At 38.3% G+C, this 227,110-nt stretch overlaps 1 protein-coding gene and 1 long non-coding RNA gene across 30 annotated transcripts; both read left to right on the top strand.

Annotated features, from left to right (window-relative positions):
* The first annotated feature begins 38,409 nt into the window (after positions 1-38,409).
* On the top strand, positions 38,410-40,894 carry LOC141363714 (uncharacterized). The gene is made up of 3 exons (XR_012369281.1): positions 38,410-38,803; positions 39,750-39,882; positions 40,025-40,894. It is a non-coding gene; the product is annotated as an uncharacterized lncRNA (long non-coding RNA).
* A 2,304-nt stretch (positions 40,895-43,198) lies between these two features.
* On the top strand, positions 43,199-223,442 carry celf2 (cugbp, Elav-like family member 2). 29 transcript variants are annotated; one of them, XM_055189930.2, is made up of 14 exons: positions 43,199-43,386; positions 93,675-93,710; positions 164,807-165,003; positions 178,838-178,920; positions 185,553-185,601; positions 189,565-189,699; positions 193,759-193,838; positions 197,728-197,952; positions 201,082-201,145; positions 204,299-204,433; positions 207,156-207,290; positions 213,025-213,222; positions 213,671-213,814; positions 216,268-223,442. In XM_055189930.2, the coding sequence occupies exons 1-14, from the start codon at positions 43,334-43,336 to the stop codon at positions 216,393-216,395; spliced, it is 1,662 nt and encodes a 553-aa protein (XP_055045905.1). In that variant the 5' UTR covers positions 43,199-43,333; the 3' UTR covers positions 216,396-223,442. The 29 variants fall into 29 exon arrangements, with proteins under 29 accessions (XP_055045905.1, XP_055045901.1, XP_055045899.1 ...); XM_055189924.2 differs by lacking the exons at positions 43,199-43,386; positions 93,675-93,710 and adding an exon at positions 111,249-111,468 and having other exon boundaries at positions 216,268-216,433; positions 217,975-223,442; XM_055189926.2 differs by lacking the exons at positions 43,199-43,386; positions 93,675-93,710 and adding an exon at positions 111,248-111,468 and having other exon boundaries at positions 207,159-207,290.
* The last annotated feature ends 3,668 nt before the right edge of the window (positions 223,443-227,110 follow it).

A 227,110-nucleotide genomic window follows, 5' to 3' on the forward strand; every position in this document is an offset into this window, starting at 1 on the left:
CAGCTAGGTTTGGCCCAGACCCTCACACACATCTCTGTCTGTAAGTTTTTCTTTCATTTCCAAGGTTCTGCCCAACTGACTCGTGCGCTCTGGCAGGGCATCCCCATGCTGTCATACGTTGGCTCGGTCTGTTGCCCTACATGACTTGGCTCAGGAGGAAACAGGCAGCGTGTTGAGGGGGGAACAGGGCGGATGTTACTGTGATCGGACCCCTGTGGTAATAAAACCCTCCTTGCTGTTCAGAATACTCTTGAACGTGCAGCTCAGCACACAAATGGGATTGAAGTTAGTTTATCTTGTAATGCTGCTGCTAAAATTGAATATATTGTAAAAGCTGAAGTGTGTAATTTTCTGCGCCAGCAGTAGCGCCAAAAGAAATTGCAAAAAGAACTAGATTTTATAAAGAAAGACTATGCTAGTTGATTGACTTTAGGCCTAGTCCACAAGGACACAAATATTTTTATAACCGTAGTAAGAGAGGCGCTGTTTTATTAAAAAAAAGTTTGAAAGCGGTAACGCGACTATTCAAATGCAAATACGTATATTGAACAGCTATCCCTTGTGGTAAAATGGCGCTTGTTTAACGTCATTCCAGTTAACAACTAACTTGTTGTTATGATGACATATGTCGGGTGATGTATCAACATGGTGGATGTAGTACGTCCGAATTCATTCATACTATACAGTATGCAATTTTGAACGCAGCGAGTCTTTTTAAGGAAGTCGTGTCCCTGTACCTGCATGTTTGTCATTCTTTAAAGGATGATGATGATTGGTTACATACCATACCATTACATACATTACATGTCCATCCTTTATTACATGAACACATATTTAGATAATTTTTTAATTGTCTTAGCTCTTCCTGGTCTACCATGTGCATCCATCCTTTGCAAAAGTAATCGACATAGATAAAAAAGGCCTTCTTAAGGTAATCGATGCAATGATGTATGAGAAATATCCATATTTATGACCTTACAAACGAAAATAACTAGCTTCCGGTAATTCCTCTGCATTCAGGAGAGAGTACCAGCGTAGTGTACGCATTTTTCTTGACATATGACATCACTACAAAAAGTATATTCACTACGCTGATACTCTCTCCTGAATGCAGAAGAGTCTAAGATGATGGGTTACCTGAATCTAGTTATTTTCGTTTGAACATATTTAAATATAGATATTTCTTCTACAAAATTGCATCGAATACCCTCAGAAGGCTTATATTTATTCACACTCTGGAGCGGTGTGGATTACTTTTGTGAAGGATGGATGCACATTCTTTGGAGTTGAAGGAGCTGAACCCTATATTTATCCATTATAAAGATTGGAAGAGCTAGGACATTTTCAAAAATATCTGAATAAGTGTTCGTATGAAAAAGGATGGACTTGCAGTATATAACGCAGTCATTTTTGACCAAACTATCGCTTTAATTCCGGCGATTTAAATAGAAATTCATATCCCAATACATGTCATCAATGCAAAATTATACTCTAATATATAATTGAATTCCCTATATATATATATATATATATATATATATATATATATATATATATATATATATATACAGTTGAAAGAAAAAGTATGTGAACCCTTTGGGCTTACTTGGATTTCTTCATAAATTGGTCATAAAATGTGTTCTGATCTTCATCTAAGTCACAACAATAGAGAAACACAGTCTGCTTAAACTAATACCGCACAAGCATTATACGTTTTCATGTTTTTTTTGAACACAACATGTAAACATTCATAGTGCAGGGTGGAAAAAGTATGTGAACCTTTGGCAGCAATAACCTCAACCAAACGTTTCCTATAGTTGCAGATCAGACCTGCACAACGGTCAGGAAAAATTTTGGACCATTCCTCTTTACAAAAGTGTTTCAGTTCAGCAATATTCTTGGGATGTCTGGTGTGAATTGTCTCTTGAGGTCATGCCACAGCATCTCAATCGGGTTGAGGTCAGGACTCTGACTGGGCCACTCCAGAAGGCGTATTTTCTTCTGTTAAAGCCACTCTTGTTGATTTACTTCTATGCTTTGGGCCGTTGTCCTGTTGCATCGTCCATCCTCTGTTGAGCTTCAGTTTGCGGACAGATGGTCTTAAGTTTTCCTGCAAAATGTCTTGATAAACTTTGGAATTCCTTTTTCCATCGATGACAGTAATCCGTCCAGGGCCTGAGGCAGCAAAGCAGCCCCAAACCATGATGGCCCCTCCACCATATTTTACAGTTGGGATGAGGTTTTGATGTTGGTGTGCTGTGCCTTTTGTTCTCCACACATAGCGTTGTGTGTTCTTTTCAAACAACTCAATTTTGGTTTCATCTGTCCACAGAATGTTTTGCCAGTAGTGCTGTGGAACATCCAGGTGCTCTTTTGCAAACTTAAAACGTGCTGCAATGGTTTTTTTGGACAGCAGTGGCTTCCTCCGTGGTGTCCTCCCATGAAGTCCATTCTTGTTTAATGTTTTCCTTATTGTAGATTTGTCAACAAAAATGTTAGCATGTGCCAGAGATTTCTGTAAGTCTTACACTGACACTCTAGGATTCTTCTTCACCTCATTGAGCATTCTGTGCTGTGCTCTTGCAGTCATCTTTACACGACGACTACGCCTAGGGAGTGTAGTAACAGTGCTGAACTTTCTCCATTTGTAGACAATCTGTCTTACCGTGAATACATGGAAATCAAGGCTTTTAGATATACTTTTGTAGCTCTTTCCAGCTTTATGTAAGTCAACAATTCTTGATTGTAGGTCTTCTGAGAGCTCTTTTGTGAGAGGCATGGTTCACATCAGACAATGCTTCTTCAGAACAGCAAACTCAAAACTGGTGTGTGTTTTTTATTGGACAGGGCAGCTTTAATCAACACATCCAGGTTGGCTGACTCCTGGCTCCAATTAGCTCTTGGAGTAGTCCTTAGCCTAGGGTTTCACACACTTTTCCACACTGCACTATGAATGTTTACATGTTGTGTTCAATAAAAACATGAAAACGTATAATGTTTGTGCGGTATTAGTTTAAGCACACTGTGTTTCTCTATTGTTGTGACTTAGATGAAGATCAGAACACATTTTATGACCAATTTATGAAGAAATCCAAGTAAGCCCAAAGGGTTCACACATATATATATATAGTTGAGGAATCACACGTAGAGGTCTAATTTCGAATTGCTCTCACGGTACTTTGACATCATCTGTCTGTCGGTTCTTGCAGCGCCGCATGAAGTCGAACACGCGTAAAATTGCTGACCTCCGAGCACTCGTCTCTGCTCCTCGACATAATGGAACAGCAGTATTTGCATATACAAACACACGAAATGAGTTTGCACGAACACAAATGCGATCCCGGAAGCGCCCAGAGCAGCAGTCACATGTAAACATAGGTCGCACCTTTGACGCAGGCGCGAGCTCCGGCGCACACTCTGCGACGCTGCCTGCTCAAACATCAGCTTGTCTCAGTTTACATGCAACCGTGCAACCGAAGATTTTCAAGATCTCCACTCTGTCCGGAGTTTTTAAAAACAATCGGTTTCAGAGGTGATGTCGCCGTTTGCGTGTAAACGAGGGGCACAAACGAAGGTAAATCTCTGTTTTTAAAAATAACCATTTACGTGTAGACAGGGCCTTCATTTCTGAAAAATTTACAATACGGAGTTATCTCGTTTTGCAACGAATCTCTTCATATATGTTTCACCTGCTGCTGGTAGAGCGCTAATTTAGTAAACACATCTTTGGGTCATATTTGGGGAAATATGGGTACGGGTTGGAGGATAACTTTTTATTTTAGGATAATCATTTTGTATGATTCAGATTCTACGCATTTATGCAAATTTGCCACATTTAATAAAAATATGTACGTTTTCTTGTGAGATCAGCTTGGTCAAAACGCATTGGGCCAGGTTTGAGATCAACGACGTGTCATTGGTTCTGACGTGTGCCATTATACAAGCATGATGTGTTACATTTAAAATTCCATAACCCCAATTAACATTGTGACCTCTGGTGTATGAGGATATTTAGTAAATAATTTCTGATTTGGAATATAAAACATAAGACTGGTTGATACTTTCAAAGTGCTTCCCCGTTTCACTATACACTCTTCACGATGTCTTTAAAGAACCTTTTCTCTCTAAATGGTTCTTTAAAGCACCAGTCGAAGAACCTTTCTATTTTACAAAGTGTTCTTTAAGGTGTGGAAAAAAAAGGTTCTTCAAATTTAAATAAATTATAAAAGAAATGGTTCTTTGTGGAACCAAAAACCAAAAAAGGTTCTTCTATGGCATCACTGTGAAGACTTTTATTTTTAATAGTGTACTTTTGTTCTATGGAAAACAGCAGTATGAACATTCTGTTAAATTTCTCATTTGTGTTCTTCACATAAAAGATATAACATAGGTTTGGAACACAGATTCGTTCCTTGAATTCCAAGACCTCTGAAGACCTGAGAAATATTTTCATGTTAAAGGCGGAGTCCACGATGTTTAAAAAACGCTTTGGAAAAGGAGACGGGCCGACTACCAAAACACACTTATAGCCAATCAGCAGTAAGGAGCGTGTCTACTAACCGACATCCTTGCCGGGTTGCGCATGTGTGGGGCGGGTCTATCAACCGAAGATCCAGATTCTATTGGGGTAGGGGCGTGCTTGTTTAGGTGATTTCAAATATCAACATCGGGTTTCAAACATCATGGACTCCGCCTTTAAAGGATAATCTGCATAAGTGGCGGCTCATGACTGATCATCCAAGGGGCACAAATTCAAAATAGTGTCATATGTGTTGCTTGCGTTTTCAAAATATGTGTTTGTTGCGTCATGTAAACCATGTGCATCAAGTGTCTTGACAAAATAAGTGCCTGCTCCACACGTGCCAAAACCGTTTATGATAAAACGCTCATAAGACACTCACTTAACAGTAAACTCTGATTACGCATGAGATTATGCGAGTATCTGGCAAACGCGAGCGTCTCTTTTATCATAAACCCTTTAGACGCGTCTGCAGCAGGTACTTATTTTGACAAAACACGTGATGCACATAGGTTCACTCAACGCGCACAACACATTTTAAAATAAGGAACCACACCCACGACGGGCTACATACACATTGTGACGAACTTCGCATCGAGCGCCCTCGAAAAAAAATGTCACCGGCCGCCACTGATCTGCATATTTATTTTTGCATTATTTCAATATTATAGTATACCTCCTGTAAGCAAGACATTATATATGCTGACACATGAGCTAACATATGAATGGCTAGGTGACGACAGAGAAAAACACCTATGAGGGAGGGCAGGAGATGAAAATAAGAACAGGATGCAAAAATAAAGAAGGGTCTCACCCTCTCTGGCTCTCCATCATTCTTGCTTGTCCCCTCAGAAGAATTCTCATCATTATCCCTGTATCTAAAAATATCGCTGTCTTCCTAGCTCTTTTTCAGCTTTCTGGGTCACCCTCTTCTCGCCCGCTCTGCTCCTGTCAGCATCTCACCAGCTGAGCCTCATAAACACATCCTACAGCAACACACACACATTAGTGCCTCATCGGCATCGAAGGTTGAAGGCTTACACCTTAGCATGTGAGGTTCATACAGAAGTGTGTGTGTGCGTGCGTGCGTGCGAGTGAGAGAGCATTATAGTGACTGCTGTCATTTGATCAGCAGGATATTCTCATAGGAGGGTATGTGAACTTTATTTGTAGGAGACAAAGTATTAGGTTCATCCATCCTCAAATATCAGATTACTATATCAGAAAAGGTTACCTATTGCCTCTCTCAAAGCGAACAACAGCCGACTGCTTTACTTAAAGGTTATTCACATCGGAAAAATTTAATGTGATCTGTTCTTCGGCAGAAAAGTACTTTTTTAATTGGTGCTATTGCAGTTTTATTGCAGCCGGTGCTCTTTTAAGGTGATATCTGTGTTAAAGTTTCTACTGTACAAGCCTTACAGACTGAGAGGAATTTTGTTGCTTAGAAATGAGTTTTTTGATACTCTTGAGATCTCAGTAATGTTTTATCTCATTGTCAACTCTGTACGAGACATTTCTCAGAAAACGTCATTAAAATAAATAAAATGGAGATAATTGTTTACAGTAATAGTACATAGTTGTTACAGTCCCAGTCTGTCTGCTTGCCTGTTTCTCCATGTTTCCCCATTAATCATCCATTTGGACTTTATTTCCCATAATCCTCTTCACTCCCTCACCTAAACTGTGTTTGCTATTATCCACACCCTCACTGACTATTGTCATCACCCTCATCACTCAATTGTTAAAATACCCTGCTGTTCCCTTAGTCTTGGTCCGTTCTTGTTTAAGTTGCATTTGTATATGTTACATTGTTGTTGTTGTATATTCCAGTCGTTTATCATTAATGTGTATTGTCATACCTCATCTCCTTTGTCCTACACCACATACAGTAACAATACTTATGTAAAAAACATAATAATTCGAAGCATAATTGGTTGTTATTTTATGAAAAATTGGATGAGTAATGTTTGAGTTCATATTGAGCTTAGCGATACATTCAAAGAAAACTGATATCAGGACAATTTGTACATATTTTACATGTTGACCAATTTGACTAAGTGTACGATTACAATAAAAAAACAACATTGAAAACCACCCCTAAACCCAACGTCACAGAGGCAAAGGCAAATTGTACAAAAATGTACCAATTTGGTCATACTAATTATTTTTGTGACAAAACACGTATATAACCAGTAAAATTTAAGTTATCAATATCATGCCATGTATGAATATATCTGTTTTGTTCATTTATATTTTAGTTTTGCTAAATAAGCCTGTTTTCTCTCACAAACATATCGTTTAGCTTCAGAAGACATTTATTCACCCTTTGGAGTCATTTTGTTTATTTTAATAATGGATTAATCAATGGCATTTTGAGGCTCTACAGTATAAACTGAGAAAATAATATGATGCCATTTTAAAATATTTTTGTTTGCTCGTTTAAAAACAATATCGGGAATTGCGTGAGGGTGAGTAAATTATTGAAAAATTTTAATTTTCCAGTTAACTATTCCTTTAATTTTGTAATGCTTTTGAAGCACTGCTTAACTTGTTTGAGCATCTCGATCAGCCCAAAACAGCAACATTGACTTGACAAATAGTGTAGGTCTATCTAAAACCATCAATTGTCTTGCAGTTTGGTGATGCTAGTTGTAGACTTCCCTTTTACTATAGACCGTTTCAGCAGTAACAACATAAACAAGCGGCTGTCGCGGTCTGCACGTAACTTCCGGTAAACTCCACTAAGAATAAATAACAACAAAGGTTTTTAAACGTAGTTTATTTATATAACTAGCAAAAAACAACACATAGATTACCTAGGAAACCAAAACATTTGTTATTTTCGATGAAGCATTTGTTCAAGAGATCAGTTTAGCAACTAGTCAAACCATTAAAAAAACGAAACCGGAAGTAAGGTTCAGATCCAGACGTGTATCACGTGCGTCCGATGAAACCGTCTATACTCTTCATATTTTAAATGTCCCTCTGTCAGCTAGGGGGCATTAAACATTGATTATTGTTTTGTGATAAAGGTTTAACACACACAACTTTGAGATTTGAAATATGACCACAGAAAAATGGGCACAGAAAGGTAAACTTTTAAACCAAAATGAAACTATATAATATTTCAAAACATTTAGTTGCCTGTAAAAGCCTGTGAGCTGTTCAGAAAATGTATTGAGACATAAATATTCAGGCAATATCTTATGATAAAATGCATGAAAAAATCCATCCAATTTATAAAAAAAATAAGAATGTTTGGTTTGATTAAAGAAAATATTCAAATATTTTTCACACAAGTTTGGAATTGAACACTTTTATTATTTAATTATTTTCAGAAAATATCTGCATAGCATGTTTATAAGGCATCTGTATTGTGGATTATAATCACATCCACACAAATTTGGCTATAAAGAACTTGTTATATTTCGACATAATTAATCCTATAGAGTCTTATAAGAAATGCCCTACATTGCATCACACATTTAAGTATATGGTATTTATATCACTTTCATGTGGTTTGCATTAAGGTAATTTAATTTGCCTTCTGACATGATTCAAATTGGTTAAATCAGTTCACAGGGTAATGGAGACCACCACAGAAAGATTCATGTAGGGGTCCAGACATGAAGTGTCCCCCTAAACTGAGCGGTTTAAAAATATACAAAATTTGACTTAATCATAGATTAAAGACTGCTAACAGGTTTTTTTATGGGGTTATGGACTGGGGTAAGTTAGGGGAATAGAAAATACGTTCTTGACAGTGTAAAATGCATTTCGTCTATGGAATTGCCTGACTGTGTGTGTGTGTGTGTGTGTGTGTGTGTGCGTGCGTGCGTGTGTGTTAAGCTGAGAAGTCTGTGATTCACAACCCTCACTTTGTTTGGAGGGTGATGATGGGATGAAAGTCAGAGCTTTTTCATGTCAATTAGCAGAGAAACGCTTTTTAAAGCTGATTTCTACATGCAAACCAACACTTAATTTAAACCACACATAATATAAACTTTTTAAATCATATTTATTGCTAATACATCTAAATTTAGCAACATAAAAAATGATATCATTAATTACAAAATTATAGAAAACATTTAGGGGCAGTTTCCCGGACAGGGCTCAGATTAATTCAGGACTAGGCCTTGGTTATATTTGGACATTTTAATATGTTAAATATGTTTTTACAAACAAACCTTACAAAAAACAATTGTGTGTATCTTGAAAAAAACACTGATGGCACTGATATATGTTAAGATATGTAAGTACAAAGTGTTTTTAAATTAAAATAACATTTTAATGGCTTTCACAAATGAACTGGTATGATTCGGCGGTTTGATGGTCTTGCGAATTTAAATTAAGTGCATGAACATTATACATTTGGCATTTTGACTTTTGTTAACGCATTTGACAAGTGTCTTAACTTAACATTTTGTAATTTCTGTCGCGCCTTCTTAGTGTTGTTAAAGTAGTGGTAGTTCGGTAGCAGCGGACAGCGGCTGGAAGATCGCATAAGGGATCGAGTAGGAATCACACCCTAACGATGATATTTTTTGACAGTCAAGGTGTGAAATGTTGTCTTTCCTAGCCATTTACTGTATCTGTACGAATCATAGACAGTAAAAGCAACGTGATCTCACAAAGTTCCGTGGGATAGTCACAGAATTTTTTGCTCATTTTTCCGTAGCATTCTCACGGATCTCCGCATTTTTCCGTGGCCCTGCTACGGACTGTCTTTTCCGTGGCATTCTCACGGATTGGTTACTCAACTGCTTTTTCCTATTTTCAAACCATTTCCGCGTCGGTTTAGGGTTAGATTTAGTGTTTGCGTTAGTATGTCACTTTAACTATTGGTTTATACTATTTTTTCTGATTTATTCTTTTCTATTTTCTAAACTTTAAACAATTGTCGCCTGGCGTTGGGGTTAGAGTTGGGTTTGGGTAGGGACGTCATTTCATGTAAATCTAACCCTAAACCGAAGCTAAAATGGTAAGAAAATAGGACAAAACAGTTGAGTAACCAATCCTAGAGAATGCCACGGAAAAAGACAGTCCATAGCAGGGCCACGGAAAAATGCGGAGATCCGTGAGAATGCCACGGAAAAATGAGCACAAAATTCCGTGACTATGCCACGGAAATTCGTGAGATCAGGTTGGTAAAAGATAAGAAATCCATTAATCGTAGCAAGCTAGCTAATTTTTGTCAGTAGCCTACTGGTACTTGGTAGGTACTCAAGATGGCGGAAAAAGAGCAGATGACGTAAAAGGTCACATGACTGATATTCATGAATAGATATAGTATGAGTCTGGTTATCATAATGTGCTGATGTTACCATAATAGATTGAAAATGTGATACTTCTTTATACAGTTCAAAGAAAGCATGTCAATAAGTCCCAAAAACTCTCTTGTGTGTGGGACTAATTCCTTACACCATGAATTAATATTTTGCTGGTACTCCCGAAAAGTCTCCAATACCAAAAATAAATCCAAATACACTAGAGCTAGCAACAACGAGGTGTTTTTAAAAAAAGCAGGACGTAAGAGAGAGAGAGAGAGAGAGCGCAGCTGAGCATGTGTGATTCCTGTCGTCCCCCATGATATGTCCACTGAAGAAATCAATAACTTCATCATAACACAGTTTAACGGTTACTGTGTCGAAATGATACAAAGCGGTAAAGCATTCCAGTGCTGTTCTTGTTCTATCAGCACTTTTGAAACACCTCTAATCCGAGGGCCAAAATCACTGTTTTATTATTAAAAATATAGCATTGTAAGTATTTACAGATTTTGTCAAAGCATAAGCAAAAGTTCTGACAAACGTACATAAGATGCTCAAAATAGATGCTTAAAATATGATGCTTTTCACACAATGCACGCCATCACAGGTTTCTTGGTACTTGCATTAGCTGAGAAGCGAACTCATTGCTGGCATAACAATGTATCTTCACTATTCAAATGCAGAAGGCTGCTTTTCACCAGATGATGATGTGCCGATTTTGCCCAGTACAATTTTGCCGAGATTGATTTGGGGTTTGCGTCGTGTTGTCTCTCTCCATCGTGATGTTTTGAGCTCTGTTTTGGTTAGCCGGTTATTTCTCCTGAGATTCGATGCGAGGTTTCCTCCAGCTAAGTTTTAGATCAAAGTTTCATGAAGGAGGGGGCGACCGGTCGAGTGTGTGTGTGTGTGTGTGTGTGTGTGTGTGTGTGTGTGTGTGTGTGTGTGTGTGTGTGTGTGTGTGTGTGTGTGCACTGCACCAAGATCAGTGGTTATTGGAGTCATTAGAATGTGAAGATATGTATCACAGTGCCTTCCACCAACACCAGCTCCACAGGTAAACATATCCTTAATAGGATTCCTGTGAGACGTGTGTGTGTGTGTGTACGTGGGTGAGGTAAAAATAAGAAAGATGGGGTTAGGGTGAAGTTTACCGTAACCTCAATCTAACTCCTAATCCTTCCTAAAGGGAACATGACGGAACATGATTCCAATTCCAAAGCCAAACTCTAAACAAAACCACACAGAGCACTGACCTCAGTCTCTCTCACTCACTCTGTCTTCCTCTCGTATAGCCATGTTAAGTTGTTATAGCCGAATTGAGTGCTCTGTGGCCTCCGGGGACCATTTATAGGAACATAAACTTAAAATTCTCATGTTTTATCTGTCCTGAGTTTAGACAAGTGTTAGGTTTAAGACATGCCAGGCTAAAAGTGTTTAATGTAAGACTACGTTTTGAACCAGGTTGGATGCAATAAAGCAAGAACAACTATGCTGTGTCTTTCATGTTGGTTAAAGCTGCAGGATAAACCATTCAAGTCTGTGTGATGACAGCAGCAATACACAGTAATGTGTAGTGAATAGTTACATTTATATGAATAAATGAGGTTAACTAACATTTTGGTCATCATGTTAACATCCCTAAAAGCGTGTCTGGCATGGTACAACTGTTATTATACGTGTAAATTCTACAAATGCAAAAAAAGGGTAATTTTCATTCATAAGGTTGGGGTGGGAGGCTTTTAAGGTTTAAGATCTTTGCACATTGTAGCCATAATTTTCGTATGCATTTTTTTTATATATTTGTTATCCTACAAATTCGTCACACACACAAACCTTGCACACCGTATGAACAACCGATATGTATTATTTCATCCTGATAGATCCTGCCGACTTCCATCTAGCCAACAACACCAAAATGATAGATCCAACTACATCCAAAATTGTTAAATACCACAGGTCCAACTTTAGATCTAGCTCATTAGAACTCTCTCATGTCAGGGAAAAATGACTCAGTCCATCAATGCCGGGTCTAAGGGGGGCTAAGGGGAGCATTGCCCCCCCCAGGTTTTCACTCTGCTCATCCAAAAAATGTCCAGGCAACAATATAAACAGAGCGCATCTTTACACAAATAGCATTCACCAATGTCTAGTTATCTTTAACAGTATTTAACTGTACGACGGTAACATATTTTAAAATATATATATCAGGGAAAAAATGTATTCACAATTACATAAACATAATAACACAACACATATTAATATGAACTATTATATTTATTGTAAAACATCTTAAAAATAGCCCCTAATCCTTTTTTTTAGACACACCTCATTATTTTTTCAAATACAACAGCCAATGCCAAGTCTCCAAAAGCTTCCAGTATGTTTGTTTTAGACGTAGTTCTGTTTATTTCAATCAGAATATGCAGTTTGGTTGTAGCATGATATAGGGGAGACCGGGGTTGGTTATCACAATTTTTACTCATGCATGAATTGCTCATCTTCAAAAAATCTTTCAGCAGTAATTCCTACATGAAATGAAACTTTGGAGTCTTGGCTTTAAATGTGTATACGTTTTACTTTTCGAATGTATTGTAACAGGAAGTAATTAACCATCAAAGACACTCTGACACAATGTGACAACCAACCCCATCACGGGGTTGGTTGTCACGGGGTTGGGGTTGGTTGTCCCTATAGAGGTTCAATAGGATTTCAGTGATAAATTGGGATCTGAAAAGAGAATGTTTTGTTTTTTAAGATAGAAACTGCAAATAAGTTTTAATATGAATCCACCCCTATGATAGTTGTTATTAATGCTCCTTATATTTAAACAATGGGATTAAAGTGGGTGATCAGTTACTTGAATAGGCTTTATGCCCAGCTGCACTATGAACTTCAGCCAGGTTCTTGTTTCCTGTCTGGCATTATTGGACAAACTGATTAATCCAGGTGTGTCTGAGTATTGTTGTTGGGATTACTGAGGTCGGGCACACCTGGATTGATCAGTTTGTCCGGTGGTGGCAGGCGGGGGGCGGGAAGCTGGCTGAGGTTCAGGAAGTAGTGCAGCTGGACATAAAGCCTATTGTCTACTGTGTTGAGAAATAAAATGAAATAATTTTTAGTGTTAAAACCTCTTTATTTAATGCTTTATTTTATTTTAACAGCAAACAAAAACAAACAAACAATCAGACAAACAGTCTTAAAAGGTCTACATGTCCAATATTCTTATGTGACAACCAACCCCACAAGCTATGTGACAACCATCCCCAACTGACTTCTTGACAAACATGATAAGCTTGCTGCCACACGGCTTTAACTTGATCGCTAAAAGATGATTCAAAATAAAGCTACTACTTTTGGCTTTTCAATGAGTGTTTTGTTTTTGAATGACTAATATCCTACAAGATCTCAACACAAAAACAACACCAACATGAAAATTTACTCTGACCCATAAAAATAAAAAATTGTCTCCTAACATCAATGTTTTGTGTCTGCTCAGCAAAATTTCAAGTGCAAATGAGTAAGCTATTAAAGGCTAACAAATAGATATCAAAATTGTACCACAGTGCCATGTAGTGTGTCTGGAATAAGCAGTGTGACAACCAACCCATGAGACAACCAGCCCCGGTCTCCCCTATAGTAGATATAAATGATTTAAGATGGTTATACAGTAAATATACAGTTTTGTAACATGCATTGTATGCCGTTTTTAAATCAAAATTTGGCGGTTTTGTCATCATCGTCAACTCATTCAGTTCGCGTTTGAGAAAAACTTCACACACAAAAATTTTACGTTTTTTTTATTTCAGGAGGAGCGTTCACTCCGCATGGTCATCGTAAGGTAAAACATGGTGTTGTATAATATAAAGTTGTATTATAATATATCATTTTCTGTGTATTTCTCTGTGTATTTTAGACTTATCGCAGAACACACTTACAGTATTTAATGGCTTGTGCTTTTGTATGGTGCTGTTTCACTCTGCAAACATGGTAACCTTTTGATGAATTTGTCATGCATGTCAATTTGTCAAATTGCTTTCATGATGTTTCCATCAATAGATTATTTAAAGCGTTGTGCTTTGTTGTGATATTTGAGCATGGTTGCTGCAGCAGCATGCATGGTAGGGTCAGGATTGGGAATGAATGAAAATATAGCCTATATGGGACTGTCACATTGAGGTTGTAAGATTGATGTCACTGAAGTCTGCAATACCTTGGCTTTAGGTAAATCGACGCCACAAATTAAACGTTGTTACCGCATTATCATATCTATACAATATTGACATAAAAAACTTTAATCATATGGTCAGGGGCAGCTATTACTCTGCAAAATATCTTCAGAAAAAGTCTCATATTGCCTTTTATTCCCTCTGCGTTTGCAGACATCGATAAGACACAGAATATGAATTATGTATTTTTGTTTTAGGGAGACAAATAAAGTAAAACCTTCAGTTCTTTTTTGTATATATTTTACATTAAGTGTTATGCCTGCCCCACCCAAAATTCCGGACTGCCCCCCAGTCCGGTTTGGCATTCGCTTGTACAGTGGCTCTGATGTCAAAACACCTCTCTAAATGCTTGATACAGAAGCGGAAAACAGAAAATTGAACCTGTTCCTAATTTTTTATGATGGACGAAAGTTTTGGGGGCAGTGTTTAAGCTTGATTGACACAACATGAGACCATATTTATTTTTTAATGTGTGAAAATTTCGTATTTTGGACCCACTGTGCATAGATAGTCTAAAGTAAAGCTAACACTTTAGATGTTGTGTAGTCTGTAGTAAGGTAACATTTAACAATCATGCTATAAACTATCATGCTTATTGCTTCTTCATGTAAGCTAATGCAATACGTGTGTAGCGAACGTTTGTGTGTGTGTGGGTGTGTGTGTGTGTGTGTGTGTGTGTGTGTGTGTGTGTGTGTGTGTGTGTGTGTGTGTGTGTGTGTGTGTGTGTGTGTGTGTGTGTGAGAGAGAGAGAGAGAGAGAGAGAGAGAGAGAGAGAGAGTGGGTTGGTGGGTGCAAGTATGTATGTGGGAGTGAGTCAACCTAACTCACATGCCCAGGGCTGTTAATACTACTGTGTTTAAAGCTGAACTTTAAACTCTTGCTATGCTAGACTTCTGCAATGCACAGTCACACACATACACACACTGATTTTCCTTTCTGTTTTCTTATTTATATGTAGGCAGTTCAAAAAAAGTATACACGGACTAAACGTAGCTAACGTTTTTTATAGGGGAAAGACAAACACCTTCAAAATTGCCAATAAAATTTTACAACAATAATGTGTAAAACATTTTTTTGTCCTGTAAAAGCATAGTTTTTTCATTATAGTCAAGTTTACTAGTTTGCCTGCATATTCAGTCTTTATAAATAATGGTAAACAAACTTGGCTTGCTGTCCTCGAAGAAAGCTTGAACTGAGGCTCGACCCTCAATCCCCCCACTAGTAGAACTGTACAGAGAGGGGAAAAGAACCACGAAGGAGGAGACTTTTAACTTAACTCTTTCCCCGCCATTGATGAGTTAACTCGTCAATTATGAGAAAACGCTTCTCTGCCAATGACGAGTATTTCCGGCTTTCTGCAATACCGCTATTACCCACCAGATGTTCTTTCACAACTTATAAAACCCGGATATATCACCCTATAGCAAACAGCTGTATGTCCGTGTAAGTTTTGAGGATCGTTTTGAATCTGATCTCTATCAAAATTCCTTCACAAAAATTGAATTATCTCAGCTTTTTACTCAAAATTTTGTGTTTTAGAAGAAACCTACCCATATTTGAGAGGTAATAAAAGAAAACAAATGAAGGTACGATGAAACAGCTTTTTTATTTGTCTTTTATTTGATATATTGTATGTTTATATATTTAAGAAGAACAATTTCTGGAAGGCATTAAACTTTTGTGAAAATAATAAAAAATGCTGGCACTGGCTGGAAAGAGTTCAAGTTTAAAGTCAAGGTGAACCATAAATTGGGATCAACTTTATTTGTTATGTATTTACTGAATGAGAAAAATAGAGGGCATGCAGTAGTTTGTTTTTTACTCTCTGAGTTGATTGGCTCTAGATTGAATGGGGACTTTAAACAACCCATTAGGTCAAAAAAAAACAATCCCAGCTGTTGGGTTATATTAACCCTGAAAATGTTTATATTTGACTCAAAACTTTGCTGCCCTAAAATTTTTTGTTGAATCAACTCGGATTCACAAGTCATCTCAACTTACTATTATTTATGTTGACTAGAGATGAGTTGTTATAACTACAGGTGAGTTGTTATAACTCACAAAACCCAGTTGACTTTTCTCAACTACATTTTACAAGTTGTGACAACTCATCTCTGTAGACATGACTTGTAAATCTGGGTTTAAGGCAGCAAAGTATTTTTTACAGTGTGAGTTAAAACAACCCAGCATAGGTTACGGTATATTACAACGCAACTGGGTGGGTTTGTCTCTTTTTGACCCAACGCTGGGTGCACTCACTCAAGAGTGCAATCAAACCAATTGATTCCAAAAATTAATACATATTATTATTAATAATTGTTTATTATTAGCATGTGCACTCTAAAAATGGATGGATTATTTCTCTTTTATATATATTTTACATATTTTACATTGAGTGTTATGTCTGCCCATCCAAAATTTCTGACTTCCCCTCCCAGTCCGGTTTGGCATTTGCTTGCACGGTGGCTCTGATGTCAAAACACCTCTCTAAATGCTTGATACAGAAGCAGAAAACAGAAAATTGAACCTGATCCTAATTTTTTATGGTGGACGAAAGTTTTGGGGGCAGTGTGTTTATGTGTGGTTATAAGTGTGGTTATTTTTTTACCCATAATCGGTAAACATTGGACAGAACACATGCTGGGTTAAAAATGACCAAATGTTGGGTTGTTGTTATTTAACCATGGGGTATAATAACCCAGCTGTTGGGTTAACACAACCCAGCAATGGGTCAATTTTAACCATTATGGGTCAAAAATAACCCAGCCATTTATAGAGCGTGGATAAGCTAGCAACAGAACAATGTAATAAAGCATAAAGTTTGCATTGCACACAGAAATAGGTTCATTTTAATTAACGTAAAATCCACACCTTGCAAACCTTGTTGCAAGATATTATGAGATTGCCTTATCCACGAACAAAGCTGCTGACTTTATTTTTAATCATTTCTCCATCTCTGCTGTCTTATGAAGAGTGGTATAAAGTGAAAGAGTGTAATCCGTCAAGAAGGGAACCGTGCTCAGTTTTTACAAACTGCTCTCACCATAAAGTACTACATTTATAGAGGCTCTTAAATCAAATCATAGTGACCTAAAATGCATTGCTAAAAAACTGCAAAACATGCTCACCAGGCACTAAGCAGTTACACACATATTTAAGTGCTTTTTCTTTGTGTGTGTGTGTGTGTGTGTGTGTGTGTGTGTGTGTGTGTGTGTGTGTGTGTGTGTGTGTGTGTGTGTGTGTGTGTGTGTGTGTGAGAGAGAGAGAGAGAGAGAGAGAGAGAGAGAGAGAGAGAGAGAGAGAGAGAGAGTCAAATACAGGAACTCTTCCAAATCCTCACAAGCTTAGAAATTATGATGGGAAGGATTCCACAATGTAATGAGAAACAGATGACCACTTAAATCTGTGTGTGTGTGTGTGTGTGTGTGTGTGTGTGTGTGTGTGTGTGTGTGTGTGTGTGTGTGTGTGTGTGTGTGTGTGTGTGTGTGTGTGTGTGTGCCTACTTCTCACTCATTATTATTATGACCATTCTATTCAACCTAAAAAGTGTACCAGAGTGTACTTTCGTATATCCTGACCTGCGTTTCCCTGTTTTATTTTATTTTTTGTCCTCCAATCCCCTCAAAGATTTCTCTCCTGTGTCTCTTTTGGCCTCTGAATGAACCTACATAAGTGTTTAGTAACATCAACCATCTGTTTCTCACTCTCATCATAGTCACTTTTGATTTACACACTTTTAAAACATACTGTATTCAAATACATGAGCACTATCTATGCTAAATGGATTTCATGTTAAAGCAACAATAAAGACTTATTGCTCTTGGCTCCCCCTACGGGTTAAAAGCGTAATTGTTCATTACCACTGTCGTAAATACTGCAGCATAGCTGGCTCTGATTGGATTGTAGGTCTGCCGTAAAGCAAGTTTTTGTAGTTTTCACTCGAACTACAGGACCGCTACCCGACGGTTGGAAACTTCTTTAGTGCGGTTTTGGCTGATAGAGGGCTGCAAAGCTAATGTGAAAGTGCCGTTCACCCTGTTTTGAGTGGATGAACGACTGAAACTTTTTGGAAACGTTATTTTAAGGTAAAAAAAAACTCTTTGGTGTTGCTTTAAATGGCAATTCATTACGCAACTATACATTGGCTTCTCAGTGTGGACATTTGAAAACCAAGAGCCAGTTCTTGTTCATTTTTAGAAAATTCTGGAACAACATGACACTCACAGTGTTTTTCTGGATTTTCTCATTATAACCCATCAAAGTACTGCGCCACACATTTAAAAAAGTAATGTTTTAGCTGAGATATACTGTGAAAAAGTGTTGGCCCCCCTCCAGATTTCTTATGTTTTTGCATGTTTCTCACACTTTAATGTTTTAGATCATCAAACAAATTTAAAAGTTAGTCAAAGATAACACAAGTAAACACAACATGCAGTTTTTAAATGAAGATTTTTATTATTAAGGGAAAACAAAATCCAAAACTACATGCCATTGTGTGCAAAAACTGTTTGCCTTCTTAACCTAATAACTAGTTGGGCCACCCTTAACAGCTGCAATCAAGCTTTTGCGATAACTTGCAATGAGTCTGTTACAGCACTATGGAGGAATTTTGGCCCACTTATCTTTGCAGAATTGTTGTAATTCAGCCACATTGGAGGGTTTTTGAGTATGAACCACCTTTTTAAGGTCATGCCACAGCATCTTAATAGGATTGAGGTCTGAACTTTGACAAGGCCACTCCAAAGTCTTCATTTAGTTTTTCTTCAGCCATTCAGAAGTGGACTTGCTGGTGTGTTTTGGATCATTGTCTTGCTGCAAATCCAAGTTCGCTTCAGCTTAAGGTCATGGACAGATGGGCGGACATTGTCCTTAAGGATTTTTGATAGACAGCAGAATTCATGTTTCAATTTATCACAGCAAATCTTCGAGGTCCTGAAGCAGCAAAAGAGCCCCAGACCACCACACTACCACCACCATATTTTACTGTTGGTATGAGGTTTTTTTTCTGAAATGCTGTTACTGTTACGCCAGACGTAATGGGACACACATCTTCCAAACAGTTCAACTTTCATCTCATCAGTCCACGGAGTATTTTCTTGGGATCATCAAGATGTTTTTTGGCAAAACTGAGACAAGCCCTTATGTTCGTTTTGCTTAACAGTAGTTTTTGTCTAAAAAGTAAATCACTTAAATAGGACCTGCCTGACCAAGTGAAGTAAACCAAAGAGTTACTAAAACTAAAGAGTTTTTGCTCTTTGCTCCCCCTACAGGTTGGAAGCGGAATTGTCCATTACCACTGTCGTAAAAAATTTAGCCTACTGCAGCAAAGCTGGCTCTTATTGGATTGTAGGTCTGACGTAAACCAAGTTTTTGTAGTTTTCACTCCAACTACAGGACCGCGACCTGACGTTTGGAAACTTCTTTAGTGCGGTTTTGGCCGATAGAGGGCTGCAAAGCGAATGTGAAAGTGCCGTTCACCCATTTTCGAGTGAATGAACGACTGAAACGTTTTTGGAAACGTTATTTTAAGGTAAAAAAAAACTCTTTGGTGTTGCTTTAAAGTTATGTTTTAACAAGGGGGGCAAGTATTTTTTCAAATAGGGCCATCCATGTAGTTTTAGATTTTGTATTCCTTTAATAAAAAAAAACTTAATTTAAAAACTGCATGTTCTGTTCACTTGTGTTATCTTTGACAAATTTTTAAATTTGTTTGATGATTTGAAACATTAAAGAGTAACTAAACCCTTAACCAACTTTTTTTAGATTAAGATCTGTAAGAATGATGCTTTATTAGTGCTGTTCATTGATTTTAGTACGTTTTTTGACATTTGGATATAAAGTGTTTCAATACTACAATATATGGTGTAAAAAAGAGTGCTGCCCTCTTCAGGTTGAACGGTGGCTACTGCAGTTGAATTTTCCTATTGGATGTTGGGTCCAAAAAATAACTTGTGACAGGTTCAAGCTCACCACGCCCTTGTCACGATCTCACCACATGCTTGGTACGAGCTTAGTTCGTCCCCTCTATCTCCGTTGGGATCTGCCCACTTTTCTTGCATTTTTCAAATATTGCCAGTGGGTGGAGTCAGGCTCTGACCAGGGGTTTAGTTACGCTTTACATTGTGACAAATATTCAAAAACATAAGAAATCTGGAGAAGGGCCAACACTTTTTCACACCACTGTAAGCTTGTTTGTTATAAATGTATGTAAAAAAATTAGGCAACACTTATTTATATTACATTGTAATCATATTGTAGGCTGAATGCTGGTAAAAATAAATTTAGTTCACAAAATGACTTTGAGTCAATTCTTTGTAAAAGCAATCTTTATTTTTATATACTGCAAAAAAAAACTCAGTACAAAAAATATAGTTTCAACATGTTTACAGCTAGATACAGTATCTTAAAAATTAAGTTTTTCCAGAACGCATGCATTTGAAGTTAACTCTATCGCCCTCTTGAGTACTGGGGTTTATAAGTCCAACAGTATTGCAAGGTCATGTGTAAATAATGTGCAATGGCCTGACACCGCTAACGATTAAGGCCTTATATTTCCATCCGATTTTCTATCTCTATCTCTCTCTTTTCTTTCTCTGAGGGGATTACAGATATGGCATTACTATATAGACACTATTGAGCGGAAAGCTAGTAACATGACCTGAGAAAAACACATTACTGATCAACTTTAAAAATCACACCAACACACACATCAATTTCTGTTTTCCATTAGAGCTAAAACATCTCATATCTCCCACAGAAGAAGATAGAGGTGTATCTCCAAACCTTAACCTCTTACTGCCACAAATACCTGTATCTTTTTGCGTGCGTGCGTGTGTGTGTGCGCGCGATCATTTTGACAGATATCAGATTGTTATTATTGCTTGTGATGCCCTAGCAGTGATATGGGAAAGGATATTTGCTGCTTGCGGTGTGTTGGTGAATCGTATTGTTTGTGTGTGGGTAAGTGTTTGTATCCCAAATGCCTTGGGTGTAGAGATCAGTTCAAGTGTTTCCTGAATGGGGCTTTTACATGACTTCTTGACTGCTGTAAACGCGACAAACAGAGTGACAAATGTGATGACCCCTTGCCAGCTTTTTAAATAGGATGAATCTCATGAAAACGGTCGAAAATGTCTTGAGTCGGTCACACAATTCACTTTAGTATGGCAGCCAAATTAGTGTGTGTACCAAATAATAGTGTCATAAGCCATAAAGTGTCCAATATTGGCACAGTCCTTTGTCTAATCTCTGGACTAATCTTAATCTAATTTAGTAGTAAAGCACAGAGAAATGTAATGAATGTATATAGATGCTACTGCCTCCAGTCAATAACAAGTGATTTGTGGTATTAAGATAGATTTTATGATGTGGTTTCATGCCTTATACTACATCATGTATGTTTTTAGTGTGTACAGTAGTACGTGTGTTGGAGCATGCAGTATAGTACAGAACTAGTTCTAACCTCAAAAGTATTTTAAAACTCTAGTTGTATAAGATTACACACTTCCATAATCCATTTTATAAAGAAGAAAAACACGAGTTCAGGAGGCTGAAACGACATGATATGAAACTTCCCCGCTGAGGGTGAGATGAGCTAAGACTGACAAATTGTTTCTCTCCAAAAACAGGAAGTGAGAAAAAATTTCACTTCCTGCTTTGACAGTTGGGTGCACAAGCTAAAGCCCACAGAGACAACGAGGTTGCTGTATCAAAGTCCTATTTTTACATCTGCTTTACACAGATCTGTTTTTCGCTGCCTGGATCTTCTTTTATTCAGTTATGAGTGATAGAAAACAATATCTTGTCATTGATTTATTATTGTGTAATATTTTATGGGGGTTGTTGCACCATCTCTCTTTGTCCTTGGTTTTTCATCACAATCTTTACTTCTCTTTTGTTTTATTTTCCTTTGTCAATTCATGGACAAAGTTTAAACAAATTAAGATATTCAGTACTTACAAAACACATTTCAGTGTTCTTGTAGCATTGTGTTAACATCACATAGGTTCGATACTAGTGAACACACATACACTATTGATAAAATGTATAACTTAAATGCTCTGTAAGTTACTGTGGACACAATCATCTGCCAAATGCAATATAAAGTATAATTGGTTTACAGATTGATTTTTTGTGTTGCTTTGGAACACAACAGCTGATATTAAAATTTAAAAAAATGATCTGAGACAGCAGTATAGTCAAACATTTTAGTTCGCTGTCAATCTGTGGCTTTCAGACACCGCAGTGCAGATATGATCTGAGTGAGCTGTTTTTTATTTCATCATTATTAATTCTTTTAGTTTATAAATAGTTCTTCGGGGTTAGGGCAAAGTTTTTGAAAAGGATATGCAAGTAATTTCCTGTAAAAAAATCTATACAGTGTGGTCATACAAATGTGAACATGAGCTGAGATATGTGTGGTATAATTAATGTATGTTTACTAATAATAGTAATGGTAAATATTTAATTATAATATTTGATTTAATGATAGACTTAATATATTTTTTATATTATTTTTGGTGATTTGTGTTTGTTTTTTATACAGATTGTGATGTGTATTGTGATGGGTTATTACCAATGTATAATCTGTGATCTGAGATTGAACCATTGCTCTATTAATATAAATAATGATATGAAGGGCTCGGATGCAAAAGACGCTAAACCCCACCTCCGTCAAAATGAGATAATGATGATAATGCTCTTGGCACGAATTATACGTTCATCAGTACTTTCACTTCAAATCTGCTTTTTCCAAGCATCAGGCCATTTAGAAATACCGGTTTATTTCTTTGAATTTGTTAACCGCCACACTGAGTGTGTTTACATGTACAGAATAAGCGGATAACTATCAAAAATCTGTTTATTGTAAAAAACTGTTTTCATGCAATTACATGCAAATCAATAAACCGGCTATACAGAAAACTGAGTTTACATGGGAGTTGGAGATTTCTCGGGTTTCTCGCAGGCAATGAGTAAGTTACATGCACAGTCTTACGCCGATTATGCTTAATAAACTAATAACACGTGGGGTCATGTAAACGCGTAAAACGTTTTTCTTTAATCGGGGAAATCCCATAAATGGCGTAAGCAACAACTGATCAGCACAGGTAGTTTTTTTGATAGTTATCCGATTTTTTTGTGCATGTAAACGTACTCAGTGACGTCACCGCCTATAGTACATAATAGTCATTTAAAAAGCCTGCGGCATATCTGTTTCTGCCAAACCTGTAAATATAACATCAGCTTTAATTTTTGCAGTTTCTCTGCCAACTGCTTTAGTAGAGCGGATACTTTTTTGCATTACTTTGCGCTTACTTCCATGTGTGATGTTTATCTTTTACATGCGGAGACATGGGCAAATGAACAAAACTGCGAGAAAGCCGGTTAAGGTGTTAACATGCCACGCGAAATCGGGTTAATGAGCAAAAAACTACCTGTGCCCATCAGTTTTTGCTTAGGGCGTTTATGGGCTTTCCCCAATATAAAATAAAAGAGTTTTAGGCATTTAAATGACCCCACATGTTATCAGTTTATTAAGCATAATCGGCATAATACGGTGCATGTAAACACACTCTTTGATTTTTCAGCAAAGTCCTCTAAATGTACAGAAGACGAATGTGAATTGACAGTGGATCACATTTAAACTTGGGTCCCTTGTGAGTACTTGGACCTGAATACAACCCGAGTGTGGCAGTCACATGCATCACAGCGCCCACTAATGTGTGCTTCAGTTTCTTCATTTATAATTCTTGAAATCTGACTTTCATCATTTGCAATGTTTCTAGTTGCAGCTTTAGTGATTTTGTAACTGTTTGCAACATGTATTGTCCAAAGAAGTGGATTTTTTTCCAAAAACAGTTGCATGCACTTAGAGGGTTTTGCAATGAAATTAGTTAAAGGTCACGTTCTCCCTGATCCCATTTTTCAAACTTTAGTTAGTGTGTAATGTCGCTAGAGCATAAATTTGCAAAACGATAAATCTCAACGTTCACTGTCAGGCGATATATTTTCTTCAACAGAATTCGCCTTTCAAAGCCTACAGCAAACGGCTGGTTTGAACTACAGCCCTCTACTTCCCGGTTGAATGACGTCAATAAAAGAGTTTTTGACTAAACTCCGCCCACAGGAATATGTCAGTCGTCAGCTAAGCGCAAACGGCTCTGCTAAACTAAGCTGCTGTCAAATCACAACACACTAAACAAACTACACAATCAGAACTCGGTACGTATTTCTGAAGGAGGGACTTCATAGAACAAGGAAGACATCAGTCCGTTTTTAAGACGGTGAAAACAGTGCTATACAGTAAATTGGGTGAAAAAATACTGTGTTTTTACACGTGAAACATGAACACATGTTATATTGCGCACTGTAAACACAATCAAAGCTTCAAAAACACAGAAAGACGGGGGCCTTTAAAAATCTGTGAAATTATGCAAGTGACATTTGTGAAAAAAAGGCATTTCAATTACTAACTAACAACAGTTACATTGCCATTAAAGTGAAATTACTGAACCTAAACATAAGAGCCTGATCAAAAGCTAAAAACATGTCAGGGGGTCTTGCATCTGATCTCTTCGTGTCTTTGTATATCACCCTGAAGATAGTCAGTTTGTTATTGTTTGTGTGTTTGGTTTAAACTAGCATGAAGTGACTTATATGTACGCCATTAAATTGTGATAATGGCAATGAAAATACAATCCTTTTTTATTCTCTTTGCTTTATCTCGCAACCGCCAGCTCAGTTATTGATTATTTTCTCCATATGTTCCATAACCTCTAATTTCCCAACAATTGACTCAATACAACAAGAACATCAGAGGTCTAATTCAGGTTATGAGCGATCGATAACTCGTGATTATCACAGAAGAGGACTATGGAAGAACTAATGGAAGGATGATTTAGGGTGTGGAATTATTGGTTAAATGTTTGTATTCTTATTATGAGGTCTATTTGACCTCTCAGCCTTTAATACCTTTAATTAACTTCCTAAAAACTGAGGCCTTGTCAAACAAAATGCACTGGGAATGTTTTCAAATGTGTCTTTACACATACTTATGTGTATATTTGTTCTTTATTTAAAACGAGACATAATACAATATACGTAAGGTGTAAATACAGATCACACAATCCCGGCGTTTGAAGTAATTTAGCTGGAGACGCAGAGATATTGATTAAACTCTGCTCCTCAAAGCTTGACTTAACCAGCTCTGTATTACAGCACCACAGTCGAGTTACATCTGTGCATGTTTGCTGTGTTTGTGGAGTAAATCTAATTTGTTAAGCACTGTAAAAATCATTTTTAGACATACTGGGATTTTAGGTTGGATCTGTTTGGTTCATTTCAGGATATGTAATTACAGTATTCTAATATGTATGAACACTTCAGCTTAAAATTTGGTGAGTTGCCTACTGAACTTTACTGTACAGTTTACTGCAGTAAATGATATAGTATAGCCTTTTTTCATGTGGGTTCATCTAGAAGGGTGATGGACATTTTTCTAATGTTTTTAAATTAGCATAAGCATTAATCAATGTAAAGCAGAAAATATGCCTACCTTTACATTGTGATTGCTTTTCTTTCCCTGCTTTTCTCTTTTTCTCTTCAGCTTCTAAAAGGTATCGTGCTCTATCTTACACCCGGCGCAATGCGCGACGCAAGTGTCTTTCGCTAATTTCCACCCTGCGCAATTATAATTTTCACGTTTAGCACCACGTTGTTTAAATAGCAAATGCATTTGCGCCCCCCTTTTGCGCCCATGGGCGTTCTGGTCTGAAAACGAGGTGTGTTCAGGCCCATTGTTGGCGCGTTGCTATATTGAGGCAACTAAAATAGACTACGCCATTGACCAACAAAAACCTGGCGCAATATGTTTTTTGTTATTTAAAGAGCGCAATAGTAATATGCGCCTATAAACGGGACGACAGCACGGGTTTGCTTATCACATAGTACATGAATGGGCAGCAGCACAAAAACGCTTTTAAATATGAAAGATTAAAGGATTGAATGTAAAAGATTATTATTAAGACTCTTGGACATAAATGAGGATCGATTATGAGATGTTAGAAGACGTAAAGAGCTGCTTCACCTGTAGCCTGGAAAGTAAATAAATGCTTTGCTTTAAACAAATGCATGTGTTTTTAAATGTTTTTTTAATGCTACCTCACGGATTTAATGTATATGATGACTCTGTACCTGTGGATATGGTGAGATGAGAAACATTTTTAAGTAATGCTTAAAAAACACTGTCCAAGCGCTGAAATGTGCGGAGAGCCATTGGTAAATTCTCCTGTTTGTTACAAATAAAGTATTTTTAGAGTACAAACCTTATCTTACATACTTTTCTGCTTTTTTTACTTCCATTACTAAAAGAAAACAGGTTTTAAAGGTTTTAATAAAAAAATAACAATTTCAATACAGATGAAAAACAACACAATTATTTAACATTAATCTTAAACTGTGGATCTTCTTCCTCCGCTTAGTTTTTCAGTTTACAAAGGCCGTCATCTAAATAGGCATTAGACATAGCGCCAGCGCAACAGGCTTTAAAAGGGGATGAGAGCTGAGACTCTCATTGGTTTATTGCACATTACGCCCAAAATACTCCCATTACTCGTTAAAAAAATAGGACCAACCCTTTTCGACCATGCGCTCGGTGCACAAACCATTTTTCCCGTCGTTAAATTAGCAAAAGTGGATACGGACACCCCCATTTAGACGTTGGGCTGTGCGCTTTAGACAATGCGCTTAGATCGTTAAAATAGGGCCCATCGTTTTAATGCAATAGTTTGCCAAACCAACGCAACCTTACTTAAATAAGTCTTGTTTTTATCTTTATTGAAAGATGTCACGTAAACATTGCGTTGTTATACGATACTACGTTACCCATAATCCAAAACTTTCATTTCCAAGCAGGCGCAATGAGACACACCTTCGCAAGCGCCATCGCGTCATTAACATTATGCAAATTAGCCCACTCTGTTGTTATTTTGTAATGTTTTATGTCTTTACTTATACTAATGTTTTGTATTTATTATCATTTTACCGTGGATTGTTGTGTGAGGAATTTATCATGTTGTTCAATCCCTGTGGTTTTTTCACCTACTGTTTTTGTGATCCCTATTTTAATCAATAAGGTCCCTGCGCATGCAGCGTGTAATCCTTGCTGATCGCGTCTATGAGATTCGTGCAATGACAAAATAATTTTTATGCATGGAGGGCCCTCTACTTGTCGCGGGGTCTCAGGCAGTCGCCGGTATTGCCTGTTGGACGGGCCGGCCTTTCATATTTTGACCATTTTTTTGTAACAGTGCATCTTTACAAGCAGCTTTCACACATATCCCGGGCAATCATGTGAAGACAAATATAATGTCATGGTGTGCCATCTAATGTACATGTTTAACACCAATAGTTTTCTGTGACCACTGTGGAAGTGTTTTTTCATACATTTTGGTACAAAATGACAGAAAATCTAGCCTCAGGTCTCATATACAGAATGCAATCACAGAATACATTGCAAAAAACTTATTGACACATTTCAAAGGAAGTGACAGAGTAAAGAGAAATGTTGATGTTCTTGTATTTCCGAGAGCAGCGTAAAAAATTAAAACTTCAGCCCTGTTAGATGTGTTTTCAACAGTTCATTCAACAGTAATTTTAATGTTTATTAATCATCACAGTGTTAGATTTGCAGCATGCTAATATTAACTTCAAACTCAGTTGCACTTCATAATAAGGAAATGCTAATGTAACATAATAAGAAAAACTAAGTGGTGAATACCCAACAAGCAGTCATTTCATCATCTAGGTTAAATATAGACCCGATGTAGTCCGGCTATGAGTAACCCACATCTAACCAAAATATCTTCAATTTGGTTACATGTCGTTTATGTCACAATAACTTGCGAGATGTATGATATTCCTTTGTGTGAGCAAAATTGGTTTTATTTATTTATTTATGGACGTTTATTCAATTTTCAATGACAGCCCAGATTTTTACTTAGCTTAGACAATCTGGAATGTGTTTGGATGCCTATTAGACGTTTTTTTAAACACATAATTGCTTGGTGGGTAGTAGGTGAATTGTTTTCTGATAAGCGTCTAGTTTTTCTTCAAAAACAGTACACAAAAAAAACTGTTTTCAATGCAAACCAACGTGCAACATTTTTAAAAACGTACACATCTGGGCTCAACGAAAACCCTTGCTGGTATAATCACAACATTGGGCCATGTGCTGGCATTCATCTGTGCTCATCTTATACATCTGATCATGCAGACATGATGACTTGAGGGCAGCAATAGACAACTGTCATTGATAGCAACACACGGGTGCTAAAGTAAGACAAAAACATCCAAAGCGCAATATATCCTCCACAGCCACTTTTTCAACTCGACGCGCAATCTTTCAGGCAGTTTATTTCCACTGTCTTTGTTTGTCTCTCTTTTGTTTTGTGCTTTACAGACCTGTTAGCTTAGCGTGATGAATGTAGCCAATAACAGCATGCACGACTCCTCTGACATTCTAATGTTACATTTACATATGCTTACCCGCAAGGCCAAAACACTTCTTTCTTTCTCTCTCTCTGTTTGCTATTTTCGTTTATTTTATCTATCTGTATAAATCTCACCTACCATATAGTTACATATTGTTTTTAGTTTAATTAAAACAAACTTGCATAACAGACACTGTTCTGTAGATTTGGGTAGATCTAAAAGATCTAGGTGTGTTTATAATGACTTTTTCTTTAAGTGTGCTTGCAATGCAGAGTGCAGGACTTCATCCACTTAGAATGGTTTGGATCATGATAAAAAATGCAATGTATTGCATTTTGATAAAACATTACAAAGGTTAACATTGTTTTCCAGAATATATGATAAAAACATGAATAACCTAAGTTTATTACAATATGACTAGTAAGGTATATTAAAGGCACAATATGTAAGACGTTAGCTTTAAAATATAAAAAAAATCACTAAAACACTGTTATAAATTTTGTTTTATGCTTTCAACAATTTTTTATTTGCTATTTTAACAATGGCATATGCCCGGGTTGTTTCGATGGCTGATTTAATATTTGTGTCCCAATTCAAAGGCTGTGACCTCTGAAGGCTGCATTCTAATGCTGCGTTCACACCAGCCCCGGTAGAGGCGTCAAGCACAAGTGATTTCAATGTTAAGTCAATGTGAAAACGCGTTGACATGCGTTTGGAGGTCTCGCAGCGCGAATGAGGCATTAAGCGTTAAAGCATTAAGCTCATTTGCGTGTCTAGTTTGCGCGAATTGAGCGTTGCCGCGGCAAACGCGCCAGTTGAAAAATGTGAACTTTGTCAGAAAAACGCATTGCGTTAACCAATCAGGAGTTTGCTCTAGTAGTGACGTGATTACAGGAAGAGAGCGGAGTCGCAGAAGCCCAACCCATGACGCGAATTTCCGCGTGAATGTCTCGATGACTAGAATTTCACATGCGGCTTTCACGCACGAATGAAGCAAGTAAACTCAAAATGTTCAAGCGGCAAACTAGATGCTGTAGGTGCAGATTTGACGCCTCAAACGCGGCTGGTATGAACCCATGGTAAGACTGATTGCATCACAGCAGCGCAACTGAAGGCTAGTAAGGCTATCCCAATTCAAAGGATGCTTAAAATGCAGCCACAGAATATAGGGGTGTAACAATACATCGATATGGATCGATACATTGATTTTATTTCTAACGATCCAATGCATCGATGCCACACGTAAAAAATCGATTTTAAGGTACCTTTTATTTTGACACTCTTCCTCATTCCTTGACGTACCGTCCATCTACGCATTTCCGCCAAAGCGTGCATTTTTTGTTTATTTTCATCTGACTGTTAGATCTGATGAGTTCTAACAGATCCAATGCTTAACTTTAACAGCTTTATTTTTTATATTAATTTATTTTTCAATTTAATTAACATTTTTCTTAAACTACCTCGGTGATTGCACATTTTATAATTTTTTCTTTATTTAAAAAAATTATTTTGTTAGCTTGTTGTTGTAAATGTTTCAATTGGGACAGAGATTAATAAAATGTTTACATTATTATTTTGGTTGCATTTGTAAGTGAAAGTACGGAGCCCCTAAGGGTACATGGAGCAAATATTAAATAAAGTTTAGTTTCGTGTGTGCACGTGAAACTATTGCGTGCTCAAGTGAAACTATTGCGTGCTCACGTGAAACTTTTGCGTGCGCATGGAAACTTTCGAATGCGCACGTGAAACTACCGTGTTAAGTTTTGCGTGCTCAAATGAAAGTTTCACGTGAGCGCATGAAACTAAACTTTAGATTTGTTTTACTCCAATGTCACCTTAGGGGTTCGGTATAAATGTAACTGCTTAACTAGGCACTTAATATTAAAATATCGATAAATGAATCGAATTGTAATTTTAATAGCACCGAAAATGCCTTTGATGTATTGGCATAAATCTTATTGCTGGGGGAGAAAATCGATTTTGTATCGAATCGTAATGAACTGTCCGATTTACACCCCTATCAGAATGCATCCTTCTTTCTCTGGGTTGCGATGGATAGAACGAATGGATCCCTTACATCCTAGACTTACATCCTGAGATTCATTGCGTGTCCGTAACAGCTGTATATAACGACTGAATACCTTAAAATAAACATTTAAAACCTTTGTTAAATAAAAGTGTGCACAAAAATGCTCTTTTTTTTCACAGTTTTAGTATTATAAAATATATAATATTATAATTAATAATATTATAAATAATAATATTATTAGTATTTGTTTTTTGTCATATTATTCTGTGTACATTGCATTTTATTTATTTTTTTATATTTCTAAGGTTGGTTTATTTGTATTGGTGGTTAGTCTAATCTACATCAACGTGTCGTATTTCCTAAAATGTTTTTTTCTAGTTTCATATTTTATTTAATAATTCAGAAACGTTTTTGCTGTGTCCCGCTGACAGCTGCGGGGGTCGCACACAGCAGGTGACGCAGCTACGCAGCCCTCTTTTATGGACTTCGGAGGCTGCGACCTTCAAAGAACGAGTCCTCGCCCTCAAAAGACAGGACCTTCGAAGGATCAAGCCTTCGAATTGGTACATGGCTAATGGTGTCATACCCGGGTTATCCTTGGTTCACACTTTTACTGCCATAAAAATCAGAAAAAGTGTGTGACTTCCCGTGTCACTGCACAGAACAATCTGCGCATAACATTAAAGTATTGATTGTTCTGCGCAGTGCTGTATGCGGAAGTCATACTTAACAGTCGTACTGTTGTTGCTTCTGTCAAGCCACACAATGGGCTTACGTTATAATGTAACGGTTATAAAACTATATTTTATGTCATCCATGAACATGATTTGTGAATCCAGTATGATCATTTCCTATTAAAGGTGAATGTGATTACTACAACTCCCATTGTTCCACACTCTTACGTTATTGACCTAGTTGCGTAATATTGTGCTAATTATGGTAAATTATCACTTTTTATGTCATTCAAACTGTTCAACATTGACAAACCTCCATTTTTGTTTAATCCACAAAGTGACTTTAGTCCTCACCTGGAATAAAACAACATTCACATCAATGGAAAACGAATTGCAAAAGTGTTAATGACCACACATTTCATAATCACATTTAAAACTGCTCTGATCTGTTATTCCTGTCATCTCTCTGGACGGGCAGCTTTATGAAGCCTTTAACTATGAAACGGAGGCTGCACTTTATTTCCGCCTGGTTAGGCAAAATAGATCCTCATCAAATGGTTCTTTTTAAGACAATGTGCATGTGGGTGTATGGCTTTGGGCTTATTTGACAGCATCAAATGGATTTCAGAAGAAAGGAAATATCGTCGTTTATGAAATAATCCCCTCATAGTTATTTCATCCCTGTGCTGGTGCATGCGTGCCGTTGTTTTGGGCTTTTTCTCATTTTCCTAAATCCTTCTTTCCTTTTTATTTTGCCTGAATGGATACTGACATTGGGAAAGAGGGGAGAGGGTGGAATAGACTGATGCTACACATACTTTATTTAGATTAGACGTGTAGATTATATTATAACAGAGGTCTCGCATCTGCATTAGTGTTGCTTACTGTGGTGGAAGAAAAAGCATCTGTCTTTCTACGAGGCTTTATTACTAGTTTAATTAGCTAGACTGTCTTATTCAATCAGCTTCATGAATTAGACTAGCACCAAACCTGTTTGGACAAGCATGCAAGTTGGTGTTGGTCTCAGCTACTATTTTTGGTCAAGGGCTCTATTTTCAAAGAACAAGTACAGATGAAAGGCAAGTAAAATGCATGCTTTCTATTTCCAGGACCCATTTCTATGCATTTTAAAAGGCGCCTAAGAGGTGTCTTTGCCTGTGTGAATGTGTGTAAATATGGTCACTAACAAGATTACAGTCCATGAGAGACTAGATGATGGGTGGAAATGGAACATGATGCACATTTAAGAATAAACACTCTGGCACCCACACTGCTTTCCATAAACCTGGATGGGGGTTTGTTAGGCAAACCTCTCTGCTCACTACTTAGCATTATTGGTTGATGTGGTAGTAATACACTTTAGCCAAGTGGCAGCTAAATTGGTGGTCGTCTAGCTTTGGGGCACGTTTATGGAGATGTTGTAGTAGTAACTGTGAGACCAGGCCATAGTAGGAAAACGAGCCTTGTAAGTCACTAACAATTGGACAACAGCAGATGTTGTGTAATTGTGCAGTAGCGCTGGTGTTAAGCGTGTAATCTTATAAATTAGCCATTTTGATGTCGACATTAAAGCAAAATTGACCCTTTGAACTTCTAACTGATACAGTTCTTGGTCTTATTGTGTGCAACTCATTAGCACATGACATTTCAATATGATATCATACTGTATCTGTAACGGTTTCTCCCTTCATTTGTTATCAAGTTTGATTGTCTGCACCTGTTAATTGTAATCATCATTTTCATTAGTGTCTTCACCTGTGTTCATTCATTGTATACCCCTGCTTTAGTTCTGTCCTTGTCGGTTCTTGTCTATGTGATCGCCAATGTTACCTGTGTACCACCGTCTTTGTTATCCTGTGTATCCTGTGTTTCACCTGCACCAGCTACCTGTATTATTAAAGTTTCCAGTTTTTTGTATCCCCGTCTTCAGCGTCTTCTTTACGTTAGTGAAAACATGACAGTATCATTACATTTTCCCCTTTTCCACAGATGTACTGTAATTTAGGTGGCCATTGGACCCCTATAGCACTGCCTTTAAAGGTCTGGATCCAGTCTTGCTTCTAATTCAGTAAGTTCTTGCTAGATAAAATCGCATCATGCCTTATACATTTTTTTTTTATAAATTTCATGTTTCACTGTAAAACCACTTTACAGTTTAATGTCAATTTTAAAGGTACACTAATGTGGCGTACACACCAGAAGTAAATGTAACTATTTGCGCAAGTAGATTACATACAAAGCAATCTACATTACATTATAGCAAGTTAAAATTTTCACTTTGTGGGTTTGTGCAAAAATGTGCCGTTTTGGGTGTGTCCTTTAACATGCAAATGAGCTGATATCTGTACTAAATGGCAGTGCCGTGGTTGGATAGCAAGTGTTGTTTTTGGCAGCCCTTTTAGTTTTAGTCTTAGGGCCAATCCCATTTCTCTGTCTTACCCCTTCCCCTTCCCCTACCACTTCGTCTTACCCCTAGCCCTTGTCCCTCAAAACCAAGTGTTAAGCGCTAGGGGTGAAAACATACCCCTATGAAATGAGACACCGCTTAATATTTACGGTTACGTCATCAGTGAATCAGCTGCCGAGTTTCTTCTGGCGTCCCTGTGTGATACAGGACGGTATACGTAAAGCACATACCGATGTCTCCAAAGCAAGTAGTGTTATGCACTGATATCAAACGAAATTCGCTGCTAACGTTAATGGAATTTAGTTAAAACTGTAGACAAGCATGCAGTCCATTCATGGCTAGTTAGAGAAATACGGGAATGTTGTGCAAATCAGCAAATACGGGAATGTTGTGCAAATCAGCAACGTAACGTTAGCGTAGCAAACTAGCGAAATTTTAAAACATTTAAATTAAGAACATAATTCAAATATATATGAACAGGACTGTGTAGAGCACAAAACAAGACGTTAGTAATTTTTAAATTAATTATTAAGCCGAAAATACTTACATTTATGGGACTCTCTGGACGCTCTGGCCGCCATTTTTGCCGGTTGCGCAGTGTATTCTGGGTACCCCTTGGTTTCAAGTAAGCTCGCGGAAATTCTTGGTTTTAAGGGGTATCTACCACTTTCCCTTAGCCCTACCCCTTGATCAAAACGAGAATTGGGATAGCCCTTACTCTCACGTGAACGTGCAAAACTAAGGGGTAGGGGTAAGGGGAAGGGGTAAGACAGAGAAATGGGATTGGCCCGTCTTTTGGACGAAAATGCTTTTTAGTTTTAGTCACATTTTAATCACTTATAAACTTGATAGTTTTAGTCAAGTTTTAGTCGACGAAAACACAAAAAGGTTTTAGTCAAGTTTTAGTCGATGAAAACGCAAAAAGGTTTTAGTCAAGTTTAAGTAAATTTTAGTTTTAGTTTTTAACTAATTCATTTAGGTTAAAAAGTATTGGAAAAGGGCTTAGGTTTGACAAGTAGATACGTGTAAAACCTTTAGCTTACCATGAAATGTGGCACAAGCTGATTGTCGCGTAAAATTGAATGTATATGATATGTTAAAGGAATAGTCTACTCATTTTCAATATTAAAATATGTTATTACCTTAACTAAGAATTGTTGATACATCCCTCTATCATCTGTGTGCATGTACGTAAGCGCTGGAGCGCGCTGCGACGCTTCGATAGCATTTAGCTTAGCCCCATTCATTCAATGGTACCATTTAGAGATAAAGTTAGAAGTGACCAAACACATCAACGTTTTTCCTATTTAAGACGAGTAGTTATACGAGCAAGTTTGGTGGTACAAAATAAAATGTAGCGCTTTTCTAAGCGGATTTAAAAGAGGAACTATATTTTATAGCGTAATAGCACTTTTGGGACTACTTCGACTCGGCGCAGTAACACCCTCCCTCTCCCATTATGAGAGTGAGAAGGGGAGCAGACTTTTCAGGCGAGTCGAAGTACTCCCAAAAGTGCTATTACGCCATAAAATATAGTTCCTCTTTTAAATTTGCTTAGAAAAGCGCTACGTTTTATTTTGTACCACCAAACTTGCTCGTATAACTACTCGTCTTAAATAGGAAAAACGTTGATGTGTTTGGTCACTTCTAACTTTATCTCTAAATGGTATCATTGAATGAATGGGGCTAAGCTAAATGCTATCGAAGCGTCGCAGCGCGCTCCAGCGCTTACGTGCACGCACACAGATGATAGAGGGATGTATCAACAATTCTTAGTTAAGGTAATAACATTTTAATATTGAAAATGAGTAGACTATTCCTTTAACAGCGTGACTTGTTTACCTTTAAAAAAATATCAGTGTGATGAGCCTTCAGGTGCCGCTTGAGGTTGGTGGTATTCTTACCACCTAGTTTGTGGCCACATTTACCGTCGTCTCCCAATATGCATTCCGTTTTTCTTTCTGATGAATTATACTGAAAGTATGTACATAAACTCGTTGTTTCCTTTTATTGGCGTCACCACCACGGTCCTTCAAACTCGTCACAGCCGCAGGTGTGTTGTTGTTGTGTAAAATCTGGTGCGCGTGCGCGGCATGGTGGTAGCCGGGTGGTGGGCGCACCCAAAACAAGGATAGGAAGTGGCACCATTGCTGATACTTTTTAGCTAAAAACAGACAGATTTCACGCAAAATATAGGCAGAAATGACATGCATTGTGAACGTCAGACTTATAATCATTTTCGTTCCGTCTCGTCTCGTCAACTAAAACTCGAAAGCGTCTCGTCATGTTTTAGTCACCTTAGAGCCATTTTAAGCTAGTCATCGTCGCGTTATCTTCATTAAAAGGTGCGTCAACGAAATCATTTCGTTATCGTCATCGTTGACGAAAACAACACTGTTGGATAGTGCAGATTAAGAGGCGGATTATCCTCTTTTGACATTACCAGGGGAGCCAATTTTCAATTACCTATTTGTTCAAATGCTTGCAGAGAATAGTTTACCATCTTATTCACATTTTCTAGGTTGATAAAAGCACTGGGGACCCAATTATAGCACTTAAACATGAAAAGCACTAGCCTACTGCAACGCATTTCGTTCAGAACACATGAACCAGCTGAAACGGACAAGGAGATCAGTAACGGCTACCGTAGTTGCAACACGCATTTAGAAAAGCGAGGCGCCAGAGAGCACTATTTGTTTGAATGCAAAATACAATTTCACCACTAGATGGGAGAAAATCCTACTTGCTGTCCCTTTAAGGGTGTGGCCACTTGAGTGATGGGTGAACTGCCACTGCTGTCACTACAGGTGGGCGTGGTTTCAGCAACTAGGCACCTCAGCTCTACCCACCCTGTTGACATTATCGGTTCTCCGCGAGTGATGCATGGTGATGCGCTGCCAAGATGGCAATGGCAGGCTCCGCTTACTACTGGATTAAAAAGTGTTTTTCATAAAACTACCGGTAACAATACGGAGACTACATCTATTTTTTTTTTTACAGTCTATGAAAGCATGGCCACAAGAGGGGCGAACTGCACTTTCAGATTTGATTAAAGTTTATTATACATTAATTAAATAATAATAATAATAATGACCTACACCAAAAAATTCTCAATGAACACTATACCATTAAAAAATAAGAATTGTCAGTTTTGATTTCATGGGACCCTAAAATATAACACGCCTCTAAGCACATTTTGTGTTATCCTCTTAAACCCTGAGGACCCAGTCCCGGGGACAACATTTCGTATTTTGACTCAAATAAAATATTCTTTTAATCTTTAATGGTCCATCATGGACCCCAGTAACACATATGAGATACTGTTTGAAAGCTTAGACTCTCTACTTTCTCCAGATATGCATCACTTTGAGAAATCTTTTACTGTAAGAAAGTTATTTACACTTAATTTACTCTATCACCCCCCCCCCATAATTTTGTATATGATTTAATATTCACATATTTCATATTTTTCAAGTATGGCAAACATGGGCAAGTCTTATATCAAATGAAAGCTCTCATTCTCAGGAATAAGGCTACAGCGTTATTTTTGTTCTATTATTAACACATATCCAACAATAGTTGAATGAATAATGATGTAAAAAATCGTCTTTTGTAAACATATGGGATAATTGAGTGTGGACTGCCTCAGATAGCACAGATAGCCACAAATGATACACCATCTTTTCTCTTAGGTCCTACTCTAAAAAATGAGTCCATTCACAGCATTTTCTTAGGTTTTGTGCATGAATAATCCCTTGCTATTTATTATATGTGCTAAACAAAAAATTAATATTTATATGAAAAATGTATTTTCGGACACTTCAGTAAAATGAAAATAACTTTTGAATGCGACATGCTAAAGAGATCATTCTTTTTTTGGGTGTTCACTGTCTGCTGCTGGTAACAACCAGAACTGTTTGCAGTCTGCTAGAGCACCTAGATCCAGAGTTATACACTATCAAAGACAGTATTTACAACATAAAAAAAGAAAATTTGGTGTTTCATCATATGAAAAACAACATAAATAACACTATTTGTCACAAACTGCAGCTTTTTATGTAACTTCAAAGGGTTTTTTTTAAAATGATATAAAGAAATTGCATTTATTCCACTGTATGTGGTTATGGGAGCACTTCAAATGTTTTTAGGCAGAAATTGTATACAAAAAGGGTATTATTCCTCCCTTCGGTTGGAGTAAAATAACTTTTGGATAGATTATGATAGAGAAAAAAATCTTTTTTCCTCTGTGAGCTGGCAATTGCTGGAATCAAACAAAACTGTCTGCAGGGAGCTGAGGCACTCAGGGCCAGAGTTATACACTTTTAAATAAAAACTTTAGAAAAAAAACATCAAAAAGCGCCTATTTATTTTTGTGTTTATTAGAGGACTGACATCACATACAACCATGTTTAGCACTTTCAACAGTGTTTTATGTAATTTTAAAGGGTTTCCTGTAAAATGATACCAAACATTTGTATGTAAACCTCTGCATGTGGGTATGGGAAGCTTTTGAAATTGGGTAAGCCAAATCCAGGCGAAAATCCCCAAAATAGCTTCAGGGTGGAAGAAGATACGGTCACACTAGATTTTAAATTCGATTGACTTCAATACTTATGTTTCAGACTGGAAAAATTTGCATTCCAAAGTTTATGTTTCGTGACCTCTGACCTGCAAATTTGTGTCACATAACGTGACAAATATATGATTGTTGACCTTGTCAGATGAAAAGTAACAGCACTGTTAGACATTTCTGTAATTTTTACAGTTATTTACTGTATATCACCCAGTATAATACTGTCAACTATTTATACAGTACATAACTGTAATTCGCGTTGCATTTTGGGAATTTTCTGTGACATCATACATCATATACAGTAATTTACTGTATTTTTGAAAATTGCTGTATGCTACTGTATATTTTCTAACAGTCTTTTGGCGGCATTTTCCTTATTCACACAAATCCTTATTTTATTTTTCTCAAAATCATCATTTTTGACAATTGTATACACACAGGCGTTGACTTATTTTAGCTAAGGAACCATGTAGCAGCACAGGTGTTCAGAGGACTGATTTCAGGTGTGCACATAAACTGAAGAGTTTTCAAACAAGACTTTCCCTGGGACAGCACAGCGGCGCTTTTCAGTTGAAGATACACGAGAGGAGAGAATGAAAAAAGACCAGCAAGGTAAAATAATCTATATAAGTTATTTATTATCAGACCCGCGGTTGTTGTTTACCCGAACGGGACATTTTAAAACCGTTAACCGGACGCGTTGCTTAACGTATAACGGTAATATTAGTTTACCAAAGTCAGTATAAACCTAATTAATAAATCATCCTATGTGTATGCAAGCCTACGAGCACGCGCGGTGCGTTAAATTACACGCTAGTGTTTTCCTTTTATAAAACTATTATCAAGAAATGCTTAACGTAGCCTAATGTATACGTCAATGATATGAAAAGATCAGATTTAGTATATAACGTTACCTAGAGAATAATTTATTAATAAAAAGCATATTTAACAAAGTACCCTAAATTACATGAAGCTGGGAGGAAAACTCTTAATGTGTAAGTTACGTTGTGTTTATATTCTCATCCGCTTGGCTTTACCTGTTACATAAATTATGCGTTATTAATAAGGTGTATAACTAAATTTTATCTTTCAAATTCGTTAAACTACGTTAAGCATTTTAGAAAGTCCCATGTGAACATAATAAGAGTTTGTTTAACAGTTTTACAAACGACTTCAATGTATGAGCGTATGTTGTTTGTGTGTTGTGGCCAATCGAAAAACATTATATTTTAAATGTGAATATGTTTAAACATAAAGGCTGAAACCTAATTTGCATAAAATCAAGTTTTAAAATGTGTTTTTGTTTTGTATTAAATTGCTTTTGAGGCCAATGTAGCTGTACAGTAAATATTCAGCCTCGATCAGAAAACCATGTCCCAGTGTCCTAACACACAGACCTGTGGCGATGGTGCAGTGATTCGAGTACAGTACATCTACTCTGGTTATCATTTCAAAACAGTATTTACTGAAAAATATGAGTGTTTAGCATCATGTATTAAATGTGTTAAATATGTCCTTTTTTCCCTGCATTAATTCTGCTGTCTAATTTCTTTGGGAGGATAAATTAAGGAGGATGTAACAAAATACACTGCAAGAACTGGAATGAGAGACAAGTGAGGATGAAGAGGACAACAGAATATCCATCCTTTCTTCACCACCTCACAGAGTTTGAGTGAAACAACTTGTATTAGGTCAGACACTTCTCAATAAGATACAGTATGTGCTGCATATATGGGTTAGTTAGGTCTCCCTTCTTAACTAACAGCTGTAACAAACAGTACTGTAAAAAACTGTGGTTCAAAATAATTATGACCATCTTTCTTTTGCTTACAGGACTCACAGGATTATTTTATAACAAGACTGATTATCTTATACCAGAAGTTTGGTATTTTTTGAAGCTACTGTATTATTTCTTATGACAATTGATGTGCATTCAGAACTGTAAGTTGGTAAGTACATTTACTGTATTTACTGTAAGTAAAGGCTAAAGAGTATATCTCCTCTAGTTCTAAGTTCTAACAACGTTCCCAAAGGTCCCAATAATGTTAAGCCAACATAAAAGTGTCCAGTTTTTAAATTGTTTAGGAATGTTTCTTGATTGTCCGAATGTTAGAGGAATGTTACATTTTATTTTCAGACAATGTCATGGTTAAATGTACTCACAATGTTTAAAACACATGTTTAGTATATTTTATGAGTGTGTTTTACAACAGTTTGTAAATAATAGAATGTAATGTTTTTTTATCATTACAAGCAAAAACGTTCATAACGTTATTGGGATCTTTGGGAACTTTCAAGGAACGTTCTTAGAACCTTTCTCTGTGTTTGAGCATTGTGTTAGCATCATAAAACGCCATGGGTTCAAACAAGGGTATGCACATGCTGATAAAAAATGTATACTTTGCATTGCACTGTATGTTATTTGCCTTTTCTGTAAATGTGAAGATAAATGTAAAGACAGACAGTCATTGTTTCATTTTAAACCAGTTCTATTTTAAGAGAACTTAACTAGACTAAATAGAAGGGTCACAAAAATTTTAATTTTGCTATTATGATGCTGATTTTGTGGTGTTATGGGTTTTCTGGTTACAGTGGTAGTGGATCATGATCACCTCTCTAGCTTCAAAAGTAGGATGCAAAATGTATAACACCAAATCATTATAGCATAACTCCATGTAACTTGACATAATTTAAAGTCATCTAAAGGCATACATGATTGCTTGTAAGTACTATGCCATAGACTCCAAATACTGCATCTAAACATTATTCATTATGTGTATTTTTTGTTGGTATATCCTGGTTGTTGCAGGCCTGACTGTAAACTTGACTGTGAGCATCCTATCCATCAGGTATAGCTGTTTACTTGCATTACTTATTTAGAGAAATGACGGGTCAAAATTTATTATATGGATTATATTTTCATCACCCCTTTTTGTATGTCTTTGGGACACTTGAAATATATAGCACGTATAATGTGGAGCCATTTTATAATGCGGTCACAGACTACTCCCATTGTAACTAGAAAACCAAAGAAAATCATTGTTTAAATTATAAAATTATAATTTTTGGATTAACTAAACCTGTAATCAGTGTTATACGTATGTATGTTTATAATTTGTGTTATTTTAAATGTATTACTGCAAATGATTTGAAATGTGTATGTTTTAAATGTAATTTCACACAACTTCTTAAAGTATTTGTATTGTTTTAAATAAAGGTTTCAATATTTAAAATTGTCTCTTTGAATTAAATGTTAGCAGTATCTGTAGGTTAAAATGTAAAAAATTTATTTTATCTAAAAATTTAAATATAATAATTTAAATATAATAAAAATGAATGTATAAAAAAAGAATAGCAGTATAGTATACAGTAGTATACTTTAAACCTGGGTTTTTTACGGTAGCACACTGTATTACATATTTACAGTAGCATTTAAATACTGTAAAATGGAAATACAGTTTAGAACTGTAAATCTTATTTACAGTAGCCTACTGGCAACAGTGTTGCCAGTAGGTTACTGTAAAAATCCTTGAAAATGTCTAACAGTGAGTATCGCACATTACTACAACACTTTAGCATGTGATATATCCGGTTGCTGCACATACCCATTTTAAATGTCCTGCTTTGGGTAGGTCAATATATCTAAATAAAAAAAATTGTTTAATTATGACCACTTACAAACCCATCACAGCATAAAGGAATCCAGTATGACCTAATAGCTTTGACCAAAAGAAATACACAGGAAATGGGAGATTTGTGTACGAATGCTGGGGTCTCACACATATGCATTCATTAAAAAAATATTAGGTTTCACAAAGAAATTGACATTGGGCGTGCATGTCTTACTATAGCTCAAATGGTGGAGCATTGCATTGGCAGAGCATAAGTCATGGGTTTGATTCCTAGTGAACACATATACTAATAAAACTGTACACGTCGCTTTAAAATAAAACTTCCAGCTGAATAAATGTAAGCCTGTGAGCCTTAGCTCTTTACAGTTAGAAAACCGACAAGGTATCGACCCTAAAACAGGATGTGGTGATGTCTCAAACAGGAAGTTTTGTTAGATACGGCAGTAGTGTCACATGAATTCTGTGTCTATCTTTAACACACAGACGTTTTATTTTTTTCTCAGTTTATGATTCATTTCATGTTAACATTTTCAAGGGAAGACATTCAAAAGCTTCAAAAATGCCAATGTGAAGTTATCTATTCTTTGTCATGATTATAGTGTGCTATATAATAGTGCTTACTCCGTTTAAAGACACTATTTGTGTCTAAAAGTACTTGATCACAACGCTTCAATGGCCGGAGCTGAACTTCTAAAGCAATCAATAGAATCAAGGACATCATGAACAATTATCCGTATAACAAGTACAGACGGAAATATGTAGCAAAAAATGCAGAATTTGGAATGAGAAACATCATTATGCTTTAGGTTATTTAGCCAAGTTGGATACAGTACAGTATTGCAATATGAATGTCTTACATGTCTCAGTATATCGTATTTGGTAACAATACCCGTAATACATATCATTATTTTAAGGAGCAGCGTGTGGTTCATTTTTTGCTAAATGTCTCTGGTGGAAAAAAAAACATTCTAGGATAACCAAAGAGATGCAAATAAAAGCTCAAACATTAAACAGAAAAACCAACGTTTTGCAGCTATGCAAACTAAACCCAATACAGAGATGGGGACTGAATATAATTTAATTATGTAATAATTAATCATTTTAATGTCTTGCTAGTTAATAAATGCAGGTCTGTGTCCCACCCCATGCACCCAATATTAAATGGTTCTTTGTAAAACGATGTGGTGTTGGCTTTTATACAGAACCTTTAACCTCTGACCTTACACACAGCTATGATGTATTCATTCAGGAGAATCTAATATAAGATTTCTGCATGGAAAAGGTTACACGTTATAAGACACACGGGACCGTACAGAGATGAGGCAGTGAGAGAGAGAAAGAGAGAGAGAGAGGCAGAGCTGAAGTGGTTGTGAGGGGCGGAGGAAAAAGCGACTGTTTTCAGCGCTATCACACTCAGAGCAGCGCAGAGAGACAGTCGGAGTATCAACGCTCGCTCACTCACTCACTCCTATCCACCGCTTTCTGTCCGAACAAAGCCCGAGCTTCAACCATGGTCTCTATAATCTCAGACCTGGACCCTCTCAAGAGCTGGAACGTGTTAAGGTAAGAACCGAGCCGAACATGCATGCGGAGAGCGCCGAGTGTCTCCATCTATCCGCGCAGAGGACGCGCTTTTGTTGCGCTCCTGTCGCATGTTGTGAGACGTAACTGCGTGCGCTATTTTGGGCTGAAAAGTGTGTGCGGGACTTTTTTTCTTGAGTTCTCACATACACTGTCATGTGTCTGACGCATGGAGTGTCTTATTAACCCTTTGAGAGATCCACACCCTCCCCCGAATATGTCGGGAACTGTTGGCACAGAAGTGAGCGGGTCCGGCATGAGGAGGATTATCGGACCGGGCGCGTCTCGTCTCATCTGTGATGCGGGACGATGGTGCTGATGCTGAAAAGATGCAGCGCGCATCATCGTCAGTTTTAGATGGAAAGAACGAAGGAGTTGATTTTTACGCTTTATATCAATCGACTTTAATTGATTTCTGATATGGCACACAGAGTTGCACATCCCCAGCTATTGCGCATGGGAAATTTGCGTCTTTGAAGTTGACACATTTAAGGGTTTTCTCCTAAGCACCTTTATTTTTCAAAAATATGTTAAAGGTGTATTAGAGGCATCAATTAACCCTTACCCCAAAATAATCTTTTATTGGTGCTTCATAAGGTGCTTTCAAAATGCCAGGGAGCCCACTGGGTCTAAAGCAAAGACAACGCCATTGTGCAAAGTCTGTTCTCTGTAAGTTTTTGAGGAAGTATAAAAGGGCAACTGAAACCACCGAAAGCCAGTCATGATGTATCATCATTCCGCTTTAGTTCTCGGAAACACACATGACCCCAAAATAAGATAAGCATTTAATCTAAGTAATTTATTTGTATTCAAAATAACAAACCAAATTTATTATATGTACCCATATTAAAGCCTAAAAGAGTTATTTTGATGTATCAGATGCTATATTTTAAGGTCACTTTATATGCCCGTGAACATATTTGTAATGCATTTAAGAAGGCTTTTAAATGAGGGTACGAAGTGCACTATAAATACTCCGGATCCACGAATATAGTTCAGGATTCTGGGTTGTCGTAAATTGGGGCACCACTGTATTCCACACAGAATAATGAAAATAGATCAAGGGTATAAAGATGACATGCTGCGCTCTTTTGGAATAAGTGTTATTTTTGGTCAAATATTTATTCCGGGTCGCAGCTCAGGATGCACCAAAATGTACATACACACACCAAAAGACAAAATGTGCAACACAATCTCTTAAAAAAAAAATTGTGCAAAAGCCCAGATTGATACACATACTAGAGCGCACACACATGTGCGGTGATTTTTATAAGCCCCGTCGTCCTGGTCCTGTCACAGGCTACTGCTGCATTTAAGTAGACGTTTCCCGATCAATACGCCACTATTAGTCGGTATGTTCTGGGGTTTTTCTTCGACTGACAATCACGATCACGTTTTTTACCCCAGAGCTGACCGGGGCACAATCTTATGTTCAGGGAAAGAGAGAGATGGCTGAGGGGGGAGGACGTTTGATGGATCACTATTTGTCTTTCTCTTCTTTATTAGTGTAGAGGCTCTAGATTAGCCAGAGGAGCAGGTGCCAGACCATCTCAATAAAGACCAGCTTAGGATCAGCTCTGTCATTCCTTTTCTTTTTTCTTTTTCCTTTAACCTTTCCTTCCTTCCTTCCTTCCTTCCTTCCTTCCTTCCTTCCTTCCTTCCTTCCTTCCTTCCTTCAGTAAAGACCAGTTTAGGATTAGCTCTGTTGCCTGTCATTCTTTTCTTTTTCCTTTTTCCTTTAACCTTTCCTTCTTTCCTTCCTTCCTTCCTTCCTTCCTTCCTTCCTTCCTTCCTTCCTTCCTTCCTTCCTTCCTTCCTTCCTTCCTTCCTTCCTTCCTTCCTTCCTTTCTTCCTTCAATAAAGACCAGTTTAGAATAAGCTCTGCTGCCCTGTCATTCTTTTTCCTTTAACATTTCCTTCCTGTCCTTATTTTTTCAAGCTTCCGGCCAGCTTAGAATCAGCAGCGTTATTCCTTTTCTTCTCCTTTGCCCTTTATTTTACCTGTATATTTTCAATTCCATTTCCCTCTAATTTCCACTTTTTCCTTCCTCCATTCTCTCCGTTTTTCTTTCTCACGTAGCTTTAGGGCTCTCGCTGGCATTCTTTACAGCCTAATGAAGCCACCCGACGACCCAGAACACTTGTCTAATGAGGACACACTTGTGTGTGTGTGTTTGCTCAGCATCCGATTAACTTTATCATTATCTCGCCTTTGGTTCAAACTCTTTTTTTTCCTGTCGTCCTTTATTTGAGTAGAGACTGGAGAAAACACAGAGAGAGAAGACAGATAAAATTGGATCCAGAAATAAACAGCGTCTTTGCTATCTATTAAGTTGATCTTTCTGGACGCAAATCTGATGTGCGGCGCAAACAAACACTCCAGCATCTACATTACCTTTTCTTTTTTCTTCTTTATCCGTACGTTTCCAGTAAATTACCACCTTGAAATTTCTGACTGTTAGCAATAATTCCTGCGTAGTTCATTTTATATTTGAAAATGACGCATCTTAATGATATTGCAGTTTTGTTATGATCCAGTTTCGATTCCTATACGTAGCATTTCTTGTTTAAGGGCTAAGCTGTCCGTGGGATCCCAGTTTTCTTGGTGCATTTTGAGCAACGGTGTTGTTTAAAGTGTGACATGTAAATATGTTATAGTTTCTTTACTTGAAATGCATTTTCTGTTGCACAGTTAACACATGATTTTGTTGTAGATCTGTTGTTTAATCTGTCTCTACATCTTGAGGTCTATACTGCATACACTCATTGTGATCACCTCCCCAACTTCTCATCCTTCTGTAACTTGTGCGAGTGTCTTAAATAAGCAGTCAAGAGATGCAGCAACTTCTTTCAATGCAATGAACAAGAACAAAAATACTCATGTCCACCCACACGAGCGCACACAATGAGTCATGAGCATATGCATAATGCTATAACACACACACACATACAGGAACACAAAAGTCTCTCTGTCACGCTGACATGCACACACTGCGCTCGGCGCGCTTCGGAAGGCAGGTTGAGTCGGTAATGAGAGGCAGCATGCTTATTAATACCACTTGATTACATTGAAAATTACTTTAAATAACAATGACAAGTTGTTGCCTTTATTGAATTAGCGGCGAGGCAGGCGGGGGAGATGATTTGATTAGTGCCATATTTAAACACCAGATTCAGTGTTCTCGGAGGTAAGCTCGACCGTAAACCCATCTTTACGTTGGTCCGTCGACCGAAATCGAAAACAAGTTGCTTTCAGGCTACAGAGAGACATAGAGTGGCACTGGAGAGGCAATGGAGTGGCAAGCGTCGGTCCTTAGCAGCGGGTGACCTCTGACCTTTGCAGTGTTGGTTTTAATGAACGCTGTTAGCGGCTACGGCTCTGAGTGTGTGTTTAAGCCTCTGCCCAGAACGCAGCCGTAATTATCTGGCTGAGTGGCTTTTCTGTGTGTGTGTGTACTGTATGTGTGTATGTGTGCGTGTGTATATGTATGTGTATGTGGGTGGGTGGCTCATGCCGTTAGCCTCTCCCTGATCCCCGGCATTAGCGGCTGTCAGGCTGCTGCACACAGACGGGCAACGCAGATGAACGGCATTCAGTCCTGATCTCTGCACCTGTACCAGCCTCACGTGCACGAGCGCGGTTGTGTATTGAGTGCAGAGCGACAACGAAAAGGACGAAAACATTAACTGTGTAATTACAGCTAGATATTTAAAACGCATGAGTGTAGAACGGCTATGTAATGTCTGTTTGTCTGTCTGTGTATGTGTTTGCCTGTTTTAATGTCTGTTTGTTAGCATGTCTGTATGTCTAAGTGCGTGCGTGTGTGTGTGTGTGTGCGTGTGTGTGTGTCTATCTGTTTGTCTATGCATCTGTCTATCTGTCTGTCTACTTGTATGTCTGCCGGTCTGTCTATGTGTCTGTCTATTTATTTATCTGTCAATCGGCCTGTCTGTCTATCTGTGTGGATCTGTCTGACTGTCTGTCTATGTCTGTCTGTCCGTGTCTGTCTATTAATTCATCTGTTTGTTGGTCTGTCTGCCTGCCTGCCTGTCTGCCTGCCTGCCTGTCAGTCTGTCTGCCTGTCTGTCTGTCTGTCTGTCTGTCTGTCTATCTATCTATCTATCATCTATCTATCTTATTATCTATCGATGTGCGTATCTGGTCGTCTGCCTGTATACCTGTTTGTCTGTCTGCCTGTCTATCTGTGTTTCTGTCTGTCTGTCTGTCTTTCTGTCTGTCTATCTATCTATCTATCTATCTATCTATCTATCTTATTATCTATCGATGTGCGTATGTGGTCGTCTGCCTGTATACCTGTTTGTCTGTCTGCCTGTCTATCTGTGTCTGTCTGTCTGTCTGTCTGTCTGTCTGTCTGTCTGTCTATCTATCTATCTATTTATCTATCTATCTATCTATCTATGTGTGTATGTGGTTGTCTGACTGTATACCTGTCTGTCTGTCTGCCTTCCCTATCTATTTGTCTATCTATCTATATATCTATCTGCCTGCCTGCCTTTATGTCTATACTTTGTGTGTATTGGGTCGTCTGTCTGTCTGTCTGTCTGTCTGTCTGTCTGTCTGTCTGTCTGTCTGTCTGTTTATTCATATGTCTGTCTGTTGGCCTGTTTATCTATGTGTGTATCTTGTCGTTTGCCTGTATACTTGTTTGTCTGTCTGTCTGTCTGTCTATCTGTGTTTGTGTGTGTCTGCGTATGTGTCTGTTTATTCATATGTCTGTCTGTTGGCCTATCTATTTATGTGTGTGTCTGTCAATCTTTCTGTCTGACTTAATGTCTTTCTGCCTAATCATGCTTAATACTTTTCTTTTTATCTCTCTGTCTCTCGGTCTGTGTTTCTGTGTGTCCATCTATTCGTCTGTTTATCTGTCTATCTATCTGTCTATGTATGTATATGTCTGTCTATCCAGCTGTCTGTGTGTATATCTGTATGTCTATATCATTTCAAGATCTTTACTGATATTAATACACATTTAATAAAAAGGTATGCATTCCTGTGATTGCACATTTGTTGTTTTCGGTTTGTTGGACATACACTTTCGTTCTGTAAAGCTCAGGGTAATGAGGAAGAGACGCGACAGTGCCGAGCTGGAAGTGAAGACAGCATTTGACATGTTGTGTGTGTGTTCGATTCACTGGTCTCCACTAGAGCTCTGTATTATTGGCTGGAGTCAGCTGTGGCGATGCACTGCCCTCCGTCGTCTAGTCAGTGTACCCATTATACTGTGTGTACGTGTGCGAGACCAATATTGTTGCACAGTCTGACATTTCCAAAGCCTACACGAGTTACCCAGATGGGCCTGCACCCCTTGAAGACAAACCCCCACCTCTCAAACACACACACGCGCACAATCTCTACCTAGAGAACGTAATTACAATTATCAGCTCACCCATCACAATTACAGCAGAAGGAGAGATAGGCAGGAAAATGAATGCAGACAGAACAATAGACACTAGAAGAAATTAGACAGTGAAAGATAGAGGTGGAAAAAGAGAGAGAGCATCTTAACGCTTTGTTTATAGACCACTGTCGTACATCGTGTTCCCCAAAATAACACCATCCAAAAAAGCCATTCCACACATTCAGTCTTGTCCATAAAAGATGTGAGATTTCTCTATTAATATCTCAATTGTTTTTCCTAGACAGCAATGATATTAAATTTGAGACCGGATTTTTCTTCGTCCTCAGATAAGCACATTATCTGGGCATTGAACGTCCACATTCAATGTATAGCTCTATACTGTATGTAAAATATATTTTTAAACAAATGAGAACATTAAGACATTTACGTTCTTACAATTCTCAGTTGCAAATGCTTGCATGAAAGATATGATTTTTTTGGCTGGTTGAGGCAATTGGGAAATGGTCATAGGATTTTAATGAGAATGTATGTGTGTGTGCTGCATTGTTTGAGCTGTAGGAGAGCACAGAGCTCAGGACAGAGGCTCTTTTCAGGCCGCCCTGAATGACCGTGATTAAAACTGAGTGTCTGACTGTCTGAGAGACAGACAGAGCCTATTGTAATCTCTCTCCCTCTCTCTCTCCCGTTCTCCCTCTCTCATTTGTGCATGTAGGCAGTTTTCTATGATAAGGTTGAAATCCAGAGAGGCATATCAGTGCTGGTTTCCACCTACGCCGGTTCTGAGAGGAGAATGTGCAGCAGCTATGTTTGAGAAGAGCACTTCAGGAACCATTCATAGAGCTTTTACACGCACACACAAACACACACACACACACAGATATCTAACCCTGTAACTAACACACGGATGTTTCACTTTGCTGTCAAAAGTAGCACCCGCTCTTTCTGCACAAATGTAGAAACCCGCTCACTTTTACCAGCTGTCTAAATGAGGACATACCATGAGGTCATTTTTATAAAGGTAATTTTGTGTGCCGTACGCTTACCTGAACTCAATGCCTAGAAAACCAGGACGTTTTTGTAGAGCCAACTTTTGGAGACAATTTTTTCTCAAATTAAAATAAACCCATACACACACAGACACACCCATTTACTTATGAGTGTAAATAGGACAGACCGTAGACTTGCGTTCTATGTAGCATCTATTTAGCATGCATTCTATGTAGCAACTATGTAGCATGCATTCTATGTAGCAACTATGTAGCATGCGTTCTATGTAGCATCTATGTAGCATGCATTCTATGTAGCATCTATGTAGCATGCATTTTATGTAGCATATATATTTAGCATGCATTCTAAGGTCCCAGCAAGAGTCCAAGACCCACGCAATAAGTCCAGGTGCTTACAAGCTCTCTCCCGCAAAGTAAAGCCCACAAACTCTCTCATGCGAGGAAAAGCACGCAATGCGCATGTTAATGTGAAACTATAATAATAATAATAATAACGATCGCCAACTATCATCATGAGGCCTGCTATTGCGATATATCTGACGATCGTCGATACACGATACTATCGTCTATCGGCACAACCCTACTCTGTAGCATCTTTGTAGCATGCGTTCTATGTGGCATCTATGTAGCATTCGGTATATGTAGCATCTACAGCATCTGAATGTTACATTATGAATAAAATCTGGTACTCGTGGTTTGTAAAATAACACTGTTTACAAAATTATCTGTTCAAAGTAGAGTAGTATTATTGTTGACTACCTGAATTTTGTAGTCTCATGCATATTAACAGAGAAACACTCCTCATGTTCACACACACACACTTTATATAAAGAGTCGAGTGTCTTTCCAGATGCCGCACTTTGGGAGATGCCACACTCGCAGGGGAAAATTTTCATTCTCTTACTCGCTTTCCCTCTCCCTTGGCCACATGCTGATATCATTTGTTATGATTTTACGGCATAGTTTAAAAGGTTTTGTGGGAAGAAAGCGGCCTCTCTTTATCCCTTTCACCGTTGCACGCACAAACACACACAGGGCAAGGCCAGTAAAGTGATGAATCAATTTGGAATTAAAAGACAGGACAAATATGGTAAAGACCTCTTACTACTTTTACTGTTCTTGTGGAGAACACTCCCACTGCTCCTGATGGTCCCACCTCTGTAAAGGGTGGGGGGTTATGAGGGTTACCAGTGAAATATTAAAGCTTATTTTTACACTACAAAGGTGGTACAAAACGCCACCAGAAGGGCAAGATATTTCACACAAAGGTGGGAGAAATGTATTTCCATTGCAATCCCAATCTTAGGGTCCCTCACGGTGTATAAATGAGCCAATCATTTGCCGGTCTACAATAATTTAGTCCCCCTAGAAACGCTTCTAATGTATATTAAATATCTCACATCCTCAAATAGTAGTTGTTCCCTGCATTTTGGTCATCTCGAATAGCTGAGATAATAAGAAGCTAAACATGGTGAGATTTCTTCTCTTTCGTCCATCATTGTTTTGCTTCGCTGAGTGTTTGCAAGCTCCTCTATCCCTTCACCCCAGTGAGTGCTCACACAGGAAGTTCCCGACTCCAGCTGTGTTGCGTGTGTGCTTAATCTCAGTCGTAGCTGTCTGTGTCTACTGTGTCTTATGTTTTTACTCCGCTGTGGAGAGAAAGGCAGGTCTTACGCTTGAGATCACACACACACACATCCCGGACTGTCAGTCCCCGGGGATTCAGTCCGGCATGTGGCACATAGCAAGATACATGAGCGCATAACTTTCTTTAAGGGGTTTATTTGCATAGGTTTACCACATATGAGAGTAGACCGCGTGCATCAGCAGTAAATTTTCACATGTCTTTCTGGTTGGAAGTGAGAGCTCAGTGAAAGTCGGAAGTGTGTGCGAAAGGGAAAGGTGCTGTCCAGCTGTGCGGAGCTCAGGTTGTTGGACGGTTAAGTGAGGCTTTCGCTCTGATTAAAGTCAGGTGACTGAGCACAAGCAATGTGTGTGTGGTATTTTGTTAAACTTTCCCTTTTTCTGCTTTCACAGGAAGACAAGAATGTCTGTTTCCTGTCGTCTCTGTGCGCTAATGAGCACGCTGTGAACGCATGCACACACGCACTGCTGGAATCTAGGCAACACCCTTGCAACACTTTTACTCTTTTTAATTTCTGTCTCCCCTCTCTCTGGTCTTTGATATTATAATCCCTGTGTGCGTTTCCATGGTTACGCTGGCTTAGCATCATACTGATGCATACTGTTTTAGCCACGCTCATCAAGAAAACTTTAACTAAACATTTGTTTTTGTTTATATTTTTACTGATCTCCAGCTATTAAAGGTGCAATGTGTAACTTTTAGAAGGAATTCTTGACAAAAAGGCAATATATTATACATAACTATATTATTAGTGGTGTATAAAGACCTTACATAATGAACTGTATTGTTGTTATTACCTCAGAATGAGTCATTTTTATCTACATACACTGCGGGTCTCCTTACATGGAAATTGCTTTCATGTTTCTACAGTAGTCCTAAATGGACAAACTGCTCTACAGAGTGCTTTCTTCCATACGATGACTAAAGGGGGTCGCACACCGGACAAGAAGCGCCACGTCGCATTGCGACATGAATATAAAAACAGAACACATTATTTTCTATGAATGTACGCACACTGGCGGTGGCTGTCGGCGGCTGTCCGCTTTGACTCTGGACACTGCTCAAATTTCTATCGCGCCAATCCAGTTTAACATTAAATAACATCATATTTGTCCCAAATTGTTAGCGATTAACATTGGCTGCTAACGTATATTTTGCATTTTGAAGTAGACGCTATCTGACTAAGCTCACGCTATTTAACGTGCACTTCCGATGTAAGATACCTCCGAATTGTCCTAGACGCGACAGGGCGCTGCGCTTCTCGTTCGGTGTGCGACCCCCTTGAGATGACAACATGTTTGTCCGGTGGCAGCTGCTGTAGCTTCTTATTGCGTTTTGAAATTGAGGTTGGCGGCAATTTGCAATCTCATCACTAGATGCCCCTAAAAAAGGTACTGTGCCTTTAAATCACAGTCGTAGTTTAAACTCTCAACCTCAGATGTATGACCATGAAAAATCTGATGCACATTGTACAGTGGCAGCTGCTGTAGCTTCTTATTGCGTTTCGAAATTGAGGTTGGCTGCAATTCGCAATCTCACCACTAGATGCCCCTAAAAAACGTACTGTACCTTTAAATTACAGTCTTAGTTTTAAGCTCTCAACCTCTAATGTATGACCATGAAAAATCTGATGCACATTGTACATATAAAATGGCAAGTTGCTTCCTCAAATGCTTTCTCCAAAAGCATTCTCGAATCTAATTGGCTGACTTTATGCAATTTCTTAGAAACAGGGTGCCCTATATGTTTACATTTACAGTACACATTTGACAGATGCTTTTATGCAAAGGGGCTTTAATCTATACATTTTTAAACAGTATGTGTATGGGATTGAACCCATAACCTAACGCAATGCTCTACCATGTGAACTACAAGAGCCCTGTTTACAAATTCCCAGTCTGCTTCAATGAGCACTTGGATAAAAGATGTTTGCTGCATCTAATCTCTGAAAGATTTTCAAGAATTTCGTCTTTGAAGTATGGATATATTTAATTATGCAATATTAGTGAAGACACCGTGTTCCTAAGGGGCGTAAACATTAGAAACATCCCTGCATACAGAAACAGATAGACCAACAGAGAGTTCTTTAGGCATGTTGTTAAAAGTTTACCAATTTTAACATTTAGAAATGCGGCACTTATGGCGCATGACTCACAATGCCTCTGCCAAAGACTCCCATAGTGGCAAACAGTAAAAATCATGTTCGATTTTCTCCAATCAGCGGTTTATAAGACATCACCGCCCCAGCCAAAGAAACAAAAATGCACCACATACTCACAATGCAAAGCTAACATTCTGCCAGCAGTCTTGCCAAAACTCCACTGATTCAATCATCTCTATAGTTGCCATTGGCTCCCTCTCAGTACCTCCGGTTAAGTGTGAACACCCGTACGTTTGCCCACCCCCGTGCCCCTATCACGGCATATTTACGCACAGCAAGCGCTCATCTTTCCCGTTAATGCCTTCCCAAACATCCCCATAAAAATTACGATCAGAAACACATTACTGGCAGCGCGCCCCGTGCCTGCGTTTATTAGCCTATCAGGCTGGGTTTATATCTGATCACGCCTTCGCTCTAATGAGATCTCTTTATAGCCAATCAGTAGCACATCTCTTATGTGGCAATAGCCTGATCAAATTTATGGTCAATAATCCGCCTTTTAACGATGATGAGATGTGGGGTGTGGGAGAAATCGCTTTTACTCCTTTGCCATCCGTTCTTGGATGAGCAGAAATCCGCGCGTGTGTGGTGGCCAGGTGCCCGGCTGAAAGACTCGTCCTGGCCGACTGTGTTTCTGGCCCTTTTCGAAGGCTGTATGCTGACCTGCGTGCCCAGAGCAAGGGCTCTTATCTAAGGCAGAGCGAGTGAGACAGCCCCAGGAGTCTGGACATTACCAGGCCTTCTCAGATCCTAATTACGGTGGGAAGGTGTGGAATGAGAGTGGAGGGCCGACGAGGCGGCCAAACTCAGACCCCTCGAGTCCCATTACAATTACTGCTGAGAGACACACATTCAACCGAATGGACATTTTGTGCACACACACATACACACGGACGTACACAAACCTGTCGCCCTGGCGCGCTCACATACACCCAATCTAGGCACGTTTCTACACTCTCATTCTCTCTAGTAATTGGAATAGTGTTGATGCCTGCTCCCCGCAGCCTGAACGGGACACACTTCCACAGCCACGCACATACATCTCTCTGCTTCTGTAAGATATGAAATATTATAGGTGTTGATTGGATTATGGCACAGTCCTAGGCACTTCACTGGCGACTATCCTGCGCTCTTATGCCTGACAAAATTTTCTAAATTACTACAGTAAGTGTAAACAAATCCTACAGTATGTAAATACATTGATTTTACAAAGTTGCTTTCCTAAATTGTCAAGAGTGCATCTAATACCAAGTGCTTTCTCTGCATTGCTGCACAGGGGCGCTATTCCACGAATCAGCCAAAAATATAATCTGTGGTTTTCTTTTAGGATGTAGAGCAACAGTCTGCAGAGAATCCTAGATATGGCTAGGAACTACACTCTCATTCTGGCGTAATAATCAAGGACTTTGCTGCCGTAACATGGCTGCAGGATGCGCAGTGTTATTACGTAGTGCCTGAAAATAGTCCCCTGCTATTGAAAGTTACCAAGGGGACTATTTTCGGCTGCTACCTAATATCATTGCGCTTCCTGCAGCCATGTTACGGCAGCAAAGTCCTTGATTATTAAGCCAGAATGAGAGTATAGTTCCTAGCCATATCGGCCTAGATAATCGCAACTTTTATTTTTCCGTCGGTCTTAGTACGTGATGTAACTACCGAAGAGTCAAGTTTTAAATAGGAAAAATATCAAAACTCTTACTTTTGAGCGCGATGCTAATGGTCTAATCAGATTCAATGGATTATGCTAAGCTATGCTAAAAGTCGTACCGCCAGACCAGTTGAATGGATTCCGAAACTGTAAAAATCAAATGTTTAACTCTAGGGGAGCTGGAAAAATGAGCGTATTTTAAAAAAATGGAGTGTCCCTTTAAGAAATGTAAATATTTCCCACTTGCAATGCTTTTGGTCCGCTTAGCCAACAACTAGATGTCCCCAACACACACGCGCACACGCACACACACATCCCTGTTCCAAACAAAAGAGGAGGGAAAAACAGATGGAAAGCTAACCTTGGATGACATCACAGGATTTCCAATGCAACATGTCCAAACCTGTACAACCACATTGACCTACACACAAATGCACACATACGTGGATAGGCCAGATGACAATTCTCTCTCTTCCTGTGCTCTGGTAATGACCTGATCTCCAGGGTGACACGTTCACCTAAAAGAAGGGCGAGCGGGTATGAGAGAAAGTGGGGGAGAGGGAGGATGAAAGAATTGGAGATAAAGAGAGAGCGAGGCTCTTTAATGAAGCATGGGTTTATGTAATCATTCTCATGGATGACCCGTGTCGTGCTGCTATCAGGGACAAAAACTGTAGAGCTCTCCACAGTGTGCTAGTGTGTTTCATGGCCACAATCATGCTTTTCTATGGTATATTTATTTGACATTAACACATACTTGTGTGCGCGCATGTGCAATTATAATAGCATAGTCATGGTAATCCATAGAAGCTTCAAAAGAGATTGCAATAATGTCTCAGTAATGTATTAAAGTGAGAGATCAAATGCCAAAGATCTTAATACAAACTTGTGCATTTATCTTCAAAGATTTTCCAAGACTTAAGCCGTTTCTCAATATGCGTTCTTGTCTGTACTTGCGTTCTTGTGGACTTGTGAAACATCATCAGGCGCGGCCCAAGTACTGTTCCATTTCAATGTTCACATCAAGCCCAAGTTGTCATCCAATCGGCGGATGTGTTCTTGTTGCGCCCCTTTTATCGTGGATGCATCAGAGGAGACTTGTGTGGACTTATGACAGCGAAGTTTCCCAGAATGCATTTCGCGTCAAGAGTTCGTTCTTCCGAGTCTGAACTTGCAAGTTCGAACTACGAAGGACACAAGTCCGAGTTTGGCGTACTTGGTATTGAGAAACGGCTTTATTGTTGGTTCCTTAAATGGCCTCTCATTTTAAGTCGCTTTAGATCAAATCATCTGCTAAATGAATAAATAAATGTGTTAGGGCCATTTTAATCTTCAGTTTATTTTATTTAAATTTACCCCCCCCCCCCACTTGCTGGCACTTTTATTTTGCATTATGACACCTCCAGGAACTCCATATATGGAGACAGGAAGTGAAGCCAAAGGGGTGATCGCATTAGAAAGGAAGCGTATATAAAATGATAATTCGGAGCATTTTATATATCGGAGCATATATAAAATGATAAATCGGAGGGGGTTTTAAGCACTCGTGCCTAACAACGGCCCTTAGCTGTTTAAAAATGCACTGGTAACCCACTGCTTCTTGGGGCTTATTGCTTTATTAAGCTACAGTAAGTTTGCATTTGTCTGCTGAAGGAATGAAAATACATAAACGCGATGTGACAAGTGCAATTTTTATATGTATTCATATATTTCATTTTATAAAAGAATTAAGAAAGCGTGTTCAAATGGCTTGTCCGTTTTATAGCCAAATACCAATTAGTTAACACAGCCCTGCAAAACCGCGTTTGACAGCTTGTACCATGGTCAAAGGCAGTTAAGACACTTAAAATGAATAATTGGCCAGTTGCCTTCTTTGGAACCGAATTATGGAAATTTAAAGTGTTTGTAAGTAACTAAGAGGAACGTGTAACAAAGTAGCTACTCATATTTCAGTCATGCAACTCTGTCACTTCTCTAGCTGAGGGGATGCCTGATCTCACAGAATATGTAGGTATTTTACTAGTTGGCTAATATGCATGAAGTCATACAAATGAAATAAATGTACGATTATCATAAAAAAATAAACCCCACCACTAACCCTCTCCACAACCCAAAAGTCACAGGGGCGAACGCATATTTTACAAAAACATATGAATGTAGTTGTACGAATTGATAAGAATTAGCCACCACGTACTGTATAGATACAAATTGCAATTTAGATTATGTTGGCAATACATTTAATACAGTAAGAATACACTAGCATATACATATTTGCATTAAATCTAATAGACCTGGCATAAAAACAAAGAAAATTCAGACAAAATGTAGCTAGAAAACAGCTGGATTTGTCACAAAACCCTATATGTCTGTCATTCCTTTACTCCTTTGTATGTATACACAAGTGTTTAAAAGAGCATGCATGCTCACATGCATATGTGTGCATATCCGCTAAGCTCCAGGGTGCTCATCCTTGCCACACTATGTTGCAAAAGGGGAAAGAGAGTCCAAGCATCCGAACAGCTTTTGGGTTGGTGTGTGTGTGTGTGTGTGTGTGTATGTGTGTAAGAGTCGTCTTGCTGTAAATGTGCTCTCATGTACGGCCCAAAAGCACCCTCATTAATTCCTTTGATGCCGTCTGATTGGCCCGGCATTGCTAAGTCGCATTAAGAACTGAATTTCCTCGCTTTTACTTAATGACGCTTTTCCAGCCACTGCAATTAAACAGGTCTTTGTGCGAGCGTGTGTGCATCTGTTTGTGTGGTCCTGTTTGTGTTTTAAGGTGCTCTTAAGTGCAATGGAAAATGTCTAACTCTCAACAGAAAATTGTGTGATAAGTGCAGGCCGTTTAATGGGTCTCAAACGAATGGAGTATGTTTCTGCAGCACTGGCTGAATATTCCTGCAATTCACAAGTCCTACCGTAAGTCATTTAGTCATCTGATGGAAATTTAATGATATGAACTGATTTAATATGACTCTTTATCTATATGTATTAGTATAACGACAACCGAAATGATAGCTGTGCTGCTGGAGTTTATGGGAAGTTGGTTGGTAGTTTTGCCGCAACGTTGGCTAGACAAAAACAGACCACATTAGTCTGTTCACTGACCATCTGATGCATTTTGCACATAAAATAAGGTTGTTCTCAGCCTGGCAAACTCAAATTTAATTGGCTGGCTGTATGCAACTTCTTGCGAGTCGTGTACAAAATTTGCAAGGCTCGTGGCATCAACTTTTTGAAAAATATTTTGAGTTTTTCAAACAATAATACATACACTGACTCCACCGCACGAGAGAAATGAAAATTTCACTTCTAGGCATACATTTTAGTCCTTTAGTCCTTTATTTATAGGGCTACATATTACAAAAATAAAAAAGAATGCATATCGGCCAAAACAGGTCTTTAAAAGGGTACCAGAGTAGACTGTCAAAGAAAAAAAGGGTCCCAAGTTGTCACTGGGGCAGTAACCTTCCAAAAGGTTCAAATATGTACCATTTATGCACAAATATTTATTTTTATTTGGTACCAATATAAATCTCTGAGGTACTTTTTGTAACAGCTAGGGAGGTCCCCCTTTTTTTGATGGCACTTGGACTATATGTTTTATGTTTTTAGTTTTGTTTGAGGCATTTAGCCAGTAAATGAAATATATATAGCAAATTATATATAAAATAGACTTGATAAAAAATGTAGATATATATTTTATTTTTAAGTCAAATCAAAACTTGCTGTTGTGGCGGCTCGTGACTGCTGTTGTCTTCTGAGGGGCGGAAATTCAAAATAAGTGTTCGGAGTGTCATGTGTGTTGCTCGTGTTTTCAAAATATGTTTGTTGCGTCATGTGGACCATGTGCATCAAGTGTTGCGAACGCGTCAAAACAGTTTATGATAAAAGAGGCGCTCACTTTTACAAAATACACGCAAGACACTCACTTAACAGTAAACTCTGTAAACACATGAGATTATGCGAGTATTTGCATCTCTTTCATCATAAACCCTTTAGATGCATCTGCAGCAGGCACCCACCCTGACAAGACACGTGATGCACATACGATCACTCGAAGTGCAGAACACATATTTTGAAATAAGGAACCACACACATGACGGGATACATACATGTTGTGACTAACTTCGCATCGAGTGTCCACAAAAAAGAAGTCACTGGCCGCCACTGCGTACACATCCTCCTTTTAAGCTACTGTTTTAAATCCTTACAAGTGGTAAGATGCTTATTTTATTTTAAGTAAGGTGAAGCAGCTTTGTTAATAAAAAACATATGTTGTTGTTGAACTGAAATGTTCACATAACTTCACAGCTGTTTTCTTCAATTTTCGTCTACTGCATTTCTTTTTTGTTATAAAGTACTGTCAGCTGAAAATTGGCATCCATTTAAAAAGCAGTACAGTCCATTGAACTGTATACTTATTTTCATTCTCAAACACGGTGCTACTCTTACTAAAGTCTATTGTTGTGGAGTTTATTGTTTATTTTGGGAGAATATCAATAATTTTACATAAACCTGCATATAAACATCACACTGTAAACAAGGAAAACTCTCTTACTCTTTCCGTCTAAGTGGGTCATTCCTGGCCAGAATAAAGTGGAAATGGACCACACTACATGGAAATAATCAAAAAGCTGCCTACGTTAGACGAGAAGAATGTACTCTCAAGCAAATCGATGACGTACAGTAGTACACACAAAACGTTTATTGTGGCATCCCAAGAGTTCAGTGTCTTGACAGACAGGCATTCTTTTGAGAGACGCATTCCAACAAGCTTATGTAGACACTTTTTCCAACACATTGGACAGAAGGAAGTGGATTCACATTTGCTATATAACACATGTTGACACAGATCATGTACTGTCCGTGGGAATGTGCGTCTGGTGGTGAGTTGCAAAGGCACGTGGTAACATTTGGTCTAAGGCTGGTCTCAGTTAACCTTTAAAAACACAAATGCCACAATCCATCCTCTCACCCTCCTTTATACAGTAGATATGTAGTGCGCTCTATGCAAGACATACATTGATATGGAGATCTCTTGGAACTATTTACTATTTATATTACAAATGTGCCATACATAAAAGACATCTGGCGATGTAATGCCTTGGTAACATGATACTATGTGACTGGATAATTGCCAAGGTATTTACATGGTACCCCGACGTGCTCTTCAAAGAGTGATGTGCTCCAGCCGTTGTACCATCCAAAAACATTTTATTGCCATTGCACATAGAATACAGATATGATACATGTCCAAAAGAACTTTAGTATTTATTTTTGTGCAACAATAAACAGCGAGTCGACTAATGATTACTTATGTTACTTTTATTACAAAGCCAGTGTAATGAGAGACGATCTTACAGTATAAATGAGTGTTCAACAAGCATGCTAATACATAAACACACCCTGATCATATATCTGAACATGAACAAACTCACAACATTATTTAAGGCTCCTCAATGTACTATTAAACCATCCCGACTCTCAAAGAAAAGTATGCGTGTAAGCGCTCTGGGCTTGCTTATCAAATGCAAGTAATTTTATACAATACGGTATTGTTGCTGCAATATTTTTGTCAGAGCACTTGGCGTGCGATAAAACAGTATTTACCGCTGTGTAGGGGAATTGTGGGTGCGTGTGTGGGTGAAACTGGGTTTAAACAAGTCCAGGGTAATTTATGAGTGTGTCATGAGTTTAGGGCTTTAAAACTCTATCAGGGAGGAAAGCAGATAGCCACTACGCAGCTGGAGTTTAACACCGTGGTAAATTCTCTCTATGTCTGACACAATTCATCTCTTCAACCTTCCTTCAGAGAGAGGGGGGGGGGAAGAGGAAAAACAGAGATAGAGGTGGGGTCACAAGCTCATGAGACATGTGACGACTACAGTGATACTGTAGATGTGTTCAAGATGTGTATGTGTGTGTGTGAGGGAATGTTTGTGTCTGTGTAATAGGAGATGGGGGACCTTTTTTTCCCGATTTCCTAATTTTGTTGTCATAGCAATAACAAAAACACAGGGCCGCTAATGCCCAGAGCAAAGTTTTGTCACTCCAGTCGACTTAATAACGCCATTACTAAGACCATTACAGCCTTTGGAGTGTGTGTGTGTGTGTGTGTGTGTGTGTGTGTGTGTGTGTGTGTGTGTGTGTGTGTGTTTGTGTGCATGTGTGTGTATGATAATAAGAAACTAAATTGTTCACTTGCCATGACATACAGAACATATGTAACCAATTTCAAGTTCTCACTCTTAAAACCTTGCAAAGCAAAAAAATACTGTATCACACCATGATATCTTTTATAGGGCATTTACATTTGAAACTATTAATTTAAAACCATTCGCAATCACTCATAGATGTTAATGCGAGGTACCGAGGTGATCGAAAATCTCATAGTCCTTCTATTAAAAAAGATTTCAATTTCAACATTTCATTAATATTTCATGTGAATTACAAGATACATTTAATACCATGTGCAGACACACGCGCACATACATTTCCACTCTCGAACACACGTTCCACTTAACTGGGAACAAAGCTCTGGGAGAATAATCAGATCTTTATTCCCCTGGCCCTTAACACTGCCGTTTCTATGACAACACACTAGTTATACTGTCAGGGGTAACGCCACTGTTTCCGGTCACCATCCTAGGAGCTTTATCTGCTAACTTTACTTAAAAATTATTCAGTCTGCTTCGTACACTGACAGCGAAAATGATGATGAGAAATGAAATAAGATTTGCTCTATAGCTGCTCCCATTTGGTTTTGGTGGAACTACTAGCTAGTGGGGACCGAAGTGTGCTGGGACTGTAGGTAGCTTGGTCAAACTGGTTAGTGCTAGTGTGCAAATTATTGTTTTTTATGGGGGGGTAAAATAATATTGTAACATTAGTATGACTATGTTATAATATTAGGACCCCATTTCTTGTTCTGACGTCCATCTTTAGTTGGGTTAAAAACACTTTGGAAAGGGAGTTGGGCCGACTACCAAAACACACTTAGCCAATCAGCAGTAAGGGGCGTGTCTACTAAACGACATTGTTGCCTGGGTTGCATATCTGTGGGGCGGGTCTATCAAAAGAAGGTCCAGATTCTATTGGGGTAGGGGTTTGTTTGTTTAGGTGATTTCAAATGTCAACATTGGCTTTCAGAGATCATGCACCCCGACTTTAACTCTTTCCCCACAAGCATTTTTTTTTTTTAGTTGCCAGCCAGCGCCAGCATTTTTCATGATTTCCACAAAAGTTTAATGCTTTCCAGAAAATTTTCTTCTTTAAATATATAAACATACAATATACAGTATCAAACGAAAGAACAGACCCTCTGCTTTAAACAATAAAGCGTTTCGTCCTACCTTCATTTGTTCTCTTATCTACTCTCAAATATGGGTATGTTTCTTCAAAAACTTCACATTTTGAGCAAAAAGCTGAGATAGTTCAATTTTTGCGTAGCTTTGAATAGAGATCAGAGTACGGTTGCACCAATCGTTCCTAAGTTCTTACTTAAACTCGGACGTAAAGTCCAAACTAGAGGCTTAGTAACTACTAGCTAGTTTATAACTAGCTCTGTACTTTATTCGGTTGCACCATTTGTTCTTAATAAGGCAGAACGTAGCTAGTAGATTGTAAGCTCTCCGTAAAGTAAGTCGCATAGAATGACGTCTATTTTTCTTAACCCAATCACAAGCCTTCTAATAGGTAAACAGGAAATAGTCAGAACAGCACGTAATTTCAAACACATTCCTGACTGACCTAAACTGAAAGTTAAAAAGACGTTAAAGCAAACGTTATCGACCTCAAAACATTACACTTTTAATTGAAAATATATTTCCTACACATGGAGGAGAAAATAAACAGGAAGAAAAAATTCAGTCATGAAGAAATTCTTATTTTAATTGATGGATACAAAGAAAACAAAATAGTTCTTGAAAACTCGTTGACGAACTTGCCGCTCTTCATAATCAATTACGAGCTCATCGATGTGATCTAATCTGGCTGACATCTTATTCCGACCGTTATTCATGGACAGAGGATTCCGTAAATATTTAGTTACAATGTACTGTTACGTTTAAACTAAGTTTAATGGTGCAATGCAAAAACATTTAGTAGTGCGTAAGTTGTAACTTAGTGCATTTACGTCGTAACTAGGCTACGTTGTAACTTACGCACAACAGGTGCAACCGGCCCCAGATATAAAGCGATCTTGAAAACATACACGGAGTTCTTTCTTTTTCACGTGAGGCATTACTTCCGGGTTGTACCACCACCTGGTGGATAATAGCGGTATTGCGGAAAGCCGGAAATTCTCGTCATTGCCAGGGAAGCGTTTTCTTTAATGGACGAGATAACTTGTCAATGGCGGGGAAAGAGTTAATGCTAGTAGACCATTTTGGACCGACTACAAATAAGCTACCATGTTACTAAACAATTTTGGCCTGCTTAAACTGACATACCCTGGATTTTTCAGCTTAGACCAGAAGAGAAAAAAAAAGGGAAACCAGAAGTTACAAATTAGAGAGCATTTAACATTTTGTCTAAACTTAATGGAACCTAAGGAAACAAAATGCAAAGGAAAAGCAATAAAACAAGAATCTTGATGCATATCTGACTGCGTCTCATGGCATCTCTCTACCCCTTTGGTCTTCAATCTTACCCTGACAAGTGAAAAAAGCAATCGACCCTTTACACTAACATGATTTGGCCCCTCCAGCCCCCCAAGGGCCAACAGAGGAATCCCCGGGTGTAGGCATTAAACTCATTACAGGGCATTGTGTTTCTGTCTCCTTCATTAACTTCTCCCAGAGCCATGCAGATCGGCTTGAACGCAAGCACCCCGACCCCATCTGTCTGAAATGTGATCTAACTTATGAAATCTGCAGCCTACGGCAGCTGTGCAATCACATTACATCCGCGAGATTAAAAATATATTGAATTTTTTTCTCTCCCTCCTCTTGCCCTGATTTTGTTCAGCTCAACGACATGTTTCTAGTTTTCTCGCTTTCTGGGTTTCGTAAGCTTGCTCTCTTATGTTTCGCATTCTTCTGGATATCATCTTGTGTTTCCTCGACTGGATAACTGTCTTAAAGGGATAGTGCGAATAAAACGACCACGTCATACCCCAATTGTTTGTTTCACCACAGTGGTGACCAAAGCCATCAGGATGTCATTTCCCATGATTCCAGCCTAATTGGTCACGTGGTATCTCCCAATGTGAGTATTAATGAACAAAGATGGTAGAATATAACTCCTAAATGTTTAGGGTTCATGCGGCGGACAAAAATCATTCTTTTTTCAGATATTATAGATTTCCTTGGTCCGACCAGTGGACAAGTCATTATTTTTGGAGTTTGTTTGGTGCCTCTAGTGTTGAAAATGCACACTGCGACCATCAATTACTCTAAGCATTCTTCCTCTCTTTTTTTGAGGTGGAGGGGTAAACCCCTGTACGGTATGTAATCCCAGGTTTATTAGTCCACCCGGTCCTCTTTCACTTCAGCAGTCACCTGTCATCTCCAATTGCCAGCCGTCAATCAAACGCTGATGATGTTGGCGATGTGTATGTTGTGTGTCAGCGTGAATTACACACACCATAACAGACACAGGCACCATCACCGCCACCCATATTTCGGATCTTGGTCTGCGAAACCGGTTGATGGCGAGCGTGCGAGGATGCTGATAGGATGTGGCATATGTGTGTGTGTACGTGTGACAGAGCTCGATACGGATGGCCAATTACTGTCCAGCGCAGGAAAGGACAGCCGTCACCTCTTTCTATCCTAATGCTGTCACCACAACCACCAGACAGAAATCTGCTCCCACTGGGAGTTATTACTACAGCACTCAACACACACGTACACACGTATAAATAAAACCCACAATCCTGTACACTCACAGGCACACAAATACACATAAGACCTCTCAGCTGCTCAGCGAAAGCATAGCAGTCCCGCTCACATTGTTCGGTCAATTTGTTGGAATATGTTGACATTTTTCCAAGCTATTAAAACCCTTCGGTTTGAACGTTAGGTTGGGTCTGTGCTACATCAAACTAAATAGGCAGGCAGTGAGTACTGAACTTTCAGACGTATGGATTTGCTCTTCTAATGGCTTAAATGAAATGTCACTTGCTTAATTTCATGCTCGGGTTTGTTTTAACCTAAACCCACTCGACCGAAATTTTACAGACAAATAAGCCTTTCCTCCCCCCTTCTCTGTCAAATTGAAATACACGAATAAACCACAACTGGATGCGCTCATTTATTTGTATTTCTTGACGAGGATTTTGCTTAATTAAAAACTGTTCAGAAAGGCATGACGCCAGCACCTGTTTCTGTCATTTTTGATGGGGCGCTTGCTAAAGGTACTACAGTTATTTGTGCTTGCATTGCATGAAGAACAAGTTTTCATATCAGTGCTTTACTTCAGGGGTGTAGGAACGATTTGAGTGTTATTAAAGCATGTGTAAATTTAATGCAGTTTCTGAAAGCGGAATGGATTGCAACATTTTTATACGCCTTATGCAATTCCTAATGTATGATTTCGGTTTTATCCTGATAATCAGATCATGTTTTTTTTTGTAAAGCTGTGCAAACGTCTTAGGCAATCACCGACTTTGTTGTTTTAGGAAAGTTTTAATGTTTATCATTCACTCTAGGGACGATAAATGCGGATACACACTAATAATACCTGTCCGATATCGATTCTGAATCGCATTATTCACAGCTATTTCATGTACTACGGCTTACGATCAGTATGAAGTCCTTATCGATCTGAAATCACTGTTAGATTGAGTAATTTATAACATGTATTTTAAAAAGCAACACTCGTCAAATATAATCATTACACATATTCTTTATTATCATAAAATACCTGGAAATTTTTGAAGAACAGCAATATAAATATATGCTTAAGCCATTTCCTGGAGATACGTGTGTAATGGTGGTTCTTCTTCTGTAGCCCATATTGAGTTTCTGCACGAGAGCGCCCCCTGGCTTTTAGATGTAGCGGCATTTCATTGAAAAGCATAGCAAGCATCATCGGCATCGGGATTTATCAGGGTATTTTTTTGTATACTGTAGGGCTGCACGATTTGGGTGAGTTTTCCCATTGCGGTTATTGATGCTAATATTGCGATGTGCGATTGCGATTATACTAAATGGTATCATGAGTCAACTTGATGGGTTTTAAGGAAAATCCACACACAGTTTAGCCAAAATGTGTATTTGTAAAACTAGAAATGTTTTATTGCCACGTGATGTAGCAACTGCTCAGTGTCAGTAATCCTAAATCCAAAATACCGCCATACAACAGACAGAGTTTTTTTTAGCTACCAGATCACTGTCAACCTCCTCTGCAGCCATCTTCGCTCTGGTATAAGTGACGACGCACACCACACACGTGCATGCCACACGTGCACTGCCTTTTTTGTTCGTTTTTTTCTTTCTTTTTTAAACAGGCAAGGAAAATCATCAAACTGTTATTAGAAAGTTTGTGTTAACAAGTCCACACATTTAGTTATTTAATATAATTGCAACATTTTGCTGTCATATAATCGCACAGGCTGACATCGCGATTGCGATTGCGATGCGATTAATTGTGCAGCACTAGTATACTGTTTTTCGAATACTATGAATTCAGACATTGTCAGGGTTTTGTGTTGCATTTAGTTCTGTTCATTGTTAATCATCATGTTTAGTTAGTTTGTTATCTCATTTCATCATTATTAGTCTCACCTGTTTGATTATTAGTTAAGTTCTTACACCTGTGTTTAATTAGTTTGCTCACCCTTTATATTCTGCCCTCATGTGTCTTTCCCTTGTCAGTCGTTGAATGTGCATGTGTGTTTGAAGCTGTTCCTCGTCATCGTTGTGTATTGAATAAAGTTCCAGAGTATATATATATAGAATCCTGTTTCCTAGTTATCATTTGTATTATTAGAGTTAGAGTACGTGACAGAACGACTGACCTAAAAGTTTAACGTGGCGTTTAGTGTTTCCCCTCCTGTTTCCAGAGTTTTTTGTTTTCCGTAATCACAGTTTCGTTTTTTAGTTATTTCTCATTATGGATATTCCCCCTTCAGTTAAAATCCAAATTCTGGACCAGGAAGATCGCCCGTTGGAGCTTCACATCAAGGACTTTCTAGACCTGGCGTGCCTAACCAACTTCACCGATCACGCGCTCTGTGTTTTTCTGAAAACCAGCCTGAACGATCGATCATGGGCACGTCTTCCAACGGGCGGTCCAGAGAACAACTTCGCCGCTTATGTGGAGTGGGTGCTGTTCCACAACAACTCTCCATTCACCGTCGGCCCCGCCGATGGGGAGTTTGCAGCCAGCCCCACTTCACCCCCAGAGACCGACACGCCAACACCCTCCACGGACCTCAAGCCCACTGCGGGCGGAGAACCCGGCAACGCGACCAGTGAGCCAGAGCGAACCCCTGAGCCCAGCGTCGCTGAGATCCCGGATCCCTCCCCCGACCAGGTGCGAGAGCCGAGTTGTCTGGGATTCGCCGCGGGAGCTGCTGAGGATGTCGAGGAAGACATCCACCTCCACGCTGCTGAGGGTGAGCATATTACGTCTCTTGGGGACATTTTTTCGGACTGTGCTATGGACATTTCCCTTTCTTTGTCAGCTCCGCTGGTTCCGTCCAGCTCCTCCTCGTCACAGTTGAACCCGCCCAACCTCCCACTCCCGCCTCCTCTGCCTACCTCAACCAGTCTGAAGCACCTGCAGCCATCACAGCGACACGCCCCTGCTCATCCTCAGCGCGTCAGTGCCGCTGGTTCGATTGATCCGTGGCGTGCCTCTCTGCCAGCTGCTTTCGGGGAGCTCTCCAGTTCTCCGCCTCCGCTCCCTGAGACCAAGAGGTCGCCTCATCCCGTCGGACCAGTGGCATCACTTCAGGTCTCTCCTCCCTCCCCTTCGTCGGCTCCCGTCTCTACAGCGACGTCACCAGACATCGTCACCACTCCGGCTCCGCCCTGGTCGGTCGTCGTCCCGTCCTCGCCTCCGGGTTTTCCTCGCTCCCCAAGTGTCCCTCACTCCACCCTTCCAGCTCGTTGGGCTCCTCCCTCCTACGGGCATTCACCTTTGGGTTCCTCTGCTCTGGCTCCGCCTCGTAGCTCCGTTCCACCTCCTACATCTCGGTCGGGAGACCCACCAGCTCTGCCCCGCCCCTCCGGTTCCTCGGCTCCCCCTGGGTTCTCTGCTCGCGCGGCTCCACCCTGGATCCTCCAAGTGCCGTCATCGCCGTTGTCCGTCCCCAGGGTGGGTAGTAAGAACAATACTCCACCCTGGCTCCTCCCACCAGCGACTCCACCCTGGGGCTTCATCCCGTTCGGTCTCTGGGGCCTGGTCCAGACCCCTTCCTGATCCCTCCTTCATTTTTGGACATTTTTGTTTTAGACTCCCTCCCTCCCTCCACTTCGGTGTTGTTTTAGTTACGGCGCGGGACGCGCCTTGGGAGGGGGGGGCGTACTGTCAGGGTTTTGTGTTGCATTTAGTTCTGTTCATTGTTAATCATCATGTTTAGTTAGTTTGTTATCTCATTTCATCATTATTAGTCTCACCTGTTTGATTATTAGTTAAGTTCTTACACCTGTGTTTAATTAGTTTGCTCACCCTTTATATTCTGCCCTCATGTGTCTTTCCCTTGTCAGTCGTTGAATGTGCATGTGTGTTTGAAGCTGTTCCTCGTCATCGTTGTGTATTGAATAAAGTTCCAGAGTATATATATATATAGAATCCTGTTTCCTAGTTATCATTTGTATTAGTAGAGTTAGAGTACGTGACAGACATACTACTCGCCTCACCTACTGCTTTTCGCGTACTATATAGTATGGCGGTTTCGGACGCAACCAACGTCTTTATTGAAGGTTCAATATGTGACTATTGGTGGCACCTTGTGGTGAATTGCAACCAACGGCTCACAGCTCACACCTCTCTTTCAAAACACATAGTGAAGCATGGGACAAACAAGTCATCGTCTGAGACAACGTAGTATCAAAACACGCTCTATTGAATGGTGTGTCCATCTACGGCTATTGTAGAAACATGGTGGTGACTTCCATGTAAGGAGACCCGTGATGTATGTAGCTAACAACGGCTCATTCTTAGGTTATAAAACAATACAGTTCATTATGTAAGGCAGGGCTATTCAATTAGTTTTTCGTGGGGGCCAGTTCATGAAAAGCATCACAAATGAGGGGCCGGAGAAATAACAGTGATGTAACGGAGATATACATTTTCCTACATTTAAACATACTAATGTTATATTCTGAAACTACATAAAAACAAAATCAGTGCATTGTACAATAGGCTTTTTCTACAAACATGTATTTTCAGACTGCATTCAACAACATAAGTGCATTGTTAGATGTCTAAGTAGGATTTTCTACATCCAGACATGTTCATATGTTATTAATAAATATTTTAAATTTTGCATAACAACATAAGTGCATTGTAAAATGCCCATGTAAGCTTTATTTTACATTTAAATAGGTAAATAAGATCCATATCACACTCATTGAGAATTTAACTTATTTACTCACTTAAGTACACATAACAAAACAGTTTATAATATGGAACATAATTGTTTTATGCTGTTTTTTGTCAAAGCTAATTATTACAGTAGCCATATTTACACTACAACCGCCATCTTAATAACTGGCAAACATAAGGCTAGCTTCTAATAAGACAGAATATGTTTTTAGATTTCGCAAGAGCAGTAAAATCAGTTGTATGTTTGTCAGCGCGATGCACATACAGTGGTGCAGGTGCTGGGCTGTGAGCGATGGGCGATTAACTCGTTTTAATACCATTCTTGTGTGAGAACGATGACTCGCATAATATTTGAGCATTTAGTCTGCTTTGAATTTTGGAGAAACTTTTTGTCTAGTTCACAAAAGCGTTTCAACGAGTTTCCTTTATTAAGACATCTTACGTAAATGTATTTGTGGATAAGCTAGTCATTGAGCTGAGATATCAGACAACAATTGTCGGAAAAGGCAGCGTTTTTAAGGTGGAAATACATCAAATAAAGTTAAAACAGCCATAGAGACCGGTCTCTTAACTCACCACTGTCAGCTATTGCATCTTGAGACGCGGGCGCGAGCGGGGGAGACCAAAGCGCGAATATAAACACGTGACACAGCTGCTCGCACCAGTCACGTGACTCGCGCTCTGCAGCTCATGCTGTATGAAACAGACGCACGCGCATCAACTCGTAACTGTACGGCCCGTTCTCTAACTTATTAAATTTATTCTAGAGATGTCTTTTTTACAGACTACATAAAGGGCCGGATCAAATTACCTGGGGGGCCGGGTTTGGCCCGCGGGCCGCCAATTGAATAGCCCTGATGTAAGGTCTTTATACACCACTGACAATATAGTTATGCATATTATGTTGCATTTCTGTCAAGAGATCCTCCTAAAAGTTACACAATGGGCCTTTAAGAAACAAAAAATACAGGAACTACAAATAACAAAATGGCTTCTTTAAATAATAGTCAGTATTTAGTGTGACCTGGCTTGACACTAAGCACATCTTGAACTCTTTTGAGGAGACTGAAGTCATTAGAATTTAGGCTTTCATTTCATTTAGGTTTAAGAGAGCCTGCAGGTTCCTGTTATTGCTGAAGTGTAAGGGGAGCTTACACCGAATACTTAACATGTTAGCTTATTATATTATCATTTTTTTTATACCGCATTCAACTTTCCTGTGCTTTCTGCTTGTTTTCGAAAAATATATTGTATACGATCACTATACCCCTCGAAAAAATACAAATCCGATGGTGGCATGATGACTTTTGCACAGTATTGTATTTTTTTATTGGTTTATAAATGGAAGTAAACACTGATACGAGCGTATTGCCTCACTTCTTGGCTTCGCTCATTTCTTACAAGAGAAATAGTTGAGTTAGATAATTACGCTGATAAAAAATCCTAACAGCACCCTTTGTTGATAAACGCAAGTCACCATTTTGCAGGTTTATCACTACAAACAGTAGGTTTGCCCATTTGGTGCGCATTTGTGCGTTTTTATCTAGAGATGTACTGCACCTGTTCTCAAGTTCTTCAAAACCTGCAGAGTGAACCGTAGTGCCCGGATCAGTTTTTCTCATGAATAGTTTACAATACGGATCAGTATTGATGTAGAAAATCTGACCCCAGGTCAGCGAAAGTGTCAGCAGCGGTAAAGGGAAGTGAGTGTTGGCTGTAGACCCGTGATAAGCGCTGATAAGAAGCGGCTACACACATTGTCAGTGATGTCTAGAGGTGTTGTGCCAAAATCCATTGAACCGTGATGTAAACTTTTCCAAATGGTGTGTGTGTGTGTGTGCTTATCGGTAAGAATCTCCACCTGGGGAGGGTAGATATCTTCAGTGTTACCTGCCCTAACCCCCTTTTTACAGATCATGCGTTCATGAAGTGAAGTGAGTTATGAAGTGAGTATGGAGTCAAGGAGGGGTGTTTATTGCATTGTGCATCGAAGTGTGCACTTTAAAAATAAAGATTTATGCATGGCTGCGTTAAGTATGCACTGCACACATGAATGCACACGTGCAAAGAGTTCAATTGCAATCACTCAAAATCATTTGACTACTTTCCATTTAAAAATATTCTGGAGGCGCATTCTGGTGGGACGCGACTGCAGGTGATCCCTCCGGTGATTTCCCAAACCTAGCAATCACTTCCTGTCTACTCTTGAATACAGGTTGAATCGCATAAAAAAATGTCCATGTTGCGCTTCACCCCAAAAGCAATAGAAAGAAATAAGAAATTATGTTCCCGTAATGAAAACAAAGCCTATTTTGGGACCATTAACTAAGCACATTCCCAGAAATTGTCATTACCGTAATGTTTTAGTTTAGGGTTTGTTTGTTATTCTCATTATTCTCAATGGTGATTCTCATTAGATTCACATTACTGTAATACATCTCATTTTACATCAAGAGAAAGAAAGGCAGAACAACAAAGTAAAAAACTAAGTTTTTTGTCTTTCTTCATTTTACTTCGTGTTATATATATATATATATATATATTTTACCTCAAAATATGATTTGGACATAAGTTTGAGGTTTTATTACATTTATGTAACAATTCAATTCATGTACATTCCATGTACGTGCATGCATGCATGCAATGAAGTAATGAATGATGCAGTTAAAGTCCAGCTGCGAGTGGTTTATCTTCAAGGGAGTAAATTCTCTAGCACATACTGCATCACTTCAGCGTATAGCTTCAAACGGAGAGAGAAATCTGGATGTCATTAGCAGTTGACAATAATGCAGTGACATCATGCCCAACTCTTGGGCTTGGTCCCAAAACATGTGCCTGGTTTGAAAAAAGACGCTGTGCGATGTTTTAAAGCTAAACTTGTCTTACATACACCCTTGTTCATCTCACCCTTATTCCTCTAATCTTTTTTGTCATTCAGCCCGCATGGAGATATCACCCTGCAGCATTGATAGATGTGTGAACCATTGTGTTTACATCAAACTCTCCATTAATGATGCATATATTCAGGCCCCCTGCAGGGAGTGTGCGTTACACACATGAAAGTTTGTTTTCTGTATCGTTCCCGTCCCATTTCGGGCCGACTATTTATTATAATCGTGAATGTTTAGTTGGGTTATTACGCTTCGATATATTTGTGCATGCGTATGTTTCTCTGGTTGCTTTGGGCCACGTTTTACAGATCCTCGACAAAGACTTAATTAGTTAAAACAAAGCCGGATGTCCATTTTGTCTGCTTTCCACCTAAATTGATATTGATTTGTTTGCGGCTCTCGCGGGGATTAAAAGTGGGGGTTTTTTGACATATTTTTTCTCGTTCTTGCCAAGGAAGTCAGTCAATGCTTTTTTTCTACAGCTTTCTCTTCCTTAAAAGCACGTCGTCGACAATCATGTCCTCATTAAAACGGCATTAATATTGTGCAGGTAGTTTATGAATGCCTGTGGCTTCTGCCAAATGTAGCCACACACACACAGACACTTAAAGTAACACAAGGCTTGCTAAGTGCAATGTTGTTAATTGGAAATACAGGAAGAGGGTTTGATAATACCGGTACGCTCTATTTATGTGATATTTTGTTCCTTTAAAATTTTGGTTTTATTATGAATGCTGACCCAAACTGCAGTCTGTTCCAAACCCTAGTAAGTTACAGTAGCACCCTAGCTGAAATTAACTGTGAAAGTCCAGGCTAATTATGAGATTAGGAGCATTTAAGTATGATTTCAATTATTGATTTTAAACTTTGATATGGCTTACTCAGTCAATATTAAAGATATCAAGCTTATAACAGAATTTTCTTTATATTAAGTAGGATGTTTTTATGTAGAAAACAGTAAATCACATAAGAATGACTTTTTATATGGGATCACAATAAGTAAAACATTTAAAATGCTCCTCATAGGCAGTAACTCTTTTAACTATGCTTACTTCAAAGCATTTTGGGGTGGATATTGGAGTAAATTATTATAATTAGTTTGCACCAGGTTTCTTGTCTGAATCGTATCAAATTACAGTATGCTTGCCATGTAGAGATATCCGAGGTACTGCGTAAGGATCAATGACAAAACAATGAAAAAAAATTATGTATTTTTTTAAATATCTTTTAAAAATTTTGTAGTCAGAAAAAAAATATTTAAAATGTTTTGTTTATTGAACAAATGTAATGATTTTTTTCCACAAAATTTTTGATATCCCCATTCAAACAATTATCAGGTGGTACAACCAATCATAGTCTATTTGCCTGATATTTTTTCATGTACTTCCTGTGTCATGCTGGTTGTTTGTTTGATATTGCCATTTAAAATTATATTTTAAAATGTAAGAACAATCATTTTAAAAGTATAATAACAATTATAGACAGCCTTAGCTTGGATTTATTAAAACTTAAAAAAAAAATTTAGCTTAATGTTTTTTTTATTTCTTAGCATTTGCACCCTTTGACATTTTGGTTGCATCACCTGATCTCTGCAATGAATTTATATTCAAAGTTAATTCACTGTGGTGAAAATCAAGTTTTTGTAGTGTTTATATGTCTCTGTGCTGTTTTCCATAAGCTTTATGACAACCCATGTGCAAATTCCTCTTATAAAACGGCCCGTTCTTGTCCTTCATCCTGATTGGTTGAAAATCACTGTACCACTTTTGCTACGTACTGATTATGAAAACAAACACCACAGTCTTTAATTATAATTTTTTTCTACAATTGCACAATTAATGGCGATATCCAGATAAATGTCATGTGATAAATGTTTGATGGCTTTAAGTCTGATTTCTTACAAAAGTTCTTCACAAAAATTGAATTAATTGAATTTGAGAGGTGATAAGAGGACAAATGAAGGTAGGATTAAACAGGGTTTTTTTGTTTGATTGTTTGTTAGTTAGTTAGTTAGTTAGTTTGTTAGTTTGTTTGTTTGTTTAAAAGCGAAGGGTCTGTTCTTTCATTTAATATATTTTATGTTTATTTAAAGAGGAACATTTTTCTGGAAGGCATTAAACTAAAACTGGGTGGCAACATTTTTAGAAACCGCTGACGGGGAAAGAGTTAAGCATGCTTCCAAGCATATTTGATCATCACTTCAACCACACCCGTCGCTATGGGCGGGCCTTAGGGGGCCGGGCCCGCCCTCAAGGACGCTTGTGCCCCCCCCAGTATTTAAAAAATACTGTCATTTTAAATTATTAATGTTGCTAATTTTGTGTTGCATTAATGTTGTATTCTTTATAATTAAAACATTAAAAATATAAAAAACAATGGGGTGATTTTGTTTGATTGATGGGAATCTAGCTACACTGCAACAGCCTATCACGAGGCTACGTACGTGACGTAGCCTACGTACGTGACGTAGCCTACGTCAGTGTAGCCGCTCAACAGTTACCGCACTTTTTTAAACTGGGTGAGTTTTCGCTTAGCTATACTGCTTTAAGATGGATATTATCCGCAAATGGTTAAAAGCCCAACAACAGTCTCCAAAAGAAGCGCAGCAGTCAGACAGAAAGAAACTCCGGTGGCCTTGCAACCAATTTGGCGAGCTGCTCCATTGGTTTTACTTTGTTATCTGACGACGACACCAACGTAACCGCTAAAATGTACATTTATAATTGACTGACATGTTTGTCTCAACGAAAATGAACCTTCCGACAACCACATAATGTCGCAAGCGCTCTTGGCAAACAGATGAGAGGTTTGAAAAGGACATTGACGCACACAGGCGAGAGAGTTCGGGTCTTCTCGGGTCCGTTCAGAAAAAACACATTCATTTTTAAATTACCCGAGACCCGATGCCGCTATTATTGGACCCGACCCGTGTCCGAGGCACATGTGAAACTTTTAGACCCGAACCCGATCGGGTACGATTCTGTACTGACAGGAGGGAAGAGAGACGACAGCGCTGCCTCCACAGTACCGTAGGTTCAAAGTCTGCGTGCGTGTGTGTGAATGTGTGTGTGTGCGCACGTGTCTCATGGCAATGCATATCCCTCTGTTGACTGCTTTAAAATGCAATGTTTGAGAGATGTCTCTGGTGTTACATGTAATATGTTGTATAGATTTATGGATATTCATAAAATTGTTTCTATAATGTGGTGTGTAGGCTATAGGCTATCTGGTCATATTGCTGATGGTTGTTTAACGTGATGATTACGTGCTGCGCGTATAGAGTATATATTATTTTAAGTATACGTACTGTAGGCTATAATAATAAGTGTGCCCTCCCATGCATTTCATATGCCCCCCTTAAGACTGAGGTCTGGCGACGGGTCTGACTTCAACAGTTGCACGATATAAATATTAATGTATAAATTAGATGAATGTTGATTTATGAAAATACACACTACAGTCTTTTTATCATATTTTCATTGTGTCTTTGCTGCGTCTGTGTTGCTTGAACACTGCGCTCTGTTGCAGCCACACTTGATTCTGAGGAACTACTTTGTTTGGCGGAAGAGTAATATTTGTACTAATATAATTACAACTTATTTGCTATGCATATGAAGTAACCGTTTTATAAAAGCAATAAGCCACGCGAAGCAGTGGTGTTACAGTGCATTTTATAACTCCACTTCGCGTCGTGCCTAACAACGCCCCTTAGCTGTTATAAAATGCACTGGTAACCCACTGCTTCTTGGGGCTTATTGCTTTAATTTAACACCATTGCTAAGTATTATACTCAATAATATTTGAGTTTTCCAAAGATATCTAATTTCTGCAGTCTGAAATTACCTTGGGTTTTCTGTCACACACACATAACCAACTATTTACATGTATGAAAGGGTGGAGGTGGGGACTAATTAAGATATTCATATCTATGGTCCAGGCTGTGCATATGACCCATGTTAGATTTGCATGTATCTTCTTAATAAAAGGCCCATGATTGCGATTGTACTACCTTGACATTTGATAACATCCAAATTGTTGAAGGAAAGTTTTTCGATTATCCTTACATCCCATCAGCTACTTATTTTGAGTTTTTAATAATTTGAACTTTTAATACTATAATTTTTTCAATTTTTAACAGTTGCCTTTGCTAATTTGTACAGATTTGTACAGTTTCCCTGCCATTGTACAAGTTTGAGATATCAAAATGAAAATAGTATTTATTTAAAAAAAAATACTAAAAATGTATTTAAACTAAATATGTTTTATAGAATAAAGTGACATGTCATAAATGTATCAAAGTTATTTTTATAGTACGTAATCCCCCCCAGAGATAAAAATATGCATGTCATGTCATTGACCCGTATGTGTGTGCGGTTTATTCAGTGTGTGATAAGAGCATGTGATAGAGCAGTCCTTCAGCACATACTGATAATACACTACCGTCTGAGACGTTAGTTGGCTTTTCATCATCGTGATTGATGGCGTGCAGACCCGGATCTCGAGCAGTTACGATCATATCAATTTGCCGCCAACCTCATTGACATCTCTTTACAAGGCCGTTATCTTCCGCTTCTGCTATAATGACACCTCGCAGAACGACCGCATGGCTCATCGCTTTGGTCCCTGGCAGAGAGGGCCTGGATTACGCCATCAATATGAGAGCCAGATTAAGTGGTAATGTAGGATTAACGTGTGGTGTGAGTTTATTAAATGGGATTTAAGATGACATTTCACCCCAGCGGGACACCTCTGACATTAACGTTCACGCTCATTTACGCACACATCCAGAGAGAGATGACAAACCGTTACCACGGCAGCCATGTGTCGCACCATGCAACGCTGACTTTTAAAAGCTGCACTGACACAAAGCGTTCACTTTATATTCCTTTCAATTTCTGTTTCTGAAAGGTACACTTCATATAAAATGGAGTCATATATATACAGCTATGGATTTTGTTCCTTTAATCATCATTTCTACATGCATTATGACCATTTCTGTGCAGTGCCTGTTGAATGCCAACAAAAGCAAACCTCATAAGAGATATAAAGTCACCCAACAGCAATGCGAAAGACCGAGTGGATATAAAGACAAATTAAAGATAAGATTAAAAATCTTGGTATTCCATAAAATTTACAGTACTGTGCAAAAGTCTTTGAACATCATGCTACAATTAGCTATGTTGTTTTTGCAATTTTATAGTGATCATATATAATTATTTCTTAGTCTCTTTATTGGAATACAAAATACTGGATCTCTTAAACCTAAATGAAATTAAATCCTAATTTCTAATCGAATGACTTCAGGACTTCAGTCTCTTCAAAAAAGCTCAAGATGTGTTTTGTGCCAAGAGAGGTCACACGAAATACTGACTGATGGTCGATGAATACATTTAGTTCTAAAAATTGTTTTGTTTTTAATTTTGTGTACATATTTCCTGTATTTTCTGTTTGTATCTTCAAAAGAGTGAAAAATAAATATGGGTGAATATTAAAACTTTGCTAAAACAACAAATCTGGTGATGGTGGCCTAAGACTTTTGCACAGTACTGTATATTTCTGAAAAAATACATTTTTGTTATTGAGAAATTAATTTTAACTTATTTTCTCTGCAGTCAGTCTCCAACATTTTGTGTTTTCTTTGCTTAAGAAAGAATAAAATCATGCGTTTTGAAGTATACGGTTTGAGTAAGCTAATGATGACAGATTTTGTAATATTTGGGTACCCTGTCTCTTTAAGAAAATTATTTTAGTGTTGTTTTAAAACATGAGTGTAGTGTCCGTGATGTCTCCCTTAGGATTCTGAAGAGCATTTTCCAAGCCCAATGTTGGCGGAGCCTGCTGTTGTTATCTTGGCAGTGCATCACCACATCTTAAATTAGCCAATGCGGTGGAACGTAGATGGACCTGAGATGCCTGGTTGCTGAAACCATGCATGCCTAGCTTGAAGACCGTAGTGAAATCAGCGTCAATTCACCTGTCACTCAAGACCCGCTGAATTATGCAGAACATTAAGGCTTAATATAATTCAAATGATTTAGTTACAAATAAATTCACCCCCCCACACACATTTTTCATGAATGGGAAAATTAGCTATATAGACCAAGAACACTTTTTGTACCAGGCTGTAAACACATTTATTTCTGCTGTAAAGTTGGTTATTTTAACATAGAGGGTCTCTCTTTTGGAGTCCGCCTCTAGCGGCCAGTCGTTGAAATGCCAAGATAGATCAGACGGTTGCCCATTGGTTTTTCCCTTTTAAAAACACCAAGACTGTGTTCGAAAAAGCACCCTATACCCTCATTCACTATTCCCTACATTACTTTACTGATATAGCCTATTTGAATGAGTGAATAAAAACGAGCGAGTGAATTTGGGCACTAAGCGGCAAAAGCACCACGGGTGCCGTAATGTGCATTTGGCACGCGCCGTGCAAGGGGTAACGGCTAGCTGTATGTGTAAATCCATTGTACACTCGTTATATAGGATCAAATAAATGCACTCCATAATGTCCACTAAAATTTGTGCACCATTTTCACCAAGGGTAAATGGGGCTATTTCGGACAGCCTGAGTCTTTCTTACTGTCAGCAGTGTTTAGTAAAGAGTAATAAAATGTAATTCTAGAAATGAGCGTTAAGAGGAGGAAATTAGTGGTAAAGCAGAGTGAATTAGTCAAAGAGATGACATGTGTAAAGGGCAGAAGTGCTGAGGGTTTGGCCCTGGTGAAGTGGGAGCCACAATGCTTTGATTGTTGCTAATTATAACCTCAAGTAATTTTCTTCAATTACGTTACAAATCAGTTAAAGCATGTGAGTGCTCGTGTGTGACTGTAAATAAATGTGTGTTAGGATTGATGCTGTACAAAACTCTGGATATACATTTAATATGGTCACGTGTCTGGAAGGCTGTGATCCGGCTATAGTGACCAACACGCAAGTAATATAACAGCATGGTGATGTAGGCTACAGTCAGAATAGCATATGGAAAATTGCTCTCTAAAATAGTTAAAGGAATAGTCTACTCATTTTCAATATTAAAATATGTTATTACCTTAACTAAGAATTGTTGATACATCCCTCTATCATCTGTGTGCGTGCACGTAAGCGTTGGAGCACGCTGCGATGCTTCGATAGCATTTAGCTTAGCCCCATTCATTCAATGGTACCATTTAGAGATAAAGTTAGAAGACGAGTAGTTATACGAGCAAGTTTGGTGGTACAAAATAAAACGTAGCGCTTTTCTAAGCGGATTTAAAAGAGGAACTATATTTTATGGCGTAATAGCACTTTTGGGAGTACTTCGACTCGGCGCAGTAACACCCTCCCTCTCCCATTATGAGAGTGAGAAGGGGAGCGGACTTTTCAGGCGAGTCGAAGTACTCCCAAAAGTGCTATTACGCCATAAAATATAGTTCCTCTTTTAAATCCGCTTAGAAAAGCGCTACGTTTTATTTTGTACCACCAAACTTGCCCGCACAACCACTCGTCTTAAATAGGAAAAACGTTGATGTGTTTGGTCACTTCTAACTTTATCTCTAAATGGCACCACTGAATGAATGGGGCCAAGCCAAACGCCATCGAAGCGTCGCAGCGCGCTCCAGCGCTTATGTGCACGCACACAGATGATAGAGGGATGTATCAACAATTCTTAGTTAAGGTAATAACATATTTTAATATTGAAAATGAGTAGACCATTCCCTCAAGCCCACAACGAAACTTTTTTAAGTAAATAAGGAAAACCAGGTACTTCATCCACAGATTCACAATGTAACATTGCTTTTTCAAAGGATTCGTCCGCCTCTTGTACTTATTCAGAAACATCATGACAGAAGGATGGCTGGAAAGTTATTGTGTTAACAAGAAGGCAGATGTATGTGAGAGAGAGACAGATAAAGAGAGAGAGCGACCGAGCGTCTCTGATTACCGCCGTCTGCCAAAACGTCAACTTAGGAAATTGATCATAATGTTGTAGTATCGTTTCAACAATTACTGTTGCGTAGCCTTAGTAATACAAAACTGATGTTTTGATCGTATATCAATTATCTTGGTACTTCTCCCATCCATGATGTTATCTGATGAAACCTACCAAAACTTGGATTGTCACTGCGGGTTTGTTGACCCGAGGGTTTCACATTGACAGCCATGAAAAAGCATTTGAAGTCCTAGCGTAGACTTAATCTAGCGTAGAATAATCAATATAATATAAACTCCTAGCAATTCATAAAATATGGTCTGACCCTGACCGAGGTCCACAAGTGTCAAATATGTAAACAGCCAAAGAACGCTAAATTCACAGTTTATGCATCTAGGCCACTAAATAAGTATTATTGCCCACGTGTTACGTTAATAACTTTAGAGAGCAGTTTGTTGAACTTGTGTTTAAAGGTGAATATCGAAGCAGGACTTTACAACACCAGCATGACTGAATACAGACTGCTGTGGCAGTTAATGAAATCTTGGCATGGCTGTAGCACCGCTCCTCTCCTTTCGTTCCAGACCTCTCCTGTTACACCTCACAGCTGTGAAGTCTCTCTCTCTCTCTCTCTCTCTCTCTCTCTCTCTCTCTCTGTGTCCTGTTTCATTTCAACAGACCCTTATTGCACAAGTGTTTTAGTTCTACTATGCTGTAGATTAATCTTTCTCTTTCCCATATGAAAAGAGAAATCACCAATGAGGTCTCTTTAACATTTCAGCTGAGATTGAATTCAGACCATATGGAGACTTTTGTGGACTTAGTGTCCCCAATCTCAAATGTTCCTCTTGAAAAAAAAGACCCCAATGATGTCACGTGTCTCTCCTAGAGTTTCAGATGAGATCTCAGCAATGCCTCAAACATTTTTTTTTTTAGATTTGCCAAGATACATTACAACAGATACAAGTTCATCAAGACATATAAAGTCAGAATTAAAAACAATAACTAAATTCAGAATTTTTGAGTTATTTTCAAAAATTTAAGCTTGTTTTAAGCATAAATATAACAAAAGGTAAAGTTTTTCATTTCAAAAGAGCTTATCAGATTTACATTTAATGTTTATATACACATGTATATCCAATTTGTCTCTGTTATATGTTTTTCTTCTGTATTATTTCATCTCTTTTCAGGGTTCACACGGGTCCTTTAAATCCTTGAAAGTTTGTGAATCTGGGGGAAAAAAATTCAAGGCCCTTTGAATTTTTTCAAAATATACATACATAGGTACAGGTCATTAAAAGTACGGGTCATTTTTTCAATTTTCTGGAAAAAAAATTCATATTCCCTGTGTAGTGTAGGATAATATCATAAAATTTCTAGCCTTTTAAGCACACGTGCTTAACTGTTCGCTTTAAATGCTTATATCTTCTATGCGAATGTTGATTCATACCAAAATGCTTTTTTGCATAGTTGTGTTTGACACATGAAATGTCTCAGGTTACATATGTAACTGTTGTTCCCTAAGAAGGGAACAAGACGCTGCGTCTCCCTTGCCATACTTCCTGCATCCCTGTAACGCCGTCTTTGGCAATATCTCAGATAGCAATATACTTACTGGCTCCCGCGTCACCCTGTCTTTGTCGTTAAGCCTCACCATTGGTTGAATTTGATATACACGTTCAGACTCACTTACCCCTGGAGGCGTCCCCAAAGTGTCACCGCAGTGATGCAGCACGAGTTTCCTCGAAAGGAAACAGTAACAATGTATCTTAAACGGTAACATGATGTAACCTTGCTCTCACTTGAAATGTGTCCCCACATTTAGTCCTTAAATTTGAGGGTATTAGACCTCGAAAGTCCTTGAAATATTTTTGAATTTGAAGTTAATTAAGGTGTGGGAACCCTGTCTTTTGAGGAATGTATGCAGAAAAATCATAACAGAAAACACCAATTCATTTGACCGATAACATTTTTACATTGACAAAAATATAAGACTAGTGCATGCGTTTGTGTGTTACATGTGGAAAAAAACGAAGCAGGACAGTTAATGTAGCACTCAAAATGTGCAATGCTAACAGCAGATCCCCAAGTGCCAAGTTTCCTTATAACCACACACACACAAACACACTTCATCTAGGGCAAGCACCTCTAAACTTGCTTTCATTGACAGTGTGAACAAAGAGGTCAAAACGAAATGTTCCCCATATGGTGAACGCATGCATACGTTTTGCACGTGTGTTTTCACAGCAACATAAGAATTGGTATGTTACTCTGTAGGGTCATTATTTGGCAATGGCACTTCTTGGCAGGATCAGTCTTTGGCAGCCTACCAACCTTCTGCCATCAGGTGATACACTGCACTGCTGTGTGTGTGTGTGTGTGTGTGTGTGTGTGTGTGTGTGTGTGTGTGTGTGTGTGTGTGTGTGTGTGTGTGTGTGTGTGTGTGTGTGTGTGTGTGTGTGTGTGTCAGTGTGTGTATTGAGAACAGCTGCTGGGGCACATCTGTCTACCGAGCAACACATACACACTAAGTCCAGCATCCAAAGCGCTGTTAGGCAGGCATCCACACAGGACGAGTTCTTGCTTCCATCTGTGCTAATATTTTAGTTTTGGACTATAAAAAAAACATGCACTAGACAGAAGTCTTTCTTGGTTTTGTCTGTTTAAGGTTAAAATATTTATTTATAATAGAAGTAACTTTTTTTGTTGACCCATAATAATGTTATTCTGCCAAAATCTATAAATGACTATTTATTTATGAATTAATGTATTTTAAAAATGTCAGAAACGGGCCCCCATGCACCATCTCACGGGCCCCCTGTTACTTAATTGTACCATTTGAGCAAAACTTCAAACATACAGTAAACAATACACTTGTGCTAAAGTTTTTGCTATTCACATGATGTCTCAAATCTTGTGGCTTGTTGAGAATAGATGAGATATTGCTTTTCTAAGTGACTCAATAATTCATTAGGGACCAGATTTACCACCAGAGTGTTTGCATAAAAAGATTTCAGATCACTTACATGACATTTTGGGATTTTGGGGGCCTGGAAACACAAACTTTTTAAAACCATTTTCGAAGTGCACGTTTTTGATAAATTGCAAAAACGCTAATTTGTGAAAACAGTGATGTCTTGCCCTTAAAGGGGCCATGGCATGAAAATCTGACTTTTTCCATGTTTAAGTGCTATGATTGGGTCCCCAGTGCTTCTATCAACCTAAAAAATGTGAAAAAGATCAACCCAGTAACTTAGTTTTGGTAAACTATTCTCTACAAGCACATGAAAAAATAGGTTGTTGAAATTTGGCTCTCCTTATGATGTCATAAGGAGCTCTTATTATAATAATACGACCCTTTAATCTGCACTATCCAACCACAGCACTGCTATTTAGTGCAGAAAAAAAAGCACAATTGAGTTTTAATTGCAACAAACCACCATCATTGTGATCAGTGTTTGAATTTCATCAGCTCATTTGCATGTTAAAGGACACACCCAAAACAGCACATTTTTGAACACACACCTACAAAGTGGCAATTTTAACATGCTATAATAAATTATTTATATGGTATTTTGAGCTAAAACTTCACATCTGTGCTCTGAGGACAGGAAAGATTGATTTGACATCTCAAAAAAGTCTTGTGCCATGGCACCTTTAACGTGTTCAGCCATGACATCTTCAACTACAGTACTTGCCTGTGACTACGTTTACACGTGGGCGGCTATTTTCATAAACTGACATTTCAGCCTCTCCGATTTCAAAGATAACTTTGTGCACACATGTCAGTTTTCAGAAAAGTGTTCATGTACTCGTGTATGTATGCCGTCAAGAGCATGCCAAACCTCTAGCTGGCGGTGTAACGAGAAGCTTAAGCCCACGTAAGCCAATCAGAATCCCAAAAACTGCAACAAATCACTTCCTGTTTCTCTTTGAACAAGGGCTGTTTCTCAATATGCGTTCTTCAGCGATCTTGTGTCCTCGTGTTCTCGCTCTACGTCATCATTTATCGTCGAAGTTCAATTCCAATTCTCAAGAACGTAAGTACAGAGGACGCATGAAAATACCCGGATGTGTTTTTGATATCGAGGACGCATCAGGTGCAGACTTGGGCGCTGAAATCTGGGAAGGTCAGATGACCAACAGGAAGATCGCACACATCTCAATTCTCACAAGTGCGTTCTGTGTTCTCGCAACTTTCTGAGTTCGTTCTTCCAAGGTCGCCTGGCAAGACTGATCTCCACGAGAACGCAAGTCCGTTCTTTGTGTTCTTGGAATTGAGAAACAGCCAAGGTCGCACTTTTGGCGTAGATGCGAGCTCTGGCGCATACTGTAACATTGGCTAGCTAAACATCCGTTTGTTTCAGTTTACATGCAACCGTGTAACCGAAGATTTTCCAAATCTCCACTCTGGACGGAGTTTTTAGAAAGAATTGGATTCAGAGGCGAGTTCTCCGTTTGCGTGTAAACGCAAAATGAAGGGAAATGTCTCAGTTTTTCAAAATAACAATGCATGTGTAAACAGGACCTGACATGCATGAGGGGCTGTTCACATTTCGCATCTTTTCCGTACGCAAATACGTTACTTTGAATGTAGACGTGCAGCAAGCGCGCTCAAATAGAGAGTGGCAACTCTATCTCACAAGAATTCGTATATATTTTACGAGTTGGCTAATTCATATTAATTCATATGACCAAATTTGTACGTTTTTGTACGATTTGCGGTATATGTCGTTGGGGTTAGGGGTTAGGTTTTGTTGTTGTTCTTTTCATGAGAATCGTACGTTTTTGCACATTTAACTTTGTATGAATTCATACCAATTAGCCAACTAGTAAAATATGTACGAATTCTTGTGAGATCAGGCTGAGAGTGACGCGGTTGCAATTTTTACAGTGTAGTAACAGTCTGGAACACTCTACCGACCTCATAGCAATGTGCTACAAATCATTTGAAACACTACTGACAACCTAGCAACATGCTGGGAACCACCTATTCTAGCAGCCACATAGAAAACACTAAAAACCACTCACAACATGCCAGCAACCACATAGCAATGCTCTGGTACACCGTCGCACTAGAATAGCGACTTTTGCACAGGCAAGCTCCATTCACATTCTCTTTAAAAATGTATAAACACGTTTTTTTACCTGTTAATAGATTAATTAGTTTGGCCTGTGTGTCTGCATAAAAGCCTTTCCATCTCTTTCTCTCCCTCGAGACATAGATTGATATAATCGCCAGTTCCTCATTAGCCGTGTCCTGGGACAGTTTGAGTTTATGTATGCCACTCTTACAAACCAGCTAAGAGATGAGTGTTCTAGTTCTAGTTTACATGTTTGTGTGTGTGTGTCTTTTCTCAGTTCTTTTAGAGGTGTACGTCTTCATTCATAAGTGGTATACATACTGCGTTTATGTTTATGGATTTTTAGCGGCAGACTTTAATAGCTTATAATGCCTCATAAACTGAGAACCGTAGGGGCTTTTGGGTAATGGAGCTTATGCGAGAGGGAGGGTGTAGTTGATTGATGAATGCTGTTGTCTAATCTGTTGCTTAAGGTTATGTAACTCGCTGTATAACTTCAGTCTGTACGTTAGATTGATAGAGTCTTGGCTTAGAGTAGTAAATTCACGCTTTAAGCAATTCTTGTCAAATGAAGCCTATCGTTGGACTTCCAAGTTTGTTTCGCTGCCCCCCATTCTCTTTCTCTTGCTTAGGCACAGACAAACAAATACAATGTGTGAGGTGGAGAAAAAACGTCTTTTTGGGGAAAAAAGGTACATAGCTGCTTTTGGTACAGCTATGTACATTTGAGGTACCAGTATGCACCTTTTAGGTACAAAAGTGTACTTTTTGAATAGGTACGACCCCATTGACTACTTTTTATACCTTTTTGTACCTTTTCTTCAGTGAGTGTAGTCTTTAGATTTATATTACACCTAAAATATTACACCTAAATAGCCAACATACTTTTTTTACATTGTGTTTTTTGTATCAGAATTTGCTTTAAACCAAACTGATTTTATGGGAAAGTGACTAATTTAAACAAAATTGCGATCGTACAAGGTGGCAATTTCGTATGAATACAAAAATTTACGATTTTTGGAAAAATGCAAGAATAAAGCTCCACCCCTAACACATCCCTAAAGCCAACATCACAGCGGCGAAACCAGATTTTATTCAAACATAAAGTTGTACAAATTCATACGAATTACCCACTTTGTAAAAAGTATCGGATTTTTATGAAATTGTGTTTGTATAGATATTTTAATTTAGCTTTTTGACTTTAAAAATATAATAAATCCTGACAAAACAAAGCTATTTTGCTATCTAAATTCAACAATTTTAACCCTTTAAGGGAAGATTCACATTTCACATTTTTTTCGTGCTCAAGTTCGTTATTTCAAATGTAGGCGCGCGGTATGCACACTCATATTGAAAGTGACGCAGTCGCAACGCGCAACACATGTCATGTGATAGGAACCAACCAACGGTCACATTTTCCCCGCGGTTTTAGACGCATATGTGAACCACCCCTAATGCTATGTACACACCAAACGCGGGCCATCGTGTTAGTCGCTCTAGATTACTCGCGGGATTGTACTTTGTGTGATGCTAATTTTTTGCTCCAGTTGAATATTTTCAAATATTTTTGAATAGTGCATGTTTTCGTGCCAATGCACCGCCCATATCGCGTCATTTGCATCGCCCCAAGTAAGGATGCGTCTAATCGCGTCTTTGCATTGACTTTGTATGTAATCTACCCGCGCAAATCGTTGAAATCGCCTCTGGTGTGAACCCTATAAGACCTGCCATTGAACAGTTCTTCCAGAGTATATCTTAGTATTTTTATATGCTGTGCTGTCATTCTTTTGAGTATTTTCATATGCCATACATACATCAATACAAACCTTACACCCCCAATTTAAAGTAATAATGTAGAAATAAATCCATAATAACTAGGTAAAAAGGTAAAAAATGCATCCACCAAAAAACTAACATATTTTTCACTACACTACAAAAAAACATACAATTTACAACTTGCGTAAAATAGTTTGTGAGATACAATCATTTTTATAAATAGTGTGTTGTAAAATCAAATGACGAGTAAAACACAGTAGAGTAGCATGTGCAGCAAATGGAGATCCAGTGAGGTCACCACATGCGACAAACCTTGGGTCATAGTGCACAGAACTTGATTACGTCATAAGAGTCATAGCAAGCACTAGCAACCTCGGATCTATAGAATATGTTTGCAATCACGTGCAATGTATTTTTAGTGTGTTTTGTTTTAGATCCTTTATGCAATTCGTGCAAACTCAAAACAATACAACAAGATTGTGCTGTAGGCTTGATCTGAAAGTGTAATGTCTTTGCAAAAGTGATTATTCCGCTACCTGGTTTCAGTTTTTATTGGCTCTAGACACGCAAATGTGATCGTGGGCGCTCCCGAAGTTAAATACTTTCAGTACTGTTGTGTGGTATATATGTTTATGAGAAGGTCACACAATGTACTAGTAACATAGTTATGTCAAAAATCATCACTTAAATCAGAACAAAGGTGTACTGTGTTGAGTGAAAGAGTGTTAAAAATGCAGCAAATATATCTGGCCTCACTCTGAATATATGTGACATAACACTACTTGTGTTTTAAGTATCGACCGAAGTTCGACAGAGTTTAAATCCTTTTCGAAGAGATGAAGATAAAGCTGTGGACCAGGGGTTTTCTTCCTCCCAAGAGGTTAAACGAGTCGTTCTTGTTCCAATCAGACTCATGTTGGGCTGTGAGCGCCAGTCACCCAGAGAGAGTATCAGCTTCACTTTACCTAACTCGAATCGGACAGACAGGCTGGGATGACCTAAGGGCTGACTGACCACAAACACGCACACAACACTGTCCATTTCCACTGTAATACCTCTTTTCACTTTACACAGCAGTCTGTGTAAACAAGTGTGACGCAACAAACTGGCCTACAAAAAGCTATAGGGTCCCCACAATTTTGATCTATACATTTCCATAAAACATTTTACAAAAAATGCTATTCTAGCTGACAGAATAGACATGAGTATGAATAAAAATATTACTAAAAATATAGAATTTTTTCATAAATTTGAAAATTTCAATTTTTTTCATGCCAGTGGTAACCACCTCATTCTTGTAAATAACATTTTAAAATAAAACAAATGATGATTATATAAAATTTGGTGGTTGGTTAATTTCTACCTCTATGTTGTTGTACTAGAAATGACTTATTCTGGTTCACATCTATATATCAAATATTTCTGATTGGCTATGATTATGTCTCTTTCAATGTGGAGAGAAACTTCAAGTACATATTCAGGATAAATAAAAAGTCTTTCCTGGAAAAAGTTTAGCGACTGCTGTCAACTCTATTCTGAAGTACCTAAAAAATCCACCTGTCTCAATGCAATATCGCTAAAAAAATGAAACATTTCTCAAGCAAGCAAAACGTACAGTGATAAATACACTCTGTTGCACAAGGACTTTGATAAGAGAGAGGATGTGTGAGTGTTTGTGTGCGAGACAGATAGAAAAACGGAGAAGTAACGCACAAGATGAGTAAAAGAGACGCAGACACACAGATGGTGGGCTGTTGAAGAGAAGATAATGATTACAGATGAGCGGAGATGGAAACGGCACAGTAAGAAAGAATGCGTGATAGATAGAATGAGAGAAAGAGGGAAGACAGTTCATTTCCATTCACCACCTTCCAGTTTTTAATAAGGTAATTTTCTGACGGGATCGAGCAGTATATTACAGGAGCAAAGCGACAGTTCCTGGACAGGTCTTGTGCCTAGTCCCAGACTAAAATGCATATTTGAGGTGACTTAAGTTGCTTTGCACTGATATAACTTAAAATATATCAATGTCATTGTTTTGTCTCGAAGTAATGTTTTTGTAAGGTATATTTGTAAAAACACTTAAATGTCCTTAAATAATTAGACTAAGTCTAGTCCTTGCTTAATCTAAACCCTGTCTGGGAAACCACCCAATATCTCAGAATTAAGCTACAAAATTGTTGTTCACATCTCTGAGCCTTGATGCTCAATTTAGTGACAAAGGTTTGAACCCTGATCCTCATACCCTATCTCCTTAGTTAACTTCAAATTCAAGGACCTTTCAAGGATTTTCCAGGTCCAATACCCTCAAATTCAAGGACTAAATGTGGGGACACATTTCAAGTGAGAGCAAGGTTACATCATGTTACCTTTTAAGATACATTGTTAAAGTTCCCTTTCAAGGGAACTCGCGCTGGTGATGACTCCAGGGGTAAGTGAGTCTGAATGTGTATATCAAATTCAACCAATGGTGAGGCTTAACAACAAAGACACGGTGACGCGGGAGCCAGGAAGTATATTGCTATCTGAAATATTGCCAAAGACGCCGTTACAGGGACGCAAGGCAAGGGAGACGCAGCGCCTTGTTCCCTTCTCAGGGAACAACAGTTACAATTGTAACCCAAGACGTTTTCATGTGCCAAACACAACTATGCAAAAAAAGCATTTTGGTATGAATCAACATTCGCATATAGAAGATATAAGCATTTAAAGCGAACAGTTTAGCACGTATGCTTAAAAAGTCCAGAATTTTTATATTATCCTACACTACACAGGGAATAATATGGATTATTTTTCCAGAAAACTTCTTGCATAAAATTGATTCAAGCACGTTCAATGTCCTGTATCTATGTATGTATATTTTCAAAAACTTCCCAGATTCACAAACTTTCAAGGATTTCAAGGACCCGTGGGAACCCTGGTAGTAATTCCTCCTAGAAATTTGCTGCATGTCATATCAACAGTTTAATACCCTGTCAGTTTAGCCAGCTAGTCAGTTTTGATAAAGATAGCGTTTTTGTATCTAGATTTTATCACACAGTCGGTAAACGGGGTTTGGGCGGTCCATCTGAGTCTAAGGCTTAATAAAGAGAAAAGAAAGATGCTTGCGACTGCGAACACATCTGGGTTAAGGCCTTGCATAATTCGTGCCTGTCAAGCTCAATGTGAAGGTCTGTGCAGGTGAAACCGTGGACAGATCTCTAGCTGTGTGGCTCTTTGAAATGGAAAGTAACCTCCGGCCCACCTTTGGTCTGATCAGCAGAGCTGGCATGTGCTTTCCCTTTGCATCCCTTTCAATAAAGGAATAATTCACCATTAATAAGTGCATAGCTGGCATCCTGCTATTCGGCAGAGCTGACGGCAGCTGTTATCAAACAGTGGCCGTTTCACCGGAAGCTTTCAGAATCATGACCACACACCGCCTCACCGGCATCCACAGGGGACCGGTTTATTAACATGCGATTGGAAGCACAGACTCTTTCTTTCACGCACATGTACACACAACAGGAGCTCAACAGTAGGGAAAGAGAGGGAGAAGAAGAAAAACAGCACAACAAGTGTAATGAAAAACAATTTGGAGTGGGCCGTTTGGTGCTAAAAAGACCGGGGAGTTCATTTTGATTACCTGAGCTTGGGTGCCATGTTGAATGAGGGCCAAAATTAGCCGAAGCGAATTGGCCACAATTGATTTGCTCTTTGAATACAGCATTCTGCCTTTTCCTGCCCGTTTGTGAATACGGTACTGGACCGAATTTTTTTCTCTGTAAAGGTGATTGAAAATGGCCCACAAAGTGATTGCAGGTTTTTATTTCTGTTGATTTAATCCCAGAAGCAGACGAATGTTGGCACACGCTGACACACATGCAGTATGGCAATGAAATATGTTACATGTTGTATTTTACCTAAAAAAGCCTGCTTTTAAGGCCACTATGCATTTTTTTTTATTAGAAATGAATTTTTGTTCTTGACAGCCTTAATGAGATTCACCCATATATCATACTGTAAATAGAACTGTATCCACTTCATGTATTGTAGGCAAATACCCTACGGTATTACCCATTAATAGCCGGCAATTCGGAGCACGGCGCAATTTGCCTCCGTCAGCGTAACGTGTAAATTATGATTCATACAGGAACCGGTTGCTAATGAGGTGCTGTATTAGCCATTTGTAATTGTCAGTGGAGAAGAATATATTTTTTTGGTGAAATATGTCAAGAGACGTCTGAAAGAGGTGCTCACAATGTACCATTCCTTCGTCGCTCTCTCTTCCCATTCCCTCTCCACTTTTTTGGGCTCAGTGGGTCGTAACGTTCCATATGTCTGTCTGGTTTTTTTCAGAGAGAGAGAGAGAGAGAGAGAGAGAGAGAGAGATTAATACATGCACCCCCTGCCTCGTACATTCACTGTTCATGTTTTCCCAAAAGCCAAACGCTCCAAAATGACAGGAGAATGGTGGGATTGAGGGAAAGACTGAGAGGGAGAGAGGGTGGGGATGATTGGACGAGTGAGAGACAGACAGTTGGTCTGTTCAGATGGTGAGAGAGGGGGGTGTAGCATGTGTGAGTGTGTGTGCATTGTAGTGTAGACAAAAGTGAATGTTATCTTGCAGCCGTCGAATACACCTGCAGCTAAAGGCATGCATGAAAGATCCCCATAGATATAAACACACACACACACGCTGTTGTGCTATTACAAATCATGCAAAATACACAAAAACATACATTTCCATACCGGACAAATATGAGGGATGAGTGAATCGATCTTGAAATATCAATACACTTAATACTAATGTTGTTTTCTCAAGGATCAATCCTTACATAATAGCAGTTAAACTGTTTTAGCTTATGAATTATATTTTGGTTTATTGTGCAAACAATTGTGTATTATATGTTACTTTAAGTTATTTTGATTTATACCATGGGCCTGTTGTATGCTTTATTGTGATTGGTTGAGAAATTATCCATGTTGATTATTTTTCTGTAAAACGCACTGTCATGTGTCTTAAAATAACCGTTTCGGGTCGTGCCGCGTTAACATGGGTATACATTATTTTTCGAATAATTCAAAGGCCGTTGTCAATTATTCAACATGATCTCATGGAAAGTCGTGTTATATTCATGCAAAATTTTATAAATTTATTTGTGTCAATGGCACCAAATTCAGCTTTTTTCGTGCCTTAAGCAAGAATATCTTTTTGGGATTACTCGCACAAATTTTTTATAAATAGTTTTTGTGTCCATAGCACGACTTTCTTTTCTGTGTCATTTTATGAATTGTTTTCTCCTTTTCTCCCTCTATTTTTAAATCGTTGTCGTTAGATTTGGGGTTCGGGTTAGGATGTACTTTTATGTATTGTTTTCTACATGTGAAGAGTTTCGTTGCAAAACGAGATAAATCCGTTTTTTTATTTTTCAGAAATCTCGTTTTTTGGTTGTGCATTCCAATTAATATCAATTTAACTGCAGTTGGTTTGTTTTGATTTAAACCTTCATAACTTAAAAAATACAGCTAAGTAGCACCATAAAACAAAATAATAACATAATAAACATGTTTTGACAAAAATGTTAAAAAATGGATTTATCTCGTGTTGCAACGAAAATATTCATGTTTTCTTCCACTTTTAAAACTATTCTCGCCTGGAGTTGGGGAAAGTGTTGGGGTTTGGGTTAGGATGTCTAAAAATGTAACAGAAAGTGATTCCAACCCCAAGCGACAAGTGGTAAGAAAATAAGAAAAAATAAGAAAACAATACATAAAATGAAATGAAAAAGAAAGGCGTGCTACGGACACCAGAAATTATTTATAGAAATTTGTGAGAGTGACACGAAAAAGACATTTGTGCTCAAGGCATGAAAAAAGCTCAATTTCGTGCCATGGACACAAATAAATGGATCAAATTTTGCGTGACTGATATAACACGACATTCCGTGAGAATTTCGTGCAATTATTCCTTACTGATTTGTATCAGAGTATTAAAGGTGGAAAAAAACAGTAATAATAAATTAAACTATTTAAATGACTATTACTTGCTTAAGATGCGTATGTGATGTTTTTTTATTTCACTATATAACAGTTCAATTTAATATAAAAAATTATATATATATATATATATATATATATATATACATTGATGGCAATTATTAAAAGTACTTAGTACTTATTAATATTAGATCAAGTATTAATCATTGCCTATTACCATACAAACATTTATTGACTATTTTTGACTTTTACTGAACTAATGAATACCTTTCTTTTCTCCCTCACAGGCAAGACGCAAGCGATCTCTCTGGAAGTATACAGAGGTAGGACCATCTCTCTATTTCTCTCCGTCTCTTTTTCTTTCTCTCCTTTTCACTCAATTTCGGCTCTTTAATAGTGTGTTGACTGATATATTGTTGAGATGTTTCTCTGTATCACACACACAAAGATAAAATATCTTTCTGTACCTCCCTTTTTTCGTGAAGCGTTGAGTGGAAATCTAGATTGTGTAACTGGAAACACAACATTTGTACATTATATCTCTTTGTGCCCCTGTCCGTTTATTTGGCCTCAATAACATTTATCAAAACCACAGTGAATACCATCGAAATAGGAACATGATGGATGTCTTTTAAAACCTGGTGAGCATTTTAAGCCAACAAAGACCTTGTTAAGGCGGCATCGTTCGTAGGTTTCACAGAGAGAGCGATGTCAAATGCATTGCAACAAGTTGAGTAAAATCAGCATCGGTGATGGAAGTTAGAGTCATACGCTTATGCAACATGCACTTTGCATTGTGTGGTCTGTGGAGTTTCTGCCTACATACAGTAGATACATGTAGTGCCAAAGCAGTCACTAGAGGTTTCATTACATTTAGCATGCCGCCTTTTTGTCTTAGGTGGTAGGTGAGTCAAAAAATCTTGTAATTTTACTTTATATTATATTAAGTATGATTAATGGCCTTACGTCATACATGCGCCTCCGAGCCTCATCCAATAAGAAGCCAGAAGTAGGATAGGATGATGGGATTGTGGTGAGAAGAAAGATGAAAACATGGATGTGGCATGATTAACATTTTCTTCTCTGAAATTCTGAGAGAAGAGCAAGATGACAGGGGAAAGAAAGAGCGAAAGAAATAAAAGAAGAGGTGTTCTCAGTGAGTCAAGGGTGCAGGTTTGAGGCTGGTAAAGATCAGTGACTGAGGGCCATTAAACCCAACCCTACGGCTATGAGACGACACATCGGGCGAGAAGTTTTTGATAAACTGCTGATCCTGAAATAGCTACACCTATTTTTCATCGGGGATTCTGTTAAGAATAAATTGTCACGTCTCATCTGGAGAGGAGCTTTCTTCCTCAGGGCGGCACAGAGAAACTCAAAGCCGCTTCCAGAATGTGCCACCTTTTTCGTTGTTAAAGCGATGCACTGTGGGTTACCGCCGGCGAGCACCTGATTGACGGACAGCCTGCTAGCTTTCAAGGGCACTCGGAAAGAAAAACATGTCACCCTGGGAAAGTGCTATAGACAGGGGCGTTGGAGCGGGGGTAATGGTGGACATAAGTTACAAGGGCCCTTGCTGAAGGAGGATCCATTGAAGGTTAATAATCTGACAGATTGATAACCCTGTTTCAATGAAGATGCATGCAATCGTCCACCTCCATCCAGAGATTGCCCATGAATTTTTCGGCAATATATTACTGTCACGCGCCTGTTCATTTGAGATCATTCCTATGCAAACCCGGTTTAGTGCTCAATAGGCTGCATTCATAAACGTAAGAAAAATGAAACACACATTTTTATGTAAATTGGCACATTAAATTTAAGAGTAGTTAAACAGAAATGTATTGTGGTCACAATAATGACTTAACCCAAATTCTTATACATTACACTTTAAAAAAATAAGTTTATTTTGGTTGGCATGGTTTGGTGAAATATGGACAAAATCAACTGTTGGGTTTAAACTAACTTTTTCTGGGTTGTTTCAACCCATGTTTAGGTAAAATATTAGCAATTTTTAGGTTAACTAAGGGTTAAACACAACCCAGCATTTTTTAGAGTGTAGTGACAATTGTTCAATTGAGGAATTATTTAAAAAAATTACTTATATAAAATATATTTTTATTTAAAAAAATAAAATGAATTTATATATATATATATATATATATATATATATATATATATATATATATATATATATATATATATATATATATATATATATATATATATATATATATATATATATACATATACATATAGCTCCACAGTCCCACAACCCGTAAGAAAGCTTGTGTGAACTAAAACAGAAATAAGTACATCAGTCTCTCAAAAACATTCCCAAGATTTGTGATTTCCAGGAACACGATGATGTAATGACCCGGGCATCAGGCCTGCGTGGTGTGTGCATGTGGATCTCATTTGCCTTATACTATTGAGTTAATCACCATTTGTTTGAATTTCCCAACTTGTGTGCACCACACCCGGAATTACCTCAGTGTGCATCAGCACGCCAAAACCTGCGCTCATACGTGTGTGTTCACAGCTATTTCTGTGGTTTAATCTGGTGTGTGCCGTCAGCAGGCGAAAACAAGTCAAAAATGCAGATGAAGTGCTGAAGCACAGATGCAAGAATAACAGAGCAGGAGTGAGAGGAAATGAGGACGATACACAGAACGGAGAAAATGAAAGGAAAGAGCTAATATTATTGCAGTGTTTGCAAATATGTAATTTACTGCTGGGGGTTTTTGTATTACGCAAGTTTATTTTAAAAACTTACTCTACGCAGGTACACAATTGCTTGACCAATGCATTGCAAACATGTAGACCTTGTGATTTTGCACCTTTAGGAGAAATCCTAGGATGGCAAGATTTTATTGTATTGTTGACTAGGAAGTCTAGTTCTAGAGTCTAGTTCACTTTAAAGTAGGGCTGTCAAACGATTAATCGTGATTAATCGCGATTTATTGCATACTAAATAAAAATTTGTGTTTGCATAATGTGTACACTGTGTAAATATTATGTATATATAAATACACAAACATCCATGTATATATTTAAGAAACATCCGCATGTATGTATGTGCTGGGCAAAGATTAATCGTGATTAATCGCATACAAAATAAAAGTGATTTTTGGCATAATATATGAGTGTGTGTGCTCTTTGTAATTATTATGTATATATATAAATACATACACATTCATGTATGTATTTAAGAAACATTTACATGTGTGTATATATTTATTTATATTTTTTATATATTCTATATTATATATAAATGTAAAAATTTATATATAAATAAAAAATCTAAAATGAATATATGTATGTGTGTGTAGTTAAATATACATAATAATTACACACAATACACACACATATATTATGCAAAAAAATCACTTTTATTTTGTATGCGATTAATCGCGATTAATCTTTGCCCAGCACTTATATACCATTTCGTATGCGATTAATCACGATTAATCATTTGACAGCCGTACTTTACAGGGGACATATCATGAAAATCTGACTTTTTCCATGTTTAAGTGCTATAGTTGGGTGCCCAGTGCTTGTATCAACATAGAAAATGTGAAAAAGATCAACCCAGTAACTTAGTTTAGGTTAACCATTCTCTGCAAGCATGTGAAAAAATAGGTCATTGAAATTTGGCTCCCATTATGATGTCAGAAGGGGATAGTACTGCTGCTTAATTTGCACTATCCAACCACAGCACTGCAATTTAATGCACAGATCAGCTCATTTGCATTTGAAAGGACACACCCCAAAAAAGGAATATTTTAACGTGCTATAATAAAAGATCTATATGCTATTTTGAGCTAGAACTTCACATATGTACTCTGGGGACACCAAAGATTTTTTTGACATCTAAAAAATCTTTTGAAAAATCCCATTTAAAGTAAGATTTCTGTTATTATTAATGTACAGGACCCTCATGTTGAAATCTGTCATGACTTTCTCCTCTGTATCAAATAGATATTTTAAAGAATCTTACTATGGGTCTCGACACCAAAACGCTGATAGTTCTTAGTGATCATAGCAAAAATGGCAGAAATGTAATAATAATGATAATAATAATAGTAATAATAATATAAAATATATAATTACAATATATGATGTAATATATAAAATATATAATTAATTGTAATTTGTGAACAAAAAAATAGTCTGGTTTGTGAATTTCTTTGTCTCCAAGTATTTATTATTACATTTCTCCAGTTCAACATAATGATTCAGTGATTCAGTTGCAGTGGTTCTTGAGTTAAAAGGCCACTAGAGGGAAAGATTATTACTGAATAAAAACCTTTCGATCTGTTCCTCAGACAACGCTACATGGAAATTTAACACACGATAGTGTTTTTATTTTACTTTTTGTTTGGTAATTTTGGAGATAATTATTTGTAATATCGTATTGTGTCGTATAAGAAACAAAGCTGCTTAAAGGTACTTCAGACATTTTCCATTACTGTTTGGAATGACATAAGGGTGAGTAAATAATAAAAAAATTTAGATTTGAGTGTAATATCCCTTTAAAGAGACCTCATTTATAATTTTACTCTCTGTGGGGTGACCATCCGAATGGAGAAGCACAGATGCTCTGTCTTTCTTTTCGCACCCTCCGTCACATAACAAAGGAAAAAGGAACAGAAAGAATAGGAAGACTGGAATAAAAGACTGTGCGACTGTGTAATTAGATCCTGTGTGCAATCACAGATTCCCTTGTGCTGAATGACTGACTGGCTGTAGCAAGCTGCATCAAAAACCATTTCAGTTTTTTTCTTTTTCCGGTATCGGGGGTCTTAACATCAGCGGGGGGGACGAAAAGGAAGGGGGGGGGCGGGAATCGGTTGTCAGCTAATTGCATCTCTCCGTGGCGATTATGTTCTCATAGAGAAAACAACCGATAATTACGAGAGCCAGGATGGCAACACGAGAGAGCGGTTACCGAACCGTCATGGCGGTCGTGTGGGACCCGGCCTCATTATCACCACGGAGACTGACCCGCCCCCTTCACCCCAGCAACCGTTCTAATTACCATCCAAGCAGACCTGTCAATCAACACTATTTATAATCCAACTCTGAGAGACCAAGAGAGAAAGACTGCTTGCGACATTGTGAAAGTAGCTCCCTGGGTATTGCAAGTAAACCTTCAAGGTCCATTACAAGCATTCAGGTTCGTCCCTTGTGTGGTTTAATGTGTGCTGTGAATGGGCCTGCTTTCTCTTTTTGTTCTGTGTTTTTCCACAAATTGATTTTTGGCCTCTTTTCTAAAGATCCTTTTGAAACGATCTACAGAACTATCAGATCATTAAAAACAAATTGAGTAATAGTCAGGGTAAATGTCATATTTAATTTAGACACGGACTTGCAGTCTCTGCACTTTACTGTTGGCATTTGTTCGTCATCTGGAAAATCATTTATACATTTTCCCAAAAAGTTGTCGACAAAAACCTATAAAAACACGGTTTGTAAAAAATCAAATAAAAAAGTCAGTGTTTGTCCATCTGCAACATGTCACTTACACGTTTGCTGACAGATGTTTGAGTGACATTCAGCAGATGTTTCACAGCTTAAGAAGATACTCTCTTTTTAAAGTTGTCTATCAAATAAAATTATATTTAAAATAGTATAAAACGCTCTCCAGATGGTGCACTTTTTTGGCTTCTGCACCATACGCAAGTTTACTTTCTTGTATGTTAAACAATTAAATGATCTGCTGCTGTTTTGCTGGTGTTACTGTACCTCAGTTGTTAGAGCATTGTGCAAAAGTTCTTGGGTTCGAATTTCCAGGAAATGCACAAGCTGATGTATTAATAATGTACAAATGTATTCCTTGAATGCACTATAATTTGCTTTTAATGATTGTAAACAACTTAATTGACCAATGAAGATTCTGGTAAAGTGAAGTAAGATTGAAGTGAAAGAAGGGTGACAATACTGTACGTGCCATTTCGGAAACATCTTGGACAGGATTTCGGTTGTGTCCTCCAGAAGTCGCACTTGTCGACTGTGTACGTCATTAAGGTTTAATATTTCAGGTTCTATTTCAAAAAGCGTTACATTTCGAGGTAAGAATAAAACTACAGTGATTGTTTGTCTTAAGAGAAATAAATTAGAGGTGCACAGATATATCAGCCGATGATGCTTGCTGTGCTTCTCAATGAATTACGGTGAAATGCCGCTACATCCAAAAGCCAGAGGGCGCTCTCGTGCAGAAACTCAATATGCGCTGTAGACGAAAAACCATACACACGCAGCTCCAGGAAATGGCTTAAGGATATATTTATATTGCTGTTCTTTAAAGCTTTTCAGGTATTTTCATGATAATCGAAGAATAATATGTATAATGATTATGTTTGACGAGTGTTATGTGTTGCTTTTTTAAATGCTTGTTATAAACGACTCAAACTAACAGTGATTTCAGATCGATAAGGACTTACTGATCAAAAGCCGTAGTACATGAAATAGCTGTGAATAATATCGGCTGTGCGATTCAGAATAGTTATCGGTCACATATTATTTGTGTATATCGCCATTTATCGGTGCACACCTAAAATAAATCTTAATTTTATAATGTTTTTAACTGAAAATGACAAATGCGACTTCCGGAGGACACCCTAGAAATCCTGGCCATGACGTGTTCGGGGAAAATAACACGTATGGTCACCCTAAGTGAAAGTGATAACCCATACTTAAAATTTAAGCTCTGCATTTAACCCATCCAAGTTAGTAGTGAACACACACACAACCGGAGCAGTGGGCAGCTATCACTGCAGCACCCGGGATAACTTGGAAAAGGGTGCCTGCTGGGCATGAGAATCGAACCGGAGACGAATGCCCTACAAATGACATGAATTGCTTAGCCATATTGTTTCTAACTAAACTACATTTCATAAATGCTGGTTAGCATTCGTTTTCATTGACCAAATATGACCTCTAATTAAGCCCTCTCTGATTTGAGGTGAGGCCCTGTAATGGGTTAGTCGGGCAGCCCTTTGAACTAGCTGCACCATCTCCATCTTTATAGGACGGCACTTGGACAAACCCAACAGATAGGCCTTATGTGTGCTGAGCAATATGAGGCGTGAGACCTTGGAGCTCTGCCCTACTGTTACTCACAATCCTAATACCTCACAGATGTGCTGTATGAAGAAACAGCTGTCCAACATAACGTACACACACAAAAACGCATGTCCGGTGGGACATTTTATAAAACTCCCCTCGCACACTGTAGATAGATTCACAAGGAAATCCAAAACTGATAGAAAGAGAACATCCTCCTGTCATACTTGTTAAAACATCCATCTAAAAAGCAACATCACGAATGCCCCCACTGTGGAATCGGCTCTATATTTTTCATTCATGCATGCATATTTTTGGGCGTTTTACTAAAATATTTGCGTTTGTTGCTCAGCCAGCCGACGGTTCCGGCGCTTTGCGTGAATAAACGAAAGCGTCTAATCAGAGATGCTCTGAATGAGTCTGAATGCTCTGCTTAATTACACATTCCTGCACAAAGTCCTGTCCCTCATCACTGATTGGGTTATTGTCTCAGATCTTTCTCCACTAATGACCGCTGGGCCCCTCCACCTACTGAATATTCATAAGAGGAAGTGTCTCACTAGATGGCAGTGGTGCTCAGTGTGACCATTCTAATGAGCTCACAGGGGATTAATATTTATGAGATCTTAGAGGAGGAAACTGCAGTGTGACAATGTGTGCGTGTATGTGTGTGTGTGTGTGGGGGGGGGGGTGTTAAGGGGAATCAGAGCTAACTGCAAAGTCAGTTACACAGCAAAGAGTTGCTTGTCATACACACACAGCGTTAAAGAGCAAAAAAATAATACTGTTATTTCACTTGCTTTGAGTAGATTTGTGGAGGAATGGATCTTGTTCACTGGTACATACTGGCAAAAAATGTATAACCTATACTGTTTATGTATAGTAGCCTACTGTAAGTAATTTTTGATCAAAGTGTCTGCCATGAATGGGACAGTGTTCAAATGATTTAATGCCACTTGAAGGGACACACTACTTTTTTTGAAAATATGCTCATTTTTAGGGCTGGGTATTGGCAAGGGCCTCCCGATACGATACGTATCACGGTACATGGGCCATGATGCGATTAGTATCACGATACAATGCAATGCGTTGAACGTTGCGATACATTGCAATACTTTTTCCTTTTTTTATATAAAAAATGAAAAAAAAGAGCTGTTTTTAAATTTTCTGTCATTTTCTCACTCCCTCTAACTTCTGAGACGTTGGCCGAATGGCCGTATATGGCAGACAACTGGACAGTGACAACTACAGCAGCGACAGAGGAGGTCGTTTGACGCACACAGAGGGATTTGATGGTTTTAAAAATATCGATAGTGGAGATCGAAATATCGATACACTATTGATACAGCTAACTATGTATCGATATTTTTGCACAGCCCTACTTATTTTCCAGCTCCCCTAGAGTTAAACATTTGACTTTTACCATTTTGGAATCCATTCAGCAGATCTCGGGTCTGGCGCTACCACTTTTAGCGTAGCTTAGCATAATCCATTGAATCTGATTAGACCATTAGCATCACGATAAAATATAACCAAAGAGTTTCGATATTTTTCCTAATTAAAACTTGACTCTTCTGTAGTAAGTCGTGTATGAAGACTGACAGAAAATTAAAAGTTGTGATTTTCTAGGCAGATATAGGAACTAAACTCACATTCTTGCGTAAAATCAAGAACTTTGCTGCCATAACATGGCTGCAGCAGACACAATGATATTACGCAGTGCCTGAAAATAGTCCCCTGCAATTATTAAAGCTGCTGTTGAATCACAACACACTAAACAAACTACACAATCACAACTCATTACGTATTTTTGAAGGAGGGACTTCATAGAACAAGACATCAGTCCGTTTTTAGGACAGTATAACAGCGGTATAGAGATAAGTCAATTGTGTGAAAAATACTGCGTTTTTTTACACGTGAAACATGAACACATGTTATATTGCGCACTGTAAACACAATCAAAGCTTCAGAAACACAGAAAGAACGGGACCTTTAATACCAGGTGTACCAGCCTCTATGTGTGCGTTGGTGTGTTCGAAAATCTTTCCACATGGCCTTTCACTTTTTCTTTCTATCTTAAATATCACAACACACACACCCACAAACAAAGATACTGCACCCCAGATAGGTCCATTAATCGTCAAACACCCCCATTGAGTTTGAGCAGCTACTGACTGAGCCATTAACCTGACATATACCCCATCTGTTTTACATATACAGAACACAGGCTGTAAATTCTCATGCTTATACGGCATACAGTGTTTTTAAATGCTGATTATAATAATTTGGGTGGCTGATCTACAATGTGAAATAGTATATAGCAGAATTTCAGCTATTGCAGAGCCTAGACACTCAGAGCAGATGAACCAGTCCAGACCTGAGTGTCAGTTTGACATCTCATACCCAGAGGAATGCTTCCTCTCGCCTGACAAGAGAGCAAAAGAAATTCTCATTCGTTTCAAGAGGTATGACTGATAGAAACGTGCAACAGCTAAACTGCATAGCAAGTGGTCCTGCTTAATACCTAAAACGCTTTCTTACGCTACCACAGTGTTAACTAACTTTGGTACTCCAGGGGGCGATAAAGCTACCCTCAAATATCTGCTTAGTTAAAGATGATGCGTTATTATTGAGGTATAACTATAAAGTCGGTTCAACTAGTGTGTAATAAGATTCTTCTAAACTGTTGCCCTGCCCAAAATGCAATACCTTTCCTGGGCAACAAACTACATTTTCCTGTAATGTAGATGCTACGCGTACAAAGTATGCATAGTTACAAAAATCTGGTAGTGCGTGTATAGAGCGTGCATACTATTTTAATGACAGAATTTGCATCACGCACACTGTACATAGACCCTCGTATATGGGTAAAAATGAAACTATACTTCTAGCTTTAGCATGCTAGTGTAGAGTATAGGCAGGCCTGAAATCGCTTATTTATGCACTATTCTACATCCTTTCATAGTATAGTGTAGTGTGAGTAGTAAAAATAAAAAAAAAGGTAATGTTGAACAAAACAGGCATCAAAAGTACAATGTACAAACTCATTTCATTGACTCATGTTTGTAATGCCTTCAGGCAGTTATTTTAATCATGCAAGACTAAAGTCCTATCTACAGTACTTGAATAGGGAGAGACAGTTATCTCTATTGTCGCATGTTACAATTACAATGAAACAACATATTTCGGACCAACAATTAAACCTGACATCAACTGTACCATAACTTTCGTTTCTTAAAGGGCACCTATTGTCCGATTCACGATTTTTCATTTCCTTTGGTAAGTGTGTATTAGTAAGTTAACTCCTGTTAGCATTGCATGTGAGCGAATCTTTCAAACATGGAAAGAAGCGTCACATTTCCGGCTAACTTCACAGGTATTCAGGCCAATCACAACATACGGATTAGCTGGCCAATCAGGGACACAGCGCTTTTCAAGTCAATGAGTTTTGTACAAAATCTGTGCGTTTCAGGAAGAGAGTGAAATCTGGAGCTACAAAAATGTACGGTTGGTGAAAAATAATGTGTTTTTTATCATAAACCATGTGAACACATTGTATTATACCAAATACACAAAATAACATTGTTTTTAGCAATTAAATAATAGCCGTTTAAGCTTAAATTGCGCATTTTTCAAAGTTGATTCAGTTACTGTGCATGCGCAAAGGTTGGCAAGCGCCTCACAAACCTCTTGTTAATATTAAATATCTTTATTGTCACATTCTCCACATTCATAGTAATAGCAGTGTTCACTCTTGTTATATGTATTATCTTTGGTAAAGTATATAATGCATAGTCATCTTACGTCTCAGACCTAAGGGTCGAATTATAACGCCTGTTTTAAAAACCTTAACAAGGATTTTAAGTAGATTGGAGTAAATAAATATAGCAAAAGTGTAAAAAATAAGACGTTAATATTTTTGTCATTTTAGATTATTATTGCCATAACTTTGAGGTGGATGTTTCATGGCTGAAATCCCAACGTTGACAGCTCCTTACGAGGCGACTGAAATATTTTGATTATTTTGATGTTTCTTCATAGCCAAAAATACCCAGAAAGAAGAAAGAGCTGTTTTTTCTGTCTCTTTCTCTCTCTCATTAGCATCCTAATAAACAGATTCTCTACCTCTTCTGTTTTTCTGTCATTCTTAGAGCGAGCGTGCAGGCTTTGAAGTGCTTACACGGACAAATCCGCATCCAAAAACACAATAGCCTCCATTTTACTTTAAAAGCGCACACACGTGCTCTCTCATTCAAAGAGTTGGGTCAAAAATGGACCTGAAATTCAATGACAATGTAGGAAAAAAATATTCATTTATCTGAGGAAAAACATTTTTCCCTACAAATAGTAAGGCCAAATGGCTTTTGCTCTGTGTGTGTACTGTATGCGTGTGTTCTTGGAGGAAATAATTGAAGAGACAGAACTCCAGAATCAGGCCTCTAATGGAAGGTGACAAATTAATTTCTGTCTGCTAATAGCTGAGAATAGAACATGCACGACTAGCTGTAGTACCCTACGTGCCGCTCCGAAGTTTAAGCATGTGGATGTGTTAGAGAGAGATAGATTGATGTAAGAATCATATTACAGTGCTGATTTGTTTGTTTTCCTTTGAAAATTGTAAAAAAAACTTTTAAAAATCCCCACTTGAAAGCGTAAAGCCTAACTTTCCATAGCTCACTTGGTAAAGTGTTGCATTAGCCGTGCACAAGGCATTGGGTCAACAAAGGACAACCTAGGCGTTGGGTTAAATTAACTATAATTGGGTAATATTTATATTTGACCCCAAAATCAGCATAGGTTAAATTACAACCCAACAGGTTGGGTTCGTCCTTTTTTTGACCCAATGCGGGGTTGAGTGTATAGAGTGTATGTGGATCTCTATTATACAGATAGCAGACTTTATTACAAGCTTTTCTCTTTTTTTAACACATACACATTCATAATTTCTCTCAAACCTTTGATCTGCCAGTAACCGTATCATGAATACACCACGCTGACATTAACACTTAACGAATGCTTCATTCTTACTGCCATTCATGGATTGGGCCTTTGTTTCTTTAATCTCTGCTGATTGGCTGTTTTAAAACGAAACGGGGGCTGTGTTTGTGTTCGATTGGCCATAATAACATATTCACGAGAACAATGGGAGATCTCTCTCATCTCATCCCCGTGATATGATTATCCGAATGCCTCGAACTTAAGAACAATTTGCTGCTATGCTTTCATGTGCCTCTGCCGTGTGTTATAAGATAAAATTAATTCTTCATATCAGCAGTCTGATTGTAGACTCGTGTATCTCGTGCAAGTTTTATAGGAGCTCTTTCTTCCAAACTGCTGCGTCAAGCTTTCTCTTTGGGAAAAAAAATCTAAATTATTTATTTGTGTTTTGGTGCATTTCTCCTGCAGATCCAGAGAGAGAGAGAGAGGGATTGAATTGAGAGCTTTGGGTCTGAGAAAGAGACAAAACACCAAAAAGCTAAAAAGGGTCTGGGAGTTCTGGTCAGGAAGAAGCCAAAGCTGACGTCACATAATTCTTGTTTTATTAATGTTAACTCAGAAGAGCCTTCATAATCCGACAAAACACCAAGCGTTTCAGTCTATCTGTTCAGTCGGTGAGATATTCCTTTGATATTTCGTCTTTATAAGGTTCGAACATTTAATAATAAAGACAGAACCTCTGTGAATTGTGCTGAGCTGACCTGCTAACAGAAATCCACACATATATACTCCTTCAGTTGTTGTTAATAGGATGCCGGATGGCGTTGCAGTCCACGTGTTTTATTCACACAATTGCAATGATGAACCTTTCAGCTCACCTCACTGGCCAATTAAGCAGCCATTTGCTTTAGGCTTATGTTTGAGGTTTATCTCTGGTTATCTGAAATTCTTTGTAAGATTGAATCTTTAAAAATGGGTGGGACAACCATGTCAAATCTTAGCCTGGGTTTCCCCATGCTGTCTTGCGCGCAAATTTATTCACGCTGCAAGTCTAGCAAGGAAACTATGGATCAGTTTTGCCCCTAAAATAGGAAACCAATCACAGAATGGGGAGGGGGCAGCAAGACGATGACGACGTCTATGCAACACACCAAAGCAGTTTTGTTTATCCCACACAGCAGACGCAAAGTTACTTTTCAATGCAGCCTTAGATAGCGTTCTAAGTAGTTTTGAACGCAAGTTTATTAAAAAAAAAATAACAACTTTTGGCGTTAAACAATTCATATCCCAGAAGGATGTTAGGATATGGCAAGACATGATAGCCACAGAGTTTTATAGGACCAACCTGCTAGGCATAGTCGTCGACGAAGTACAATTAACTTATAAATGGTAAGTGGTATTTATTAATATCATATTGTCATTATGCCTGTACTGTGGTTGTCACAGTGCCACTAAATTGTGTTGCTTTCAATATCAATATACAGCTACCAGTTTAGTTGCATAGCTTTTAGCTGTGTGCACACGTACCCGATAAAAGTTGTTTACGTTTGAATTGATGTCGCTCTACATACGTCATCTGGTATAATTGAAATGATTGGTTATGGGCTAGCATGTGGTTCCCATGTCTCATTCTCTATTAGACTGGTCAGGTGTTAGCCAGGCTAGTCAACTCTATAAATTTGTCCGCTATATTTCCAAACCTACTTGTGCAAGGTTACGGGAGGGCTGGAGCCCATCCCAGTATTTCAGGCCGCGAGCGGGATTCACTCTGAATAGATAATTTCAGTTCATTACAGGGCACTCATGTGCACATTCACACCCACATTTACACATCTTCATCTAAGCTGCATGTCTTTGGACAGTGGGGAAACGAGAGTACCTGCTATAATAGTTTATGTCCTAAACAATTATCAATAACTTTTAAGTACTTTGAGCATTTTATATTCTAGATTATTTTCTGTTTTCCGGTCTATCCAGCTGTTTTTCTTTTTTCTCCTTCTCTTTGTCATGCCATTCCAGCATCTATTGCTATATTCATGGCGAGAACTTGTTAATCCATACACAAGTTGATCCATACACATATCTGTATTGGTATCTCCAATTCACCTAACTTGCATGTTATTTGCCTGTGTGAGGAAACCGGAGTACCCGGAGTAAACCCATGCTGACACCGGGAGAACATACAGAAAGGCCACTTAACCTAGCCAGGGCCTGAACCAGGGACCTTCTGCTGTGAGGCAAAAGTGCTACATCCTGAGCCACTGTGCTGCTCCTCATCCAGCTGTTTTTAACACAATAACTGTATTTGGTCTGTATCTGGAAGCTCCTTGGGTGACCTCCTTAGTTTCACCTGACTATTTTAGGATGAAATACCCAGTAGTACTCTTCCAGTGTATGCAAGTGTCGTTACATAGGGAACATTTCAAGGCAGGTTGTCATAGTAGGGCAACTGATATTTTTAGTCACCCTCAAGGACTTTGTATAGTGACTACAGAAGCATGTAAAGAGGAGTCAGACAGAGAAGATAGATGCCTCTATGAGAAGATCTTGTATAAGTAGGTCATTTCATCAAACTGTAAATGCGGTACAATGACTTGACAGAGGATGTTATGTTTGTGCGATGAACTGTACATGATTTTATAATCGGCCTGCTTTGGCTTTGTCTCCGTACGGTGTGCACATTGTCCCAGGGCTCTGTGTCTATGCATGCAAAGATCTCATCTATTTTCACCCCATCTCTCTCTACCCACCGCCTTTTTCTGTTTCCTTATTTATTTTTGTTTCGTTTCATCTTGTCTCCTCTTGTCTTCTCTTACCTCAATTTTTCTCATCACTTGTCTTCTTTTTCTCTGTAATTTAGCCTATTTTTGTTTCATCTCCTAATTTCTTATTTGTTCATTTCTCTACCCGTCTTTCTCAGTTTCTTCGTGTTAATCTTAAATATTGCACTAATCACGTATAATGGACCTTATGGACTAAGCCAATTGACTGTGATTAGGCATCTGTCTCACACACAGCTAATCAAATGCCTTTGCCAGAGATCACAGGAAACCCGGGAACATGCCTGGCATATCATTTCTCTATGGATGTCAGTAATCGCTTGACTTCCACCCTCATGCAGACAGACACGTAGATTTGCACGTTGCAAAACAAATGGCAAAACAAAAAAAGAGACTCCTTGATCACAAAGGAGTTGTACACGAACCCTTCGGCAAATTGCAATGAAAACAGTGTGAATTAGAATTGATTGGTAATGCATTTGGCATTTGCGTCTGGCCGTTAAGTTCGCTGCTCAAAAGCAGCTGTACGCTTGCCACTCAGAAATGCTTGCTGCTGGACAACCATTACATTTACACTGACTAGCCCCCATATGTGACTGGCAGGGGGCTGACGTTAGGAAAAAGACAGAGCGAGGAAAAAGAAAAGGAGGCAGTGGAGGTGGCAGATGGAACAGAGAGACATTTTATGCTCCAATTTTATTTGCATCTGTAGTCGAAAATCAGTACGACCAACATGTCAAAACAAAATGTCTTTTCGAAGCCTATATTTAGCGATGTGCAGTATTTAGCGATGTGCAGTAAATAACTTTTTAGGACATATAATGGAACATCTTCACATAGCAGGTGTTTGGTAAACAAATTACTTTGCCAATTATTGCAAGTGTTATGGAAGATCCAGGCACGCGAAGGTGCAACGCAAAATTTTGTCCTTTAATGAATCGGTGCCCTTGATCCTCTGATGTGTTTTTCTTGCGATAAAACTTTCATAAGCCGCTATAAACACAATGCATTTTTAAACAGCCAGAACGTTTGCAAAGGAATAAATGGATAAACTTGTGAAAGGAGGAGACGTTTGAAAGAGAAAAGACGTAAATATGTTTTTCTGGAATGCAGAAATAGAGAAAGAGAGATGGAAAGGTAAGAACAGATGGGGGAATGAAAGAGCAACGACAAGAGGTTATTTTCACATGAGTGTAACTATTTAACAAAATGGGCCCGTTGGGAGGAGAAATGGGCTTCTTGGAACAGAACATACAACACACACACACACACACACACACACACACACACACACACACACACACACACACACACACACTGAGACCTCGCTTAAACTAATCCACATCCCTGGTGATTCTCTGCTTTCCCACTACTGAACTAATTTATCAAAACAATAGTCCTCAAAAACTTAAGCCTCTTTGTGAAAAAGCAACACAGTTTATGAGTAGCACTTGAAATTTGATGGTTTAGACAGAATAAACCACTCAGACCAAACAAAAGAGCTTTTCTCACAAAAAGTTATTAAAAATTGACATTTGTGAAAAAATTAAGTAAATATAAACAAAATGTTTGAAGGTTATACCTTGCTAATTTATTAAGCTCAATGAATTATTTTTTGGTCATTTTTTTGCGTTTATTTAACAGTGAGTTTTAGGAGAGGACAGGAAAGTACAGGCATGAGAGAGGGTATGGGATCGGCAAATGACCACGAGCCGGGAATCGAACTCGGGTGCTGAAAGTGCGAAAGCACCACATGTCGGAGCGCTGCGTACTACACCATTGACTCTGACAAGCTTAATACATTTTAAAGTCACAATGAAACAGAAGTAGTGATTGTCTCATTTTCCGCGCCATGACGTACTGTATATCTGAGTGAAACGGCTTCTGAAATGAAAAAAAGGTGGGGCGGGACGTGAATTTGAGAATTGATTGAATCATTGGAAGTTGGTTCATGTTGCTATTTGCTAATGGCTGTGATCTTTTCCCGGGCTCCGCCCTCCTGCCATTCCTCGTAAATGGAAGTAAGAAAAGATCGTTTGGAGGAGGGGATGAGATTTGCATTTTGATTAAAGATTATAAAGGCACATTATTTTTTTTAAAATAATGAAGCTCACAGATAAGTCATTTGTTAAAAAAATTCCAAATATTCCACAATATTCCAAAAAATTTTTTATTTTTAATTTTATTGTGACTTTAAGGAAACCACTCGGCATGTCAGCTAGGTTGCTTGCATAACCCCAATAAAGACTTTTCTGACAACCCTACTGAAAAATCCAGCTAAGACCAGCATAAGCTGGTGAGCTGGTTTTAGCTGGTCTCCCAACTTGGTTTTAGCTGGTTTTGCTGGTGTAGCAAGCAGGTCTAGCTGTGTATTGGTCATTTTTTAAGGTCTAGCTGGACTTAGCTGGAAGACCAGCTGACCCACCAGCTTGACCAGCTTTGCCAGGTTGGGAGGCCCAGATTGAACCAGCTACTGCCATCTTAAACCAGCTAAAACCAGCTACTTATGCTGGTCCTAGGTGGATTTTTCAGTAGGGAACAATAAATCACAGCTAAAAGGTTTTGTGAGCTTTCAGAATACATTTTTTTTACATATTAAGGGCTGTTCACACATGGCATGTTGTTAAACCGTTCTCCTATGTAGGATATCATTGTTGCTTAGTTAAGACAATTTAAAAACTGATGGGATGGCACTTTAGTTACCTCAAACACAAGTGTTGTTAACAACCTCTTAGTTGTCCATAAAATGTGGGACAAAGACACTTGAGACTCTGAACAATGGAGCCATACCTACTTTCCTGAAATGTCTATCGATTGTTAAACTTTACAGCTGGCTGAAACAACATACGAGCTGTCCACAGGGGCGTTGGGCATCCGAGGCAGCCAACAGCAGGCTTCTTAATGCTAGCAAGCACCAGGCTAACAGCTTTAGCTCTGGCCCAGAAACAACATGAGCTGTCAGAAAGGGTTATCACAGCTCAGTGAATCAGACGGAAGGGGGGAGGGAGGAGTGAAGAGGAGAGGAGGGAGCCGATGAGGGTGGAGGGAGTGTTAGAGCGAGCAAGAAAGAGAGAGAGATTCAGACACCGGAGAGAAAGGGCCAGCGCACACCCACCACAACCAAAAGCACAAGGATCGTGTGCGTGCAGTGCGTGCTTGCGTTCGGAGTAACGGCGATGTTGGAGCACTCGTCTGAGCTGGGCTTTGTGCCGAGTGTGTGTGTGGACAGCATGCGATACCCATCCACGGCAAACAACCCTGTCTCCATGAGGAGCACAGAGGAACTGCTACTGAGGTAAAGCCGTCCCCGGACAACACACAAAGACATGCACGCGCACACATGCTAGTGCAGGAGCTTCGCGGTTCTAGCTCCAGGCTTGAGGTGGGGTATTTTGGGAATGTTTGGTTGACGGCAGCCCTGTGGTTTTGTAGACGAGGTTCGTTGACACGCCGTCTGTAGGCCGTTTGAACGCATGCAGATTTGTCAAATTGCGGGATCCCGACTGTGCTGCACCGCCTGTACTTGTCTTCCCATTTGTAAAAATGCACAGCTTGTATTGTCTCTCTCGCCGCGTTTCTCTTCCCTGGGGTTTGAGTCTTTCAAAAGCTGAAGAGTTGAAGCAGCTATAAAGAGAAGTGTTTGTGTGTGGTAGAGAAGAGCATTTATTGTACACCCCGGACAATGTGCGAGTGTGGAGTGACAGAAAGAGACATTACCTGTCTCGATAATACAATTGTGGATGCAAATTACTGGGCGCACTTATTGCAAGCGTCTTTCTGCACCTATCGCGGTCACCTTTCCATGCAAGCATTCCTGTTTATGTGTCCCACGAGGGAGTACATTTATGGATGTTTAAATGGGCAAACACTTGTAAGGACATACAGTCTGAGTTTGTTTAGATGTGATAATAACATTAAACAAAGAGACATAGAAGAGCAGGAGGGGTTAAGCCCCGTCCCGCCGCTAGAAAGATGTCTGCTTTTGTTTGCACGCCTCTCCAGTGATTGGATTTGGAGGGGGAATTTGGGGAGGGGGTGGAGAAATGGTGAGTGTGTACTGTTTAAAAGCATTGGGACGGTTCAACGATAAGAATGTCACCGACTTCACTGTCTTTTCTTTTCAATCATCTCTGGACATTTTTGGAAGTGAAGGAGAGGGGTGCTAATCAGCCCGGGCGTTTTTTTATCCAAGGGCTACTGCCCGTAATAACACGGGTGTTTAATGTGCCGAGTGTAATGGGGTGTGAGGGCATTAGTTGGGCCGGAGAGGCGGCCATGTTGGTTTAAACCGTAGATTTATGGCCTTTTACTCATTCACTGTGCTTGTGCTCAATGGCTTTTAAAATAGTCCCCAAAGGAGCATGAATCTCTCCAGTGACTGGGGTCAGATCTTTTGGCATCTCACACACTTATGCACACTCACAACTTGCCCATAACTCAACCTCCTCTAATAAAGAAATGTTTAATGGATTGCTCGGTACAAGAAAGTGTGCGCCCAGTGCACCACACAACAATCACACATGCATGCGATTAGAGAAATGCGATTAGAGACATGAGATCGTCTGTTAGCTATTGTACGCTAACACGACCGGGGTCTGTTTTGTTGAGTTGACACGTTTATGTTTGCTATTGTAGATGAATTTATGACAATGATTTATGACATTACATGAAGTGTCACATACCGAACATGCCAATGCAAAAAAATCTATTGCACGGGCCCCTATGTAACGCTTCGTTTGCTGCGGCTTTGCATTGATTTATGCTGCTATGCCCAACTTCAATCCATCTGCCTCTGAATGTACCGTAATGATGTCTTGAAATACAATGACTACAATTACGATTGATCGTAAATTGTAATATTACTGATGTTGGACAGCTCTGAATCATCTTTTGTTGTGCTGTTTACGGTCTGCCTGGTTTCCATAGCCGTGTTTGAAAACCAACCAGATTATTTTGGGGCATTATGGTCTCAAAATGTAATAAGCTGCTTACCTAGACAGCCTTTCTAGGCATCACAGTCTGGAAATCTAGTAAGATGCTTACCTAGATAGTACTACTTATAGTGAGCTCCCTTCCTAGACTGTATTTTGGGGTTTCTTTGGATTAAACTTAGGGACTGGCTGCTTAGACAGCATTACGCTGTAGATGCTTTCAAAAAAGATCAAGTGAAGGTCAAAATGTTATCCAGACAGGCAGCTTACTAACTTTAAAACACAGCCTCAATATGGGTTTTTGACAAACAGAGGTTTTTTACTGGTTGAATTCTTTAACCAGTTTCTCACCGAAAGCTAAACAATCGCTGATGATACCAGGTCAGAACATGCTTCGTGGTCTGTCATAAAAGCTTACACTTTCTTTCTAAAACCACTCATACGGCACTGCAGACTTTCTGCTACAAACACTGGAATCTGCACTATGCAATTAGTGGTTTGCAAAGCCTTTCATTGCGGTAAAAAAGGCGATGGCGGTCGTGTCTGTGTGTGCCTGCGGTGACAGCCTGTTGTCAGGCTGTGCATTCTGGGATATGTGTTCGAGCGTGTGAGCAGAAATGGGTGTTTTTGTGTTTAAGGAGAATGACCTGTCCCTAGGTACCCACCGTCGAGCTGTGGCTCAGTGGAGCTGTGCAAGTTTCAAATGAAAATAAATGAGAAGCAGTGACCGGCGCTCTCAGGGTCCTGCTTTAATGAGGCGAACGGGGGGAGGGACGCTGAAACAAAAGAAACAGGGGGGAGACGGAAAGAGAAAAAGCTTAATGAATGTAGGACTTCGAGAGAAATGGCAAATTTATTTAAACTCCAGTGTTCACTGCCCAAGACCTCTTAAATTAAACGGGTAAGGTCTACTGCACAGGGCAAAAATCACAGAGTTTGGCATTTTGGGATAACATCGGCAGAAATAGGCTTTTAATTTGACGTCGGGATGCACAGTGAGGTCATAATAGCATTACATTTGGTCAGCATGGCAAAGACATAAATCACAGGGGTTGAGTAAATATACTTTAGTGGATTAGGTAGTGATCCCAGATTATGACTAGCTTACATATATACATCTCTCTGTGATACGTACTCTATGCAAATGCCTGATCAAAACATTGCAAGTGTGTGGTCCCATTTGTGCATTGTTTACCTGCATTCTTGTATTGGTGGTAACAAACCTCATGCATGTAACACTGTATGCCCCAAAGCCTATGCAGTGTACTACTGGAGGTGTGTGTCTGTCTATGTGCTATAATCCAAAAGAGAGTGCTCACTGTTTTACATAATCCATGAGCTGATCAACTATTCATGAGGTGAAACTAATTCATCTGACAGGCCGCTGACAGTCCACCGTCTTCAAGTCTGGATGTCCGTACCTAAACGCACATGCATGCAGTGCAAGTGACTACATGCTAGGGCAGGTTGACAGGTTGTCTACGAAACTAAGAAAAAGCGAACTAATATGAATACATTTCAGTGTTTCTTATACTGATTTATTATATCAACCATTTTATGCAGAATGTGAAATGCACCACAATGATATACAGTAGTTACTCATACCCTAATATAAGATTTCAGCCGTACCACCTGCCCCCGCTACCTGCCGTCTTTTTCCCATCAGCCATCTTTAAGTTATTCTTCTTAGCTGTTTTCCTCTCTCTATCTACCTGCCACGCCCCCGCCCCCCTTCTCTCTGTGCGGTTTGAACTCCTGAGTGTACTATTTTTGTCTCCGTGCATTGCAGCCTGCTGGGCCTGTCTCCTTCTCTCTCTCTTTGTCTCTTGTATTCCCTCGCTCTCCTCCTACGTGGTCAATCAATACATGTTATAGGCCAGCTGGGTCCAGACCCAAGGGGGAGGCGTAGAGAGAGAGAGAGAGAGAAAGTGTGAAAAAGAGCGAGAACATAGGACCCCAAGAAAACGAGGGATGAGGTGAGGAAAAAGAAAAAAAAATGACAGCAAAAGAACAGGAGGTAAAAAGAAAGGTAACAATAACAACAAAAGAAGGAGGGACAGGGAAACCTTTGACCTGAGCGAGAACGAGAGAGCGAGGCAGCGAGAAAGAGGGAAACCCGAACGAAAGACGTCTTGTGGCTAAATCCCATTATCTTCTGTGAGAGAGAATTATATCAGCCCTCGAGTGCTTTCATCAGATAGACTTCTTAACCCCGAGAGAAGGACATGCTGAGAAGGAAGAGAGAATGATTGAGGAATGTTCAGGGGAAACATGAAGGCCTATGGCATGAGTTCTTGTTCTGAGCTGCCTAAAGGTGCTGTAAGCAGTTTTTTTAAATTGTCCCTACTATACCTGACAGATATCACTGAAATGGGTATTGAGAGAAATCACATCTGTCCCACTTGCCCCTTTTCCACTGACCGGGTACCAGAGCTGGCCGCCAAACTGGAACTACAGTAAAGATGATGGAAAATATGTCCCTGCGTTGGACCTTAAGTCTTAGTGGTATTGAACTGGGGACCCTATACAATGCCAGAGCCTAGGAAGGTGGGATATATCAACGCTATCTCACGAGAATTTATACATATTTTACAAGTTGGCTAATTCATACAACCACAATCGTATGTTTTTGTACGATTTGCCTTGACCCCTGTGACGATGGGGGTGGGCTTCGGGGTTTTTTTTTCATGAGAATCATACGTTTTGCATGATTTACCTTTAATGAATTCATACAAATTAGCCAACCCGTAAAATATGTACGATCAGGCTGGATATATACTGTATGTATGCCATCATGTGACAGACCCAAAACAAGTTCAGACATCACTACACCGCTATATGTGTATATTTAGCTGTCTCACGAAATTTCGTGATATAGTCATGTAACTTTTTTATTTTTTTGTGATATTGTCACCAATTTCCACGGTTTTTCGTGAATTTCTGTTTACGTGTAATTGTCACGTATTGGTTATTTAACTGCTTTTTTCTATTTTCAAACCATTGTCGCTTCGGTTTAGGGCATAGATATGTACACTAGATGTCGCCTTGGCTACGGCAGTTCATTGGACCGAATGCGTGAAACAGAGCCGACATCTTGAAACAGGGGATTCCCGCATCAGCGTCATTGTAGGCAATGGTGTAACGGAAATAAAATCACCATAAATCGTCATGAATGTAATTTTCTCCGTTGTCTTTTGTTCGTTTCAACAGTCAGACATGTATTTAGCATTGGGTCAAGAAAAAATGTTTGAAAATCTACTTTTTCTAACTATAATGCATAGTGCTAGTAGGCCTATCATCCATACGCAGCACAAAACTCCTGCATCGTCCATGAATTCGAAGTACAGGCGGAGATAGCAGCTTTACCTAGCTACGTTCTATGACAAGACCCCTGTTTCAAGATGGCGGCGGTTTTGACGCATGCTCAGAACCCCAAGGCGACATCTAGAGTATATATCTATGGGTTTAGGGTTAGATTTGGTGTTTGCGTTAGGATGTCACTTTAAGTATTTGGTTTATAAAAAGATTTCGGAATAATTTTTTATATTTTCTGACTTTTAAACCACTGTCTCCTGGCGTTTGGGTTAGAGTTGGGTTTGGGTAAGAATGTCATTTTATGTAAATCTAACCCTAAACCGAAGCGACAATGGTAAGAAAATAGGAAAAAGCAGTTGAGTAACCAATATGTGAAAATTAGCTACACGTAAACAGAAATTCGTGATATGGTCACGAAAAAACACGGAAATTCGTGACAATATCACGAAAAAAGAATCAAAAAGTTACGTGATGATATCACGAAATTTCGTAAAACTGGGCTGATATTTAAACCGATTTCTTCGATTTTATTCGTCATGTCTTGACTGTGGCATCAAAACCAGCTTGTGATTGCATAGACACAGAATCCAATTAGTCTGGGTGCTAAAATAGCTTTCAAAACTAAGACTTCAAGACCCTAGGCTTTATAAGAGAATAAGTGGAGCAACCAACATTTTAAGTCAATAAAGCATTAGTGTGTTTGTGGTCTAAAAAATAGCTTACAAGACTTTTAAAAGCTTAAAAACAGCTTGATCAGGCCTTTAAACTCTATAACTGGCTAGGTTGTTTTTTACCCATGCTGGGTAAATATTGCTCAGAACACACCGCTGGGATAAAAAAAGTACCCAATGCTGGGTTGTTGTTGAGTTAAAACAACCCAGAATTGTTGGTAATTACAACTCAGCATTGGGTAATAACAACCCAGCAACGGGTCATTTTTAACCCAGCAGTGGTGATTGGTGGCTGATACAAAAGATGCTTGTATTTTTGTTCGCATTGTTTTAGTGCACTGAATGGCTTTTCTTTGTCTAAGCTTTAGCTGTCTTCAGAATTACGACTAAATTTCTCTACTAACAGAATCCCATTTAGTGAATTCATCATCTCCATAACATGCGTAACACCAATGGCGAGAATTTGTAAATTGCCTCTTTATTGCACAATCCATTATGTAATGGTAAATTTGCTCAAGGTAGTTGGTTTTGCTTTGTGTGGGAATGGCGAAATGTTTGTAAATCTGTCAGGAAAGCATTTAGCATTTTTTCTCTAAATTGATCTCGTATTTTAATTTCATCGGTGGGAAAATTGATCTCATCAGTCTTGTGTTCAGGGGGTGAAGTGGTATATTTACTCATATTTTGTTTTTGTAGGTTCAGCCCTAGTCCTATGTATACAGTATTTGACTTGAATATTATATACAGTACTAACAAGTATTTTGTTCTTATTATAGGTCACCTCTGCGCAAGAGTTCTAGCTGTAGGCAGTATTGACAAAAATGCTTCTTAGATGGAAGATAACCCTAGATCAGTATGGATTATAATAAGTAGTGTAAAATCATTAAAAAATCTCCACCTGCATATAAAGTGTTTCTGAGATGCTTTGGGGTTAGTTTTTGTCTTTTGCAATACTGAAGGATACAGGAAGAAATATTGATTCTGTTTTTTTACATACAAAAACATCTCTATTAAACGCCAGAGCATTCATACACAATTAAGTGTGCATAATGGACAAAAGTCAGCATGGGTTATGTGTGGGTTAACCCACGCTGTTGGCAAAAGGTCATACCATATCACAACATGTCTTGTTTAAAAATACAAGTTGTTAGCTGTTTTCTTCTGCCTTATTTTGACCTTCCTGCATATTTATTGCTGGTTAGCCTTTTAGTTTAGATTATTTTTTATGATACTTTTTAATACTTTATTGCATTTGGACTGTTCGGACACATGTAATGCACATTTTATACTTTTGTTTCGTTGTAAAGCATCTGTTTTCCCATTACCATAGACGATTTAACTGCGTAAACGTCAGAGCAATGCAATTTCATGTTTTTTTTATTTAGGCTGCATCTCCCCATGTATTTTTTATATGTAGTGTGGTTATGTGCAACATGGCAATATGAGGTAGAATGCTTGCTTATTCATTTTTATTTATGTGTGTATATGCATTAAGCATGAGTATGTTTCCCATGACCTAGTTCTTCCACGTGCTCTGTTTGAGACCCCCTTCCCCTTGGGGCAAGCGAGGGGAAAACAAAAAGAAAGCTTGCTACTTCATACGCATCAATGGATGTGCACAGTAAAACGGGAATAATGTGCCTCATATTGCATTCATCATGCAGTAAATCCACAGATGCAATAAATCTTTAAGGTTTTATCTTACAGTCTTACACTAATTTGGTTATGGCTACTACAGTTTATATGACTCGGTCTTTGCCGACCGACAGTCCAATCTTATGTTAAGATAATCAAGGCTGCAATGGTGTTTGTAGACTGTTTTAATGATGTTTTTGCTAAGTAGATCCAGTAGTATAGAAGTCCTTATCAATTTCATGGTATTGAAATGCAGCTCTGACATTCTGCAAAATGTATTTTCTGTTTTAGGAAACAAAAATCATACATGTTTGCAACAGCATTAACAAATATACCTCAAAGATGTTCTTTAGGATATCTCCATTCATGTTTTCCCTCAATGCCGACCGCGCTTACTATCATTGCACAGAGATGCATTGGTTAAAAACTCGCTGCAGCAGCGCGATGAGCCACGCCTCTCTCTGTCTCCTTTTCTCTCACGCGCGCTCTCTCTCTCTCGCTCTCTCCTTGGTGCTTGCCGCCCGAGAGCGCTTAGTTTTCTCGGAAAAAGGGATTTAAAGGATTGTTTAGGAAAAAACTTTAATGAGTGAATTGTAAAGAATGTGGCAAGTCCAGTGAGTGTGTATGTTCAGTGCCGCTCGCGCCACTGCACCTGTCCCTCTCCGTCTCAAAGCGCCCAAACTCGGCAGGCAGGCAGGCTCGCGCGGAAGGCGGGCATTATCCAGTCAGCGGCGCACAACACGTTCAGTCCGAACATGACTTCGTCTTACAATCTGGATTTTCTCCCCGAGATGGTGGTGGATGGAAGATTGTTGAGCGCCGGAGAGATGATGTAAGCGTTTAATTGTGTGTTTTTTATCTTCCGTCATCTTGTTTGCTTGTCGCGAGCGTGTTGACAAATAGGGCACGCGGCGGCTTGTTCCCCTCGCGTTGTGTTATCAGCGATCAGATAACGGGCTGATGGTGTTGATGGTGTTTTTGCATGGATTGAAGTGCTGCATTGGGGAAATAAACAAGCGCTCCGTAATCGGACGGCCCGGCTCGTATCTGACTCTGACTGCAGAACATGTGAGATGAATTTACATGTAACACTTTGCGTGTTTAAGGAAGCTTATCTTGTGAAACAGTGTAGTTGAATGCAATGCACCATTGACATATCTGATTTCAGGGCAATTAACTAAGAACTTTGGTTACTTCCCAAAACCATTTGTGGATTGTGGGTAAACTCAGTTTTACTAGGGATGAAGGATTTCGGGTAATTGCTTGCTTTTTTAAGACTTAAATGTGTTGATGGGCACACATAGTGGTATATAGTAAAACCATAGCATAACCACAAATTTACCATTCTCACTATCCATAATCTAACCATGAACGTTACATTATTGAATACAAATCAGTAGGCTATACCAAAAATATGATAACTACACTTTGGCTATAATAAAACCGTGGTAAAATTTACTTAAATGGACACTCGGATGTTGTGCGTGATGCATGAGATTCATACTTTGGCTATGGGCGCTTTAAATATCAAAGGCATTGCTTTACATCGCACACATATGATCCGCGCGCTGTGTCAGCTCGTGCATGAGTAAGAGGCATGTGACTGAAATGGCTCGAGCACTGTTGAAAACATGCGCCGCCGCTCCGTCTCTGCTTTTAAACCATCGGAATGCACAGTCTCTCTCTCTCTCTCTCTCTCTCTCTCTCTCTCTCTCTCTCTCTCTCTCTCTCTTAAAATTTGATTTGTTACGTGGCATGTGTCGCCAAAATCAGATTAGAGCACGCGCAGCACACGTAATTCACTTGAAGTGCGCCGTTGCGGGGCGACAGGGATAGTTTGATGCATCGCGCGAGCTTGTCCCACTTACGTCCGCTCGCCTTAAACTACTAACGGTTGATGGACGCTTGTTTAGTGGTATTTTTAACAAAGCCATATAAGTGGTTTTTCACTCTAAAGTCTGTTTAAGGTTGATGCAGTATTGGATAGTCTGTAATTCGTTTATAACGTGACAATACCTTTAGGCACAAAATGTTCCCAGAAGATTGGTAAATTCAGAAAATCGTCAAAGTTAAATACAGGTATGGTTCAATTAATGCTAAGCAGAGAAAACATCAATAAAATAGAGTAAGCCAGTGGTTCTCAAACTTTATAGATGTGCAGTGCCCACTTGTGCCCTACGTGTCCCCCCCAAAGAAAATGTATGACATAAAACATAAAATTTGAATTTACATTAACTGTTAGTTAGTAGCCTTATTTCTGTGATGTTTTATTGCACAGAATTTATGATAAATTAATGTATTTGTATAAAATGTCATAATACTGGGGCCCCTGGCAAATCTTGGGGCCCCCCAGGGGCCAAGGCCCCCAGTTTGAGAACCACCGTAGTAAGCTTATTTTTTAAAAGAGATTACTATTTTGAAATTTACTATTCATTATTTTATTATGAAGTTATTTTTTCTATTATTAACTCTGGGAGGAATAGACTAAAGTTAACTATTGATATTAAAGCCTAACATGTTTAATTCCAACCAATTAAATCGATGGATAAAATCTTGCAAGTTCTTGCTGTGTACTGGTTTCTTGCAGTAATGTCATAAGTGATGGCAAGCATATTGTGTTTTTGTACCAAGTTGATGAAAAAGTATGGATACTATTCTTTCTACAAGATTCAAAAGTTGAGATTGTTTTCTGTTTATTGGCTTTAGTAGCTTTATTAAGCCCTCTTCAGATTGATACCGTAAAACTTTAAGCTCTTTCTGTTCTCATGCTTGTAATTTGTTTCTTTGTTCTATTTCTTTGTTTTTAGACTGTTTACTTGTCTTTATAATAGACAATTAATGTTACTTAATATAAAAAGTATTTGACGTCTACATGACAGTGTTAGAAATGAATATTTTAATTAATGTAATTACTTAAATAGTCAACAGGTCAGTAGTTAAAATGATTGTGCATGATAGCAGATTCGTTTTTGCTGTGGTGTTGATAAAAGCAAAGTTTAATGGGAATTACATTTCATACCTAATTACTTTAATGTTGGTATTCTGACAACCTCATAATAAACATCTTACTAATTGCTTTTGCATTGCTTGTAATAAAAACAATTAGATAGCAAAATAAAATATCTACTAGAACTGGTTGGTCTAAATGATGGTTCTTCTTGTTAATGGGATAACTAATAAAATATTAATTGTTTGGTTGTTTGGCTTTCTTTATAGTTAACTTTGTAGGTTGATCCAGTTGAGTCTTGAGAATGCATGTGTTGCTCATGAATGTTTCTCTTTGTCTACAGTCTATGCTGTCCTGTTTTCGTTCACAGGTTTATTCACTTGTATTCTTTCTCACCTTATGTGCTTTTTCTCACATCAAGACATGTAGGTGAATTCGCTGACAAGCGGGTTCACCATAAGCATGGACTAGCACTTCTGTGACAAAGTGTTGCTTTCTTTCTCTCACACATACACGCACATATATGTAAGAAGGTGGACAAGCGACAGCGAGTGAATACTTGCTAATCTCTCTCTTCACTATGTGATAAGCCGCTCACCTCTCTGCCACAATGTTACACACACACACACACACACACACTCAGTGAGAATATAAAACACCTGTCTCTTAAATCCCCAACGGCGCAGTCTACATTTTTGTCTGCCATAAGCCACTTCAGCTGCCAACTTTGTTGTTGATTCTGGCTTTTGTTTTGCAGTAAGGTTAGGATAAGTGAAGTCATTTGACAGGCTAACTTAATTTTAGATCAAAGAGGTCCTCCTGGACACAAAGAAGCTCTAGTGTGAGTGTAGATTGCGAGAGAGAAGCAGATCACAGTTCCGGTGTGGGCCGTGTGGGGTTCACTGAACTTGTTTTTCCATCTCACTGGAGACTGTGTTGGAGGATCAGTGGGAGGGGATGTTGGCGATACATAGGATTTAGTTATCTTTTTTTATTAAGATGTGTAAAACTGAAACTAAATTGAACAAATGAAGGGGTTTTGAAAATATTGATGTTGCCTGCACATGTGCGTTCACAGTGCAAGGATGTCCTATAGGTGTTTTGAAGGGTTATTATTTGTTGCATACGTGTTCTTGCACCCCCCAAGTGCATATACAACAATATGAGCGCCCCCAACCCTCAACATCTGTCTTCCTGTTTGATTTCAGCGTTACGTTGACACGCACGTTGAGAGCGAGCAAGCAAAATTGAAATAATTATTTTACATGATTTTTTTAAGAGAAATTAATTTAAATTTCAATGACCTTATATTGACATTGTTAGCATATGATTTATAAAAAAAGTGTACAGTTTTTAAAAATAAAATTATTAGTCAACATTTTATGCATCTTCATTTCAGCTTAAAGCATATCGTATTGCACGCCCCCCTGTATACTAGGTGGTTGGTTGGTTGCTGCCTTATGCTGCGTTTACACCATCAATAGAGGCGGCAAGCGCAGGTGATTTACATGTTAAATCAATGCAAAAACGTGATTACACGCAAATTATTATCCTGCGGCGCGGTAGGATTAGGAGGATTTGTGTGCATAAGCGTGGCACGAATGGCACGGAACGTGCGAATTGAACGTTGCTGCGGGAAACGTGCTAGCTGAAAAATCTGAACTTCGGCGGATTTCTGCGCCGAGTTAACCAATCAGACCCTTGCTGTAGTAGTGACGTGATTACAGGAAGCGAGCGGAGTCTCAACGGAGTCAGTCGCAGAAGCCCCTCCCATGATGCGAATTTCCGCTTGAATTTCTCGAATGACTACAATTTCACGCGCCTGCACGTGTGTTCACAGTGCAAGGATGTCCTATAGGTGTTTTGAAGGGTTATTATTTGTTGCATAAGTGTTCTTGCTCCCCCCAAGTGCATACAACAATATGAGCGCCCCAACCCTCTACACCTGTCTTCCTGTTTGATTTCGCCGTTACGTTGACAAGCACATTGAGAGCGAGCAAGCAAAATTGAAATAATTATTTTACATGATTTTTTTAAGAGAAATTAATTTAAATTTTAATGACCTTATATTGACATTGTTAGCATATGATTTATTAAAAAAAAAGTATACAGTTTTTAAAAATAAAATTATTAGTCAACATTTTATGCATCTTTATTTCAGCTTAAAGCATATCGGATTGCACGCCCCCCTGTATACTAGGTGGTTGGTTGGTTGTGTGCTGCCTTATGCTGCGTTTACACAATCGGTAGAGGCGGCAAGCGCGGGTGATTTACATGTTAAATCAATGCAAAGATGCGATTACACGCAGATTATTATCCTGCGGCGCGGTAGGATTAGGAGGATTTGTGTGCATAAGCACGGCAGTAATGGCACGGAACGTGCGAATTGAACGTTGCTGCGGGAAACGCGCTAGTTGAAAAATCTGAACTTCGTCGGATTTCTGCGCCGAGTTAACCAATCAGGACCTTGCTGTAGTAGTGACGTGATTACAGGAAGCGAGCGGAGTCTCAACGGAGTCGCAGAAGCCCCTCCCATGACCCGAATTTCCACGTGAATTTCTCGAATGACTACAATTTCACGCGCGCCTCTACCGTGGCTGGTGTAAACGCAACATTACACTTGCGTTTCTATGATTTTCTCATCCATAGACATAGTTTGGTCTATTTTTCAGTGTAGTGTAGTTAAATGTTTTTGCCTGTTTCATTGTTTGAAAGGTGAAAGTATGCATTTGATCGCTTTATCAATCAAAAGGTGCTCCTGTATAATTCAGTGGTAGAGCATTGCATTACCGCAAAAGGTCACTTTGGATAAAGCATCTGCCAAATGATATGTAAAGGAATAAATTCCAGAAGCTTTTCAAAAACCAGATCAGTTTATTAAATAACATAAAAAGTTATGCGAGTTATAAATGAGTTTTAAGTTACGTTCATGTAAATTGTTTGTGAAAACTTAATTCTTGAGAATTTGTGTTTATATTTTGATCTTTGTGTCTGTTTTCTCTCAAGTTATGTTTATATCCATTGGGAAATTTGTAACCTTTGACTCTTGTCTTTGACCTGTCTGAGTTTCTCACATCTGCTATTAACCTACAGCATGAGACATAAACGTTAGGAAAGGATGACAGGAAGGAATGAGGGAGGGAGGAGAGAGAAGCCTCCAGCACTTACAGAGAAAAGCTCCATTCCAGAAATTGTTGGAAGATATCGAATAGATTTAAACATTGTGATGAATTGCTTGTTTATGAGAGACTGTGGCACACACACACACACTACATCATCTGAGCTTGAAGTGAAAATGAAATCAAAATTGGCCAACATAAAATCAGAATTGACTGTATTATACAAATTAAAAGCTTTACCTTTATAATCATTCATCAAAATACCCTACTCTCAAACAGCTTTGCTATTTGGCTGATGTCACCTCTCCTGCATGTGATATTGGTTAGTGACATCCAGTAGTCAAATGCTTTGTTAGTAGTTGTTTTCAGCTACCGTTGTAGGTAATGGACTCTGCTTAAACATGTTAGTTAATTTAATACAACCAATAATAACAACAGCACTGTCATTGCGAAAGTATTTTGATCAAATTATTTTCATATGGACTGCAATGACGCAAGTTCTTTTGCAGTCAGAAAGATAAAATCCGTCCTTACCTTTCTTGTTGAATATCCTGAATATTATATCCAACAGAATGTCATTACAAAAGGTAAATGGACTAATGCTGTTTTATGTAGGCTGAACTTGTGAACTTACATAAGTGCGTGTCCTGGTAATAAAAAGCGAATGTGTGCATATATGTTAAAAGAATTTCAGAGATTGACTTTATACTCAAGGTTCTTATTTCAGCACTATGAAGTTGTATTATGTTTCAGGGTCAGTTTTGTATGTATGAGACTTACTGCATTAGTCACGCCTCCATTTAACTATGCGCCGGGCCGTGTGTGTGAAAGTGACGGATGAAGGTGTGCGGTTGCTGGGGCCAGAGGATGTTGTCGCCACGGAAACACAAAGCATATTTGCCATATTAGAGCCTGATCCCCATCCCACGTTGTTTATCAGTTACACGCTGTACATTATAAGACTTTTTTTTAAATTACTCTCATTTATCCAGTCTTTTTTTTTTATTTCACTAAGAGACAAATTACATCTTCTGGCTTTTTCTCTGGTAACGCACACATTTGTGACGTCGCCTTTCAGGGGCTTAAAAGCTGACTACAGTCAAGGCAGGATAGAGTTCTTCAAACCTGATGAACAACATTCTCCCCAGTGGCCTTGGAACCATTGAAATCTCTCTCTTTCTTTCTTTCTCTCTCTCTCTCTCTCTCTCTCACACACACACACACACACACACACACACACACACACACACACACAGTGTCAGACTGGAAATGTTTATTGGCCTTGCAGAAAAAGACCCTTAAATACACTTGCTTAAAGCCAGACTATGGTCCATTTTTACGTGTATGCTAGGGTCTGTGTACAGTCCGCGTGGCGCAATTTTTATATACGCGTACCGCCTGCTTTTTGAAACCTTGCATGCATTGTAAGCATACTGTAGGTCGCGTATGCGCATACAGGAAAATTTAGTATTTAGCCTAGGAGATGGGTTGCGTTTTGTCGCAATGCCCATGCGTTAAACGTCTGCGTACACGTACGAGTCTAATAAACTATGATTTGCAGGGCTGTGCATTCAACCGTGAACGTAAATTCGTGTACATGTAAAAAAACGGACTATACTCCAGGCTTTAGGAGAGATCTGTGATGGCTTTCTGTCAATTGAGTTTTCATAATTGCACAGTTCGGTTATTAGCAATTTGATCATTTTTGGGCATCTTTTTAGTCTGAACTATAAAGTTGCTTCAAAATAGTTGCTTTACATGCAGCTGTGACTGCACATTAACTGAATTGTATTTTGATACATTAACCTGGATAAAAAAATCCCACTTACAATTAGGCTAATGAACTATATTTAACGGGGTGGGAATTGTTTATTATTGATGGCGACCATTATTACCATTGCATTGTTGAAATTCCTTACCTCAATATTAAAATTATACAAAAGTACCGCACATCATTGGTAATACAGTCAGATGTACATTTTTTTGTGCAGTTTGTTATAAAGGGTCATGCAATTCTGTGTGATCAGACCTAGAATGGGTGAATCAATGGGCAAATAATCCAATGAATTCATATTGGAGGAGAGGGATCAGATTATCAGACTTGGGGATGGGGTGTTTTGACTTGGGTCTGTTAAAGCACCCTAGTGGGGTTGGCACAGGCAAGCATGTTCCACATTTCTTTCAATATATTTGTGTACAAGCCTTTTTTTTACAAAGGAAAAGACACAAGAGAGCCTGCACTACAGTGATCATATCACCGTTAAGAAGCGTCGTTAGGCGCGTCATGGAGCGGAATAATGACTTTCATTTTATTGTGTTACTGAATTTTATTCAGTGCAAAATGGAAATGTGTAGCAAATATTATCAAGCACTATTAGTGTTGTTAATAAGTCAAAGATGTAGACCACTAGTTGGTTAATGTTGATTTGGCAATCTGGACTGCCTTCATGCACCGATGTCTTTTTGAATTAAATCGTTCTTTTGTTTTCCCTCTTGATTCCTCCCCCCACCCCAGTAAGTGATGTGAGATCCCTCTTCAATATTTATTCACTCCATCTGCGTAGCTGCATTTGCCAAAGTCAAGGCTTACTTCAATGAGTCTCCGCGGACCTTTTTCCCTCTGTCTTTTCCTGCCTTTCCTCTTTGACTCTGTCGCATCGTTTCGTATTATTTGTTTCTGACATCACCATTCCTTCTTTAATGTTTCATAATTTTTTGCATTGTTTTTCTACCTCATTTTATGCCCATGTTGTCTCATCTTTCCTCTCTCTCTCTAAGATGTTTTACTCGTTTGATTGGGCTCTTCAAAAGGAGAGCTCATTATTTGCAGCTAGAGGGAGTGGAATGCAGGATTATGGGAAGCATTTGAGGACTTATTTCTCCTGCCTGTTTAAAAGGCAGCCATCACTGCTCTAAAAGTCACACAAACACACACATGGGGACTCAAGAACCTGGCAGCCATCAACCAATGCACTCTTGTGTTCTTACACACCCATTCACACCTGTTTGTGTATAATCCCTAAACGTTGATTTGTTCTGTTACTCATTGACACTGTGCTGAACACCTCAGACAGCACATCCGCATAGTTCATTGACCATTCAATGCTTATTAAACATGAAAATAGCAAGCTTCACTCTGATTGGCTGATCAGTTTTTGAGTCGTGGATTGCTTTTTCATGCTAACAATGTACCAGGCTGCTGTAACGCACAGCCTTACGAAGGTTTTCAAAGTGAGAGATGTCTCAACATTATTAGCTGCGTTTTCATAACCCTACAAATTACGCAAATTGAAATAGCGTATAAAAATAATTTAGCATAAACTCTCATATATGGCAATTTTTTAAAGCTAAACAATGAATATATGGCAAAACTGTTATGGAAACTTTATAGGTCTCCTGAACTGTGCATAAAAAAGTCACATGATCATTTTTAAAATACGGTACGTTTGATTGGAGGACAAGACAAAAGAGGGTTTGGTCGACTTCATGGGGCATCACAAGAACCGACAAGTATATGACATTAAAATAAAGCAAGAGCTATTCATGAGTCAACTGCTATGTATGCTCTAGTCGCTCTAGCGTTATTTTTATGTCATCCGCATTGTTAGGGGGTTTTCAGACCTGCCTTGTTAAGTTCGATTTAATCATACCAGAGTTCGATTGGTGCAGTTTGTTTGGGCAGGTGAGAATGCAGCAATCGAAATCTGGTGCGCACCAAAAGCAGACCAAACAAGCGGACCGAGACCAGCTTGCAGAGGTTATCCTTCTTTTGTTTACTTACGGGGGTTCCGTTGGAATTTCCCGCACGTTGATTCTGACCAATCGTGAAGCCGTTTAGGAAATACGTTCAAAAACATGTGGCCAATAAGTGATGTTGATCTTATCACATGACAGAATTTTGGTTCGCTTCAATTGGTGCTGATCAGAGCAATCAGTGTGGTGTGAAATGGAACCAAATCTGCTAAAAAAGTTACAATGTATAATTTTTTGCTTTTGGTCCGGACCAAATGAACCGAATTACAGATGTGAAAACGCCCTTAGTCTCCTCGGCTCCATATGAAGTCAAACACACCCAACGCAATGGTTTTTGGAATGACTTATCGCGAGAGAATAAAAAACCAATGGAAAGCCGTCATTTCGCAAAAGTTTTTGTCGACATTTTAAAAAAGCGCTAAAGTTTTCCGCAAATCTGGAATGGAGCAATTGTTGGCCCTGTGACAACATTCCAATGAACCAGATCAGATTTTAGGGATGCGTTTACAGTTAATGTAAAGTTAAGGCTTACAACCATTTATTGTTATTTACCTATCATTTTCCCTTTGATTTTAGGGCTAGCTTATGACTATAGGGATTATAGTTAGGAAAAGGTTTTTTTTTTAGACAAATGTTGACCCAGGAACAGCTCTCAATTGGCAAGATCTTCCAAAAAGGAACTGGTCGTTGACCAGAGCTTGCTAAAGTTTTGAGGTCAGTGCCAACGAATACTTTTGTTTCAGACATAGCAGCAAGTAAACAAGATTTCCTTTTGATTTCCAGCTCTTTATATCGCAGCAAGAACAAAAAACAACAACAAATCTTTCTAACAACAGAACATTAAGATTAATATATACACTTAGGCGGATCAGGATCAATACGTTTTCAACTGTGGGCTGAGCTACTCAGCACAGCACGATAGAAATAAAAGCCAAGCGTCAAACAAAATGTCTTGTTGCTCACTGCCTGTCACAGCTGGTTAAGACAAAAAATCTAACCGAAATGGAAGAGATTGGATTTATTGTTTGTCACTGAATGCAGGTTAGCTGTAAATGCAACATTGGGATTACTTTAAGTGTTGATCAGACAGCCTCTTCTTCCCATGCTTATAGTCAGAATTATGGCTGTAGTATGCTAATGAATCATCCGTAATATGCCCCAAGACCACATCAGGCCATCAACCTTGGCTTATAGCTAGAGCCACCAAAACAGCCCCACGGGGTTCCCTGCCAGGGCTAAGAGACAGGCCTCACCACCTCTGGACAGTTACGATACTGATGCCTCTCCAAAGTGCAACCAAGCGTAGCGATGTATGACACCCATCCCACCTTCTTCTCCCCACTCTCTTATTCAGCTGGAAACTAGGCCATTGCTTATGAAGAAACTTGGAAAGCGATGTCACGGCCAACCTCGACTCTGACCGGTAAATGCATCTTGATTTGAAGGAGTATAAAGATGAGATCCACACGAAATTGCGTGTGCCTGTTTTTTTCCTTTCTCTCATAAAAGAGATCAGTTATATAAGAACGCAGGAGTCTTCGCTTTAGGGACTATGATGATCGAGTAATGAGAGAAAGATAAATGTGTGTGTTATACAGGGTTATAGAATTTAGTGCGTGCGTGTGCGAAGGCTCAGTTAAAGTTTGCGCAAATAGGCCTGACTGTTTTATTGCAGCGCTTGATCTACTGCAGGCTCGCGGGCCTTTCTACGCTGTTAAGGGCAAAATGGAGCTATTCTGTCTCTACCAACCCTCAGGCTGTGTCTGTGCAATAGTGTGCGCTGTCTTCATACTGCTGCCCTTTGAAAACAGACACATTGGATATGTTACTACCATAATATAGTAATTCCACATATTGCTATTTTTGCAATATGCGCACAAAACCCGGTTGACCTGCTATATTTGCCAGATTGTGTGGTATATAACAGAGCACTCTGCGTGGGATAGTGTATGAACTTAACTTTGGACTCGATGGTTGTGATGACTCAGACTATAGACTTGGATATACTGAAAGCAATATGCATTGGCGGTGTTGGCCGTCTTATGGTGTGGGGCTTTAGTAGACATTTAGCGGACCAATGCAGTGGCTTCACATAGCAGACATAAGCCGTTTGTGTGATGTTGCATGCAGTATGCCAGCGATTTAGAAACAAATTCATCCATTCGCAAGACATATTTAGTGGAACATTGCGAACATCAGGTGGAAAGCATCTGGAAATGTCAAGTGGATAAACGAGAGAATTAAAGTGCACAGAAAGAGATGGAACCAAATGAAACTGGTAGATGTGGTGAAACAAGAACAAGAATTTTTATAAGCATCATAATCAACATGCCCATAAATTGGTGATTAAGTTTGTACCCTATTTTGCATCATTTTTGAGTCATTGTCTTTTCTTTTACAGATAATGATGTGTGTTTTAAAGTACACACACACACAAACCCTGTGAGCCTTGATAATAGCACAGCATTCACATTTAAATGGAGGATGCCTCATTGTTCTGCTACACTTGCTGCTAATTGGCTGAGGTCACCGTGTCTCGCCTCTCAACCAATCACCATGCTGCATCCATTCTGCCTGTCATCCACACCCACATGCACACACAAATACACTCCCGTATACGTGTCGTGTGTGTGTTTGTGAAAGAGATCGTACGCGCTGGAAAAGCCGAGCCGGTCTCACTTGAACGCAAGCAAGCGAGATTACACGCCTAACATCTGGTGGTTGTTAGGACTAAAGTTGATTATGTAATGCGCCCGGGGACCGCACGCCGTGGGCTCATTTTCCTGCGATGCCGGAATAAAAAAAGGTCTAAACGTTTAGGTCCCTCAAGGCATATCATATCAACCACAACTGCCATTGTTTTATTTTCATAACTTGTTTCGCTCTCCGATAGCTTTGTGTAAAGAACCCTGAGGAGATACATAAATATGGGGAAAGGTGGAGCGAGTGGTGGAGATGTCACAGCGCTTCGAAGAACATACTTGGATGTAGCAGGATTCACTGCTGACTTTTATCGACATTATTTACGGGCAGTCAATGAACTAGAGAGGTCACCAAGAGCTATGCCACTATGGTGATGTGTTGTGTTTAGTTGTTTTTGTAGCTTTATTGACCCGTCAACTGACTAACATGTGTAAGTGAACTTTCCAGAACTGGACAACTGACATGTTGACACATTGAAAGTGGTTTTCTGTTTAGGTCTGGGTATCGCCAAAATGTCACGATGGGATTGTGTTTGTTACTGTTCAATGTAAATTGTGAAGTTAATTTAAATACAATTACAAATCTGATGAATTTGTGCACTTTAAAGTCAACACAAGAACAAATTAACCATATGGGTGATTCTCACGAAATCCAGACTTAGAAGGTATCCAGTATCAGATTTTTTTAAAGCCCTAGAAGCCACATTTTTTTGCACATGTAAGATTAAGGTCTGAACTTACTATAACAATTATTTTTAGAGGATTAAAAAAATATTTCCTATAGAATTATTTAATTTTTTTAGATTATCATTATCAAAAATTATCATTACCGCAACATCATATTTCAGTAAATATATGCATTTACAAACTCATGTTTCGGTAATGAGAACTGAAAAATTGTCTAGGTACTATGACAAACAAAATTTTAACTTTTATCTGGAGAGAAAAAATAAGAACTGCTTACCTGGTAGCCATCTTGAGTGTCACAGTCAATTATGTCCCTTCCAACAAATTTGAAAATTGTTGCGGAGGATGAGAACATTTTTCTTGGACACATTTTTTATTCCTTATTATTGTCTCTACATTTACCAATGACAACCAAATACAACATGTTTCTTCACTGTAAATGTTTATAGTATAACGCACTGAAGCTTTTTATTTTTTAGACTTTTTTAATTATAAATTTTCCATGTCAAAGAACCCAAATCAGTCATGGACACGTTGCGGTAATGAAAATTTTCCCCTTAAATGTAGAAAAAAACAACAAAATTGGTTTGTATGATGTCATTTGAAATCATGTGCAAAATAGTAAATGAAGAGATGTTCGTAACTGTATGCTTCTTATTTTGATACTCTTACTTTGCATTTACTTTTTTATCAAAATGTTTCATGACACCTCATAAGTCTAATTTCGCGAGATTCACCCATATTTATTACAGAATCTGTGCTTTTGTCCATTATGGCAACAGTTTGTTTGTTTTCATCGTTTCTTTTCATGTTTTTTAGTGGCATACTTTTCAGCAAAGCACCTGCTTAAACAAATATGAAATGAAAAATACAGATATTACAACCTATGTATTTATAGCATAATTGCAATACATATTACTAATCATATAAATTATTTGTTATTGGCTACATATGACATAATTTGTAGCAAAAACCACTGTTGACATATGGCATTGTAAAGACAGTGAATGTACTACAGGGGTTGGCAAGGGCCACGCTGGCACGTTGATGTGCTGAGTTGTTGCTTTATTGACCTGTCAACCAGCCCAGACATAGATCAGGACTTCCAGGAACCACTGAACCAGGCATATGACACATACCCACATCAGCGGTAGTTTCCTGTATTTATTTGAAGCATTAGACCAGTGAGTAGTGGAGTTGAGCTGCTTATTGTGCTACTAGGGACAGTTTGAGAATGTATACTTCTGTTAGCCGATGCGTATGCCCGAAGCTATAATAATGCTTCACAACATCCAGTAGCTGCGGTGTGTTTGCGTGTGTGTTTTGATCGAGAGGGTCTCGCTGGTAGATTTAGTTGCTTGTAGATTTAGTTACTTTAGTAGATGTGGTTGCAACTCCATAGAGAATCATTGCACATTGCTGTCTGCTTGTTTATGTTGATCGATGGGTGCAACATGGGTAGATATAAATCTTCCTTATTTTCTTCTTGACCTGGCCCAGAGGAAATGTTATTGATCCATTTCATTGCTCTGGAGACTTATAGGTACATTCCACTTTTTTTGAAAATATGCTAATTTTCCAGCTCCCCTAGAGTTAAATATTTGATTCTTACTGGATTGGAATCCATTCAGCTGATCTCCTGGTCTGGCACATCCACTTTTAGCATAGCTTAGCACAGTCCATTGAATCTGATTAGACCATTAGCATTGCGCTCAAACATAACCAAAGAGTTTCAATATTTTTCCTATTTAAAACTTGACTCTTCTGTAGTTGCATAGTCCCCGAAAATAGTACCCTGCTATTGAAAGTTACTAAGGGGGCTGTTTTCGGGCAGTGCGTGGTATCGCTGCGCCTGCTGCAGCCAAGTTACAGCAGCAAAGTCCTTGATTATTACGCCAGAATGAGAGTATAGTATAGTATAGAAAATCGCAACTTTTAATTTTCTGTCATCTTAGTACACGATGTAACTACAGAAGAGTCAAATTTTCAATAGGAAAATATCAAAACTCTTTGGTTATTTTTGAGCGCGATGCTAATGGTCTAATCCGATTCAATGGATTGTGCTAAGCTATGCTAAAAGTGGTAGCGCCAGACCCGGAGATCGTCTGAATGGATTCCAAAATGGTAAGAATCAAATGTTTAACTATAGGTGAGCTAGAAAATGTTGAGTGTCCCTTTAATGTAGTTATGTTTAAATTTAATATTAACTTGGATGTTTGTTTTTCTAAAAACTCCTTTATATAAACAAAACTAACTGACATTAGACCATTCTTGTCATACAATATAAGATTAATATGAGTAGGCGCTTGTAAATCTGAAAATTTGATGACTATTTGATAAGAAATCAGCTTTTGATATAACAAGTTGCACACTTTTGCACTATTCTGTGCCATTTTTAATATAAAGTGTGTTCACATGGAAAATACATATCGAAATAGAAAGTGTACTGTAAGTGTACTTTAATGTAAGTACTTGGATGATGCACTCATTCATCCGAAAGTTTGACAAGTGCATAGTGTATAATATCTTATTTGGGACACAGCTAATGCAACACTCAATATGGCTGCTCTGGCAACAGAAGTCCCGCCTTCCAGTTAAAAGAACCAGTCATCAGTCGATGCTCTGGGGGAGGGGCTCTATCCGCTTCCGGGTCCAACCCGGATAGGGAAATACCTAAAAACACACGCTAATATACACTCGTATCATAATGCAAAACTACCAAAAACTTCATATGCTAATTTTTATCTCCATAACAAACTATGAGATGACCACACAATTTTTAAGTGTGTTTTTTTTGTTTGTTTACTAAGGACTTTTCTCAAGACAAGCATCTAGGAAGCCAAAAGAAGCCAATTAGATAAAGGCCAAAAAAGTGTGCCTTTGTGTTTGTATAATAACATTTAGGCTTACCATGCGCAAAACAGGTTTGGAGACCCAAGCCAGTTGAATCCCACTTGCTTGTACTCTTTTGAGAAACAGTGTGTGTATTGACTCCTCTTCACTTCATTAGTGGTATAGTTAATCAATGCACTCTATTGTTGTTCCACCATTGAAGCTTCACTGAGTCAGCCCAGGGGACAGAATGAGAGCGCGAGGGGGGGGGGGGGTAGATGTGACCTAAAAACCCTTCTTCCTCTCTGATGCACACACGCATCCGTTAACTTGTGCCTCCGATTTCAGTATACTGTAGGTCAGGCCCAGAATGCAATGCTCATGAGCCATGCTGCCGATGTGCTTATAACAGAAGCATTATAACCCTTTAGTTATTGATTTGTTATGTATGTAATAGGGATGAACATTAACCGTTAACTGACCCAGTAAAAACAATACAAACATTTCATTTAATATAGGATTTTTTAACCAGCAGCAACAAAAATAATAAATTCTTACCCTCGGTTAACAATTAACTGGTCAATATGACCGTCCCTACTAGTATGTAATATATTGTAAGCAAGTGATAATAGCAAAATTAACTCTATTACAGACAGACTGATTATGATCTGCTAGTATCACTCCTAAGGGGTTAATGTCGCATTATGACTGGCTGCATTTCTACCAAATGAATAAATAGACATGAAATATTGATTTTGAGTCGTAATCATGTGGGTAGAAAAAGCATGGAGTGATTCAAGAGACAGAGACGTAGGAAATCTGTTGGCCGTAATAATGGTCAATTATATAGTTTAGCAGATAACAAAATGCAACAATTTAGAAATTAGGATCAAGAGATTTTAAATGAGTGATGTTACTTATTGTCAGTATGGAGCACGGCACAGTTCGATAGCGTTATGTGTGTGTGGTTTCAGCTGTATAGATTAATTCCAGCGTCTTGCTGATTGATTCTTCAACGGCATGAGGATGAATGCACTGCACAGAAAGAGAGCCACTAAGACAGTGAATAGAAAGATCTGGAAGAGTCGAGGATAAAAATGGGGCAAAGGATGCTACTTAGTGAGAGAGGGAGAGAGGAAGCTCTTTTAGCCTGTCTAATGTGTGAGTTTGACTGCAGTGAGAGTAAATGGCACTGTTTAGTGTGCGGTTACAGAGAGACCCGTTCATTTAACTCGCCAACCTCTCCTGACAGATTATACAGCTCCAACAGCCTGTCGTCTTGTTTCTTATTGTCCGTCTTCACCTCTCTTCATCTCTACACTGCTGTTTTCTGCTTGTTTCTGCCTAGACACTAGCTGTTTTTCAAGACCAAGTCAGCCTACAAACCTGGACATATACTCACATTGGTTTCCTAATGCTGGTTATTTGTTTCGCAATATGGCTAACATGCATGATGATACCATTAATTATTTTATAAACTAAATATGACTCGACATTTTGGTCAAACATTTGGGTATTAAATGTTAAAGGGATAGTTCAGCCAAAAATGTAATTACCCCATGATATACTCACCCTCAAGAACATGTATATGACTATAATTTTTCAGACAAACACAGTCATTAAAAAATGTCCATGCAGTAAATAGTAGTGATGCGCGGGTCGTCTTGTAACGTTTCAGGCAGTTAAAGAAATTGTCACTTTATTGCCGGGCGGGTTGGGGCAGGTCATTAAAAACTAAATAAAAATCATGTATGTTGCGTCCAATTCCCTATAGCCTATATTAAATATTTGGGAATATATATTTTCATATTTTATTAGGTTCTTTGATAAGGTTAAATTACATAGGCAATGGGTGGGTTGTAAAATTAGATACAATGGTGCGGGGTGCATTAGGGCAGTCCAAATATTTCATAAAAGCGGGGGTTGAAAAAACGCAGACCCGCACATCACTAGTAAACAGTGGTACTGATTATGAAGCCTAACAAACTATCCATCCTTCACACAAGGAATCCACATAACTCCAAGGGGTTAATAAAGGCCTTCTAAGGATGATCGATGCAATTTTGTTAGTAAAAATATCCGTATTTAAAACTTTATAAACTATAATACATTTCGGTAACTGTTAAGGGCATTCCCTTTAAGTATAGTATCACACTGTTAGCATAGCACCGTGCTAACAGCAGACTATTAGAATCAACCGTGTCAAGTTTCTGGCACTATTTTTTTGGAACGCTATATACTGTATGTTGCCTATGTATAACAGTATACTCGAGTCCTTCTGGAGAGTTGGAAAATTGTAATAACAATATCCAGTGCAAAAGCAATTTGGTTTGCGCAAAATGGCGGTGTCCCTTCTCTTAATGTAAAATATAAAAAAAATTATTTAACAACAATCGTAATAAAGTTGTCAATCAAAAATTTTAATTATATAGCTGTTTGATTGTCTACATTTTTCGTATTTTTTTAATAAGTTGCTGATATACGAATGAAATGTACTCTCACTAGCTGGGTTTCCATACAAAATGAAGCGAATCTTTACAAAATTCGCAAAAAAAAAGAAAAACAATCAAATGCGAATGAGGTGCGTTTCCATCAAGTTGTTTTAGCGAATGACTGTGGTATTGGTAACCAACAGTAAACAAAACACACGCTTAGAAAATACAGACAGGACTGCATTTAGTCACGATGGAAAAAGAAAAAGAAATGCCAAATTTTTCATGCAGGTACTAGCAGCAAGGGCATTGCGATGATGTCGAGACCCATATATGGTAAAGACAACTTCAGGGAAACAGCTAGACGGTCAGTCACGTGGGTTTAATGCTCGCTACGTCAGAATTAATTCAGCAAATGTGTTTCCATCTCCCATTATTTCGCATTTAGCCTTTTTTGCATGAATCAAAAACCACCTCAATTGAGCATTTTTTATTCGAAATTTGGCGTTTTTGATGCGATACTTCAAAATGCACATAAAATTATGGTGATGAAAACATCGCTACTGACACAGTCCAGGAAAACTCTGCTTTCAAACAAAATTCTGAGTTATTGTGACCGCGGACGTGGTGCCGTTTATGCACTCTCAATTCATAAATAGGATATTTCCCACATGAACGCACATTAAGTGCTCACTAGGTTTTGAACCAGAGCTAGTTTGTCCTCAAGTTTTCTCTATGTATATATTTATACAGGAGGTTTTATCTTTAATGACTCTTCATTTCTGTTTGCTTTTTAAATTCTTGCTGAATCATAGCCAAAACAATTCAAGAAGCGTCCCATAGTTTATTATTTTAGGCTTTAAATGACAAAGTGTAGCTGTGCGTTCAAGTCGGTGTGTGTGTGTGTGTGTCGCTCTCAGTCCCCCAGTGAGTTGATAGCTCATTTCTTGCTGTTATAATTGCTGCCTCTTCTCTGATGCTAGATAATTCGTGTGGCTTGATTAATGTTGAAGCCATGTTTAAAAATGTCATTTTACACTTCAAAACTTCAAACGCAGCCCTCAAATACCTGCACGCACAGACACACTCACCCTCATTTTGGAATTGGTTCTGTCAAATTGGATATTGGCCTGATGAGTAACAAACTGGGTTTTTTACGATTTTATTTTATTGCATGTGTGTTTGTTTTACTTTACATGATAAACAAAGTTGCACAGCTGTGTGTTTATACAGTATGTACTCTCGGAGAGTGCTTTTATTTATATATATATATATATATATATATATATATATATATATATATATATATGAGATAACTTGTGGTTCAGTTCTAGAAATGGCTCCTACCAAGAGAGTTTTTCAGATGCGCAGTAAATATCAATCATGTAGGTGAAGTCAAGTATAGAGTGCTGGTTTATGGTAAACATCATTCATGTGGGTGGAGTCAAGTGTACAACAAGGGTTTTTACTTTTCTCATGATCTGTCAGTTATTTTTGAAGAGTGAAGAGATCATGACATGTATCCAGAATATATGTGTGTTTTGCGGCAATATTCCCATTGCATTTATGCATTTAGCAGACACGTATCCAAATTGATTTACAGTGCATTCCGTCTATACATTTTTTATCAATATGTGTTAACACAAAGCTCTACAAGCTGAGCTATAGGATCCACTCTCAAGATACGATTTTATAGATAAACATTTCTAGTACAGAGAGAAAAGTTGCAACCCTGACCTCTTATGGGGCGTTACAATGTAACCTTTCCCCCTGGATGCAAGCTGTGCTTCAGTCAAGACCACTACTGAGTGGCAGTTTTAGGAACCTGACCTTTGCACGAACACACATGCACTACGCACACTCTACGGCAGGTTTTTGACCTTTCCACACACTCGTAGACAGTAAAAGGAGCGGACAGCCTCCTGGACCTCCTATGCTGCCTTTAAAGCTTGTTTAGACAAATTTTTAGGTCAGCTCAGATGTGTCATTCTAGGGTAGGGCAATCCCAGAATGCATTGCTTTGAGTAATTAAATGGGAACCAGGCAAGTATCATAAACTTTGTTTAATTGAATTAAATTAGACTGTTTACTTAAAGGGGACATATCACGAAAATCAGACCTTTTCTAAGTTTAAGTGCTACAATTGGATGCCCAGTGCTTCTATCAACCTATAAAATGTGAAAAAGATCAACCAGTAACTTAGTTTTGGTAAACCATTCTCTGCAAGCATGTGAGAAAATAGGTCATTGAAAATTGGTTCCCCTTATGATGTCAAAAGGGGATAATACCGCCCCTTAATCTGCACTATCCAACCATGGCTCTGCCATTTAGTGAAGAGATCAGCTCATTTACATTTAAAGGATTAGTCAATTTTCTCATACATTTTGTTCATCCAAAATGTTGATGTCTTTCTTTGTTCAGTCAAGAAGAAATTGTTTTTTAAAGACTTTTAATGGACTTTAATGGACCCCAACACTTAAAAGTGCATATTTTTTATTTTTCTTGTCAAAAATAACAATCGTTTGGCTAGATAAGACCCTTATGCCTTGTTTGGGATCATTTAGAGTCATTTGAAACTCCGTTGAGAAAAACTGTTAAGTGTTGAGTTAAGTGTTAAGTGTTGGGGTCCATTAAAGTCCATTAAAATTAGAAAAATCCTGGAATGTTTTCCTCAAAAAACATAATTTCTTCTCAACTGAACAAAGAAAGACATCAACATTTTGGATGACATGGTGGTGAGTAAATTATCTGGATTTTTTTTTTGTTGTAATTTTAACATGTTATAATAAATTATCTATATGATATTTTAAGCTAAAGCTTCACATACGTACTCTGGGGACACCAAGGATTTATTTTACACCTTTTAAAAAAGTATTGTAAAATGTCCCCCTTAAAACGTGGCTTAGCAACTTTATAACATCATTTATTAAAAACGATTACATATACTGTTTCTTGTTGCGCTGTTTGTTTAGTGCGCAGTTGAAATGTGCGACTGACTGTGAAGCGTTTTAAGTTAGTGAACATAAAAGGTTCAAATTTCATGAACAAGGGTATGAAACTGAGCTACACACATTCACTTAGAGGCACACAACGTGACTCAGAGATCGTATCTATTGCTGTAGTGTAGCCCAACCGTTCCTTACATACTCTCACACACACACTGAGAACTAGTAGACATGAGAAGGTCGGTAATTGAGCGGAGACACTTAGCATTATTTAATTTAAGGGGTGACAGAACACATCTGTCGTCATGGATCCGATCCCCACAGTTACCCCCGGAGATGGTTGAGAAATCCAGGCGCACATGTGGAGCAAATGTTTCCTTATGGTGTATAGATTGAATCTCACTTACAGATCTGTGGTATTCAAAGCAGCCGAACACATCTGGCTAATCACTTCATCAATCTGCTTCTCACACGGTTTTTCTTTGGACCTCTCAACTGATCTGAAAGTCAAAGCCGATTTACTGAGCTCTCTCCGTTTAAGAATGTAGATGTTCCTGTCATTGGGAGAGTTGCTGGAGACACTCGGGGGAAATGTAGGCATTGATTGACGGCACTGTGAAGTACAGGGCGGAGGTCAATTTAATGTGGAAGAACTTAACGAGTAGACAGATTGATGCTCGATTGTCGATTGGCCGGAGAGAATGCACAGGCCCGCTAGTATTGACTGTTCAGAGAGTTCTGAGGTGCTTTTTTAATTGATGGGTAAATAATAGTTAGTAAGGAAGTGTACAGTACTGTGCAAATGTCTTAGGCCACCACCACCAGCTTTGTTGTTTTAGCAAAGTTTTAAAACTTCAAACTTGTCTATCCATATTTATTTTTCAATCTATTTTATTAAGATACAAACAGAAAATACAGGAAATATGTACACAAAATTAAAAACAAAACAATTTTCACAATTAAATGCATTCTTCGGGCATCAGTCAGTATATTGTGTGGCCTATCTTGGCACTAAACACATCTTGAGCTTTTTTGAGAAGACGCCGCGTCAAGTCGCATCTAGGAAAACTCACAGCTATCGTAAACTCGAAGTGCACATTAAATTGCGTGAGCTTAGTCAGATAGTGTCTGCTTCAAAATGCAAAATATACGTTAGCAGCCAATGCTAATCGTTAATGATTTGGGACAAATATGATGTTATTTAATGATAAACTATGTTAGTGGTGCTCAATGGCGCGACAGGGATTTAAGCAACTTCCTGAGTCAAAGCTGGGCGCCGGGGACAGGTGCCACCTGTCGGCGTGAAAACTATGACATTTTTAATAAAACAAATAATGAGAGAAAAAAAGACTTTACGAAAAAGTAAAGAAAAGTAGCATATAGTGTGCTAGAAAAGTGTGCGTATACTCATAGAAAACTATGTGTTTGATTTTTTTTTAGAACGGCGCGGTGCTGAGCTAAGCGTCCGATGTGCGACCCCCTTAAGACATTTGCACAGTACTGTTTGTCTAGCCTTGCCGTATTAAACAGAAATGTTTTGAAATAAACACAAACCCAACAAAAATAAATTACATTTAAAACTGATAAATATGCACATTAGGTTTGCATTATGCACTCAGTTAAAGGATTACTCCACTTTCATAAAAATAAAATCCCGATAATTTATGTATTTATTTGCTTAGTCGAGAAGAAATTAATTTTTTTGAGAAAAAACATTCCAGGATTTTTCTCAGTTTAATAGACTTTATTGGACCCCAACAGTTTACAGTTTCAATGCAGTTTAAAATTGCCGTTTCAATGCAGCTTTAAATGGCTCTAAACGATCCCAAACGAAGCATAAGGGTCTTAACTTTTGACAAGAAAAATACAAAATAAGCACTTTTAAACCACAGCTTTTTGTCTTACACCAGCCGTGCGAGTTGTTAGTGCGACCTTACGTATTTGCGTAAGCACATCGAAAGGTCACGGATCAAAAATGTGAAACGAACACTTGTGGACCATTTTAAACAATAAACTGACACAAAAAAATAATTAGTATCATTACACGTCGGACCGGTCCTCTTTCTCCACACTTGTAAACACTTAGACGGTAGTTTCGCATCTGTCGTGCATGACCTTTTGACATTGAGGTAGCGCGTCACATGGCTAGTGCAAGACAAGAAGTTGTGGATAAAAAGTGCATATTTTTTATTTTACTTGCTGAAAACAGCAATCGTTTCGCTAGATAAGACCCTTATGCCTCATTTGGGATCCTTTAGAGCAATTTTAAACTGCATTGAAAGTGTATACTGTTGAGGTACAATAAAGTCTATTAAATGGAGAAAAATCCTGGAATGTTTTCCTCAAAAAAACGAATTTCTTCTCGACTGAACAAAAAAAGACATCAATATTTTGGATGACATGGGGGTGAGTAAATTATCTTTATTTCTTTTTTATGAAAGTGGAGTAATCCTTTTACTGAGAATTCTCACCATTTCCACAATACATAACTTTTTTGGTTAAAGTAAACAAAAATCAGTTATTGAGCAATTACATAAAAAGTCAGTCCAAAACTTTCTCCTTACCTTAACACGATTCACAACTTTTGAGCTGTCAAGTACGGTTTTGCAGGAATTGTCAGCATGGTGTCATTGGACTTCAACTCGTGTAAAGATAAGTACATGAAGTAACCTGCAATTTCTGTTTCTTCAAACAGAGATGGTGACTTAAGTGCAAATTTTAAGGATTGTCGCTTTACTTGAAAACTGGTCAAATTGAAAACTGATGTGATGGCAGAGAATCAGTTTAAGACATTTTTGGCGATTAGTGACTGTAATATATTTAATAGTCCTGCAAAACTGCAAGTTAAGTACAAAATATACAGCACAATTGTAATTCATTGGCCAAGCTTTTGTGTGAACTTATGGAATTTTGTTGTAAACTTATGTTTTTGGCCTAACTAAGGCTGCACTGGCAGAGAAAAATAATACGGCTAACTGTCCTGATCCAAAACCTGGATACAAATTCAAGAAACATGCTGAATAATATGTGGAATATTTGGAAAGGCATCACATTCCTACATTAAATTTGTTGTAAAAGCATGCCATTTTATGTTGCCTTTGCAAAACATATTTGCGAGATTTTGTGCGTAAGACATTTTTACATATTGCCCATGGCCAGATTGCGTGTTAACTACCTTTAACAAAGTGCTCTTTAATCGATACTATTGATCAGTCTATCTTCACAGCTCTCCATCCCAATCAGTTCGTCTCCTTTCTCCCAGACACTCATGCACATCTGGCTGCACAGAGCAATGTTTTTATCTTCTTTTGGACCCATCTGTCCCTTTCTTGTCCACATCTGCTTTTCCACCCAGCCTTTTGTTCGTCTTTCTGTCATTGCGTGCAGGTGTGTGTGTGTTATTTTGAGTAATTGCCTACAGCCCTTTCGAATTGAGACCTCATTAATCGAGACCTACCTTGTCATCATTGGACATAAGTGTGTGGGTGCATGCTGTCTAGACCGTACACGGCTACGCGCAGTCTGCCAGAATCGCGCTTACATTTAAGCTATAATTCAGTGGAGCTAGTGGAAACCGCTTGATCCTAATCAATAGCCCCGTACAGGTTCCTGACCTTCAGTCCAGGGCCAAGACGTCCATTTATAGACCAATTAACACACAGCATGCGGAAATATGAGTACAAAAAGCGGGCCTGAGAGCGCACAAACACACACACACAAACAGTGACATATATTTGCATGCTTCACTTTGATGTCGTTTGCGCTACAAGCTCAAATAACCGTGAGATTTGTGGGCACTCTGTAGAGAAATGATTCAGTCTAATAGAGATCTCACAGTGGAATTCATACACATGCACACACACACACACACATACAGAATAAGGTTTATGAAACATTTAGGAGGACAGAGCCGACAGAAGCAGAAGTGCTGTGATCTGTCTGGTGGATTAATCCATGATTCGTCCTTTTCTTCCTTATTTTCTCAGCTTTTTCCTTTTATTCTCTTCTCCCTTCAGGCCCAATGCAGTTTTTATATCTTGCAGTTTTCTTTTCGCATGACAACATCAATGCAAAACTGAGCCTGTTTACTTTCTATAAACTGAAACTTTTTTTCTGAAAGGTATATGTTTTCTGTTAATGTATACAGGATCCGATGCCAAATGGGTGGGGGGAATATTAACCAATAATATAGTAGCAAACAAACAAATCACATTTGCAAAATTCATTTGCAGCTTAAAAATATGTTGCATTACAGAATTAATAGTAAGGTGTTTTGTGCAAACAAAAAAGCACACTAGTTACTATTAGGGGTGTAACGGTACATATTCATAGCGAACCAATTCGTCTCATTATTTGTTTTATTACATTTTCTTTATATATAAAGTGGCGCACCGAAAATTTGTTTAGCATAGCCACTAAAAGCAAATGGGTTTTACCATTTCGTTACGCTACTTTTCTTTGCTTTTTCGTAAAGTATTTTTTTCTTTCATTATTTGTTTTATTACATTTTCTTTACATATATAAAGTGGCGCACTGCAAATTCGTTTAGCATAGCCACTAAAAGCAAATGGGTTTTACCATTTCGTTATGCTACTTTTCTTTACTTTTTCGTAAAGTCTTTTTTCTCTTATTATTTGTTTTATAAAATTTTCTTTTAATAATTTTTTTTAAACCAATTAGGTCTTTAATTTAAAATTGTGTTTAAAATATGTAAACGTTTTAAAGCAAATGGGTTTTACCATTTTCGTTACGCTACTTTTCTTTATTTTTTCGTAAAGTCTTTTTTTCTCTCATTATTTGTTTTATTAAATTTTCTTTACATATAAAGTGGTGACCGCAAATTTGTTTAGTATAGCCACTAAAAGCAAATGGGTTTTGCCATTTCGTTACGCTACTTTTCTTTACTTTTTCATAAAGTCTTTTTTTCTATCATTATTTGTTTTATAAAATTTTCTTTTAATTAATTTTTTTAAACCAATTAGGTCTTTAATTCAAAATTGTGTTTAAAATATCTGAACGTTTTAAATATATGTAAACATTTTTTATATTTGTAAATGTTTTTAATGTATGTAAACGTTTTTAATATACAGTATGTAAACTGTTGATGTTTCCAAATGTTAATAATAAACGCCCCAAAATTTTATGATTTGCAGATTTCTTCCTAACTGTACCGAATTTGAACCGAACCGTGACTTAAATAAATTAAATAAATTAAATTAAATTTTATTTATATAGCGCTTTTTACAATTGTTTAATTGTTTCAAAGCAGCTTTACATTAATAAATGCAGGTGAAAACACAGAAAATCTGAGTGAATTTTTTGTACAATTACACCTGTAGTTACTATGTCACCAATGCTGTATGGATTGAAGAATATTATCAGGTGATATTAGACTAACACATTTTGAACCATGCAAATCTCTGCACTATATACATCATTTGAAAATGTGCACATATATTTACACAGAAATATCTTGCATTATGTGTTATGAAAGATATTTTATGTTCTGGTACTTTCTCACAATCTAAAAATCCACTGTGCAAGATTCTGTGCATGGTACAACACAGTTTTTTTTCTCGAGTGATATAGGTCTGCGATATGTTTAGTCTGTTGAGCTGGCTGTTGTCCGCTCTGTTAAATAGATAATGGGATTTTAATGGAATAAATTTCTATCTTTAGACCCTCAAGGTCTGTATCGCGCGCACGCAGTCAGTCAGCAGCTGTAATCTGCAGTCTGTGTTCAGTTCAGTCTCTGATGTTGCATTCTAATGTGGCTGTCTGAATGCTGAATGCCAGTGAAAGATCAATGTGGCGTTTACACGAGTGTGGTCGCTCTCTCCTCTCTTCCTTTCAAATGCACCGGGCCGTGAATAAAGAGAAACAAACACGCCGGACACCCACCTGTATCGCGCGCACACACACACACACACGCTTTTGCTAACTCTAATACAAAAGAAAGCGTAAGCACACATCTGGTGTTCTTATCGCACACACAAACACACTACAAAGAGACCTTCTTATTCTCAAAGGGTGTGATACAAGTGATAAGACAAGAGTGATGGAGAGGAAAGGGTTCGTATTTGTTTTGTGTAAGTATAAACATTACTTATCACGTCAGTCCAATCATGTGAGTAAGCTTCAGGACAGACTAAAAATAGTACAGTATTTACATTATTACAAAGATTGGTTGATTGTTAATATGTCTTTATCTTATATATATAAATTATATATATATATATATATATATATATATATATATATATATATATATATATTTTTTTTATTTAACAGTGAATGAGGAGAGGACAGGAAAGTACAGGTGGAGAGAGGGGTATGGGATCGGCAAATGACCACGAGCTGGGAATCGAACTCGGGTCACCGAAAGTGGCAAAGCACCACATGTCGAAGTGTTGCCCACTACACCATCGGCTCTGACAATGTGACTTTATCTTAATCTAAACATTTTGAATATTGCTGTACTGGGAATTCAGTAATGGGCCTTTTACACGGGACAATAAAAAATTAGTTGAATGTCATTTAGTTCCCAGAGCTATATGACACATCTAAAACCTCATATGGAGATTTAAGTAAGCTTGGGACTTGGTGATGGCACTTTAGGGAAATCATTAAACCAAATGAAAAATTATTAAATACAACAATTAAAATGAAACAATCACTGACACAAACAAAACATTTTCGTCATGTTTTATGTCGTTTTTAATAAATATAATTGTAACCTTGCTAACTGTAACCATGGGAACGTTCACCTACCACCGCCTAGACGGCACAAAACGCTTCCACATTATGAGAAAAGCGGCACCCACTTTGCGAATCCACGGCTTGCTGTGTGCCATGTGAAACACCCTTAAATTTATCAAGCTGACTGACCTGATTAGTAACATTTGCGAGAATGATTAATGATTAATTTCCATAAATAAAGTTACTTTAAAGCTAAAAACAGGGTTCCCACGGATCCTTGAAAGTTTGTGAATCTGGGGGAAAGAATTCAAGGCCCTGGGAAGTTTTTGAAAATATACATACATAGATACAGGTCATTGAAAGTGCTTGAATCTATTTTATGCATCCATATTATTCCCTGTGTAGTGTAGGATAATATCATAAAAATTTTAGACTTTTAAGCACACGTGCTAAGCTGTTTGCTTTAAATGCTTATATCTTCTGTATGCGAATGTTGATTTTATACCAAATTCCTTTTTGCATAGTTGTGTTTGACACATAAAAAAGTCTCTGTTTACGTATGTAAGTGTTGTTCCCTAAGAAGGTAACGAGAGCTGCGTCTCCCTTGTCATACTTCCTGCGTCCCTGTAACGCCGTCTTTGGCAATATATCAGATAGGGATATACTCCCTGGCTCCAGTGTCACCCCGTCTTTGTTGCTAAGCCTCACCATTGGTTGAATTTGATATACACATTTATGCACTTACCCCTGGAGGCGTCCCCAAAGTGTCACCGCAGTGACGCAGCGCGAGTTCCCTCAAAAGGGAACTGTAACAATGTATCTTTAAAGGTAACACGATGTAACTTTGCTCTCACTTGAAATGTGTCCCCACATTTAGTCCTTGAATTTGAGAGTATTTGACCTGGAAAGTCCTTGAAAGGTCCTTGAATTTGAAGTTAACTAAGGTGTGGGAACCCTTGTAAAAAATGTTGAGGTTTATTGCAGTATATATTATATGGTGGGAACTGTTCAAATGTAGTGCTAGCCTGGCTGGACCATCAAAAAATATCCTTACTTTTAAGCCTGATGAAGTGTTGTGAGTCAGCGCTTGGTTCCCATCGAACATATTGTCAGCATATGGTGCTTTTGGGCCGTGCCCTCTGAAGCCAAATGTTCAGAACCTGTACATTTTTGTTGTGTCATAGTGTGTAAGTGTGTGTGATGCTCTTGTCCTCGCTGGAATAATTTGGCTTGCTCATGCCCACCAGAGCCCAATCACTTCAAGCTAGCTTACTGCTGCTTATTTTATTGACTCCTGTGTTTTCGATTCTATTCTGTGCCTGTGTGTGCGTTTTCCCCCATGTTTCCTCTTCTGCCAGTATCACTCTGTTCCCGCAAGGAAGCGTGAAAACACGGAGGTGGTTCTTGCGAAGAAGAACTTGAGAGATAGACGCACTCGCCGCACACTCTCCGCCATCTGTTCGGATGTTAATTGCGACGCGTAACGGTGTTTTTCCGTCCCATAAACCGTAATGAAAACGAACACCTCCCCCTAATGTGCCCTAATGAAACTTGTGCGCATTTCTACACACCTCCCTAATAAACGACGTCGTGGGAGGACTCATGTTTGTTTTTCAACGCTCTCAACCGGGGACGCGTAGCCAGCCGCGCCTGACAGCTCAACAGTCACGCAGCACGGCCAGATGTTGACTGATAGTTAGCGTCCATCTTTTCGCCGTTTTATTGTTTGTCAAACAAAAATGCGAGGTGTTGGTGACATCCTTCAACAGAATTAAAAGCAGATGGGGGAAATAAAAGGGCAGTGAAAGTCTAGCTCACGGCTTTGGCTAATTTTACCGTGACTCACCGGCCCGCCACAGCTATGATGTCAGGGGAAATACGTGCAACTGAACAGCACGAGCACGGCTTTGTTCATTTTGCTTATTGACGTTTTTGAATTAAACCAGCATAGCTGAGTCTGTTCAAATTTGTTTTTTAAACGATAGCTCTGGCTGCGTATTTAGCGAGCTGTTAGGCCAAGCTGTAAGGACGTCTAATTAAGGCGTCTGGTAGGGTCTGAATGTCCTAAGAATCGGAGCACCTGCAGAGAGGAAGGCATGAGCAAACAAAGGCAGCGCAGCACATTCCCCCGCAGAGGAAAGACAGCTCATCTGTTCGACGGTTTTCAGACGATTGAAGGCATGCATTGTGGTTTAGTTCACAAGCAGGAGTAATTTAACTATACGCGTCAATGGAGCAAATCAAATGTTTTCTTTTGTGCTCTGCAATCAGCGCTGTTTTTTCGCAAAGAGTCTTCTCTCTTTCTCTGTTTATAGAAGAGCTCTTCAGAGAAAGATAAACAGGGTAGAGAGGGGTAAACTCTGTAATTTGTCCGCACTACATACTAAGCAGAACGACGATACTATGCTCTTGTAAACTCGCAAGATTTCGCAAAATTGTAGCTTGTTAAACATTTAAACATCTGTCTAGTTGAAACTAATAACAATTCGAAAGTCTGTGAAATTCTCCACAATGGATTTATGAATGTTCAGTGTGGGTTTGCTCATCATTGTTAATTTTATCGACTGATTTATCGAAACGTCTGTATATCTGACTACTTTTGTACACGCTCTATAACCGTAATACATAGATTTTGGGGTATTCAGTAGTATTATTTTGTCTAAATCCTACTGCATACTTATTTGTCATTGCATTTATGGAGCTGTGCATTTATGAAATATTTGCAGATGAAGCTCCAGACTCCTAAAGGGTTAGTTCACCCCAAAATTAAATCACTTACCCCTGTGTCGTTTTGATGAAAACCAGGAGGCTTGTGACTGTTCCATAGACTGCAGTTTGATTTTTACAATCAAGCCCAGAAAAGAATGAAAGATATCGCCAAAAAGATCCATGTGCCATCAGTAGTTCAATAATAATGATTTTATTTAAAAATTTGTTTTTCGCCGTGACCTGCTGATGTAGTTGCCACCGTACAGATACAGAATATGCTGGCAAGTAATTTGTGCATTTATACAGGCTACTGTATTTTTTGGACTTTCATAACTTGGCTGGTGGTGCGTCTTATAGTCAGGTGCGACTTGTAAGTTAGTATGAATTAATTTTGACATTTATGAGGCAAGAGACAACATTACCGTCTACAGCCGCAAGAGTCCGCTATATGCTGCTTCCATATTTATGTAATTTAATGGATTCAATGATGCGGAATGACGAGTCTGTGAACTTCACGCTAGTTGGCTTGTTCGGTTAATTTAGCCTATTCAACCTTCAAGGTAAGTTCTGTATGCTATGGTTTATCGTTTTAATAACTGATAATATTACTTTAACGTACAGACATCTATTCAGCCTGCTGTTCTGTCTGCTATTGTTTAGTTGAATAACTTGCCTTTCCAGATTAAATGTCTGTTCTTCGGCTTGGATTTTAAACGCAACGTATAGTCCACTGGAACTTATATATGTTATTTCGTCTTAATGACGCATTTTTGAATGATGCTGCTTATACTCAGGTGCGGCTTATAGTCCGGAAAATACGGTATTTAAGTATTATTTACAATGTTTGCATAATGGCTTAAATAAAAACAAAGAAAAATGTTGGCAACTACGTCAGCAAGTTGCATCGGCAGGTCATGGCGCACTGAATGACCAAGGAGGAGAACAAATTGTTGAGTAAATTTATTAGTTTAGTTTTCTTTGCGCACAAAAGTCTTCTCGTTGTTTCATAATATTTAGGGCTGCACCGAATATTCGGCGATTGAAAATGTTTGGCCGAAATTTGCCCAAAAGAGCATTTTCAGTTTTCGGCCTAAAGACGTTTAGCACCGAAACGATACAGCCGAAATGTTGTGATGACGCAAACAGAAACCGCGACCTGCACTTGCTTGTCTGAAGCAACATGTTTGCCGTGTGGACATATTTCAGTATCCCCATGTCTCAATTCGTTCCCTAGCTCCCGAGGTCGTAAATCAGTATATCGTGTATGCAGGTTCGGGCACTGGTAAGGACTCTAGCTTGACATTGGGACACTGTTCACTTATTATCCTGTGACGTGGATGCTTAAAGGGACGCTTCACCCATTTGCATTAAGCTATGTATAGTTAGAACCCCAGTCATGTTTTTGAATGGTCGTGCATCATTTCCTCAGTTTCCGCTGAGACAGGAGAAATACAGATTTCAGTGTTGCACTTCCTTCTTTCAATGATGTAAAAATCATCATTTTGCATCATTGAAAGAAGTCCTATATCTTTTTTGAGGGGGTGAGACTACAAACACCCCTTTTCTCGGTCAAATAGGCACTAAATTCGAAATGTATGTTACATTTCGACTACAAATATGACGCACTTTCAATAAAGATTAATGTTTCTACGGGTGAACTGCTCCTTTAAGCGCGTTGTGATTGCTGTTACTTATCAACAACTGGCAAAACCAACATCTCTCTGACTTAATTTTTAAACAGAACATTGTGGAAAACACTGTTTTTATTTTCTTACATATCTGTGCATAAAATTTGAAGAATATAATTAACTTTTAAGTATAATTTTTTTACAATTTTAAATAAATATTATTAGAAAATCGCTTTGTTGCTATCGTCCCGCGTTACTTTCGCCCCGGTTCTCCCCTACACATGATTGAGGTCAAGTTAAATATTTTTGATTGAATTTTATTTTATACCTGTGCATTGTTGCAGTGTGCTAAATAAATATTTGCATAATTTGTAATTAATTTATTCTTTGAAACTTTAATATTAATTTATTCAATTGCAATGCCTTGATTTTAGTTAGTACACAGTCATAGCCATAAATGCAATGGTCTAAAAAATTGGCATAATTTTGAGTTTTCGTTTTTTTGGCCTTAGTTTCCTATTTTTCGGTTTCGGCCAAGAATTTTCATTTCGGTGCATCCCTAATAATTTTACTATTGAACTACTAATGGCACATGGACCTTTTTGGTGATGTTTTTAAATTTTTCTGGGCTTGATTGTGAATATTAAACTGCAGTCTATGGGACAGTCACAAGCCTCCTGGTGTTCATCCAAAATATCTAAAAATGTGTTACACATGGGTAAGTGATTTATGATAAATTTGTAATTATGGGGTGAACTAACCCATTAACTCTTGATTTAAGGTAGTCGTAGGTTGTGTTGAAAAACAGATGAGAGAGAAAAATTGTGAGGAAGGCAGATGGGGAGTTGTCACATGAAGGACCAACTGACCAGATGTTCACAGACACATAGGTGAACCAAAGGCCATGATGTGCTTGTCGAAGTTTGATGGTGGTCCAACTCATGGTCATTATGATTGCTTCTCATGTCTCAGATTTCTGCTCCTGCAGTCTGTCTGCCAACCACACACACACACACACACACACACACACATGCTGATGATACCCAAGTCAAACCCATAGCATAGCATCCTCTTCCTGCATGTGTCTTTTGAAGATGCACCGGCCGACTTTTGCAGCATCATCAGTCCCGCTTCCCTACTCCACCCGGTTTCCATAGCAACAGGGAGGCAGTAAAATACGGGTGTAGTGTTGGCAGGATTTTGGCAATCCTGTCACACTGTTGCCTCAGATTTTCACTAAAGCCGCTTTTAGCAGGAAAGTGTGTATGTGTGCTGAGTCGGGCGTTTGAGCGTGTGGTGTGTGTGTCTAGTGTCATTTTATGAGCACTTTTCCTCTTAAGCACTTGATTCCATAAACATTTGCGAGGAAACACGGCTGCTTTGTTTCAGCGCTCCATAAAAGGATAAGCACTCTGTTTAGACGGATGCTTTGGGATGTGTGTTTGTCATGGAGAGAATGAAATAGAAAAACTATATGGAAACAATGTATATTTAGGTAATACTTATTTATTGTAATAATTATTAATCACTTTTAAAAGTTAGTTTAGTTTGTTGCCTCATAAGAATAAAAATAATAGGTTCTGATGATATGTTTTGACTAATAAGATGTGGAAACAGCTGGGTCGGGTTCAAATCTAGTGGGAATATGCAGGATTTAGCATTTCGAAAGCATAACTAGACTTTGCCATTGTCAGAGTAAGTTGCAGCAAAAGTTTAAACTTTTCAAATTTCCCAAATTGAAACAGCAAATTGAAAATGCACCCAGTGGAAACGCTGCAATTTCGCATACACTCCCATATATAAAAAAAATGTACGCTTGTGTGAGGTGATTTTTCAGGCAATAAAAAATAAATATATCACAAAACTACAATGGAATAGAACTGATGGGTGTAAAAGTCACTTGATCATTCTTTAAATATGGCGTGGTATGTTTGATTGGCGGACAAGACTAAAGAGGTGTGGTCGACTTCATGTGGCGCATGACGTTAAAATATAGCGAGAGCGATTTGATAGTCCACTGCTCTGTATGCTTTCGCAGTATTTTGATATCATTTAAATGTTGTCGTATGAACTGGAACACACCCATCGCCATGGCTTTTGAAATTATTTATCGCAAGACAACAAAATTATGTTTTTGTCGCCTAACATCGGTTAATGGAAACATTGTCATTTCCCAATAGTTTTTTGTCGACATTTACAAAATAACGCTAAAGTTGCGCAAATCTGTAATGGAAATGCAGCTGCTATGACGTTTCATACCAATTGAAACAAATAAATCTGTGAGCGCGCATAAAAGACGTCAACATTTTTTGCTACGTAAACTAACTTAAATGAGTCTCAATCTGGATAAAAACATGCATGTGATATTATAAAGTTGCAGATATAAAAAAATCAATTTTCTTTGTTTAAAACAAACGTCTATTGGCGAATCGAGCAAAGTCCATGCAAAGCAATTAAATATGGTCAGTTTTAATGTCATGTTCTTTAAACTTTACCAACAATGAAAATGTCGATACTTAATTTTCAGCTTTAGCTCATCCATTGAGGAGTAAAATATATCAGCAAGCACCTTGGATGCGGTTGTCATATCCAAATGAAGTGATGTGTCGTTTTTATGAGCAAGTTAAAAATGTTTCTCAGTAAAACAAGTTATTATTGTGTTTTTTATGGCCTGTGTGTGCACGCATCTCCTTGTTAGCGCAGAAAGACGGCATCTCTCCAGCTCGCTGCTTCATTAGCAAGTGTGACATTTATCACATCAGCGCCTCGCTTTTCGAGGGTTACCATGGAAACTTCTATAGCACCAACCCCCCCTTCACACTTTTAACAAGTGGAGTGATTAACACAACAGTTTTGTGCATCTCACATATACACACACCGATGCCTGTCATTCCTTGCAGTTATGTTGGCATTATTTCTGTTTTTTCCTTTCTGGTATCTTAGACCTTGAAAAATACTAATTTTTTATATTTTGCAACCTTTCTTTGTTGTCAAGCGACTCTGTATGTGATATTTACGGAAAACGTTTTGTCCTAGGTGTGTTTTTCTGAATATAGTCGGAGTTTGACGTTTCTGACAGTTTACGAACGTGATAACAGGAAATGTCTTTCTGGAGTCAAGCTGCGTGTCTGACCTTGGTGTGTGAGATTTTATGAGTATGTGTGGTTAGGTTTACTAATCTTGGTCAGGACATTGTAAAGGACATCTGCTTCTCATTGGCTGCGTCTTAAAACCTAGTGAGCAGCCTACCTAGACAGCATTTTGGGGCATTACATGTAATGTTGTCAACTGTCCTGCATTAGCCCGGAATGTCAGAGTTCTCCAAAATGGAGAGAGACAGAATCCAGATGCAAGCTTGAGTGAACACTAAACATGAAAACCAAAACCCACAAGGGGTCAAAATGACACGAAATGGATAAAGACAACACAGGGGTGTTAAATAGGGGAGCAAATCAAGAGGGCGACAGGTGAGGGCAATAAACCAATAACAAGACAATTAATGAGGAAACGAGGGGGTCTGGAGATGAGACAGTGAGAGCACGTGGCCTGATGAAAGCAACCAAAGGCCATGTGCTTCCACACAAAACATGGGCCTTTCATGATCTTGCCTCAAGACTAATGTAGCGTTCACATCAGCCGCGGAAGAGGCGGCAAGCGCGAGTGATTTACATGTTAAGTCAATGCAAAGATGCGAATAAGCATTCTGCGGAGCAGTAAGCATGGAATCTGAACTTTGGCGGATATTTGCGCCAATCAGTAATGATGTGAATACAGGAAGCAAGCGGAGGCAGAAGAAGCCCCTCCCATGATGCGAATTTCCGTGTGAATGTATCAAATGACTTGAATTTTATGTGCGAATGAAGCGAGTATACTCAAAATGTTCAAGCGTCCAGCTACGGACAAATGGTGTGTTTTGCCACCTCTTCTGCTTCTGGTGTGAACGCACAGTAAGAATAAAACAAGGACAAGATTTCCGAATCATGACATGGACATCCCATATTTCGGGCCAAATTGAGTTGTCCGTACATGTCCTCCTGCTTCACATTTTTGACTGCTGCTTTGATCTAACCAGTGAATGATATAACAAGTTTGTTTGTTTTTCGACTTCATGTGGCGCCACAGAAACCAAGAGGCAGATGACATCAAAATCCTGCGAGAGTGTCAAGTAATCACACAGAGGAGACTGCTATCGAAATGCTCTCACTGTACTTTCATGTCATCGCTTGCTGATCGACACTTGTTATCCAATCACAGACCCCCTCAAGCACAATCAGTATGCGTAAGAGGTCATAGAATACGATTTTATACTTTCTTTGTTATATAATGCTTTATTTAGCTATTTGTGCATGTATAAGAACGGCATACGTACAAAGCTCTAAAGATTTCTAAAGAATTGCCGATCGAAACCTGCCTAATAAAACACCCCAATCTGAAATGTCCCAAGGCATTTCCAACCTTGCTTGCAGATTCTGGCGCTTCTTCATAGCCTATAAGTGTGTTTTAATTATTCACTAAAATATTTGAAAATTACAGCTTACAGAATCTATTTGATTTTTAATTTGTCACACGTAATATTAACATGAAGGGGATAACATTTTCTAACTCTTGGTGCATGAGTAACAAGTGTTTTAGTAAAGGTAATGGTTCAATTAAAGGACTGTGTTAAAAGAACCTGCTGTAGGCTATATTAACAAACTATTAATAAACCTATCGTATGTTGCCAAGGCATTAAATTAATATTTAATTAGGAGATTCGCTCTCATTTTAAAAATTGCCTTAAAAAATACACTGTATATTCACACAAAACCATACACTGTAAAAAAATTCCGTAGAAATTACAATGTTATTGCAGCTGGGTTGCCGGTAATTTACAGTAGATTTACATTTATGCTATTTACTGGCAAGAGTTTGTTCAAAGTAAAAAAAAATAGATATTAACAAGTCTTTATCTTAACAGAATAAAACCATACAATAACAGCCTCGTGCAAAGCATTCTGGGAACTAGAAATCATCATCAACCTTTTTCTGTTTTTTGCTTCAGATTTTGTTTCCCAGATGGTTTTGCTTGATGCTGTTTTTTTAGTTTTACTCTGTAAAGACAAAGACTTGTAAATGTTTAATGTTCATTTAACTTTGAACAAATGTTGCCAGTAAAAAAACATAAATTTAAATCTACGGTAAGTTACCGACAACCCAGCTGGAATTTCTACGGAATTTTTTTACAGTGTACACGTCAGGCCACCTTTGTTCCCTATTTCAGAATGAAAAAGTTAGCAACCTTAATTACATGTATGTTAAACCATTTGAATGCAAAACATGTAAGGTGTTAATAAATTGAATTCAGATGTTTTAGTGATACCTGAAAGTGTGTAAAATGTGAACATTTGCATGATATCCATAATGCATTTTAAGCTAAATTTGATTCAGACAGGCTTATGATGGCCAAAACTGTATTTGACCTAAAAAAGGTTAAGTCCCCACCTTCAGCTCGTTGTGTCCCGGCTTTAAAAATGCTTTCTATGAAGGCAGCTTGCTACATTTTTGAGACAGCCATTATCTGCTAAAAGAAATTGCAGCACAAACTGTCTCACGCTTAAATGATTATAGCTCAGATCTGTCACTAAAATGGACATTCAGCATACAGAGTCACTCAACGGATGGTTCCCCCATCATGAACGTGATTGACAAGCCCTGAATTAAGACTTGATGAAAGAGAGACAGGGAAATAAAGAGAGAGATGAACCATGGAGAAACAGAGATAAATCTTCCTTATTAAGTGTGGATGGATTGGGTATTTTTCAGAGCTCAGAGCAGAACGCCTTATTTTTATGACCGATGAGATTAATTAGGATCATAAAGCTTAACTGATGAGAGGAATTAAAGCATCACCTGTCGCCAGCGAGAGAGACAGGAAGAGATATACGACACCGCAGTTGTCAGACAGGCGGGTGTTAACTTGTACTGAAGATGTGATTGAAAAAATAAATAAAAATCACTTTCTCTCTCTCCTTCTTATACACACACACACACACACACACACTTGTCAGCTGTGCTCAGTTTTTAATGGAGGAAATTACAGGTTTGCAACTTCCCCCAGCTGCCTGTCAGCTAGCGTGTGTGTATGTGCGTATCCGAATTTTCTATCCGATTTAGTGTTTGATTTATTTTGGCTTTGTCACAATCGTCTAAGACATTTTTATTACACACTATACTTTGATATTGCCACGTTACATATTGCTATGTTAATATTAGTATATTATATTATTATGTTTTATAAAACGTATAGTGTTGATATGTGCTGCGCTGTGCAATATACACACACACTTGTGAATGTGCTTTTCTGCATTCATTTAAGTCAAACTACAAAATAATTTTCTTGAAATCTGGATTGTTATTAAAGGCATAAATCAGCAAAAAAATGGAAGAAATGAACATTCTGAATTTACACACCTTTATATTTGTGTATTTGTATAACTGTATTGTTTGCATGTGCATTAGGGCTGCGAGATTATGACAAACATCATAATTGTTGATTATTCACTTTGTTATTGTAATTGCGATTATTATTGTTAATTAATGGAAGTTTTTGAAATGCAGCTGCATGTTAAATTGTTCAAATCCAAAACTAAATAATATAATGTAAATCACAAATAACTATAGTAGTTATGTTGTTAGTAAATATCTAAATGTATGAATAAAGGACGCGTCAACTTATTCATTTTAAAATCTATGATTCACCACTGTAACTGTGGGTTCACACCAGCCGCGCTTGAGGCATCAAATTCGCGTGTACCGCGTCTAGTTTGCCACTTGAAAATTTTAAGTTTACTCGCTTCATTCACACATGAAATTCTAGTCATTGAGACATTCACGCGGAAATTCACGTCATGGGAGGGGCTTCTGAAACTCCGCTCGCTTCCTGTAATCACGTCACTACTACAGCAAGCTCCTGATTGGTTAACGCGATGCGTTTTTCCCCCAAAGTTCAAATTTGTCAACTCGCGCGTTTCTCGCGGCAACACTCAATTTGCGCCATTCGCGCAAACTAGACACGCGAATGAGACGGAATCGCGTCTACCGTGCCAAGCTTAACGCCTCATTCACGCCGCGAGACCTCCAGACACGCATCAACGCGTCTTCACGTTGACTTAACATTGAAATCACTCGCACTTGACGCCTCTACCGCGGCTGGTGTGAACACAGCCTAATTGTTGCCCAAACTTACTGTAATTGAGACTTTTGCCGATTATGTAATTGTTTCACCTGTAATTGTAATCCTGATTAGTTTTTCAATAGTTTAATTGTGCAGACCTAATGTGCATTAAACTGAATGTAGCCCACCCCAAGACTCACTGATGGTCACTAGATGTATATATCCTGTATATCCTGCACCAATATTTTAAAATGGAAATAAACATATTTTTTTCTTTCTTTTATAATTAAGTCATTTTTATTTTCACTGTGATTTTATTAATGATATGTAAGTTTATCTGCAATATAAAAGTACATTATGGTAAATATCTGAATTAATGTCATAGCTTTTCATTAGTTGGACTAAACTGTTTATTGTTTCATTCACCGCTATTTTGCGCGACCCACCCAATCCCACTTTCCCGACCCACAGTTTGAAAACAACAGTGTGTTGTGTTGTATTGTATTGTTGTTGGTACAATATTATAAAAGCACTTACAGTTGTAAAGGGGGCATTTTGTACTGTACAAAACAATGTGATTTACAATTTGAATAACCTTTTTTTAGTGATGTTTGTGCCTTGAATTACCTCAGCGTAGTTGTAGCTGTGTCTCCAACCATAATTTATGATTTATTGTTTATGCAACAAGGCCGGTCGTCCAAGAACAAGAGATTATTTTACTTGCAATATTGTTATTGTGCTGGTTTGTACTGTAAGTACATGAGTAAGTGTGTGTGTCTGAATTCCTTACATCAGCATTACACACACACGCACACACTTTAAGAGCAGCCCGGGCTGATGGAAGGTCTTGTTAAGCCATTAAGGCAGACAATTGCTTGAAATTGAGAGAGAAGTGGATAGAACGAGAGAGAGGGAGAGGGAGATAGAGAATGTTATGGCAGGAGTAGATCCTCTTGACAACTTAATCTGAGCCTCAGGACTTACATTTACAGACACTGACACACACACACACACACACACACACACACACACACACACACACACACACACACACACACACACACACACAGACAAACACTTTTATTTTCACTTTGTTACTTTTTTACCTTGTCAGCATAGAAGAGTGAAAGAAAGATGGTCTAAATAAAGTCCAGTGTATTTACACTACTAACATCTCTCCTTAGGCCTTTGTAAGTACAGAATTGTTAGGAATTTAACAATTCCAGTTCTATGTCCAGTTATGTTTATGTTAAAGCAGCAAACAATTTATCCCAACTACATAACACAATATAGTATACAATATTTGTATTATTATTATTATTATTATTATTAAATTTAGTTACTGATGGTTATTATATTATTAAACTTACTAAATCTTTGTCTCTTTGTCATCAACATACAAAAAAAGATAAAACCGTTATATTTTTGAACAGGCTTCCCATTCTGCCATTGGTTGGGCAAATAGGTAACCCTGCTCCAAACCCATGCACTTGGCTTAAGGCCGAAATATAGTAAATTTTTTATGTGCGAATGATGCAATTTTGTCACCAGAAGAGTCGCTTATGCACCTACAGGAGAATACATGCGTCGAACTAGTATTGGGCGATAAGCCCCTTTGTGAGATCGCCTTGTCGTCAGCCTTATATATCGTTGATACACAATAGCATCGGGGGGCGGGGCAATAATTTACTCATTTATTTTTTTGTTTATTTTTTACTAATTTAAAAAACAAGGCACTTGATTGGTGGACAAAAAAGAAGCTAAATTTCACATTCAGGTCCAAGCTAGAGTCCATGATGCGTTACAAGCTTTCTCGCGCAAAATGAAGCCCACAAACTCTCTCATGCGATGAAAAGCACGCAATGCACATGTTAATGTAAAACTATGATGGTAATAATAATAACCATCGCCAACTATCATCATGAAAGCACGCTATCTGCCATATGTCTGACTATCGGCACAACCCTACGTCGAACGTCTATGTACATGTACGAGTCAAATAAATAATACTTTGCAAGGCTGTGCATTCGATCGTGCGTGAAAGTTCGGGTACACTTAAAAAAACGGATTATTCTCTGGGCTTTAGACAGTATCATGGTGCTGGAAGTGGATCACATAGTTTATTTGACTTGTACGTGTACACAGATTTTCAACGTATGCACTTAGCGACAAAATGCAATTTTGCAAGTACGCGCACAAATACAAGTATACCCCAGTGTATGGAGACCCTATGTGTAAACGGAACTATACTTTTTAGCTTAAGTCTCGTAAACCTTCAGCGCAACACAGAAATTATTTATATTTATTTAGTTAACTGTTGGATTCGAGCCTTTGTAACTCATTTTTACTGCTCTTATAAAGAGAGTCATTCGATCATGAATCAGGCTACACCGTGTAGCACACACTGTGTGCAAGCAGCGAGGAAATCACATTGGAAATATTTTTTTTTACATTTGTATTTCACATCATTATTTTGATTTCTTATCATATTTGATTCAAGGCATCATTACTTTTGATGTGGCAATGCAGATTTCATAATGCATCACATCCGTATTGGTGAAAACATGGGACTTAAGAATGGCTAATGGAACCGCAAATCGCTTGATTGTGCTATTAAAAAAAAGGGAGTTTGCATACGATCTGGTTCTCAATCCTCAACTCTCTAGGCCTGTGTGTGTGTGTGTTTGTGTGCCTTACAACACGCTGTTACAGGCTTCCTGTGACTTGTGCCTTTGTATTCCTGCAGGCAGGCCTTGTCGAATGAAACAATTACTAATTGTGACACACACAAGCGCGCACACGCTCACGCACGCACAACACCCTGACACTCACAGTCCCATCCTTCTCTGTGTATCAGAGTCAGGTTTCTGGCTCTTGGCCCCTGCGACTGTGTCATGTTCGCTTCTCTCGCCATTATTGCTTTTTGATCGGTGGCGAGGGGTGCCCTTTTCACCGCGGTAACTGCCGGGGGATTTATTGGGGCGGGGGTAGCTGAGCAGCGGTTGCTGTGGGGACCCGAGGGGGCAGCTTTCCTCCGGCGCATTCAGAAATGTCCTTTAGGTCGTTCAAAGACTTGGGCGTCTCCGCGGAGAGAATAGGGTCCTTTTGCAAGAGATGGATGAATCGGGTCCAGAGGTCTGTGTGTTTCTACTTTATCTTCAACCTTTTCTCTTTATCTATTGCTCTGGTTTAACTCCAGGCCTTGTTATTTTGAATAGAATGACAAATCACCGAATCAGTGTTAGGGAAAGTTAAAAGCTTTGTGGTCGGCCGGTTGACTGATTGTTTTCACCTCTGATCCGAGAATGTGTATCAATTTTTTTTATTTATTACAGAAACAGAATTATGTACCGGGACGAAGGAAACAAATCTTAAAAAATCGTTTTATGATGGGTAATAAATTGTACATAACTGTGGTAGTGCAACACAGCAGACAGGCCTTGTGATCTGTGGTTGAATGTGTATGATCTGTGGTTTTGGTTAAATGTAATAGTTGCATATTTAACAATTTTACATATTTATATTATTACATAACTATTTTGTAACAGTACTAGTCTTCCATAATCGTTTACTTAGAATTTAACAGGCTGTTTAATTCTACTGTAGTTTTATATTTAAATGCCCTCTATCAAGTTAACCTCTGCATACTGATGTTTTTCAGGGTTAGACTGAGTTGCTAAATACTAAATAGGTGTTGATCTGTAACGGCGCATTTACATGGGGCGTAAGCGTTGAGCTTCCCATTCACCTTTAATGGGTGACGTCAAGCGTTGGTAAACTGAATTGTGGATCCGTCGGCGCCGCATCACTGCCGTTGCTCACGGCAGAAGTTGAACATTTCTCAACTTTTCAAGTGGCAACGCAAGCATCAGCCAATCAGATTACCTTATGCAAATAACCTAGGCAGAGCCAGCCAATAACGTTTATGGAAGGCCGGAGCATGTGCTGCGGCCACTGTGATTGGCTGTTGGCCACGCTTCAGACAAGCCTTCCGTCAAGTGTTAACGCTTTCGCCTCGTATGAATGCGCCGTAAGTGATGCCTGACATACACACTGAAAAAAATGATTCATCGAATTCAATAAATCCCTTCAAGGGAAGTGGTTGCAATCAACCCATTCACGCCACATTTAAACAAAAAAAGATTAGTAAAGTAAAATAAAATATAAAACTTTTGTTTAAATGTAGCTTAAATAAGTGATTGCAACCACTTACCTTAAAAAATTGATTAAATGGAATAATTTTTTTCAGTGCACTGAGTTTATGACTATGACCTCATCATCATAGCCATAAATGGCAGTACCATGAATGGTGGTGATAGCGCATAAGAATGAGACAATAAAGTATAAAATAAAAAATTTCCAATAGTAGCAAAGAAGCTTTTACATACACAGCTTTTAATTATTGGTGCTACTAGTTATAATTACGCTAGTGCCTTTTTCTCGATGACAGCATGCACACCGTTTTAGACGGCAAGCAATGATTGGTCGTAATGCAAGGTGTAGTCTGACATGTTTCTTGTGCATAACAAGAATATAGTTTCAGCACAACATAAACAAACGGCTTTCCTGGAACAAACTTAACTTTCTGTAAACTTTCGCAAAGAATCAATAACAACATAGTCATTTTAGAGTATTTTATTTCTGATAACAGGCAAAATAAATAACAAGTAGATTTCCGTAGTTCAAATCATAGCTAAAGCATATCAAAACTACACTGAGCTAACAATACTGTGTAAAATGTGTTATTTTCTATGAGGTATTTATCTCAGAGTTCATTTTAGCCACTAGCAAGACCATTAAACAAGCAAAGACCGAAAGTTAAGTTTCGTCTAAACGCGTACCTACTTGTGCATCTACTTAAACTGTCTATAGGACTCAAAATCGCATAATCGGACACAGTGACCGTTATAACAGACAAAAATATTGGTCAGTCTCATTGTCTCAGTCTAGTTTGTTTTTACGTGTACGCGAACGTACGCACACAGTTGAATACACAGCCTCGAAAATTATAGTTATTGCAAGTTTATTTATAGGCCATTGGTTTGTCCCCATGGATCATACATACAGTACTGAATCTGATAAAATGTATACTGTAGCTTGAATGTACTCCAATAAAAGCTTTCTGGTAAAAGCATCTGCCACTTCAATAAATGTAAATGACATGTTTCAGCATGCATGACATTTTAGTTTGGTTTGCATGAATGGTCTGGATGGACTAAAATGAGCTTAGAATTATGAATATAACTGTATGCTTATGCCTTTTATTGCAAAATACCTTAAAATCAAAATATCGCTCTAATTTAGTTTTGTAAATGTACTCCTTAAGAACATTAAAGTTTAATGATACTGATGAACTGGCACAATTTACTGAGTAAAGAAAGATACTTTGCATAGAGAATATTACCAAATTATGTCAATACGTCGTTGGGAATAGGTTAAACAGTTAAATTAAAACAAGAAGTAGGCATACATCCCTATATTAATACAATAATTGATGATGATTAGTCTCATGAGGAAACAATTTTGCCTTTTGTGTATTTTCATATTCATGAGAGGCCAACAGGCATGTTGGTCTTTGATTACCAGTAACAAAAACTTAAGTTAAATTAAATTAGTTCATCAATAAATTTCTAGAGTTTGTTCATATGTTTTCTTTTATGAAAGCAGGAAGAAAGGAAAAGTGCTTGGGTCGATAATACTCTTAAGCGCTTCCATATGGATCTGTAACAAACACCCCAAAATTCCTCATGAACCGGTTGAACCTTCAACATGGGCAGCTTGGTGACACAAATGTCTTTGTGTTCATCGGCTTAGGTGTTTTTATCATGTCACAATCTTGTTCAATTCCGGTAATATCGATCATTTAAGACAGCGGTGAAGGGAATGTTTCGGGTTGAAGTTAAGCTTCATGGACAGCGTCTATGACATGATGTCGATTACTTTAAAAAATACTTGAGTCTCGTTCCTTGGTTTGCAAACAACAACATTTGTGGATGTACAGTAATGCACTTACAAAAGAAGTCAGTGTGGCAAGTGTATTTTTGTTTATATGTTGTAAAGTTTTAAATGCTACATACATCTTGGACCTCAAAACTTTGCTGTTTGAACTTTTGGTGAACGTTAGGGGCGGGCCTATTTGTTTATCTAACCAATGGCAGATGACTGTCGAGTTTGTGACTTGTCCTATTATTTTAAACACTCTCCTCAAGCCAGATGTTTACCTGCTAACGCACACACATGTACATGGCACACACGCTGAGTGTAATAACACTGTTGTGATTTTAATCAGCACTTGTCTCGGTGTCTTCCTGCTTTAATGAGGAGCAGTTGTCGATCTGACCGGCAGACAGCTGCTCTTGCTGTGAATGCTGACACCAATCCACCTCGCTCACCGTCTTCCTATACCTTCAAGTATCTGTGAGCCCACGCTATGTTTGTACACTCGCAATAACACTCGATTCTTCTCTGTCCAGAGTAACGGTACAGCTGGGAAGATGAATGGCGCGCTGGAACACTCGGACCAGCCTGATCCGGACGCCATTAAGATGTTCGTGGGACAGATCCCTCGCTCCTGGTCTGAGAAAGAGTTAAAGGAATTGTTCGAGCCTTACGGAGCCGTTTACCAGATCAACATACTGCGAGACCGCAGCCAGAACCCACCACAGAGTAAAGGTAGTGTGTGCTTCTTGTCTTTATGTGATACACATCTCATTACTAAGTGCAGATGGACAGTACTGTCCAAAAGTTTTAGGCACCACTGGCTTTGTTGCTTTAGCAAAATTTTAATGACCATCAATATAAATTTTTTGCTCTCACAGTCAAACATTTCTGTAGAAATTACAGTATTACTGGCAGCTGTTTGCCAGTAACTTACTGTAGATTTAAAGAGCAACTATTGTCAGATTTTATTTCCTTTGGTGTGTAAGTGTGTTCGTACATGTTAACGATATGCAAAAGGTACAAACCCCAAAGTAAATGATGACGTGAATTATCGTTCCCACCGTAAATCTCTTTTCTTGGACTACAACAAACACACAGATTGTAGGCGACAGTTTACTTCCTAAGATTGCTGATGTAGACAAGACTACAAGAAAATGCAAGAAAAGTGGGCAGATCCCAACGGAGATAGAGGGGATGAGCTAAGCTCGTACCAAGTGGTTGGTGAAATCGTAACAAGGGCGTGGTGAGCTTGAACCTGCTTACGTCACAAGTTATTTTTTGGACCCAACATCCAATAGGAAAATTCAACTGCAGTAGCCACCGTTCAACCTGAAGAGGGCAGCACTCAGACGTTTTATATTGTAGTATTGAAACACTTTATATCCAAATGTCAAAAAACTTACTTAAATCAATGAACAACACTAATAAAGCATCATTCTTACAGATCATTAACTAAAAAAAGTTGGTTTAGGGTTTAGTTACTCTTTAATGTTTTATGTTCATTTAACTTTAAACAAACTGTTGCCAATAAAAAACATAAATTTAAATCTACAGTATGTTACTTGCAAACCGCTGCATAACTACAGCAATTTTTTTACAATGCTGGTTATTAAGATGCATAACAGAAAATACAGGAAATATGTACACAAATTGTGAGGAAAAAACAGTGAGAAGAACAGTGTTGTTTTCGTCAACGATGACGATAACGAAATGATTTCGTTGACGCACATATTTTTTATGACGCTAACGCGACGATGACTAGCTAAAAATGTCTCTAGGTGACGAAAACATGACGAGACGCTTTCGAGTTTTCATTGACGAAACGAGACGGAACCACTGATCTATATAAATGACTGGATTGCGCATGACGTCACACATGTGAAGCCACCGCGCCGCCATGTTGGTATACCCAAACATTCCATTAAATCAATGGACGTTGTCAGATTTTAATGATAAAACATCACTTTACTCGTCTTCGTTTTTATATGTGAAGTTACCCTGTACATTATTACAACACAAACGTCCAAAGCATGTAAATAGTTATTTACTGAAAGTTGTACATTTTGCGTTTTAAACGGTTATTATACATTAATCTTCATTACAGTATCAGATCAGCCGACAGACCGCAGCATATTTAGTATTAATGACAATAAACGTGCTGATTCTGAAATCTAAATAAATAATCATGCTTTGTACCGTATGTGCATGCAATAATTTGCTAGTTTTGTAATTATGATATCTAAACTTACAAGTTACCTAAACTTATTTAGAGAAATAACGCTGACCGTCACCGTGTAGCTGAATGTCAAAAAAAACTTTATTTATACCCGTGTCATTAACAAATGCACAAATTAACGGTTTTTTGTAAATCCATTATCCTGCCCGATTAAAACATAAGCATTGCAAATAACACCAGAATTAACAAATAATTAACGTACACATATCCTAAAAATAAACCTTGTGTAACTGATACGCTGTAAAGGGGGTAAATTTTGATCATGATTTTGAATGGAAGTCAATGACGCTCTCTGCCGGTTGGGTATACCAAGATGGCGGCTCGAACTCTGCGCTGGCTTCACCTCACGCAGTTACGTCAAGCGTTCTATGCGCAATCCAGTCATTTATATAGATCAGTGGACGGAACCAAAAATGATTATAAGTCTGACGTTCATAATGCATGTCATTTCTGCCTATTTTGCGTGAAATCTGTCTGTTTTTAGCTCAAAAGTATCAGCAATGCTGCCGCTTTCTATCCTTGTTTTGGGTCAACACAGCTTCACTCACGCTCACGCCCACCAACCGGCTGCCGCCATGCCGCGCACGCGCACCAGATTTCAAACAACAACAACACATCTGCGGCTGTGGCGAGTTCGCAGGACCGTAGGGGTGACGCCAATAAACGGAAACGACGAGATGATTTATGGACATACTTTCAGTATAATCCATCAGACAGAAAACGGAAATATATTGGGAGACGACGGTAAATGTGGCCACAAACTAGGTGGGAAGAAAACCACCAACCTCAAGCGGCACCTGAAGGCTCATCACGCCAATATTTTTTAAAGGTAACTAACAAGTCATGCTGTTAACTAACAAGTCACGCTGTTAACATATGTTAACATCCAATTTTACTCGACATTTGGCTTGTGACATATTTCATGGTAAGCTTAAGGTTTTACATGTATCTGCTTGTCAAACCTAATCCCATTTCCAATACTTTTTGTGGTGTATTTAAATAAGGCAAGGCACGCGTTTCTCAACTTTATAAGCGAGGTCTCAGCGTAACACACAAACTCAACATGAGGGTATATTAGGCTAAACTTTTTTCTTCTTAACTTTTTGTTATGACATGCGCAGAAGGCACACCGACTAAAACAACGGCAAGCCCTCAGGGACAACCTTAATGCACATTTTAATTGTATTAAATACACCACACTTTTTAACCTAAATTCATTGGTTAAAAAATATTTTTTTTACTAAAATTGACTTAAACTTGACTAAAACCTTTTTGCGTTTTCATCGACTAAAACTTGACTAAAACCTTTTTGCGTTTTCGTCGACTAAAACTTGACTAAAACTATAAATTTTACAAGTGACTAAAATGTGACTAAAACTAAAAGCATTTTCGTCTAAAAGACTAGGACTAAAACGAAAACTAAAAGGGCTGCCAAAAACAACACTGGAGAAGAAAATGGCTTTATCAGGCAAAGTTAGTATTTAGTGTGACTTCTCTTGACACCAAGCACATCTTGGACTCTTTTGAGGAAATTGAAGTCCTTTTAAAATTAGAAAATAGGATTTTATTAACTGAGCACGTTATCTTATTATTTAATTTGGGGTTTTTAATATCCCATACAAATTTAATGTATTTTCTGGTTGCATTTTATTAAAGAGACTAAGAAATAATGATATATGGTCACTATACCATTGTAAAAGTAACCAAATGGTGGTTTAAAACAAGCAAAAAAGCTATTTTTTTCTTGAATTAAGAGTTAAGTAAATTATTACAAGATTTTTTTTCTTACCCCATAGGCAGATTATTATTATTTTTTTGCTTTTTTTTGCACAAATTCACTTAAAATTGACGTTTTTTTGGCTAAAAACTAAACTTTTTTAATTTTCTTAGGTCATTTTTCTCATTAAGAAAGTGCATCTTCATTTAAGAATTTTTAGATATTTGTACTGAAACTGAAACAAAAATACTAAAAAGGAAAGTAATTTTTTTGCAATGTTCATTATTCTCAAAAGCTAATTCTGTCATCATTTATTCACAGTATCATGTTGTTACAAACCTGTATAAATGAACACAAAGGAAGATATTTTGAGAAATGTTTGTAACCAAACCATTCGTGGACCCCATTTACTTTCCCTTTTTTTTACTATGAAAGTGAATGGGGTCCACACATGGTTTGGTTACAAACATTCCTCAAAACATCTTCCTTTGTGTTCATCAGAACAAAGACATTTATACAGGTTTATAACAACATGAGGGTGAGTAAATAATGATAAAACTATCCCTTTAAGGAAAAATGTGTGACAACATTATGCTACTTTCTAATGTTCTTTCTTGTAAGTGGTGGATATAATAAACAAAACGGCTTATAAATATTTCAATCAACACTGAAAAGTGTGAATAAAATATAATTTAGCTATTTATTTTGTATATTATATTTTATTACATTTATGGTGTGATAGTGTTATAGACATTGATCTGTATTGAAATCATTTGCAAGTTTCCCATGCAGTTTTTTGTAGGTAGAGCATTTCAAAACATTTACTTACTTGGTATGGCTTGAATAGTATCTGCCTATACAGGCAGTTGTCAAGATAGCAGCTCACTAGGTTTTGTAACACAGTTAAATTGTAGGCATTAGCCTCACTTTGGCGAAGCTTTTCACAGTTAACACTCATGCAAGAAAATGGCACAGACACGGTTACAGTGCCGCCCATTCCATTTCCTTTCTCTCTTTTGGAGGATGAGTCAGGGTGAGTTACTCTTTAAAACCCGATCTTTCTCTCAAACACACACACACACACAAGTACGCCGGGTCTCTCTGTCAGAGCCGAGAAGTGCGATTGCCTTTCATAGAGGGGTTATGAGTGCTCCTGTAGTTCTGTTAGCGTCATCAAGGCCTCTGACACAGCAGCAGAGCCATAATGGCCACCACCAACCTTCAGCCACACTCTGGTCCATTTTCATTTAGGAAAAGGTCGCCCATGCATGGCTCCAGCTGTTAAATTACACAGGGTTGGTGGAGAAATCTTTCAATAAAGTCACAGGGTGAGTGTTAACTTCCTATGTGTCTCTCTGCCTGTGGCGTCCACCAATTAAGATGTTTTTCTATTTAAAGGTATTTGGTTTTTTAATTTTTTATTTCCCACAAGGACAGTTTTTGCACCTTTTGAAATGATCAATTAATGGAAGAGTTATATTAAAAAAAGTATGCCAGTTAACTGGACTCAATTTGAAGTGCCCTTAAGCACACACACCTTTTTAAATAGCCGGAGCTTCATATCTTACTCAAGTTAGCACAACTTAATGCCTTTTTAACTCATGTCGAGCCTGTGGTTTTATTGAAGGAATCTGCAAACCAAAATGAATCAGGAGAGGATCCACTGACTTGAGAACCGCATGATGATATAATTGACTATGTTACTTAAACGGGTGTGAGGAGACACTAAAGCTGGGTTTATAGTTTTGCGTAGGACCTATGCTAAAGCCTCTGGGCTATGCTCTATGTTTTCATGTTGTTTGCATCAATGTGCAATTACACATGCAGATTGCTAGTAGGCAATATCCACGGGCATGTTACAGTATTGAAGAATTGGATTGTGTATGTTTGTGGAGAAGCATCAGCAGTGGTGGAGGTAAACAGACTTTTGTTGCAACTGGAGTTGATAAATATAGCTCCTCAGCTTGGTCCGTCATTGTTTTTACCGTTGCAAACGAAATACATTCAAGGAAATGCGACGAAGGGGTTCTAGCAGACCAATCACAGCACTTGCGTTCTGCATATCATTGACAAATTGTTACATTTTGGGAGAGGTGCGTGTTTGTAGGCTACTGGGTAGGGTTTGTGTCTCTGCAAGGGCTACACCAGTGTCGGGGCGATATGTCCCATTTTGAGATCGTCAGCATGTGAGATCGCCGATACATGATAGTATCGGGGGTGCGGGGCAGTAGGCTACATGTGTCAAGCAGTGGTGCTCTTTAAACACATTGGTCCAGCGGAATGTGGTTCATATTTTAAACACGAGGGATGTTTTGCAACAACTCGCTTGAAATGCATATAACTTTACAAACATAAACAGGATTACAACCTGGTGATCTGACTTCTGATAGATAACAGAGCACAGCCCTCTGCATGTGCGCGAGAGTAGGGGATTATATTTTAAACAAAAGCGATAGTTTGCCTCAGCTCGCTTGAAATGCATAAAACTGAACAAATACATAAGGACTACTACTTTGTGTTCCGACTTCGAACAGATCCGAAAGTGCGTGCACGTGAGACAGAGAGAAGCGCAGCTGCACTAGATTTATTTCAGGTGCTAGAAGGAGTCCATACTGTGCGCATTCAGGCTGAGCAAGAGTCCAAGATGCGCGCAATAAGTCCAGGTGCGTGCAAGAAGGACTCCGTGTGCGTTACAAGCTTTTTCGCGTAAAGTGAAGCCCACAAGCACTCATGCGAGAAAAAGCACGTTATGCCCATGTTAATGTGAAACTATGATGATGATAATAATAACCATCGCCAACTATTGTCTTGAAAGACTGCTATTGGCGATATGTCTGAAGATCGTCGATACACGATACTATCGTTTATCGGCACAACCCTAGGCTACACAGTACAATTGGCGCACAAGTATAAAGGCACACGAGACGATACGAGCCACAAGATTTTTACACTTTTTAAAAAAACCTCAATGATAAAATATATCATTGGAAAATAGTCTTTATACAACTGAAATCACATAATTTTGAAATGTTTTAACTAATCTAGGAACGTCACTAACAATTATTTTGGTAATTGATAATGAAGTAATTTGATATTTTTGGGTAATAAAATTCATGCAATAATAATTGGTTAAAATAATGTATCAAAACTAAGTATACATATGGTTTTATTCAACAACAAAAAACATTAATAAAACCAGCATTATGTATTATAACAAACGCTTGCACATAGGCATGGGCCGGTATGATATTTTGGCGCTATGATAACCTTAAGCAAAAATACCACGGTTTAACGGTGTTGCGGTATTGCGATTGCAACACTAAAATGTATTTTTTTAAATGTCTGCATATACAAACAACAACATTTCAACTGGACACAATACATTTTATTTTTAAGCAACATACAACATGTATGCCAGGCAAAAATAAGGTCTTAAATTATAATATTCTTTCAAAAAATTATAAAAATTACAAAATTAAAATGTATTTATATTAATAATATTAAACGTAAACATGAAATCAATTACACAACTTAATTATTTAACCTAATTTTGTGTAAACACAGCTCATACCTTGAAAATGGTATCACATAAAATTTTTGTGGTTTTGAAACCTTGACTTTTTAAAACCTCGGTATACCTTGAAACCGGTATCCGGCACATGTCTACTTGCAGAGGGCGCCAACGGCCTGGCGATTGTTATCTTTCTTTCATTTTAAATTTTGGCCAAACAAAATCGAAAACCGACTTTAAAAAATAAAATAGTGCGATTCGACTTAGACAACTGACACATATGATTTTAGTAAATATAATTACATTTAGATAAACAGGGAACTTGAAGTGACAGGAATAGATTTGTTTACACAATCAAATTGTGAATTCATGCTGCATTGATGCCATGCTTTGTTGATTATAATGGTAGCTATTTATTACTAAATGTTGTTTTTGTAAATGTTACGTAGTGATCCCTCTACATTTATTGGTTCCTGGTATAAAACAGCAGCTTTAACAGGCCAGTGCCAATTTTGGGCATATCAGCACAATCTTGCTGGATTAAAGTTTATGCTCATGCACATCCCAGTAACAGTACATAAGATTGTTGCGTTAATGTCTCACTCGCTGCTTCAGTGCAACTGGGTTTGAACTTACACACACTGTGCCAATTCATAGTGGGACATCTCATCTCGCACGCTGTATGTCCCTGCCTGGCCACCATAGTCCGATCATCAGCGGGGAGGTGCTACCGAACAGACGGCCTCACAGTTCGCCTCTGCCCCGTGTGTGTGCAGCCCGAATGAAGGCATAGAATATAAATGCACCCAGAGGTGAAGAGCAGGAATTGTTTATCAGAGCCGGGTTGCAATTTAGACGCGCACACACACAGAGAGAGAAACAGACTGTCCCTTGTTGATCGAGTGATGTGAGAGCGGTCCAGGGCTAAATAGCCCTGAGCAGCTGGGGTTCTTTAGTAAAGATGTATTCCTGTGTGCCTTTGAAGTCCGTCACACACATACACGCCTACATGCTCATAAGATGAATGAATGTATTTGTGTGTGTGCATCTTTTCAGTCCCTGGACACGTAGCACAGCCGCGGAAAGACACAAATGTGTGCGTTTGTGTGAGCTCGTCCTTTAAGGCCAAATGCAGACGTGTTATGCTAAAGTATTGAAATGTATTCTAAGGGATGTGTGCGTGTCTGTGTGTTCATGGTATTAAGTCTGTTACTGCAAGGCATTGGACAGGCTGACTCGTAACAGATCAAAAGCTGATCCTGGAAATAACTGGCAGTTGTTCAGTTTAACGTCAATGTGAAATAATATTACTTCACATAACACGAGGCAATACATGACATTTCAAGCGAAACAGGATTTTCAATGAGACATTTAAAAAAGAAATAAGACTGTCGGAAATTGATTGGATTGTTAAAAGTGGACGGTCCCCTACTGAAACATCACCGTGACTCTGTAAAAAAAAATATTGCACCCTAAACACACAAATCAACCCCATGTTGTTTTAAACCTACAGAATATGATTTATTTTTTAAGAATATCCTAGCCACTCTTTTCCTTGTAATGAAAATGAAAACAAGTCATTTCGAATGAGGGGCAAATATTACATTTTAAAGGAAAACACCACCATTTTTAATTTTTACTATGTTCTTACCCCAACCCAGAGGAGTTAATATATACCTATCTTTTTTCAATGAGTGCACTTAATCTTTGTACATCGCATTGTGAATGAGTTAGCATTTAGCCTAGCCCCATTCATTCATTAGGATCCAAACAGGGATGAATTTAGAAACCACCAAACACTTCCATGTTTTCCCTATTTAAAGACTGTGTTACATGAGTAGTTACACGAGTAAGTATGGTGGCACAAAATAAAACGTGGCAATTAATTAAACAGATAAAAATGAGAACTATATTGTATGGTGGAAGAGGACTTAGTTGCAGCACTTCTTTAAATAGGGAAAAATGGAAGTGTTTGGTGGTTTCTAAATTCATCCCTGTTTGTATCCTAATGAATGAATGGGCTAGGCTAAATGCTAACACATTCACAATCAGTGTTGGGGAAAGTTACTTTTAAAAGTAATGCATTACAATATTAAGTTAATCCCCAAATAGTAAATAATTGCGTTACTTAGTTACTTTTCATGGAAAGTAATGCTTACGTTACTTTTGTGTTACTTTTTCTTACTCTGGCCTGCCATCTCCGTTTCTGACTCAAACTGTTCCCGCTCAGGCGCACGAGTGCGTAATTTTATGGTAATATGTTCAGTTTAATTCAGTACATTATTTTATTTTAAATTGAATTAATTAAACTGAAAAGTAACTCGCATTACTTTTTTCAAAAGTAACTCAAATATTCATGTGTACATTTGTAAAGTAGTGCGTTTCTTTACTCGTTACTTCAGAAAAGTAATATTATTACATAATGCGCGTTACTTTTAATGCGTTACCGCCAACACTGCTCACAATGCGTACAAAGATTAAGTGCACACGTTGAAAAAAGATAGGTATGTATTAATGCGTTTGAGTTGAGGTAAGAACATAGTAGAATATTGAAAAACTGTGGTGTTTTCCTTTAATGAAAGCTGGCTAAACAAATGCGAATTTCACGGTTTGCGCGAGTAGATTACATACAAATGGGCCGATGTGGATAACATGAATTGGGCGGCATGATTGCAGCGAAAACATGCGCTATTCACCTCAAATGCAAGCAACTCAAGCAAAAAATTAGCATGGCACGAAGTTACATCCTGCGAGTAATCTAAAGCAAGGAATGAGATGCTTTGCATTTGGTGTGTACGCAGGATAAGGCCAAAATTTTTCCTCTTTGGAATAATGTGCACTAATTAATAATGCAAAGAAAAACAGTAATCTATATAACAGAAGTAAATAGGATTCTGGTTATTATTTCACATTAACAGTGAAAACACAAAGGCTGCAGTTATCAAAGATGAGACCGGGTCTTCTGCCCTGATTTCGTGCTGAAGTCAAGAAGTCTGTCCATCAGCAAGTCTCAGCACGATTACAAACGGTCACAGAGCTCTTGAGGCGTTGGCACGCCTCACGGTTTTATCCCATCTTATCCGCTTCAGGTGAAGCTCAGTCTTTTACACCGCATGTCAGCAGTGCTGCCACATATGAACGTGGAAAACACTTCAAGGCCAGCTGTTCTGACCCCGCTGCCTGGAATTGTCAGAAGTTTCCAGTGTCGCAACACGATTAAACACGAACCACTGTCAACAGCCAAGGAATGTGACGGTGGCAAAAGACCAGAAAGGCTGCATTTCCTTTGCTTTTGCTGACAAGTTTAGAATGAAGCAGATCTTCTAGCTCATGAGATGACTGGTTTATATTAGTGTAATGTTTTGAAGGCAATTTTATGGCTTTGGACATCTGTATGTTCTAGAAAAGATATTTTAAAGTCGTAACCAAGTTGTTGAGGTTTTGGGATTTTTACTGTGGGTAAATAAGAGTTAATTCAATTTCACAGTAAAGCTTTAACTACTACTGGCTTGTATTATAGTTCTTAGCCTAACTGTAGGATGTTAAACCTATTGTTCTGATGGCAAGAGTGCATATGTATTTGCATATGGTTTTTTAGAATAGCTTTATTTTACAGTAGTCATAATCTGTTATATCCATATTATAAACACTTAGTTTTGGCATTAGCTTCAATTGTCTTACGCAACTTCTTGGCGTGATCCAGGTTCTTCTTTTAGTGGATTGTTATTTAATACTGGTGAAGTATTATGGGCTCATGTAGTATTACTACCAGAGTGGCTTTGGAGTGTTAAGGCCTATGTGGTATTAACTAAAACCTCTGTACACAAAACATGTGTGAGCTCTTTAGCAACATTTGATGTAGGGTAATTGTTCTTTATACACAGGGACTTGTTCATTCAAAATTTCATAAACAAATATATTGTGATTTCAACCGGAAGTCATAAATTCAGAGCACAACGAGTCTGTTTAAATAATTTGTGTTACTGTTTTTAAAGTCATAATGAAACGGAAGTAGTCTTATTTACGCCATCGTGACATAAGTATATCCGAGTGAAGCGGCTTCTGAAATAAGAAAAAAGGTAGGGCGGGACTTTAAATCGTCCATCGAGAGTTCATTGGATTGTTAGAAGTAAGGTCATGTTGATATTTGCTAATCAATTGATTTTAATTTTATTGTGACTTTAAAGGGGGTGATATGGTATGATTTCATGTTTTTATTAAAGAGCACCAATGGTCTGATTCACATTTTTACATTTCCTTTGATGTGTAAGTGTGGTTGATTACATGTTAACAATATGCAAAAGGTACAAACCCCAAAGTAAACGATGACGCGAATTATCGTTTCCAGCGTAAATCAACTACAACAAACACGCGGATTGTAGGCAACAAGAGAGAAGCGACATTATCATAATTCCTCCCGCTTCGGATTCACAGCCTGTAAGTTAACTCCTGTTATTACACGGCTCTCTGGAATGCTTGATTCTGATTGGTCAGTTGAGACATTTGCAGGTTCGTTCTTTTCAAATAATAACCGCTCCAAAGTAATAACGCATAGCCGGTACTACTTGTACGATTAAAATCGCTCCGCACCAATAAAGACCAATAAAGATTACTGTTTGGCGCCATCTTGTGACAAACACTGGACAACCACAATTAAGAATGGAAAATTTTGACATTAATTTTAACATGTACGGAAAAAACAAAGCATTTAAACAGTGGATAGAAGAACGAACAACGACAAGACACAAAGAGCTTACTGCGACTGAACTTGACAAAATAGAGCAAGACAGCTACAAAGCCAACACACAAAAAAATACAGAATGGGCATTAAAACTTCTCAAAGACTGGCTAAAAGAGAAAAAAATGGAGACAGACAATTATGAAGCAGAGGATCTTGATAAGGTATTACGATCATTTTATGCATCTGTGCAAAGTTTCACGGAAGAATAAAAATGTTAATTTAAAACAAATATGCCAATAAAATGTTTCAAATTCATATTCATGTCCGTTTTTTTTCTTATGTGACAAGTAGCTGTGTAATACAATGCAACTTAGCATTGCATTGTGCGCAAATCTTTCAAACATGGTACGGAGCGTCACATTTCCGGCTGACGTCAGAGGTATTCAGCCCAATCATAACGTACAGATTAGCTGGCCAATCAGGGACACAGAGCTTTTCAAATCCATAAACCACGCGAACACAATGTATTATACCAAATACAGAAAATAACGTTGTTTTTTAGCAATGAAATAGGTGCACTTTAAACCATAACATGACCCCTTTAAGTAAACAGTTCAATTCCTAACATTGCAACATTCATGAAATGCGTGTGTATAAATATTCTTACCTTAACTTTGGTATTAAATGTTTGTACTTCGACTTGCCTAAAATATTTTAACAATAATTTGGACAATTAGTATGGAGGAGACATTTAGATATTTGTGTCTGAGATCATGTCTCTGCCTCATGTGTATTCTTCCATAGCCAAGGTCTTGACAGTCGGCATCTGGTCCACATTGCTGCTTATTATTGCCAAGAACCGGCAACTTAGACCGGAAGAGTTCATATGATTGACATTTAAAGCAACCATCCACAGTTCATTTCATTGTTATGTGTCCGATTTATGTCTGAAAATGTGTCCATGTCCCAAAAACTGACATGAATTAAGTCCTTAAAGGTGACATAGAATGATTGAACGGGGTATTTATCCTTGTTCTGTGATGTGACATGTAGACAAAAATGTATTTGTTTGGGTCTGTAATGCCTTAGAAGCTTCCTAAAAACCTCTCTCAGATAGCTCTATTAGGGTGGGGGGTTTTAAACAAGTGGTTTTGCACCTATTTGGCTCCCCCTACTGGCTTAACTTGCAATCTCATTACTTATTGGCTGACTTTGGTGCCACTCAAAAAATGTAGCCAATTATATTAAAGTGGAGGGGCAGTTAGATGCCTGTGATGTCATAAGCATCAGACTGAGATGTTTAGCATGTTTAGCACTTTTTGTATGTTTGTGAATGTGGGTAGACTACCATTATTCAACAAAGACAAGGTAAAAATGGTTTTTCATTCTCTGTCCCCTTTAAAGATATTTTATCTTATTACTTATTAGCTGATAAATGTCTCAAACAAAACACTTAAATATAGTTTAAGTACTCAACTGTATGTTCAAAGCTTGAACCATATTTGATGACAGACCTGGGCACCCTGATTATGTTACGCAGCCAATCAGATTGAAGTGTCTGCCTTTTTAATACTGTGTTCACTTGAAAGACTGTAAACAGTTTGTGGACATAGCACTGGAGACTGAAACTTTTTGTTGTCTCACAGATGCTTTGCATTTTAAGGGTCCAATAATACACTAATTTCTCCTGGCCAACTCCGGGCTCAGTGTTTCGATCCAGTGGTGATTGAGCAGATATTGGATTAACCCTTCAGCTCATGGGTCACCCCTAAATGGGTTTGAACCTTTAGCCTTTGTGTAATGGACCAGAACCATTCGGTCACCAATAATGTCAGTGTTGAGTAATGGGAATGTTGGGAGTTAGTTACTGTATGTGTGTGTGTGTGTCACTCTGGAAGAGGATTGTTTTGGCCAGGAACAGTGTTGCACTGATGCCAGGGTTATGCATCAGTTGAGTTTATCCTGCCAAAAGTCTCTCTTTCTCTCTCTCTTTCTCTCCGGTAAAGTCAACAGATATTAATGTTTGAACGTATATCTTAGAGATGATCATATAATCTTTATAAATTTCCCTGGCCCACATAACTGTATATAAAACATCAAATATTTGCCTATTGGGTGCGATTTTTTTGTCACTTCCAGCATTTTCACCTTTAGTGAGCACGAGGAAAAAACACGCTCAAGTTGTCGTGTCTGATGTTAGATCAGTTTTGCAATCTATCTTTCTATCTCCCTCAATCTCTCTCTCCGTCCCTTATCTTCTCTCCGGAGTAGTTTGGCAGAGATCTGTATGACAGCAGTGAGATTGTTTTCTCTCTCAGCAGGTAGTGAGACGAAAAGAAAAGATCAAATCCACTTGGCTTATTGCATGGTTAAAATGCTTACCCTTCTGTCTCTTTTTTTTCTTCCCGTCTGTTTTCCCAGGGTGCTGTTTTGTCACATTCTACACACGAAAAGCTGCCCTGGAGGCCCAGAATGCACTGCACAACATAAAGACCTTAACTGGGGTGAGTGTTTGTTTATTTGCTCATGTCTGTCTCTTTGAAAGCCAGCGAGGAGGGACGTTCTTATTCAGATGACAATTTCTAGGTTTCAAGTTTTTAATCGGTTTTCCTGTTTTAGAGGTTGCAGTTTAGGGAAGTGTATGAATCGGGAGTTTCGGGTCAGGGAGGCGGGCTTTGTCTCAAGCTGAATGGGACCTCTAATGGGTTTAGCTTCAGATCGTCATTGTAGATTTAGTGTGTCTCTCTTTCTCTCTGTTTCTGTGTGTGTGTTTATGGTTTGTATGGATTACTGAAGTTCTCTGTCAGTTGATATGTAAAAAAATACTTTTCGCCCTATTCGACTTATTAGGTCTTATTAGTTTCCTCCACTAGTTGTGATGTTACTAATTAAAAGTAACAGTGTGCTACTTACTTACTTACTATACATCACAGGGGTCACAGGGGCATTTCTAAAAATGTTAGTTTGCCAAAAATATAAACCTCATTGCAGGGTGCTAAAAAAACTCAGCAGCTGAAGACGTCTATTTAAATATGCATGAGTGTGCTGTAGGATTTGAATGTTAAAACTTCTAAGGATATCCTACAGTATCAAAATCTCACCGGTCAATCTCGATAATCTAGCTGACCTTTGTGACCCATTTCTACACAATATCTTAGCTTTTTGCTATTTTTTTAATATAAAGCTACAAGTGGCGTTTTGATATTGTATAATAAATATTTTGTAAGTAGTTTCTTGCAGCTGTGGAGTACATTACTGACACCTTTATGTAAATTCAAGTCATTATAACAGCGTTAACACGAATAAGCAATACTTTTTTACACCTTCTCTTTTTTTGTTAAAGTTACTTGAAGTGCCTGTATACTGAAAAAAGTCTCCGGTTGCACATGATTGAATTAAATTTTCTTAAAATGTTTTTTGTAAAAAAAAAAATATTGTATCCACGTAATTTAATTATGTACACCATTTCAACATGATTAAATTAAGTTTTCTTAAAAAGAAATTAATTTTAATTAATGTTAATTTCATTTTAAGAAAACTTAATTTAATCATGTGCAACCGTTTTTTTTTTCAGTGGTCAATCTTGAAAGTTATTTCTAAACACATTATAAATGTTAGAAATGTATTGCTGAACACCCCCACAAATACTGTAAACCAGTGGTTCTCAAACTAGGGGCCTGCGAGATGGTGCCAGGGGGGCCCCAGTTTTTTGACATTTTATAAAATACATTAATTTATCGTAAATTCTGTGTAATTAAACCTAACAAAATAAGGCTACTAACCAACAGCACTACTTTGTATAATTTAATATGTTTTGTTTAATTAAAATGTTAAGTTTTATAACAGTTTTTTGTCATAAATTTTATTTGGGGGGCCGCGAAGCAATGTGTCGTACACAAGGGGGGCCACAAGCTGAAAAAGTTTGAGAACCACTGCTGTAAACTATATAATATTGAATTGCATTGCAGAGTTCGATTTTTGAACAGTTTTTCACCATTTCTTAGTTCAGGATTTTATAAGAAATCACAGATACTGTAATTAGCAAACTTCAGACCCTGTGGGAAAAAAACCTACCAAGTGCCGGACTTTAAATACGTCACGTGTCTTTACGGGATCTTTATGGTTTGTGTGTAAAATGGATGCACGCGTAGATTCCAGAAAATCATTGCTAGTTTGAATGAACCAAAAATCAAATGATCCTGGAAAAAACCCAGACGCATTTTCCGTGTATTTTCCGTAATTTCTGTGTGAAAAGGGCTAATGATGCACTGCGCATGGCCTTGCCCCTAACACAATTGCGAGCATCCATTTAGATTTAAGCTATATTTAAAAGTTCAAAGAGACGGCAGCTTTTCTGGGAGTGGGCGTGGTTTCTGCTCAGACAGCGGACACGCCCCCAGCATTTGAGAGCAAAGAATCTTGCCTGTTTTTCTAAGATTTTGATAACTTTTTTTGGGGGGGGGGGGTTCAATCATATTTGACTGAGTGGTTAATAACACATTTTTCTGTGGTGTGACAAATACATTTAAAATCTGATTTTAAGGGGACTTTATTATCAATAGGGTTCATTGTTGTTAATGTTTGTTAACAGCACAATATTTACCTCAACACGATTCAGCTCAGAAGTAGCTGTCATATATCATATATCAAATGATACCTGATTTAAAGATATTGCACATCTCTCTCTTTTTCTCTCTCTCTCTATCTCTCTCTCTCTCTCTCTCTCTCTCTCTCTCTCTCTCTCTCTCTCTCGCACACGTGTGCATGCACACACACACACACACACACACACACACACACACACACACACACACACAGGTTCTTTCTTATTGCTCTATTTGAAACAGTTGATTAAAATGCTTTCACCAGTGAGTTGGGTTAACTGTTTGTGTCTGACAGATGTTATTAATTTCACAGTCTGAATTGATTTCAAGAAGGTCTCCTCCTTTTTGTGTGTGTGTTTGTGTGTGTGTGTGTGTGTGTGTGTGTGTGTGTGTGTGTGTGTGTGTGTGTGTGTGTGTGTGAGAGAGAGAGAGAGAGAGAGGGGGGGGGGGGGGGTGTTAGCGTCATTATTGGTAGATTAAGTCTTTTTTTTATTGCATATTTCTGAGTTTCTTTGCTATCATTTTTGCCTGTGTGTGTGTAGCAGCAGCTTATAAAATCCCCACTGTGAGCCCATCTGTCTGACTGCTATGATCTTTCACAAAAACATACGCTCTCTTGTGTCCTTATACCACTGGACAGAAAACTTTTTCATGAACAACATATCTGAAATAAATGTATTTGTTACCAGACTTTTGATGAAGTCTTATATTTTTGGCTTTGAATATGATACAGTAACTACTTCGGACACAATAGTGACTATTTTAATTAAAAATATATATATATATTCAAAAGGCAAATATTGACGCTTAGTAAAATTATCATAATAAATCTATAAATGTGTGTGTGTAAGTAATTGTATTTTAAAGGTCACATATTATGCAAAATCCACTTTGTTTGTTTGGACATAAATTTGTGTTGGCCCTTCAATGAAAAAATCTACCCACTCTTTTTTAATTCACATTAAACCAAATCAGTCTCATTAGACATCCTGTTTTGATTATTTTGTTAATGTGATGTCACACTGACAAAGCCCCACCCACAGCCACTTACCGACTGGTTAATTTTACCCAAAAGCTTTTCTAAATGTGTTTGTTACCACGTTGTAGCGCTAAATCTACTATTGTCTCAGTTTGTATTCACAGAAACCAGATGTATTTTTAACCGAAAGCTCTCACTGCCTATTAGTAAGGGAGTGAGGAGCAGTGGCTCATTTGCATTTAAAGGTACACATATGAAAACAGCACCCAAATAGGGCATTTTGGATATGCAATAACAAATAATCTGTGTGTTATTTTGAACTGAAACTTCACAGACAAATTCTAGGCATACCTGAGACTTATATTACATCTTGTAAAAATAGGCATAATATGTGCCCTTTAAAGTTTTAAAGTACACTGTCAGTACAAAAGCTGGTATTAGGGCTGTACCCTTTGTACACCTTTGTATCTAAAAGGTCCATATTAGTACATCAAAGACTCATATTGGTATCTCAAAGGTACATATTGGTACCAAATACATATCTGTACGTAAATGCAATTCTTACACACAAACATACATTTATAGTTTTGTTATAATTATTTTATCCCATTCCCAAGTATGTTACATTAAAAGGTAGATTTACTTTCAGGCATTAGTTTTGCAAAGACTGTGTTTGTCTGTTGGTTACTGCAGCAAGTGGAGTTGTTGTCAACATTTTTCTTAGACGTCTACAGAACCCCTGAGTCCACTTTGCGTGTATGTGTGTGCGATGAAGGTCAAAGGCCAGAGTCGTAATGAAGTAAGCGATATGTTCGGTTATTTCTGACTGCCTTTATAATTCGATCCAACCCGAGAGTTATGGAGCTGTCAGTCTTTTTTCACCCACAGACCGCATTCAAGTGTGCGTGTGGGGCCGCGTGTCTGAATTGTGTGAGCATGCATGTATATTTCATGAGATATAGGAAGCAGAGAAATGATCTGTAATTAGTGCCATGGCCTTTACCAGCAAGAAAAAAAGAACACACACACACCAAACTTTTACACGCCCTGCAATGTCCCTCAAACAGGGAGCACACACACAACACTGCACAGAAAGAGGAAGCCATGAATACCAGATATAAACCGACATTCATGAGGAGACAGATGTCACACACACCGTGTGTGTGTTGGACAGATCTGGTCTCTGGCTGTAGATCAAAGCAGGACTCAAACTGTAGAGCTGAAGAGAGCTGAAGGTGTTATGAGAGGAGAAGAGAGTTCGAGAAAGAGATTGATAAAATACAACCACTAGAAATGGAGTAGTCTTGGGGGTCATATGCACAGGAAACATTCTTGCATTTGAAAATATAACAAAGGTTAACCACGACATTGGTTAGATGGAAATACTGTTAGCTGCTGTTTTCGACATTAGGTTTCAGGTGGGTAGGCAGATATGGATATAAAACTGCTAAGTAACACAAGAAGGCTATCATAAAAATCACAGAAATCTAAGTGTGATTGTTTAGCTAAAAATAATGATTGGTGTGTTGTTGTTTATAAAAGATTATGTAGTACTGTTCATGCAGTAAAATCACTGACAAGTGCATTTTTATACGTATGTATAACTATCGCAGTGCATATGAATACATACAAAACACTTGAAAATTAATACGCATTTTTATTATACAAGTACTGTGCAAAAGTCTTAGGTCACCCACAGCAGCTTAGATGTTTTAGCAAAGTTTTTTTTAAGTTCATCCTTATTTATTTTTCACTCTTTTTTATACAAACAGAAAATACAGGAAATATGTATACAAAATAAAAAACAAAACAATTTTCAGAACTAAATGTCTTCTTCAGGCATCAGTCAGTATTTAGTGTGTGTATTTACTATACAAATTTCTTGTATTTTCTGGTTGTATTTTAATAAAGAGACTGAGAAGTAATTATATATTATCACTATACAATTGCAAAAACATCAAATCTTATGGTGACATGATGGCGTACGACTTTTGCACAGTACTGTGTGTATAATGTGCTGTAAAATATACCTTTTATTTTATTGATACACTCTAAAAAAAATGCTGGGTTGTTTCAACACATGCTTGGGTAAAATATTGCTTTATTAAAGAAAACGTCACTATTTGAGTCATTTTTTAGGATGTATGTATATTTTATTGTGTTATATTTTATTTTATACGGTATTTTTTGGAATCTATTTTTAATTTCATAATTTTCTAAATAAATTTGTCATAAAATGTGATCTAATATTCATCTCAAGGGTATTGACAAACATAATGTGTCTTAAAACAAACATAAGGGGCGATTCACATTTCGCATTTTTTGCACGCTCAAGTTCGTTATTTATAATGTAGGCACGAAGTATGCACACTCAAAATGGAAGCGACGCGCCTGCGACGCGATCGTTTTTTCCAGGTGCGTCCGCAGCGTATCGAGTTAAAAACATTTCAACTTTCTAGAATGCCGCAAGCGCACCGCAGGTCACGTGACAAGAACCAACCAACGGTCGCGTTTTTCGCGCGGATTTAGACGCAAAATGTGAACCGCCCCTAAAGTGTCACACAATAACACTCAAAATTCCCAAGTATATCAGACAATCCTTCAGGATAATGTGAGAATGTTTGTACGTCAGCTGAAACTGTGTATAGGTGGGTGATGCAACAGGACAACGACCCAAAACACCAGCGCAAGTCCACAACAGAATGGCTTCAGAAAAACAAAATCTCAACACAGATCTCAACACAATAGAGATGCTATGGATTGACTTGAAGATGGACATACACATAAGGCGTCCAAAGAATATGACAGAGCTAAAGCAGAATGGGCTAAAATTTCTCCTCAATGATGTGCAGGTCTGATCCACAGCTACAGGAAGTGCCTGGTTAAGGTTATTGCTGCCAAGGGGGGTCAACCAGTTATTAATTCTAAGGGTTTACTTACATTTTCCACTGCCATTTTGAATGTTGAATGAGTGTGTTAAATAAAGAATTTTTTGTGTCATTATTTTTATTATGTTTGTCAATACCCTTGACTTAGATAAAGATCAGATCACATTTTATGACAAATTTATTCAGAAAACCATGAAGTTCCAAGAGGTTCACATACTTTTTCTTTTGTCACTGTATATACAGATGCGGTCTTAAAGTAAAACGTATCCAACCAACCGATTATTAAAAAATAACGCAGATGGATTGTAAGAATGCATTGTACGTTGTGCGTACACCCGTTTACTCAGTAAATGGATGCCAGAACAAGTGTACGAGAGAAAAATGGAGTGCAATAAACGTTTTATCGGCAAAGTGTTGACAAATCACCTTCATCAAACTCCAACCGCACGTGCGTCTTCATTCCGTTGATGAAGAATAGATGTAGCGAAAAAATGACGACACATTAACAAGATTACAGCGATAATGTAGAACATCAAAGACAAGGTTGATTGTTTCTCTGTGCCTGTGTCAACGTTAATGAGCGTGTTGTAGTAAATGTGCCGTGCTCCGTTGTGAAGTGTTTGTCTAAATGTAACCGGCGTGTGTGTGTGTGTCCTGTGTTTCAGATGCACCATCCCATACAGATGAAGCCTGCAGACAGTGAGAAATCAAATGGTAAGTGTCTGTATGCGTCTTTTTTTTTTCCTGGGTCATTCGACTCTACGTTCGTTTTGTGGGTTTGTTTTTGGTTCCGTGTGTGTGTGCGTGCGTGCGTGTGCATGTGTGTGTGTGTGCGAGGGACGGAGAGATAGCTGAATTATTGGGTTCTGGGTCAAGAATAGTTCAAGCATTTGCACAGGCAGTGACCCATACACGTTCACACATTCACACTCGTATAAATCATGGCTCAGAAAACCACTTAATAGGTGTGTTTAAAAGGTCTATTTTTTCACTAAAATACTGCTGGGGGATCTGTGAACCTCTTTCTGAACCGGCAAATGTTTCTGTTAGGAATGCACCGAAACTTTGGCCGCCGGAAATGTTCAAAAATATATAAATGATGAAAAAAAGTGCACAGTTTTCAGGAACTTATGCTGGACAGTTTTGCGGCAGGTGCTGATGTCACTTAAGCTTATTTCAAGCCTGTTGACATAAGCAGAAAAGAGTCATGCCCACTGTCATGCATGCTGTGTCTTGCCTGTTTTTTATTTAAATGATTGTTTACCTAAATTAAACCTGGTATTAAGTCTGCATTACTTTACTGTTTTGCATATAATCATTTTCTAGTACATTACATTATTTAGAGAAAAAACTGTTCAGTTTTATTCTGCTGCATATAACTTAAAGATGAATATTTAGTTTTGTTTAATTTTCATCTATTTTTGGCATGTTACTTTCAAAAAAGTTTGCTTATTTTATTGGTTTGTAGTCCAACTCAGATTCATTAAATTAATAAAACCAAATAATCTAATAAGTATATAATTACTTTGTTATTGCTACATGCTATTATTATTTTGCTTAACCATGTAAATAGCATCATGTACATTAATGGAAGATATAAAGTGATTAGAGATGCTGTCTGGTGCGTCATACACAGGAAAGGGGTGTTTTTTAAAGGGGACATGAAAATCAGACTTTTCCTTTCCATGTTTAAAGGAATAGTCCATTTTCTTAAAAAAAATCCAGATAATTTACTCACCACCATGTCATCCAAAATGCTGTTTCCTCGTTCAGTCGAGAAGAAATTATGTTTTTTGAGGAAAACATTGCAGGATTCCTCCCACTCCAATGGACTTCAATAGAGCCCAACATCCAACACTCAACTCAACACCCAACAGCTCAACGGAGTTTCAAAGGACCACAAACAATCCCAAACGAGGCACAAGGGTCCCATCCAGCGAAACGACCGTCATTTTTGACAAGAAAAAAAAAAATGCACTTTTAAACCACAACTTCTTGTCTAGATCCGGTCGTGATGTGCCAGCGTGACCCCACGCAATACGTCAAGAGGTCACAGAGGACGAACGCGAAACTCCGCCCCTGTGTTTACAAGTGTTGAGAAAGAGGACCGTTCTGATGTTGTTGTATGTGGAATGATACAAATTAATGTCTTTGTTTCAGTTTATTGTTTACAATGGTTTGCAAATGTGCGTTTTATATATGTAACACGTGACGTCTCTACGTCACTACGCATTTACGTTAGGTCACGCAGGAAAGGACCTAGACAAGAAGTTGTGTTTTAAAAGTCCATCTTTTTTATTTTTCTTGTCAAAAATGACAATCGTTTTGCTAGATAAGACCTTTATGCCTTGTTTGGGATTGTTTATAGTCCTTTGAAACTGTTAAGTGTTGAGTTAAGTATTAAATGTTGGGCTCTATTAAAGTCCATTAAAATGAGAAAAATTCTGCAATGTTTTCCTTAAAAAACATAATTTCTTCTCGACTGAACAAAGAAAGACATCAACATTTTGAATGACATGGTGGTGAGTAAATTATCTGGATTTTTTTTAAGAAAATAGACTAATCCTTTAAGTGCTATAAATGAGTCACCAGTGCTTCTATTAACCTATAAAATGTGAAAAATATCAACCCAGTAACTTATGGCGCTTTTCCATTGCATAGTACCCCACGGTTTGGTTTAGTTTGGGTCGGGTCAGCTCACCTCACTTTGGCTTGGTTAGCTTTTCCATCGAGTTTAGTAACACTTCGGAGTAGGAGGGATTATAAGCGTGTCGTTATATTTGCGCTGCCTACTGCTGTGACATCGTACAAGTGAGAGCATCATTGTACATTCCCATACATTTATTTATTCCGCAGTCGCCACAAAATTAAAATTGGCAACCACAAATAGATGTTTGCACATCGCGTTTATCACTACCTCTCTGTCTCATGTGACAGTTTCTGTACAAACACCCGTGGCGTCAGTGGACGGTAGATAAATACCCAAGAATCCAAATAAAATATACCTTGGTTTGTAAAGCACTGTAATTCGCTTTTGATAAAAGCATCTGGCAAATGGATAAATGTAACTTAAAAATGATAAGATTTTGGCCAGAATGTTAAGGACTGACAGTCTCATTCACTATTCAGTTTCATTGCAATGTTGTTATACTGAATGGTGACAGAGGTTGTTTTATACAACATGAAGTTTGGTAAGGTGGTAAGAGTGCATAAAGGTGGCAAGACACTAGTATCTTATTATAGGAGTGGAAGCTCTCAGAATACACAATACATGATTATAAATCTCTGATAGGTATTTCACAAAGATGATGTCATTCTCAGTCCCATTACCTCGACTTGTTAGTGAATGCCATCACCCATCAAAATGATTGGTGCTCTGTGTGTGTGGTTAATCAGATATGATAGAGCGTGTGTGAGGGGAAGCCTTTGAAGCAGCACTTATCGCTTGCTCATCCTGTCGCTGTTAAATGCACAAACAATTCAAACAGCAAAATAAACAAGCAAGTTATCGATTCCCAGAGTGTAGCGCTTGGCTTATCGGGCGCCCGGCGGTAAGAGCTGACACATTCTTCATTAAAAAAATTGGATTACAGTTACCCCTCTTTCTCTCTCACTCTCTCTCTCTTTCTCTCGAACATACATTCAGAGATGCACGCAGCTGCGAACATTCACATTTAAGTATAATTGCACCATTTTTAAGCTTCTCTCATTCAGTCCTTTTCTCATTCATTCGTCCTCCGAGCATAACACTCAAATTTCTGAGATCGGATCTCGTTGGATTCTCGTCTCTCGCTGGCTTGTTGTAATGTCCTGTTGTAATGATTGCATTTACAAGCACTGCAAAATCGTAATTACCAATGTGAATTGGTAACCCAAAATTTTGTAGTTCCAAAAAACATGGTGGCAGATCAGTATTGGTTATAATAGCACCCAAATGGAAGCAATGAATTTTTATGCACTTATTTTGGCAGATAATGAGATTCTGCGAGGGATTTAAAATGGGAAAAGCATGCGTAATGCAATCTTATACAGTTGATAGCTGAAATAAGTTCACATTAGATATAATAAATGAACATACATGAAGATGTAGTTCAGCAGTTGGCCTGCTGCCTATAATGATATTTCCTGTAAATGTTGACTATAATTTGTGTAACGTTGATGAAGAATAATGATAAAGCTTGAAAATGCAACTTATTCGTTACTTGTGTAGTAAAATACATTTCCTATAGTGCTCTGTGATCGTACAAGAATGATAAAAGACATCAATTACACACATCCTTTGCTCTTCATTTTCTTGCATTAGCATTAGCAAAAGGCTTTCTGTCATTGTCAGTGAGCGAAAACTAGAGAAATGTGAAATTTCTCATTGCGTTTTTCCACCAAAATCATTTTGCATGTCACTTCATAGTCTTCCGAGACTCTAAGTAGAAACCCAGAAGAACCTCAATGCAGGCGTGCATTCAGATTACAGGCAAAAGAGAGCGCTCGGGTCATTGAAAGAAAAGATCAAAGAGAAACAGCAAAATAACAGGGCTGGGTTTGCATGCATGTCGAACAGAGAATTGCGATTCGCTCTTGATGTGCTAATGAGACATCGATCACGTGCAGCTGTATCGTTGTTTAATCCCACACGTTTGTAAATTCACACTCGTTTTCTTTACACTTCCTTTTGCTTAGCGGTGGAGGACAGAAAGCTGTTCATCGGCATGGTGTCCAAGAAGTGCAACGAGAACGACATACGGGTCATGTTCTCTCCCTTCGGACAGATCGAGGAGTGTCGTATCCTGAGGGGACCAGACGGACTTAGCCGAGGTGAGACATGCACACATCTATCTACAGTAGATGACATTACTAGTGTACACTTACCAGGATTTGGACATTTTTGAAATAGTTCACAATATCTAAGAACATATTGAAAACAGGATTTTTGTCACTCTTTCAAAATGAGTTTTTGATATATGATGTTTACAAAGCTCAAAGAACATTTATTAAAAACTAACACTGTGTCCTAACCAGACGTGACGGGCTAAGGCAACATCGGAGACAAGTGACAAGCTTAGTTTCTATTTCGGAGGGCCCACCATCAAATCTCATTGGTTTAAAGTTCCCATCCACAGCATGTTCTGATTGGCTGAGATTATGGCACTTCACTCCGCATTTTAATTTCAGTCTGGACAGAATATGTCCTTGTAATGGCACTTTGCAAAGGCCATGATACACCAAACTGACATCAAAGAGAGCCCCCTTACATCGTGTCCCCTTACATCGGCCAAAAGTTTAGCTTGAACAGGCCATGAAGACTACAGCCAACGGCCAACTAAAACATGCGTTTTGCACTTGCAAAAAAGCAAAAACTCTCATTTTCCAGTAGGTGAAACCAGAATAGCTAGGTTACTTTTGCGTTAATTTTTCTTACTTGGCTGAGGCTTGATCTCTTTCAGGCCTTGCAGGTGTTTTTATGATCGCAAAAATGTCAAGCTATGGTCTGCCATCTCCGTTTCTGACTAAAATGTTCCCACTCAGGCGCACAGAGTGCGTACTTCTATGTTAATATGTTCAGTTTAATTCAGTACATTATTTTATTTTTAAATTGAATTAATTAAACTGAAAAAAGTAACTTAAATATTAATGTGTACATTTATAAAGTAATGCGTTACTTTATTCGTTACTTCAAAAAAGTAATATTATTACGTAATGCACGTTACTTGTAATGCGTTACCCCCAACACTGGTGTTTGTGAAAAACCCATTATGTGTGTGTGTGTGTGTAGGTTTTATAAGAGCAGTGGTAATATATGTGCTACACATTTAACCTGCAGGGAATTATACCACACCTTCCCACAATGCCGTGCTCTCACATACAGTACAGGCCCCTTGTCGCTAGCCATCTTTTATCACTCATTTATCTTCCACATCCACCCCCCAGTCGTCCCTCCTTTCTCAGTTCATTCCTGTTACTCCACCACAGTCCCCATTTCTCCGGCTTTTTCTCCTGTCCTCATGAATATTTTAATTCCACAAGAGATTAACTTTATTCCCTGAGCTCATGGTTGGAGAGATATTTGAAATGGTTTTGTAAGAGAAAATACCACTCGTTTTATAAAATAAAGGATGGAATAAATAAATAGATGAGTAAATGTGTATACAGAAGGTGTGTGTGATAAAACAGGTGAACGCTAACTCTCTCGATGTTATTAAAAAAGGTCTATCAATCATCATTGAACTTTGCTATTAATAAAATATAGATCAGGCCACATGTGAACGCAGTGCCCTGGGAGCTACCCCACTTTCTTCAAAAAAAACTCTCATCTCTTGCACGCTATCCCTTCATCTCTCTCCATTTCCTTCGTTTATTCACTTTCGATGACACTGTTGCAGCCTTTCAAATATTTATATCCATCCTTTAATGATGTACTTGATTGTAAAATGAATTACATACTTCATTCGGTTATTATTGGGTGACCCAGAAGGCTGATAATTGTCTGACTGTACATTATTCTATAAGGATATTTACAAAACGAATGAATAAAATACACAAAATATCAACTTGGTAGATTTTTTTGTAAGAATGGCAAATGTAGCTATGTATGAAATTGACTTTGACTTAAATTGGCTTTAAGTGACTAACCAGAATCAAGTGTCCCAGAATACAATGTAAAAAAAAATTCTTAAAAAACCTCCTTTGCTAAATTGGTCTACTTATCTTGATGGATCAAAGATAATTTACGGTTGAGACTCTAGTCTGAAACAAATTTCAAACTTTGAGAGTTTTTTACCATTTTTCTCCCTTGAGATGGTCTAAAGATTCGCACCCTGCCAGTGCCGGCTGATATCACCCATAGAGTATCTAAAACTTATTTAATGTTGAGGCTAATTAAACAACTCTAAAAATAAAGGCTTTCATTTCACTTTCACTCGTGGCAGCACTGCGGTTCACAGGGCCAGAATCATTTGCTCTGAAGAGAAAAGAAGTGTTGTATTATTGGAGAAATAGTGAGGAGAAGGATGCTAATGAGAGAGAGAGAGAGGATTACTGGGGCAGGTAGACAGTACTAGCAGATTTACAGCCCAACCTTGTGGTCATAACACGGTACTGCAGGAAGAATATTTATTTATTTTTGAGAGAGTGAGAGGGGGGGTCACTCTCCCACAATAATTGTGATTCATAGACATCATACTACTTGTAATTATTGGCTGTACAATGTATTTTGCATGTGTTTTATGTACTGTTCATGAAGAACGAATTTAGCTAGTTTACGGGGAGGGGGGGTTCTGCGAGAGCTACATTTCCCATCATTCTGTGTGGCACCATGAGGAATGTTGCACTCACACTTAAAAGCATACCGACTTAGAGAAATGTATAAATTCGAGGGTTAAAATGAAATTGGCCATTACGTCCATCTCAACCGTTTCTTTGTTTCTTCATTCCTTTCTGTTTTTCTTTGTATCTTTCCCCTGTATCTCAGCGTATTTGAGTATGTAGAAGTGTTTGTACTTAACCCATAGGTTTTGCATGCATGTGAGCATGTGTGTGTGTGTCCTCCATATGTATAATGCATTGGACTGCACAATAGAATAAAGCTCTTCAAACAGAGCTTTTCCCCAGCATGCCTCCATATGGCCTGTTCTTTTGGCTTCCGCTTGCACCGCTTTGATTCCAATGCTCCGTTTCCCAGATGCCATTGCAAGCTCTCCCGAAACACACACACACCTCCAGGGATTGTTTGTCCCGTTATAAAGAAGAGCCATGGAAATACCTTTAAGTGCAGAATATTAACCAAAGCTATTAGAGTTGGGCAATGAATGTTCACAAATTATATTTGAAAGTGAACATCATTATGGCCTGCTCACTCTGAAGGGCATACCACTTGAAGTGAGCACTCTGAACGGAACAGGACACTAATACCTCTAATGAAGAGGTGCACCCAAAACTGTATAATTAAAACGGCAAATTAACTCCCATGAAATGACCATTGCATATACACCTTAAGAACTTCTTTGTGGAAATACCTTTGATGATGATATGTTTGTTCACTTAGTTCGGAATGACTCTTTGGGGAAAACGTGTCACTGAAAAAAATATATCTCTTTAAATTTAATTCTGTCACAATATATTAAAACAAACACTTACTATAGTGTCGGATAAAACTAAAATGTTGTCGGAGCCGATGGTGTAGTGGGCAGTGCTCCGACATATGGTGCAAACGCACTTCTGGCGACCCGAGTTCGAATCCCGGCTCGAGGTCCTTTGCCGATCCCATACCCCTCTCTCCACCCTCTACTTTCCTGTCGTCTCTCAAACTACTGTCTATCAATTAAGGCAAAAATGGAACACAAAAAAGTATATAAAAAAAAAACTAAAATGTTATAATATATCAAGCAATTTAAAACATTCATCTTTTATAAATGTATCTCCTTCAAAGCCTGACTGTTGGGATGCGAAGCACATGGGATGCTACTGTCTTTAATTTGGAAATAAAACTACATGCCGCAAAAATATACGATCTCTAGTTTGGAATGTATCCACCATAATGAGTAATGAGACTAGCTGCACAACTCTAACCTAATGGTTTCCAATCCACCCCATGAAACTAAACAAAAAATCTGGATCCATTTGCTGACAATCATTCTGTTGAATGTGTATTTTGAGATGTTGAATGTTGAGTGTTTATCTGAAGCTGAATGTTGAATGTTAATCGTTCTATTCTAGCAACTGTAGAGCACTGTTGTCTGCTGTGTTCTTTGTACAATCTTTGTTTTTTTGGCTTTATAACAACCTGTCCAACCCTTTTGTCTTGTTTTGTTTTTCTCTTGTCTCTCCTCCTCCTACCTCTACTCCCTCCCTCCCACGATCCTCCCCTTCCACCTGCAGGATGTGCGTTTGTCACGTTTTCTACCAGGGCTATGGCACAGAATGCAATCAAAGCCATGCATCAGTCTCAAACCATGGAGGTACTGTACTCTTCTCTACTCTCTCTTTCTCTACTCTACTCTCTCTTTCTGTCCCTCTGCTCTGTTCCAAAGGTTGTGAGCTGCCTATGTAAGCAACATTTAGAGACATCATAGGTATATTCATAGGTCAATGTTGCCCTAAAGTGGCCAAGGGATGGTGGACAACATGAGAAATGTTGATTTCAAAGTTTAGATAAAAATAAGTAAGTCTGAATGAAATGGACTGTTTTATTCAATGTGTGTGTATGTTATATAGTTTAATGCTAATTAGAGAATCAAGAGATTAGCTTAGCAACTAAACATTTTTTAATTAATTTGTACATTAGGTATTCTTTGTGCTTTGCATGAGGAACACTATTTTTTCTATTCCTTCCAAATTGGTCACTTGATAGGTTCTATTTTAGTTAAAATGCTACATTAACGTTAGCACCTTATGGAGGCAGTAGACAACAAGGCAGCCCACTAAGTTTTGAAACAGGGCCACAAACTCCCTCTGTCTTTTCTGACTCTCATTTAATTTTTATTTGGCGACCAGTATCACTATTATATACAGATTACAAGATTTTCCCTAAAGTTTTATTTAAAAGTTAGAAAAAACATTTTAAACAGAATTTTCTTTCAGTCACTTCTCTACAGAACTTTTTACACCATATTAGATGCCTTAGTGCTCCCTATTATTACTGTCAGCCATTGCCAAAACCTCCCATGGCCAAACAGGTCAAACCAAGATGGACCCCTGCACCCACCAGTCTGCCATTAGCAGTCGGGTCTAACAGTGACAATGTCACAGATGCTTTAATAACAGACCTCTGATGGGCCCTTGCATTGTGATTGCCCTGTAGAATGCAGGCGTGCAGCTCTCAGAGTTTAGCAGTCCATCTCACCGCCTGTCAAAACGTCAAAGCCCTGACACACCAAATCAGAGGGTGCTGACAGCTGCCTAATACAGGGCCCTAACTATATGCCTCTGTGTGTGTGAGTTTAGGTTTGAGCACGCATGTCACCACTCTCCACAAACTTTTATGATGTATATGAACCCTTGCAGACATGCCATTTTTAACACCCATGCCTGGATTTAAAGACCACCTATTAACCAATCAGAAATTGGTGACACTAATGGATTGAAACCGTTTTTATACAAAGCTTGTATTTATCAATTCTTAGCAACATTTGCTAATATATTTATCCCTAATGCAAGCTGCCACATTTTGTAGGTGTTTAAGAAAACATTTTTGTTAGAAAATATTGTCGAGTTTAGATAAGGTTGGGTAAGTTGTTTGGTCGGTGTTTGTTTTCGACCATCTCCTTGCCCTTTTCTCAAACAGATATATTTGTGGCCTTTCTGAATGTCACAACTTAATGAAAGCGGATTTGACAGTAGGGTGGTCACATGCCGGAACCTAGATAGAAAAACACACAGTTTCTTCTATAATTTAGTCTCAAAAGGCTCAGTGTTGCAGTCATCACCCTGGAAGTTTTACCCAGATTTGTCCAATTTATGTTTGTCTGTTTTATCTGTATGTGATACTGTGTTTTGTGCGTGTGCCCGCATATGCATGTTAGATGCACCTGTAAACTGCATTAGCATGTATGCTTGGTATTTTTGATAATTAAACACGCCTTCATTGTCAGCAAAATGTGTAATGAATTTTATTATAATTAATCTGCCATATATAAAACAGGTAAATATTATGTAATATTAATTAGTAATATGTGATTTTTATACACTCACCTAAATGATTATTAGGAACACCTGTTCAATTTCTCATTAATGCATGGTGTGGTGTGGGGGATGTTTCCTTGGCACACTTAAGGCCCCTTAGTGACAATTGGGCATTGTTTAAATGCCACGGCCTACCTGAGCATTGTTTCTGACCATGTCCATCCCTTTATGATCACTATGTACGCATCCTCTGATGGCTACTTCCAGCAGGATAATGCACCATGTCACAAAGCTCGAATCATTTCAAACTGGTTTCTTGAACTTGACAATGAGTTCACTGTACTAAAATGGCCCAGATCTCAACCCAATAGAGCATCTTTGGGATGTGGTGGAACAGGAGCTTCGTGCCCTAGATGTGCAACCCACAAATCTCCATCAACTGCAAGATGCTATCCTATCAATATGGGCCAACATTTCTAAAGAATGCTTTCAGCACCTTGTTGAATCAATGCCACGTAGAATTAAGGCAGTTCTGATGGGTCAAGCACAGTATTAGTATGGTGTTCCTAATAATCCTTTAGGTGAGTGTATATATGAAAATTAAAAAAAAACATCAATGTTACATGTTTTTTTTTTTAGTACTTTTTCATGTAATGCGAATAAAATATAAACAAATATAAAATATGTGACTGGACAGGTTTACTTGAGATTCACCCATTAAGCAATTCCTGGTTGTTAAAACGTACAATTTAGTTTGAGCCACTTAGGTTAGCCTGAAGAGAGCGAATGTGTGTGTGTGTGTGTCAGAGAGAAGACTGAAACAGAGAGAGTGAGTAATGAGATTTTTTAGGTCTCTCGAGATACTAGCACGGAGATGGCAGCACTCGAATGACAGCCTGAGTTGAATCTCATTTTTTTCTTACAAGTTTTATTTTTACCTCCTCTCTGTCTGAGAGCAGAAATCAGAAAATCAGCTCTTAGAATGGAAGAAACACTGAAGAATTCTTCAGACGGATGCAAGGCACTCCACCTCCGAGAAACTCAAATGTTCTCCCTCACACACATACGCCTTTACATGGTCTGTGATCTTTTATCTGGTTACTCTGTGTTTTGCAGTTCAGAGAGCACACAATAAAAGCAGTAGAGTGATTTATCTGAGTGAATCAGCACCTGTAAGGTAGAGACAAGAGACAGACATTTAGAATGATTGCCTGAAAGCAGTCGTCTCAATCTTTTATCCTCTTGTGACTCCATATGGCTGCCCTGCATTAGGTTCTGTTGCCTGAGGAACAGCTTTGATATAAGTACATGCAATGATGTTTCACTCTTCACTGAATTTCATTGATAAAGTCTTACTTTTAAAACGTCCGCTTATACGTTAGGATAACGGATAACGATAAACAGAAGTCAAGGTGTGTACTTATTTTCATTATGTCTTAGTAACAGCTTACATTTCTTTCTAATGTTCACACAAAGCTTTTTTATGGCTTAAGATGTCTTGGGTGAATCGCAGTAAACCTGTCAAGTCTTGGTCATATTTCAGCCACACATCAAAACTGTACATTAACATTCGCATTTAAAGTCCAATGTATCAATGTATTTATATTGTAATGTAGAAAAATGTCATTTCTGCAATGCAATTTTTTTATTAAAATATTCATAAATATTTATGTAAAAATAAAATGAAAGCAGTGTTCACATTCAACTCTTATTGAGAAGTAGAAAATTATAATACCTTTTCTGAAAGACATGATGTGAGTAAATAGTAACACTTAGTTTCTGGGTGCACTATCACTTTAAGAGCAAGCACACACCTTTCTCGTCTTATATGCTGACCCTCAGGGTTTTAACTAAATGAGCATCGCATGTCCAGCCTGAGATGTTTGCCACTGTTTGTGAGTAAGAGAGAGACCACATGTGAGATTAGCAGAAATGCGGCAGGTCTGTAGGGTGCAGTGTGGGCCATGGGGTGGGAGATTTTGCTCGCTCTCTCAGGCAGATGATGAAATAGTTTTATAAAGCAGGAAATCGCTTTCCTGGGAAATAAAATCAGCCACACAGGCACAGCGCACAGCTCTCATTTCACCAAGAACTCCCATCGCTTCGATGGTTGTGTGTGCGTGTGTTTGTGTACCATTATCAGTTTATGCGGTACCACCGCGAAAGATCATTGCTCTTCTAGATACTTAGCTTTCTCTTTCTCTCTCGCACATCATTCTGTTCAAGCAGGGCTGCTCCTCCCCTATGGTGGTGAAGTTCGCAGACACGCAGAAGGATAAGGAACAACGGCGACTGCAGCAGCAGTTGGCGCAGCAGATGCAGCAGTTGAACAGTGCGTCTGCCTGGGGCAGTCTTACCGGACTGACCGGCCTCACCCCGCAGTATCTGGCAGTAAGAGGACACACCCACGCAGCCACGCCCACCAGCAGCACGGCCAGCGCAGCCGCCGCAGTCAGTCACTGTCTCCGCCCACCTGCCCCGCCCCCATCTCGCGTCGTGCAGACCACACCCTCTCTATAACTATAACCCGTTCCTATCTCTCATCTATTTATTGAACCTCGATCAAGCCTTGATCGAAACCGGTCCCTATACTCAAAATAGTGATCATTATCAAATGCAATCACTTATGTTCTTTTAAGGAGGCAGGCGGAGACAAGAGGGAATAGAGCGCAACAGTGACTGCCTACTTTTTCACTTGCTTTGGTTCTAGAAGAATTTTACCCATTCATTTTGTCCATAAGCAGTTACATAGTTAAAGGATTAGTCCATTTTCTTAAAAGAAAAATCCAGATAATTTACTCACCACCATGTCATCCAAAATGTTGGTGTCTTTCTTTGTTCAGTCGAGAAGAGGTTGTGTTTTTTGGGGAAAGCATTGCAGGATTTTTCTCATTTTGATGGACTTTAATAGAGCCCAACATTTAATACTTAACTCAACACTTAACAGTTTTTTTCAACTGAGTTTCAAAGGACTATAAACAATCCCAAACGAGGCATAAGGGTCTTATCTAGCGAAACAATTGTCATTTTTGACAAGAAAAATAGTACTTTTAAACCACAACTTTTCGTCTAGGTCCGGTCCAGCGCGACCTAACATAAATGCGTAGTGATGTAGGGAGGTCACGTGTTACATATATAAAACGCACATTTGCGGACCATTTTAAACAATAAACTGACACAAAGACATTAATTAGTATCAGTTGACATACAACAATGTAGGAACGGTCCTCTTTCAAGACGCTTGTAAACACTGGGGCGGAGTTTCGCGTTCGTCCTCTGTGACCTCTTGACGTCATGACGTATTGCGTGGGGTCGCGCTAGCGCATCACGACCGGATCTGGACGAGAAGTTGTGCTTTAGAGGTGTATATTTGTTATTTTTCTTGTCAAAAGTGGCAGTCGTTTTGCTGGGTGGGACCCTTGTGCCTCGTTTGGGATTGTTTGTAGCTCTTTGAAACTCCGTTGAAAAAGACTGTTAAGTGTTAAGTATTAAATGTTGGGCTCTATTAAAGTCCATTAAAATGAGAAAAATCCTGCAATGTTTTCCTCAAAAAACATAATTTCTTCTCGACTGAACAAAGAAAGACATCAACATTTTGGATGACATGGTGATGAGTAAATTATCTGGATTTTTCTTTTAAGAAAATGGACTAATCTTTCAAGATATTAACCAAACTGAGATTTTTACTAGATGGATTCCATTGGATTAGGATGAGTAAAGTACATGTCACTCCTCTATCCATTTTACACGGCCATGTCTTCTTTCTTTTAAATATAAAGTGGACAGAACATGGTGGTAACATTCAATGTTCATTTGCTTTAGTTTTTGTCTATAAGGACAGTCGGACCATTTAAGAGCATTGGGACAGGGTCATTTTTCCTTTTCTCCATTTCTCTTCTTTCTACTTAGCTTTATGTCCATTTCCCCGTCATGTTGAGGCTAGCTTTTAGCTTTTATGAAGTCTGATGGGCTAGTTCAATGTCATCCTAATCCTGTAGTACCATTTAGAGTCGCCTTTCCACTCCCTTTCATGTGCAGACACTGGCCAGCACAGCAACACACCGCCAGCAGAACTGACAGGCGACTTTTAGCATGAAAGTTTTCAGTGGCACTCAATGTTTAAGTCATACCTAGAAGTGCCTTTCAGGTGTAATACTGTTCTGCACTGTATTTTTACTCTCAGCAATATAGTTGAGTTATTACAAATCACAAATTATTCCTTTAAGCAACTCTCTACAGTTAGCATTATTTCTTGTTGGTGCAAAGTTGTTGAGTTTGATAACCATTTTTCTAACTGAGCAAATCATGATACAGTAAAGAAAAAAATTTAATATCAGTTTCTGTTGTAACCTGTGGAATTGTAATAAGAAAACTTGCATGGATTGCAGATGTTTGTCAGAGTTTAAAGGATTAGTCAATTTTCTTTAAAAAATACAGATCATTTACGCACCACCTTGTCATCCAAAATGTTGATGTCTTTCTTTGTTCGGTCGAGAAGAAATTATGTTTTTTGAGGAAAACATTTCAGGATTTTTCTCATTTTAATGAACTTCAATGGACCTCAACACTCAACAGCTTCAATGCAGTCCAAAATTGCAGTTTTAACGGAGCTTCAAAGGACTCTAAACGATCCCAAACGAGGCACAAGGGTCCCACCCAGCGAAGCGATTGTCATTTTTGGCAAGAAAAATAAAAAATATGCACTTTTAAACCACAACTTCTCTTCTTCCTCCGACCTCACGTAATTGCGTAATGACGTCGAAAGGTCACGTGTTACATATATGAAATGCACATTTGCGGACCATTTTAAACAATAAACTGACACAACGACATTAATTTGTATCATTCGACATACAACAACATTGGAACGGTCCTCTTTCTCCATACTTGTAAACACTGGGGCGTAGTTTCGATACGTCATCCGTGACCTCTTGACGTGATTGCGTATTACGTGAGGTCGCGCTGACGCATCACAGGACCGAAGGAAGACGAGAAGTTGTGGTTTAAAAGTGCATATTTTAAATTTTTCTTCCCAAAAATGACAATCGTTTTGCTAGATAAGACCCTTGTGCCTCGTTTGAGATCGTTTGGAGTCCTTTGGAACTGCAATTTTGAACTGCATTGAAACTGTTAAGTTTTGGGGTCCATTAAAGTGGAAAAGTCCTGGAATGTTTTCTTCAAAAAACATAATTTCTTCCTGACTGAACAAAGAAAGACATAAACATTTTGGATGACATTATCTGGATATATATAAATGTATATAATTATCTGGATTTTTTTAAAGAAAATGGACTAATCCTTTAAGTTTACTACTCTTAAACATTTTGCTAAACAAATTAGAGCGGGCCCACACCTATTACTTGGGGTATACCACTGTCCTGAAAGATTGAGGCTGTTGTGATGCTTTACTGTTGACAGACTGCGTTATAGTATCATTTCACAGAATATATAAGAAAACAACAATCATCTATATTTAGCTAATACCACCTCCTTAATACATTATCCGTGTATAGTCATCATACCAAGTTAAAGTATATTGGCGGTTGTGACTTAATCTTGTTTTTCTTCTGTTTCTTCTAGTTGCTCCAACAAGCGACCTCCTCCAGTAACCTAGGAGCGTTCAGTGGTATTCAACAAATGGCAGGTGAGATACTGATCTCAGATCTGTGTTAACCCAACTAGCCCCATTGTAGCTCCTTAACTAAACCCCCATTCCTCCACTAAACCATTTAACCAAGCTTTGGATGACATAACATAGATACAAAATCAGCAGGGGTTAGGCTGAGAACATTCCGAAGTTGTCTCAAAGTTTAGCACTTTGCAGAGTCCAAGTGTCGAGCACACTTGGAAGCAACTGTTTGTCTGGGAGTGTATGTGTGAATGCGTGTCAAAATGTGAAGATGAACCAAGTCTTGTGAATAAAATCCATTATTTCCAGACCTATTCTGATGAGAGTCAAAGCTTCTTTTGTTCCTTGAAAGAAGAGTTTGTCTCATCTTCAAATTCATCTTCAGTCCTCTGAAAGGGTTATGGGTGACCAGATCACATGTCTTCGGCTTTTACACATTTTCACTTTTCCACTACTCAAAGAACAGAAGAACCGAAATGGCCTTTATCTGAAAAGCATACTCATCACAATTTGTCATGAATTCTGTCAAATTTACTAGAAACCCACAGCAACACAACATGGATTTCTTATATGGAAGCAACATGACATGATATTATTTCTTCATGCTGAGTTGGTTTAGCACCCTGGAATATGATTAAGAGTTTTCAACCTCAGCCAGTGGTCTGCTGTTTACTGTACTCCCACTGTTAGACAGCTGTGTGGTGTTGTCCAATTTATTTTATTTATTTTATTCTTAAATCACTCACAGTTTCTCCTCGCTTAGTTTTCTTTCCTCCTCTTTTCCATTTCCGCTGTCTTTTGCGTAATGTTCCCTGTGTGCATTGTTGTCAGGTCTTAATTGTGGTCTTGTTTCCAAGCTGCCAGGCCTTCAAGGAAAGTGAAATATTTATAGCACAAGCTCTCGCCTAATTGCAGCTGCTAAGGATGAAAGAGAGAGAGAACGTATTAGCATCCAAAATGGCTTATAGTGTGTGTAGGATGAGTGCCTTTATCTCCTAAAGCCTTCCCCTAGGACAACAGTTTTGCACACAAGAGAGTGGCTTCCTCATTAATGTAGGCTCTCGTGGAGAGGTTGAGCGGGATTGCGGTGGTTTTGTTTATCATTATGAAGAAAGTTCTGGAAGATCTTGTTTAGGTTCAGCCGCGCATCTGTGACAGCCTCTCAGCGAGAGTCAAGTTCGCAACAAGCCAAACCAGCGGCAGCTGCCACCTCACAATTAAATAGCGAGATATCTCCACATTACCATAACAACTGAATTCATTTAGCATTTTTTAAGGAATATATTCGAAAAATACAGCTATTTTAATTAAGCTGTTTATTCATGAAAATGAATGGTAGTTGCCCACGAATTGGTGGGAAGGGGGGCGCTGTGGTTGGTTATTACAGGTGCAGATTATATACAGAATTATAAAGCAGTGCTTCAGTACCGGATCAAAGTAACAGCTTGCAAATAAAATGTAAATTTCGCCTTCATGTACTCACATTCATATTGTTGAATCCGTGAAAAGATCTGGTGCCGTATTTTAGACCTGGTGGTCTGGATGTGCCCCTTATAAAGGTTAGGCTCAGGTTGAAATGTACAGAAGCACTTCGGTATAGTTTCAGTCCCTAATGTTCTGTTCCCTATCAAGGTGGCACAAAACCAAAAAATAAACAGAAGTCCATTGTAGACGGTCTTCTGATCTCAATCCAGTACCAAATACACACAACAGTCTGCGTAAGTGTGCATGCGGACACCACTTGAAGTTCAACTCGACAGGAGCTCTCAAACTCAACAGGATTTTGAAGGCTTTTCTCAAATGAATTGTGAAATCTTTAGGCTTCTCCATCTGTCGCCTGGCAACCGTCTATGATTGGCAGCCGATATATACAGCTGACATCTGCTGTGTCTGTGCTGTGGGTGGAGTTATGAGCCATAAGGAGCTCCATTACACATGCTGAACATTCAGTGAGAGCCAGCGCCACCTCTCCTGACACCTCCCTCTCTCCTCACAGTCTGTAGAGATGGTGTGAACATACTGCATGGATCGGTCTCGATCACACACATGCACACGCAAACTAGCAGAAGTACCCAACTACAAAATTCACATTTTTGCCAAAACCCAATGCCCATTTTCTTACACTTGTGGGCCAAAACTCGATTCCTTTTCCGCTTTATTCAGAAGGACAAGTGCCCTCTTCTTGAAAGTCCATTTTTGTATGCACCGCAATCTTTCTGTCTGACCTCCCAACAGTCAATAAGAGATCCAAATTCACTTTCTGGCCTTAACTTTTTTTATTACATTCCAAATTGAGCAATTCATTGGTCGGATGTCTACCTTGTAATCTTTGATGGTATTGTACCAACTTTCTTTTGTATCCAACATCACGGATACCAGTACTTTTTAACCCCTCCATCACAAACAATCCAAATACGACTCAACGTGCCTTCTTGTTAAATTTTCCCTTCAAAATATGCTGCAAAATAGAAGCACATCATGCTTACCTTGATCTATAACAAGTCACGGCACTATCGCTGTCTGGGTGTCATGACCTGGGCTTTGTTTTACGATTAGAGGTACATTTAATGCCTCTAATCACCTTCTGTGATGTGCTAATTAGACTCCTAATGCACTGCCCGTGCATTGGTTCGTAGATGGAGAGGGCAGACAACCATGGCGTCCCCAGAGCGCTGCCTGACCAATCCAAATGACACGCTACTCCTGTGATTTAAAGCGAGAAGCCTGGAAAAACAAAAAGGTTTATCACGATCGTGCCAGATGCTGTAGTCACAGTTTTCAGTCTCAGTTGACAGACTCTACATTTCTATAATTGACTCTGTCTGCACCTGTTCAACACTGTGATTCTCATGTGCGTGTTTTTCTGTGTGTGCGTCCTTCCTCGTAGTATGGAGTATATACATCTAGCGTGTATATACGACACATGCTGTGCATTTTCCTGTTGTGCCGCTTCCAATCTCTGTCCTTTTCGGCTACAGGCCACTTCGTGTAGCCGCACCACAAGCACGCTTATCTAGAGTCATCTTTAAAATTCTGCCTTACATAATTTCTAAGTCACGTACACTTTAAATAGAAATGCATCTACATACGCAAATGTAGTTCCCTTCTTGATTTTAACATGCGTGGTAAACAAACGCATGCACACACTGACACTTTCTTTCTCTTCAGGTATGAATGCGCTGCAGTTGCAGAATCTGGCCACTCTCGCAGCAGCAGCGGCTGCAGCACAGAGCTCAGCTAGCCCGTCCACCGCTAACGCCCTGACCTCCAGCACAGGGTCCCTGGGAGCCCTGGCCAGCCCAGGTAACCAGAGGCCATCCCATCGCTATCATCATCATCATCACCATCATCGTTGATAGCGGTATCATCACTATCGTAGCATCGTTGTCCCCCTCATACGTTGTAGTCAAGTCCGTTAATGTTTCATTTATAAGTTTTCCATGACAAAACCTTCATGTTGTGTATATGTGTGCGTTTGTGTGCAAAGTGTTTTGGTGCTGCGTTGTAATCATGGGTTACTGGTTATGTTTGTTGTGTTTAGATGAGTGCGGTGGTGACTTTGCGTTACTCATTTTGAAGAGACATGTATAAGTGTGGCATATTGTTCTACAGTTAGATTAGCATCACTGTGTCTCGCTTCGCAACTCTTTGCTAATTTTCTTTCAGACTTGCATTTGTTCAAATGAGGCACTGGATGTTATGCAAGTTATAGATGAACAGCTTGAATTTTCTCTTTATTTTTTTTGCTCTGAATGACATTCTGTGTCCCGGGAGCTGCTTTGTTGGGATTATATTGATCTGCACCTGGATTTATTCTCATTGGAATAATCTTCATTGTCATGCCTTGTCTTGTTTGTTGCTGCAAGACCAACTAATTGAAACTGATATTTTTTGGGAATCAAATATGTATCATATTTATTTATCAGTCTATAAAATCCATTAATCTGTTCACCTGTTATCTTGGGACAATATGTGACCCTGGACCACACAACTTAAGTCTTAAGTCCACAGGTATATGTGTAGCAGTAGCAAACAATACATACATTGTATTTTTTATGCCAGAAATCACAAGGATATTAAAGGGATAGTTCATCTTAAAATGACATTTTTATGTTTATCAGCTTACCTCCATGCCATCCGGGATGTAGGTGACTTTGTTTCTTCAGTAGAACACAAATGTAGATTTTTAACTCCAACCGTTTCAGTCTGTCAGTCATATAATGCAAGTGAATGGTAACAAATCCAAATTAAACTTGCGGCTCGTGACTACACTTCGATGACCTAAGACACTAAACGATCGGTTTGTGCGAGAAACCAAACAGTATTTGTATATTTTTTTTTACCTCTAATACAACACTATCTCCAAAGCAATACACGCGTACACATCACCGGCTTATTCGTGTAATGTTTAATGGCGGGTTGCGAAACAACTTCATAGCTGTATACCGCCACCTACTGTATCGGATGCAGGGCATGAGGGCGCATATACACGATACGGGGCTCCCGATACAGTAGGTGGCGGTGTGCACCTGTGGAGTGGTTTCGCAACCCGCCATTAAACATTACATTACATTTAATTTTAAGATGAACTATCCCTTTAAGTAAAGATCATGTTCCATGAATATATCTTAAAAAATTACCTACTGTATATATATTAAAAGTTTATTTATCATTAATAATATGTGTTGCAAAGGACTTTTGGACAACTTTAAAGGTAATTTTTCAATAATTTGTTTTTTTTTGCACCTTCAGATTTTAGATTTTCAAATTAGGCCAAGAACTATCTTATCAAACCATAAATCAATGGAAAGCTTATTTAATCAGATTATTTATTCTTCTCAAAAATTGACCCTCATGACTGGTCCAGGGTCACATATCTGTATTTACGTGCATTTGCCTTAAAAAATATATACATATATTTTTGTACGGTTAGCGGGACTGTTTTGTAATTGTTTAATAAGGTACCACAAACAAGAAATATATTTTGAACAGTACAAAAATACATACAGTTTTTATCATTATATATCGTATAAAAGACACTTTAATGCTGCATACACACCAAACGCAAAGCAGGATTTAACTTTGTGTCATATGAATTTTTTGCTTAAGTTGAATATTTTCAACTTGCGCAAATACGCGTTTGAGGCGAATAGCGCGGCAATCACGTCATTTGCATTGCCCCGTGTGAGTTCGTGTCTATTCGTGTCTTTACATTGAATATGTATGTAATCTACTTACGCAAATTGTTGAATTCGCGTTTGATGTGAACGCTTCCTTAACATTCAAACATAATCATTACAGTATATATATATTCTTTATTATCATGAAAATACCTGAAAAGGTTTGAAGTATAGCTGTGTGTGTGTGGTTCTTCGTCTACAGCGCATATTGGGTTTCTGCACGAGAGCGCCCCCTGGCATTTGGATGTAGCGGCATTTCACTGTAATTCATTGAGAAGCATAGCAAGCATCATCAGCCGATATATCGGTGCACCCCTACGCTTCATAATACATAAAAACTGCCACAAGATGACTTAAAGCGCTGATGCAAACAAAGAGTTAAATTACAGTTTGAAATCAAAATGAGTCCAATTAGGAAACGTAATGGCCAAATAAAACTCGCATTAAAGTCATGCTAGCGTTTACAATGTCATAATTTGGTTACACTTCATCGTAAGGTGTCCTTGTTATAGTGTTTAATTAAGGAGTAATATTTATTAACATCCTGTACTTACTTTAGGGTTACCATTAAGGTAATTGCTCTGCATGATTTACTGTTATAACAAAGGCACTGCACAATAAAGTGTTACCCATAACTTTACATCAGCAGCAAATCATCACGAATAACCGAGATGTTGCCCATCTATCCATCATCCCCTCTGTGTACCCCCATCAAAGCCAGCGTGTGTCAGTCGGAGCTTTAAGCATTCCATCATCACCTGTGACTTTATCTGTACATTCAAACATCTCTCTTTTTTCTCTCTCCATCTGTCTCTCCTTTCTGCTCGTCCTTCCTTTCCCCACAGCAGGTTCCACGGCAAACTCTAGCGCGGCTGCCATGGGTTCGATGGGTTCGCTTGGTTCTCTTGGCACACTGCAGGGCCTGGCCGGGGCCACCGTGGGCCTCAATAACATAAATGCACTAGCAGGTAGCGTCAACAGTGAGTACTACCGTTCATCAGCCTCTCCATCTCAAGCCATGCAACATTACCTCATACCAGCCGCCTGCCACTCATAGAGATGCCCACTTTTGCACTCACACACACATAATCAGCATTTACATTGATGTTTATTCTGTCTAAACTTAAAAGTAAGGGCATCTCTCTGGGTTTACGTCAAAAAGTGTTTTGGGTGTACAGTAGCCCCAAGAAGTACAGTCGGCCATGCTAAGCGTATGAGAGAAAAAAGTTTATTTTTAGTGGATGTATGGAGTCAAATCATTTATATTGTTCGTAACAGCCAAATTTTGCCTATATAGTAAGCAATCATACATCAAACTTGTGCTTGTTGCTACTTAATCAAATGACATGCGTACACTTGTGTGACGTACACTCACCTAAAGAATTATTAGGAACACCCATTCAATTTCTCATTAATGCAATTATCTTATCAAACAATCACATGGCAGTTGCTTCAATGCATGTAGGGGTGTAATCTGATTAGTTACTGGGATTTTCACGCACAACCATTTCTAGGGTTTACAAAGAATGCTGTGAAAAGGGACTTTGCAACTTTGACTGAAATAACCACAGAGGTATGCAGCAAAGCATTTGTGAAGCCAAAACACGCACGACCTTGAGGCGGATTTGCTACAACAGCAGAAGACCCCACCGGGTACCACTCATCTCCACTACAAATAGGAAAAAGATGCTACAATTTGCATAAGCTCACCAAAATTGGACAATTGAAGACTGGAAAATGTTGCCTGGTCTGATGAGTCTCGATTTATATTGAGACATTCAGATGGTAGAGTCAGAATTTGGCGTAAACAGAATTAGAACATGGATCGATCATTCCTTGTTACCACTGTGAAGGCTGCTAGTGGTGGTGTAATGGTGTGGGGGATGTTTTCTTGGCACACTTTAGGCCCCTTAGTGCCAATTGGGAATCGTTTAAATGCCACAGCCTACCTGAGCATTGTTTCTGACCATGTCCAACCTTTTATGACCACCATGTACCCTCTGATGGCTACTTCCAGCAGGATAATGCACCATGTCATGTCACAAAGCTTGAATTTTTTCAAATGACATTGAGTTCACTGTACTAAAATGGCCCCCACAGTCACCAGATCTCAACCCAATAGAGCATCTTTGGGATGTGGTGGAACGGGCCCTAGATGTGCATCCTACAAATCTCCATCAACTGCAAGATGCTATCCTATCAATATGGGCCAACATTTCTAAAGAATGCTTTCAGCACCTTGTTTAATCAATGCCACGTAGAATTAAGGCAGTTCTGAAGGCGAAAGGGGGTCAAACACAGTATTAGTATGGTGTACCTAATAATCCTTTAGGTGAGTGTAATTGTACCAATACTTATTTGGGCTACTGTACATGTGCACAGTAAATTTCAGTATTTTTGCTAATATATTAAATCTGTATGTGTGAACTGTAAAATGTTTCATTATTCAAATCAGGCCACATCTTCACACGCTAACACACCGCTACATCATTGCTCTCTGGGTGTTTCTATAGACGTGCACTTGTTTTGTCGCTGTTGTTTGTGTATGTATGTTTTCTCTTAGTTGACTAGGCCATGTCTGTTTGTAATAAACGGCGGTCGGTTACTCCGGAGGTGTTATCCGAATATACCTAATAGGCGTTGTGAAGTGTAATTACTATGAATAGGCTAGATAAAGATCACTGCGGTCCGTGCATGTGTATATGTCAGCGTGCCGGCACACAGGCAAAATCTCCATCTTCACCGGTGACCTTTTAGCCAGGTTTCTAGTTTTATAAATCAACCTCTCTCCAACAGAATGCCTACAGTTTAAATTCATTCAAATGACTCTCTTGCACACGCTCACACGCACACTCTGCTCATTTAAAAGGCTGTATAGTATAATTGAATATAAAAGGTCAGTATTGTAATTATTGCTGGATAAATGAGGGGAGCTGACCGTCCAAGCACTTCGCTCATCATTTATTGTTTCCAGGCCGTCAAGCCAAAAGGCCAGTCAGTAAATAGTCATGAATCAGTCTTTATAAACACACACACATACATAATCGCACTTTGCTGTTGCATTACAAAATGTGTAATATAATGCAACTTAAACGCGACACAGGTACTTTAAGGTCACCATGTCTCAACAAGCCAAGAGTTTTATGCGAATATTGCTAAGCATGTTGACGGTTGATATATTTATATTGAGCTAATTGAGTAATAACACATCTGCATTAATGACATTTCAAGTCCATAACTTCCTCTGTAGATTTCTACTAAGGTTTATGACCACTACAGTAACTTTAATTGCATGTTAAAGGAATAGTTCACCCCAAAATGAAAATGTGCCCGTATTTTACTCATCATCAAGCCATATATATGACTTTATTCTTTCAGTATTTCGACTCAAAGCGATGGGTTTTTCTAAGGAAACATTTATTTTTTTTACTTTTATACTATGGCCTGACTATTGAGGTCAGGTAGAAAGCTGACCGCTGACCAGTGTCGGCCGGTGACTTCTCTTCTGAGGGGCGCAAATTCAAAATATGTGTTCGGAGTGTCACGTCTGTTGCTCGTCATTTCAAAATATGTGTTCGTTGCATTGTGTGCATCATGCGTTTCGTCAAAGTATGTGCCTGCTGCATACGCGTCCAAAGGGTTTATGATAAAATATCACAAAATACACGCAAGACACACTCCCTTAACACTAAACTCTAATAAAACACATGAGATTATGCGAGTATCTGGCAAACGCGAGTGTCACTTTTATTATAAACCCTTTGGACGCATCTGCGGCGGGCGCTTATTTTGACGAGACGCATGATGCACATGGTTTACATGACGCGCCGAACACGTGTTTTGACATGATGAGCCACACACATGATGGGCTAAAACCATGTTGTGACGAGCTTCGCATCGTGTGCCCTCGAAAAAAGTTACCGGCTGCCAATGCCGCTGAACCGAATTTCCAAAACCCATTGCTTTACTTCGGAAGACATTTAACTCATTCCCCGCCAGCCATTTTTTGAAAAGTTGCCCGCAAGCATTTTTTGTGATTTTCACAAAATGCCTTCCAGGAAAAATTTCTTCTAAAAATATATAAACATACAAATATATCAAATGAAGGAACAGACAAACAAACTTTCATCCTATCTATATTTTGTTCTCTGATTATAAACTCTTAAATATGCGTATTTTTCTTTAAAAATATTTTTTAACAAAAAGCTGAAATAAGTACATTTTTGTGAAGGAATTTTGTTAGAGATCAGATTCAGAACGATTATCAAAACATACACAGAGTTTAAAATTAGTAAATAACATTTTAGCTTCATCTTTTTCATAAATTGGGTAAGTGTGCCATCTAGAGGATAATTGCGGTATTGTAGATTAACATAAAAATTCATCAGGAACACTTTTTTTATGCAAATGTTTTCTCTTAATTGACGAGATAACTCGTCAAAGGCGAGGAAATAGTTAGGGGAATAGTCTACTCATTTTCAGTATTGAAATATGTTATTGCCTTGGCTGGGAGTTGTTGGTGCATCCCTCTGTCGTCTGTGTGCGTGCGCGTGGGCGCTGGAGCGCGCTGCGACGCTTCGATAGCATTTAGCTTAGCCCCATTCATTCAATGGTACCATTTAGAGATAAAGTTAGAAGTGACCAAACACATCAACGTTTTTCCTATTTAAGACGAGTAGTTATACGAGCAAGTTTGGTGGTACAAAATAAAACGTAGCGCTTTTCTAAGCGGATTTAAAAGAGGAACTATATTTTATGGCGTAATAGCACTTTTGGAAGTACTTCGACTCGCCTGAAAAGTCCGCTCCCCTTCTCACTCTCATAATGGGAGAGGTAGGGTGTTACTGCGCCGAGTCGAGGTACTCCCAAAAGTGCTATTACGCCATAAAATATAGTTCCTCTTTTAAATCCGATTAGAAAAGCGCTACTTTTTATTTTGTACCACCAAACTTGCTCGTATAACTACTCGTCTTAAATAGGAAAAACGTTGATGTGTTTGGTCGCTTCTGGCTTTGTCTCTGAATGGTACCATTGAATGAATGGGGCTAAGCTAAATGCTATCGAAGCGTCGCAGCGCGCTCCAGCGCTTACGTGCACGCACACAGATGATAAAGGGATGTATCAACAATTCTTAGTTAAGGTAATAACATATTTTAATATTGAAAATAGGTAGACTCTTCCTTTAATAACCGCGCTTTAAAAATGGGGCACTATCTAATGCCATTATAAAATTATAAAAGAGCCAGGATGTTATTTAATATAACTCTGACTGGGTTTGGCTGAAAGAAGAAAGTCACATACAGGATGGTTAAGGGTGAGTAAAATGTGGGAAATTTTTATTTTGGGGTGAAATATACTTTAAAGGATGTATGATATTATACAGTTATAAAGCATTGACTAAGTATTCTAGTCTATGTTTGCGTATTTGCAAAGAGTTTGTTTGTGGATTCTGAATTTGTGTGTTTACAGCACTGGATGTTAATATGGGAGTTTTGGCAAGGCTTAGTTGTTAAGGCTCAGAGCTGGTAACCAGAAGGTTGTTGGTTCAAAAAACTGAACCATCATTATGCTTTTGAACAGGACAACGATTTAGGTCCTTTATTTGGGGTAAACCCTGTATTTAAAGGGATAGTCACCCAAAAACTTTTTCTAATTATTTTCTAATTGTCATTATTTACCTACCTTTATGTCATTTGAACCCCCAATATCTATGGATCCCATTAATTAAGCCTTTCTGCCAATTTTACGGAGATCTTCTGGGATCAATATGCTGTGTGAATGGGGTTAAACATAAACAAACACTTTCCACAGACAAATGATAGGGTTGTAACATAACCAAAAACCCAAAACTGCTATTGGGTTCTGAAGAACAAAGAAAGACACAGAGGGATCGCAAGACATGAGTGTAAGCAAATAATGACAACGTTTAGTGTGAACTATCCTTTTAATTTGATGCAGTGTAAACTTTAGTGTGTATGCACCCTACGGTCCATAAATTCATGCGAGATCAAGTTAAAATACAAATTAAATGGTGCTGTTGTGTAACAATGTGTAAAGTATTAGTGTAAATCATTACAGCCATTACTAAACAAGATCACAGCTAAACAGGTTTCAAAAAAACAAAGTAAAACCTGCCGGTGGAACGACAAAAAAATTGTGCGGTGATGCTTTCCATATGTTTACTAACAGGAGTTGCTCCCTGGAGCACACGCGCATCTGTTTCCGCAGTCAGGGGTTTCGCATGCAATGGATGCATTTGTTGTATTTTATTAAAGTAGTTTGACGTTTCCCCACAACCCCTTCATACAGCCAAGATTGCTGACAATAATTTCGCTGTGTGAGGTTTAGAAGGTGATTGGTCAGATGTTTCTGTGTGTCTGAGGGTCGCCGTGGTGATCGTTTAGTGATGCTATTGTGACACAGTCTGCATGCGTAGGCCGTGCTCCTCATTTGCATACACTGGTCAGCATATTATGCATCTTAAGTTGTGTTTATATGTTTATATGTGTGTGCGTGGTGGGTGGCGTTTATATCGTATATCGTCCTAACAGGTTTTGTTTGTCTGTCCACTGTCGTAGTTTCTACGTTAGCGTCTTGTGTGTATTTGTGTGTGTGTGTGTGTGTGTTGTGCTGTATTGTAGAAACACACCCCGAGTCCAAACGCTAACGAGTAAGAGCACTTCTTTTTTCTTTATTGTTGGGTTTTATGTAAAGTTGCTCACATGCTCTCAGGTATGGCAGCTTTGAACGGCGGGCTGGGCAGCACGGGCCTGAGTAACGGGTCGGCCGGGCCCATGGACGCTCTCACGCAGGCCTACTCAGGGATCCAACAGTACGCGGCTGCCGCCCTGCCCACCCTCTACAGCCAGTCTCTACTGCAGCAACAGAGCGCTGCGGGAAGCCAGAAAGAGGGTATGAACATAAACATGGGACGCACGTTTGCTTTCCATCATATTTTAATTATCTAATGTAAACGTGCTACAGAGAGCTCCTGCTGTTTGTTTAGCTTATGTGGTGAGGGTTGCATTTTTTAATCGAAGCATGTCAAGTGTTTTTAATGATAGGTTTGCAGATAGTCCTAAAGAAAAAGCTAAACAAATGAATAAGCAACCATTATTGTTACCAGTTACAAGCGTGTAAAGTCATTCAGAGAATTGTTTTTAAACACCAAATGTGTTACAAAGACTGAACTATGCATTACTGAATTTTGGAGTTTCACTGTTAAATATTTTTTTAAATTTAAAGCTACAATGCCTACTTTTAAACAAAACCATCCCTTTGCTGACTTCTCTTTTGATGTGGTGCCGTAGTTCTGGCTTGTTCATCGAATGTGTACATGTGTTTTGTGTGTATGGAGCAGGACCTGAAGGGGCCAACCTGTTCATCTACCACCTGCCACAGGAGTTTGGGGACCAGGACATCCTACAGATGTTCATGCCTTTCGGAAATGTGGTGTCTGCCAAAGTCTTTATTGACAAACAGACCAATCTGAGCAAGTGCTTTGGTATGAAACCACTGATATACAAACGCATACATGCTAATGTTAAGAACAGCACAGAATTTAAGGAGACATGCCAATAATCTACTTAAATGGTATCACTGTTGTTGACCTTTATTTGAATGAAAGCATGGCTGTGAGGAATAGATTAATGGTCTGTATATCACACACACACATAATGTTCAAAAATGTTCAAATTTGGATCCAAAAACACATATTTAACTGACTCTAATGCTATTTGTGCTCAAGCTGATTTTGCCAAACGAGAGATGTCCTCAGGGCAACATATTGTATTGACCCAAAGACAACATTTTTGTAAATAAAACCTAAACCCACCCCGATCCTAACCATACCTGAACCTTAAAATCAGAGGGAAATGAGTGATAAACAATGTTTTAGAAGCAGCTAATCTTGGTTGTAAGCTTAAACTTGGAAAAAAAACCTGTAAATGTATTTCTGAAATCTGTTGGTTGACTGAAATGTTTTCCTGGGGTCAATATAATGTTGCCCTGAGGACATCAACCACTTGGCAAAATCAGGAGAGCCCTATTTTGCATAGCTGTTTACACACTATGTACAAAAAATGTATTGCATTTTTGGCACAAATATTTAGTAGACCGTTTAAAAAAGCTGTTTTTTAAAGGCGGGGTGCATGATATCTGAAAACCAATGTTGACATTTGAAATCACCTAAACAAACACGCCCCTACCCCAATAGAATCTGGACCTTCTTTTGATAGACCCGCCCCATACATGGGCATCCCCGGCAATGATGTTGGTTAGTAGACACGCCCCTTACTGCTGATTGGCTACAAGTGTGTTTTGGTATTCTGACCGACTCCCTTTTCCAAAGCGTTTTTCAAAAATCGTGCACCCCGCCTTTAATAAACAATTTTATGCTAAGTCTAAATACTTTTTATGCTACTTTTATGTTGTATTGAAGTCATTTAGGGAGTTTTTATGAAATGAACTATGATTGACTCTTTAATGCCATTTGTGACCCTGGACCACAAAATCAGTCGTAAGGGTTCAATTAAGATTTATACATCACCTGAAAGCTAAATAAATAAGCTTTCCATTGATGTATGGTTTTTTAGTATAGGATACAACGATGTTTGGTCGGATACAACGATTTCAAAATCTGTACTCTGGGGGTGCAAAAATATCTAAATATTCAGAAGATTGCATTTAAAGTCCAAATTAAGTCCTTAGCAAAGCATATTACTGATAAAAAGGTTTGTTTTAGCGCTCTCTACTGGCTTATTGCTGTAATGACATTGCGGACTAAATACATAAAAACTAGCGCTGTCATAGATTAATCACGATTAATCACATACAAAATAAAAGTTTGTATAGTTTGTAATTTTTATGTATATATAAATACACACATACATTTTTTAAAATATATTTTTTACATATATTTTTTATTTATATATATTAGTGCTGGGCATAGATTAATCTCATACAAAATAAAAGTAATTATTTGCATAATATATGAGTTTGTGCTGTGTCTAAATATTATGTATATTTAAACACACACACATACATATACATTTATATGAAACATATATATGAAATGTTTTGTTTATATATCAATTTTGTATTGTATATAATATATAATATATAAGAATATAAATAAATATATATACACATGTAAATGTTTCTCAAATACATACATGAATGTGTATTTATATATATACAATATATATAATAATTACACACAGCACAAACTCATATATTATACAATGTATAAAAATATGCAAAAAAATACATTTATTTTGTACAAGATTAATCTAGATTAATCTATGCCCAGCACCACACACACATATACACATATATATACACATACACACACACGTATGTTTCTTAAATACATACTGTACATGCATGTGTGTGTGTGTATTTATAGGTACAAAAGAATTACAGTGCACAGACATATATTATATAAAAACAAACTTTTATTTTGTATGCGATTGATCGTGATTAATCTTTTGACAGCCCCAATAAAAGACAACTTGAATGGGAAAAACCCAAAGAGCAACGAGTGACGTTTGTAGATGAGTTTCTGGCCAATTTTGTTTGCGATTTCACTGCATCCACTCACAAAATACAGTTTTTATATATTTGTGGTAGGAAATGTACAAAATATCTTTACATAATATCCTAATGATTTTTGCCATATTTTTTTTTATTTGACCCATATTTTTGGCTTTTTCTACAAATAGACCCATGCAACTTACGACTGGTTTTGTAGTCCATGGTCACATTTAATAAATATGTCTAAACATTTCACTGGAGTCAATCTGAATAGTTTACATAAGAAAAAACATTTAAACTATATTGTGCACTCATATGTTGTCCTGTTAATGGTAGGGTCAAGAGTGTACGTAATAGTTACATTGTATACGTTCTTATGCAAGTAAAAATCTAATATAAAGTGGGACCTATTTTCCTCCGCAGGTTTCGTCAGTTATGACAATCCTGTGTCAGCACAGGCTGCAATTCAGGCAATGAACGGGTTTCAGATCGGCATGAAGCGCCTCAAAGTCCAGCTTAAGCGCTCAAAGAACGACAGCAAACCGTACTGATCTTAGCACTAGGCCCTCTCTCATTTTACACTGCTAGGGTAAGTCCCCACTGCTGCCACGGTTACCAAACTGGGACTCCGGGGGGAGGGGGGGCACGAGGGGGATTTTCACCCTTTGACGACCAGAGGGAGCCACTCTCCCGTAACCTTCTTTCAGCTTGTTTTTGATTTGATTAATAACAGTATTATTTTGTCTTTTTCCACATGAACGCTTCCATTTCTGCCATTATGTTTTTTTTATGACTTGCGATGGATGAACAGCTATTAATGGTCGAATTTATTTCATTTGAGTCATGTGTAAACTATTTTTTGTTTGGTAAATATTTATACATTCTATGATGAACAACAGCAGAAAGGAACAATGTATGAAGTATTATTTCTTTCTCTTTGCGAACCTGAGGCTTGTAAGGACAAGTAGAGAAGGTTCCGATATGATTAAAGCACCAATATGCACATTAAACTTTGCCCTTTGACCTCTGGTGTCGGTTCAGGGCTTTGCTGCTCCTTCGAACCCTTGGCCCGCTGGCACTAGAGAGGAAAGGGTTAAACCCGCTGTGGCCTCTCTGTAGTCAACGGCATCAACTGCCTAAACAGCTTCCTCAAAAAAATCTTGCCGTCAAATGTTCAGTGATTTTTATTTCCATTCGATTTTTTTTTATTTCCGTAAGGTTTTGTTATTTGCTTGTTTGTTTGGGTTTTTTTGTGAAAAAAAAAATATTACATTTATGCGTCAGATGATTGTGGTCTTTGTCCAACAGAATTTGTGTAGAGCATAAAAAAAGATTTTGATCTGTTAAAATAAATAAAGCATTCTAGGTTCTGTGTGGAGGGGTGGGGAATGAAAACTTGATGTCTATCGAAAGAAAAAAAAACATTTAAATCGCAGAAAGCCACAGGCCTGTAAATTTTATTTGTAAAAAAATGCAGTTCTATTTTTATACAAATTTCTACTGCCTCTGAAGTAAAGGACTTTATTTATTATCTTTTAAGTTATTGGGTTCAGAAAGTTGTGTTCAGCGCCTGGTCCAGTAGTCTTATAAATCACAAAACTTGCTGTGTGACAAGAACGTAAAATCACATGCAAAACCCCTCTCTTTATCTTATTTTTCTTTCTCTTTTCTCTCGCTCTCTCTCTCGCCATCACAATCCCATCCATCACGTTCCTGTCATATCTTGTCTCGGCTCTCTCTTCTTTTCTTTCTTCTGTCATGAGTAGTGGAAAACTCTTCATTTCGTTTTGTTTTTGTTTGTACACTTCCCCCCAAAAAACAACAATAGTTTCTCCCAAACAGCGATCCATCTGCGGTCTTGAATCGGATGGATACGTTTGGGTGTGTGTGTGTTTCTACGGAGGAGATCAAGAGTGTGTGTTTGCCTCATTTACGTGTACGTGTTTGCTATCTATTTGAATTACATGTATCGTACAACACAAAAAAAAGTCGATAAAATTGCTGGATAATAGCGCTGCTGCTGTTGTCTGTTTTGTTTCGTTTCGTTTGTTTGTTGTTCTCATGGTTTAATGATGTTAGTTGTGTGCCGGAGCTGTGTGTGTAACTCTCCTCTCCCGTTTTCTTTCCTAGAACTCATCTCCATGACTCTATGCTCATCGTTTGCCTAGCATGTCTACGTGGCGTACAAAAAAAGTCTCATCGTCCCGTCATTGTTTCTGATGTCTTTCTGAGTTCTCCTGATCATAACCTGGTCTCCTTCTACTGATCTCTGAACTTTGATCTTAGCCTGGAAATTTTTCGCATGTGACCTCATTTTGAGCTTTTTCCTGTTGTTGTTTTTTTTTTGTTGTTGTTGTTGGTGTTGTTGTTTTATTTGTTTTTATTAACTGGTGAGGGAGGGAGCGAGGGAGGGAAGGAAAGGAGAAATGAAAGAAAAAATAATAATAATAATAATGTGAAAACGCTGCATTCACTCTCTAGAGACAGAATATATTTACTAACATAACCAGAGCATCATTTTAAGAAAACAGAAAAAACAACAAAAAAATAAATAAATCCTGTGGCAAAACAATTACGAATATTTGCATTTAAATTTTTTGTTTTATTTGTCAGATTTTGTTTTTCTCTCTCTCTCTCTTGTGTCTTTTTTTATTCATTTAAAGTAAACTTGAACGCTCAATACAGGGATTGGCGTTGGGACTTACTGTCGGCACGACTCTTAATTTGAGGCCTACCGTAAGAAACCTACGCCGGTTTCTAAACAAAATAGACTACTTCCACACAGTTTTAATATAAAAACTGTCTGATCGATATTAGAATCTCTCTGGTTTTTACATTTTTCAGGCAGTGTAAAGTTTTTTAAGGCCATTTTAAGTGGCTTGATTTCTCATTAAAGGTATATAAAACCACTTTTTCTAGAGTAGTAAAGGTATTAAAAAAATAAAAAAAAACAAGGTTGCCCTGTTTGGGGGGAAATGCTACCTACGTGTCACACCTTTTGCTGAACTGACTTACAGTTAGACAATCCGTGGTTTAAATGCACATGAAATGACCTATATTTTATACTGTTTAAATGTATAGAGGAAAAAACAGAGTTTGTGTAACCCGCGGTCCCGTCGGTGCTTTTCGTGGATAAAGTCGTGGTTTCATCAAGTCTAACAGTCTTATTTGTCTCATGTTTTTAAAGAGAAGACTAAAAATCAATTTACTTGAACAATAGACAAAGCCTTTCATAATTACGATTACTACTACGTTTTTATTTTTATTATTTTTTTGTTTGTTTGTTTGTTTTGTTTTGTTTTTCTTTTTTGATAGGAGTCCCTCTTTGCTAAATTTCTTGTTGGGTAATTAGCTCTATAAAAATTTACAGTGTCGGCTTGTGAAGCATCTATGTCATTATATTATTTCTTTCTATTGTGGGAAACAATATTTAGATGTGTTATGTTGTTCAGCAAAATGTGATTTTTTTCTTATAAAGAAAAAACAAGATGAGTGGAATTTAGTGCCAAATTCTGACGGTACATCCTGCCTACAGCTTCAGTGTTTTACTTGTGAAATTATTTGATAACATGGGTATTTTATTACGTAAGTGTTTTGTATGGAACCCTCATATTTAAAGATATAGATTTAAAAAAGGTTGTTAACTTGCTCTTCTGTGGTCTTGTTGCCTGAAACTGTTCATGTTTTTTGCTTTTCTTTGGTTTTCTTTCTTTGTAAAGATGTAAAAAGTGCCCATGTGTCATAATCTCTCTCACAAGCACATGCACACGCATGCACGCACATTCACAGGTAAGCACATATGCACACACATGCACGCATACACACACCTGTGCTAAAGGTTGACCTCACAACCCTCTTTTCTTTGACGGTGTGTGTATGTGAGCCCCTGGGATTGAGTCTCAGCAGATCTCCTTAAATACACATACACACATTAGGGGTCCACTTACATCATTATTTACAGCGTTATTTATTCGGACAGAGTCGTCTGATGTGTTATATGTGATTGAACAATTTATGCGTGACAATATTTTAATTATGAATCAGGAGTGAAAAACATCATAAACAGTAGCTGTACTACGCTACGTAACGTTTCATTAAACAATGAACATCTCAGTGTAGTCTTGCTTTGTGCTGCCTTTATCGGGACTATTTTGAGCAAACCCGTCCTGAAGCCAAAGTTGTTCAGCATGATCCACATTATTCGATAGCGCCTGTAGACGTTTACACAGCTTTCTCCATACAGCCCATATAAATATTGTTTACAAACGTAGTTTACAGGCAGCCCCGTCAATGCCGTTTACTTCGCTCTATAGCACTATTTTCTACCCAAGCTCTGCCGTTGCCTTAACGTGTCGATCAGTATTAGTGGGCTGGAATACTTTGCTGCACATTTAAAACGTGTGCCAAGGGTTTGTGTGTCTGTGTGAATGTTTAAACGCGTACATGCGATTGGTCGTTTGACCTCTATGTGTCCACGTTATTAGAAAAAGGAAACTTTAGATAAAGGAGGCCTACTTTCATAAAGCACAAGCAAAACAAATTTGTAAAAATCGTTCGTTTCATTCTTTAGTAAATTGCGTTCTTACAGTGCGTTAATATACAAGATTTGTTCGGATTTCTATATAATTAATTTGATACGTTTCATGAATGAGGCCCAAAGAACGTATGTTTCACCGTACTGAAGCAGTTTTGTATTGGGAAGTTAGAGTCGGTCAGTTTACATCTCATTGCCAAATCACTAGCACACAAAAAAGCACATGCGCATTAGCACAGCGTAACATGCAGTATTAAAACTGACGACGACTTTTCTTACCCAGTCTTGCAGGCGAGTCAGTACGCTTACTGGTTACCCCCTCCAATAAATTCACATTGAAAACCTCATCCGCAAGATCTTTGTAGAGAATCAAAGTCATGCATTTTGATTCGTTTGACTTAACGCTGTAAAAAAAGTTGGTTCGGCTTTAAAAAAGGAAGTTATCTGGTTGCCTTAAAATTTTAAGTTAATTCAACTTAATTCAACAATTTTTACACAACTTTTTTGAGTCAACTAATATATTTAAAGGTGCCATAGAATAAAAAACTGTATTTACCAAGGCATAGATGAATAATAATGCTGCATACACACCAGCCGCGGTAGAGGCGTGAAGCATGAGTGAATTCAATGTTAAGTCAATGTGAACGCTTTGACGCGCGTCTGGAGGTCTTGCTGTGCGAATGAGGCATTTAGCGCGGCACGGTAGACGCGAAAAACTTTGACGGAAAAACGAACCGCGTTAACCAATCAGGAGCTTGCTCTAGTAGTGAGGTGATTACAGGAAGCGAGCGGAGTCGCAGTAGCCTATGGAAGGCCCTCCCATGACGCGAATTTCCGCGTGAATGTCTCAATGACTAGAATTTCACGCGTGGCTTTCATGCGCGAATGAAGCAAGTAAACTCAAAATGTTCAAGCCGCAAACTAGACGCGATTTTCATGCCTCAAAAGCGGCTGGTGTGAAAACAGACCAATCTCAACTTAACACCGACTGTGATGTCACAGTCCCCAACATTAAATTACACAGTTGTTAAAATGCTAAAAATAAAGTTGTGACAGCTGACTAAGCGCTGCATGCTAATTAATGCTATATGCTAACATTTAACATTATTATTATTATTCATGACCCTTCCAAATAGGGCAAAAATAGACCATTTTGATTCAAAGGACAAATCCTAGGGTTGTAAACAGAAATGTAAAAATGATATTTTTTGCACTTAATAAAGTTACATACCTTCTATGTAAATATCAAAGAACAATTTAACATATTATTTCAATGCATTCTTTGGCACCATATCGTCCGATTCACGATTTTACATTTAAGTGTGTATTAGTACATGTTAACTATATGCAAAAGGTACAAACCCCAAAGTAAACGATGAAGCGAATTATCATCTCCAACGTAAATCTCTTCTTGGACTACAACAAACACACGGATGTAGGCAACAGTTTACTTCCTGGGACTCCTGTTAGCATTGCATAAGCGAATCTTTCAAACATGGTAAGGAGCGTCACATTTTCGACTGACGTCAAAGGTATTCACAACGTACAGATAAGCTGGCCAATCAGAGACAGAGCTTTTCAAATCGATGAGTTCTGTACAAAATCACTGCATTTCAGGAAGAGAGGGATATCTGGAGCTACAAAAATGTACAGTATGTGGAAAATAATGTGTTTTTTTCACCATAAACCACACGCACACATTGTATTATACCAAATACACAAAATAACGTTGTTTTTAGCAATGAAATAGGTGCACTTTAAGTTGAATGAACTCTAAATGTTAAGGCAACCAGGTTACTTACTATTTTAAGTTGAACCAACAAATCATTTTTACAGTAAATTCAGTATTGGGGCTTCGTAAATATCGCTAGTTAATTTCTGCTTTAGTTTTTGCGTTCGCTTAGCACACTTCATCACAATCAACTTTACTGACTTGAGAAAAACAGGGTACGTTTTGACATCTACACATATAGACAAACATTCGCCAGATGTTTAGTAAAGCACAAACTCGCACGAGTCTTTGCAGGAGTTCTTGCTGAGACTCTTTACTCAGGGGTTTTACCGCACCACACGCATCTGAAACCTGTTTGTTGTTTCTTTTGTTGATTTCTTTCTCTTAAGTGCTATTTAACAATTGTATTTTAAAGAAAAAAATGATGTGTAGTTTCTTTGCATTCTGGCTTATGTCAAGTTTTTTGGAAAAATGTATGTGTTTATCTAACGTGCCGTAACAAAAGCTTGTCGTCTGTAGATTAATAATATCATTTCGTTTGATTCTATAAAGATTTAAATAGTTTTAAGTATTGTCTTGAGAAAAGCCAAAGTCAATGCATTTCAGTGGATTATGTAAGCGTGATACATGTTTGTTTGACAACACTTCTGTCATTGGATGGGAATTTAAAAAGTACAAAAAAAGCAGGCTTTCCTATTTCTATCACTGATTGTACTTATGCCTTTTGTACCAGTGGAACTTTTTATACTGGCAATTAAAGGAAAAAAACCTACAAATCCGACAGGCTGCGCGACCCCAGCCAGGGGTCGACAGCGACTGGTCCCCGAGTTTGATTTCTAGCTGGCGTCCAGAACGTTAGGTTTTGATATATGTCTATATAAAGAGTTTTTTAGGAGAAAACGTTGGCTTGGTATCTTTAGCCTCCTCTTTATTCTTCACGTCGCTATTTGCTTTTCGTTTATTTCTTTTCACGGAAAGAGGGTCGGGGAGTTTTCCATTTGGCTTATAAATACGTAATGCCGTTTGTCTTTACAAAGAGTCTTTACAACAGCGGTAAGTTTCATTTAGTTGAGTATTGTGTGCTGTCACCATGATAAGACGATTAGACGATTTAGAAGTATTTAGTCACCTTCAGTGGATAAATGTATTAGTTTGACAACGAGATAAAAGTAATTTGAGGACTTTGCTTTTAGCTGTTTAGATTTTTCTGGTTTCTCTGTCTTTGCTGTTAACCTAACTGTGTAGCTGGAACAGTCAGACTTATTTTTGTAAATGTATGTTGTGTGATGCAGTTTTTTGCCTCTGTCTCCGATATTAAACCATTTTTCCTAATACTTGTCTCTTTCTCTGTGGCGTGGTGTTCCAGTATCTGTCTATTGTCGTACAGACGTTCACGCAACCCTCTGGTGTTTCACGTCTCTCTCTCTTTTCTCTTTTTCCCACCTCACTTTTCTCTGTATCGTTTGTGGATATTTGCTTTGCCTTTATTTACATCACCAAACATGGTAAATATACATAAAGATCTGCATATGTATATTTCTGTGCAGCCCAACTCGCTGTAACAGTAGATGGACAGCCGTTCCGTGCGCTATTTATAAAATACCCCAACGTGAGACCCCGTTTTAACGGGACGCAATGCCTGACCTCAAAAGCGAGGAATTGGGAAATATCAAATTGAAATTGACCCATTTCCTTAAAACTTTTAGTAGATGAGCTAATTGACAACGTTGGGGTTGAAGACGAGCTGAAGGTGCTGACTAAAATGAGGTCACACTGTTCTGTACTGTACTGCTGCTCTGGGCGTGGCCCCCGTCTGTTCTTATGTCTGTGTCCCTATTCACTATGTGCTGTCCGTGTGTCCACTGCATCCCTACAGAGATACCAGAGAGTCCCAAATCAATTTACTTTCATTCTAAAACATACTATTGAAATGTGACATGCTCAAAAGGGTTTAAAAAAAGTGGAGGTGTTAGGGATTTAGTGCTTGGTTTTGTTTAGTATTCACATTTAAAGGGATAGTTCACTCAAAAATGCAAAATTTGTTATTGTTACTCACCCTAATGTTGTTGTTAACTTGTATGAGTTTCTTTATTCTGTTAAACACGAGATGTTTTGATAAATGATGGTACTGCTACTCTACATTCCAGACAACGCGGATTTGGGATACTTCTCACACCAACCCCGGAAATTATATCTGGAACGACGCTGTTTTAATGTTTTGGTGTTATTAAATACTTTTTAGACTAAAACAAATATTTAAACTGAAAATAACTTGCAATAACAGAACTTAAAATGTGCCAATGAGATTTGTCTCAAGATGCAAACCAGTAACTTTTTTTCCCGTGCATGTTTATTAAATATCTACATTTAAATACACCCTAGTATTGGCTTTAGCTAAGCCTTGTCTGTGAAACGAGGCCTTTATGTTTCTAAATGGAGACTACTTTTTCCAGGAAAAAAAAGGAAATGGTACCCATTGATGGTACCCATTGACTTCCATAGTAGGAAAAATATGTGGCTACCATCATTTATACAAAACATCTTCTGTGCTTAGCAGAATAAAGAAACGCATACAGCTTTTTTGACTAAATAATAGCAGAATTTTTGGATGAACGATTTTTTAAGCTCAAATGAATTTTTACCTTCATATGACTTGAAATGGGTAGATTTTTTATTAGTCAGTGAAACACAAAGCGAAAAGTGTGCAGAATGCACGTGATGTCAAACAGTAGAGGATGGTTATCAATAGCTTCAAAAGGTCAAAATAAGAAAATAATAACAATAAAAATAGCATCAAAGTAGACTTATGTGTTGTGTTGCAAATCCTCTGAAGCAATGAGCTTAATGTATAACAAACGTAATAACGAAATATTATATATAGCAGCCACAACAACAAAACTTTGCTTTGGGGTTCAAAAATGAAGGACTTTTCCTTTTTTACAGCAACATTACAAAATATCTAGGCTAGTTACCTAACATCTTAGTACAAACTATTTAATTTACTCTACCACAGTCAAGGTAGTAAACATGTGAATCAGAATACCAAAAGTGAAAAGATAAGTATTGCTGCGGTTACGGATACAACACTATTAAAATACAGGGTACAACTGCATCACTTGAAAAATGTCTGAACTAAAGGAGTCTGTGTCATTGAATGACTGAAAAGTGAATTTGGTCTTGTCAGATCATCATTTCATCAAGACATCTGCTGAATTTCCAAAGGCTTTTATAAGAAGGTACAAAAAGGTGTTTATTCTGGCTTTGAGCTAATAAAACAGCAACATAATGGATTAAGAGGCCAGATCCTGACCATGTGTGGCTGCAGGTAAGGGGAGAAAAATAAAATAAAAATAAAATTGATTTAGATTGTAATACAACTGGGTTTTGATTCCATTAAATAACTTTAACAACGCAAGTGTTTGTACAAAAAGGAAAGCAATATCATTTATTTCTGTGCAAGGGGAATTGCTTGTGTGATTTTAGTTAATTAAACATATTGTTGGGTATTAACTATTATTGTATGCATTAGATTTTATGTATATATTATATAGGACAAAGTGTCTGCCATCATATTAATACTATAATAATGACAAATTAATATTAAAATATTTATAGTATTAATGTAGTAACAATTATTCAAATCCTAGAAAATAATTACAAAACATTAATTTTGGGAAAAAAAATATATATATATATATTATACAGGAAATATGTACGCAAAATTCAAAACAAAACAATTCAGAACTAAATGTCTTCTTCACAAGGGTCCTAATATGTACCATTTAGGTACAAATGTGTATCTTTGAACTACCATTATGTACCTTTGAAGTACTAATATGCACTTTTATTTCTAATTTTTATTTATACTTTTATTTATGAGAGTGCAAGCATCGTTCAGTATTTAGTGTGACCTCTCTTGACACGAAACACATCTTGAGCTTTTTTGAGGAGACCTGAAGTCATTTGATTAGATTTAGAAATTAGGATTTAATTTCATTTAGGTTTAAGAAATCCTGCAGCTGCTTGCTATTGCTCAAGTGGAAAGGGAGTTTACCCTAAATACTTGACACATCATCTTATACAGTTTTTAATACTACATACACATTTCCTGTATATTATGGTTGTATTCTAATAAAGAGACTGAGAAATGATTATATATGATCACTATAACATTACCTTACAAAGTAATTAAGGGTGGTGTCATAAATATGATTAATACTGTGAGAATATGTACACTGTTTTATGACAACATCAATAAAACAGATTTACATAATGAATACGTTGTCTACTAAGATACATTACACATTTTTCATATTTTTCTATTGAAATGAATAACGTGATTGTCTGCTGCCCTCTAGTGTTTATACTGCGCAGCTGCATTTATAATAAATAGTCATAAGGACATTCACACATAATAAAACTGATCCATGATTTTAACTGTATGTAAAGCGACAGTGCAAAAATCCCAGTGATAAATCAGACACATCATATTTTAAATATTTTAAATCTTAGAGGGGCAAGTTTAGATGATATGATATACCTACTGAAAAAAAACAGCTAAAACCAGCATAAGCTCCCATCTTGGTATATGAGCTGGTGGAGTAAGCTGAGGGCTATTTCATAAAACTCGCTTGGAAAAGCGAGGATTAAAGTTACAAACTCGACTTGAATTAACCTAACAAATGAGGCGAGGCTAAAGCGGTTTCAAAAAAGGCAAATGAAGCTTACGCAATCCAACTAATATGATCCAGATTTTCCTAGTCAAGATAATTGCGCGTGCACGCTATTCTTGAGCAGCCTTAGAGGTCGAGCGTGGATCAAATCGATCAAAGTTAAAGAGGAAGCGGTAATTTTTGATAAAAATGTATGAAAATGTACTTCTGACTGAAAATTATAATACTGCTGCAATAAACAAACGCATAAAATAGTTGGAAAGTCCTTATGGATTAAATCCTTGCATGCAGAAACTAAATCTAAATATATTGTCTTATTGTATTGTA

Source organism: Misgurnus anguillicaudatus, chromosome 1 (genome assembly GCF_027580225.2).
Source record: "Misgurnus anguillicaudatus chromosome 1, ASM2758022v2, whole genome shotgun sequence".
In the NCBI taxonomy this organism is placed as follows: Eukaryota; Metazoa; Chordata; class Actinopteri; order Cypriniformes; family Cobitidae; genus Misgurnus; species Misgurnus anguillicaudatus.

Coding starts and splice junctions, on each gene's coding strand:
- celf2 (XM_055189923.2), top strand. CDS start 111,350: ATGTTGGAGCACTCGTCTGAGCTGGGCTTTGTGCCGAGTGTGTGTGTG. Junction 185,602..189,564: donor AGACAGTGAGAAATCAAATG/GTAAGTGTCTGT, acceptor CCTTTTGCTTAG/CGGTGGAGGACAGAAAGCTG. Junction 193,839..197,727: donor ATCAGTCTCAAACCATGGAG/GTACTGTACTCT, acceptor ATTCTGTTCAAG/CAGGGCTGCTCCTCCCCTAT.